We start from the raw sequence: 232,894 nt of genomic DNA on the forward strand, positions 1-232,894 counted from the left end.
TTTAAAGGTAATGTAAATTGTTGGGATAAACAGGGGAAAAAGGAAATACTCCCGTGGTCTTGGGCATCTAACTGCATGTCACGATTTGTGTCTGCAGTCTGGGAGTTAGGGATTTTATAAGTTTGAAGTGCGGTGAAAGATGGGCCGTACTGAGTTTCCTTTCTTTTCTACCTTGGCCTCCTGGCTTAATGTTGTGTTTCTACTCCACATATCCTCACCGTGTTGGTATGTCAGTTGTGGATTAAGATAATAATTTGGCTGAGGTTTAACAGTCGTGCATATACAACGTATAAAAAACAAGTGGATTTGCTTTTTAAGTGTCTCCCAGGGTCCTTATGTGATTCCATTATCAAATCCAAGGTGCTGCTAAAACTGGAAACTGTAGCGCGATGGAAAACCACCTTGGTGTTAATACTTGGGAGTGTTGGGAGCACCTTACGGTCAGTTCACATGTGATTCTTTCAGCACTTTTCTGGTGGTTTTTGAGAAGGAAATCGCCTAAGTCTGTGCAGAGAAGCTACCACGTGTCCCTCACTCCTCTTTTTACCTACCTGTTTGCAGCTGCCCTTGTCTAGTGACTTTTATAGCCAGCAATGAATTTTCCATGCTTCTCTAACGATTTGTAGAGCTTTCCACCCCCGTTAACCATCTGCTGTTTTTCACACCCGTGGCATTTTCAGCAGGGCTGTTGCAGAGCAGCCAGTGTCCACTTCATAGGCAGATTAAAGGGGATTCAGAGCATATTGCGAAAACCAAAGTCTCAGTTTCACAGTTTTTAGATGGTTTCTGTCCCTTTAGCTCACAGATGGCTCAGAGTCATAAAACCTAAACAGTTCTTCTTAGGACTCAGTCTGCACGTTTTTCAAACCCTAATCCAGTCATTTTAAGAAATGACTTGGCTCAGTGAAGCACGAATCTGCCTCCAGAGCATTTGCAAAGCAAAAAGGAGATCTTGGCACTGTGCATCTTATTGTGTATATTTTTCCCTTGAAAGACTTTGCTTTAATATTTTTTTTTTCTTAACCCAAGTCTCACAAATCTCAGTGGCAAGACAGACCTGCATTGCGCTGCAAAGGTCTTGCATTTTCCAGTGAGTCTGGAGTTGTGGCAGTTTATCAATTTGGGGTTTTTTTTCATGGAGACTTTTTTTTTTTTTTCCCCACTGGCATGTTACATTTAAAAAACACCACCAAATCATTGAAGTGCTCAGGATAGTCATTGCTATTAAAATGTTTAATTGTGTAATTCTAGTATGCAAGAAAATTGTGTTAAACCAGCTGAACTGCATTTGGTTTAGGCTGAGGTCAACGCTGGCATGCCCTAGTTGAGGGTAGATACAGTGCTTTCCTCTTGAAACTGGAGTCATAACTCTGTGCAGAGTTTAATACCTCTACCCAGTGCAGTCACTGCAGAATTTAAAGTTCTGATGGAGGCTTCATTGCCTTGCTTAAAGCTATTTCACACCATCTGCAGGCTCAAAAGGGGAATCTTTGTAGGGACGCATTAGCCTAATCCCAAGTGTTTTTATTACCACTGTAACACCCTGTGTGATGTTGACAGAAGAGTGACATAGCTGTTGTCAGTAGAACTCAGATGCGGTACTTAGGGGCTCATTAGCCACACCTCTTCTGAAAGCATCCTATATTCCCTTGCTGACACTGCGATTAGCTGTTTTAAGAGCTGGAGTCTGTCAGGCTGATGTCTGCCTATGGACAGCTGACTCAGTATCTTGGCTTACCTGTTTGTCATTTGGCCAAGCCAGAGTTTGAAGCAAACGCCAAGGCAGTAAAGTATCTGGTGGCTGCTTCTCCTGTTGTGTTTTGTGCTTGTTTCTTAACCGGATGCTTTTGGAAGTAAAGTGGCAAAAAGTTGTGGGCAGAGTCAGAACATCAGCTTTCTACAGGCTATTGACCCAGTGTGGGTTTGTCATGTACGCTTGAAGCTGAGCTGCTCTTTTCCTGTGCTGTCCTGCTTACAAGATTCTAGGATAAAAAAAAAAGAGCTGCTGAGTTTCTCTGGCATCTTCTCTTCCCCAGCAGTAGCCTAAAACCTTGTGTTTTTCTATCATGTGTGCCTCTGTTGCCACAGCTTTGTGCTGACTGAGGCCGCCTCCCTGGTCTGTCCCTGAGCACTTATGTGACTGTAGGACTGCAAAGGATTAGCATCCCACTGTGGAGACGAGACGCTCCATGTGAAATTAATTTAGATGGTTCTGCTATTTGACAAGCTGATATCAGCCCTTTGCCTTTGTCAAACAGAAAAACAAGAGCAAGAGGAATTATCCCCTTTCCTTGGCCTCTCTGGGATGAATCTCCTGTTACATCTGTGACCAAGCAACCAAATGAATAGTCCCAGTTTGAAACTTGTTTGCATCTCTAAGCGTGTTACAGAAATTCCTGAATATGTTGATTCTGGCTAAATAGGAACTGATCCCAGTGACTTCTGTTAGCAAGTGCAGTCTTGGGAGAGTAAGGGAAGTGTTTCAGCTGTGTCTGGAGAAGAGGGTAAGAAGTTTACCTGGAACAACTCAGTCTGTGGTCCTCCAGTGCCAAGGACGGCAAACACCAATACCTAGACCATCTTCCTAAGGCAACAGGCCCACTGGATTTTCTTCAGTCTCCCATGGGAAATGAATCAGTCCCAAGTTAGAAGGATAAACGACTGAGTACGTAGACCAGCAACACTCAGTCTCTGCGCTAGGCTAAGGTGAGGATATGGGTGAGCTAAAGCAGCCCTGAGCCACACTGGAGCAGTGACAGATGAGTGAACCTGCTGCGGCAAGGTGGTGTCTCCTTCCAAATCTGAGTGAGAGAAAGATGTTTTAAGCTTCGGTATTGGGATGTAGGGCCCTCTTAGCTCATATGCTTAAAACTAAAGCAAAGTGTGTGGGGAGGGTGTTCCACTTCTGGTCCCAGAGGAGATGGAGCTCTTTCCTCCAGGAGAAGAGGGAGAAAGTGATGTGTAAAGGTTAAGGACTGCAGAGATTAAAGTGCTACAGCCCTGGGCCCTCTGCGGCATGGCCTCTGCCTCCCCTGAATACCAGGTGGGTTTCTGATAAGCAGTCAACTACTTGACTCTACAGTCCCTCTAAAATATTTTAAATGGCAAAACCATTCACAACATGTATAACTGAAAAAATGCCAAGATTCCTAATGCAATGTAGACATAGCTATGGGGGAGGTGGCTTTGCTTGGAAGGACATCATGTACCAAAACGAGGGGAAGGGGATTGTATCAGATGATCCACAGCAGCCTGTCTGCCAACACAGCATCTGTTTTTAATCGGCTAATCAGATCCTGTTTGAAGCCTTTCTCAGCTGTGCTTCCCTTAAAAACCGGGTTCCTCATCCAGATGAGGCAGAGCTGCTTGTGATTACAGTGTGGTTAGCACATGAGCAGCAAAACTCAATGTGGAGCGTGCTCAACACTTTCACCAAAATGTTACAAGAAGTCCTTATTCCAAGGAAGGTGTAGACAGCAAAGGTTCTTTTCCTTCATTCCTCCCCTCTACTGGAGGGGTCTTATTCTCCCCTTTTTTGGGGATGAGGAGAAAAAGGAACACTGTTAACAGTGCTAACAGTGTTAACAGTTAATTTAAATGCACGTCCCTGTACTCTGGAAGGAGCAGTAACCTCCGGCTCCCCAGTGTGCCATTACTGACTCCCTGGCTCTAGAAGCATCAGTGCATGTTGCTTGATGCAGTTCAGTGTCCTCCTCTAATACTGACGCTTCTGTGTGGAACTGGTTTTAGGAGTGAGATCTGGCTTTGTAGCCAGGGAGTCAGTAATGGCATGAGCCAGGTTCTGGAGAGATGATCTGGAGAGACTGTATGGACTAGAGACCCAAGCCAGCATATGCACCCAGTCTGCATTGTGTCTACATTATTCAGCGTGGTCCTGATGCATCTCTGCCTGGTGCCTGCAGCTGAATTGCTACCTACATAACGTGATTTCCAGATCACCCATTAAGGACGGGAAAAGGTGATGGGCTTAATCTCAGTCTTTCGGGAAGATCTTGCAACTCCCTGAGAACTGACAGGAATAGCCAACACTCAGAAGAAAGGCTCAGCATGATTATTTTCATTTTGCTGGGTTCTTTGGCTTTGTTTTGTTTTGTTTTGTTTTCCAGAAACCAATGAAAAGCACTTTTTAAGTAGTTGATGTGGAGAAGGACTGACTTAATCATTTAATTGTTGATCTTGTAATGAAACTCAGCACCTCTGCTGGGACCAACTGTGTGGCCTGTCACAGAGTGGTAGATGTCCTGTGTTGTATGTCTTTTCCCCATTAAAAACCTGGGTGCCTGTTTGGGAAAGGTGGTTACTGGGCATGACTGGTGAGCGCTTTGGATGGGATGGTCTTCATGGTTACCATAAACCTGAGCTGCCACCCAAGCTGCAGTTCTTACTCGGCACATGGATACACCATCTCCTTGAGTAGTTAGTGCAACTGGGCTGTTATCTGGCCTTCTGCTTGAAGAAAGGGGTGAAGATGGTGTGACTGTAGTGCCAAGTAGAGCTACTTTATCAACAGGATCATTCACCATTGGCTCTTGTTTGTAGAACCACTTTGATTTCTAGCATGACACTGGAACAAACTTGCCCCTACCATAAATCAGCACTGTATGACACCAGACACATGTATCGGTACAGGAGTGTCCTGTGCTGGGGTTAGGTGTCCATCCTGCAGAACGTGCCCAGCGGTGTCCATGCAGTTTATCATGCTTATTTCCTAGAAAGTGCCGATTGCAAACTCTCTGTCTCGTTCTCACCAGAATGTTTGCCTAATAAGGAGCTCATAACTCCCATGGCTTAAAAGGTTAATAACAGCAGCTGGCCGGTGTAACAACTTGGACACACATAGACATTGCTAATAGTTTGGCAGGAAAAGTTGGATTTACACCATCTGAACAGGTTCGTTTATTTGCAAGTTGTTACCCTCTCTGTCCAGAAAGGGCAGAGTTTCAAAGGTGGCCATGTATCGAACACTAACACTAGTGAATATCATCACCAGAATAAGGAAGGTGAAATGTGGGCCCTTGATTGAATTAGTAGTGACAGTGAAGGAAATGCCTGGCTGGTGTTTGTTAACTCTGCTGGTTCTCTGGCTCACTGATCCATCAGCATCCTCTTCATTGGATCTTGCCGAGTTAGGTTTTTACTGGAGCGGTGAGCCACCATGTGCTGGCCGGATTGAAATGGCAAAAGCGTGCAAGGAAAAGGACACAGTTTGGGGCAGGTGGATCCACAGCAAATGAACTTACTCTTCTCAGTAGCAGCCCGCAGCAATAACAGATAAAGTGTAACCAAACTCTGCCCTCAGAGTCGCATACGTGCCATGTGGATTTGGGAGTTCCTAAAAGTCTTTCGGCCACCTCCTCGGGAAGCTGCAAGGACTCAGAGATAAGCCAGCAACCAGAGATCCCAAAAGAGGGTTACTGAACCAGCCTGGCAAGCGCTCACCCAAGCACAGAAGAGTGGAGAAAGAAACCTCAGACCCTGAGGTCACTTGAATCTGCAGCCATCAGCACATAAAGCCTAATCAGACCAGCCCATCGAACCCTTTGAGGCTGTAGGGGGTTGGAAAATGACAAAAAACTGCTGGGCATAGATGAAACTCTCCTTGAAAGTGCTCTGCATTGCAGACCAGGGGCAATCCCCCTTTTCTAGTCCCAGGGGACTTCAGAGGGCTCTTCCAAAGGTGGCTGGACAGTACGACGTTTTGGGAACATGAGCATTGTTATGAAAATGCATCCAGAAGCTTGTACACGCAGTCAGTATGAAATGTGAAGTTGGTGAGGAGTTACTGAGCAGGGACCAGCTGATGGTCAACAGCATGGTCAGAACAATAACATTAAACAAGAAATTTCTGTAAGTCCAAAGCCATAAGAAAGAAAGACCACTAAGCAGAAGAGCTACTCTGTTACAAGACCAGACAAGAGCATTTGAAAAACGCAAACATATTTTATGGTAACAGTAGGATAGATTCTTTTGGCAGATCCCAATTAAGTAGTTACATTAAAGGGAAATGTTCCATGTCCTGTCTCAGTAGCTTTGTTTGCCCTTGAGCATCCCTTTGAACTTAATTCTCTTACAGCAGTATACCAAAGCAATTTTGAGAGACTGATCCAAGAATTAAAAATAAATAAATAAATAGAATTGTAAACCTCAGCAACTGGTGACCCCAAAGCACAATACACAGACATGTTCTGCAGCCTGGCCGGTGCGGCAGCAGCCATCAGCAGGACTTGCTGATTTGCTTACTTGAGGCAGCAGGGCCTAGGGGTGTGGAATGGGTACTCGGTACAGCAGAGTGTACCAAGACCCAAAGAAGACGGTGAAGTTTGTACAGATGGAGTGGCTGTGAGCAAGATGCCCTTTTAGACATTTTTGGAGCCATTGATGCAATTAGGCAAATTCTCCTCTGCTGCATCACATTTAAATGTTTCACTCCATGTGCTGCGATCATCACTGTTATCATTAGCGAGCAAAACTATTTAGTCATTACAGAAGCAACGGCGCAGAAATATTTCACAATTAGCGATGAGCCTCCAGAGTGAGTTACTAAAAACAGACTCTGGGGCTGCCCCCCCTGCAAAACCCATCGCTCCCTCCTGCCCCATCCTTCAGTGGCTTCTTTCCAAGGGGCTCAAAGTGCAACAGAAGAACACCTGGGTTGGAAAGGCATGTCAGTGCTTGCTGTTGGATGCAAGTTATTTTATTGATTCAAAGAGGCAGCAAGCAGTAGAACTAGAAACAGTCCTTACACCTGTGGAAAATACATTGCAGAGTCAGCAGCAAGAGTTTCTGATGGACAACTACTTCATTAGTCTGGTCTTACCCAGGCTCCCTGCCCGAGGCAATGCTCATCAGCTGGCCTGAGGAAACACACTGCAAACCCAGAGCAACCAGCAAAGATGACAGGGGCAGCAAGCAGTCCCAGTGGCACCCAATCCCAAAGCACGGCTCGGTGCAGTTCTAAACCATCATCATCATTAAATGAAGCATGTTGACTCTATACACTTCTTGAGGTTTGGAGGTTCTGGTGGTTTGGCTTGGAGGTTTTTGAGTGGGGAGGAACAAAGCTGTTTAGGAGCCCCCTGGACATTTCAGTTGTTCTTTGATGTGACACAGGGTCCATGAACTGAGCGTGTGCCCACACCTAGGCACCGCGGGAGAGATGGGTGCCATGCCCACGGCAGCACTACACAGCTGGGAGCTCACACTGCTCCAAGGTCTGCACGTCCAGCTGCCAACATCCCATGCAGTCTAAACAGCACAGGGTTTACTGTGTCTGGCAAGTCCCTAGAGAGGAGCAGCTGTAGCAGCTCCAGGATAGCGGTAGAGGGATGTGCACATGAATCCAGAGAGCAATATTCTTTTCTCTTGGCACTATAACAAGCCCTAATGAGAAGCAGCCCACCCAAGCTTTTGAAGAATGAACTCACCAGGAGACGCCTCTGCTCTGATCAGCCTCCAACCCTCTCATCCGCTTAGGAGAAATAATAAACTGAGACATATGAGTTATTTTCATACACGCTGTTGAGTAACCTCACACAGGGAGGATTGGTGAGGAGGATGGGGACGATCAGGATGGGGACGAACCTGGGGCTGCTCCCTCCAGGACAAGGCAATGCAACAAAGAACTTGCAGGGCCCGCAGAAACTCTCCTGATCCCTTTGGGAAGATGTGGGAGGGGGACAGTGACAAGGGGACAGGGTGATCTCTTTCCCAGGGCCCAAAAGCAGGCACAGAGCTGGCAGCACTGCTACGGCACAGGCAGGGGGGTCCTGGGCAGCTTCTTGGCACTGCCCAGAAAACCAGGCAGAAAGCAGAGGGTTTTCTTCAACTGAAGAATAAACTTTGAGAATGTTATTTGATGCCCCAAACTGTGATACTGATGGGATTTCTTTCTTTTTTTTTTTAATCTTAAATTTTAAATATTTCACTTTTTTAAACATTTTTCCTTTAACTTTTGCTTTGCTGCCGGCAGGCACCTTTTTGAAAGGTCATATCCGGTCAACTTCCTCCCATCCCATTCTTTCCACTTTCCAAGCTAAGTCAGGCAGATTTGACTTTCTATTCTAAAAAAAAAAATTAAAAAGAACAGGAAAAGAAAAAAAAAAAAAAAGGAATTATCACAAAACCATTTGTTTACCCAAGGACATCAGATGCCAGGAGCGGCAGCACAGTGAATGGAGAACCATGGTCCCTCATCCCCACCCTTGGCACTAATCTGGCCAGGCGAGGGGAGCCATGGTGCCAGCTGGGGCTGGGCTTTGGCCTCTGGGCTGAGGTGGAGGGAAGCGGAGCAGCTGCTGCCGCAGGGCTGCTTTTGGGGGCAGTGCTGATAGGGGTGACCCTGAGCCCAACTGTGCTGCAGAGAGGCACTGAGCTGCGGAAGACAATGGGAATGGGCCACACGGGCCCTGTGGCAGCCAGGCTTTTTGCAGATTCCTTCTTGAGCTGTTGGGCCCATGGCATGCAAACGCAATTACCTCTTTTTTTTTTTTTTCTTTTTTCCTCCCAGACCATTTGAGCAACAATACACTAGCCCCTTTTTTTTTTTTTTAGTTCCCCCAACCCTTTAGCACCAAAAGCTTCGTTAGCATTTGCGAAAGCTCTGTCAGCCAGGCAAAGCCAGCAGCTGAACATGCAGAAGGTTTTTTGAAGCAAGTTTCAATCTTCCCCAAGATACAAACCATATCAGTTAAGCTGAGGTGTCCCCCTGGGTAGAAAAAGGGCTGGTGCTGTGGAATGAGTCAGCCCTTTGAAACGTCACTCCCAGGGGCAAAGATACAATGGTGACAGTCACTTATGGTCTCCAAAAGGTCACAGGCGATTTGTGGCTTTGTGCAAGTTTTATTTGTTTTAGGGCTTTTGCTTTCTGGACTATAAAAAACCCAAAGTAGCCAAGAAGGGGGTTTGAATTGTGTTTTTTTTCAGACAAGGATTTGTTTTTTAATCCTGAATTGGGTTCCCTTTGCATGACCGTCTTTCCCTAACATCTCCTTTCCTTTCTCCCTCGTTTCCCACAGGAAGACGGTTAGATAAGGACAATCGGTGATGGAAACCTTGTCCATTGCTAGCTGAAGCAGTGACCGCTCTTTGAATTTTCACATGAAATACTTCTTCCGACCAGTTGCCAGACATCTGGAGACAAACGGCTGCTAAAAGGAACCGGCATAAAACATGTATGATTTGAATAATTTGATTGACTGAAATATTTTTGCCTCTTGTTTTTCCCTCTTGCTTGGGTTGTGTCAAATCCATCTTCTACACCACCAGTAATGGGCAAAGTCTTCCAGGAAAAAGAGAGCAATCAAGACCTAATTTCCTAAATCAAAAAAAAAAGGCAAAAAGAAGAAAGCCAAGTCTGCCAATGTTGCAGATATTTGTGTCTGCTTCTAAAGAAACAAACAACTAAAACCATCCCCAAACAAAGCAACTGCTCTTCCTCCTCCCCCTCGCAAGACAGGCTAGAAAGCCGACTCTCCTTTCTGTTTTAAAGCTGCTTTTCAAAGAAAAAGGAAGTTTTCAAGTTGGAGACAGAATGAAATGGGATAATTTATGCCAGCAATTTGCACTGAGACTTCCAAAAAGCTTTAGCTCACCATTTTAGAGCAGTGCAGTCCCATAGGGCTTATACCCCGACCTGGCAAATCACTGGAGACAATAAATAAAGGAGAGGCAAAGACACATTTAGAAAACCCATAAACTCACAGAATGTAGCCAAGGGATGCCTTCTACAGAGTAAGTGCCATTGTCTCGTGAATGTGCAGTTTCTCTTCAACACCCGTGCTGCTGCGACTGTACCGACCCCTTCCAGCCTGGGAGCAGCACACAGCAGCTCAGTAGTCCCTTTTTTTTATTATTATTTTGGCCCACTTTAACTGGCAGTCCTAATTGCCCGGGCCAGGGGCACCTGCCCCAGCAAACCCTGTCTGGCAGGCTCTGCCACAGGAGCGGTGCTGGCAGTGACCAGTGGAGCCGACACATTTGGCAGCAGCTGGTGGCTTCCCGGGTGGTGCCACGGCCCAAGAAGTGCAGGCACAGCCTGGGATGCTGGTGCTCAGAAGAAGGGTTGGTACAGCTGCCGCCTCCCTGGGGATGCAGCTTCTGCAGCATCCCAAAACATGATGTGACTCTCGAGCTACGGCATAAGGTCAGGGCTTGTTTTGCCTCCCCTTTCTGGGATAAATGCCCAGGTCTCGCAAGCCTGGGGATGTGTGCCAGGGCAGCGAGCGCTGCCAGCGGCCGGATGCACGTGCTAAGGGTCTCTCCAAAAAGGCTGTGGCTGGAGAAAGGGTCCCATCCTGGCATGGAGCCTCTCCTCACTGCCTCCTCAAGGTCTTTTCAGGATCTTTTCCTCCAGAACAAAACATCAACAACCTTGCGCACAGCTGATGTTTAGTCTGAGCTCGCTGCTGTGTCTCCAGCCTGCTGCTGCCTCGCAGGGATCACTGGTTCTCAGGCATTTTGCATTGCAGAACCATCAACTCCCCGGAGAGCTGGAGAGTTTGAAGACATGGTAAGCCACCTCTACTTAGAGACTCTCGCCCAATTCAGCTAGCCGTCTGGGTGCAGGTCCCTTCTGCCTGCCTCCATCAAACCCTGTGGCTGCAGGCAACCACGCTAATGACAATGGATGGACATGGAGCAGAGCCCCACTGCAATGGGCTCTCTGCTGACCACAGCCCTCAACTACCCATCGATGCTCAGATCAGAGCACAAAAACAGGGGAAGGAGTGATTTTGTGGGGTGCAGGAGCGCAGGAAAGCAGTGGGACACATTTCTTATCTCGGGAGTGCAGAGACAGTTCCACTTCCCACGCTGTCTGCAGGCAAGAGGGGAGAGGAGATGGAGACCAAAGCATCTTGCAGCAAAGAAGTAGCTTCAGGGGCCCCCTCACTCACACACCCCAGGAAACACCTGGTTTGAGCCACTGTGCATGTGCAGGAGGATGCGGCTGGTTTCTCTCTCCTTTCCTCCCTCCCCTGTTCAGTACATTATCAGCACCAGCACCTGGGATGCTATGAAAGCTTTCACACAGGCTGCACCTGGCCCTCCAACTGTGTCCCATTTTAGCTGCAGTGTCCTCTCACAGACCTGCTGTTCTGAGTCAGAAAAGGGCACCGAGAAAGCAGCTATTTCCAGACACAAGCCTTGCTGTACCACCAGCCAGGTTCAAAAGCAGCCAGCCCAGCTGACGAAGCAGGTTAGGAGAGGGATGTGCTCCACAGGACACAGACAGCTCCCAAGTGTCCTGGCTTCGGTGTAATCAGGAGGCCTCTGTTTCTGAACATACTCCCTTTGGTTCCAGCTCCCCAGGAAATTTGGCCAGGGTGATGGCATGACCACAGTGGCCACAGTACCTGCTGCCCATGCTGCTGTTGTGCCAACAGGAAACACAAGTATGTGCGATGCCTCTGACAGAGAGGGTCTTCTTCTGAGGCTGTTGATGTTCTGGTGGCCCTACTTGAGCACAAGCCAAATTTTCCCTAGATCCAGCCCTAGGAAAGGTCTAAACCTGGCCCTAGGCTCAGAGGTTCCCCTTTCCATTTTCTCAGGCCATGACCAACACACAGCTACCTCATCCTAAGCTGTGTCCAAGCCTACAGAGAGCTACAGGTGTCTCTCCTCATGCAGCCTGCTTGGGATGGCTGGGAAGCACCAGCACATCTCTTACTGCAGCTCCCTGTGGGCTCAGAGGGGCAGCAATCATAAGCACAGCCCCTGTTAGCATTGGTGGGCACTCAGCAAGCCAAGCCACACCAGGGAGGGAATGCTCTGCAGCTGTGACCCTCCCCATAACATCTTCCAGGGACTGACAGAGAGACTGGAGCCTCCTTGGCCCACAGCGTGCTTCACCAAGCCAATCTTTCCACTGTCTGAAAGTTGTGGCCAGACCTGTCAGAGAGACCAAGCTGGGCTGATTGTGGCCAGTAGCTTGGGCTACTGTGTTGCAAGCAACATTACTCATCCCCTTGCTGAAGAAGCAGTGGGCTGGATGCAACTCAAATGCCAGTGTTTATAAGAACTCCAGCTGCCTAGCTTCTTGTTCCGGAGGCGAGGAGGAACCTCCAGGCTCCAGAGCTTTATTTCAATCCACCTCACCTTTCTCAGGCACTGCAGTCTCCTATGATATGGGACCTGGCTTCCTTGCTAGAACTTCATCTCTTCTGGCTCCTTCTGCAGAGTAGGAGAAGGAGTTGTGCAGAAAAGATGCACAATCACTTAACTATTGGTCCATAAGGCAGTCGTGAGGCTGCTCCGAAATGCTGGCTGGGATCACACTTGGCTGTTTCAGTAGGAGCACCAGAGCTAGCAGTGGAGATGGGGAGGAGGTGGGGGCTGGCTGCAGTGACTCTGCCAGAGGCAAGGGACTTGCATGGCACCAGGATGTGCCACCACGCAGGGCACTGTAAGACTTCTATCCTGCATAGCAACAAGGCTCTCTGTGATGGGCTGTTTTGCTACCCGTAGTCTAAATTGGGCCATGTGGCCAGCACCAGCTTCCCTGCTGAGAAGCCAAGGTAAGGGGAAGTGAAAGCCACAGGGACCGTGACACCTGCTCTGCCTTGCTGTTCCGCTTGTCTCTCTCTCTCTCTCAGGAAACCTTGAGTTGCTATATTTGAGCACAGATTAAGTCCTGGCTCTGTTCTTATCCTTGTTTGTGAAGTTTGACTGAGTTCACACACTCCTCTGTACACAACATGCCACACTCTGGCTGCCAGGGAGAGCTCACAGCTGGCCGGGACCCCCCACACCGCAGGGACACGGGCTCCCGGTGAGGATGCAAATGCTGTCGCCAGGCTTTCTGCACCACGGATGTGCCGGTGCACATGCTGGACTGGAGAGGAGCTGCTGAGAGCCCAGGCTGGGCACAGGCATGCGGTCCGATCCCCTCCCATACGTGGCGAGAGGTGCCCAGAGATGGAGGGTACTGGCCCTCGTCCTGCAGAGCAGAGCATCCCCCTAGAAAAGGCAGGGAAGCTGCAGCAGGGAATCTGCAATTAAAGTGGGAGAAGCTAGGGCTAAAGACAGCCCAGATGCAGAGCAGCCCCTGGAAATGGGTGTGAAAAGAAGGCCAACGGGGAGTTAGTGTGGGGGTGAGGTGGCATAAAGGAGCAAGCAGGGGCTGTAAGGATTGGGATCTGTGGGAGAGGAAGGACAAAAAAGGAAGGCCACTTGGCCTAGGCCATCCTGGGTGGCTGGGCTCCTGAATTCCCTGTTGTCCCCCATCAGCGGCATCCTCTTTTTCCTAAGGGTGACAACAATGACTTTTCCTCTTTAGGAGACTTGCCAGCCTGGGGAGGCCTGTTCCACAGCCTGACCCCTTCCCCTCCTCTCTTCAATCGCAGCTCACTGGCAGTTTTTCCTCTGCATCTATTTTTCTACCATTGAAGGGACCTTTAATTCTTCTAGGTTTCAAACGGCACTCAAGCCTACTTAGACTTTCAAGCCAACCCCCAAGTCCCCTCACTGTTTTTCTCCCCGGTGAGAGTGGAACACTGGAGGGAGGCAGCAGGGATGGGCAGTTGAGTCTGGTTTGACTGGGAGCACATATCCCTGACAGAGCTTTTATGGCAGCAGAAGAAAAGTCATCTGTGTATTCGATTTCTTCCTCCCATTGATATTTCCATGGTCAGGCTGATCTAGTCCTGACCTCTCTATCCTTAGTTACTTATTCTCCCTTATGATATTTTCTGTCTTTTACACACTGGTATCACACTCTTCCATACAAAGGTCTATACAAGAACGTATACACCATGGTCGTTATTTTTCTACCACAATACCCATTATTTTTCTACCACATGTCAAGGGGATTAGGAGTTACATGTTGAAGTACGGCCCAAACGAGGCTCTGAGCTAATACATGGTCTCTGGCCCCAGAGAGCAGGCAGACTGAAACAGGGCAGGGAGCGCACACCAGAAGAGAAAGGGGAATGTACTATTCAAAACCAGCAGCCAGGTAAGTGTTGCCTTCCAAAGGTTCTCAGCTGACCGGAATCAAGTCCCTAAACATTTTTGATTAGCATACACTGACCATTAGGTGGGAGCTGAGGTGGGAAAGCTTTTCTTCTCATATTTCTTCTATTATAGCTCTAGTCCTGAGTTACCTTCTCTGTGCAGCTGCCTACTAAGTAGGGTTTGTCTTGAGACTTGGCTTGTCTGTGCTTTTTGAGGAAGAAGCAAAGGAATCGTTGCATACGTATGCTGTGGGGAAGAGTGTTTCCAGTAAGTGCAGAGGTGAGCTTGAAGGGACACAAACTAGTAAGGTCCTGAAGAAAGGGACTTCACTGTGTGACTATTTCAATTTTCTTCTCTTTCCTTCTCTTTTCAGGTCTCCACTGATAAAACTGGGATTAAAATGTTTTCTTCTCTCGTGCCAGAAGGAAAATTAATTGATCCTTATGAGACTTTCACAGTGAAAGGATCCATGTGAAATGGTATTAACCACTTGTGACTGAGACTAGTATACATGTGCCATAGCTGTGAGTAGGTGAATGTGCAGTCTTTGAGTACGTAACATGTACAAGAAAAGCCCTGAGATGGGTGGAAATGAGCCTTCACCTTTCCTTCATTACAGGAGAATGTGAGGATGACCTGCAAGCTCAGGAAAACTTTCATTACAGACATGCTTTGAATGGAAAGTCTCCAACTTCAGTTGTTCCATTATCTGTAGACTGGTACTTTCTCAGCAAAGACCCAGATTCAGTCACATGCTGCCTGATCAGTGCCCTCCCTCAGCTCAAGAAGGAGGCTGTCTTCAGAAAGACTGGTGGGAAGAAGTCTTGGAAAACAAGCAATCCCTCTAGAGCCTTCCATACAGACCGTGATTGCAAGGAACACGGCAGCTCAGGTCGCTGAGCTCCCCATCTTCTTGTTCCCCAGCCAACCATCCCCACAGCGTCTCCGCCTCCTTTTTTGGAGATTCCTCCATCAAGAGAGGAAGCTTTTCAGGGAGTTAATCAAGTCGAGGATGTGTACAACACCCAGACTCCCTTCCCTACCCCTTCCCCACAGCTTCCAGACCACATCCGTCTGACCAGGCTAGCTTTCGCGGGGTCCTCCACGACCCCCGCCCGCGGCCCCGGGGGTGGCGGGCCTTTCCCCGCCGGGCGGCCCGGGCGCTGTCCGCGGTGCTGAGGGCGCCGCCGCTCCCCGGGGCTTTCAGGGGCAGCGGCTGGGGAACACCGGGGGGCACCGCTGGCAAAAGGGAAGTGTCTGCTCCTTGACTGAAGCCTGGTGACAAGGTGGAAAAAATAATTCCACACACACCCCACACCCCACCCAAAAAAAACCAACCAAACAAACAAACAAAAAAAAAACCACCAACCAAAAAAAACCTCAAACAAATAAACAAAAACAAGAAAAAAAACCTCGTCAAAACAAAAAACCCCAAAAAACCAACACAAAAATTGTAATTTAACATTGGAAAACGAGCTTGAGGCATGCCTTTCTCCACCCTGTACCATCTCAGGGGTATTGTCATCTTCCAACTCTAAAGGTAAAAAAAATTATGAGCCAGTCCTCTTGTGTACTTCACAATATACTCAATCCATATTCCAAACCAAATTCCCTAGCAACTGAAGGAGAGGAGGCCTTGTTGAACTTTGCAGCAGCCTGAAAAGCAAGAGGAAAGTGTAGAGGCTGAGGAGTTTCAGAAAACCGCTTCTGTAAGGATACATAGTTAATTGCCCTTACAGATTTCAACAAGCCGGCCTCTTTACAGACATTTCCCATTACAGTCCTTCCAGGCCTCTCTCTGGCCTGGAATGAATACAAATCATAAAATAAGACACATGGCAGGGGTGTTTTGGGCCATTTATTGCTGGCCCAAACAGGCACATGCAGCTGCTGAACAGGTGTGTGATATGTATAAAAGATGGCAGGGAGTAACAGAGAATGATTCAGGGATTCACTCAAAGAACACAGCAGGCATGCACAAGTAGAATGAGTCACTGCTCATTCATTGAGGTAATTAATCAGAGACAAAATCAGAGGGGAATGACTTATCTAAGCCTAAAAATGGGCTTTTAAATGCCTGACTCTCTTCTCTCTTACCTGCAGAGCCCATGTTTCTCCAAAATGAGAAACTAAACCCAAAATTTTTCCTTGTTAGCAATATTTATTTAGGGTGAGGTGGACTGGATTTGGAGGTAGTGGTAACTGTTTTCGAAACTTTTAGGGGTTAAAGTTTATTGGGTAAGTTGGGCAGGAGTTAAATCACAGGACATACGTTCCCTTTCAGAGACAGGATCATGGATCTGAACATCAGTGATCAGTAATTTTGTTTGTTTCCACTTTAGAAAAGCCTGCATCATCAGTGATGTTTAGTACCCATAGCACTAAACACATAGAAAGAATTCTTTTCAATACTCTTTGAAGACAGAAGTTCAAGAACAAATTATTTCATATATATTTCCTAATGGGAATACTGCCTTTACAGCCTTGAGTTACATTCTCCAAAGCACTGTGTCAGTCTAAAATACAGGTAGCATGTACTTGAAGCATTTTCAAAGATTCTTGTCTTACAAAATTTTAGAACAAGTTTTTCTGTGTTCCAAATCCATTTTATTTCTCAATGTCCTGGTTTGAGGTAAAATAGAACCAACTTTCTGTTCAGTAATTTTACTTCTTAGCTAGGCCTCTTCTAACTCTCTGAAATTAACAGCATATTGTGCAGAAAATCACTTGTTTTTAGAGTGATAAGACCAATGTTTGCACTTCATGCCAAGGAACAGTGTGCAGAGAGGCTCTTGCTTATACTTATTGCTATGACACCCAAGGTCAGCTAATTTTGTTATTTGCCCCATTGGAGGGTCAGAAACAGAAAAGCGTAGAGGGGTCCCACCTGCAGGGAAGAGTGGAAAGGACAGGTGACCCAAAACTGACCAACAGGGTATTCCATCCCATCTGCCCCATGCTCAGTATAAAAGCTGAGAGATCAAAAGGTCAGGCCTCTTTCGTCAATGGCCAATGTCCAAAGAGGACCCTGTCTGTTCATCTGCCTTTGATCCCAATCCGTGTGTTCCTGACTCCAGAGCTGGAATCCAGTTGCTGTTCATCACTGAGTCCAGTCTGGGACTTCCCCAGTGCCTGCCGGTGACATCATCCTGGGAGCTTGATATGGTTTTGTATATATTATATCTATTTCATTATTTCCTTTTAATTTTATTATTAATATTTCATTAAAGTAGTTTAGTTCCTTCTAAACTCATAAATCTCTTTATCTCTCCTCCTTTTCTCTTGAGAGCAAGAAGTGTGGGGAGAGCATCTGTCACCGTCATAGGCCAATTCAGCCTAAATCATGACACTCAAGCAGGCAGAGAATGCCAAGTGTGTAAAGCAAAGTATCTCTCTCATGTTCCAGCCTCATTGCTCAGTGCAGTGATCTGCTATGTCCCGTTCCTTCTACGTGGGGCAGGAAATGCAGGAAGTGAGAAAAGGATGAGAGATGACACCATAAGAAAAAATTCAAGCAGTCCACCACAGTTTTAAGCTTTGAGACTGAAGTGACTGAAATTCAAGGAACTACAGTAACAAACACACTCCCCCTCCCAACATACATCATGCCTCACCTTCCCCCTTTCCCAGCACCAAAACCTTGTTGTAAGAACAAGAGAAAAAAAAGACTCTCAGATACAAAGATGGCCCTTCTGCAAAGCTGTAATTATTTACAGCTGCCCACATAAAACTGTTCAAAGAAGCACTTCCCCATGTTTTTTTAATACCATGTAAAAAGTAGAAAGTATGCACACCTATTCATTGCCATAAAGGAAGACTTCTTCTTTAGCAACGTGACTTGGTAGAGTTATCCAGATTCACAGAGTCACAGAATGCTTGAGGTTGGAAGGGATCTCTGGAGATCATCTCGTCCAAGGCCCCTGCTCAAGCAGGCCCATCTAGAGCCAGTTGTCCAGGACCATGTCCAGATGACTTTTGAGTATCTCCAATTGTACAAGCCACATTCAAAACTGGAATCATTATACTGGGCAGCAAATACTTTGCCAACACCATTTGCAAGTGAAAGCCTGGCCTCTATCAAGACACTTGTGAGTGTCCTCAGATGTCACAATAGGGTCCATCTGAAAGACGTTGTAACAAGTTGGGTGTCGGTGTCTTTTCCCAAAAAGTGATAGGACAAGAGAAAATGGCCTCAAGTTGCACCAGGGGAGGTTTAATTGGATATTAGGGAGAATTTCTTCACTGAACAGGCTGCCCAGGAAAGTGGTTGAGTGACCACACCTGGAGGTATTTAAAAGACAGGTAGCCGTGGCACTTAGGGACATGGTTTAATGGTGGAGTTGCCAGAGTTAAGTTAATGGTTGGACTCGATGATCTTAAGGGTCTTTTCCAACCTAAATGATTTTATGATTCTATTACTGCTTTCCCCCCACCATATCTAATATTCTACCTATCTGCTTCTACTTGTTGCCTTCACTGTAGTTCAGTACAATGGCTTTTAGCCAAACCCAGCATCTCTCTTGAATGTGAAAATATAGCTCTTTGGCTATCTAATAATTCTTCCTAAAGAATTTTCCCCATTTGAAAACATTTTTTTCATCCATAAAGTTTTCTTCCTGTCTGTTTTACTCAGAATTTTCTCCTGCTGGGATATTAGGCTTTTAGAGACGTGCCACAACACATCAAACCACTAGCAGGAACACCCCATTTCACTTCCTGAAGACTATCACTTGGAAATCCCTTTCCAGACCAGCTTCCAGATCCCTTAACCGCTCCTGGCTGAACCAGTCTCACCAGTATGGTCACCAGCCACTTCTAAGCACTGACCGTTTTTCTCCTGCTGGCTCCTAAATGTTTTGGAGTAATTTTGGAGTAATTGTGGAGTCATTTTTACTTGGAAACAGGGGAGCCCTTGAAGTCCACAGAGCTAAAAATTACTTCACTCAACTATGGACCAAAGATAATTGGAGAAAAATTATTAAGAGCATGATTTAAACAAGCTTGAAAGATGTGAATTTTTCTCCTCAAAAAAAGCTCTGGTCTCTGAGTCAAACTTTCCCCTGGACCCTCTGCTCCTGCCATCGCAGCACGGCTTCCTGGCACATGCACAGGCATGGAAAAAACAAAAGCTGAGACAAGCAGGTCACTCAACTTTAGGGGAGGGTGGAAGACAGACGGTGCAAAGACTTTTCTTCCCTGCAGATGTCTCCACCCTGCTCCCTGCAGACCTTTGGCTGGAAGAGTTGCTAACACTCAGCTTGACATGGAGCAGAGAAGAATACTCAAGTAACCTGCAAGAACAGACACACATTGTCATCACAAAAACAGAGTCACAAGAAAAGAAGAAATGCCTTCAGTGGGCTTGGAAGAAAATTCCTGGTATTTTTGTCCAATTTCTGGCAGTTTGAGATAAGACTCTACTTGACCCTTTTCAGTTGTCTGTGGTGTAGACACCTCAGCCAGTCGCTCCAGCATTTCTTCATCGTCACTGGAGACACGTGGACAACTTTAGGGCCCAGTGATCTCACAGCTTGTCAGGAGAGAGGACAGGGTTGAACACAGGTTTCCAAAATGTATTCCCAACAAACAACATGAGCACATAAACCATCACATTCTCACAGCTTGTTCTGGTATGCCTGACATGAGAAACAACAGCTTTTCTCTTCCCTGAACCTCACGCCCCAATGCTGCATTGACCTCAGCCAATGCATGGGTGCACCAGCCCCTTGTAGAAGCAATGCCGTGAATATTAACCGGAGGCTGAGTTTGGACCCCAGTTAGTGCCAAGCTGAAGCATCAACGAGCGAAAAAGTATCAGACAGGTTTTGCAGCCAGGCACCAGCACCATGGGCTGCCTCATCTTACCCCTTGGGCTCAGGATAAAAGGCGTATGAAATATTATCAGCAACTTATTTTAAGTGGCTGTACATCAGGAGCCCTCAGCCAAAATAAACCCTTAGGTTTGCTCCAATGCATCTATTTTTAGAAAAGAATTTATAGAAATGATCTTTCATGAAAGAAAAATATTGTTGTGAGCCTGTGCAATATTTCACTGTGATTTTCTAAAGAAAAAATAGTCTTCACAGCGGAGCATAAGAAGCAAAACACCAGCATGAATAACAGTCGTATCTACATTTTGCTGGACTCGTCACCAACAACTGGAATCTCCAGGTGATATCTGGGAGCCAGGCGACAACTGGCACCTACCCAAAGAAAAATTAAAATGAATAAATGTAAGATGCTAGTTCTTTAAAAATATTTTTCATAATAAGAGTCCTTTGAGCTTTAAAAACAGTTCTTTAAATGTTTGTTTACAACATTTATATGATATTTACGCCTAATTTTCTCAGTGCTTCAGTTCTCTGCTAACTGTACTGTGAGAATGAAGATTTGGTTAAAGTTTAGGTAATGTGCCAGCACTCTGGCATGTCTGGATTCTCAAGAATCCATTGCTACGGAAATAAAAAGGAAATGAAACCACTGGAAAAATAAAAAAGGGATGTTAAGTTGCTATGGAGCCCGATTAAATTTAGAGGTAAGGTTTAACTTGCCACTTAATTCATGTTGTTTGGAGGTAAGACTTAACTTGACACTCAATTCGCATCATTATACAGTGAATATGGCAGGAGATTGAAGGGCCCCGTGCTGCTGCTGGGCGCTCAGCAGTGCCCTGGGGTCCTCTCTGAAATGGCCCATGCACAGAAATCCTCTCCTCAAGATGCAGAGCAGGCACCACCAGCTTCCAAACAACTCTGGCCACCCAAACCTTAAACATCTTTCTGCAGGTTTCTTAGTCCTCTGATGTCATTTTTAAAAGCAGTGTCACTTCAATGGGTATAAAATGTAATCGTTTACATCAGACTATTTCAAACAGTTCCATGAACCAGTGCTATTACACTGCAGCCTATTTGTGATATATTACAATGTAATATATAAAATGATGAATAGACTCCTCTGAGACAGTCCCTCTTATCAATTAAACATTGCAATCTATCAAGTATGCCTGAAACAGCCTCAAGATCAGTCATCATAAAGAAACCAGATTTAAATTGCTTTTTCTCTGTGGTTTTTCTCTTCTTCAAATACAGACCAGTATAATGCATTACAGCAGTACTACTACTAGATTTCCATGAAGTCTGTGATCTAAGTGTGCTGCCTTCCCCTCTTCAGGGCTCATTTTCTGGTCCAGGAAATGGTAGTAAATAGGAATCCTCCTTCTATCAGAGAAGTGCTGTGAGGAAGGAGGCTAATCACCAATTTGACGCAGGCGCATACTTAGCTGGAATATTACTCTACATTCAGAGTTTCCTCTGCTCCAAAACAGATGCCGTTTTTTACAAGCAGCACTTCTCTGGAATAACTCCATGAATTTGCTGCCAGAGGCTGAGCCCCATCCGCACGTGTTGCTCCCACCAATCGAACAGGGCTGTGGAAACATAATCCAGCGCAGCTGGGCAGCAGGACAGCTGTAACATAGAGCTGTAGCCACTCGGATCTGCCAGGCCGTTAGCAAATCCCTCATAGCATTTGACAAACTCCCACTGGTGTCGCAGGGAATTTGGGCAGTGGGGTTGACAGCAGGCAGGCTCTCTTCCCCAAAATAACTTTCTTTCCCCCATTCTTAAGAAAAGCTGCCTGAGAGGAGAAAGTGGAAGGGAGCTCACGAAGTCTAGAGAGCTACATCAGTCCTGGCAATTAGTCAGGGCTGCACAACAGTTGGGGAGCCCCACATGAGCAGTAAAACAGACAAGCAGAATGATTGTGATGACTAACAGATGTGATGGCAAGAGCAGAAACATGGAGCTCTTCACTTCGATCATGTTGTGAACTCGTGCTCCAGGGATACTTGTCACCACAGTGTTTTAGACATGGGGGTGCAGAGGAGAGGACTGAGGAACTGCTGTTAAGCTTTCTCTACCGTCTCTACTCAGTATTTGCAGGGGGGAAAATTATTCCCAAAATAGCCTGCATCCAGTACCTTTGTGGAGTTTGTACTAACGATGGTTTTAAAACACCTGCAGGTTTCAAAGTGCCCACAACGACCTTGTGTACTCTTCAGTATGCAAGAACAACACAAAACTGTGAGCACTTCTGTCATCTCCAGGCACTACACAACACTTAAGGTAAAAAGATAATAAATAGTGAAGAAGATGAGTTACTTTTTCCATCAACATTGTGACTATTTGCCCATAGGATTCAGGCAAAATGTTTTTCTAATACCATCAAATGCAAATTACTACATCTGGAAACCAGGAGCACAGATGTTGTCAACACCAGATGGGAGAGGCTGCCTCAAGAAGCAGCAGATGGACTTTGAAATCACCACGAATAACTGACTCTGCATGAGCACTCCGCATGCCATAATGCCATCGCAAAAACAGTGGGCGCAGTTTGTGGACACAAATATCAAGAGGCTGAGAAGAAATCTTATCACTATTTTTTTATCCATGGTATGTAGAACACTGGGCCAGCAACTGGTGCTGGGTCATGAGATGCACAGGAACCACAAAGTTCCAGAAGAAAAGGTTTCCAGCTTCTGAATCCAATATATACAACATAAAGCTTCAAGTGCTCATTTTCCGCAGTTCATTCAAGAGCCAAAGGGATTAGTGGATAGCATGAGATTGCCTGGGACTTTTCAGCCTTGTTGATAAGGATTCAGCAATCCACAGGTCGAAGATGAAGTTCAAAGACCAATGTGGAAATGCAAATTAATTTCTCAGCAATAACCACAATCAAATATTAGAACAGATTTTCCAAGTTCACAATGAATTGCCACTACTGAGCACCTTTAGGGCAAGATTGAATAACTTTCTGGGAGGCATACTGAGATACAGCTTTCAGAGTAAGTTATTCCGGTAAGTGTTAGAGAGGGAGTGGAGAAGGGAATTGTTGCAGGTGGACATTCTGCAGTGAGAAGGATGTCTACAAAGGGACCAGCCTGAGGGTGTAATTCATGTGCCACACATCTGATACATTCAGAAGACTTGCTGCATGGGGATAGTGACTGAATCAGAAGCCTCACGCTTGAACCGTTCTCTTGCAGGGGAGATAATTTTCCCTTTGCTTGAAGTGCGATCAGTATAATCCCTGGGTTTCACAGTTTTCTGGAGCAGATTTGCTACATGAACAGGTGGAATAAAGTTAACATGTTTCAGGGGTATAAGAGCCCATGAACTGCCTGATCATGTCATTCACATGCTGAAACATAGACTGCAATAAACCACATAACATCAGAAGGGGAATTTTCCAGCTTTGACAGTGAGACCACCTCTACAGCACCAAATCATCACTTGCCTGCTGGGAACACACAGGGACAGATTATTTCCCCAAAGCAGTTCGGGCCTTGTATGTTTGTTGAGGATCTCCTGAAGTACGCAGGCTAGCTACAGGAGTTTATCAGTGACAAGAGGGTTATTGCTACGGATTAGATTGGCCAGCTTCCTTGTGCTCTGTCTTGCCCAGACCTCTCCAACAGTTTGCACTTCTCCATTCTCCAAACAGTGAAGGGACCACGGATTGTCTCCTGCTCTACTTATCAGTGATGAAGACTCAGCACAGTATTTTGCGGGATCAGCCAGCCTAGGCAACTAGTTCCTGCTGGTTTACTAAACCACCCAGCCGAGAGTCGATATGACAACCCTGGAGTAGGTGTTATAGCTTTCCTTAACATACGTGTGAACTACCAGTTTAGTATCTAGCAGCTGCTTTGCACACAGTTCTTGGCAAGACTCTCTTTTTCCAGCATGATGACTCAACTCTTTCCTACTAGGAAAATTACTAAGGTTTGGCAGGTTAACTGCTCCCTTCACCAGGCAGTCTTGTCTATAGGGCACGGAGCTCGTCTTTTTCTCATTGAAATGAAGCAGAACAGATTACAGCACTGCTATTGCAGCAAAACATGGTCGCTATGTCTAACACCCACACTCAAGTGACATATTGATACTACACCCTTTGATAAATCTCCCTTTTAAGTTGCTTTTAAGCAACTATCCCTTTTAAGGATAAACACAAATCCTGTTTTACTGCTGAAAACAGCAACTTCAGGTAGTTTATTAGTGTACTAAATATGTAATAAGAAATATTCAAAATTAGCTGGCACGCAAAGAAAACCTCTGTTTCTCTCACAGGAGCATCTACTCTGTCTCTGTAAGGGCACGTTAAGTACTCTGATTTCAAAAGTATCAAATATTTCACATTCTATCACAGAAGAAAGCAGGTAAATTGGTGCATCTGCCAGAACAACGGCAACAATTTGGAGTACCATTTGTCTAATGCCTCTCACTCCCCCATCACAGGACTGAGGTCATCTTGCACAGCATGGAGAAGGCTGGGTTCCAGCAGTACACAGAACAGGGCACTTGCAATCGAAATTTCACTAACAATACAACAGCAATAGAGCAACATCATCTTTCTTTTTTAGTTCCTCTCAATTTTTACCATTATTTAAGTTCCTTATGGAACTGAAAGAGCACACAGTGCCACTTGCGTAAGCATAGCTATTTTGCTGTTTCAGTATCAAACCCTGCAAATCTAAGTTTGGTATTCTAGAAACTTAAGGATGTTACCCAAAATAACTCTGAAGCTTTTATGATGAGACCAACTGAGGAGTTAAGGTAGGGAGTTTCAGGTGACAAGCAGATGGTTTATGTTGCCCAGCTGCGTTATCAGGTCCCCATTTAAAATCAGAGGGCAGCACTTACATCTTGAAAAGGGACTATACAAGTGTCATGATTACTTCCATGGAATCACACTGCCTCCGCTAATCTCTGAAGTTTCCACTGCAGGTGCCACACTGTCCCAAAGGCTGGAATTTCTCCAGCATTACTTAACTGAGAGGCTAGAGTTTGTCTGAGCTCTGGGGGGGACTAGAAGCAAGCATGCTTTTCACAGTCCATTTATGAATGTGCAAAGTCCTTATGAACGTGCAAGGCATTTGACACTGTTCTGCACAACATCCTTGTCTCTAAATTGGAGAGAAATGGATTTGACAGATGGACCACTCAAGTGGATAAGGAATTGGCCAGATGGCCACTCTCAAAGTGTTGCGGTCATCGGCTCCACGTCCAAGTGGTGACAAGTGGTGCTTCTCAGGGGTCGGTATTGGGACCAGTGCTGTTTAACATCTTTGTTAGTGACACGGAGAGTGGCATAGAGCGCACCCTCAGCAAGTTTGCAGATGACATCAAGCTGTGTGGTATAGTTGACACAGTGGAGGGAAGGGATGCCAGCCAGAGGGACCTGGACAGGCTTGAAGTGCAAGGTCCTGCACCTGGGACATCGCAATCCCAGGCACAAATACAGGCTGGGCTGAGAATGGATTGAGAGCAGCCCTGAGGAGACAAACTTGGGGGCATTGCCTGATGAGAAGCCCAACATGACCAAATAATGTGTGCTTGGTCAGAAAACCAACTGTATACCGGGCTGCATCAAAAGCCAGCAGGTTGAGGGAGATGATTCTGCCTCTCTACTCTGCTCATGAAACTCCACCTGGAGTACTGCATGCAGCTCTAGAGCCCCAAATATAAGAAGGGCATAGATCTATTGGAATGGGTCCAGAGGAAGGCCACAAAGATGATCAGTGATGGAGCACCTCCCCTGTGAAGACAGGCTGAGAGAGCTGGGGTTGTTCAGTCTGGAGAAGAGAAGGCTCCAGAGAGACCTTATAGCACCCTTCCAGTACATAAAGGCAGCCTACAGGAGAGGTGGGGAGGGACACTTTATCAGGGAGTGTTGACACAGAATGAGGGGTAACTGTTTTAAACTGAAAAAGGGGAGATGTAGATTAGATACTAGGAAGCAATTCTTTACTGTGAGGTTGGTGAGACACTGCTTCCAGTTGCCCAGAAGAGCTGTGGATGCCCCATCCCTGGAAGTGTTCAAGGCCAGGTTGGACGGGGCTTTGAGCAACCTGGTCTAGTGGAAGGTGCCCTTGCCTATGGCATAGGGGTTGGAACTCGATGATCTTTAAGGTCCCTTCCAACCTAAACCATTCTATGTTTTTTTTATGCTAGACCAGGAGGAGCAGCAAACAGACTGCCACATGGACTTAACTTTTATTTAGCTTTGACCTGCTCCACTCCCATTGACCATTGGTACGTAGAAGCATCAGCTCTTGGGACACAGAGTAAAAGCACAAAGACTTTCAACCTGTAAATAACCTGAAGAGCAATTGCTGACTTTGTCACCTCCTTGGCTTAAAAGCTGAGGTATGCAGAGACCCCCAATTTGGAGTAGCATATGAACTGGACTGCATCACAGAAGAGATTGGCAGGCTCTAGCTCAAACCAGACACTTGTATCTAACTGTGCCTCAACAAGTTTTAAAGTCGAGACCAGGAAATGGTCAGAAAGCGTAAAGATGGTTCTCTAGAAACTGTCACTATAGCATCACCGAAAGCTGACTCATAACTCACTTAACTGACTAATCTGCATAAAGTTAAGGCAGGTGTATACATTCATGAGGAAAAAGAGAATAACATCTAAAAACCAAGCATCACTGTGTACACCATCACTGTTTCTCCCCCTCAGTGTATCTAAACACACATTGGCCAAAAAGCTTCACAAATACTTTGTCAGTACTATTTAGACACAAGAATTATTTGAGGCAAGTAATGTTTAGCATAAGTTTATTTGCACAAGAATTTCAGAATCATTAAGGTCCAAAACCCAATTTCCAAGAATGACAAGTGAACACCACAGTGCAGAACAGCAGACAAAGTTACTGTGACTAATCTCACATTTGGGCTTATCACAAATCCAAATATCTCTAGTACCTTATTTTGCCACCTTAAAAAAAAAAAAAGACTCACTTCTTCCAAAGAGACAAGGCAGATTTTCCAAGAGCTGACTTCTTTTAATAGTAAAAAATAATATAAGAGGAAAAATAGAAAAAAAGGGCCTTATAAATTTCAACAGAAAGTGCAATTTTAATCAGAAAGAGACAAGCCCAATTCAGACACTTCAATGAGTGGCCTTCTCTTCCAATACAAGTGAGAGAAACCAGAGTGCTCCAGCCATTCCCCCCAAAGCTTCTACAACTATAGCCCAGCATCCCACCTTATAACTAGTTTCATTGAAATTAAAGAACATACATGAAATACTCAACCATTTGTTAAATATGGTGAAGGTAAGACTTAGATGCAAAGGCTAGAAGTATTACCATCCATTTGGCTCTCCCAATGCCCAAATTAGATCAAGTTGCCATGGTCTATGGTCAATTTATTTCCTATTCCTGTGTCTAACGATTATGGCACCCTGATTGAATGAGTTGAATGAGGGGGATAGTAAACAAGTACCATCAGTACACTGACAACTTAATTGAAGCTATTTGTCCAAGTTCTCTTTTAAGAGGCCTTTTCCTAAGCACTCATATAGTGATAAGCAGAGATCACTACCAACATCAGTAGTTATTCTAGTGATCAGAAACCCACAAAGCCTAGGCACAAAACATACCAAATGCTTAACCTCAGAACTCAATCCCAAAATATGGGCCTTTAAGTTTCAATAAAAAGCTTCAGGTATTTGGACCAGATTTAAATACTACCTACTGCTTTGTAGACAAGATATGAATGTTAAAATAAAGTGTGAGAATCTTTTGAAAAATGGTTACTCAAGAGCAAGCAGTAGTCATCAACCTCCAGCTTACTGATTGACTGAACTAGCTGAGGACAAACACAGCAAGAATTAAATCTTGAGCTGAGGGAGCATGAAGTATGCTTTATCTTACAGCTTTTCAGAGTGACCATGGATCAGCATAGAGATTTTACCAAAGTGACTAAAATCCAGTCTACTACTAGGTCTCTTTGGTAGCATCTTTATCAAATAAAAAAAAAAAAAAAATCTTACAATGAGGAAGTTACACGAATAAACTCTAAGTCAGGGGGACTTGGCAATAAATACTGACAACAGATGCTTAGCCTGACTGCTTAGCCCAGCAGAGCTTATAAACTACAGGAAGAAAACAGCTATTTTAAACCGCATAACCTAGTTCACTACAAGCCCAGTCCTGAGGAATGATGCACTGATACAAGACTTGCAGTCTACTGTTACTGCAGCTTTGTTTTGATGCCACTACCCAGAGGGAACATGTCAGGGTAGTAGTCTGAAGTAGTCTCTCTAACTTCCACTTGACACACAAGCGAGCAAGAGGATAGAGCAGGTTTGCAGAGGCATCTTTTAGTACTGAAGGGAGACTTAATCAAGCAGGCAGCTTAGACTTGACCTAGGGTCATCAATATTAACTTTTACCTAGTTAGTGCTCATTCTCATGTTACTCCTTACTACAGGGGTCACCATAAACCTGAACTTGAACCAGCTAGCACACGCCAAACGAAGCCACTGCTATATGCAACATCAGGCTGCTAGGACAACTTGAAAGAGAAAGGGGTAGACTGCTTGCAACACAGTTATGAAAAACTACTGAGTATTCCAGCTCTACCTGTCAAGCTAGGATTATTTTGAAGGCAATGGGACAGTGTCCCAGCAATCCCTTATACAGCAGGGCCAATGCAGTAGGTAGCGTGCAGCTTCAGGATACAAGAGCAGAGCATCTAGTAGCCAGGCTACAAAGCACCAATATTTCTAATATGCCAGAGCAACTTAAGAGGCAGACAGGGAACACAGCAGTCCTGCAAAGCTTAAACCCAAGCATGGAGCAGTCATTCAACATAAAGCTTCCTCAGATGCCTCAGCAACAAATTACATTAGCAAAAGCACAATTATTTATGGCAGGAAGCTTAAATTCTCTACAGCTCTACCTCAGTAGGAATTCATTAGAGCCTTTTTTCTAGCACTCCCTTTTCCAACAGATGCACCTGGCCTGATGTTCAGTAGCCAAGGCATTCAAAGGCTAGTAAAATATAAATATTTCAAGCTTGCAAGGACTCCTCCTTGGCATCTGACCACTTCTTCCACATGAGCTGATGCACAGGAACAGTTTCTAAAGATCAGCCATGAGATTGCACAAGACAAATACATGAGTCTAAGCTATTTGATATGCAAATCAAGCATGTCCCTCTAAGCAACGGTTTACTTCTGCAATAGGTATAGCTTAGGTTGGGTTTAAAAACAGCTATTTAAGAGATAATAGCAATTAAACTCCTAAGCAAAAGACTTCCTTCTTTCTAGTAACACTCTGTAGTAAGCCAAGTATTGCCTTGCATGCAGAAGTTATTCACGGCTTCCAGCAGCAAGCTTGCACTAAGTTTAACACACATGACAACACTGGCATCATGTTAGTTTTTAAAAAGCCTTCCAAATAGGCTTGGGTGAGAGATGCCTTGTCTGTAAGCTACACCAAGTCCAAGCCACAGTTAATGAAAGAGGCTGGGTTCACTTTCAAGTTTAGCTACTTTGGCTGACTACTCAGGAAGCCTTTAATAAATTAAAAAAAAACCCAACAGAAGACAGTAGCAAATAGACAAAGAATGTAGTGAAGTTGCTTACAAGACTGTTCAAAAAATTAAGCTAAAGCATGCTTGGCTACAGTCTGCTTTCTGGATCATATCCCTCCCTGCTTTCATAAGCTAAATGAAGAATTCTGAACAAAAGAGTAGCCTTGCTGCTCTACTGAGGCCGTCTTTGTGAAGTAGTTATGAGGAGTGAGAGAACTTGTAATGTAACTAGAATGTTTTTGGTCCTATGAGGAAGAGGCACATTCTTACTGCCATTTAAGTGCTGCACTGCTACTGTTTCTACCTTGAACAGCAACCATAGCCAGTGAAACACCAGTGTTTCTCCTTTACCTTCTAAGCTTAAATCATTTGTTTGATCAGGCACTTTGGTCTCGCAAGCTTGCAAAGATGGCTAGAAGTCATAAAAAAAGGTTTAGCAAACAAGTGTTCTTAAACATTGCACCAGTACATATTAAATAGCCCCAAGATTGGCCTTTCTAGTCTACTTCTCTGGTTAAGCAAAGGAAACTCAAGATCATTTGCTATACATATTTCACTAATGCAATTCAGTGAGAATTATCCGGTTAATATAACAGTTTCTAATACCACTATATACATAACTGGGGAATTTTTAACCTTCCTTATAAAGCACACGAGTTTCAAAGCAGCAAGTTCAGCAAATATCCTTTTGGAAGGTCAGCCCCCCAACACCTCCAAGGGAGTACATACTCTTCCAGAGACTATTCTGAAAACAGCGACAGACTTTCACCACATACAGCCTCTGTGGAGAGATCCACTTAGGGTTTATATACCTCTTCAAGAGCAGGTTAAGACAGTAAAGAGGAAGAATTTGACTATAACCACTCAAAATACTATCTCATACAGTGACCGGGTGATAGTGATAAACCAGTAAGATAACCCTTAAGTGGTGACAGATAGACAAGCCTTCAGGACCTGCCTGAAGTTGTACAAGAAGAGATTCATTTTAGGAGGCACTTTAGGACTTTATACTGTGGCAAAAGTGCACATCATCCTGCAATTTACAGTGGTTCATGTTTTTAGGGATTTTTGTTTGGTGCCTTTATTTTCTTTGCTCGCTGTGGACCTGTGAGGAAGAAAGTTGGGCCAAACCTCAGTGTAAGAGTTGTGTTACTTTCCAACTGTGCCAAAAATTGTTTTGAAAGATGTAGTCAGAAAATCTTTATCTTAAGCCTGGACTCAACAGTATTTTTCCATCCTAACTATTCAAACTGTGGTTCCAATTCTATTTAAGGCTCCAATTCCTCATTTCAAGGACTTTTCACATTAGCAAGTTTTAGATTGCATTTTGGTGCATGTTTAGAGATGCAACCTTCCAAATTTTTGTATCAAGAATAACTTAGCCAGCTTATGCTTTAGAGATAGACTTACTAATCCATCTTCAACTTGCAAGAAATTAATCTTGAACTTGAGGCATACATCCCTAGAACTACAGGAAACAACATCTAGGCCCTCTACAAGATACAGTATCCATACCATTACCAGTTCTCCACAGCCAGAAAGTAAAAGCAGCCCAAGCACAACACGAGCCCACACTCACACAACTAGTTCAATAGAAAGTTGGGCAGAACTTGAACTGAGGAAGTGTAGAGTAATGAGGTTAGGCAATAGAAAGCAGAGTTTTGCTGCTATCCCAGGAGTGGTTTCTGCCCTGCTCAAGACATTTTACAGTCTTTCCTCTATTAACTAACCCAGTTTACCAAATACTCCACTTAGATCAAATGTCAATAGCCACTTCCAGAACTAGTACAGAGTTTTGTAATTACTCCTCTGAACATTTGGCTGCTGGTTCTCTTTTCCTAATGAAGAGATAATAAGGCTTCTTGGTATTTGTAGGGGTATACTGAAAGGTTCATAGCAGGTCACCTGGTTGCATATTCCTACTGTACACCAGGAAATGGACAGTCCAATGCAGTCATGTTTCCATTAGAAAACCTCCAACTGACAGTTATTTCTTGTCTATATACACTCGGCATCTTGGCCTTCAGTAGCCTCCGCGCTCAAGTGAAACAGTCAATTGCAAGGCAACCAAGTGGGGTAGGACTGGCTGTACGGCACAGGAGCGTTCGCAAGATAGTAGTTGCTGAAGTTTACATCACTAACATAAGGTGCTGGCTGGTAGTAACAAGTAACAGTAGTGGCATTAGGGATGATGTTTTGTTCTGCCAGCACTTTGAGTGCTAACAGAGAAATCAAGTTGAGAGTCTGTCTTCGCTCATGTCCCATGAGACAGACTGTGCTCTCATTCACCACCCTGCGCAGAATCATGAGGTAGTCATATTTGCTCCTTTCTTCTTTGGAGAAGTGGTTCTGGAGGTAGGTCTCTAGTTTGCGCTGCTGATCCAGGATATCTGGGAAGTCTATGAAGAATCGGGAGCACATGTAGCGCTCTAATGTTTTGATCTCATCCTTATCCATGGGCCTGAAGTCTCGTACTAAGAGGTTACTATACTTTAGAAGCCCACCACCTCGGATCTCTTCAGGATTTTTGGTAGCTATCAGCTTGTTCTGGAGGTGATCAAAAGCTGCTTCAAAGTCTCCATACATGCTCTCCCCGATCACAGTTGGATGGAAGTGCTCCGACATGGGGGTTTCTGAGTAGTCATAGTAAAAGAGCAGGGAGTCCAGTATGATTTGGAAAGAGTCCACACTAAACTCAAACTGTCGCCTTATACAGTCTACAAACTTCAGCTCCACATTCCTGCCATGTTTGTTGGAAAGTGATATCAAGCTCCAGCGGTCAGACTCCGTGTACACTTTGACTAGCTTCTGGATGTAGGCTTCCTTCAGCGTTACTGGACTGATTTTTAGCTTGCTTACTCCTTCTGGCAAGAAATTCAAGAGGGATCGCAACACCACATCTCGAACTAACTGAAACTCTGCCTCACTTGGAAGAGAAACTTGAAAAATGAGATCCAGGTCTTTGCATCCCAGCCCATTATCCTTTACCAGGACATGACCAGCTGCAGAGCCATTCAGACGGACATCATGTACCACAATGCCTGCTTCACTCAGCCTACTCCGAACAGTCTGAACAATGTCCTTCAGAGTTATCTTCAGCGTCGGGAAGTTACCTCGTCCATGGATCGGAACCACCTCTGTAAGAACCTCATGCAGACGGCTGACCTGCTCCCAGTTCAGTACACTGCATGACATGCAGTCTGTGTTACTTCCCTTGCCTGCCATCTTAAGGCTTTTCTTCTCCAAAGAAACTGCAGGGAGACGGAATTAAAAAAAAAAAAAAAAACACAAGTCAAACTTTCTGCTTATGCTTCTTAGATATCCTATGCTTTGCTTTTGTGTTTACACATACAGACAGAAATCAGGAAGAAATAATTCTGTTATAATAATATATATTATTATAATATATATTATATATAATATATTATAATAATTCTATGTACTAATGATTATCAGCAAGCCTTTCACCTGAAGTGATACTCAGCTCCTTTGTTGGTTCAGACAAAATGTTTTTTTGGTGAGGTAGAGCTAAGTTTTTCAGCAAAGCTGTTTGTGTCAAAGAGAAATTATCAATGAAGACGACACATAAGCTTTAGCTAAATTTAAGATCATTTGCAACACCAGATGAAGCCAGAAGAACCATAAGTGCAAAGCACTTCTGAAATCTAAGCTTTGAACTTGTTTCATTATACATAAAGCTCAAACTGCTCTCTCCAACTAGCACACCAGTGGAAGACTCAGGTGTTAGTTTCAGGGCTTAGAAATCCAACCCACAGAAAGTACATTAATTATGCCAGACACACAAAATTTTTCTTTTCATGTCTTTCCTTTCTTAACCATCCAGCATCTATTACTCATAGGTTAAGGGCCAAAAACACCTTGCTCCTGCAAAAAGCTACAGCACTTCAGCATCCTGGACAGAATTTCAGCTACAGTCAGATAACACACCTATTCAATTTGTGCTCCCATCTTCATAAGCAGCTCTTTACTCTTCAGACACACTGCATAGTCAAACTACCTTTTTGGAAATAGTCATGCTTTTCCCAACCTTTTGCTGATTTGTGGAGGACAAACAAGATCATAAGAGCTGGCTTACACTGAGACGAGATTAAGGCACACATCACGTTAGCATTAAGCTTTAACACTAAGGACTTAAGAACCTCACTGACCAGACTTGCTCACAGCCTCATTTGAACCTCTGCACTTTGTAAAGAATCTTGTCACAGTTGACCAGATCATTCTCTTGTGCTTAAGCGGCTTGTGTTTTGAAGTATGCAGATACTTACATATGTCCTACAGTCATGCAACTCCAAGTGGTATTAATACACTTTTCTCTTTTTAAGTGTTCCAGGTTTCTATTGTGGCCAGGTGCTTCCTGACAGCTACAGACTAATTGAGGACTCACCTTCTTCTGCCCCGAGTATTTGTGAAGACTGCAGCTGCCAAGGTCAGACTAGGCAGACTTAAGGTAATTAACTCTTGCCTACCAAGAATCATTTAAATCCAGCCATACAGTTTCCTAATATGCATCAACATAGTGCATGGAACATTTTTTAATTAAGATTCAAAAAGCAGCTGATTTCATGTCATTTCATGCCTGTCCTCTTCCAGCTTTTACTCCATTTGACTTGTCACCTCCTCTACAGAGGACAGTCAAATCCTAGATCAAATATACAGTAAGGTAAAAGTGCTCCTGGGGAAGCAACTTCTGCCCTTAAGCACAAGCTGCTGCATTACAAGCTCTGCTGCTGTGGGTCACATCAGCTCCAGCAGGCAAAAAACAAGCCTGTGATTCGCAAGATGATTAGCCCAGGACAAATCAAAGGGTTCTTCAAACTCAGTCCTTAAGGCTGCAACACCAGCATAAACCCAGAGGTATCAAGCCTGCCAGCAGCTGACCTCAGGCACTTCAAACACATTCAAGTACCTTTTCATCTTAAAGCCACTGTATTTCCATTAAATCCTTCAGATCACTAAAAGACACAAGAATGTTCCATAACTTCTAGCGTAAGGTGCAAGAGCCTTCAGCTACTACCTCTGAAAGCATTCCCTCTCCTCTTTCCCATTTGTAGCCTTCTCAGCAGCTAAGACAACATGTGCAGCCCACCCAGCCACCAGAAAGGACTGGGAGCAATGCTTCCCACCCCACACATACTTGGTTCTGCTTGGCGAGTCTCATCTGGGAGAACAACACGCATTGCTGCCCTTGTGGGGAGTTAATGAAGTATTTCATTTCCGGTGTGGCAGAGAGTTTAATGCCCAGGCTATCAACCTATGAAGCCTCCCACCCGCAAGTCACTCACGTGTTTGCCTACTCTGCAAGACTTATATTAGGGACAACAGGATCCTAGCCACTTTAATGTACTTGGGATACTAGCAGTTGGCATGCCTCTTGTATCACTGCCAACATTCTCCATCACAAGGTCTTATGCCTGAAGATGCGGACTTGCCTGGGAAGAAAAAGAGACAGGCACTACCTATTTTAAATACCAAGAGGAAAGAGTCTTGTCACTTCACTTGGCTGCGAACCTCGAGGTCAGAGGCAGAAGGAGAGAGGACAACACGCTTCCCTTCACCTTCCTCACGATGAAGCACAACACTCCGGCAGCAGGAGATTTCCCTCCCAGGCATAAAACCTGACACGACACCTGAAGAGGTTCAGGGGACCCTACCTGTAGCACCCCTGTGACCCCGCAGGGCCACGAGTCCCCTCCCAGCCCCAGTGGGGAGGCTCGCCTTCCTTCAACGAGACTTTTTCCCCTCTTGAGAGGAGAGCGGAGCGCCCTTTACCGGCGCCGTAAGGGGCAAACGCACGCGCCGCGCCGCAGGCTCGGGACCCGCGGAAATTGCCGTTAAACCGTTTTAAAGAACAACAACTACCAAAAAAAAAGCGTTACCAAGGGCTTGTCTCGAGGATATTCCTCCTGTAAGCGATCCCTCCCGGACCGGAACCGAACCCCGAGCGAGCCTGCCTGCCTTCCCCCCCCCCTACCCCGGTCCCCGCCGCTCACCTCAGCCGCGCCCGCGCAACCCCGACCAACGGCGCCAGCCTCGCGCGCGCGCCCCCCCTCAAGCCCCGCTCCCGTCCTTTATGGCCGCGCCGCTGGCCCCGCCCCCTCTCCTCCCCCCCTCCCCCCCCCCTTCACCGTTACCGTGAGGTAACCGGCGGGCGGGGCGCGAGGCGGCGGCGCTATTAGCGGCCGCCCCCGCCGGGAGCGAAGAGCGGCGACGGGGTCGAAACTGGGGATACTGGGAAGATATGGGAGACAGTGGAAGGGGACTGGGGTAACTGGGAGGGATGGGGGAAGAACTGAGAGCGAGCCTCAGCCAATGCAGGCAGCGTTCGGACTGAAACCGGGAATACTGGGAGGGATCTGGGGGCACTGGGAAGATGCCAGTACCGGCCCCTCCTACCCCCGCCCAAACTGGGGGACCCAGGCCTCCGGGGACCTCTCCTTCCCACACCACAATGGAGACCGCAGCCCCTTCCCAGGCCGTATTGGGAGCTCCCCAGTTCATACTGGGAGCCCACAGCCCCAGTGGGTCTAGGGACCTAGTCCCCATAGGGACTAGGAATTGTAAGCCCTTCCCGGTCCACACTGGGAGACACTATCCCTTTCCAGTATGGACTGGGACACCCCTTACCAGTGTCCAGTCTACGCCGGGAGACGCCGCCTCAGCCCCCCCGCCGCGGGGGAGCGGGGGCGGGTTTGGCCGCCGTTCGGGCCACCGGGCGCTCGGCCCGGGAACCCGGCGGGGATCGGGGTGGGGGAGAGACCGGGGGGGGCGGGGAGGGCAGCCCGCGCCACCGAGCCCTCACCCCTCGCCGCCTCCCGGGGCTCGCCCCGCAGCCTCCCCCTCACAGGTGGCGGCGGGGGGAGCCCAGCGATCGCTTTCCGTCCGTCCTTCCCTCCCCCCCGTACATGTAGGACTGCACACGGGAAAGCAACGGCCTAAAGATTGCGAGGGAATAACGGAAGGCAGGGAAGCAGGTATGGCTTTCCCAAAGGTGCCTTGCCTCAGCCGGACCAACTGTCAGCATAGATCCATGATTTCACAGAATCACATGAGGTTGGAAGGGACCTCTGGAGATCATCTAGTCCAACCCCCCTCCCTCCCCCGTCAAAGCAGGTCCACCCAGAGCAGGTTGCACAGGAATGTGTCCAGGCATGTTTTGAATGTCTTCAGAGAAGGAGACTCCACCACCCCCTGGGCAGCCTGTTCCAGTGCTCTGCCACCCTCAAAGTAAAGAAGTTCCTCCTCATGTTTAGATGGAACTTCCTATATTCAAGTTTTTGCCCATTTCCTCTTGTTCTATCCCTGGGCACCACTGAAAAAAGACTGGTCCCATCCTCTTGACACCCTCCCTTTAAGTATTTATAAGCATTGATCAGATCCTGCCTCAGCCTTCTCTTCTCTAGACTAAAAAGACCCAAGCCGCTCAGCCTCTCCTCGTAAGAGAGGTGTTCTAGGCCCCTAATCATCTTTGTAGCCCTCCGCTGTAACCCTCTCCAGCAGTTGCCTGTCCTTCTTGAACTGGGGAGCCCAGAACTGGACACAGTACTCCAGATGGGGCCTCACCAGTGCACAGTAGAGGGGCAGGATAACCTCCCTAGACCTGCTGGTCACACTCTTCCTGATGCACGCCAGGATGCCATTGGCCTTCTCGGCCACAAGAGCACATTGCTGGCTCATGGTCATCCTGTTGTCCACCAGGACTCCCAGGTCTTTCTCCTCAGAGCTGCTCTCCAGCAGGTCAGTCCCCATTTCCAGGATTCGCTAAAGAGTTTACTACGTCACCACGTTGGAAACAAGCCAAACTAAGGAGTTCACACCAAAACTGCACAGATGTGCTCACCAGGACTGGGCAAAAATGTTGAAACGGCCCCCTACTGAGAAGGACAGCTGATGGGCTGTGGGAGGCACTGGGGACATGGAGGAGGACAGAACTATTAAGACAGGAAGCAATGAATAACCTGGAGATACAGAGTAATAAAAATCGGCTGGTGTTTGATAGTACAGCCGGCAAAATCCTGAGCTGCAGGGATAAATGCTACAATTTCTGCTGCTTCAATGTTTCAGCAAAAGAGGAGAGAAAGGAGGTGGGGTGTTCAACTTTTGTAGGATAATCAGGACTCAGTAGAGGGGGAAAAAAGGCAGAACTTCTCCTAGGACAGGCCAGTTGACATATTTCTAGTAGAGCTAAAAAAGTATTTACAAAGCATTGGGGAAAAAAACCCACAACACATCTGTTACACTGTTTGGTCACACACAGTCAAGAAAGATGAATTAAAACCTGCACACACACGGAGAAGAGCCGACCTTGTCAGAAGAAACTGAAAAGCTCCTCTTTGCCGAGGAAATACAAACAGGCTTGCCTTGTTCCACCAACAAAGCCAAAGCTGAGCAGGAATATGGGTGGGTTGGTTTATTTGTTTATTTGTTTTTCTCCGATAGCACACCATTGGGATAAATAACAGGAAACAAAAAGAGCTGTTTAAATTAAAGGATAATATTGACACAAGAATCAGATTCAAGGGAAGTTTCCATCTTTTTGTCCAATGAGATAATCATGAATTCAGAACATCGCAGGAGGGAGGGAGGGGAATATAACTTGTTTCAAGACAGAGCTAGAAAAGAAAATGCGTAATATGACTGTCTGTCATGGTCTGGCGTTGGACATGAGGATGTAGATCTCTCTCAACCTTTTTCTCCTGTGTTTCTAAAGCAAGAAGAAAAATAGAGAACTCAAAAAGACGTAGTAGCAGAAATGATGGAGGCATAACCACACGTAAGGAAATATCTCACTCAGAGGTTAAAATAATGAATGGTCTCCCCCTTATAAATATTTCTTCAGCAATTTTTCTGCCTCAAATATTATTGTCTTTTAACAATAACATTATTTTGTACAGTATCTTTTCTGTTATTCCATGGGCAAACAGCAATTAAATTACATGTTGAAAAATATTCTTTATTTGTAATATTCATTAGGTCCTTTGCCTAATAAAGGCAAAGATAAACTGCAGCACACACAGTACAGATGTTAAAGTATTAATAAAAGGTTCACATTAATTTCACAAAAATGTTTGCCAAAACAAAGAGGTATCTCAACTATATCTTAAAGATTGGGTATACCTGAGATGTTTTCTGCTTCCTCTTATTTGCAGACCTTGAGTATTTGTCAGCAGAAGTGCAGCACTCTCTGCAGTGAATTTAGACCTCCTGACAATACAGTCTTTTTTTTTTTTTTTTTTAACCGCTTTTCATTGATCCCACAGAAGGGGTCCGTGGGACGTGATTTTGAAACGCCATTTAAAGCCTGCTGGACCAGACTCCTGGGTAAATTGCAGGAATAATGAGGAATGCATCTTTGAGGAGAACAAGCCCATTTACCCCTGATGAGAGCCAGCCTTCTGCTATCCATCCACCTGTGTCTGTGCGGTGGACTACTGTGCTGCAGGGATGGAAAACATGGAAGCACACAGCCTGCTGGCGAGACGAGATTCAAAACCATGGGTTACTGCTCAGGTGCTGTGGCTGCTGAGGTGGCTCTGACACAGGCCCAGACCCAGCTCCAGGGTACAGTCTTAACCTTTTAATGTTTATTTAGGACTGACTTTCCTCCTGTCAACTGTAACTCCAAGTCTGGGGAGGAGTAATGAATGATCCCAATCTTTGCAAGCTGTGCTTTTTCTGAGAGCGACTGGGATACAAATTCCTGTCAAGAGGCAGTGAGTGGTGGCAGCCACAGTCCCCCTCTGCTCTAGAACAACCACCATCTCGCCCTTCTCCCACAGCCACTCCATCCCTCATCTCTACCCATGTCCCCAGCGCCTCCTCCCAGCTACAGCCCCTCCTCTCCTGCCCTGCGGTGTACCCCCTTTTGGGATACACACTGCAGGACCTGTTCCAAAGGGTTTTCAAAGAGAGGATGGGGAAGGAAGAAGGACCAAATGGCTCCTGGTTCGGCAGTGTGATAGGGGGAAAAAGAGTCTGGGAGCTGCCAAAACAGAGGCAAGTATGGAGTTTTATGAACACAGTGCAACTTGTTCGTTTTAATCCAGTAAACAGGGCAGCAAATTTGGCAGAAGAAATGCACTTAGAAACTTGTAAGTCAGTTCAGTGACCTGGCACTGTCAGATTAGTTTCCTTACGTGATGCATTGCTGAACGTGTCATTATAAATCTTGGTTGCTACAGCTGTTAAAGCCATAAAGTGAAGCAGAGTTATTAATACACGGTAGTAGTAGCTGTCATGCTCCATTCTGTAATTGAGCATCAAACCTGCAGTTGGGAAACTCTTCTTTTGTCTGATGTGGAGTAACTACGTGTCTGCAGATGCCAACAGTGTGGAGACACGTAGGAACATCCCACCCACGCAACGCCATGGTGAAATCCTCCTGCACAATATCAAGAGCAAGCCCCTTTCTCTGTTGCTGGCTGCCTTTACGACTCTTTGAGGTTTCCTGCAGGGAGATGCAGCAACCCTTCCTCCCAACACATGGATAATGAAGTCCAGTTTAGACATGTGGATTGTAATAATGCAGGGAACAGCAGACTTTCAAAAATCTGAGGTTAAATTGCCTGCTACAAGCACAGTGACAGCTGGAAAGTTCCTGCTCCAAGGGATGAGATGCTACTGTGTAGGGCTTCCCAGCTCCCACCAGCTTCTGAGCTCAACAAAAGCCAAGAGACCTTCCTTCTCCAAGAGGCAAGAAATGCCACCAGGCTGCTTTACCAGCAGGACCCATGCAACGTAGGAGCTCCAAGCTCTTGAGAAGGACACAGAAAACCAGAGTAGCTGTCTGTCACGAATGCTCTTTTGAAGGTGTCCTTCCACCCCTCTGCTGCGTGCCACCTCTGGCAACTCAGGCTGTGGCCTGCAGACTCTTCTTCTCACAAACCCCCTGATGTATATGCCCAAAACTGCTTAAAAGCATGAAGGAACAGAGCCACTTGAATGCGTGACAAAGCACACAGGCCAAATTCTTCCAGTAGTGAAGAGGTGGTTACACCTCTGCTGGGGCCGCCAGCACTTTTGCTTCAGCAGCTGGAGACTCAGTTTTGCCGATCCGGTTTTGTGCTGTGAGGCTCCAGAGTAGGCAGCCCGGGAAAGCCCAGCATTTTCTTTTCCGTTACGAAGTAGCAGGGTAGACACATGCTGAGATGGAATGCACTCGCTGGACCGAGTGGGCAGCAGCTCGTCATCTGACTTGGTTTTTTCCTTGCACCTGAGCTCGCCCCAACTGCTTAATTAGTCACACGGTTTCCTGGAACCCGGGGGAGAATGAACTGTCAAAAATTTTGGTCGTTCAGAAGACAATGGCTGATGGGGAGAGGTGGAAGTCAGGGGAGAATGAGAGTTTGCAAATCAGACTGCAAAAAATATTTACTCTAATTTCAGAGTTGTGAGCAAACTCAGGACACACCGCCCCAGGCTGCAGGTGGCAAACACAGCAAAGGGGGGTACAGAGAAACAGCGAGGCTGTTTAGGGAGTGCAGCTGCAGTCATGCAAAGCTCTTAGGTGCCAAACTGCCTGTGGGCTCTGCCCCGTGGATTTTGTACTTGCCCCCACTACAGGTTTTCACTTTGAAATCACACCTTTTTCACGTTCCCTCATCATCCAAGGCTCTAGGAACCGGTGCGGAGGAGTGTAGCACTCACACCACGACTGGACAAACCCCCTGGCAGTCTGCATCTGCGAGCCCTGCCTCCAGACTCTGCCACTGGGTTTAGTTGCAGGCGGTACTGTTTGCCCCAGCAAATTCACAGATTTTAAGGCTAACAGAGATGATTAACCACCTTTTAGCACTCATATAATCCCTGGATAATATAATCCCACCCTAAAACTCATAGCCCCTTCAATAACGTGCCCTTGCCTGCAGACTTTCTTCAGATTTCTCAAAAGATGGGTAATTCAGTGTTTCCCCATGGTGGTTTGCTGCAATTGTTACCTGCTTTCATAATTAAGGGTCCATACACGGTTTGATCTGGTTTTAATTTCCACCTGTCTTCCTTTTCAGTATACTTTTTTCTCCTGCTAGATTACAGGGGCTGTTATTGAAAAGTTGTCTGCATTCTTTAGTGCTTTTTCAGTAGACATTTTATTTCCAGCTGGTAGCTAGAATGCTGGCAAGAGCAACTGGAAAAGGAGGTTTTGCCCAGATAATGTAGTTAGGTAGCTTAAAATAATCTAAATGAAAGCTGTAAGAGACTTGTAATCCTCAGATACACAGTCACATCCTTTCCCTTGGGTCAGGTTTACGCAATTTAAGATTAATCCATCCAGTGAGGGGATTTGCCTTTGGCTGGAGCAGCTTGCCAGCCGGGCCGCTGTGCAATCACACAGGCACTAGGGCAAGCACAGGAGGTGAGGCAGGATGAGAGCAAACTTTAAGCTGTGGTGGACTGTCACTCTCAGAAGCCTTGGGTCATCTCAACTGCAAAGAGACATCTGGGTCTGCTCAGTGGGCCACCAGCACCACATGGAAACTCTACAGCTCTGAAAGCCACTGTCCTGGTGCCCATCTCCCAGTGTGAGGCTGACAACTGGGGCATGCTCCCTGCTAGCACTGGTGAGGGTAGTGCCAGTAGAGCACAGGAGTAGCATCCCCAGCAGGATCTCTGCAGTGGTCCATCCCTTCTGCAGTGTGATAGCTGCTCCATCCGCCTCTCCTGCGGGAAGGGGATAACCGTCTCCCTTCCCACCAGTTTTCAGTCTCACCCTATCAAGTCCAGGGCGACTGCCAGCCTCACCTCCTCCGTGGCCAGACAGCATCCTGCAAGGATCCAAGAGGCCCTTGCAGATAGTTTTTGCAACAGTTTTACCAACAGCTGTCTGGTACAGAGCTGGGCTACAACAGTCCTCCCAGTGACAGATAATCAGGGCTTTCAGGCTCTCTTATCTCAAACAGGAGGTAGGGTAAGGTTACATGTCCCACATGAGGAGATAGCTTTACCATAGCTCTTTCTAATGAAATTTGACGTTTTACATCTGCTCAGAAACTTGCAAAGTCTGGCCTATGCAGGGGAAAACTTGCAGCTACGTGGCAGAGATCCCTTTGGACAAAAAGGCTCAAGGAGGAAGTAAAGCGTTGGGGTCTCTGGATACAAGAAGGAAAAGCTCGGTCTGGTGATGTGTTGGGTGGGGATGTTTTGCACAGGTGTGCTGCTAAGAGCTAAGGGAGAGTAGCCTTATCTATGGGAGGAAAAGTGAGTGCTCTGTCTCCTTTCGCCATAGAACAGACCTGAACCTTATAATGGGCAGAAAAAAAGTGGCTGCACCAAGATTTCTGCATTGCTCCATAGTCTTCAATGGTGTCACATGGACAACATTGGAATCAAAGAAGACTACCAGAAGATATGACGCCCCTTGTCTATGCTGCATCAGATTTCAGTACTGAATGCAAGTCATAGCTCAGTTAATGGTAAGAGATTAGAATAAAAATCTGGATTTAGTTACAATTCCCGTTTTGCAGATCAAAATCTACTTGTTGCATGAGAGCTACTATTAAACAGAGGAGTGGGGCAGTTTTCAAGCTGGGCCAGACATTTGATGAGCAAGAGTCTATTCAGATGTTTCAGACGAAGCCAGTAAGGAGTTATTTGGTCTGGCTTCCAGTTTAAATTGCAAAGGGAAGTGTAACCGGTTCATAACATGGGTAACAAAAAAAGGTTCACAAGGATGCAAAACCTATGGCATTAAAAAGGCGCTTGCAGTTTGAGTCCTCAGCGAGAAGCTTCCGTCTAGAAGGATTTAAGGCTAACTGCTGTCAGCTTGCTTTCTTCTGCATGCTGACTGCGCTCCCACTTAGGTGGATGTGGTTGTGTAACAGACCTTAGCTGATGCATTTCCCAGCAGACTTTCTGTGGGCTTGATTTCCTCAAGGCTCAGATGGAGAAATCCTGCTCGTGGTGACCGTCCTACAAAGCAGCGGTAATGTAAGGCTCCTCACGGACCTGCTGTTTGGTTTTAATGTCCTGTCTCCAATTCATAACCACGAATCTGGATACCGGTGTGGCTTCTCCAGGCTTCCCACATAACTGCTCCTCTAGGTCTCCTTTCCACACCACGCTTGCCACTGGCATGACAGGACTACTCTGAGGAGTAAGGACAGCAGACATGGGAATCAGAAGCCCAGATGCTGGGTCTTCCTCTGGTGCTCACCTCTGAACTCTCTCTATCTGTTGCACCGAAGCAAACTCCAGCCACGGGTATTGAAAGAGCAGCTCATTGACTCCACGCAGAAGAAACCAGCCTCTAGAAAACCACTCTGACAGTGTCGGAGAGTCCTTTCTACCTCATCTCCAAAGTAAAAATAAAAACAAAAAAAAATTATCAGTGCAAGCCACACAAACAGTAGCAAATGGGGACCCTGAAACCACAAGATTAATTTTAAAATAATGGGATTTTAATAACATATCAGGACATTCTTTCATGATACCTCTGTGGTTTTTGAGCGTTTGTAAGGAGGCAGGACAGGGAGACTCCTCGATTTTAAAAGGGACGAGGTGAGACAGACACGCACGTGGGGAGGAGAGAACTGCGCTGGTACTCACGGATGTGTGAAGATTATTATGAAAATTATGACTTAAATACTGGTAAGGCAAAAAAGAAAGTAGTTCCCGGGTGTCTCATGCCCGCCAGGGCCGCCGGCCTGCGACGGTTCCCAGCAGGGACTTTCACAGCCGCCATCGCTGCAGACCTGGCGGGGCCACCCAGGGGTGACACCCCCCGGTCTCCCGCTACGAGCGGCACCGGCCCTGCCGTTCTCGCCAGGCGGCTCCCGGCTGGCCCCTGCCGGCGGGGACGGGGAGGGCCAGGGAGGCCCGGGCCCGGCGTGCCACCGCCCGGCGACACCGCGGCCCCCGCCGTCCCCATGGCAACAGCCTACCCGTGGTGCGAGGCCCGGCGCCATCTTGGGAGTGGCGGCCGCCGCCTCGCCATGTTGGGGGCGGTGCTCTGCCCGCCGCCATGTCGGTAGCTCCGGCTTGCCGGGGTGGCGGCATGGTGCCGGTGCTGCCCGGGGTCTACGTGGGGGGAGCGGAGTCGTGCTCGTCCCCGGAGTCTCTTGCGGCGGCGGGGGTGGTGGCGGTGCTGACGGTGGACGCGGAGGAGCCGGCGGCCGTGCCGGGGGTGCGGGCCATGCACGTCCGGGTGCGGGACGAGCCCGGCGCAGACCTCCTGAGCCACCTGGACGAGTGCGCCGCCTTCATCGGCGCGGCGCGGGCGGGCGGCGGAGCTGCTCTAGTCCGCTGGTGAGGATCGGGGCGGCGAAGGCGGGGGTCCGGCCGGCCGTCCCCCTTCCCGGGGGGCGCTCCTGACGGCCGGCCTGTCCCGTCCTGTCCTGTCCTTGCAGCCATGCCGGGGTGAGCCGCAGCGTGGCCGTGGTGACCGCCTACCTCATGAAGACGGAGGGACTCAGCTGGGAGGAGGCCTACGCCGCCGTCAGGGCCGCCAAACCCGACGCCGAGTGGGTCCCCGGCCCCCGCCCACCCTTACCCCCGCTCCCCGCCCGCCGCCCCCTCACCCCCGCTCTCCTCTCACCCCCTCCACAGGGTGAACCCGGGTTTCCAGGTGCAGCTGAAGCTCTACGAGGCCATGGGCTGCGCCGTGGACAGCAGCAGCCCCCTCTACAAGCGGTACCGGCTGGAGATGCTGACGGAGAGGTACCCCGGTGAGTGGCGGCGGGGCCGAACTGGGCACTGGGAACATCGGCCTTGAGCCGTGGCACCGGGTGCTTGGAATGAAGCTTGGGGCAGTCTCCCAGGTGGTCCCTGAGGGGACCGATCTGTCCTGAAATGAATACAGAAGGCCATGTCAGAGGTGGTCGACTTCTCAGTGTTGCCCTCAAAGCAGCCCAAGCCTTGAGTTGGCGACACAAGCGTTCACACCGTGTTGACCCTAAAGAATTACAGCTTTTCCAGAATTCCCCCCCAGATTTTCCATCAGTGGGGAAAAAAGTGTCTTTGAGACATGCCTGAGAAATAAGATCCATTAGGACTTGTTCTCTTTAGCAAAATGCAAAAACGGTAAAAGCCAATTTGATATGTTTCCTGATTTTGATCTACCTGGCTAGGCAAACTTAACATCCTCTAAGAGGAAGTCAACGAAATTATACTAATAGCAAATGCACAGCTGAGATAAAGCTGAAATCGAGGTGCGAAGTAAACTCTGATACTTCAGTTTACAAAAGTTTGACTGTAGTAGATAGGTGGGCATACGTGTACTTTTATAATAAAATAACAATGCACTGCTTTTTTGCAAGATCTGTGTTGCATATTCAGCATGACAGTGCTTTCTCCGTTTAATTTAGTAGTCGTTCTCTTTAGCTGTTCCCATTCGTAAGCTGACTTTCTGTATTGTGTGCACTAAAAGATTGGCAGAACTGTTCTAACTCCTCCTCTGCCTTTACTTTCTGTTCAAGGAAGAACATAAGGCAGAATGCGAGTATTTTACCATTGCTAAGGCCAAAATCTAGATCCCAGTTCTTTGCATTAAGTGAATCCCAGTTGTAGGTGTGGTGGGATGAGGCTCTTTCATTTTTAGCTTATCGAATGGAATTGGTGAGTGGACAAACGAATGTGAAGAAGGTGGCTTCTGCATGCCATGACTGGGGCAGAGGCACAGCGCTGTCTTGTCCCACAGAAATGCAGCTTGGCTGCGTTGATCTGGTTCACAATTTCGTACTGATCCCACTGCAGAACTTCAAGACTTGCCCCGAGAAGTCTTTGCAGTTGATCCAACCAGTATATGTCAAAATCCAAACACAGAGGTTCTCTACAGGTGCAGGAAATGCAGGTACTGAATCTTTTATATTTCTCCATAAAATGTAATTTTGAAATTGACTCAAGAAAAATAGCCTGTGTAAATCGGTGGGCATGTCATTATTTTTAGGACAGGGGTGATGCCTAAGTTTCCATACAGCGTATGCTGCAAAAAGACAAATAAAAGTACCTTATGAAATATAAAACTTTATGTTTCTTGAAGTTGTGCAGCACTTGTGCAGCCTAAACTGCCACATTCCATAGGCAGGCATAATTCTGCTTGGCTCTGTGAAGCTGCTTGCTTTGAAACCATAACTTTCTAGTTTATTTTTGACAATCAGTTTCTCCAGAAGAAACTTCATGTAGATCTTTGGGATTTACTACATTTTAACTACCTTTTATGGATTACTTAAAGTGAAACTGAATAATCCTGCTATTTGCTAGGTGTAGGTTCCTTAAAGTGTATGAGTATAAATTTGAAGTTTTAGTAGGTAGGAACTGCTTAAAACCAGGTCTGTATACGAGACAGCATACAGCCATGGGGCAGCTATTTTCTATTGTTTGTAGATTTCCCCAGTTCAAAAACCCAACTATTTGACTTCTTTTTTCCCCCCCTCTGTCGTGGAGGGCAGGCGTGCTCTGTTCCGTGGTTCCAGCATTTTGTCCCACACGGAAGGAAGCGGACCGACAGCCTTTGCCCACAAGAGGATAACGGACACTGCGCAGCTTTGTGGTGATGGCCGTGAAAGGTGTACCTCTTACTTCACTGAGCCCGTGCAGTGGATGGAGCCGGCATTGCTCGGAGTAATGGAAGGACAGGTGAAAGGGAGCACACACTTGATTTTTTTGATGTTTTGGTGTGGGTTTTTTTTTTTTTCAAAGGCAGAACAAACTGTTTCTGTTCCCTCAGGCAAAGGACCCACACAAGGACCTAGGTCTCCCAGCCTTTCTAGTGTGAATTTTGCAGCTTATGAACAGATTCTTAAATGTTAAATATCCCTTTACAAGAAAATGAGCTGGTGATCATGTTGGAGTAAGAACACTAACCAGGCTGTCGGACAGAGTTTACCCGTGTGTGTTTTTAATACAAGAAAGAGGTTGTGGGACTTAACAAAAGCTGGTGTGGTCTCAGGCTGATGGAGAGTTTCTGAAGACTGGCAAAACTGTCCTGGAACCATACCAGGTCTGAGCAGCTGCATTTCCACCCCCTCCCTTCTGCCAGCACAACTGCCTGCTACACCCCAGGGCTAAACAGCCATGACATTTTCACTTTTTTGCCTGTTTTTCAGCCTGTTTACCTTCAGTGAAGTGTTACAAGGGAAGGAGCTGCCTCAGCACAGGTTGCTACAATTTAATGTACCACAGAAGTATATTTTAAATAGACCTACATCTGCGTGCTCCTTAGAATGGGTCATGAGGGTAGGTTTAGATTAGATATTAGGAAGAAGTTCTTTAGTGTGAGGGTGGTGAAGCACTGGAACAGGTTGCCCAGAGAAGTTGTGGATGCCCCATCCCTGGAAGTGTTCAAGGCCAGGCTGGATGGGGACTTGAGCAACCTGGTCTAGTGGGAGGTGTCCCTGCCCATGGCAGGGCGGGGGTTGGAACTAGATGTTCTTTAAGGTCCCTTCCAACTCAAACCATTCTATGTGTTTTTTCTTGCAGCTTCTGTGTCCCAAATGCACATCGAAGCTGGGCTCCTTCAGCTGGCGGGGTGAGCAGTGTTCCTGTGGCCGCTGGGTGACACCTGCCTTCCAGATCCACAAAAGTCGAGTGGATGAAGTGAGGACACTGCCAGTTGGTAACTTTCAAGCTGCCAAAACCTGAACTTGTCCCTTCCCTCCGTGGACTTCTAAACTTCTACAGAGAACTGCTGGCTAGTGTGTGGTTGCCAGGACTGAGTTTGTGATTTCCACCCCTTTGTAATGAGGTGGAAGTGCTTGAACGTCTGCTCTATTTGAGCTTTCTGTATCTCTACTATATATAAAATAGCAAACACTTCCTTCAAAGAGGTGTTATACAGTGGTCAAGTATGTCCAAAAATGCTTGAATGTGAGGTTTTTAGTATATTCTCACTTCATCTGTTGCTATTCACAGAAGGTCTCAACTCCTTATTTAAAAGCATTGCTAACATGTTACTTTGGGGCTGTGGGCAGCAGTGCTGCTTTTCTTCTGATCCACAAGTTTCAATCAGTTTGTCTGAAACACACAGCTGAGATTTTAGGAGGTGTATTCCACCATATGAGCTATGTGGCAGGGAAATATTTTAAGACTTAGCGAAGTGCCATAAAATGGTACAATTACAATTGTTGCGTTAACATGCATGGCAGCTACTAGCAGTGAAAGGCAAGTTCAGACTTATACTTGTGTTACAATAAAAGCAGTCCTAAAAATCTCTACCCCAAGAATATTTACTACACTACAACTCTTCCTTTCACATAATATCTAAGGAGATGATGCAAGCTGTACTGGAAGGAATGAGAGAACTGAGGTAAAATGTCCCCGCCCCACTGCTGCTTACAAGTTTAAAGAGATCCCTAAAATAAAATAAGATTTTAAGGAAACACAGCATGCTGCGTACACCACTGTGGCACAAGTTTGGTTTGATAGAAGAAACCAGGACAGAAAGACTTACTTTAAATCCATTTTATTCTCATTGACTTCAACATATTTTTTTTTTTAAATTTTTTAAACATTATTTCCAGCAACATACATTATGAAATATACAAGATAAAGTAGGTGGTGGGGTTCTACCCATCTTTTCATTCCTCCCACAGCTGTGGAGGGAAGACTTGCAGGACACAGTGAACATCAGAATCTCAACACTGGAAACAGACACAAAACAAAACAAAAAAAAGACAAAAAAATATATGAAACTGTTTGAACTGGTCACACTTCAGGGCCAGGTACAGCACAATAAATATTAGAACTGCATTATCTTAGACATCTTCTGTAAAGTTTATAACATTCTCTAAAGAGATAAGAACATCCGGTTTCTAGCATGAAATGCTACATAGTACAGTGGTGAAGGGTACGAACAATGGGGAATCCAGCAAGGGCTTGGATGGTGACTATTCATTCACACATGCTCATTGGTAAAATAAGCAGCATACACTGAAAGTTTAGTGAGCTGTAAACTTAACCATTCACTACCAGAATGTCAGCTGGAGGAGTAGCTCCTTTTGGGAGAACCAAAAAGTTAATCCCTTTTAGGTTTCAGCCGGGCTGTCCCTGCCAAACAGCAAGTTGATATCATAATGGAAGTGGCAGCGTTTGGTCCGTAGCACGAGATCCCTTGCATCTCTACTGTTCAAAGCTGGCAGCCAGTGGAAATACTTCGGTGCAGACTGAACACTTACATAGCCACGCCACTGCCACGGTGCCACCGACACGACCATAACAAAGCAGCAGACGTCAGGTGGAACCCAGCTGGGCACAGAGAGCAAGAGGGAGAGACTGGAGAGGGTGCCAGCGTTTTTCTCTCTCAGTCTGTAGCGCTGGTATGAGTGCGGGGCTCCCAGAGTTTGACAGAAAGGCGGCTCTATGCTCATTCCTCATCTCATACTGGTTTTGCCAAGTTGTGCCAAGCACAAGACACAGCAATTTTGGCTGCTTCACATGGTGCTTCCAGAGCACAAAGCAGAAGACCAGAGTCACCGGTTTCTCTTGTGCTGTAACCAACAAGGCAGGATTAAATAAATTTTCTACTTGTCAACCTTCCCCCTGTTCATCCCCCGCCCCCAGAAGCGTGGCATCGTACATTCCACTTACACGAGAACTGGGGACCTTCTGTGCTACCGCCAAAACGGGCCACGTGAGCACAGGTGGAGGAAGAAGGTTAAGCACACACTTTCCTTTCCTTTCCTTTCCTTAGCATGACCTGGGCATTGCACCGGGAGGCAACGGCACTGGCAGACAGAGCACCACCGAGGAAGGACCGTGTTCCTGGTCTGCACCCGTGGCATCAGTGTAACTTGCTAGGCATGTCCTGCAGTACACGGCAGCAGTCACAAGCTTCACAAACTAAAGCAGCTGAGTGTCATGGAATCTTAAGGGGTGAGCAGGAGGTAAAGAAAGTAATATTCTGCTGGAAGCTGAGCACCTATGGCTTTGATTTTAGCTGATGCTAAATCCAACAGTTCTAACTGTATTAAGCAGGAAAATAAAATTCTGTTTCTCCAGTGTACAGAAGTATACTGGCTGCTTGTACGTGCTCATCTTCTAGTTAGTCCCCTCTTGGGAAGATCCAGAACTACCACATTTCAATACCAACAGACTTGGATGAGGGTTGCAGAAGGGACAGAGTAGTGAAGAATTTTTGGTTGTATCAACATGTCAACAGAATACGGTCAACAGTTCTGTTTGAGAATAGGGAGCTCTATGTCATGATAGTCACTTAGCAAAGTGCCAGATGTAAATGCCCTTACCACTGCCAGCTCAGAATGTACCATGTAACTGCATTAAGATTTACACCTCCTCTGCCGGTACAGCTCAACTGGTTACATCCCAAGGTGAAAGACCAGTTAACCAAGAGAGCTGGGAGAGGCAAGGTGAAATTTTTCCCACCCTAGAAGTGTACAACAGCATTTCCTCACTCAGCCAGGCCCATTCACACATCACCCACCATTTCAGACACACAAAGCAATGCCAAACACAAACTAAGAGGAATGTTTTGTAAGGACACTCTCTGAGTATGAACAGGGAAAACACAGGGCTATTTTCAACTCAAGTACTGTTGCATCATTCTTGTAAGGTAGGGAAGCAGAGGAGTTGAGATGAGGAATTGAGAGGACAAACAGGAGTGGTCACAGATGTCGAGTCTAGTCTTCCAGACTGCGAAATGCATTCTGCATATCCTCAAACAGCTGAGCATAGTCCGCCTTGATTTTTGCTTCACCATCTTTGACAGGGTCCTGAAAGATAACACAGCAAATGAACAGATCTGTTGGGAAAAGCCTCAGGTACTTCAGACAATCCTGCTTTGCCAGTGCTGGATTTTTAATTTCTCCACTTCAGGACTAACACTTGCTAACTACAGAGCAGCTATTATAGCTCCATCTCTGCCTCCTGTTTGTCTCACCAACAGCCACAAGGTTTAAATCTCGTCCTCTTTGCATGTGCAGTGAGTGGGCCGAATGGACATTGGACAGAAAAACTGGTGGTTTTTTAAGCAGTGCTTATTCTATTGAAAAGCAACTGATTTGGAGAGGATTTAGTAATACCGAGGGTCTTAGTTGACGCTGTGTGATTCAAGATCTGCAGTGATTAATATCAGCTCCTATCTCTAAATCAAATGGAGTAAGGATCTTTGTGACTCAGAAATGCCCTGCTGTACTTTTCAGGGTGCATCCCCTGTAAGTGCAAGAGTTACTTTGCCATCACTTGGAGGTCACTTGGTTCCAACTGAAATCTTATTGTGAAATCACAATCAAGAACACCTTTGTAGAGCTTCATCTTCTCAGAATATTCTTCAACTCTTATACATTTTAGACTGTTACCCAGGAAATATGATTTTCCTTTCATAACCATCGCTGTATTAGAGAGCCAGCTCCACTTAACATGTATTCACCCTCTGGATCCCCTTTTCAGCTACGCTGTCCACCACTCTGCTGTATGCCAGATGTCTTCTGGTGGCCAGGGTTTGTAAAAAGTGCATTACTTCCCCTATCTCTAGATAACCAGCTTTCAAAGGAGCTCATGTCCACCCAAGTGTATCTTGTTATGTTCTTGATGCTTTGAGAATATACACCAGGGATCTGCTTACTGCAGAAACAAGCCAGTACCCTGCAGGAACACAATACATTGGCACACCCACACCAGAACCCTCATTTTAAACATAATTTTACCTTATGGTACTTGTTCTTGAAAGATTTGCAATATTGGCTTGAGTTATAACAGAGTAAGAATTACACTTCATAGAAAATATTCTTTAGCTACCTTAACATCACCCAGCATCACAGGTTACTGTCCTACCAGTAACTGCTGTGTCAGCATGCTCTGGAGGAGTTTTAGGAAAGCTGTACCCTAAAAAGATGGCTACTGAAGTTACACAGAGCAGGTGCTCCAGGCCACTTGTTTTCTCTTTAGCCCATGTTGAAGTTACTCCTCCCTTCCTCTCCCTCCTAGTTACCTGCCTTAGGTCCTGAAGCCAAACACAGGGGACATCACGTATTACTGCAGCAGACTAGCATTTCTTAACTTCTATTTAATACAGCTTGATCAACATCACAAAAAGCAGTGCAACCCAGTTCCTTACAAACATACCTTGAATTTCATGGAGGTAAGTCTGTAGAGGATTTCGCTCATGTTCTCTCGGATGATGGACCACGTGATCTTATTGTCACTCTGGGCTGTGGTTTCTACAGCACGGCGTGCCATGTCATAAAATGCAATCATATTGGAAAGCATTCCCACGGTTTTATAGAAAGGGCAGAACCTGATGGAACAGAAAAGGATCTGTCAGGCATTTTGGAACAGTTAACAGGACATACCTCTGCTCCTGCCTTCACAACAACTCTGAATTCTCACCTGAAAGAAAGAGCGCTAGCCTGCTTTACTCCAGGGGTTTTTGGTACATGCTGTCAAAGGAGAGAGAACACCTCTAATAGGTCCCACATTTTTAAATAGGTGAATCATAGGCTGAAAGAATCACCCTGAAGTAAGGTTTCTGAAACAGCACCCAAACACTGGGTAAAACAGGAGAGAACAGGAACCACCGCTGTAGAGTTCTCATATTTCAATCTGTGCCAATACTAATGAGAAAGGGAAAACACCAGAGCAGCCAATGGAATTCCTCCTTTCTGTTTTGTCCATCATGGGAGCAGGCTTCTCCAAGTAACCTGGGATGACCTGACAGCTCTGCAAGTTTCTTTGCTCACAGAAAAGGGAGTGTTTCTATGACAAGAACACTCCACACACAAAAAGCTCCATTTTTAATGGGTAGATGACTGTCATGGAAGGTACCTCATTATTATTTATACACTACATCATGCTACTTCCCGTGCTTCCCTTCTGCATACAAGCAAACCTGCCCTAGTAACCTAATCAAAGGCACACACCATTACAGAATGATGTACAACTGCATTTTTAGCAATGAAGTATTCCAAGACCTCCTGATCTACCCAGGCTGGGGAGTGAGATCAACTACAAAAAGCCCCTTTGTCAGGCTATTGAAACACAAGGATAGCATAGAAAGAAGGAAAGCAGACAGGGATAATAAGCATTATCTAGGGAAAAGATCCAGTAAGTTTTTTGATGGATCAAAATGACTCAAGAATTATGCAACAGTAGCTAAAAGCAGATTCTTGCAGCCCCCCATGCCTTGCTAGAATAAACAGTTAAGACTTTGGGTGTTGACTGTGAAAAAAAAAAAGTGGTCCTCTCCTCCTCCTGAGGAGGACAGGAGGACATGCTTTTGCAGAAATATTGGCTAACTGAATAATAGATGAGCGCCTAAAAAACTCAAAGGGTGCAACTGCATTTGGAAAAGGTCTGCATGCCTTGAGTAAGGCAACATGAATACACTGTTTGATGGCCTACTTAAGCAGAGTTCTTCCATTTGTTTACGGTGAGTAAAACTAATTTCTGCACTGGTTGGCTTCCAAGTAAAATAGGTGTCTAAATCCAGACTACACAGGACTAAGTGGGCAGAGTGGCCAGTCAGAGCTCACCTGTCATAAGGCGTATAACCATTCTGTTGCAAGAAGTCGTCCTTTATCAGCTTGGCAACCTCCAAGGTAATTTTATCTGTTTCTGCCAAGGAAGCCTAGAAAAGTAAGTTATGCTGTTAGTTTAGTACTCAAGTCCACAAGGACACGGTATGTCCTGGTCAAGAACTGTTATCTTTCAGTACCTGTTTTCTTCCCACCCTCTTAAGATAGCTTCCAGCAGAATTCTGTCTTTTGGATATTTCTCACTCCCTGCTATAGAACAGCCAATTTAATTGATAGCCAAATTAAGATGGGCCAAACAGTCAATAAGTCTACTTTAAGTCTATCTGACAATAAACAATGGAAAGGAAGTTTACTTTAAGATAATGGAAAAGCCACCAGACACAGAAAATGCATATAGCTCTGCTATAAGGTACGCTGAAATATCACCTTCCTACATAAAGGGGTAAATTCATTTTTACCTTCTTTGATCCTTATGTCCATGGAAGAAAAACTAGATCTTGGCATGGTAGATCAATAAATAATTTTAAGAATTTGATACTAGTCTCCCCAGCTACCAATGGGCTTTCCTTCTCTGGCATTCAAGAAAAGTAAAGGAGTTGATGACAACGTCTGTCACACTCTGCAGGACAGGCACAACCCTGCTGCACACTGCTGCTGTCAGCATCACAAGTCACTTTTCTCTGCCTTCATTGTCCTTTTGCTAAAGGGGACAGACTGAGTTTTAGGTACCCTAGCTTGCTTTCTAGACAGGAAGTTTGGACCTTCTTTTGTGAGGAGACTAACAGAATTCAGAACTAAAAAGAAAAAACACATCTCTGATTGGTTTTCCACTACTTCCCCTTTCTAAAGGTTTGTTGCAGTTGTTAGCCAAGCCCAGACTGAAGAAACTGTTAAAGTAACATCTTTGAGAACAAGATCACCAGTTCCAGTACTTCTATTGTGGGAATAATGCCTTGTTACAAACACTGGCTTATCAAAATCCATTCCACACCAAGGAATTGATTCTACCCTGGCTCTGTAAGCTAGTCTTTTAGAACATGTTTTTGTAAACAGAAAACTGCAGAGGACCCCAGGATCACACTTCCTTTTCTTTGAAGACACATCTAGAGAGGAAAGCTCTGCTAGGCAAGATCTAGTGAAAGGCCTCATCTCAGTTGGGCTAGAACATCAGTGAATCGGGAGAGCACCAGGACCAAACTTTCTCAAAATAACTGTAGTTAATACATGTTACCACACACTACCACCACCTTGTAAATCAGCATACTTCATATGGACATCATGGGATTAAGTTACTATAAAGTAAGTGCTAGGCACCTGTCAATTATCATCTTTACAGTGCTAAGCTGAAACACGAGTTTTTACTGGTTCCCTTTTGAGAACTCTCAAGGGAAATTTTCCTGTCCAAGTTCAGCTTTGTCTCCATAACAGTGAAGCGAATGAAGGAAATTAAAGAACGCTTGTAAAATGGAACCATATGTCACATCACGGGTTTCCACAGAGAAACCAGGTAATCACCAGTTTTTAGAAAAAGCAGACATCACTTCTGTTTCTACAGGCCAGCTTGTAAATGCCAACACCTCTGTTCTGCGGCTGGCAACATGGTTTCTAATAACTTGTAACCCTTCAGATGACTTCAACTGTAAATTTGCATCATTTCTCTTCGAAAGATACTTCCAATAGAATACTATTGTAGATTGCAACAAAGGGCATTTCATCAGGACTAGGACATGAAAGAACGTGAAGTTTCTTAACTCCAGCATTAGATGCCCTGCAATCCAATTTACATGAGAAAAGCAGTGTCAAGCCAAGGTTTACCAAATCTAAAAAAGTATTTGTCATTATAAGTCAAACACATAAGAAATTTGGAGTAAAGCACAGTTAGAAGCAGGAGAGGCTGACATCTCCCAGTGACCATTTGCCTTTTTTGCACAATGCAGTATCCATCAAGTCTGCTCTAAATACATGGCCAAAAGCCTGCACTAGCAGTAAGGAAATGGAAGATGGCTCATTGACACCACACTTCCTCACAGCTGGTTACTCACCTTCCCCACAAGCTGCACAATCTCTGCAAGGTCCTCTTCCTCCTGTAGGATCTCTTTGGCTTTTGTCCTGAGAGGGACAAACTCTGTAAAATGCTTGTCGTAGTACTCATCCAGGGCACGTGTGTATTTGCTGTAACTGATCAGCCAGTTGACAGAGGGGAAGTGCTTGCGTTGTGCCAGCTTCTTATCCAGGCCCCAGAAAACCTGTCAGAAGCCAGAAAGATCAACCAGTGTTCCAAATCAAAAATGAACCAAAATAATTGAAGGCAATTAAAAAAAAAAAGAAACCCGATACAGAATGCAAGTTTGAGCAAATGTAGTATGGCAAAGGCTATCACAAATAAAAGCTTCAAAGAGAAGAAGGAAGCCTTCCTTATGTTAATTTAACTGTAGCAGTGACTTTCAAATACACTTCTCAAAAAACGATGCATCTTTTAAGCTGAGTTTAGCCTTATTCAGCTTGAGACTCCTCATGAGGGAGACGTTAGCCACAACAAATATAATACTGAAGTCTAATTAAGCGGAGCCCTACTAGATGTAACTCCTTTTACCAAAACAGGGCTGCAATCAGTTGCAGGACATTCCTCTCCCAGTCAGCTGATCTGAAGATTTTTTCGTGGTTTCAATGTACGCATTAAGAGTGGTTCACTGAGCTGAGAACAGCCACATTTGAAGTGAAGCTCAATGGGCAGCAGGGAGGCAGTACATGGATATTCCTGAGCAATCAGCATTGGAAGGAATTGCTACCTTCACTCCTTCTTCCAAAGGGATCTCAAACACGTCAGTTCGGAGACCATCTCATAAGGTCACCTTTTACACTGTTGGAACATTTTCCAAAGGACCCTACAAAGCTGCCTGTGTCAAATCAAAGCTCTCACACACCAGCCACTGGCACAAACGCAGTGAAACACAATCATTTTGAGTTCAACAAAGTAGACAGAAGGGCTGCAACATTGTGGGACATACCTGAACAATGCCCAGAGTAGCAGATGTGACAGGATCAGAGAAGTCACCACCTGGGGGAGAGACACTGAGCAGGAAGAGATAAGGAAAAGTTATCAGAGTTACTTTCACAATTAAAACTGAGGTACCGAACATATGACTGTACAGCTCCATGATCAAGAAACAAGAAAAGTCAACACAATTTCAAGGAACTAACAGATTGAAAGCTTCCACTGCAGAAAGTGTTTGATGCATACCCATGCAGGTGTAATATCAAGCATTCCATGAAATATAGTTGTATCAGTGACTGATTGACAGTATCAAAGTATGATTTCAGTCATTTTAGCTCCAGGTAGTAACTCTGGCTTGGATTATCAAACTTATCTCAGTTGGAACAGATTCAGCAAGTGTGCTGATATTTCAGATATTCACCTATACAATAACCTCTTCAAATTCATTTGGGCTTGACACCCTCATACATGCCTTCCCAGAGATAAAAAAATAATCTTCCAACCTCAAAAACACAATGCATTTGTTTACATGTTGTGGAGAACAGAACTGAGCAGAGCAAAGACCGGACTCCAGCTGTTCCTGCAGATAATAGAGGCTCTCCTGAAAACGTATCGGTGGGAAATTCACTTTGCCCACAGTATGGCATACAAAATCAATATAGCCTAGCAGAATGTCCGAGGACCACATGCTTTTCACAGCCCATCACAGCTTTAGATATGCTGCTTCATTTAATTCTTCTCTATTTAAGCAAGAGAATCACAATTCATTATGTCCCCAAGGGCACACACTGCTGCTCTAACTGCCCCTTCTTTCCTGCTCTGAACATGGTTTGACATAGTTTTCAGTGACAGCTCTAATGACATTCTTCCCTGAGCCATTTGCTCCGATTTCTGCAAGTTACTGCGATTCCACACCTCACAGAATTACCTGTCCACATTCATTCTTTCTGCCCCCACGCACAATTTAGCAGTAGTTCTGGGTGAACAGAGACTAAATATCTACCTACTCAATCGTGTGTTTTTAGTTCTGCAGCTGCAGAGTGACAAGACTTTCTTTTTGTCTGAAAAATAGGTACTTTGACATACAAAAACACAGAGGAAGAACTGCAGCCAACGCAAAGCAAAGAAATGCAACACTCACGCTCCAACAATGCTGACGCTGCCTTCCCTTTCAGGATTTCCCAGACACTTCACTCTGCCAGCTCGCTCATAGAAAGAGGCTAGACGGGCACCAAGGTAGGCTGGATAACCACTGTCTGCAAATACCAACACACAGAAATTGAGTCAAAGGCTCAGAGTTTAAAGGATGCATTTACAAGACTAGACTGAGAAAAGACTACTCACCAGCCGGCATTTCAGCCAGTCGCCCTGAAATTTCTCTGAGGGCCTCAGCCCATCGGGAAGTAGAGTCTGCCATCATACTGACATGGTAGCCCATGTCCCGGAAATACTCAGAGAGGGTGATTCCTAGAACAAAGACAACAGCATGCTGCAGGACACAGTTCAGAAAGAAATTCTATGCTCGTATGTTGTCACTAAGATGCAAATAAGCCAAATTATTTAAGCTTACGTTTTGATGGAAATAGACACTGAAAGTTATTCTTTCTTCCCACTAGACCATGCCCTTGCTGTCTTTTTTTGTTTATTTCTTCTCACTCTCCCCATTTTTGCTTATAATCCACTCAGGCTCATCTTACATTCCCAAGTATTTCTTTGAAGAGACATAGCAACGTCACTGATGCTACTCTCTGCCTCACTGAAACCACAAACAAAGCCTCTTCTTCTGTAAAATGTCTCCTTCCCTTTCAAACTACCAGAATACAACAAGTGAGAAAAGGTCGTGTTTTATCTTAGTTATCTGACAACTTTGCATAAAAAAGAATTAAAAACCCCAACAACTCTAAGAGGCTGCAAAGGAAAAAAGACAAGCCTGCCAACTCAGGGACTACTATTCCTGCCCATTAAGTGGCTTTACTTGTCAGCAAAAAACTATTCACAAACAAAAGCTTACATAATTAACAGATAGAGAAAAACTACATGAGAGGTAGTGCAGCAAATTCACCTTCTAAGCAAAATTTATTCAATATTCGGAAATCATGATTATATACAAGCAAGCCAAATTCAATTAAGATACCAGGACTTTGTGTAGGCAAGGCCTGAAAGGGTTGACTTCTGAAACCAAGCAGGTTTCTTGGTACTGACCATCTCAGGAACGGAAAATACTAGAGCACTGTGGCTTGCTCCGCACAAACAGTCTTTTCCAGCCTCCTGTAAATCTTACCAGTATAGATAGAGGCTTCTCTGGCAGCCACAGGCATGTTGGAGGTATTTGCTACCAGAGCTGTTCTCTTCATGATGCTTTCTATCTTGCCATCAACTTCCATTGTTAACTAAAATGCAAGAAAAATAACAAAAAAGGTAACAGTAGCAAGGGGTGTTGGGTTTTTTGGTTTTGTTTTGTTTTTTTATTGTATTACTTGCCTTATATCAGAATACTCTCACAGCTACTCTACCAAGAGCAGAGACTATATTCAGGATTTCAGAATACTATGCTGGTTTGCCTTCCAGACTGCACACAGCGTAACTCTTTAATGTACATGCCTCAGCCTCATCTCAGCTTCTGCAACCGGCACATCCCTATTGATCCCATTCAAATGAGCAATGACAAATGCATCAGGAAGTACATTATCCTCTCTCAGCTTACTAGGTTGGAAAAGCCAAAAACCTTAGCCTCCTGTCATAGGTCCGCTACGAATTGGAGAGCTTTTTGTTCCCACTTACCTACACCGATCTGAGTTTGTCTTTGACAACTGGATGTAAAACCACATACATAACCCAGGTGCAGTGAAAGGTAAGGTGCTTATAACTCTGCTAAATTACACCCTGGCACTCATTTTGGCTTCATTTTAAACGAGTTAGAAGGTACACCCCAAAACTAGCCCTGATGTTCATTGAGGGGCCACTGAAATCGTTCTTGAACAAGCCACAAGGGATTTCTGCTACTACAGCCAGAACTTACAGCAGGAAGGCAAGCACATCATTTCAAGCCACTCTACCAATATGATATTTCATTCAGTTACAATACCAGTACAATAGCAAGTCCTCCCAAGAAGGTTTACTCTCCGTGAATTCTCCATACTAACCTCAGGGAAATCTCTCAGTACTTCAGACATTTCATTTCCTCGTTCTCCACAGCCTACATAAATGATGACGTCGCTGTTGGAGTATTTTGAGAGAGACTGTGAGATCACAGTCTTCCCACAACCAAATGCCCCAGGAATCGCTGTTGTACCCCCTTGTACACACCTGAGTAAAGAAAAAGGAAAGGCACTCAAAACCAGCTCTCTCCCATCAAAGAATATGTTTTCCAATAAAACTCACTAATTAAAAGCAGAGTGACAGGAGTCACATTCCTTGTTCTGGGCAAGAAGCAAAGAGGTATTTCATTAAACCAAAAGACTGAGGGAATAATCTATCCTTTTCTTCTACTGCCCTTGAAGTACATGAGTTAAGCTGGTACAACAGCTAGGCTTTCAGGCTTGAAACATAGCAGTTTTCACAGCTGGAAGCACCGATGGAATGCAAATGCTAAGAAAAGAACAACTGCACTTAGCTGTGCATTGTAAGAATAAGCAGCATGGTATTTTAGGACCAAAATTACTAAATTTAATGTCTTGAAAGTTAGCTGCTTAAATGAGTGTTACAGTTAAGTGCAATAGTTTTTATAAGTGGTGACCTCAAAGTCATTGGGAACTATGCATCCTCAAGACCATGGAAAGTGATCCTACTTATGTGTCCAAATGGAGATATCAAGCTTGAAGGTTCTAGACTTTCTGTAGATTTGGCATGATTAGGTTAAGTTTATACTTGTTCATTATTTTCTAGATTAATGCACTAGAACTATCTTGTTAGAGTTCTCTTCCTTTTTCCACTAGTAGGTCCGCCTGTCAAATATAGAACTATGAGGAATTCAGCTAAATATTTTTTGAGATTATGCTGTGATACATAGTGAAAGCTGGGGATCTGTTTGCCCTTAAAAAAAAAATAATTAATGCCTCCTCCCTCTGCTTCCTCCCCCCAGAGAGAGAGATTTCTTACATGCTAGAAAATAAAAGATAGTACTTACGGGAAGAGGGCATCCAGGACCCGTTGGCCAGTTAATAAAGGATGATTGGCTGGTAACTTCTCAGTAACAGGACGGACTTGACGTACTGGCCAGACCTGGACCATAGTGAACTTCTCCTTCACACCTTCAAACTCCAGCTCTAAAACAACGTCCTAACAGACAGCACCAGACATCTGACGTAAGCAAACAGCTGCACACTGGACCAGCATGCAAATTCTCAACTACTTTGCACAGCTAGTTGTTTGATACCACCACAGATTTCTCAGCATCTCAACACACTATCATCCCCTCTCGAGGGAAGGCTTTTTCCCATATTTACAATCCTGCTGGGGAAAAACAGTGCAAGATGAAGCTCCAACTAAAAATATGCTTTTGAAGAGTAACTGAATTTTACATATTCATAAGATACTGTAGATGCCCACAGAGGTCAGCACACATGGCATACTGAAGTGCTATTGGGAAGCCATATACGTAAAAAGTAACTGCACAAGGTAATCATGTAATCCCTGCAGACAGGGTAGCAGAAGTGATCATTAACTCAGAGATCTTGTTGCACTTTCTAGTTGTCATCATGCAGAACAGGAAAAAGTACATCGGCCTTACGAAAGAGACATGAAATACACCAGCAACTGCTGTTTGGGAAGACTTACTGAAGTGTCATAGTTTCCTGGAGGAGCAATGTATGTAACTGTACCCCTGTTCCGTGGGGGCAGCATGATTTTGTGTTTGATAAGGGAGTTTTCATTCACCACACCATAAATATCTCCACCAGTGATGTGGCTGCCAACCTAAAATCAGAACAGATCTATTAGTTATAAGTGAGAACTCCAGTTTTAAAAAGGAACCTTGACAGAGAACTGTACAAAATAACTATAGCTATTAAGTCTAGCACTGCGATTACTCCCTTTACAAATGTGTAGCCCATTTACATAACTCATTACACTAACAGCACATTGCTAGCAATACTATCTGGGTTCAGGTGCCTTTCAAGGCTCAGACAGTAGCAATTACTGACTGATGCAAGGAATTTTCCTCATTTCTTTTATACCTCTCAGCTTAATGTGTTAATTAGAGAAAGGATAGCATATGCTAACCTGTAGGGTTGGAAAAAAAGATGCCGCCAAGAGCTAAAGCCGTGACATTTTCCAGCTCTATCTTTAAGGCTATCTTTACCATTCAGGAAATGTGTGCTGCAACCATTCTTTTTGCTCAGGTAACACCTGCTCCTGCTAATGCTTATTGCAATTTCATTAGCTTCTTTACGGTTTTGCAAATACATTAAAACTTTGCAAGTTTCTCAAACTCAACAGCAGCACACAGTAAGTCACACTGAGTAAGTTTTGGTGCTACCACCTCATAGTACCCCTTTTCACAAACTTAATGCAGCATTAACCATAGCTCCTAGCAATCATTGGCACTCTGCTCCAGCTCCAAGCTCTGGGTGTAGACGAGCAAGAGGGGACAACAGGCTTGTCAGAACCTACCCGCAGATTTTTGGAAGGCGTGAAGTCCCATTTGACATCTCGGCTCAAAGCTGACACGTTGACACCTCTAGGGATATAGATACTTTTGGTCAGAGTGCTGATGTCTGACAGAGGCCTCTGGATACCATCAAAAATAGCTCCCATAATGCCAGGCCCTAGTTCCACTGACAGGGGTTTGCCAGTACGGAGTACAGGATCTCCTACAGAGACACCAGCTAAATATTTGCTGAGGAAAAGTTCATCGAGAGAAAGGGAAAGAAACGGGCCAGAAAGCATCACATTCACAACATCATGCTCTTATCTGACTTTAAGGTAACATTTTTATTACTATATCATGCATCATCATTTGAGAAGCATGTAGGCTTTACACTAAACTCAAGCTGAAACTGCTAAAGCAACAAAGTTCCTCATTCTCCAGAGAGGCAAAGTAGGGGTGAAAGTTCTGCTTTATGAGCCTTAATTCAAGTCAACTATATGGATGAGTTTACTGGAGTGCCAGGCAGCAGGATGACAAAATGTCAGGCATTTCTTAAATTTTCAAACCTAGAAAACAGGTTTGATTGTTAAAGTCAGACAGTGTTATGAAATACAGAATTTTTCACTTCAGAATTTGTTAGAGAGCATAAATGTTTTGACCTTGAACCTTGCACAGTCTTTTTGACAGCAGTCTAATTGCAAAGGGAGCTTATCTGAAACTAGAATTATTTCCCTCCTTTCTAATATCAAGTTGTCCAGTCTACGCACTAAGCTCCAAAGATGAACAATGGAGTTCTCTTCAAATGGCCAGCAGTTTGGCAAAAAGGCCCTGCTAGAATACAAAAGAAACCCCCAAAACACTATGCAGGACTCAAGAGATTAAATGCAAGTTGACTTCAGAGAGCCCTATAACAAAGCTAAGGAACCTAAGAGTGAACTATATTCAAGGTTATTCCATATACTACTGATAGAAAGCTATTAGATAATATAATGATGATGCCATCTAAAAGATGCCATCTTAAAGGACAAATTATTAGGTACAGACAGGAACTAGTCACCACTTTACCATCCAGCTCCTCAAAACAAAGCTTTGGAAACCAGCACAGGCTTTTTCCTAGCCTCTATAGATACACAGAGCCAACTCAAGTTTAAAAGAATATGAGAAGGAAAAAGGTCTGGCTTCAAGTTTTATGACTTCTTTTCTGACATTCTCTCATATATGTGTAATAAAAAATAAATTTTAAGTTAACTAGATTTTAGAATACATGCTGCGTCCTAGCTGGACCAAGATTCTGTAAGCACACTGCAGAAGCAAAAATGTACTCTATTACATCTGGCAAAATACTCAGAGGAAGGCATCCTGCCCACTTTACATTTCCTATTTAAGTGTTATACAAGCATAGTTTCCAAAAGCAAAGCAAAAATGCAACAATTACTGCTTGGTAGTTTTGCCATTTATGGTTGACATTTGTGAAACAATTTACTTAGCAAAGAACTGTAATATTTAAATTAAAATGAACTTAAATTCTAAGGTACACATTATTTGATTTTCACTTAAAATAAAAATAAATAAAAAAAGGTCTCCTCAGTACAGAGCCAAGCAAGATAAGATTTACCTCAAAACCATCAGAATTTACAAAAGATGTGCAGAACAGATGTTGCAGCCTGCTGGTATCAAGAGTACCAAACGCTGGTCCCAGTCAGCTTTGTTCATCGTCTTCACCCTAATCACCACCTCATTTCCGGGCTGCACAGTCTGGCAGGCCCCAAGGGATCAGTGAAAAGGATACATGTTTCTTCATACACCTGGACAGTTGCCAAATCCCCTTCCAGTCGGATAATCTCCCCCACCAGTTCACTGTGGCCTACTCGTACCAGCTCGTACATAGCAGCACCTGCCATGTTGCACGCTGTGACCACTGTAAAAAGACAGGCACATAGGTGAGTATTTTTCCTATATCTCAGGGAATTTACTCATACGAAGTTAGTAAGGTCTGCACAGCATAAGCCTGGTATTCACCCAAATCGGAAGCACCTTCTTGATTTCACAAAAGAGATACCTTGGCTGCCACAAATCCTGATATTCCTAGTTTAAAAGCCAAAAGAAAAAGTTTCCCTATACATTTCACGCTGTTCCTTTATGTTCAATAAGAGGACACTATCAGAACGTAGTAGTTCACAGACAATTCATGCCATAATTTCTCTTATCTGTCTCGACAGATGTTTAGGGTTTTAGAGAAGCAGTGAATTTAACAGACAAGCAACACGGGCATTTCTCCCTTTCAGTTAGCAGGGCCACGTTACCATCTGATTAAATTGAAACACACAAGAAAAATGGCACAAGCTCACCTAATACCTGGTAGTTACATAAACCTGTGGTTGGGGACCAGCATCTTCGAGTCACTGAAACTGCTGTTTACCTTGGTAGCATCTGGATGCTCACATAACAAACTATCGCCATGTATAGATCAAGCCAAGACACCTGCTAAGGGCAAGATATATCCTTGTATCTAGAGTGGCAGATGCCTACAAAGCTTTTAAGGAAACGCTATTTTGATATTTTATTTTGTAGAAAAGTGATGTATATCTTAGGGCACTTAAATTAACTTTCAACAGATGAAGACTGTTTTGCAGCAAGTTTTGGGCCTGAAGCCTCCTACTGTTCTGAGTTAGATTTCAGCAGATCATACGTGAGGCCGAGCTGCTTTAGAATAAAATTTATTATGTCTTTTATATTATAATATCAATCTTGCACACACGGTTCACATTTACACAAAAGTACATTTTCCACTTCTTAGGAAAGAACTGTACCTGTTTAAAATTGTTTTTACTGAATTTCACTGAATTTTCACTGAAATTTTTTTTAGAGTTGGAAGGGACCATAGAGATCATCTAGTCCAACTCCCCTGCTGAAGCAGGATTGCCTAGAGCATGTTAGAGCATGTTACTCAGGACTGCACCTATCACTTCTGTAGTTAAGGAATTGGTAGTTAAAGAACAGGTATTTATTTCGGTAGACTTGAGCCAAGGGAGTTTCTTATTTGATGAATTTGAATTTATCAAATAAGCTGCTTTAATAAAAATACATGCTATTCTTCTGTTCTCACATTCCCTTGCTTTTCTTCACCTATTGAAGAGAATGCAGAGGAAGCAGAAAAGCCAGTAGAGTCTGTATGCATTCAAAAGCTGTTACCATCAGAGCCCGAAGAAACTATTTAAGCTGATAAAGGAGGAGGAAGAGTCCTCTTTCTCCCAGTTGCACAACCACCACACTGCCACCTTCCCTGACCCTTGCAGCTCCTTGTGGAGCTCATCCAGCTTGTGGCAGAGTAACACAGAACAGCTTGACACTGGCAGGAGACTGGGTATTCCAGAGAGCACAGGGTCAAACTGCATTTCAGAAGCTTAATACACTGGGCCTGCAGATTTCTGACCAAGTGGCTTTATCTCATCCAGAAAGCTTGCTACAATTTGTTATTATTATTATTATTAATCAGTCTGCTTCTGCACATTACATCTTTAAATGAGATTAATTAGTAGTAACATCTTGTTAGTATATTTCTTAATATTTTATCAGACTATAAGTCAGTGACCCTTCATAAAAAGCACTCCCCCCCCCCAAAAAAAAAAAAAAAAAAGAAAGAGAAAAGGCCCCACCTAGAGCTTTACTACACTTCTCTACTTCCAAGTGAACAAGGTTAGCAAGGCACTAGATGAAACAGAACCTATGATGTCCTTTACAAAATAATACCTACCAGGTCCCGAGACTCCATGGACATAGCCAACAAAAGCCTCTCTGTCCTCATCACAGATTTTGGGTAGCTTGGAAAAGTCCATTTTGCCTGTTCAACTGTACAAAAGGAAAAAAGAAGAGAGTCAGTTCTGAAGAATACACACATATAATAAGTTCCTCCCCTTCATCCCCTCTGCTTTTTCCTTGCTTCCAGTTAGAATTCTGAACTGAGGAATTCTGAACTCATATAGCCTGAAGCATCTTAACCACACTGGTTTTAAAGCTATAAAAAGTTAAAAAGTAACTCATTTAAACAAACAAAAGAACTAACATCCCCTGTTGCAGAAACACAGGGGTGGAACATCACTCCATAATATGCTTCACAAAACACTGCAGAGTGAAACAGTTACATTCAAAAAATGCTGGACTATTTTCAAGCCCAATAGCAGGATATTTAAACAATGGGGAATCTTTTCTATCTTTCATGTCCCATTCATCCTCCTTCAAAACATGGAGTTTTCCATGATTCTGAGTGACTTCCAGGCTACTATGTGCAGACAGAGCAAGAGAATATTCTGGGGCTGCTTTACTGCCACCAGTCTCTAAAAGGCAATATTACAAATATTAATTGTAGAAATTCTATTTTTTTCTATCTCAAGCTGACGAATCGGAGTATTCAGAGAAAGAAACATACATTTTCACAGGCACCAGCACATAAGCATGCGAGTCCTCTCTATATGCATCACAACTAGGTATTATGTATTCTTGCTCTCAGTGAAACCCATGAAGCATTGTGCTAAATAATTGCCAAAAACCTGAACTTGCAACAGTTAAACACCAACATCTCTTGCCAGTAACTGTTTAGAGAATCTAAACCGCACAGGAAAAGCTGTTTTAGAAACAGACCTTTTCGATCCCCATTTGTCCTGTTATCAGCAGTTGGGCCGTCCTGTTTCTGGTGCCGATAAGAGTATTTAATGGTTTGCTTTGTCAGCCCTTACCATGCTTTGCGTTACCTTGGAAACTGATTAGAGAACTGTGAGGCAACTCTCTACCCATTTCTACCGTATTGACACATTTACAATATAGCACTGGTAAAAGGTGTGGCATGGCAGCTCTCTGTGTATCAACAGGGCTTATCCAGCGAAAGCCCATGGTTTGGTGACGTGAACTGTATGAGGCATCTGTTGACACTCACAATCTTTGCAAAAAGCCTAACAGAACCTGGCATCTTATGCAAGGCCACAAATAGAGAGGCATACTCAGGCTTGAAAACCTGCCCTGTGTACAATGAGGAAGACAACTACATTGCCACACTTTTCACTATCATTAAAGGATGCTTTTCTGCCTGTTCTTCAGGAGCAGTAGGTAGCTGACATCTGCTGTTCTTAAAATATTATGACTGTTTTCCAGCTTTTTAATACTGTATTTCTTAATACAAATCCTCTGCCCCTCAGCCTCTTTACCAATCTAAATGTTTTAAATCGGTGGCTCTGCTCTGTAAGAAAAGGATCTCCAATTATTCCAAACTCCTATTCATCCTGAAGGAATAGCTTTTTGTAGACTCTGCATCTCACTGGAGTGGATTGTGTAACATGGCTACCATTGATTCATTTCACAACAGCCACCCCAACAGTTGATCATGACTCAGTCACCACCAGCCTGGAGTAGAACTGCTCTCAAGCTCAAAGGCTAAGTCAGATATCCGTTAGATCCCTCTACTCTCCATAATGATAGTTTTATCCTTTAAGCTGCCTGCTGGTTAGGCCCAGAAGACAATTTTAATTTCACTGCTTCACTGCAAAAGTCTTCTCTGACAAATGGCAGAGCGGAGGCCCTCACAAAGCAATCTGCAGCTCCTGAGCAGCTGGTAAGAGCTGGTTCTGATCAGACTAACAAAATTACCCCATCTTTTTTGCTTTTAACAATTAAAACCATTGCAAAACTCAAGCACAATTACTCTTCATACTGAAAAAAAGCAGCTGGTCTTATAAATCCACCCAAGACATTTACTTCAACATACCATGATAAAGAACAATCTCTAGAGTCCTACTGACAAAATCTTCTGTAGAAGCACAATAAAGAAAGAGCTAAACTAAATTCTCATAACTGAACTAGTGATGCTGTTTGGCAATTAGACAGTACAGGGTCCCATATGAAACAGTCAGTTTACAAATGCAAGGAAAAAGGGGAAGAACACTGGCCAGTTTCAATTTAAATTAACTTTTCTTCATATCCAAAACCTGCAGGCCAGCTGACCACCACTTGCAGCGACTGTTTATTATTTAGGGATGAAAATAAGAACCTCAGAACAGTCATTCCACAGTTTAAGTGCCATCCTGCTGGCACCCAGCATCTCCCTCTCTTGTTTCTGTGGCTGCTCTGCTCCCTCTCTCTTCCTACAGCAATCGTCCCAAATTACTGACCAAGCCACCTAAAAGAGAATGGGATTCCTCTGCTAGACCATCTCGCAACACACCAATAAACCCTGTCTTTGTCCTATCTTCAGCATTTGCACCAACTGCTTTTAAACACATACCTATTAACTATTCCAAGTGTAAAAGATGCAGTGAATTCTTCCTCACCTTTCCTTGTGCCATCTACTATACCTCCAAAGTGCACAGTTTAAAAGCCAGTGCTCATCCAGCCAAGCCGACCTCTTTTTTAAGGGGATACATATCTTTTAATATTGAATACAAATTAAACTAAAAAAAAACACACCATGCTGTTATGCGTCTCTGCATAGCTTTCTTGTGCTTGTTTATTACCATTACAGATTTTCATTTTAGATGGAAAAGCCCTTGAGGGCAGAAATGTTGCTTTACCTACCTACACTGTTAAATGTCTTTATTGTTAGTACTCAGGTAAAATTAAATTCCCTAAAGCACATCAGAATTTGCTAAACATAACATCATGTGTGTGCAGACGGTATGTACTTACCCCAAGAAGCCACGGTAGCTAGCCATTTTACTGAGCTCCTGAAGCCTTTCATAGGCCTCTCGCCAGCACAGGTTATTAGGTACTACATACAATCCACTCCTACAAAGATTACTAGCACACCTACACAGGATATTAGGTTAATTTTAATTCCCCTTATGAGCAAAGATGCATATTGTATCCTTTACAACTTAAAAACAGGAATCTTCTTTGTCTTAAAGAGTTCAACAATTGATTTTAAACATGCTTTTAAGCTCTAACATGGTCATATCCTGCCTAACAGTGCCAGAAATCAAAACATTACTTGCTGCAGAATCATCTCTGACTGAAAGGTGATTTATTAAAGCAATTTTAATGAATTAAACAAGAAAGGGCCAATGACCTGAGTTTTCTATCTTGGTTTCTCCCCAGCACAGCAATGTGGCTATAGAGTAACCCCAAAAATGTAACTGTCCTGCTGTCAGTGCCAGAGAAACCTGTTTTCTATTGCAGTTCCTTGTTTTTGCTTCAAACATTTGATCAGTCCCGGAATTTACATGATGAACTGCCTTACCACAAAGATCTCTTCAAAATTAAGGCTCCAGTTAGATTTTTAGAAGGATCTTTCTTACATCGAGGAAGAAAATCCCTGACTATTTTATCATATAAACACAGATTCTTACCTTATTTTGCAGAAACAGGAAGGAACAAAAATCCACAGGCCCACTGAAGCAAAGCCAGAATTCAGCAGTTAAGCACCACCACTTACAAAATAATTGTCCTTCTAGTGCCCCTACACAGAGGGATGAGAAAGCCTGCTGCAGAGGGGAAAGAAATTTCTGACACACAGCAGAGGCATAACCACCTGACTTGATGAGTCATCAGTCTCTCTCTCTCTCCCACCAGCACCGAGGAATGCCGCAATAGCAAATCAAGCCACCTAGAGCCCAGCTGAACTCCCATCTGTACCCTCCTTACTGCACAGGACCGAGCAGAAGAAATTAAAAGGAGCATTCACGTTAAGGACCTTTTACAAAGCAAATACTCCCAATGTCCCAAGCGGTACGTAATAATACATAAAAATCCTTGAAAGATGCATGCTTTCTGCTGGAATCCGTTTACCTACCTACAGTCCTCCAGCGTAATATATCCATGTCAGTGCGTGCTCTGTTCTGGAAGAGCTTAATAGAACAACTGCTTAACAACACACTGCACGGGGAGGTGCTGAAGACACTGTAATACTAATTGCTTGAGTATGTAGAACAGGTATTGATTCTTGTCAAAGCAGAGAGTCTTCTGGGACTTACTTCTGCTAATTTAAGAACCCCTTCCCCTAGTCAGCAAAGGCATTGATGCAACTGTGCAACATCCAACACCTTAGCGAAGCAGACTGACGTGCCACCTTGAGTGACAGCCGCTAGAATCTGTTGTCAAAGATCGACAGGCACTGACATTGTCCTGGATGTCATACAAAAGACAAGCAGCTATGCGGGCTCTCCCCCAGGAAGCTGCATGAGTTGAGGAGTTTCCTGCAGTCTTCACAACTTCTCAAGGCTATCTTTGCAAGTTCTAGGGTTAGCAACATACCAAATCGGCACAAAAGCTTAAAATCCATTTACAAAAATTGTAGTAAATAGCACAAGACCAGCAATTCAGAAGCAGCAGAATTACATTAATAAGTCACCAGTGCTAGGATTCTTTTGCTGGAGTAACTTTAAACTAAGATCATAGATTTTAGAATATCTTAAAGAGACTAACATGCTTTGAATTTCTAGGGTAGAAAAATGCAGTCAGAATGTAAGTCCTTGCATTCAGGATCCAGGAAAACTTAATAGGAACACACAATAAAACTTAGCCAAATCAAGTTTTTCAAATAAAATCCCTCCTCTTCTTAGTAAAAATCTAGAAGTTACAAGATACTAAAGATCACAACCCACACTGGAGAATCAGCTTAGCGTCACATTGGAGTCTTGCTTTAGAATCAAGACTGCCAACGTTTCCTGTGTTCACCAGAGCAGACTATGGTACAGTGCGTAAGTCCCACTGTCCAGCTGTATGAGGATGTGTTGCAAGGGCTTCATAAATAACAGGATAATCACTCCATAGATTTCCTGTAAGTTGGACAGTTTATACTTCCCCTTCCAACATCTGATATTTTTAAGAGGAAGTATTAAAAAAAAATACAGTGCCTAAGTTACTAGACAAGCGCAGAAGTTAGGCGGCATTTCCCCATCTAGAATCTGAAATATTGTCCTGGAAGGAAAAGCACGCCCAGCACCCTTACACAGGTCACCTGGAAGGGAAGTCAAATGGTATCCTCAGGAAACCCGCTCCTTCATACTACATAGAGCTATAATTTTACTATAACACAGCAGGGAAAATTACACCCGATTTCTCAGTCATCGAACAACAGAATCACTGAAGTTGGAAGGTACCTCTGGAGATCATCTAGTTCCAACCCCTGGCTCAAAGCAAGCTAGACCAGGCTGCTCAGGGTCATGTCCAGCTCGGTTTTGATTACCTCCAAGTACGAAGACTCCACAGCTCTCTGGGCAACCTGTTCTAGTGTTCAGTCACCCTTACAGTAAAACGTGTTTTCTTATGTTTAAAGGGAATTCCCTGTATTTCAGTTTGTGCTCATTGCTTCATGTTATTTCAGCAGACACCACTGAGAACAGTCTGGCTCCATCTTCTTTCCTCCCTCCCACTAGGTATTTACATACTTTACAATAAGATTCTCTGAGCCTTCTCTTCCCAAGGCTATATAATCGCAGCTCTCTCAGCCTCTCCTCATATGAAAGATGCTCCAAACCCTTAATGGTCTTCGTGGCCCTTTTCTGGACCCACTTCATTAAGTCCATGCGTCTTCCTTCTATTAGAGAACCCAGAACCAGACACAGTATTCCAGACGTGGTTTCCTCAGAGCTTAATCAAGGGAAAAACCACCTCCCTGAACCTGCTGGTAGCATTCTTCCTAATGCAGCCCAGCACAGTGCTGGCTTTCTTTGCCACAAGGACACATTCCTAGCTCATGTTCAACTTGGTGTCCACCGGGACCTCTAGTCCTCTCCTGCAAAGTCACCTTACAGCCAGCCAGTCCCCAGCCTGTAGGGGAGCATTCCTCCCCAGGTGCAGGACTTTGCATTTCCCTTTGTTGAACTTCATGAGATTCCTGTCAGCCTATTTCTCCAGTCTGTGGAGGTCCCTCTGAATGGCAGCACAGCCCCCCACTGTGTCAAACACCTTCCAATTTTATCATCTACACTCCAAGGAAACCATACAGGAGTCACCTCCTGTGCTCAATATGATGATGTGGCTTAGTTCTCTTCACAAAGACTTTGAGAAAGTAACTGTACCAACTTTCTTGCCATAAGCCTAGAGTTAGAAGTATCATCGTTTCTTAAACTCAACAATACAGACATTCTTCCACTGAATTGTTCATACAATGCCAGTATACCACAGGGCACTTAGAGGCCACCTCTGCTCTCAACAGGTCAAGAATCTGTTTAAGTGATGCTCATGTACGTACTGTGGCTCCATCTGCAACCATACAAGACAATTCATCTTTCACACAACTTGTTCTTGAGTGCTATAAAGCCCCTTCCTCTCACATGAGAGCCCACATACAGGTAAATCCAGGTGTATTCAAGAAAAAAGACAGGAAATAATATCATGCTGCCACTCATCCTCAAGTCTGATGCCTTCAGGAATGACAATGGCTACAAAGGGAGACCATGCAACATGGTAATTCATGAAGCCCATTACAAGCTCCTACTGTTTTCCTAAAAACTGATGAGGACTTACCTGTGGGTATGGCAATATATATACGAGCCTGATACTTCAAGCAAACATCATGCCTGGCACACAAGTTAGACATATATGAAATATATTTATATTTAATACATATATACAGCATAAGAGACTCTCCCCAACCACAAGATGGAGTGTGAAGTCTGCCCATGTAAGAAGTATTACTACCACAAATTGTTGATCAAGCATCCAAGCTTTTATTCAGAAACCTGGGAGATTCCTCCAGTTAGCCCAGAATAGGACTAGTAAAAAGCTGTGTTTGAACATGACCAAGAAGTTAGCATCACTGATAAATCTAGAAAGGCCAGTAAGGCATTCATTGCATAACTGCTTTGACCCACTGAAGATTTGATCAGCTCAGTAGATAACTAGCCTTCTGACTTCAAATGCAGTTGTCACGTTGTATTTAGAATTGATAAAGATCCTAGTTTTATCAATTAAAATATTCCTGTTGCTAGAGAAAGCCACATTGTCCACTTGAAAAAAATCTTCATCAGCTGACTGACTACATGCTACAGAGTTTTCCATAATAGGGTTTTTCACACTGATTCTTTCCTCTTGGCCCGGGCAACTTCTACAGGGGAGCTCTAAGGGTGGAAACAGATGAGCCTCCCCTTATTTCTTACTTGCTACACTGCTTCACAAGTTTCCTACTGTGAAAAATTTGACGTTCCTTTCAGCCTGCTGCCCATCCTGCCCCTTCTTTGGCTTGATAGACTTTCACACAGAAGAAAAATCTAATGCAATTGAGATCCAAGCCGTAACACAGAATACTAATACAATATTCATTTCTGTGTCCCACAGTGGCCTTCTTTTCTTATCCTGATCCTGTCATCTAACTGCTGGGGGCTGGAAAGTTCTGCAGCCATCTGCTTAGTGCAATGCTCAGTCATTTCCTCTAGATGAGCAACATTTTCATTAACCTCAGTATCATTACTGCAAAACTAAAACCCACCCTTGGTTTTATTAAACAAAAGTCACTCTACTTTTAGGTGTATTTGGCACTGTCACTCAAAATATTTCTTGTTGCTCTAACCTTTAAGATGACAAACATCAAAATGAAATGAACACAAAGCTGTAAGCAATTATAGCAGCAAATGGCTACAGTTCAGTGCAGTCGCTACTGACTAGTCAAAGATTCTTAGTTTAAGGGACAAAAGGTGTGCAATCTCATAAAACAACTATTTCTAGATTTGTAAGTCAGGTTCAGTTTTACATGCGGAACCATATTAGTAATCTGGGCTCATTAAAACACACCAGCTCCTCTATGAGCCTCACCACTACCCAACCTCTTATCCCTAAATGTAATTGCTAAAATAGAGAGCACAAGTTTGAATAAGCGTTTCATCATTACACTTAACTTCCAGAGGAGTCCTTAAAGTAGAAATATTATGGAATCTTCAGTTTATTATGTGAGGTATTTGACAGCTAGTTTGAAGAGCATGTTTGCATGAATGTCTTTGAGAAAGATCTAATATGCCTACCAGATAGAAGTACTCTTTTACAGCACTTTGGTATAATGAAACACCTGGTTGGAATCACAACACACATATGGCATTGGATTCCAGTAAAAGGAAATTAAGTTGAGGTTGACTTTTCCTGTAATGGAAAACTTCTTCTTTATGTTTTAAAGCAAGTTAAGTCACATTTGGAGATTTTATATGCAATTACCTGAAGTATTTACAGCTTCTTTAGAATAGCCAGAGCCTCTCCAGCATATTAAATTCTAACATTGTTTAAACTACATATTGTGGTGGTTGTCTGAATATCTACAAGGTGATGCAAATTTATCTCAACGATAACAAAACCCTCTAGACCTCAAGGATCTAGAAGAAATTCACAAAATAGAATTGCCTTTTTAGAAATCCTTATCAATCTTACCTGCATTTAGCCAGAAATACCATTTTAGTTTTTTTCTGAAGAGCTGCTTTTTAAGGTATTACTTTCATAGTCACAAACAAAACAATTATATAGTGTAATAACGAGAATAACCAAATGTTTGTCCCACTAACTGAACTTCCTGGAAGATGCAGTTTCTTTGCTATATTAAAATACTAAAAAGTAGGCAAGTAATTCTTCAGGCTGGTAAACGAAACTTGCATACCCAAAAGGCTTACCTCCATCTATAATAAACTATTTAATAAAGGCAGTTTTCTCTCTCTAAAGCTAATACCTTTTCTTGTAACCTTTCTATCTTTCATCATACCCGACCATCCCAAGCACAACAGGACTGCTCTTCATTCTTAGGGCACAGAATGCAGATCAGTAGCAAAGACATTCAGACCACCTATCTCTTACATAGTCTTAAAAAAACAACAAACAACTCCAGCATGCGTGGGGAACGCTGCATCTTCACACTGCAGATTTTCGGCATTTTGCCATCTCACAGAAAGAGTCAGGTGGACCGACTGCTCAGTTGAAACTTACCAGTGCACCAACATTTCAACTTGGCCACAAGAATCCTTGCAATATGAGCGATCATCAAAGTGATTAAGAAGGACAATGATAAGACTTTCACATTACAGACATACCCTCAAGGAACACCACTCCTCTTAAGCGCTCGCAATGGGTCTATTTTTGGCAGACATTTTAGTTCATAACTGTTTAGCAGAACAAGTCTCAGAACACTGGGGCAGCCATGGTCTTTAAAATTTTTCTCCTCAGGATTCAACAGATGTCAGACAGCTAATGCAAAAAGCCCAGTGCTATTAAAATGTGGCCATGATGGCAGCTTCCCATACTAAGTTTAGTACTTCCTGGTCACTTCTGATTTGAACATTTTAGGACATCCACAACGGACTCCCCAAAATGCTGTAAACTATGACAAAACTGAATACCTGTCAACAGGCACCATGCACGTATTAGACCACCGTCAGACAAATTATTTCTGAAGGGAGTGAGCAGTGACAATGAAATTTATGGTTACACGAGTTCAGAGGCATATTCAAGCTGATGAACCAAGAAAATAAATTCAGCAGCTAAAACTGATCTTCATCTGCCATTTGGTTAAGTGATAGTAACAAAGTCTGACAGACTATGACTTTCAGTATTAATATACATCTTACTGGTTTTCAGAGTAAGTGCATCATTTCAGTAAAGACAGACATTTTAAGGCAATGCTTGTTATAGCTGCAACGTAAGACCTCTATAGCGGCCTTCCAGTACCTAAAGTGGGCCTACAAAGAAGCTGGGGAGGGACTGTTTGCAAGGACATGCAGTGATAAAATGAAGGGCAATGGTTTTAAACTAGAGCAAGGTAGGTTTAGATTAGACATTAGGAAGAAGTTCTTTACAATGAGGGTGGTGAGACACTGGAACAGGTTGCCCAGAGAGGTGGTGGAGGCCCCATCCCTGAAGACATTCAAGGTCAGGCTTGATGAGGCTCTGAGCAATCTGATCTAAAGATGTCCCTGCTTACTGCAGGGGGGTTGGACTATATGACCTTTAAAGGTCCCTTCCAACCCAACACATTCTATGATTCTATAATACACGGAAGTCTAAAAAGCAGCAAACGGTCGACCTTTCTGAGAAGTAGGGGTGTTTAACTTTGGGAGGATTTGACAAAAACAGGATAAATAAATGCATAGATGAAATAAAGTAACCAAACGAAAAATATTTATGAGATTGTAGAACTTATTGCCATGAGATATGACCACACCTGAGAATTTAGTATGAGCTTGGCAGTCCACTTTCAAAGAGGAGCAGGGAGTGAACACAACAAAAGGAACAAAAAAACCTTTTCAGAACATAAAAGAAGGTACAACAATGACAATCAGAAGATCCAGTCTAAGCCAGTTTTGCATGTTGGGCCTTTAGGTGATTGCTGGCTTAATCTGTACAGGAAGAAAAGGTGAAAAGTTTAGATTCATTCCGCTTCCTCTGCTGGAGTAGATCCCTATTTCTTTCTGTCCAGCTGGGAGGCTAAATAAGTCACATGCTTTAAGATGGTGAGTAAGAGTGAACTAGCATGATATTCCAGTTGACTACATCCACTGTTTTTCTTGGTATAGTTCCATTCTAAAAAAATCATGTGGATACCATTGTTCAACAATACCTCAATATTTCCAAGCCTAGCCCGCCCGCCGCCCCCCCGGGCTTTGCTTTGTAACCAATGATACAAGTATGGAGGAAAGAAAATCTATTTCAGATCCAGGCAATGTAGGTTTTTCCAAAAAAATAGAGAGAAAGAAAAAGAGTGACTATTACTTGGCTAGCAATAGCACATAACATTTTTTGGTCAATGCCAAAGTAACCAAAGATATCAACTAGGTTTATCCTGTAATCCTTTTACTCTTTTTAAAAGGCCAGATATGTCCAGTTAGGAACGCAGCATTTAAAAGCACAAGGGAAAAACATCAGTAGGAATTTTCAGGGCACAGGAATTCAAAGACACAGTATTATGTTATCAAAACACAAGGGGTGAAGCGTAGTGCCTCTAAACGTATCTCCAGGGGAATCATCCAGTAATCTGCTGGTCTATAACAGCTTTGGATGACAACGTGCAATACCACTACCCACGTGTGCCTGGAAGATAAATGCACAAAGTCATACTGGGACAAAAATCAGAAAACACAGAAGCACACTGAAGGCTGCAGACTTTGTAAGTCAGGTTTAGTGAGGTATAAAACAGTTAATATATACTCAGACCAAAATAAAAGCTAAATTTAAGCTAACGCTCTATAAAAATTAAACAAGTAGTACTAATCATTCATGGCTCAACTCTAGTATTAGCAACTGTCTGTAGAAAACAGTTCTTGATTTGGAAAATGGAAAAGCTGCTTTTACAGGAAATGGAGGTCTTGTGTTACTATTGCAACACAAGACTTCAACCCCCATTTAAACGGTCAGCTGATGCCAACAGTTATTTTCCAGCATTGTCTTAAGACCTTTTCTCCTTCCTCATCCTCTCAAGTTGATGTCCATCGTGGTTTATTATTTCTGAACACCATGCTCTGTCCCCTGATGATAAACTTAATCCTATTTTTTTCCCCCACAGGAGGGAGTAAAACTGTTTTCAAGAAGACTTGACATCATAAACTGACAAGCACAGCAAAAGTAACCTGCAATATTTTTGGTAATTCAAAGACCTGTAGACACTGATCTCACTTCACATATTCTTAAGTAGAAAATAATAAAATGCACATACTATTAAATATTTATCCTTGCTGCTCATTGAAAAGGCCTTTAAAAGTACTGTATAGAGAAGCCACTCAGCTGCTGCAGACATGCAAAGTGCCAAAGTCAGCACAAATACAGCAACTTACAATTTACTGAGGATCTGCCTCAGTTACTCAAACTTCCACTTGCAAATGCCAGCCTGCACTCGGCATGTTCTCACCTTAGTGCTATAAACGGGTGGTCTAATAAACAACCTTTAGCATGCTGTCAGCGGGTTTTCCTCTTTTTCCACCTCCCCTCTACTTCATCAAGTAGTATTAGCATTTGAAATACCACGCTAGATCAAATAGCCAGTGTACTTTGCCAAAGTATCGCATTACAATGAATAAAACTATCATCAAATTGCTTTTATTCCCAGCTGGAGTGCAAATTCTCTGATGGAAGCTAGTAAAAGCTTAGGAAGAAATCACTTTGGGCAACTGCATTGAATGGATAGATCTTGATACGCACATGTCATATACTCACAGCTATCTGTAACGTGTACAATATCATCCAGAAACCAGTCACATAAAATTTCTTTCTTGTTTTTAAGTGAATTCTAAGTGTGATGTTTGGAACACTTCATCTAAGTCAGGATTTTGTCACTGGCTACAGGAATAGGAAACACATTTGATTTGCCATCAGTGTTTTCAACTGCAAAACAACAGGTGGGCCCTTTTACTAAGGAAGAGTTGCAGTCAGAAGCCAGTAGCACCGTTCCTGTTCCATAACCTTTCTGCTCGCTGCAGCATCAAGGCCCAGAAAGATTCAGTTCCACCCACCCAAGATGGTGGAGTGACCGGGCACTGTCACCACTTCTCTTGTTAATGGATTCTGGCATATCCCTGGGATATCTCGTTGGGCGTCTCTGAGAGCACTCAGCAGGTTTCTCATTCGGTAAAACCCTACTAAGGGCGCTGCTTTGCTTTCCAGGCCTTTTCTCCCCGATAAACCGGACCAGGATGCGGCACGGCCGCCGCCGGCAGGCTTTGCCACTGGGGAACGGCTCCCTGTGGACAACTCGCTTCAGGAGCCGAACAGGCGGGCAGGCTCGGCCTCCGCTCGTAGCTCAACCTTCTACCCTCACCGCGCCCCGGGGCAGGCGGGGCGAGAGGTGAAGGTCGGCCGCCCGGGGGCCCTGCCCGCTGCCCGGGAGCCACCGAGCTCCCTCAGACGCGCTTTAGCGGGTCCTGCCGCCCCCCAGAACCACTCCCCGAGGCGGAGGGCGGCCGTTGCAGGGGGCCGCGCGCATTCCCTCAGAGGGCGGCTCGGCGAGAAGGCCGCCACCGCCGCCCCTCCCGAACAGATAACGGGGCAGAGGGGAGGGGGCAGCGGCCGGGCGCGCCTCAGGAGAGGAGGTGGCGGCAGGAGCGGGGCAAGGAAGGGTGGGGAGAGACGCCTCACCTGCGGCCAGCGCCGGCAGACCCGAAACCCCACTCCCTTCTCCTGCGGCGGCGGCGGCGGCAGCAGAGGCGGCGCTCGATCAGCTGACGCCGGGGGCCCCCGCGCGCATGCGCCGCGCCTACTTCCGGGCACGGCTTCAACTACCCCGTCCCACACCCCTGGCTCGGGCCCGCGTTCGGCCGCCCGCGCGAGCCGGCGGGGGTGCGCGATTGGCCACCCCGCACCACGTGCCGAGGTGCACCGCCTCGTGACGCCCCTCCCCCGGGTCACGCGGGGGACGACGCCGCCGCGCGGCTCTGTTCCGCCCCCCGCCAGGCGAGGGACGGGCACGGCGCGTGCGCGGTGGGGGCGGGAAGGACGCGGGGAAGGCGGGGGAAGGGTGAGGGGTCATGCCGGCGAGGCGGCAGGCGGGGGCGCGCGCGGCGTGAGGTGAAGGGTTACGGGGGCGGGGCGGCGCGGCGGAGGGACGGAGGGACGGACGGAGGCCCATGTGGAGCGGGCGCGGGAGCAGGAGGCTGAGCCGCCCGCGCTGCCCGGGCCGAGGAGGGGGAGGCCGGAGCCGCACCGCCGGGCCCTGCACGCAGCTACCGCGGACGTCGTCGCCGCCGCCGCCGGCCAGGCCGCGGCCACACCATGAAGGGGTGAGTGCGGGCCCGGCCCAGCCGTGACAGGGCGGCGGCGCCCGCCCGGGCCCGCCTGGGCTGTGCCGCCTCGCTGGCCACCGGAGGGAAGCGGGGCGGGCCCAGGCGGCGCGGTCCAGACGCGGCGGGCGGGCGGCGCCGCGCCTCGGCGGGAGGCGGAGGGGACCGAGCGGTGCCGCCGCTGCCGCCCCCGCTGCCTCCGGCAGCCGCCGTCGCCTTAGGGCTGGGCTGGGGGTCGCTGCGTCTCTCCCGTTCTCTAGGAATGGGGCCGCGGGGGGCTGGGGTCAGAGGAGCCCCTTTTGCGGGGGAAAAGCCGGCGGTCCCTGTACTGCTCGGTCGTGCCCCCTCAGCGGAACGAGAGCTCCCCGCGGCAGCCCCCCTGGCCCCATTCTGCTGCCGGAGCGAAAGCTCCGTGCTCAGCCCCGCTCTGGGACGCAGCGGTTTTTCGTGCTCCGGAGCGATTTCGGCTTGCGGGCTGTGTCCGCCTGAGACACGAAGGGAGGAGGCAGCCGGCTCGGGGGGGGGCTACCGCCTGCTCTGTCGTACTTGCACTTCGGTAGCGAAGAAGCGCTGCGGAGTCTGTGCAAAAAAGCTGCCGGCCTCGGACGAGTGGTTTTGCAGCGCTATTGTTTGTACTGTCCTCTTAGTACTTTTGTTGATTTAAGTCTTTATCTGTGGGGAGGCCGTACAACGTGGATGTATGAAAACGAGCTGTATTTTGCATCTGATTTTGTCGCACGCTGCTTTGCGCCTGGTTTCACTTCTCGATGGCTCTTGAAAACCTAGAGATTTCAGATGTGGTCGGCTCAAACACTCGGTTTCCTGCTCATTAGAGGCAGTGAGGTGCCTTGTTTGAACAGGACACCAGAGGCCTTTAGAGTCGTGGTTCTGCTCTGGTGGCAGATGACCTGCCTGACCTTGCACAGGTCACTTTGGGACAGGTTTTCCAACGTTGTTTAAATCCCCTAATGTTCGTTGATTTCAGTGTCACCTGTGCTCCACAAAACGTGATCCTTCCACTCCATGCCTCAGTTTCTTCATATGCGCAAAGGAAGTTTTCCATAGCTGTTTCTCAAAGGAGTATTAAACCAGTCCCCTTGAAACTGGTGTTATGCAATGCTGGGTATTATTATTCCAGTTTGGCAGCTTAAGGCAGGGTGAATGGAAGCTGAGGCACTTAAGCTTTTGCTAAGAAATGGTAAGAGGTTTTAGCTTATTAGTAGTTGGGGTGAGGTCACACTACAAGTCTGCTTGACAACAGATACTTAGCTATTTCTTACAGTGTGTAAGGAGCTTCAGGCATCGTGAGGGACTCACAGGTATCTGTAGAAAGAGGCTCAGTGATGATTGCAAATAAAGTGACTCTCGGCTGACATTGAATAGGTGTGTTTGGGATATCAGGCAATCCTTTATTTGCCTGCACCACCCTACATGAAGCAGGGCACCCTGCCTCTTAGTCACCTTATAATGAGGATGACAGAGTTTGCAAGAAGAGCAGCAGCACTGATCAGCCAAGATGAAGTGGCAGTTGATGTGATTGTTGTTCAACAGCACTCTTGACGAAACTGGGTTTCCTTTTATCCTCCATTGACTTTTCTGCTGTTTTCTACAGCTTAGCTCCGCTTTGGCTGTACGTTAGTCGTGAGTTGAGGCGCGGGGTTACTGGGGCTTGGATGTGTGAGGTGGAAAGCAGCCCAGGTGTGTCAGGCCAGAGCTGTGGAGGTCTCCTGGCAGGTCGCAGCCAGAGCTGTCTGCCATGCTGTGGTGTTCCCGTAGGGGCTGAGCCTTGGCTTTGCTTGCACTGCTCAGCACTTATTTTTTGTAACTTTTTTTTTTTAATAAAAAGCTATGGAGAAAATAGACGCAACCCTTTTCTGCTTCCAGAGCACCAAACTTTATTTCCGTTACTTTACTTTCACTTACAGGCAACTTTATCACAATTCAACTTAAAATGGATCTTTTGGGGTGTGTCCTCAAGTATTTTCACTTTTCTGGTACTTCCTCATCTCTTTGAAGAGCAGCATATTCCTGGCTTGTCAGAACACTGTTAGCACCACGCATCAAGTTCTTCTGCAGAATCACAAATCTTCATATTGAATCCAGGTGTTCTCCAAAAATTCAGATTGAGGCAAATAGGCCGATAGAACTTGAATTGAAAAATAACCCAATTTAAATACGATGAGAGAATCAAAGGACTAGATGAAGACTTCAAAAGGAATATATTACATTACATAGGGGTACTCTGGAACAAAACCAAATTGTTAGTCAAGCTACGAAGATCGGAGAAGATCCTTAAAAAACAAGTACTGTCAGAAGATAGGTCCAAAAATAGATCTAAAGCTTTGACTTCCAACATACAGAAACTAATGTGGTGCTTGATGGGATCTGATGTGTCTTCAGTATTGAATCCAAAATTGTGGATCAGTTCTTTTGAACAAACTGACTCCATCTGAGAACTTTTTCTGGGAGTGTATGTGTTGCATAGTAACTCACACCACAAAGTGCAGAGATAATTTTGGGAGCACTAAGACCCATAACCATAACATCAGCTGTAATTATGAACAGTCTGCTTTGGCAGAGAAAGAACTAAAAAAGAAACTGGCAAGTTCACTGACGTTTTGAAATTTCAGATCTAAAGGAGATTGTGTAGTCGATGCGTGTTGCTTGCAGCCCTCCTTCTTAGCTCTCTGAGTTCAAAATACCACGTACCAGTGTGTGAATAATGCATATGGCGTTGCAGTGTCTCTGTCATCAGGGTATTTGAGACTATGTGACTTCTTTTACAGAGGATGTCTAGTTTCAGAGACAGTGAAAGATTTTTTTGCTTTCTGAGCTGCTTAAAGTTTTGTGGGTTTTCTGTTATTAAATAAGTTAAATGCCAGCTTCTGAACTGGTAGTTGCTATTACCTCCCACCTGCTTTTGTGGTACGTGGCTGTATGTTCACTCTATCCTCATCTCCTGAATGATTTTAATATTTCAGACTTGTTATGTTCCCCCCCCTTTTTTTTTTATGCCAGTTGAAAAACTGAGGTAATTCAATGTTCTGTCAGTGAACTGCATGATTCTCTAGTTTCATTTCTTTTTTCATTTATTGTATTCCTAAATGTTGTTATTGTTAGTTCTGGAATTTGAAAATCCTTTTTAGCACTGGGTTTGCATGAGGAAAAATACCAGTGGGAGAGACTCGGGTTCTACTGTCTGTAGTAATTTGCCTGTTTTTGTAGAGCAGATGTAAATAATACTCCCTGGGCTTTACTGCTTTTGCGGTGTTGATTCATTTGTTGCTCAGTGGTTTTGTATTGTCTTTACAGTTGTTATGCTACTGGTTTTCAGGAGAGAAAAAATAAAATCATAGAATTGTCTAGGTTGGAAGGGACCCCTTGAGTCCAGCTATTAACCATTGCATTGATTCTTGAGTTTTCACTGAATTTCACTGAATTTTTTTAGAGTTGGAAGGGACCATATAGATCATCTAGTCCAACTCCCCTGCTGAAGCAGGATTGCTTAGAGAATGCTACTCAGGACTGCAACACTGCAGGAGTGTTTGCTGGTTGCTGCCTGTGGCCTTTTGATGTCTTACAATAAGGATGCTTTCCTGACTTTTTGCAGTTCAGGTGAAGCCTGTGAAAATAAGTCATCCAGCCTTTCCCTGCTGCCCTTACCTAAAAACCACACTACACACACAAGGAGTGTACTGCAGGACACATGTGCCCCATTGTACGCTTGTACCTGCTATGTGACCAGGAGTGTCAGCTGATGTATAGAGCATGTAGTGCATGTTACAAGCAGGGCCTGGTGCCTGTGCTCCTGTGCATATGTGTTATTTTGTCACGTTGACCAAAACCCTCTCTAGTTTTGATGGGAAACACCTGGGGGGGTGTCATGTGGCAGCATACGTGTAGCCACGTGATGAAAAACTGATTGAAACAGGGAGCAGAGTGCTGTGCTTTATACGTCCGTCTTAGAAAGTAACGTGCACTACTTTTCTGTAAGAAACCTGCAGGAGAATGCCTCCAAACTTGTGTTGCGGTTAAGTCTTAAGCTTTGTAGTTTCCAAGGGTCCTGACTTGCTACAGAAGAGCCCTTCAGACTAGCTGCTACACAGAAGGTAGCTGCTGCCATAGAGAACTTCATAACCTAGAGGCTTTGCAGGCTAGTGCTATTCTAGCTGCCTTTGGAGAAGAGACATCGCAGCTGGGGAATACTGAGCATAACAGAAAAATAACAATAGTGTATTTAAAGTACGGTGAGTTGTTATGGGTAAGCTCTGATATCTCTGCTTGTTTTGCCTGGGTTCACAAAGTAAACCCTTCAAGGTCCTGAAGCTGTGCGTGTTTCTCATGAGAACAGAAAAGTGGTTTTTTTTTTTTCCTCTACTTCTCTGAATTAGTATTACAGAGTTCGTGCAGAACTGTTGATTTGTTTCCATTTGCAAAGCACAGTGCTAAGCTTAACGTATATGGGAGGAGGTTCCAAGTTTATGAGAAAACTGCTGAATTGTCATATGCACTGGAGGCAGGACAAAAAAGGTAATTGAGCTTGAAAATCATTGTTTGGTTTTAGGATTTTTCTGAACCTAGAAATGTCAAAGCATGAGCTATACTTTCTGCATTTAATCTCATGAATGGTAAATTTAGGCCTTGCCTATATGCATTCTTACAAATAGCATAATATCTTCTAAATTAAGTTTATAAAAACTCAGTGCAGTTTATTATAGGTTCTTTAACCTAATTTATAACTCTTACTTTGAGTTTAATTCCATAACTAGATTAAGACGTTCCATGAAGTAGGAAGGATTGGGAGGATAGGAAGGTGGCATAGGGATTGTAGCTGGTTTATTGAAGCACTTTAGAACTCAGTCTTGGCTTTTGAATGGTGTTTGACCATTAAATTCTTTTTACATGTGTATCTGGCTTCTGAGTATATAGATTGGCTTGCTAGGTTGGGACGTTCCTTTTGTGAAAAATGTACTATCTTTAGTTAATCACCAAATGCCACAGACTCTGCTGCCACCTCCTGAGGACAAGAGAAATGATGCATCCTCCTTTGTCACATTAAATCTCTTCTAAAATGGGGAATAATGGGTGATGGTTGAGCCAGAGAAATACTTTTATCCAAGTGGAAATGATTCAGAACTTGAAGAGCCTGCCCATTTGGCAAGCATTAGAAGTGTTCAGACCAATAATCTGAGAAGGCGCTAGATATTTTTACCCGGAGGAGGAGGAAAGGACAGGAGAAGTCGGATCTTTATATTTGTTTGGGGATTGATAAGAGAGAAGCGCATCTCTTCTGCTCTAAGTGAGACAAGCAAGGTCAAGATTACTTTCTGCTCTCTGCTGAAAGAAGGGAAGAAATGACCTATGTGGTAGTTTTAGAGCAGCAAAAGTTTGTCAGGGGGGAGATTTGAGGTGAGGAAGCGGAGGGGGGCGGGCAGTCTATGCATAGAAGAATTGCTGGTTCTTTGGAGACTCTTGGACTTGAAGACCTGAGAGCAGAGAAGCGCAGCATTGAAATGGGGTAACTGTGTATTTGTGTTAAAGCATATTGAATTAATTCATTATGGGAAGGAAATGAAATGAGGCTTTATAGAAAATAGAGCCAAAACCACTTCCAGAACACTGTCACTAGGTGACTAAGATTAAGATATTTGAATTTTCCTGGGGGCAAAGTAATTTTTTTTAAAATGGATTGAAAATACCATGCTGCATGGTAAGATCTTGATGCATGAAGTGCTTCCTGAGCTTACTTGGCCTTCCTCCTCCCTCTCCTCATTCGTTTCCAGGCTCCATGTGATTTTTGGCCCTTAGCAGACTAGAATCTCTATCCCTGAAAAAATTTCCCATTTCCACCATCTGACCATTGTATTTATCTTCTCTGGAGAGTATAGGGTGAGACCCAGGGCAGCAATTTAAAACTCTGGAAGTCTTCTCTATATGGCACTGGGAATTTCTTGTGGGTGAAGATCAGAAATTATATTTAAAAATGCAATTAAAGAAGATTTGTTCATTTTTTAATAAGTAGTTATTTAGCACAGATTTTCATTTGAAAACAATTCATTATTCAAAACTGGCAAAAGGAAAGGGGGGTGGAATAGCCTTTTTGTGCTTCTAAGTTAGGTGCTTGCAATGAAGCAAGAAGTACTTGAAGGTAGGTGCATAAAACTGATAGCACATTCTGTTAATTTTTCACAGTGTATTCTTTATATAATGCATGCTTTGAACACCTTAAAAGACTACCAACCCTGGGACTGAAATCTGAAGTATAGGCAGGAGACTCATAATGACCTGCCATTTTTTCATTGCTACACAGGCATTTGTAACAAAAGGCGTTTCAGTGACTTCAGAGAAATCTTTTGTGTGAAGCATATAATGCCTTTCTCCCGATATGTCAATTCTGTAGTTTGTTACCTAACAGAAGTACAAGAAGTGCCTTTGAGCTATACAGATTTATGTAAATAAGGCACTTTGTGAACCCAGCATCACTTCTGTTTTGAATTTGAAGGTAAGCTTCTGTTCTCACCTGAGGATCATCAAGTACTTCATGAACACTAATTAGTGAAGGTTCATGATCTTCTGGGACGCAAGTAGGGGTTATAATTGTTATATCCAGGGGTGCTGAGGGTATGGAAATGGACAGTAACTTTTAAGATGTCTCAGGGTATCGGTAGCAGAGATGCAAAACTAATTTTGAGCTAAGTTGTTTCAAAATGGTGAAGGACTTCTGCTTTGCAATCATGGTTGAAAATCTGAATGTTCTTGTGAGCTTACTTGACTAATAAGGAAAAGTGGTTAGACCAGCAATGGAGAGTTAGGATTTCTGGCAGCTCTTTATCTGCCGTATGATCGCAGGTGCTTCCTCTTTCACCAGACTTTGATGCACCTGGTATAGGCAGATACAATATCTAAGCCTTTGCTTCTTGAGATGCTCTAAAGCAGCAAAGTGTTACAGGCTACTAAGTGATGTGTGTATGGCTGCTTTTCTGTTCTAGGCCAATTACATTAATTTCTGGTATTTTGGAGTTTGAAAATCCTGTCAGCTGGGCATGGTGATTCCTGCTCTTTGTATCCAGCTGTACAACAAGGTAGCTTTTAATTTTCTTGGGAAAGTTTATTTTTTATTTGACACTTGTTGAAATGACCTCACTGTCTGCCCCTTGCACTTGCATAATCAGACAGCTGAGATGCTTCATGATTTTATGGCTACTTTAGCTTTAGGGTTGTCTCTCTTTTTTTTTTTTTTTTTCTTTTTTTTTGACATCAGAGTTGAACCTAGGTTTGAGGTCTAGTACAACTCTTGAAGAGCAGGTTTCAGCTGGGAAAACTGTGAGGCTGTTATAGCATATAACTCTACTTCTTGCCTGTGAAGACAGGCCAGTCTTTTGTACAATGGTCAGGTTTTCTATGTTGAAGCAGAGTGAATTACTCGAATATGACAAAGGAACCTTGACTGTAACACACAGTGTATTTTTTCACTATAAAGGAGAGAGGCAAGGAGGGTCTGCAGAGGAGGGTCTGCAGTATGTCTTGGAGAATTATGACGCATGCCAGTGAAACCTATTCACACCGAGATCCATTTGAATCACAAGTCTTGAGTGAAGTCTTCTGTTAATTCTGATTCTAAAATTGCTTACCTTTCTTCTGTACATCACTGTACCCTTCTACAATCCAGCACACAGCTGGGAGTAACTTCCAGTAGGGTATCAGGTATCATGTAAATACATGTTTTCAGTAGCAAGTGGGGCTAAAGAAAATCAGGGGGGCTCAGAAGCAAATTGGTAAGACTTTTTGCATGCTAGGTTTGTACTTATCCTTCTGGTTTTCTGACAAGTGAAGCAGAGTAGATTTACAGTCCGCAGATCTAGATAATTGAAAACATACCTGTCTGCCCGCAAGAACTAGGCTAACTTGTGCACCTAGCAAGACAGCTCATCTGTTGTACAAAAAAAAAACCAACCAAAAAAAAAAAACCAACCCCAAAACACTAGAGAGGCTCTTTTGGCTTTGGAGTTTAATCCAAGCAAAGCCACACCCTTCAGGTCTATAGCTTTCATAGCTCTGGTTTGGTTTTATTTTATGAGTGGATTATCCTGTCTAGACTCCTGCTTTGACTTGGAAGCCAAAATAGAAGCAATAAAGCTAGTTGGCTGCTTAGCAGGTGACAAACCTTCTCTGAAGTCCTCTAATTTGTTAGGGCCCTTTTCTCCCCTGTGCTCCCTCTCCTGACTGTTTGATGATACCTCAGTAAGTTTTGTGAGTTGCAGATACAGCTCTGCTAAATTTAGCATGCCAGATGCCTTCAATAAGCCTGGGCTGAGCTATCAGTTAACACTGAGATCTGTTTCAGTCAGGCACATCCCTCTGGGGAGAGACTTGCACTATTTAAAGTTGAATGAGACTGAGATTGTTACAGCATTAAGAAATTCGGAATTCCCCCTTTTTTTTTCCCCTGATGTTGGTTCTAAACTAGTGTTCAACTTTTGCCATTCCCTGGGACTGTGTTTGTGTTGTCTCTTGAACTGTAACTCTGGAAATTGGCTTTGTCTTCAGCTATCCTTCTGTATAGCAGTTCTCCTTCTGTATACATTGAGAGGCAAAAGGCAGCCTTAGCATAAGCTAATGTCTCATTTAGCCTGTGTTACTTCCAGTCTGTATTTAAGACATTATAGAAAAAATAGTGTTCAAATCGCGGCCGTGTAGTAGGCTGCAGATAGAGGAATGCAGCTGTAGCAGGACTAATTGGATTGCATTCAGTCTTACAAAAAGTGTGAGGTTTTTTTCTAGCAAGTGCCTGAAGGATCTTGGGGCACTGGCGTGCAAGAGCAGGAGCATTGATGCTGATGTTCTGGGCATGCATTCAGTTTAGTAACTGCTACATGTCATCTCAATAAAGTCCCACTTCCACTGGGATTTCATGGATCACTCTTCACATCCGCTCTTACATCTCTGGGCAGTGTCACTGTGTGCTTTTAATGGGCAGCAGCCTTACACACCAGAAGCTGCTCCCCTTCACTGGTGAAGTCTCTGTGCTTTTTCCTCAGTAACCGAGTCATGGTATGTTGCAGTTGGGAGAAATGCAAACATAGTCCTAGGATATGTCAGGAAAATGCTTCAGGCAGAGATGGAAAAACTTTACTGCTGTTGTACAAGGCAATAGTAAGTATTTGGGGTGCTGTAAGCAGTTTTGGTTAGCCGTGTTTAAGGAAAATTAATCTCCAGGAATGGAAAGAAGAGCTAGTATGACAATAGGAGGAATTAAGAGACAATCTTAAAGGAGGAAGCCAGGAGCTTGGCTTTAGTTACAAGAAGGAAAGTATAAAGAGGTCATGGTAGCTCTCTGAAAAGGCATGTGGGATAGGGTGTGTTGGTAGCCATCAGCTAGTGAAGCTTATGAGCAATGAGAGACAGCATACAGGTAGAACTTGAGTATGTTTGGAATGGAAATCAGAAGAAAGCTTAGCTATGAGAATAATGGTAGTTTAGGAACAGCCTTGCAAGGGAAGATGTTTAAGTGGCTTCAGAGGGCTGCTAGGAATCCATTTAGGAAAGGGTATGGATTTGTAGAGCACTGTAGTGATAAGAGGTCTGACATGATCTTTAAGGTCCCTTCCAACTCTAACCATTCTGTGATTCTATGATGAGCCAAGAGTCCCTCATTCATTCATAATAAAAACAGTTGCTTGGGGTGGGGTGGCTGACTTGGTCCAGAAGCTTTGATGCCTAAGATGAATACAGTTGACTGTTGTGTGCTCTGTAGAGTGTTATTTGAGATGTAGGATGCCAGTAGTAAGTGTGTATCTTCCTAGGAATATTACTGGAATAATAGAATAAAATAATCTGTTAAGGAAGGGCATGTCCCTTCTGGGCGCTTCGAGTTCTTCACACATCTTTATGTTCTCTCATGGTAATTTGAGGTCATGATTTATTTTTTTTATTTGCAACAGCAGAAGATAAATATTTCTGGTACAGCCTATATTCAACTGGACTGCACAGGACTGGTCTAATGAGACCTTCACTGATACAGTAAACTTAAGTTACTGATTTGGTTGAGAGTTAACTTGAAGAAGCAGGTCTACTTGTAAATAGCTATTAAAAAAAACTAGCAAACGAAAGAAGAAAAAAAAAAACCACCAAAGCTATTTCCATGACTCCAATGAAAGGAAAGGAGTGACCATTTTATGTCATTTGGTACAGGTGCTTTATCTTGTTGAGGCTGGGGTAGTTTTACATCCTTAGGTTCAAAGTGACACGTTGTTCAGTAAATTATAAGGTGTAGCACAAAATCATCTATAAACTGAATGATCTTTGTGCTTGTCTTCCAGGTTAAACTGGGATAGTTAATCTTCTGCTTAAGAACCGACCAGTTCTGCCTCTGGCAGTTTTTTTTTCTCTTTATGCTGGCACAAGACACATGTGGTAAACCCAGTAAGGGGACTGATGTGGGTTAGAACAAAACTTTTCTTTTTTTGGCTAGATTAGTTTTAATTGAGGTTGGTTCACCACATTGTTGCACAAATGTTTGTGCCAGCAAGAAGATGAAAACAAGTGGCTTGGGGACAGCAAGACTGATGCTTTCGGCAGCAGTGCCAGCTTTCCTGTGTTTTTACACAAGGCCCTAGTGGCACTTTTACCACACTGTCCCCAGGCAAAGTGATGAACTCTCGTGATGTGGGTCTTCCTTTCCATGTCCTCATTTAGTTTGCTTATTAAATGTTTTTGTGTGTAATAGATGTGGTGCTGATTTAATCAGCTAGTGTTATACATCAAAGCAATTTATGGTTTCAGTACATAGTATTTAAACAGACATATTTAGCATATTGATTTATGCTTCCTGCAGTGTTTCTCCAACTTTTTTTTTTTGTTATCCTCTCTGATAAATTACTGGCCCTGGTGCAACTCTCGAGCAACAAGGAAATGGCTAGTGACAGAGCACAGGAGGCAGGCAGAAGGAAATGGCAGGAAGCAGCAGATTATACTCCGCATTGCTTGGTACAGCAAAATAGTTGTTGGTTATTTTATAATCTTTGTTTCACTGTATTATTTAAGTTAATCTGTGCTGTTGTGTCCCAGGCATCAACCTATCTGAAAAACAAGCTGCCTAGGCACAAGAGGCATTGGAGATAGAAAGTAGCTGCTGCACATTACTAGAATGAACTTTGAAGCCTGACATAAAAGAATTTTTGAAAACTCCCTTTTTTTGAAAACAGAATTTGACTTTTTTTTTTTTAAAGGCAAACAGTGTCTTTACCAATGTTTGAGCATAAAACAATCTAGTTTCCTGTATGTATTCAGTAAAACAAGGCAGAGATGAACTTGGAATTGTGTGCATTTCTAACTATGCATTGGCTTTGTACCTGCCTACATATTGTGGTGACCATTTGGGAAAATATTTTTATGATCTTGTTGGTGTTTTTTTAATTTTTCTTTCTTGTAGTCCTTGTTAAAACTGTCTACCTGCACCCAAGCATTTGGTTTGTGTAATACGAACAACTAGTCAACTAATATATATATATTTTTATTTTTTTAAATTTGCTTCTGTATATGTAGTGTTTTTGTCAGGAAGTCAGTCTTAGAAAAAGGCTTGGTCTGTTTCTTCTCAGTATAATTCAGTGCAGTACTGGTATTTTAAGGTTGTGATTCTGCTCCAAGTCAACAGGAAGAATGACTTTAGTGATGATCATAGTAGATGCATATATCACCTTGACAGTGGCACAGTTCATATTAAGAGGCTTAATAGGAGTTTGCTGCAGATGGTATTGTTGCTTTTTCGAGGCAGATGTCTAGTAACAACTTTGTCTAAGCATAAGCTTTATATTGATAGGTGGTAAAATTAAGGCTGTGTTTGAAGCATGGATAAGCATTTCGTTTTCTTGGTCTCTATTCTAGCCTTCTGTCCCTCCCACCTTTTGTTTGGTGGGTTTGGGTTCCCCCCCACCCCCCCCTCCCGTGATCTTGCCGATCAGTGAGGAAATTAATGGGATAAAATTTAAGCTAATACTCTTACAGAGATTAGTGTTCTCCTGTCTTCCACCCAATAAAATCACACATCGTTGTTAAGTGTGCCCTGAGAAACTTCTGACTGTAGAGTACTGACTGAAATTGGGTTTGGTGGCTGATGGAGTTAAAACAGCCACCAACAAAAGACTTAATTGTATGGTTTGAACATTGTGGTTCAGTTATGTATTGAACTGATTATGGTTTGAACATTGTGGTTCAGTTATGTATTGAACTGATTATCAGAAATTTTGCAGTGTGTCAGATGTTAAGCATGTTTTGATTTGTTTCAGTAGCCGGATCGAGCTGGGAGATGTGACGCCACACAACATTAAGCAGCTGAAGAGGCTAAACCAGGTCATTTTTCCTGTCAGCTACAATGACAAGTTCTACAAGGATGTACTGGAGGTTGGAGAGCTAGCCAAATTAGGTACAAATGTTCTTGCCAGTAATTGTGGGCTATGGTGGCAGAAGTGCTCATCATTGCTATCCATAATGGTTTTGAATAGCAGATCCTTCTATTTTGTTGTTTTATATAATGAAAAATAACCATTTGAGAACCTCAAAAAAGCCGCAGTCCCAACCTCAGAGGGTTTGTGTTCTAAATAGATTCCATTTTACTGGGAATGGATATGTTTTCTGTTACAGCAGAAAACTTGAGATGTGTGCTGCCAGCTTACCTCCTGATGTCATTGCTAGTTTGTTTGAACTGTAATAAGCCAATCACTGTGTCAAAGCATCATTGGTAACTTCACTTCAAGTGTTAAGCCACAATGTATGTATGATATTTTATCTGGATGGGAGAATTAGCAAGGGGGAAGGAAGGTTTGTACGATTTGAGACTTGTGACTGATAACACTTTCCCTCCCTGGCAGCCTATTTCAATGATATTGCAGTGGGAGCAGTGTGCTGTAGGGTGGATCATTCCCAGAACCAGAAGAGACTGTACATCATGACACTCGGATGCCTGGCACCTTACCGAAGGCTAGGAATAGGTAAGGAGGATCTTTTTTTTTGTATTTGGGTCATCAAAAAAATCCACATTGCTGTGCAGCCTTCTAAGTGCTCTTTCAAATTTTTAACCAAGATAGCGCACTTTCAGACCACTGATTTCTTTGGAAGGGACTTTGGGGAAAGAGTATGACTTCTGATGTATTCTTTTTTTTCCTGCCTTTCAGAAATGGACTTTTTGTAGAACTTTCTAATTCAGGATTTGAGATTATTTTAGTCTTAATCACGTTATCATACTGTGATGTAAATACTCTGCTTCTACAGATGTGAAAATTGATATACAGAGATATGAATTTGTCAGGCGTGCAGCCAGTATGCAAGTCATGTATAAGTAGAACACAACATTCCTTCATCGGTTTATTTCTTTACTCTTCTAAATGAAGGGTATTTTCTATTTATTTTTTATGACTGCTGAGTATTCCTGCTTTGGAGTAGTACCTGCTTTTTGTCTAAATGGCAATTTTCTCTATGTTGCAAATCCATAGGCCAGATTAATCAAGACCTTTTGGTAATCTGCTTTGGCAAACTGGAATGAAAAGATAGCTTTATTTTCAATTACTTCACTAGGCCTTTATTAGAAAACACTTAACTAACGCTCTCACTGCTTTATACATTGTTTTGACCATATCTTGAGGTGAGTTTGAGACCTTGAAGCCAGTATTTAAATAAGCTGCTTTATATGTATGTTTCTGGGCTGTTGGGTTATTTTTCTCCAAAGAAACAATGAATTAAATTTTGTGAGCAGTCAGAAAGATAGTGAAATACTTATACACCATGATTTATTTGCCTTTCCTAGTTCTCACAAGCTCTGTCATTTTAGCTTACCTGTAGTTAACCTGTCTATCCTTAAGGAAGCCCTTAGCTAAGTACAGACTTGATGGTGCACTTGTGGTTTTCTTAAGTATCTCTTTACCTTTTGGCAGGAACTAAAATGTTGAATCATGTCTTAAACATCTGTGAAAAAGATGGCACTTTTGACAACATCTATCTGTAAGTAAATGAGTTACACTTATGCATTTTTAGAGAGATGATAGAGACATATATGGGAGCAAAGGGAGAGAGATTGAAGAGAATTTTTAGTATGTACTTCATTGGGATCATAGAACATCTTGTAAGTACTAGCAAGAAAGCTAGGGGTCATATTCTGGCCTTGTGTGAGGCTGAGAAAACCAAAAGCTTGCTTGCTTTAGAAGGGCTTCTTCAAATTTGCTGAATTTGAAAGTAATTTAGCTACAAAATTATGTTCTGTAGCAGAATTGCACTGTACGACTTAAAAAAAAATTGTGTAAGAATTTTTTTACCATACAGGGTCGTCCTCAGAATGGAAAATACTGCAAATCTTGTATGCAGTTTTGATACATTTGCTGTCTGTCTTTTATGACAGTACTGTGTAGGTTAGAACATCAGATCACAGGTGCTTGCAAGCACTCTAGGTTTTCATTCAGTAGCAAGGCGCAACTGCTTATTCCCATTCTTGTGCTGTGCCAGGTCAGCTCTTTGTGCAGCAACACAGTAAACTAGGTCAATGACTTAACCCAGCTGGGGAAACTGGTTTTTGGTTTTGTTTCTGGGTGTTGTTTTTGGTTTTAGTGTGTGGGGTGTTGGGGTTGTGGGTTTTTTTGCGGGGGGTGGTGGAGGTGGTGTGTTTTGTGATTTTTTTATTTTTTTTTTTAATATCACATGTCTACATAAGCACTTGGCATGATGTAGGCATGAGAACAAGCTCTGAGGTAGAGGACAGGGCTGCTTAACAGAGCACCACCATCCTAATAGAGACTTGAAACCCATAGATGCCAAAGCTTTGCTGCTGGCTGCACAGTTCTGCTTCTTCTTGTGCATTGGTGTCTGTGTGAATACCAAGTGAGCTGATACAGTTTTTAGCCAGATCACTTCTCTGAGCCACCTTCTTCCTTGTCCATCACTGCTTGCTTATACCAGTACAAGCATGGTCCACTGCTGTGGAGAATCCCGCAGCAGGTACAGCTTGGATGGACTTAAGCTGCCACAGAACTGCAGCCTGATCTTGTCAGGACTGTTGAAGATGCTTAGTGAGAAGTGTCTTGGACACTGATATCACTGTAAATGCAATGACTTTCTCCTCAAGCTTAGTCCACCTCTGTCAAGGAGATGCAAAGTCTTCCAAGACCTCTACTGTTCTAGCTTTGTGCCATCTCTATAAGAATAACAAGTGTGTTAAAGAGGAGGAGGAGTTCAAGTAAAGCTGCTTTTGGCTTGTATACCTGCTCTCCTCAGACAAATGGTAATGAATTCTCTCTCACATGCCTGCTAGTTGGCACAGGTTTTCCTTTTTGCTTTTGCACTGTGTGCACAGTGAAGGAACTGCATGCTGTTTTTAATGCAAAAACCAAATCCTTCATAATCCTTCTTTCCACTTCCCAGAGTAGGTTTCTGGGATGACAATAAATAGGCCCCAGAGTTGGGCATAAGAAAGTTCTTTTAGTGGCCCACTGACTTTTGTTACTACGTCTGTTGTTTGTGCATCTTCCATCTGAACATATTATGCAGCTTAGCACCCAATTTGGTATTAGCGGCTAAATTTGTCATTATTATGAAGCTTCCTTTTAGCTATTTGGTGTTTATTGGGCTTAACACTAAGATCTTTTGTTTTGTTCTGCTGTTGCTTCCAGAGTTGCTTTGGTTCTATGGTTATGCAGCATGTTGTCATGACAGTGATTCATGAGCTTGTGCAGTGTCCCAGTGTCCACTGAATTTTGGGAGTGTTTAATGAATGCCTTTTGCTGAGCCAAAAATCTTTTTTTTTTTCTTTTCTTTTTGATAGAACTTGTGCAAATAAATGTCCTAGTTGCTTAGAATGAAGAACTGATGGCTATTTGTTTTGGAGGCCTTGAAACTCTTGAAGTATGCTAGCAAGATCTGTAAAACTCTGGGGGAGATGGGGAGATAGGTAAAGGGGAAAGGATTTTCTAAGTCCCTAGGGCTTCTTTATGCTGCCATCACTTTTTGTGAGGAGAGAGGGGTAGTTAGCAGTGAGCAAGGAGTTAAAATCCTATCAAACGCAATTGCCAGTTTTGCATTGCACTGTGTAGGGATCATCATTCAAACAACTGTTTTGGTCATGTAAGAAGGGTCACTAGAGGAAGTTAAAATTGGCTCTACAGTGAAACTTTGTTATATATTTCCACAAAATATCTGTCACTTCCAGATTAAGAAAAAATGAAATTACTGAGCTATTTGCGTTCCTTAAAAGAGCTTTACTGAGGGGAAACATTTGCCACTTCTCAGAATGATTGCCACAGGCCCTCCAGGAGGTGTATGTTAGCTCGGGACTGATTTGGGAAGACCAAAATTTCCAGTCCTGAACTTATGCCATCGTTTCTGTCCCTGTCTAGAGAGCTCCTTTTCTTATCTTGTCTTTGACTGTTCAGATTGGGGAGGCAGAATACTGCAACGCAGAAAGTTCTGATATCTGTCTCTCTATCCTCCTTTCTGTCCCAGGCATGTCCAGATCAGCAACGAGTCTGCAATTGACTTCTACAGAAAGTTTGGCTTTGAGATCATTGAGACGAAGAAAAACTACTACAAGAGGATAGAGCCCGCAGATGCTCATGTGCTGCAGAAAAACCTCAAAGCCCCTTGTCTTGGCCAGAACGCAGATGTGCAAAAGACCGACAACTGAACAAAACCCCAACGAACACTTTCTTGCACTTGCTTGTCGCCAAATAAGGAAAGAGAGGCCTCTTGATTTTTTTTTTTATATTTTTTTTTTCTCCACCCTTCATCCTCTTAATTTTTTTTTTCTTGACCTCTCTCCAACAAAATGTAATGCTTCTTCCAAGGATTTTCCAATCATGTTTGGGGTTGGTTTGTTGGGGTTTTTTTAGCTCTCCTTTCTGGTTGGTTTTTTTTCGGTTTTGGGGTGTTTTGGTTTTGTTTTGGTTTTTTGTTTTTTTTTTTTTGTTGGGGTGGGAAAAGGTGTGCAGATCTCTTAAGTTTGAGGTGTGGAGGGCTTGAGCAGGTTATCCTGATGACAAGTTTCCTTCAGAATTATCTCTTTGAGTAAGCAGAATGTAAATCCAATGGGGGGGGGAAGGAAAAGCAATATCTTGTCCTTTGACTCCTACATTATCGTGTTTTTTATAACCTACAGGGTACTTTACTCCCCCCCCCCCCCCAACCTTTGAATGTTACTTCAATACTTCACACTCTTCCTTTTAATTCCCCCCGCCTCAAGAAAGTATGTTTAGTTCTTCCCAATATTTTTGAGTATGGCTTTTTCCTCCATCTTTTGCTGAGAAGGGTGGGCTACTTTACCATACCTTTTCACTCTGCCTGGGCTGATCTTTTTGAATGCTTTTTTTAAATACTCCTCACCCAAGCTGGTGCTACATTTCTTAACTGACTGAGAGGAGGGTTTAGAGTGGTCTTTGTTTTTCCTTATTTTCATTTACTCACCTCCCAGCAGACTTCTGCCAGAGTAAGAGCTAGATCTGGTGTTGGCAAGAGTAGTCTTGTAAAAATATGAATCCTGAGGCAAGACCCTTGCTTTAAAAGGGGGTGAAATGCTGTAGGGCTCATTGAGAGTTAGTTTTATTTGTGTTGTTGGGATGGGAAAAGTGACTGTGACCACCTCACCAGCTTTTGATAGCATAAGGCAAGCCTCTGTCTCCAGATAAATTTGTTACAACTACTAAATCTGTGGTGACAAATCTGAGAAGAGGCAAGGGTTGAGGAAACCAGGCAGGAAGGCTGAGAAGGCAAACACAAAACTGACCCTAATCGCATGGCTTTGCAGGGGTCTCCTGGATTTGCTTGGGATTGGCTTGGCTTGCTGTGTTTATGCCCTCCTTTGGGACGAGGTGGTGAAGAGCTGCACAGTTTGCTCCTTTGAAGGTTCTTTTCCTCTTTCCCTGTTCAGTGGTAATAATGCAGTTCTCCTCTCATGAGAGGGTGTTCATGGAGCATCGGAGAAAGCAGTGTATATTAGAGCATTTTATGGGTTTGGAAAATAGGCTGACTGGCTTCTTCCTAGTACTGTAACCTCAAAGCTACAAAAAACTCTACTAAGCTCTGCTTTGCATCCTTTCATGCTTTGTTTGCCTGAATATCAGTGCTCCTTTCTATGCACTGTTGCCAGCGATTTTATGTATGCCAATACAAATACCAACTTGAGCTTGGACTCTTCTCCAGGCACCTGGGAAAGTGCACTGAGCTTAGACAACACCAACCTGCCCCATCCCCCAAATAGATATTGAACTGCATTCCTTTCCTGTTTGTTTTTTAAAGTTTAAATCTGGATCTTGACTTCATCTGCTTTGAAAGCCTCCAATCTATAGTGCACATTGCAGCATACATCTTGTTAGTAGGTGCTGTCCGGTCATTTGAGGTTGAGGGTGACTTGGGAACCAAGGATTTCAAGACAGGAGTTGTGGTGAGGCAAGGGATGGCACCCCTCGTTGCACATTATGTGGTCTTTGATACCCGAGGGGCGACTATACAAGCTGCTCCAGAACTACTGCTCCTTTCCCAGAGGTGTGTGGCGTTTGTTGGAGTGCATCTTGACAGACCTGTGCTGGATAACAGCTACCCTATTTGCTGGGTTTGCACTAATTGTGTCTCGGGGATGGGCAGATCTTTAACAACAAAAGCCCCTCTGCATGGCCTGAGCACCTGTGTTTGCAACACTCGGTGGCAGACTCTGGCTAGAAAGATGCAAACGGTTTCCTTGGCCAGAGGCAGCCTAGTTTTGACAAAAGCTTATTTTTAGTACTGCTAGGACCTGCTCACACTGGTTATGTTGGCAGTTCCAGCATCTTTCTAGAAGGGGATGTATTGAAGCACAATTAGCTTGTCATATGCCAACATAGTTTCCCTGGCCATCTGTAGACCAAACCAAGAGAAATATGTGGAGGGAGAGAGATAGTATTGTATTTGAGGATGTTTGTGCAGCACAGCTGTAACTCAGACCATAGCTGCCTCTGGTGCCAAGCAAAGTGCTCTTCATTCTTCTAGAACTAAATGGTAAGTGTTTGGGTTGGGTAGATGGGTGTGGGGGTATGAACTGTTAGGATTTGCTGTTGTCGTAGGCTTCCACAAATCAGTGTGTTTCACAGACAGTTTTCCTTCAGGTTTAAAAGTACGAGTCTGATGTCTGAACTTACTTGGATTAACCTTTGTTTCTGTCTCTTTTTGCTTTGGGCTGCCATCATTCTATGAATGTATCCCTGAAAACAAATTGTAAAGCTCCTATTCCACAGCAAATCTGCCTCATTGTGACTTCTCATAAAATGTTTTGTAAGAGGTGGAAGAGAGAGTAACCACAAATATAAGGCTCCTTTTCCCAGGCTATTAATCCTGGAAAACGGTTGTTGAATCTTGAACACAAGGTTTAATCTAAATCTCATACAAAGCTGTGTTCCCTGTACATGGATAAGGGCGAGTGAAGGTCAATAGTTCTGAGTGACAAACAGTTGTACTTTATTAGTATATCAGCTGTGTTGAGTGGGGAAGAGAATGCTGTATCTTAGTGCTGTTACCCAGAGACATTGTAATTTTGTGAAGTATGGGCTTACTGCAGAGAACTTCAGTTACTTTGGTTGTTGCTGCAGCAGGACCTCCTTTTAGCTTGAAAATAGCAGCTTATGAACAAATTTTTTTAAAGTTGGGAGTTTCAGTGGAAAAAAGAAACACCAGCACTTCCTTCCTTTTCTGGATGAAGATCTAGCAAGAAAAATGTATGCGACTAACAACTTTAGAGTGTAAATTGTGTATATGTGAGTTATTCCTGAATCTCTGCAACTGGTTTTGTCATACATCGGTTGAAGTATGAAGATATTATCTACAAAAAGATTCCTACTAGAGGAAACCATGGTACAGGGGAAGAAGAATCACCCAGGAGAGGTATCCCTCATTTTTTGGGAGGGGGAAGGGAGAGATTTTATTTTGTGTATACAGAAACTGGCTGAGTTTACATGATGTGGCTAATGGTTAAACCTGCCAACTAAATATGACATACTGTTACAACTGAAACAAACTTATGTGATATTTCGTTAATTCTTGATGGTGCCCTGTGTCTAGTAAAAATTTGATCCTCCAAATTGTTTTATTCTCCCCCATGTTGTAATCCAGGGTCAGCTGCTATGCACAATGTCTGTGTTTTGTAAAGTGTTTGCTGACTTGGATGTTTTCTTTTGAATCTGCAATTGCTTCCTGATTAATTTGGCTAAGACCACCCCTGGTCTCTTGAGTTAAGATTTAGTCAAAGGTATGCTGTATGCAGTTTACAGATGCATTCTCAATGTTATAAGTTAAGTTGCAGGGGGAGCAAATTCTTTACAATAAGATGGTCCATTTTTAATCTATATCATTGCCCTTGTTGTACATCAGGAGCATGTTTTTGTTTTTCTTGAACTCTTTAGAAATACCGTTCAAAATAAACGTGCACTATTTGAGTTATGTCATTTATGGCTTGTCTTGTGCATTTTTTGAGGTCTGTCTGTTTACCACTGATTTCAGATATAGAATATTCCTCAGATGTTTCATAAACTGTGTAACTTGGAAGATTTTTAACATGAACGGAGTTGGGCTGCTGTGATGAATGTCATGGGTGTCTGACAAGGGAGAAGAGTGGCGTCTGTTTGTTTGGTTTTCCCTGAAGTTATGAGCCTTTTCTCAGAAAACCTCTGCCTTGTGGAGGTAGCAGGGAGGAGAGGAAGAGGAACTGTCTTGGAATATTTTTGCATTGATAGTGAGCAGTCTTGAAATAAACAGACCAGGCATCAAGAATTCTGTGTTTTAGGCTTCATAGGTTAGATATTTTAAAGTATTCAAATTTATTTCTAGCTATTGCAAATCTTAGCAACCACCGTGGAAAAACTGGTCTGTATCTGTAAAAGTAACTGGTCTTAAGATGCAACAAGTACTCTTCCATACTGACTTTTCTCAGAAAGCTATTTAAGTAAAACTCATGTCTTTTCTTAGCTATTCCAGTCTCTTCTGTTAAAGGTATCTTTTGTCTGTAGTTTCTTTCTGCTCCTCTCCTGCTTTGAAGTGCCATTTATGAAGTGATAAAGTTGCACTGTGGTACAGTTTCTGGGGAAAAAGAAATGTTACCACAAATATTCTATAGCATATTCTGTGTTCTGCTCATACAAATATTCTATCTGCTTATTTAAGTTCCTCTGGAAACTGCTTTATCGGTAGATGGAGTTGCCGTGTTCGTTAGGATAGCATGCAGAAGTAAAGCTCAGACTCTGAAACTTGACTGTGGTCTTGAGCTGCTGCTACCAGCTGTCTTCCCTGACCTCTGCTGGTGGGCCTGGAAGGCACAGCTGGAGACGAACTGCTACCAGGAGTGCAACCTTCATCACTCCAACCTCAGCAGCAGCTGCAGGAACTGGAAAGCTATTGCTTTTAAACTGCTGCAGCTGTTCTCCAAATCACTTGGCTTATAGGGATCTCTGTCATGTTTCTTTTCTTCTCCACCCTCATCCCAGTCACCTCTCTAACAGCCTGTACAGTTAGACTATTCAGCTACTCCTTTACAGCGAAATGAGCAGATAACTCTGATTGTTCGTGTTACCCTTTCCCAAAACTTTGCTGGTTCTACAGGCAGTTCCATTCCCCTCACTGCATTCTAAACTTGGGTATTTACAGGGTCCTTGGAATAACTTGCAGTGTGCTATTATCTCTTAGTTACAACATTTTGCTTTTTTGTTGTTGTTGTTACTGTGATGATTGTTTAAAGAGCGGGTACCACGCTAGGATCTAATAAGTGAGTTGTAAGTCAAGTCATTCACTTCATGTTAAAACCTCAGATTGTTGTTTTTTCCCCAGTGTGTATATCCCTCTATTTACATGTGTTGGATATAATTTGTTGTTAAAGTGCCTTGTCACTCAACATTAGAAGGTTCACCTGTCATTCCTCATTCTTATTACCTTGACTAACCTCCAGCAAATTTTCACCTTGCTACTTCCTTTTTTAAAATACTGTTGAGGAGTATAGACAGACCCCAGCACAAATCTTTTTTGACTCTACTGCTGACCTCCCACTAGCGTGAAAACTGATCTTTTATTCTATGCCCTGTGATTTCTGTCTTTTAATCAACTTGGTCCCTGTGAGGATACTAGCCTCTGATCTTGGAGTAGCTTAGATGACTTATGAGCTTTTGGACAGGGATCTTTTATGTGAAGTCCTTTTGAATATCTACCAAATCAGTCTGTCAGCTGAGTGTTGTGATCTGTTTTTGACAATACTACTTTTCCCATAGAAGTTCTCCAAACCTATTCAACCCATCTACTCCTTCTTTCTGACTTCCCCAGTGCTTTAATACTGTAAAAGCATTCAGTTTTACTGCCATTTTGCCTGAAGCCTTTGTGGCAACACAATCTCAAGCTCTCTAGGCTACTGAGCAAGTTGCCAAGCTTTCTCTTTCACTCACTTGCACATATCTATGGCCCATAGTCCAAAAAACTCCTGCACCTGGGGAAAGATGCACTGACCTGCCTTCTGTCATATCATATCAGCTTTATCAGCTGTGTCGTATCATACAGACTTACACCATGACTGTTCACTAAATTCTTGAATCCAAACCTGCACTACAGCCAAGTACTATGCCTTCATTCCAGAAAAATGCATTCAAGTTGTTCTTGGTTAAGACTATTTAAAATAAAGCTGAAGAAACTCTTCCTTTTAACCTGTCACGCTAACAAGTCATCTTATCTAGTCAATGTAAAGCTTTTTAAGTGTTTGTGCAAAACCTGTTTGGTTTTTTGGTGATGTGTTGTTGTTTTTTGTTGTTTTTTTTTTTTTTTTAAACTCTCTTGCCATATAATTGCTAGTCTGTGATACATTACCAGAAACAGGCTACTGATGTTCAACAATTTCCTGTTTTATATGATTTCACTAGTGAAGTTTTGCCTGCTGCTGGATTTTTGCTACTGTAATCTAACATTGTACTGGTAATCTGAAGACTTATGAGCTCAAACACTCCAGGGCACAATATGGTGGCAGAAGATAAACTTGGTTTTGCGGCTTTGGGCAGGGGGTGCCTATTCAGTGAAAATCTTCACTACCCTTTAAAAGAAGAAGTAGTAACTCATTTTATATTGGAGTAATTTGACAGAGCACAGGTATTTCATATCTCATTAGTCCTCCAGTTTGGTTGTGTCACACCAGAACTAAAAAAAATATGAAAATTGCAAAAGTGCATTTACATTTATACTTGACATTGTGAAGTTGCTATTTACAGTAACTTTAGAATTTCTCTGCAAAAACAGCAAGGGCCTTACGTTTCTTCACAGCTGGCAAATGGGTCTTCCATTTAATATCAGCTGCAAGATTATTTTGCAAGCAGCAGCAATTCAAAATGAAATGTCTTGGGTTTGTTTTGGTTTTTGTTTTTTTTTTTATATTTAATTGCTACTATGACTCATTTCAGCAGCAGAAAAGCTCTTGGACACTTCAGAAACTTGTTCCTGCTCTGTGCTGTGTGATGCTTTAGGAAGCTAGATGGACACAAGATGCACTCGGGGGGTAAAAGGCATCTACATTTTCCATAAAGCTTAACCATCACAGCTCTGTCTCTCTAGGTTGTCTTGGAGAGAAGAGGCTTTGTAATTCCTGTATCACCTACAGGTAAGGAAGGGTAGAAAGTACTTATACTTCTGAAAAGAGTTCTAGAAAGTAGGTGTTTCAGAACATCTGTGGAAGGAAATGATTGAGAATGGAAATGAGAAGCTGCCTTATTATGATTGGTAATTGAATTAGATAGGTGTTAGCAGGAACTACAAGCTCAGGTAGCAGGGAATTGTTAATCGTTCAGAGTCCCTAATTTAGCAGAAGAAACGACGTTTCTCTTAAGCTCTGATTTAATTCATGAGGAAGATGGATGAAGGGTCTTACTCCTTGGAACTAAATAAGCACAGTGTGTCACAAAGCTTGTATTGAAACAACCGATTCTGTTAACGAATCAACAATAGCAAAGATATAACAGTCCCAGAAGCCGGTCGGGCTGCTAATAAACAGCCGGTTGTAGTTTGGAAAGTCTTTGGCCAGCTGTCTTTTTTTTTTTTTTTTTTTTTTTTTTTTTTTTTTTTTAAAATAATCTCAATTCCTTTTCCAGAGCTGTAGTCGCGGAGGAAGCCGGGTGCTGTTTCCGTGTATAAATACTACGGGTGAGGCAGAGACCGGCTTCCTTCGGGCGCTTCTCAGCGCCCGGGCGGCTGCAGGCAACGTGCAGCCTGTAGAGCCGCTGCAGAGAGTTTCCTTTTTTTAAATGCCCGAGATTTCTGACAGAAAAAATATTTTAAATACGGGAAAAAAAAAAACAAACAAACCCACTCTATACAGGTTTTATTTACCTGCCCCCTCCGGAGGGTCCCGTGTGCCGTTGGGTCACGGTGGTTTATCGAGCCGCCCGTCCCCTTCCAGGGTCCCCTCCCCCGGGGGGGCGAGCGGGTGGTCCCGGCAGCCGCGGTGCTTCCCCCGGCGGGGTGGGCAGCGGCCCCCGAGGCAGGAAGGAGGGCGGGGGAAGCCGTGGCGGGGGCTGAGGGATGGCTGCCGGCCGGCGGGGAGGCGGAGCGGGCGGTTTGTAACCGGCTGGTGAAGGGGCGGTTTAAACTAGCGCTGAGGTAACGGCGGTGCGACCCGGAGCATCGGCCGCGGCGCCGCTTCCCCTTTAAGAGTTTCCGCCCGCCTCTCGTCCCTTCTCGCTCCTTTCATTGGTCGACTGAGGTGCCGGTCTCCGGTAGTTCCTGTTTCGGCCACCGTAACTTGTTGACGGTTCGCACCCCAGTCTCAACCTCTTTGGCCTCCGATTGGGCCGCCACGCCAATGTTTGTGGTGTCGATTGGTCCGTGCCGACTCCGCCCCGCCCAGTCGAGTCGAGCAACGCCTTCCCCGTTGCGTCCTCGTTGATTGGCCTGGAGAGCTCAACCCTTGCACTCGGATTGGCTGCCTCGTGCCGCGCGTGCGAGCAGCAGGGTGGGCTGCGCGGGTAGGCGGGGGGGGCGGGGGGGAGTGGATCGGAGTGGAGGCAGCGGCGGCGCGCTGACACGGGGTGACCGCTCGGAGGATGGTCCCCGCGGTGGGGCTGCCGCTCCTCAGCCCCCCTGTGAGTGTCGGGCAGCTGCTGCGGGGGGTGGGACCGCTCGGAGCGGAGCCCGGTGAGCGGGAGGGTGGGAAGAGGAGAGGCGGAACGGGGAGCGGCCGCGGTACCGGGGCTGAGGGGACGCGGGCCGCCCTTCCCTTCCCCGCGGCGACCGTTGCCGTTGAAGAGGAGGTTGGCGAAGGGCGCGTGCCCCCCCCCACCCCATCCCCCCCCGCCAACCTTGCGCGCGCCGCCGTCGCCAGGGCGACAGGGCCGAAGCCCCGCGCGGAGCTGTCGGAGCCCTCGCCGGAGCGCGGGGCTTCGGCCCTGTCGCCCTGGCGACGGCGGCGCGCGCGGGGCCACCGGCCCTGTCCCGCCACCCCCGGGAGCCCCCTCAGGCCTCCTCGTCCACCGGGGAGGGCCTCGGGCCCGGCTTAGTTAGGGGCCGCGGAGGCGGAACAGGCCGGGGCGGTGCAGTATGTGTGTGTCCCCCCCCCGCCCCGCCGCGGCCCTTTGTGGTGCGGCCGCTTGCTGCCCCCCGGGTGCTCCTGCGGGCACCGCCGTGGCGGCGGCCGGGCTTTGGCTCCCGAGCGAGTTTCCTTGCTTCGGTTGCGAAGGGTTGGCCGCCTCCCGACCCCGCGTGGGTCTCCAGGCGCTGGTGCATGTAGTCGGAGAGAGCGTTAGGGATGACAGCACCTGGGGTTTGGAGAGTGGGCTGTGTTTTATCGTTTTTAAATTTTGAATGATCTGAGACAACTGACATAAATGGCTCTGCAGGAAGTTAGCTTCGGAGAGAGCGCTGTTTCTCAAGCGTAACATCTTTTCAGCGTGGTCCAGGATAGAGAACGTGCTGTGCATTGCCTCTGCGTGTCACACATTGCTCTTGTGTGACATCTTAACCTGGAAGTTACTCAGCTTCGGCGTACAGTGTAAAAGCCCAGCGTTTTTATTTAGAATTCGGTCCCTGGAAACTAACTCTTCCTGTTGGGTGTGTTTTCATCTCCTTGGAAGGCTTGGTTGCCTAAGGAAAGAAGGCTCACGGACAGGCTCTGTCTATTCCTTCTCCAGCTAGTAATTTTAACTCTCTGGCCAATTTCAAGCAAATTTGCCAGGTCTTAGAGAGATTGAAGTCTTTAGTTTCATGGAAATCAACATCTAACAAATGCAGATCATCACAGTTGTTGCGCACACTAAGGGCAGGGCACCATGAATCCAGCTTCTTGTGACAGCAGAGGTGAACTGAGTCCATCAGCATACTCCTGTCTGAATACAGCTGTAGCACACGGTGCTGTTTGTCCAGGGAAGTTTGTAGGAAAAAGGTGGAAGTAAGGTGAAGAAGAAGGGAATAGTGATAGTACTGGCTATAAGTACATAAAAAATCACAGGGCTTGATTTTTACTTTTCACATAATGACTTGGCCTTCTATTAGACTCCACCCAGGCGTATGATTATTAAATGCTTTTAGTAAAGATAAATTAATGATGGCACAGTTAAGCATTCGGAAGTCAGGTAATGTAATAGCTTGGGTTGGAAGCATGATGTTGGCTTTGCTTTGTCATATACAATGCTTTGGGACAATCATACTTATGTGATTACATTACGTAGCGCTTTAACAAACTGCAGAGTATCATTTGTCTCTCATGAATTGTGTGCAGTAATCAGACAAATAGGAAGAAAGAAGCTTCCCATGGGAAAATGGTTATTATTATAAGGATTTAGAATTTTTAATTCTGACTTTCAATTACTGCCATGATAATGATCCATAGGTACGTTTTGGAGTCAAATAGGTTTGACAACTGAAAATACAGTTGTTACTAAATGGGAAATTAGCTTAGAAAATGCTCCTGTAAGCATGATTTTAAGGTACCTGTGTTCAAAATAACGTATCAGATGTGTGAAGCAGTATGAGAACAGTTGCAAACTTTGAAGTATTTGGATATTACTTATTCCTTTAGGTTATAGATATATGGGAAGATTTTAACAGAGTAGGTGAAAAATGGTGATGGATCCTGGAGGAGTCTGACAGCTGCAAAGAGATAATTAGGATATAAGTGCTTGGTAGTTGCTTTGCTGCTTTGATTCTTGGTTTTCCAAGTAGTGTTCCCAGGAGCTGACCAGGGACACAGTGAAGTGACTGTCACTCAAGTGGTGCTGTGATGTGTGGCTGGCACACACCTGCTGTGTGCATCGTGAACTCCACGTTTGTAGCTGAAGTTTAGTCTGAATTTCAAAGACATCTTATGAACAGGAGGGCAGAAATTCAGTGTATGTATTTTGCTGACACTGTTGGCTGAGCTACTCCAGCTGTTTTTCAGCTTCTCTCCTCTTGGGTGAATGTAGAAGATGCTTCTGACTTCTTTAAGGGGAGGAATTAAAGTGCTATTTTTTGTTGGTTGGCTTTCTGTTGGCTTCTTCCCCACCACCCCATGAAAGTGTGTTGGCATAAGGTGTGTGACATTGTAACCAATCATATCCAGTTTGGATGTGAATTAATACAAATGTATGGATTGAAGTTGGATACTATATAGGGTAGAGGAAAGAAATAAATATGTAGGGAAGTCAAGAGCTGGGACATACTACATTTGACAAGAACCATTCAGTCATTTAATTTTTGTACGGTAGTGCTTGTGTTGTCGTAATAAGTTTTTTGGATCCAAGATGGTCTTGCAAATAACTTTGTAACTCCTTCTCTGGAGGTTTTCAAGACCCGCCTTGATGCAGTCCTGAGTAATGTGCTATAGGAAATCCTGCTTTAGCAGGGGGGTTGGTCTAAATGATCTCTAGAGGTCCCTTTCAACTCTGAAAATTCCATGATTCCGTAAATGACACATGACTGGGGGGAGGTATAGGTAGCATACCATTTGATATGAAGGGATTCTCAATGAATCATAGTTGTTTGCATTGTAAGAACACGGACCTGGACAGGCTTGAGAGACGGGCCTGTGCAAACGTCATTAAGTTCAACAGGGCCAAGTGCAAGGTCCTGCACCTGTGTCACAGCAATCCCAAGCATAAATACAGTTTGGGAGGAGAATGGATTGAGAGGAGCCCTGAGGAGAAGGACTTGGGGGTGTTAGTTGATAAGAAGCTCAACATGAGCCGAAAATGTGCGCTTGCAGCCCAGAAAGCCATCCACATCTTGGGCTGCATCAGAAGAAGTGTGCCCAGCAGGTTGAGGGAGGTGATTCTCCCCCTCTACTCCGCTCTCGTGAGACCCCACCTGGAGTACTGTGTCCAGCTTTGGAGTCCTCAACATAAGAAGTATATGGACCTGTTGGAATGGGTCCAGCGGAGGGCCATGGAGATGATCAGAGGGCTGAAGCACCTCTCTTAGGTGCTGAGAGAGTTGGGGTTGTTCAGTCTGGAGAGACCTTATAGTGGCCTTCCAGTACATAAAGGCAGCCTACAGGAGAGGTGGGGAGGGACACTTTATCAGGGAGTGTCGAGATAGGATGAGGGGTAACCATTTTAAACTGAAAGAGGGGAGATGTAGATTAGATACTAGGAAGCAATTCTTTATTGTGAGGGTGGTGAGACACTGCTTCCAGTTGCCCAGAGGAGCTGTGGATGCCCCATCCCTGGAAGTGTTCAAGGCCAGGCTGGATGGGGCTTTGAGCACCTGGTCTAGTGGGAGGTGTCGCTCCCTATGGTTGGAACTAGATGATCTTTAAGGTCCGTTCCAACCCAAACCATTTTATGATTCTATGAACTTTTCAAAACTGTCATGAAGTCTGTGCCACCTTGAAGGATAGCAAGTAAACATCACAGCACAGTGTTTCAGCTGAGACAGTTTTCAATTAAATAACTATTGAACGTTGTCCCTGATTATCAGAATGCCAGTGGAGATGTGTGCCTGGCTGTGTGTTTAAATGAAAATGGATATGTAAAATGTGTGTGTGCATAGCATCTAACAGCTTTAATGTTCCTAATTATTTCATAATGGGTCTAATTGTAATTGTCAGGCTTCCTAAGAAGTACTGTATTTGTCTCCAACCTGAAGAACTGCTCACCCTTAGTATTGCCGGTCACTTTATAACTTACTTCCTGTGCTAGCATTCTTCATCTCTGTCATGTTTGTGACTCCTTTATTAAGTGAAGTCCCTCAGGAACATGTTTTCCTATTCTGAAGGGTATCAATCATAACATGAGGGGGGTGTGTGTGTGATCTGGAAAGTCGAGTGAAAACATGTCAGATGGAATGGCTGAGCATTAGGGCTTCCTGTGTTTCACGTTGCAGTAAAGCATGTAAAGGTCGCGACTCCCTGATTAAGAAATCTTGTACAGTGCCCAATTTATATAATGCTAACCTAACTTGCTGGTTAAAATACAATTCCAGCTTTCACATGTGCATATCGTGTCCAAAGAGTACTTTGGTTTGACCTTCCAAGTGTAGCACTGTTGTCATGCTCTAAGTAAGCACAAAAGTGATTCTGCTGTGTGCACAGGATTGACAAATTGTGTATAAACTAAATTTGTTTCCTCTATGAAAAGCTATGGTGTTAGTCTTTTAAGGTGAATGAGTTACTTTTGCAACCAAGACATATGATAGCAATCTTTTACCTCAGCCACGCTTTGTGCCATTGTGATTCAGAAAAGAAGAAAGTAGCAGACTGCTAAAAATGTTTCATGCTTCCTGTTAGCAAGTGCCTTTCTCACACAGTTACCTGAATTTCTGTCAGGTTAATTGACCCAGATGAAGACCGTTAAATGAGAACCAACTAAAAGCACATCTTAGTCATGTCAGTACTCTGACACCAAAATGAGATCTTTGTGGTCCATCTCCAGTGAGGCTGGAATGATCGGAGTGTGGCTACATTAACTTTTAGGTATAATGCAGATTTCTTAGATCCTGTGATCTGGAAGTCATTGGTGTGGTGGGCAGTGCCATGAGAAGATTGATAAAAACATTGTTCTTTAGGCTGCTGACACTATTAAAAGAAGTGTAAAGGTATTGCGGGGAAGACGAGAACTTAACTTTAAAAAGTTTTGTTTCTGCTTCAAGTAACTGAAGTTTAAAGTGGAAAACAAGTTGTCCATTTGGGGCATCTCGCTGCATCTGTAGTCTGTAATGAGTGGGTGGTTTATGGAACACTTACTTCATGCCATTTGAAGTTGGACTCTGCTTTGTTTTCATGCGCCAGTGAAGTTGTTAGCTAGAAATTGAACACAAATCTTAGATTGGTTGGAAATTGCCTTTTGCTCCATACTACAGCTCTTTTTGCTCATTTACTACAATAATAAAATGGTGCTAGCCCAACACTGAGCAGCTCCAAATCAGCAACAAGATAAGGAGCACCATTTCATTTTTTTCACTATTGGAGGATCCATGATATTCAGAGATGCTGTTTAAATATTATGTATCTATAGTTTAAACACTTGATTCTTCTATGTAAGTCTCTCGCCTGTTGTAAATTCTGAGACTTCCTGTGTAATTGGAGAAGTTTAACTCGGTTTGACATTGTCTTGGGTCATAGTTCCACAAACATTAAGCCAGTACTGCCACCGTGAGAAGCACCCTTGTACCAATGTAAGCAGTTTCAGTGTACTTGTCTGGGAGTGGGGGGTTTCTTTGCAATCCTTTTGCAGAGTAAATTTCAAGTTGAAGTAATGTTCTTGTCTGGCTTCCTGTGTGAGTGTCAGTGAAGTGGGGGAGAGGCTGCGTCTCTCAGCGTTACTTTGGAGCAGGTAGGAGAGTAGGGGAGGGTAACCATCTTACAGATTTTCCTATTACTGCCATAAGGGCCGTTTGCTAACTAAGGAAAGTTAGGTGGCTAGCTTAGCATATGTTGCAGTGTAACTCACTGACTGACAGCATTCAGATTCTGATAAAATAATTAATACAAGCAAAAATTGTTATTTTGCAATGCATCAGGTTTCAACTGTAGGTTGCCTTTCAGAACTCTGTGTAACTTACATCTCTGCGTAAGTAGTGTTGGATTGAAAATGAGCTGAATGGCTGGACCCAGAGGGTGATGATCAGCAACGCAAAGTCTCTTTGGAGGCCAGTGACTAGTGGTGTATTCCAGAGGTCAATTCTGGGTCCAGTCCTGTTAAATCTTCATTAATGATCTGGATGATGGGGTAGAGTGTACCCTGAGCACATTTGCTGATGGGGAAGAGTGGCTGATATACCAGAGGGTCGTGCTGCCACCCAGAGGGACCTCAACAAGCTGGAGAAGTGGGCTGACAGGAACGTCATGAAGTTCAACAAGAGGAAAGGCAGAGTCCTGTACCTGGGGAGGAACAACCCCACACTGGAGGCCACCCAGCTGGAAAGCATCTTGATAGAAAAGGACCTGGGCGTCTGGGTGGACACCAAGCTGAACATGAGCCAGCAATCTATCCTTGCTGCAAAGAAGGCAAATGGTATCCTGGACTGCATTAAACAAAATATTGCCAGCAGGTCAAGGGACATGATCCTTCCCCTCTACTCAGCACTGGGGAAGCCACACCTGGAGTGCTGTATCCGGTTCTGGGCTCCCCAGTATAAGAGAAAGATGGACATACTGGAGAAGAGTCCAATGAAGGGCCACAAAGATGATGAAGGGACTGGAGCATCTCTCACCTGAGGAGAGGCTGAGAGAGCTGGGACTGTTCAGCCTGCAGCAGATAAGGCTCAGGGAGATCTCATCAAGCTATATAAATACCTGAAGGGTACGGAGACAGGTTTTGTTCAGTGATGCCCAATGACAAGAGGTAATGGACACAAACTGGAATGCAGGAGGCTCCATCTGAACATCAGGAAACACTTTTTACTGTGAGGGTGACCGAGCCCTGGAGCAGGTTATGTAGGGAGGTTGTAGAGTCTTCATCCTTGGAGATACTCAAAAGTTGTCTGGACATGGTCTTGGGCAGCTGGCTCTAGGTGGCCCTGCTTGAGCAGGGGGGTTGGACGAGATGACCTCCGGAGGTACCTTCCAACCTCAACTGTTCTGTGATTCTGTAATGCCCTAACCTGCTTCAGAATCTAAGAAACTCAGGAGATTGCATTCTGAAAGTCAATATTTAAAGTGCTATAGTCACATCTTGCCTACATGACTATTTGTCTGTCTTTGCTGTCTGTAGTTACGACTGCAGCAGTTACCATTTGTATCTAAGCTATTAAAAAAAATGGTGATAATTTTTATTTGGTATAGTATTCACCTGTATTCAGCCAGCACACGTGCTCTGTACTTCTGAGCTGCAATTTCCTTGCTCTGTGATTAGTTGGGGACTGCTCTGCCTTTGAGCTTCTAACCAATCATGCACCCTACGCTTGCACACCCTTTCTTCTGTCTTTCTGCATGGCTCAAGTTCAAAACATCTTCTGTTGGAGGCAGCTGCCCAGTACTTAGCTGGTGTCTGTGTTCATTTAAATGAAAGTGGGGGAGAGTTGAGGGCTTTTGGGGTTTGTTTCTGTTTAAGTCTGTGACCAAAAGTGATGCTTAGTCTCAACAGCTGATCATTTGGCTTATTAGGTATTGTCTTTATCTGAAGTGGTGGTGTCTGTTGAGGTCATGTTTTATACTTGCTGTGGTTGGCAAGTTATAGAGTCCCACCTGTAAATTGTCTCAAGAGGCTTTACAGTCCATCTTACTCACTTTGTCTGTGGTTTTTCTGTTTTTGTTCTGGGTGGGGATGGGAAGACCCTGTGTTTCTTAGTTTGGAAAAGCTGACTGTTTGAGCTATCCCTTGCTAAGGAACACAATGGAGATCTCCAACTTCTAGTTTCACTTAAAAATATCTTAACCTAGTCAGTCTCAGGTGGCAACAGGGGGACGATTTCAGAGAGTGGTAGAAAAAGAAGGTGGAGGTAAGGCAATTTAATTTTATAGAATGATTTTCTAATTCAGTAAAACTTGCAGGATCATGCTATCAGTCTATCCCTTCCCTTTACCCATTCCTTTCAGACCTCTGCAAAGTAGTAACTTGGAAGTCTGGTTTTAGTCTCTCCTCTGTTGTCAGTGCCAAATTTCTACAGTAGTCTTATTTGCTTTTTCTGGTGCTTTCAAAACTACTTATTTACCCCTGGATAGCTCATATACAGTAATTCTAAGCTGAATAACTAGTTCGTCAAGTGGTGAAATTAATGAATGTAGGTTTCCTATCAATTTGCACCTAGTGGTTCCATTTTCTGGTGTCTAACATATATTGGTCTTGCTTTTAAATTTCTTCTTTGAAAGTGGTTGTTAAGAAAGCGAGTCTGCTTTCCCTGGTCACCTGGGCTCAGGTATCTTTAGTTTGGACCTCTCTGTTAAATCTAATTGAAATAGTTTGCAGCTTTTTCCCTGCCAGTGTTATTTAAAACTGTCTGTCAAACACCCAGATCAGAAGATGAGTCCTTTATTGCTGGAACTGAAGCAATTGCCCAGTGGACCAAAAAAAAAAAACTTTAAGGAGTAAAGGTGTGAAATACCATTGAGGTTGTGAAGGAGAGTTAAGACTGCTTGGGTTCACTAAAGCCTTTTGTGAGGAGCCTGGCATGAAATGTACATTACAAAGTTGTGGGGGTTTTGTTTGGTTTTGTTGGGTTTGGGGGCAGAGTGTGTGTGTGTTTGGTTTTTTTTTTAAAGCTCATTAGGGCTGGTAATAACGAAAGCACCACTTCTGGAATAACGAGTTGGCCTTTTCTGAAGGAAGTGGCAGTACATTGTCTAGACAGGTGCTTTGGGAGCACTTCCATACAGTTGCCAGTTTCCACGATTCTGAAAGTTGAAGGCAAGTTTCATTAATTCTTATAAAGTCAACGTACTTAGGAATTATGTGTCTTTACAGTGGAGTTGGGGAGTAGGTTTGCTCAGATTATAAATTAAAACTGAAATACTGTTTTATGGTACCTTCTACCCTGGCCGTTTTTGCCTTTAGCCCTACTAAGATTCGTAGGGAAATCCTTTACTCTGTAAGGTCAGTGTTTGTAACCAAATCTCAGAATGGATTTCCTCTGCATGTTGTAAAGGAGCTTTATAGAGAAGACCCATACAATAGTGCTTTCTGTATCATGAACCCTTGACAAGTTCTTAGTTTGTGTCAGATTTCTCAAACCACAAGCCTGTAAAATATTCAAGAACTTGACTGTGTAATCCTATGTACTTAACAACTTATATCTGAAAAGATACATTAAAAAAAATTGACATACAAACTCTCTGGATACCCTGCACATTTCAGTTCTAGGATATTTTGTGCTGCTTGTTAGTTAGCGTCCTCAAGAGAGAGGAGCAAGTTGGTTTAGCATGTGTCTGGTGTAGCTATCAGAGAATCACTTGATACCTCCTCAACACCTTATGAAGTTTTATAGACAGACTATGTCAGGATCATTTGTAGTGGCAGAGCAAAGCGAAGCTCAGATTAAAACCAAAAAATGAATCAGAGAGTAGTATTCTGGCCATATCGATGTGGCCAAAATGAAAGTTTTTATGCTTTGATTTTAAATTGATTGTCGAGCCCTATGATAAAGGACGGTTCTTTAAATACCTTGTTTGGAGGTAAGGTCACATGAAAGCAGAATTGACTGGCTCTTGCAGAAGCTGTAGCTTCTTCGTTTGTCCAATTGGTTTTTGGTGTTTCAAATACAGCTTTCATATGTGGATGGCTTCCTTACTTATAAATAACTTGATCCCAGTATTCAGAGATCGTGATAACTTGCATGTTACAGCTCTCTTTTGGGGCAAAAGAAGTTATTTGTTCTTTAGACAATGTGCTGCCAGCAAGGTTTGGCTCACCAACTCTTGCACCAGAGTGGGAACACGCTCAGCCTCAGCAACAGTGCAGGCAATCTTTGTCATTTAATACAGGTAGCCTAAGTCACATAGAGGTGATGGCCTGCTATAGGAGGAAGTTGTCTGCAGTTCACTTTGTATCCACTTAGCCTTCACCATCAGAACAGATTTTTTTGATTCCTTTGTCAAGAGTAACGTAATTAGATATCTACCTTCTATTTGAAAATAATTTTCTATTTTGAAGTGTACTGTGGATCACCGGGCATTGAAAACCAGGGAGATGAGCACTCTTGCAACTCAGAGACATTCCTCGTACTTTCTCACTTCCTTCATGAAATTGGTATGTGGTAACTTATGAATCTTAAAAAAATGTATAAAGAACATGGGAATCATGAGGATTTCCAAGGTCATTGCTTTTTGTTTTCCTAAAGAAGAGAGTGACCTTCCCCTTATCTTGATCTAAAGTAGCTGAGGATGCTCTTTGGGGTGACATCTCTGGTTTTTGTGATTCTCAATTGTGCAATAGTTGTGTAATTACAGCTCTTTACCTCCCAAGTGCCTGCTTCCATCTAGACCACAGGAGATAGTTCTCATAGGCATCTTCCTTTACTAGCACTGTGTCTTTAGCACTGTAGCACTTTACCAGTCTGTTTGTAATACCAAAATCGTCCACACAATGTGTGAGGGTGGCAGCAGCTCACATCTGGATGCAAAAGGTCTAGAGATATCTCTCCTGAAATAGTTTTCAGAACATCATCAGCAAGTAAGAGACTTGGTTCAGTAGACATGATCTCTCTCTCTGCCCCTCCTCTAATGATTAAAAATAAATGAGACTATAACAATGTAGGCAGACTTGAGGAGCTACAACAGTAGAATAAGAAGAATAAACGAGGTGGACCTTTAGGTGATTAATAGCAAAGTTTCTTTTTTTTTTTTTTTTTCCCTGAAGTTTCTTAAGCAGATCTGGTCAGGATTTCTCAGAATGACCTGACAACTATGCTGTCCTGAAATTGCGTGTTAGTAAATGGTCACAAGCAATTATGTCCTTCATATTCCAAAAATTATAAATGAAAACAAAAAATAATGTAGATATAAGGGAATATCACTTGAGTGATAACCTTGCTTCTTCTTTCAGTGTTGGGGGAGGGGAGGAAGTTTTCTTTCTAGTTCTCTCACATGTTCTTATATAATAGCCTTACTGAAACTTTATTGCTTTAAGTCATCAGGAGGAAAAATACCAATGTATTTGAGTTTAGATAGTACAAACAAAAGAGGTAAAGAAAAACATTCTAAAAGCAGTGACTTTTTTTCCCATCTGTTGTTATTTGCAGACACCTTAAAAAAAAAAAAAGTGTATTGTGTAACAAGTTTTAGCTTATTGGCATTGGCTTTCTTCTCTTAACTTTTGCAGAAGCTCTGGGAACGGTCTGGTTGCCCTAGGAAACTGTCAGCTGGTTTGCATCTCTGTGAAAAGTTGAGGTAGCTCTCTCCTGCCCTTTAGTCCCTCGTACATCTTCCCGGGCAAAAGCTGGTACACGTTGTGGCCGGTCTGACGCTAGCTGGTCAGCCAGCACATACGTGCCACGGAGCTGGTGACAGACTCAAGCAGTATTCAGTCGCTTACCTGCAGTGCCAGCACTGACTTCACTCTCCTCCTCCTCTGCTCAGTCTGGAGTTTTTGTAAACATCTGGGGACTTAGTGTCTTTGAGAGGTTTCTTTTAGGTCAGTCAGTGAGCCCAGCGGTTGTTGTGAGTGGGTGGATGAAGAGACATGGTGCAGTACCAAGAAAACCTTGGTTTCCTCAGAAACCGAACTGAAAGATATCAAAGGGATTTTTACTCTTACAAGGAAAAACAGTTCTTTTCAATTTCCTGTACGGTAGTCTTAACAGGTTACTTTTATAGGCAAAAGTAGTTGGTATACGTAGGTAACAATTACGAAAGTAAGCTTTTGAGTTTAATTTCTTGCAGTCATTTTAAATAATGCAAAATTCGAATAGAAATGTTTCAAGGGAGAATAAAGAAAAGACAGTAAATCGTGTCTTTTTATCTCAAGGGCACCTTGCTTGTGATTAAAAGCTTGGATTAAGTCTCTGGTTGAAGCTTGTCTTATTTTAAAACATACACAGAAGATTGGAAAAGAGAATTCCAGCAGTCACTCGAATGAAGAGGACACTGTCTTGCAGGAACAAAAAAATAGCATTTGAGTAGTTATTGTCTATGTCTTGGAACTAATCTTGGCTGTAAATCATGGCTAACTACATGAGTGGTACAAAACTAGTAAGAACTGTAAGACTGTAGCAGATTTGGACTGTTGGTAGCTGCATATTAAAAAGATTCTTTCTGCCGCATACAGAAGAATGGAGCTAGCTTTACTAATTTGAGGAAGATTGGTTTGTACAGCCAAAGACAACAGATTTGAAGAATTACTTTCTTTTAAAAATTGAAGTTAGGGTTGGAGACACTTCCTAAATAAAGAATGAAAAGTTAATGTCAAATAAAATAATCTAGACCTTTTCTTAAAAAAAACTAAATCTGCTGAGTGCATGTTTTGAAGAAAAGATTTCATAAAATAAGTTGCCAAATAAGACAATTTGGTTTTGAGTTTTCTGTCCTTTTTCAGAACTGTAGAAGAGAATAAATTACATTAAATTTAAATCTCCAGAACACAAAATATCTTATAATTTCTGGGAATGACATTGCATTTAAATTAAAGTCGATATTTCAGGTTGATATTGTAAGAGCTGTAAATTACATAAAGCTTGAGGGAACTTTGGTACTAAATAAATAAAAATGTTGAATTGCTTCTCTGTCATCTGACTGAAGAATTTGGAATTTGCTACATTCTCTCTGCAGAAGGCATTTTTCTGAGTCCAGTGAGTGTATTTCATGAGCGAACTTGAAATACATTTGCCCCTGAGCTTATAAAGCAAATATATATCTTTCACTTTAGAGAATCAGTGAAGGAATCTCTCCATGAAGAAATATTACTCGAGATGGAAGAAGTAAAGAAAAACGCATTGTCACAGTTCTGGTGATACAACAGCTGCAAGGAAGAAATGGAGACAGTATAGATATGATTCATGAGCCTGCAGAAATCTCCACCTAGGTAGCTTTTTTTTAATGCTCAAAGTTCATATTTTCAGCAGCTCTGAAGAATACCATCTTCCTGCTGTTGCCAGCTCTAACAAATAAACTGCAAAGGTTTTTGTCCTTACAGAATAAGAATAGGAGAAAAACAACTTCAGTGCGCCATGATTCTTATGGTACAATCTAGCAATAAAAACCCCAGAGTTGTATACAAGCGCTGTTTAACAAACTTAACCACGTCTTTTCAGGTAAAATGTCAGAACTGGAAATAAACAAACTGGTTAATTAGATAATATGTACAGTAGTGGTGGTGGTTTTTTTTTTTATCACTTGCACAAAACTGCTTTGGAACTTTTGGGGAAAACATTGTTTGAGTGGTAAACTTTGATGAACTTGCCTATAAGTAATTCCATAGAAAAATTAAGTTAGAATAATATTCACTGCATTTCTGTGCCCTGTCAGCTGTATGACATGGGCTGTAGATCCCAGTAAACCTGAAGTATATCAAATACAAATTTAAAGTTGTTTATGTTTGATAGTTTGTGAGGCATATACACTTGGTGTATATTGAGTGGCATCTGGCTTGAACTGTGCAGGGAATGGCATCACTTGGACATAATTTTTTTTTTTAAAAGGCAAGGGAGGAATAAACAAACAGGGAGTCTTTGACACCTTATAATGAGGACTTCACGTTTTCTCAGGGTCAAAAAATGGTTACAAGCTGTATTAATAAATTTCAGCACAAACTTCTATTGAGATCTTGCCTGTCTTCTCAAATACTATATACAATGTATAGATGAATCATTCAAGTAATCTGTTAAGGAGGTAGAAATAAGGCAATCAGAAAACTCTGTAGATCATGACTTTGGGATATAGGGATGCTGTTATTAGGAATAAGAATGGAGCTGAGGGGATGTGGACCCTGGGCAGAAGAAGTATAGGAGCATGGAGAGCCCGTGTTGGGAGGGAGAAGTGGGTGCTCTGACTTGGGGCAGGGTGAAGATGGGGTTGTGGATGTGATCTAAACTGTGTGCAGGGAGAAGCAGGTGAGTGAGAACGGCTGTGTTTGTTCTGGGGAAGAGTATTTGTGGGTGGGCACTTTTTTTACACCCTTTACCTTCACACAGTGGTGTTTAATCTGTAGCCTTGCGTGGTAACTGGCCTTCTAAATTCACACTAATGCTTTCTATGTTAAATACACTTTAATACAGAAATAATCCTTTGGTTCTGAAGTTATATAAATTTGCAAGATTAAAAAAATGTGTTCCTTGGTGACTACATTAGTCTTTCAAAAACGCTAAGTTCACAGAAACCGAGACCTCTCTCATCTTTTTGCTCTGATTTCTGGCATACTTGCTGTGGTCTAGTAATACCCTGTAACAGATATATCAATTCTGTCCTTACAGACAGTGTAGAAAAGTGAAGAAACGGGGTACATGACTGCCACACGATGCAATCCAGCATCTTCCTTTTTCTAAGCATAATGTTTGAGAGCTTTGCTGTACCAGAACTATGTCCACATGCTCTGTGCTCACCTCCTTACCCCACTATGCAGAAACAGTACTGTATATGCTAAATTAAATAAAATGACCCTTTTGCCCTCACAAATAGCTATTTTACCTGATACACATGATATTGTCTTAATGCTGGATGTACAAGAGCGTAGTGTTACCGGCCAGCTACTCTGCTGCTTCTGTCTTTGCTGGTAGCCTTAGTGGATATAGATTCTGCTGGGCTGCTTTGACACAACTGAAAAAATACCCACTGAAGCAAGATGTGCTGACCCTAATCCCTCAACATACGTGTGAACATCTCTCTGGTTGCCAGCAGTGTAAAAGATGCCTGGGCTCTAGCCAGATTTCCTCTTTTTTTTTTTTTTTTTTTCAATAACCAGACTTGCACACCTGCTAAATTCTCCCAGGGAGAGTATTGCTGACCATCACCAGCTACGCACAGGAGGGATAAGTTACAGGTGCCTTGGGTGGGAAACTGGCTTCCCTGGCTTTCGGAGTTGTGAATTTTCACTAACTTGGAAGACCAGAGGTACCAACTGGACTAGTCTTACTAGATATAAACGAAAATAAAATAGTGAGTTAAGCTAGGTGGATTTAAAGGAGAAGAAATCTGTTTTGAAGATGAAATATCAAGAAATAATTTATGAGAGGGTGAATGAAAGTGCTGAAGCTGCATCACTACTTTTTCCCCCAGCAAAAGACTCTGTTAATTCTGTCAAGTTTTTTCATCATTTACACACAGCATGGTCAGTGAGAATGGAGAAAGCAAAGCCTGTTGAGAAATATAAATAGAAAGTGATGCCCTCCTATCGATGGGCTAGGGAAGTCTTTGGTGACTGTGTTTCAGGTAGGCTGTATGTAACACCCAGTGGAGCAGTGCAATGCTGTAACTCGGCTTGGAGGATTGTGTCTAATTTTGTGATGGTGTGAACACTGTTGTGTAGGTGGAGGAGTTGAATTACATTCCTGAAAACTTCAGGCACTTTGAGTTCCCCAAGCTGGATCTATTTACGGGTTATCACCTGTTTGCTTTACTTCATGGTTTGCCAACATTTCCCATGTCTTCACAGGAATAGAGAATGTACTTAAAGAAGGGATAGAGTGGTAAACGGTGTCAGCCTCAACGTTTCTCCTCAGTTAATCTTTACTGAATGAGTCCGCTACATTCAATTAACCTTTAAGAGTATAAAGACTGTAGAACAGCATCCAAGTCCTGTTTTGGCACAATACAGATAATTTCTGTTAACATTACACACACAGAGGCGCATGCACAGAGCCCTCTCCGAAGTGTACGCTTCGATGCTTTGGGAGCTCTATAGATGGCTGGCTTTCTGGTTCGTAAGAATTTCTTTTTTTTTTTTTCCTGTTTTTGATGTCAGTGTCAGTAATGGTAGGCTCAGTTTACATTAAAATCTGCTTGGTGTTGAAAGTTATATTAAAAACCACCCCCACTTCCTTACAGTACAAACAAACAAACAAAAAAATACCCTAAAGACACGAAGCCGGTTCAAAGAAGCCGATGAGCTTTCCAGGAGGAGCCAGGGAGAGGTGAAGCCACGAGGAGTCTGAGGGCCCATGGGAAGAGTTGCAATAACAGGTTGGTTGGGGAGAGAACAAGGAGAAGCATGAAACTAAATAGAGACCTCAGCCTCATCAAAAAACAGATTTTTACTTTTTCCTGCTGTCATCTACAGTATATATAATGTTACTTGCTGTCTAAAATTCATTCCTCTGGTAGAAACACCATCATTGACTTAATCTCGTCTTTTGTTTATTTTTTTCATAATGTTTTTGTTTACCTAAATACATGCTATTGATGTGTTCAAACTGAGGATAAGTTAGGTGCGATTTATTAGGCTGTTATATAAAAACTGTATTTCATAACTTTATTTTTAACTCAGTTTTATATATCTTAAAACATAGGGTGTAATTTTTGGCCACTTTAAGCTATACATTAATTCAATAGCGAGTAAGTTTGTAATTTACTACATTAATAACACTAAATTTGTATTTAATACAATGTCCTCATTGTAACTTGTATTTTGCTTAGCATTGATGCTTTATTTAGAACTGGGAATTGAATGCATATTCAGTTAGGAAGGGCTGATGAAAGAGAGTCCATCGGTACCTCCTCCTATTCAAAAAACAATCATATACTCTAATTTTCTTTCTTGCTTCCTTAAAGTAGTTGTGATTATACTTGTTTTTATATTTAAAGTAATTGAGGAAATGGAAACCAGTTCATCATAGACAGGTTCACAAAGCACCGCATTTTTAATGCTCGCACGACCAGCTGCTCTTCATCAAGGTGATGGACTTCTGCGTATGTTGTAGTATGGCCCTTTCCTTGCAGTCAAAGGCAAAACCACGTAAGAAATGTTGTGTGCTAAGAATTCAGAAGAGTGTAGGAGTTGTTAATTCCTTCCGCAATTTTCTTCAGGCTCTCTTCTCCGAAACCATGCCAGAGATGACAGAGAATGAGACACCTACTAAGAAGCAACATCGGTGAGTTTCTGCTGGAAAAACAGCTGTTTTGTAGTTCTGTAGTCTTTGGTCATGTCGCAGTTATGAGATTTCTAGCTAAAAGCTTGGCAATAAGGGTATTGACAACAAGTTCTGAGGGTTGACCAGGGTCGATCCAAAAATTTGGGAACACTGGCTGCAAAACTCCCTTTCTCTCTTCTCCTGTCTATGCCGAATTATTTGTCAAAGACATGTCTACCTGGGCCACCTAGGCAATGGAGATCCTTTCATTATTACACTGACTACTCTGATGTGTATAAAACTGTCACCACCTCTGTTTGAGTGCACCTTGTATTATTGCAGACACTCCTTGTAGATATTGGGGAGTCACTATGCTCATTTTGATAGAATAATTTAGATCTCTTCCTCAACTCCCAGTGGAATCTGGATCTTACATTGCAAATCTCTGCTGGAACTCAAAATACATCTTGAGGTTGAACAGCAAGGCTGACCAAAATTTGTTACAAAGTGACTGGGAGCTCATTACAACTTTTCCAGGTTTTAGTTCCTTTGTAGTAGCACCTTGATCTAATGCTTAATTGGTAGGGGAATCTTCAGTCCCTAGTTAAATACAGCATCCATCGTGTGCTAGCTGGCCATGTAGGATATGATTTATGATAAGAAAAGTTCAGAGAGAACATTGATTTGTCCTACAGAAATTTTTTCAGTTGTCTTGGGTCTTGTGACTCTTTCTTATCCCACTAAAGGAGTATTTTGGATTCTGTGTTGGTAATGGGAATCAAAGGGCAGCTGGGTCTCTCCAGCCCTTATATTCTTGTGCATATTTAGAATATATGGCCAATTCTGACTGGCAGATGGTTGTTTTGCATATAAGTGGGAAAACTGTAGTTTACTGTAAAAAAAAAAAAAAAAAAAACAACCCCAAAACATTTTAAATGATAGTTTACACACATTCCTGTTCTGGTGGTGCAAGTTTTCAATGAGCAGAAGATTCCTCACTTCTTGAATAGTTGTAGAACAGATATGTGAGCTTCAGTTGGCATTTATTTGACTTGAAGATGTTCATCTTTAGGCATTATTTCTCAGCAAATTACTCCAGGTCTGACTGTCTGCAGTAACATACTGTCTTGTCATCATTGTCCAGGTTATTCTAGATGCACACTACTTTTGGTGAGTTATCAGAAATAAATGTGTATCAACTCAAAGTGTAAAGGATACATGCCCCATCATAATCACACGTCATCCACGTGTATCCTGCATTCTCACTTCAGATTCCATGTAACATCTGGATTCTGTTGTAACAGTGAAAAGGGAATGCAGAAGATGCTGCTCTGCGTTTTGCATACTCTAGCCAAACATCTAGACTGAGAGCACACTGCTGGACAGAAATCTTTTGAAAGATTTTTTTTTTTTTTTCTGGAATATTTATTTTTCCAGAAAAAGTGCTCTGCTTTACTCTGCTTTCTGAAAGTGTTTGGCTTACTTCATGTATGCAGTACATCTGATTTATATATGTACACATTTGGGATTTATTGATTTCCAGCAAAGCAATTTGAGTCATTGCACAGTGATTCTGACCTGGTTGCCATCGGTCCAGAAATTCCAGGCGCCCATCTGAAAGCAAAGACAACCCTCACATGCTCAAATTATACCTAGACAGAATTTTGAGGCAGTGAAGAAGAACAACTGCAGAGGAATGGTAATTCTGGTTTCTCACACAAAGGAAGCATGTTTATACCAGAAGGTATGATGTTTGAAGGTGATATGTCTGGAAAAATCAATTTGCGTGGTATCAGTTTCTCCTGTTTCATTGATCCAATGAACATAAAAGCAACATTTCAGACAAATAATTAATGCTGTTGCTCAGAAATTAGTTCTGTTTTTTTAATATTTCACCTTACTGAACACTGGATAAGTTGCTACTAGTTCTGTTTCCTGAACAAAACCACAAAAATCCAGCTCTGCCCTATAAATACATGTAGCAATAATTAAATGGGGTATTACACTATGCCTTGTTATGCTGAAATTTACTGAAGAACGAACACAAATGAATTTTTGTTAGAAACTATTTCATACCAGTGTCTAAAACCAGTCTTTGTGAATGTGACTTCTACTACATTCTTGCTCACAGAGCAGAATATAATGTTTAATATTTTAGCTGTAATTGAAATAATAAAAGAAATGTTTGTATGCAGATTTTTTCAGTTCTGTTTCACATCACTGTTTTCCCTTTATGTTTCACAGAAAGAAAAACCGGGAGACACATAATGCAGGTAGGAGCGTTACATTTTGTTGTTTGGTTCTGGAAATAAGCGCAGATGCTTTGAACTAATAAAACATATGGGTGGAGAAGGTTCCTCCTCAGGAGTTTATTACACCAAAAAACCCCAGCCTACCAAACACTTTTCTGTGTCCTTGCATAGAATATCTATGCAGAAAGGCTTCTTGATCGGTCTCTAGTTTGCTGTTTTCCACAGTACAAGGTTAGAGTAGCATACCCAAGTATGAAAGTAGGACCATGCCCCTGGCTTTCCAATGCTAGTAAACTGAGAAGTAAACAATTTCAGTTGTGTTCAATTCTAAGGGAAAATAAATGCACAGGCATTCACATGCAAATAATACCCACCTCTCTTAAAATAAAGAGGTAAACACTTAAGCAAATTACAGATGGATATCCAACTCAAGAGCTTTAGAGGTTCTCTGGATTAGAAATATTCCTGTAGCCTGTCCCTGAGGCACCCACCTGGACGTTGGCATCCCAGAAATTCTGTGGGAGTACCGTCTATATGTTGCAGGAGTCGCAGCCAGGGAAAGGGCAGCATGCGGCCTTTTCTTCCCGTCAGTGTCTAGCTCCAGTGGCGTCTTCTGCAAGCAGCAGCAGAAAGATGGACTGGGGAGGGGTCTTACAGGTTTTGGCCTGGTTTATCCTAAGAAATTGATTCCTCCAGTTCTTCTTTTATTAAACAGCACTACTGTGTGATCTTCACTAACTCACCTGGAAAAACCACTGCATAGTTTCCATGTGAAAGCTGTGAAATATGGTGCTTGTTTGGCTGTGCCCAGGGTGTGGCCAATTTCTTAAGGATTGAGAAGTATCAGGAAGTAGTCTTATCAAGTTTACTTTTAAGATTGCCGACCTCATTCTAGTTCTCAGTTCCTGTTTTACTTGCCAATAGCTTTCCAAAGTCTTTATTTACTTGGCTGAACTCTGCAAGATGTTGGGACCAGCTCCCTTTAACCCTGTAGCTTGCCTAGTCATTAATATCTGGACAAGCTGGGTAGAGCATGGAAAATATTATCAAAACAAAGGAGTAACACTTCACAGCTACTGTAATACCTATATGTATTGGTAAGATATATAACAATTAAATCCCAAGTATCTTGTTTTTTAATGTTTACACAGCTGCCCTGATTTATATGGCAAATTTATTGCAGAAGAGACTTTGTCTTGCTGTGCTTAGGGTTTAGGCCTAAGTCTAAGTAGGCTACCTACCTAAGTAGGTAGGTCTCTGTCAACACCACCAGTCTGTCCTGAGATACAAAAAATAATAGTTTAAAAACTGCCAATTGAAGTGGCAGACTACTGAAATGAAATTTGAAATTAAGTAATTAAATTCAGCATATCCTTTGTAAAGCAGCACAATAAAATATACTCACCTGCAGATCACTCTGTTTCTGTGTGCTGCTAAAAGCAGCCCGGCTGCACAAACCACAAGGCAATACTCAGCACAAAGAACGATATGTTAATTTGAATCTTGACAAAGCCTTGACAGAACTTTTTTTCAGGCTCTTTAGTAAATAAGGCATCTAACAGTTTTAGTTTGCGTAGAACACCAAAACATCTCAGTCAAAAAAAAATAGCTACATGAGAGTGAACTATATTTGAAGGAAGATGACTATGGTGGGGGAAAACATAGAGATTGATACTGTAGGAAAAAAACCATGCCCAAAGGCATTTATGTTGCTAGACTTGTAGTGTAGACCCTTTGCACCAGTGTTTAGGCTTGTGAAGAGTCCACTAGAGGACTATAAATGAAGCATTTTTTGACTTTCTCCAAAATAGGTAATTCACTGGAAATACTATTCATTAAACACTTTCTTTACAGGGTAAATTTTCTTTACAAGGTCATAATAATATCTGAAGGGAGCCTACAGGAGAGATGGCGAGGGACTATTTGTCAGGAAGTGCAGTGACAGGACAAGGGTAATGGTTTTAAATTGGAAGAGGGGAGATTTAGATTAGATACCAGGAAGAAATTTTTCACTGTGAGGGTGGTGAGGCACTGGAACAGGTTGCCCAGGGAAGTTGTGGATGCCCCATCCCTGCAAGTGTTTAAGGCCAGGCTGGATAGGGCTTTGAGCAACCTGCTCTAGTGGAGGTGTCCCTGCCCATAGCAGGGGGGTTGGAACTCGGTGATCTTTAAGGTCCCTTCCAACTCTAACCATTCTATGATTCTATAATTAGACCTTGCAGAACAATTATACCTTTAAATGTAAACAAGAGTAACTGATAGTCCATATACCTAGAGATTCAGCCATATTCAGCATTGGCTGCTCCATCAATAAAAATTTAAAATTAAGACTGAAAAGTGGTAAAATCTAAATTATTTCTTTTTTGGTGCTAAACTTGACATTAGGATTTAAGAGACATGGATTTCCTTCCCAAATCTGAAACTGATTCTTTCCATAATCTCGGTTCATTTGCTTTCTGTATACTTAAATATAACCAATCTGCTTTGTGAAAAGAGGTTCATAAAACACAGCTAGAAAGCGTTACAAAACCTGAATTTTGAGTTGAGGTTGCAACTGCTTTCCACAAAGGGGTCCAGAACATCCTTACCTTTTAAAGGTACTGCTGCTGATGTTACAGGTCTTAATTCTGCTGAGTGTTAATTCAATAGCTGAGGTTCACTTTAGAGCCATTTTTTTTCCCCTGTCAAGTTACTAAGGGTTCCGGTCTGTCGTGAAATAATGTATTTATGAGCCCTTGCATTGGTACCAGTGTGCTGCTGTTGTGCTGACTTGCCCAACCAGATGACACAGCACGTATTATTTTTGCTTAGTGGAGAGACATCGAAAGAAGAAGATCAATGCTGGGATAAACAGAATCGGAGAACTCATTCCCTGCTCTCCAGCACTTAAGCAGGTGAGTGAGTGTCCGTTCAGAGGTGCGTAGAAGTTTCCTGTGAAATGCTTGTGTGTTTCCTTGTCTGTAGAAGTAAAAATTCTTATTTTGCTGTTTGTCTTAGGAAGAAGGCAAAATTGTCTGAATTAATATGCTCAAAAAACTTACCAGTTATTGGTATGTAAAAAATGATTTGTAATAGAATTCCTTTTGGAAGTGCAGGGTCACATGAACGCAATTATGCAGATTTTGAGCTTTTTATGTGAAGGTATTGCATATGACTGCTGAAGGAAGGAAACCATAGGAGTTGGACACATGACTGATTTTCTCCTCAGTTGATACGTGCAGTATTTTTGAGGTGTAAGCCAGACTAATTTTCCCATAGCAATTTGGTCAGCTTGGTGATGTCTGCCCGCACATTTGATTCACAGCTTCCCAAAGTGCCCATTCAGGGTGCCTGCACGTGAGTAACAACAGAAGGTGTAAAAATCCTGTATCTCGGCTGCTGCCTGCCCTGTTGCGTTGAGCGGATGGGTAGCTGTTCACCCTTTCCTCTGCAGGCGAGCAGAGAGGCTAGACAGAAGTAGGTTGGATCTGGCCAGTGGGTTGCCAGTTACGTTGTGCAACTCCTGTTTGTCAAAGTCGTTTTCTACTGATGCTGTTTAATGTAGTCTCTAAGATGCTGGAGTGGTGAAAGCTATGGGTTAAGCAAGATCATTTTTCAGGTCATTCTCTAGTCCCTTCTCTGCCCTTTGCTGGTTGATCACGAATGTCCCAAGATGTAAATAGACTTGCATGCGTGTTTATTTTTGTTGTTTTTCATAAAATGGGACGAAAGCAATTCTGAAAGTGATACTATAATAGTCAGTTAAGACAGTGTCCTTGTGAAAGATGAAGAAAGACAAATGGTTTGAGGTTGATGCACAGAAGCATCTTTTTCAAGACAGCAATTTACAGAAGAGGCTGTTCCTACAGAACAGTAGAAGAAGAAATTAAGAAATGAACAAGAGGTTTTGCAGACAGAATAAGCATAGTTTCGTAAAAGGAAGATGGTGGAGGAGTTATGGCAGATTTTCTATTTCCATATTCTCCAGTATATTAGTTTCAAAATTATGCATATGCCTCCCTGGGTAATTGTTCCACATTTGTTTCTTTCCTAATAAAATATTTACAAGGCAGTATCCTGGAAATTTCGTGTGATGTATATGTTTACTAGTGAACGAGAATATTAGGCTTCTCAGCAAGCAATGATGCTTGCTGTTCCTTTCTGTAGCCCTAGTATCTAGCTTCAGGCATTGGAAAATGTCAGCTCCAGTGCTGAAAATCTTATTCTGTAAAAACTCATGGCATTCTAAGGGTCAGTATCACTCATGAAACCTGTGGTTCATTAAAAAAACAACCAAACAACCAAACAAAAAAAAGAAACGCAAAAAAAAAACAAACCAAAACCAAATAAAATACCACCCAACAATATTCGGAGAATAATTCAGGTTAGCACATTTTTAAAGTAAAGACCTCTTGGAGCAAGTGCAATTTCATCATCAATGGATCTATCAGTGATAGACCCTTTCTCCTAATTTCATATATATATGTTTTCCTTTAAAGAGCAAGAACATGATCCTGGATCAGGCCTTTAAGTATATAACAGAAATGAAAAGACAGAATGATGAACTTCTGTTAAATGGAGGGAACAATGAACAGGGTAAGTACAGATCCTGCTGGAGGCTCTAGAATTTCTGTCACTCACTTCCACTGTGTGTCTGTTAGTATGGACTAACAACAAAGCCTGGATCATCAAATGTAGGAATCCCGGGATATTATGCACATAAAGGAGAAATACAGCTGCTTAGGATAGCTTGAAATAAGAAGCCAACAGAATGCCCAAGTGCGTGTTCTTGGCACACAGCTATGAGATAATGAAGCAATTGTGTTGCGATGTAATTACAGAGCTCATAGGTGATGTGATGTCATCTAGTACATTCCATCCTGATTTATTCTGCTGTAGCGTCCAGAACGATTTCTGACAAACTTCAGTTAGATTTTTTTCATGGAAATGATGGAGTTCCCTTCATGCATAGAGCTATTCTTTTTTTCCTTTCAAATGCTGTAGAAGTGATAACAGCGTATTTTATAAAAATATAATGGATCATATAAAATCTTCTTGAACAGATGCATTAAAGTACAGTGATGGGGGTATGACAGAAATAATCTCAGAGCTAATGTTGCAGTTTGTAATTTTTATTTCTTCCCATAGAATGGAATTCTAAATATTTTTATCTTGTCAATGCAATTGGGTTTGAAAAACCTAGGTGATTTTCCTGGTTAGGTGAGCCATCTCCCAAGTGCATTGCTGATTTTTGTGGCTCTACGTAAGTGCTTTGTATTTTAATTTTGCATGTCATTTTTAGATGTAATTGTCCTGGAAAGCCATAAGATTATCAATTAAATAAAAACAGTTTTAGTGTTTGCAAAGGAGCAGAGAAAAGAAAAAGATAAATTAATGTGCTCATCTTTCCTGCAGTAATTGAATAATTTGATTAGTGTTCAGTTTCATCTGAGTTAGTGCCGATGTTTTTTCTAACTAAATAATTTGACATATCCTGCTATTGATAACAGAATAGTCTGTGAAGTTCATTCACTTTCCTGCTCGGTAGAGAGCCTTATCAGGGTCAGAGTCTTCATTTATGTTATTTTAACCATTTGAAGAGAGCATACATTATGAACAATTTATTTCAATACTACATAGTATTTACTCTCCGAGTCATGTGGTAGCATTACCTAGTATTCGCTCTGGTGCTGATGTAACGGAGTGCTCTCACTGTTTTGTAGCTGAAGAGATAAAAAAACTCCGGAAACAGCTGGATGAACTGCAAAAGGAAAACGGGAGATACATCGAACTACTGAAAGCAAATGATATTTGCCTGTATGATGACCCTACAATCCACTGGAAGGGAAATCTCAAAAATGCAAAGGTCTCGGTTGTTATTCCCAGTGATCAGGTTCAGAAGAACATCATTGTCTACTCAAATGGGAGTCAACCCAATGGGAATAGCCAGGGAGCATCTGTCCAGGGAATAACGTTTAATGTTGGTCATAATTTACAAAAGCAAACAGCCAATGTTGTGCCAGTCCAGAGAACTTGCAAGCTAGTGACTCCTGTGACTATTTCTGGTATTTACCCCACAGAAAACAAGCCATGGTCGCAAACTACGGTTTCTCCACTGGCACCCACTCAGACAGCTCCAGCAGGGAACGTTCTTGAGCTTTCCATCCCAGAGAATGAGCGAGGTGTGCTCACCACTGCTCCTGCCAGCTCACAGAGCGCATCTCGATCCGGAACAGAGCAGGAACTGCAGTGTTCTTCAAGTAATGCACCACAAAATGATCAAAATCTTCCCAAAAGTAAAAATGAGGAGGAGGGCACTAAATTAACAAAGAAAACACTCCTGCAGGAAATCAGCCTTCCTTCCAGTGCCTCCACAGAAGCCTCCCAAGTTCAACAGGTGAATGCAACTTGCTCAAATACACACGGTTCTAGGAGTGACCTTCAGGAAAGCTCTGTCATTTCAATCACAGACACGGCTTCTGTGCCATCTGTGAGACTGTCTACTGCAGATAGTCTTTCCTCTGTAAATGTCCTCAAAAGTACAGACTCAGTAAGTAGTGCTGGAATGCCTGTGACTTCCGCAGCAGAAGGAGTTAAGGCTGTGACGGCAATAAGCACTCTGCCTGCCAGTCCCCTAGAGAACTGCTGGTCTTTTTCAGGCTCTTCGGGTGTTGGCACTTCAGACTTGAAAAACATGACTAGCCTTACACGGATGCCTTCAGCTGGAAACACACAGACCACGTGGACAACTTTGCAGCTAGCGGGAAATACTGTTCAGCCGCTAAGCCAAACGCCGTCCGGTATAATGACTGCACTGTTAAATGAGCCAGTTAATGGTGCTGGTACTGTATCTTCTGCTCACAGCAGGCCTTTGACTACAAGTATCAGTTTGAATGCTTCTCTGCCTGGGGATGGCCAGGCAGCTGAACAGATTGTAGTTACCTTGCCCTCATGCCCACCCTTGCCTATGCAGCCATTAATCAGCCAGCCACAGGTTAAAACTCAGCCTGCAGGAAATATCCTTCCATTAAATTCAGCTATGCAGGTGATTCAGATGGCTCAGCCGGTCGTGTCAGCTGTTACAGGAGCACCAGCTAACCAGAATGTCATCATTCTCCAGCCTTCAAACCCTACTCCGTGCCCTCCGATTATGAGAGCAGAAGTTCCCAGCCAAAATGTTAGCCAGCAAATTGTAATTATACAAGCTGCTAATCAGAATCCTCTTCCCCTCCTCTCCGCTCAGCCTTCTGCTTCTGTAAGAGTTCCTGTGAATGGGCCGACTGCAATCGCAAACTCTAGCAGCTCCATACAAAATGCCTCTCTTCCACAGACTTTTGGAGGGAAACACCTTGTCCATATATTACCCAGACCATCCTCTTTGGCATCTTCTAGCTCTACGCAAACATTTTCAGTTACCATGTCAAATCAACAGCATCCTCAAACTATCTCATTGAACGGGCAGCTTTTTGCATTGCAGCCTGTGATGTCTTCATCTGGAGCTTCAAATCAAGCCCCTATGCAAATTATTCAACCCACCACCAGTGAGGATCCGAATACCAATGTTGCCCTCAATACGTTTGGTGCTTTAGCTAACCTCAATCAAAGCATATCGCAAATGGCTGGACAGAGCTGCTTACACTTGTCTCTCAGCCACCCTACCAATCCCACAACTGTCAACAACCAGGTCGCCACAGTTAACTGTGTGTCATTACCAACTTCTGTGGCATCTTCAGTACCTGCAGAGGTTTCGGTATTAACTGGTGCATCTAATTCAATAAATGCTTCCCCTAAAAAAGCGGCTGCTGCCTTGCCATCCAATGCAAAATCAAAAAGGACAAATAAAAAGCCAAGTACAAAGAAACCCCAAGCAGTCAGCAGTAAAGTGTCCTGCCCAGCAGCTCCTTGCAAAGACGCAGGGAAGGTGGACTCTGCTGCCGTAGAAACGGCCGCAAAGCATTCCAACGGTGAGGGGCTGCTTGAAAACGCTCCAGCGGTATCACAAGCTTTAACGACGTCGCAGGCGAGCGGTGTGGCAGCGTCAAGTGGCGTCGGCGTTTCTGACTGTCGTTCCAAAGAGACTGCGAGCTCTGAACAGGCAGCAAAAACCTGCTCTGTCCCCGAGCCGAGCTCAGCAGAAGCGCCCACTTCCTCGCCGCTGGCGTCCGTGGTGTCAGAGCAGCTGGTGCTCATCCCGCCGACTGCTACCAAAGATGCTGCTCCTCACCAGCAGGCCCGTGGGTCTCAGAACCATCCACCAACCTTGTCAGAGTCTCCCAAACCCTGTGAACCCCCCAGCACCTTAACGTCCTCTCGTACCGAAGCACATGTGACAAATTCTCAGGGTGCTGGGACGTCAGCGGCACAGAGCAGCACGGCGGGTCATACTTCCAAGGCAGGAACGATTTCAGAGTCCTGCAACGTCACGCAGGATTCCTCAGTGATAATGCAAGATGGGGACTTGTTAGAAGGACAGGGTCTAACCAAAATGCTGTCAGATCTTACGAAAGAAAGAACAGCTGTGGAGAAAACCTCTTCTTTCAGCGTTCCGGGGGAGCATTCTCATTTTCCCATGGAAAACTCTAAATCAGCAGACTCAAATGTTGATTTGCCTGAGAAGCAGGAACTCTTGCTGATGAACACGGAAGGTGATGCTCTCTCCCAGCATCACTCCTGCATCTCTGATCAGGAAGTAGCCAGTGCTTCCCTTATTGCTAGCAGGCAGGCTGACTCCCCTATGTCAACTAGCTCTGGCAGCAGTCGAGGCTTCTCAGTTGCTTCTATGTTGCCTGATACCACCAGAGAGGACGTTACTAGCAGCACCTCAACCAGTACATGTAACAGCTGCACGTTTTCAGAACAGACTGACATTGTAGCTCTTGCAGCAAGAGCTATTTTTGACCAGGAGAACCTTGAGAAAGGTGGAGGAGGAGTACAGGTTAGCATGAGGGATGCCATCTCTAAGTCAACTGAGGTTGCACCTTTGGAGAGAGAGCAACAGCCTTTTAAGAGTCAGCCAGTGAAAGAAAACAGTGCAGGACCGTTGGAAGCAGCCCCAAACAAATTCAGTGCTCAGGATACAGTACAGACGAATGTCGATAGACAGGTTGAAAAGCCAGCCTGCCCTGTAGGAAGCGTCGAAACATCAAACACTTCTTTACAGAATTCCACTTCCCAGTCACCAAGCATAACCAGTTTAAGCGTGAATAATCTAATCCACCAGAGTCGCATTGTCCATCCCCTTGTGAGTTGTTCGAGTTTATCCCAGTCTTCAGAGCCAGCAAGCGTCCCCGCGACTGTGAGCCTCTCCCTTCCACCTAGCACATACGTCAATCAGTCTCCAGGACCTGCTATGATGAGTGAATATGCTCAGGAACAACTGAATGCTATGAGGACAAGCACCATGCAGGCTCCCCAGCTGCAGGAATCACACTTAAAGCAGCAAAATCACGAAGGTCGCAAAGACTCTGCCAAGCGGGCTGTTCAAGACGACCTTCTGCTTTCTACAGCAAAGAGGCAAAAGCAGTGCCAGACAACGCCCATCAGGCTGGAAGGGATGGCGCTGATGAACCGAACGCCGGAGAGCATTGCTGAGCAAACACAGATGCTAGTCGGTCAGATCCCTCCCAATTCATCCAATTCAGTGGTGTCAGTGAGCAATCAGGGGCACACGGACGGCCTTAATAGGTTATTCCCATCAAACAGCAACTTTGTAACACCAGCTTTGAGACAACCTGAAGTTCAGTGCGGTTCTCAGCCATCGATTTCAGAACAGCAGGGCCAGGCAGGGCAGCACCTGCAGCCAATTCAACACGTTCCTGCTCAAGGCATATCTCACCTTCACAGTAATCATCCGTACTTAAAGCAACAGCAGGCTGGTCAGTTAAGAGAAAGGCACCACTTGTATCAGCTGCAGCACCACGTCACTCACGGGGAAAACTCGGTCCATTCTCAACCACACGGCGTCCACCAACAGCGAACGATACAGCAGGAGGTGCAGATGCAAAAGAAACGAAATCTCATCCAGGGAACACAAGCCACACAACTTTCTCTGCAGCAAAAACACCATGGAAGTGATCAAACACGGCAAAAAGGTGGTCAGCCTCTTCCTCACCACCAACAAATGCAGCAGCAGATGCAGCAGCACTTTGGAGCTTCCCAGCCTGAAAAGAACTGTGAAAATCCTGCAACAAGCAGAAACCATCATAACCACCCTCAGAGCCATATAAATCAGGATATTATGCATCAACAGCAACAAGATGTTAGCAGCAGACAGCAAGGTTCAGCTTCTGAACATGTGTCAGGGCACAATCAGATGCAGAGACTTATGACCTCAAGGGGCTTAGAGCAGCAAATGGTGTCCCAGGCAAGTATCGTAACCAGGCCATCAGATATGACATGCACCCCTCACAGGCAGGAAAGAAACAGAGTTTCCAGCTACTCCGCTGAGGCGCTCATTGGGAAGACGCCCTCTAATTCGGAGCAGAGAATAGGAATATCTCTTCAAGGCCCTAGGGTTTCTGACCAGCTTGAAATGAGAAGCTATCTTGATGTTTCTAGAAATAAAGGGTTGGTCATTCATAACATGCAGGGCCGCTTATCTGTCGACCATACAGTTAGCTCAGATGTGCAGCGGCTTTCTGATTGTCAAACATTTAAGCCAGCTGGACCCAATCAACAACCGACGGGCAATTTCGATGTACAGGCTTCAAGAAACAGCGAAATTGGTAATTCTGTGTCATCCCTCAGGGGCATGCAATCGCAAGCTTTTCGAATCGGTCAAAATACTGGGCCGTCCATAGAAAGGCAGAAGAGATTGCCCTACCAGCCAGTACAGGGTATTCCAACAGGAAATACCCTGCCATCAAGAGAAAATGAAAACACGTGCCACCAAAGTTTTATGCAGAGTTTACTTGCCCCTCACCTTGGAGACCAAGTTAGTGGAAGCCAAAGATCAATCCCAGAACATCAAAGGAACACGCAGTGCGGCGCCTCCTCCACAATTGAGTACAACTGCCCCCCAGCACGGGAGAGCGTCCACATCCGACGAGATGGTGATGGCCAGAGTAGGGAGAGCTGTGACATGTCTATTGGTGCAATTAACACAAGGAACAGTTCTTTGAATATTCCTTTTTCGAGTTCTTCTTCCTCGGGAGATATTCAGGGTCGCAATACAAGCCCAAACATCTCTGTGCAGAAGTCCAATCCCATGAGGATGACGGACAGTCATGGAACTAAGAGCCACATGAATACGCCTGTTTCTAGCAACATGCATGGAGTTGTGAGGCCAACTCACCCTCACCCTGCAGTTTCTCACGGAAATGGCGAGCAAGGGCAACCTTCTGTTCGTCAGCCAAATTCTTCAGTAACTCAGCGGTCGAGGCATCCTCTGCAAGATAACGGAGGTTCTAAAATACGTCAGCCTGAAAGGAATCGATCTGGAAATCAAAGACATGGCAATGTCTTTGACCCTAGTCTTCCCCATCTTCCTCTCTCCACCAGCGGCAGCATGATCCTTGGGCGCCAGCAGTCTGCGATAGAAAAAAGAGGAAGCATTGTCCGATTTATGTCTGATGGCCCTCAAGTGTCTAACGATAACGCAGCGCCTGACCAACATACGCTCTCTCAGAATTTCGGATTCCCTTTTATTCCAGAGGGTGGCATGAATCCACCGATAAATGCCAATGCCTCTTTCATCCCACCAGTCACCCAGCCTAGTGCCACTCGAACACCAGCTCTAATCCCGGTCGATCCTCAGAATACCCTGCCATCCTTCTATCCTCCATACTCTCCTGCCCACCCTACCCTTTCCAATGACATTTCTATCCCTTACTTTCCCAATCAGATGTTTCCTAACCCAAGCACGGAGAAGCCGAGTAGTGGAAGTTTAAACAATCGCTTCGGATCCATTTTGTCACCTCCCAGGCCCGTTGGTTTTGCTCAGCCAAGTTTTCCTTTGCTTCCAGATATGCCGCCGATGCACATGACCAACACGTCGCACTTATCCAATTTTAACTTGACGTCTTTGTTTCCAGAAATAGCCACGGCTCTTCCTCCAGATGGTTCAGCAATGTCGCCTTTGCTTTCCATTGCAAACACATCTGCTTCAGATTCTTCCAAGCAGTCCTCAAACCGACCCGCCCACAATATAAGCCATATTCTCGGTCACGACTGCAGCTCAGCTGTATGAAAACTGATAGACTGACTTCTAGTCCGATGTGTTGTTTATATATTTAAGAAGAAGAAAGTGGATCTTACTGGCGTCCCTGAAGAGACCATTCATAGCATCACTGTTTATTTGCCTAAATGTATGTATAAGGGTACTTTTCATATTTATATACACACTGTATTTCCATCCACCTTACTAACTTTAAAGCACCAGTGCCTATAGCAATGCTTACTTACCGGTAAGAGTAAGGATGCAACATTGAGAGCTGTGCAAATAGTGGTTGTTGATTTTCCAACAATCAAGTTTGATGTCCGATTGTCCCAGGGTAAGGGCCACCCTCAGTTAATACGTGGATGTAAAGAAAGGAGTGAGAGCATCCGTATGGGAGAGGGGAAACAAATGCTACAGGTTTTGTTTTGTTTCTGATGCGTTTACCTGAAACTACAGATGAACTGGAAGTGGCTTGGGTTTCTCTTTTTCTTTTGTAAAATATCTTCAGGAGCCTCGACAGAAATCAAGTCTGTGTTAACCCAGCGTTAATTGATAAAGACATCTGTTGTGCAGCTTTTGTCTGTTTGAAGCTTGTCACATGCACTTGACTTAAGGCTGACTTTACCTGGCAAAAATTACTATGTCTTTCTGTGGTCAGCAATTAAAAATACTGGTTTAGAAAATTCAGATTTCTTTAACCCATGACTTTCTGTTTCTAGGCAGAATTTTGTTTGGGTGTTTGAACAATGGCTTCAGTTACTGCTGAACTTGGTCAACGTTTTAATGTAGCTTACAACTCCGTCTGGTGTAGTCAGCAGAGACAGCAGTCGTATTTGTTGCCATTTCATTGTTCGTATGCTGCAAGTTACCTCAGGGTGGGTTTTGTACCTTGTTTAGCACCTTCTTAATGTCTTTTTCTTTTTTTTTTTTTTTTTTTTTTCTCCCCCTTTCCATTTCTTTGGCCCGTGCTCAAACACCAGCTTTCTGGTTTCTGTGAGTGACAGCCCTTTGTTGTAGCAGGCAGCACGTGGGAGGAGGACTGAGCCTGTGGCATCCCGCAGAATGAGCCAGGGGTTCCCGAGGGCACAGGTTTTGCTTAATGTTGCTGACAGGATCGGGCCCCAGTTAATATCAGTGCCCTGCACTCGAATGCACCTTTTGCCTAAACCCGTGTGATTGTGGCTGAAGGAGGAACATGAACGTGTCAAGACCAAGCTGCTGAATACCAGGAAGACGTTGTGATTTGAGCACCGCGGGGAAGGGGGATGCGTTTGTGTGTGCGTGAGAGGGAGCGAGTGTGCGTGCGCTGGCTGAGTCTCCAGTACTTTCACAAATTTCGGTCCCATTTCTCTTAAAGGAAAGGGAAGAACTAGGTAAGTTTTATTTATTTAATGGCTCTGCAGTGTGATTTTTTTTATTTTTTAAACAAGGCAGAAATATTTGTCTGTTATTTTTATGTGCTTGAAAATACCATTCTGGTTTTGATTCTTCAAATAACAGAGTAACTTCAGGTTTCCTTGTATGCAATCCTCCCCCTACCAGCCAGGGAGTGACAAAAACTGCTCTGGGGCCTCTTCTCTGGGCAGGGCAAGGTTGAAACAGTTGTGTGTTGCCCACCAGCGCATCGTCTTGCTGCTCCCAGGACCTGTCACAAGTTCTTCCCCAGTGCCCCTGCCTGAGGGGGTGTGGGGAAGAGCTGACTCTGGGATTTTTTAGGATTTGGTTGTGTTTTTTTTTTTTTAATTTGAAAGGCAGAAAGGAAGATATTATCCATCTTCAAGAATGGACCCACAAAGAGGGATCTGAAAGCTTTTTCCGTAGCTTGACTAACCAGGCCACATTTTTGCTAGATCCTTTTACACTGATCCAGGAAAGTAAAGATTTTAACATAAAAAATAATTGGGCTGTGCCTGTAGTCCGTCCTGACAACGTCTCTGCTGTTAAAACCAGGGTCTGATGTTTTCCTGCAAAGCTAAGTAAAATGGTTCTGATCCAAATTGGGAATCTCTTTTTCATTCCGATGGAGCTTATCTTAGGACACTAAATCTAAGCGGTGCTTCAGTTTTCTGCGTTCATTAAAAATGATAGATTGAATATTTATTTCACTTCAAAGCAAGGCAGCTTGTCTGAGTTCAACTGTGAAATGGGCTGCCAAGTGTAGTTACCAACCAAATGGCAGCAACCGGCCTGTGCAGAACAGGAGGGTTAGGAATGACGGTCAGTCCTCAACGCCAAACTGACTAAGTGAACTGTGGGTTTTCCTGGGTGTTATCTGAGGAGACTCTCTGATCAAACTGATTTCCTTAACACAGTAAATCCCGGAGGGGTACCTCAGGTGGTGAAATGAGTTCCCTAACACTGAGTGGCTCTGTGGATTGTGGATGATAAAGACAGGGGTATGGAATCAGTGGCCACGCTGTGCGTTAGTTACATGCTCTTCTGGACCTTTAGGAGGGAAGCAAAACACCCATTCTTGTTCTCTTTAAATGGCCTTGTGTGTGCAATGGTATATTTGGCTTTGAAGACAAAGAAGTGAAAAATTAAGCCCTGGCTTCCAGGACTTTATATTATAAAGATGTTAATCTTGCTCATTGTCCCAGGCGTTCATGTAGTACCACGTTAATTTGCTGGGAAAACTACTCTACCTCATGATGTCATTGAGAAGCGAGCTTGTAAAAGTATACGGACCAGTTGCACCAGTCGATTATTCACAAGTCCATGGGGCCAGATGGGATTCACCCCAGAATACTAAAGGAGGTAACAGACGTTATGGCAGGACCCCTCTTGATCATCTACCAAAGGTCTTGGGAGTCTGGGGAGGTCCCTGCTGACTGGAAGCCAGCCAGCGTTATTCCAATTTACAAAACAGGTGTGAGGGAAGACCCGGGGAACTACAGCCCTGTTTGTTAGTCTAACCTCAGTGCCCGGAAAAATTATGGAGAAGATTATACTGGGTACCATTAAAAGGCATTTAAAGATGAATGCAATCAGCAGGCACAGTCAACATGGGCTCACAAAGGGAACGTCCTGTTTAACTAATTTGATATCCCTCTGTGATGAGGTCTCCTGCCTAGTGGAGGAAGGGAAGGTGATGGGTGTAGTTTTTCTGGATTTTAGTAAGGCTTTTGATACTGTCCCTCACAGCATCCTTCTAGACAAGTTGTCCAGCTGTGGGATGAACAGGTTCACGGTGTGCCAGGTGAAGAGCTGGCTGAAGGGCAGGGCTCAAAGGGTCACAGTGAATGGGGCTATATCTGGCTGGCGACCAGTCATGTGTGTTCCTCAGGGCTCAGTTCTAGGGCCAGTTCTGTTCGCTATATTTATCAATGATCTGGATGCGGGAGTTGAATGCACCATTAGCAAGTTTGCTGATGATACCAAGCTGGGAGGTGCTGTTGACTCTCTTGAGGGACAGGAGGCCTTGCAGAGGGATCTAGATAGATTGGAGCACTGGGCTATGATTAATGGGATGAAATTTAACAAGTCCAAATGCAGTTCTGCACCTGGGACGGAGTAACGCTGGGCACAAGTAGAAATTAGGAGAGGAGGGCTGTAGAGCAGCCCTGCAGAAAGGGACCTGGGGGTGCTGGTGGGCAGCAGGCTCAATCGGATCCAGCACTGAGCTCTGGCAGCCACGAGGGGTGCATCAAACGCAGCATCACCAGCCGGTCAAAAGAGGTGATGGTCCCGCTGTGTTCGGCTTTGGTGCGGCCTCACCCGGGGTGCTGTGTGCAGGTCTGGGTGCCACAATTTAAGAAGGGTGTGACGATCCTTGCATGCATCCAGAGGGCAACAAAGCTGGTGAAAGGCCTGGAAGCAATGTCCTATAAGGAATGGCTGAGGACTTTGTACTTGTCTAGTTTGGAGAAAAGGAGGCTGAGGGGCGACCTCATTGCTCTCTGCAGCTTCCTGAGGGAGGGAAGTGGAGAGGGAGGCGCTGGTCTCTTCTCCCGGGGATCCAGTGATAGGATGTGTGGGAAAGGTTCAAAGCTGTGCCAGGGGAAGTTCAGACTGGACATTAGGAAGCACTTCTTTACAAACCAGTGTGAGTCTATTTACGTGCCATAAGTGAATCTGAATGACCCTGTGGTGTTGGTGTGGGATCAGGGAGACTGCAATGAAAAGAAAGGTAGGCAGACCCATCTGTGAGAGCCTCATCTAAACGCATTTGTCCAAATTCTATTATTTACTCCCAAATTCTATTGTTTACATTGCTGACTGGTTTTTAGGGTAATTTAATTAAAGAAAAATTGGCCCTACTGTGCAGTCTTTTGATCTGATTGACTGTCCACGATGGTCTTTGAATGCTGAATCTGGCCAGGTCCCCTGGTTTAAGAGCAACTTGTGGATTTGCCGAATATTTCACATCAAAATCAGATGTTAAGTAATTTTTGTTACTTTTTAATTATGAAGTTGTTTCAGTTTTCCTCTTCACCGAAAGCTAATCACCCCTGCCGTTCCGCATTAACCAGGCTTCGGGCGTTTGGTTTTGTAGGTGAGTTTGTGCCACTGACAGGGCCGTGTTTCAGCTTTTGCCTCCTGCCTTTTCCCAGGGCTTTGGGCTCGGCTCTCGGGAAGAGGAGCGATTGCAACATCTTTGCCATTGAATGGAAACTATTCTTTCTTTTCTTTCTTTTATTTTTCCTTTCCCCTGCCATTGAAGCTGTTGCGTTTAGGTATCAGGTTGATAAGTCATTAAGGAAGGCTCACCTTACCTCAGCGTATGCTTTTTTTGAGGGAGGGGGTGAAGTTTTGCAGAGCAAATAATTCGGTTTTACTTGTTTTAATAACAATTGAACAAGCAAATACATTTTCCTCAGCAAACATCTCTGACACCAACAATTTATCTTTTTCTCCTAAGAATTACCTGGGCAATTAGCAGTTCCTTTGTTTTTCAAGATATATTTGGAAAAAGATTTTGTGGTTTTAACTGCAATTTATTAGCCTGAGAACGGCATTTTTCTCTTCCATAATACCTTTTTGAAGGTTACTTGGGCTAAGCGGGGGGTTGTTTTGGTTTTGAAGGAAGGAAAAGCTCACAGTACTGCCTGATTTAGCAAAATAAGCAGCAGAAGGGAAAGGTTCAGCGCTACCTCAGCTGCCAGGCGTTGTGTAGCTGTGGCTTTCAGCTTGGTCTAAATGACTTCAACAAACACTAACAAATGGCTGTAGGGCTGGATTGCATCTGTGTCAGTGCAGGCCTTGATTAATCCCTTAAGAAGCCTAGGAGAATAAGAGCAGAGTCAGGCTAAGTTGAAAGCAGGGAATAAGACAGTAATGTATTAACGTTTATGTACTTTTCATTGAGAGAAAGGACCTCACTTAAGAACAGCTAAGGAAACCCAGAACTAAAGCGATTTGAGCTGGTGGCTGAGCCTTACTGGAATGTGTTTTCTAACTCCTGCTCCCCGCTCCAGTCACTGTGCTGCTGCCCAGGTGGAGGAGCACCTCTCTGGAAAAAAAAAAAAAAAGACGCTATGCTAGTACGGAGCCTCCTGAATTTTGCACAGAATTCCTACTGCACTTTAAAGCCGTGCTGCTGCTGCTGCGGTTGGTGACTGTAGTGCTATTGCAGGAAACAAGTGACTTGGCAGGGCACCTGCAGAGGGCATTGCTGGAGAAAAGAGGGCATTTCGTTGGTTCCGATCTCCTGTTGTCTCTTCACCTTATTCAGAGGTACTTGCGCAGTCCTGGCCCAAGGGCTTGGTCACAAACTCACGCTGTCATCTCTTTTGGGAAGTGTAGTCATCTGTGCTGAGAGCTGTGATCTTTTGCTAGTCCCCAAACAAGTTTCATGCTCATCACTTAAATAATGATCTCATTTTGACTGGAAGGACAGAGTAGCTTCGCATCTATTCGTACCAAATCAGTCAAATTTGTGGTGTTTTCTGATACAGTGATATAAGGAGCTCCATTCTTTATCATCGCCTAACCTAAGTTATCTACTACTGCCGCTCCCCTCTCCTGCAGCCACATGGACAGGAGTCCCGGTGCCAACACGGATTTGCCCGTGAGGGTGTTTTCAACCTCCTGCTGCTGCTGCCATCCTTAGAGTAAATCTAAAACCTCAGAGCACCAACACTTCATTCCCACTAGTTGTACTGAGAGCAAGTTATTCCGTGAACCAGTGAAAAATATAGCAGAGGTTTTCGGTCAAAGGAGCCCTGCTGAGTTACACGAAAACCATTTATAATTTGCTGATATTTTATGAGATAAATTGGAAAAAAAAAAACAAACCACCTTTCTTTCTGCCTCACAAAAAGTATTTTTACAAGTAGGTTCCAAGTTTGCAATATGCGCTGCTGTTTTGGCAATCACAAATGTGAAACAACCGAGCTCACAGTGGGTTGTACCCCTGTTCCCGCCCCCTCACTGTGAGAAGGGAAGCAAATATGGATTTTGCCACAGGAGATTAATCAAAGATGCTGTTGCCCTCCATGATGTAAATTATTTATATTCAGTCCAGGGTTTTCTGCTGTGCTTTTGTTTTGTACAGCTGTAAATGACTTGGATACAGCCCCAGTGGAAAGTCCTTGCTATTTTGTAATGGAAAAAAAAGGAACTCTGCAGTAGAAATCTATAATGAATGAACAGGAATATCATCTTCCAATTGTAAATAAGATCTTGTTCTGTTTATTTTGACATCTTTTTACAAATGTGTTGCATTCAGGTGTAAATATCCCAAACCATGATCTTGTTCAGAGTTTTGAGATTTCTATTGTTAAATGTAATACTTTGTTTAATAGTTGTAATAATTATTTGTATAGATATGAACATGATAGTATTTTATTAAAAAAAAAAGAAAGAAAAACACTCTTTGAATACTGTATTCTTGTTGGTACATCTTCTTTTCTCATGGAAGATAGATTTTTACCATCTCTTCAAGACAGGTAAAAATAGAAGCTTTAATTATAAGTTTCCAGTCTCAAATCAGAGTTCTCCACTGATGTATATTCTCTGCATATACCAGAGTTATGCATCACTTTATTTGGATATATAAAACTGCATATTCCAGAAGAAACATACACTGATAATGAAGTATCTAAGTAATGCATGGCAGATGCACAGTGATCACTGTGTTAAGATACAACTTTGGCTTTATAAAACGCATCTCGTCACGCGCTGCTGTGTTGGTTACGAGGCGCTCTACGACAGACGTTCTGTCACAGTCTGAATGTAAAGGATGTGGTTTGGAAGAGACCGGTACAGAGACGCTGCAAGGTAAGTAATGGCTTTTTGGGAGGCTGCGTAATACAGGAGGAGCTGACAGAGTTGCCATGAAACAATCCCTTTCATGGCTTCCAGGCTGCCTTGCTTGTAAACCTCAGAATTCTTGGGGGCATGGAAGATTTCTTTATAGAAGATGATTTATTACTTTTTTTTTTTTTATTTAAATTTACTACCAAGACAGATGAGTTTCTATTTTGTTACTTCAGTGACAGCCAGTATCTATAGTTTAATGAGAAGGCTGGGATTCAGAACATCAAGGAGACGCATGCAGGACTAAGGACGGTCTCTGAGCAGTCATGGTAACCTACTCTCGGGCCAGTCTCCCGCCCTTGAGAGGGCAGCTCAGGCCTGAGAAGAGCTGGCAGGCAGGGCTAGTTACCTGCACCGAGCGCTGCCCAGGAGCAACAGCCCCAAGTTCAGTGTCAGCACATTACCAGCACACTGCATAAAGGTGGAGTTTCCTGCTGGAGTGACCTGCTCTTTCCTAGTGTAGTAGAGAGGAGGGGAAGCAGGACACAAGGCACCCAAATACCTTTAAGGAGGAGCTGATGCCCTCGGCACTGGTTAACCCTGAGAGATGCAGGTGCGGCGCTTACCTGCAGGAGATGGAGCTGGGCTGTTGGCACAGGTTCCTCCGAGGTCCCAGAAGCACTCCTAGGGCAGCGAGGTCCCACTTGTCAGCCCTCCTCCAGGCTGAGAGCTGCTGGGGGCCCTCAGGCCTGCTGGGCTCATGCAAGGGCTTTTGTGCAGCCACAGGCTCACGCACATGAGGGAAACCACGGACAAAAGCACAAGTGAAAATGGCTCAAAGTGTTTCTCCCCCTATCTTAAGCTAGAGGCAGAGCATACCCACAGACAGCGTACCTCAGTCTTAAACGCACCCTGGGAACGGACTGCATAAACTCAGGATCTCCCTGTTGCCGTCATTGCTAACTCCCCCCCCACCGCCCCTTTTTGCTCTGTGCAGATGGCACTGTTCTGATAAACACAACATTTACATTTAGCTGTGGACAAGTTAACATTTCTCCTAGAACTGCCTTCATATTTCAAAGTGCAGCAGGCAGCCTTGGCTGCTCTTCTGCCATCCCAGAGGATTTGGTGTTAGTTGTAACACTAATGTTCCTAATGTAACACTCGCGCGTTCCTAATAGCTTCCCTAAATTGTGAGGGCATTTTACTATTATTTTATACTACAGAAGTTATTCCTGTCTCCCTTGCACCATACAGGGCAGAACAACTTCTTTACCTACATTTCCTGAGAAAACGGGGACTATATGGTTGTATCCACCTCCTCTCTGTGGCTTAGGTCAATGCAGCCGTGGGAGAGGGGAGACACCTTCAGGTGCCCAGGAGCTGTGTGAAGAGAAGAGCATGGTAGAGACAGGTCGCATCGCCACGGGGGGAGGTGGAACAGAGCCTGCTCAGCAGCAGCTTTCTGACTATGCGCCACCCAAAAATCTCTCGACCCAACCACAGCACTGCACTGGCTTTTACTTGGGAAAACATGAAGAGGCCGAGGCTGGTGTAGCAACGGGGAAAGCGTTGCAGAAGGCGTGACACAAAAGTTATACAAAGCTGAGTGTTAGTAACTCTTTTGCTTACAAAACCAGCAAACATATCCCGTGGCTTGGCAAATAAGCCTGAGTATTTAATGACCACCTGCAGAGAGCTTAGGGCAGTCGTTCCTGGGCAGGTACAGCTTCCACAATACATGGAGACTTACTCCGGCAGCCCCCACTTCCAGCTAGGCCAGCTCCTGCTGCCTTCGAGCTCATCAGCCCCCACAGTGAGCCACTTAAACTCACCGAGAAGGTGATTCACCAGAAAAGTGAACCGTTTGCTTCCCTTTCAAGAGTTGGTAAGGCAGTTTGTGCTGAGCACAGGAGGGATGAGCACGTGATGCAGGAAGCAGGGACCCTGCTACCTGCCCATGGGCAGCAGAAGGGCCCCCACCTCCTGACAGTTCACACCAGCTGCTCCGCTTGTCTCCCTACACACCTCTGTCTAACACTGTTTTGATCAGTGAGCAGAGAAAGGTGAAACAGCAACAACAACGTGACATCTGCAAGTCAGGGAGCACGGCTTCCCCACCTACCCAGGGAGCTGCCGTTCTTCCCTTAGGAGCAGTCACCCAGTGCAGGGCAGCAGGACTAAAGGCACAAGCCCCATTCCAGGTGTGGGGGCTGCACAGCCCAGCTTGGCTAGGACAGCTGAGAGAGACAGAGCTGCCCAGGTGCCCAGCCACACACCCCACCAGCCAGAGCTGACAAAGGCGCCTCTGCAGCAGCCAGGTCAGGCTGGGCCCTGCAGCCGCTAGGTGGGAGACTTGAAGTACAAACAGAAGCCAGCAGGCAGGGCAAGGCTAAGAGGAAATTTTAAAAATTGGCACATTAAGCTGGAGGCACATATGCAGCAGGGAGACGATTCCAACCCTCCCCCCCGTCTCTTAGGCCTGAGGCACCTTTCCTTGTATTTAATTTAAATTCTCTCACATTTTTCTGCTTATTCTGTGCTGTTCTCCACCCTTCAACTTCTCTCTCCCTCACTGCTGCTGCCACCTTGCCATTCACATACTGTGCTCATCTCTGCATAGCTCAGTGAGCCCATATGTCACTCTTTTACCTCCTACGTCAAGCCCTCCAACTGCTGTTCAAGATTAGGTTTTTCCCCCCCTCACATTCCTGTTTAGAGAACATAACCAGCTTCCTGGTTAGAAACAAATACAAGCTTGGAACAAGATCTGAGACTACAGACTGTGGAAGACACGGGGAAAATGAATATCTGTTCTGAAATTGTGTGTCCAAAACTGGACAGACTTTGGGGCACGCAAGCCACTCTTCAGTCTAGTAAAGAAGCGACATTCCTACTACCCCAATGCTTTGGCCTATGTCCTTGACTTCTGCGCACTGCGACATACACCAAGAGCAGAACATACTTGTACAAGAGGAAAAGCTGCTCACCTTTCTCTTCACCTAACCACAGAGTAAGGGCAGTCCTGCAAGTCAAGAGCCCGTCCTGCACCCCTGCACAGGGCAGTGTGAAGGCAGCACAGTGAGCAAAGAGGATTTGAGGTTAGACTCACAAACAGCAGGATCCAACACTGGTTTCTCCAAGTCTCACTTCCCTGCAATACCTGCTTGTACACAGGTTCTGATGATCTACCAAGATCAAAAGTTTTTTGAATTAGTGTCCCTCTTCTCTCCATTTCACTGGCTCACAGGGACTGAGGGAGGCAGCATTTGCTAGTTCTAGTAAAAAACTGCGCTGAGTCTCTGCCAACTATCCCACTTCATGTAAAAAATATTCAGGGGGCTCTGGAGTGCTTTGCATGGTGGAATTGCAGCTGCATGGTGTGATCACAGCATGGACACCAGAGAAACCAGGCAGTAAAAAATTAAAGGCTGGCAAAGTTCCTACAGGAGGCAGATGCTGTAACCATTGAGCCTCAGGCAACAACAGGGCAGTATCTCCACTTCAAGCACCTTTAATGACCCCAGCATAGCCTTCCACCTGACAAGCTCCCACCGTAGATTGAGTCTACACATCTCCCAGGTCCCAGAGGAGCAAGGCAGCCCTTGCCTCAAGTAGAGGGTTCTTTTGATTTAGCACTTCATCAGCGCTGGTGCTCAAGAGGCTGGTGCTAGCAGGCAGTGTTCAAACCCCATGTGTCCCCTACACTGAGGGATTTATCCTGCCCACCGCAGCACTCCTGTCCTGCAAGTACATCCCCACACAAAGCCCTGTAAGCCATGCTGAAGGGGCTTCACCTGAACTTGTCCAGGGACTCTCTTTCCAGAGCAAGAGACTGCACGCACAAGGCCCATAGTCAGGACTCCCTCAGGAAAACTTTCTCCCCTCCTCCTGCTACCTCCCAGTTCCAGCCCCAAAGCACTTGCTCCCTAGCTCACTTCAGCACCAAATGATGCAAATGACCATCACATGAGAACATCACTTCCCAACAAATCTACCACTGCAGGTCTTCATGCAGCTTCCAGGTGGCACCACGCAGCAGGGCTCCGTGTAGCTGTGCCTCAGATCTCTGCTCCTGCTGCTTGGGCAGGGACCAGGGAGGCAGAGAGAAGGGAGGGGATGGATGGTGCTAGCAGCAGTCCTATCACGGTGTGTTACTACCTGCCCTCCAAGTAGACCTCTGGAAAGAGCACACCCTGCACACCCCAGATATTATTACAACAAATTTTGGTTTCACTGGTCAGAGAACTGGAAGTGCAGCACTTGGGCCCCTACTGCAGCCCTTGCATTTGCAGGGAGGGGGATGGGACAGCACAGAGCATGGGTTGCCCAGAAAAAAAAAAAAAAAAAAAAAGCTGTTGGGTCAAACATTCATACACCTCTGGGTACAGAACCCAAGGTGGTTCCATCTGCACAGCATGCTTATAACCACACTGGGCAAGACAGAGCACCACAGCCCCACCAGGAGTCCCTGACGGGGGCGGCTCAGTCTTTCCGCACTTGGCAGTAAGGATTTGGGGTGGGTTTTTAGCACCTCAGATTTTCTGGCAGCCTTTCCTGATGGGCAGAAAAGGAAGCTACAGACAAGCCTATGTAGATGATATTGGATTCTGCCATTTTAGGCAGACCAAGAACATATGGCAAGGCTGCAGGGTGGCTGACTGGAAAATATGGATATCTTCAGCCTGATACTCCTCTGCTGGTGCTACTCAGACAAAAGCAAGTGCCATCTCCTTCCCTGCAGCCTATGCTGACGCTGTTAAGGAAGAGAAGTTCATGCTTCCCAACAAGCCTGAGAAACCTACCCCTATTTCTAGCATCATTGAACATTCACAACTCCATCTGCATGGCAAACCTGCAAGTCAAGCCCAGAGTATTGTAATAAAATACAGCACACAGGGACCACCATCACCTTCTGCATATTCTGGAATACTCTGCCTGAAACATGGCTACGTCTCCATAGGAGTGCAGCTCTGCTCAGGAAGATAGCTGCTCTTGTGTTATTCCTCCTCCAGCCCTCCCTGCGCTCTGCTGAAGGGGCTACAAGTGACAAACGAGTGGTGTTCTTTATTCCGGTTAGCCCCAAAAAGGCAGCTTGGTTAGAAGAACGAGTTTATCATCTGTACCATTGTTCAGGAAACTGTGAGGCTCATAAGGATCTAAGGATGACAGCAGCTGCGTGACACCACTGGGAACACCTCTGCCCCGAGTGCTCTCTTTGCTGCTGCTGAGAGCTGGAGTAAGAAGAATTCAGACCAACCTGCAGAGCAGGAAGGCAAGAACATTCATTTTATTGACCATCTTGATAAACTCCAACTTAGATTTTTGTGCTAGCTGGTTGTCTTTTTTTCTTATTATTATTTCTAGGAGACACAGGCTTCTTGGAGTAGAAAATTTCCAGAGTCTTCTGCTTTGGTAAGCATAACTGGAATGAAGCCTTTGCATCACTGGGTACATCCACATAACCAAAGGAAAAATGCTCAGACAATGACAAGAATAAGGACAGCAGACCTCAAAGAATACTTTTTAATTCAAAATTAGCAAAACAGGTCACATTTTAGATGCAAGGCCTGAAATAATTCACACCTTATTCTTGTTTTTTAAATAACTGAGAATTCAGGAAGAATGCAGAAACTGTTTAAAAACTTACTTCAGATGCAGAGAAGTTGGAGAGGAAAGAAGTTGGGTCCAGATCTTTAGCTAAAGAGCTCAACCCCAACTGCCCCAAAGCCTCCTCCACACTCCCAGCCTGTAAGGGAATCTGATTTGCCAAGTTTGCCCAAAGCAAGCTTCTGGGACAAGAAAGTCTGAGGCTGCTGGACAAACCTCCCTTTTCCACCTTACCCTTTTAGCAAGGCCATGCAGCAGGAGCCAAGGAGCTGCCAAGGAGCTACCCAGCACACAAGGCTGCGGCTTCACCACACTGTCTCTCTTAAGGTCGCTTGAGGACAGCGCTTCTGGCACTGTGAAGGAGACCATCACATTGACAAGTGCTTACATAGGAGCCACCAGAGAAGTGAGGCTGGTTCAACATGCATAAATGAGAGGCCACAAGAGCAGGGCAGGAGATTCTGCCTCTGGGAGAGCACTCATGGGCAGCTCTAGTCTACTGTCTCCCTCCAACACTGCAGTCCCCACCAGCTACAGGAGGAGCCTCTCCAACAACAGGAAAAACCCCAAACAAAAAAACAAAGCCAGTCCACCACTGCCACCTCAGCTTCAAGTCCTTTGGTCGCTTGGCAGCTGCGGGACAGGAACCAAACACTCTCCCTGTGCTGCTGAAGGGACTCTCTGAGGGCAGCAGCCTGCAGGGTACAGGCTGCCAATACTGGAGGAGCTGTTGCACTTTTCAAGCCCACTCACCAAAGAGGAAGGGGGGGACATCAGCAGGGAGGAAGGGAAGCAAAGGTCTCAAACACACCTCCTTGTTTCCTCCCTCTTCACTAGCTCCAGCACCTGCTGCACCCACAAGCTGTGCACTGATCTCAGCTGCTGGGTTGTGCCTGCCCCAGAGGATGCAGTGGGAAAGGAGCAAACGTAGTCTTCCCTCCTGGTCCCACTTCAGTTACCGCAGTACCCCTTCATGCTTGCTGTGGGATCTGGCTCCCCTGCTCCCACAGGGTTGTCGGCCACAGAAGCAGGCTCATTCCCCACAGATTCCAGTGGCCTGGTGCCTTTGGCTGAGCAATTTGGGACGCCCCTGCGCCCTCTGTCCCTTGGGGACTCAGAACACTGGGATCTTGTCCCTGCGCACCACGTCCAGGTCATCATCCAGGGTCAGCAGGACCTGAGGAGGAAAGTGCGAGGCAGCTTCAGGTCTCACTAGCCAGCCTACAGCTGCAGAGAATGACCAACTCCCAATGGCATCTCATCATAGGGGGGCTCCACCTGGGCCACATCTCCAGCACATACAAGAGTCACAACAGCAACTCATGTAGACATGCCAGATTAACTTTGTTTCTGTAATGCTCCCAGCAAGTCATTTTGGCAGCACAGCTGACAGGTAGATCTGCCAACAGTGCTGCAAGGACCTGAGCAGATAATCCAGCTCCAACCATGATAGAGACACTGCTTGTAAACTGGTCCTTCAACATCAGCCTCTGAAGAGCCATCCAGGAGGCAGCAGGGTGGGAATTGCTTGACCACTGCTCAGGCATTGCAAGTGGCCAGGCAGCTCCTTCACAAATAGTTTGCACCTTGCACAGCTGGGGTTAAGGTCTCCCCCTCCATGTCCCCAAAACACTATGCTGTGACCCCATCACCAAGGATGCCTCCATCTTTGCCAACACACAGATCGTCAGGCCTGAAAAGAGGTACCAAGTGGAGGAGCACAGGAGTCAACTACGGAAATGATGGAAAGCCCAGGAGCAAGTTAAGCTCCACACCAGCACCCAACCACCCAAGTCAAAGGGAGCAGGGTCCCTTTCGGGGAAGTTCTCACAAACCCACAAGAGGGTTGGTCACCAGCAGACCCTCAGCTTCCCCCCAACAGCTGTGTGACCCACAGCCCCAGAGGGAATTTCAGGCCTGGAGGCATAGGGAGCAACCAGCCAAAGAAGAAAGCCTGATCCCACTGACAAGGAGGATCCCACTGTGAAGGATGCCTGGATGCAGAGCCAAGCAGAGGAGTTGGGGCACTTTTGTGGGGCCCCCAGGCAGCCACAGCTCCATGTGGATAGTGACAAGCAGGAAGAAGAGAGGGTGAGGCCATACAGCAGAGTGGAGGCTCAGCAGGACTCACCAGAAAGGAGAAGAACAAGGCAGCCGCAGAGAGGAAGTGCCAGACATCATGGTCGTCAAAGAAGCCCAGCAGGATGCACGGCCGGTTCTTTTCCCGGGACTCTGCTGGAGCCTCCTAAGGGAGCAGGCAGGGGATCAGGACCAGATATCCACTCACACAAGGCCCTGGCTGGCCGCATTGGACCCTCTGGAGATCACCCTGTCTTAACCCTCCATCCAGGAGCCAGGAAAAAGCACTGTGCTGGCTGGACACGTGGCGAGAGCAGGGCAGGAACGCATTGTCATACTTAGACCTTGAGATGGATCTGGGGCTGCAACCCATGGATAGGGGGACCCCGCTGGTCTTCAGATCTGAAGTCTTGCATCACACAAGCTGCACAGCCTCCACCAGACCACCCTGCAGCAAGCCCCTCACTTCCATGCAGATGGACAAGTATCTTGTTAGAAAGCATCCAGTCAGGATTTAAGAGCCTCCCAGGCCATTGAGAGCCCCTGTAACCTCAGGCAGGTTATTCCCCATTGGCCATCTGCTCCAGGGAGGAGTCTTCCATCCAGCACTAGTCAGGGTTTTCCCAGTTTTACTTTCAGATCTTCAGCTCCTCCTCTGTCACCTAGTGAGGGCCAGTCACCTCCAGATCACCTAGGTCTCCACAGCTGCACACATACAGTCATTTTTGGCTCATCACAGCTTCCCATGCTCCCTTCCCAAGTTCCTGAAGGAGTTAAACCCTTTCAGCTCTCCATAAGTAGGTCCAAGACTCTTCCCAGAGTATTTTTTGTGTAAAACCAACAACAGGGAAGAAATATGACAAGACACGGAGATGGACAGAAGGACAGAGAAAGGGGAACTTTACCTCCCAGCTGCTGAGGGTCTGGAAGAAGAAGTAGAGGGCAGCTGCCCACACCACTGCAGTGGCCACGATGCAGAACAGGGGGATGGGCAAGAGCTTCTCAGAGCTGCGGAGCTGCAGACAGGGACATAGTCTCACAATGTGCCCCAAGTTCTTCCTAGGGGCAGAGTTATGCATAGGGCTGACATGCGAGCCCAGACCATCATCATCTGCAAAGAGCTGCCCACCCCAGGGAAACACAGCCCAGCCACCACCAAGATGGCTACACAGCATCCCTCCCCAACATCAACACCTTGTCCCACCCTGAGCCCCATGAAGGCCCCTCCACATCCCTCTGCAGCACCACAGGAACCCAGACTGCAGCCAAAAATGAGGCACATCCTTTCCCCTTTGGAGACAGGCACCCCATGGACAGACACAGCTGCCACTTTTACCTTCATGATGATGTAGAAAGCCAGATACAGCAACAGGTTACAGATGAAGATCCCCAGTATATAGGAGGCGAAGTCTCTGGGCCGATACACCAGCCCAAAGATAGCACTGAGAGAGAGAGAAGGGACATTAGACAACCCCTTTCATTGGGGGACAGGGCACATCCCCAAACTGACCACCACCCGCTGCTCCTTCCAGACCATAGGACACAGCAATACTGCCACAGCTTCCCAGTTCCCTGGAGGAAATGCACCATTTACATCTGCTCCCTGCTGAGAAGCAAAGCAGAGCAAACTGGGCCATGGTCAGGTGCTGAGAGCAACCAGAGACGCCACAGAACAGGCAAGGACCCTGGGTTGCTTCCAACCCACAGCCAAAAGCATCTCGCTCAGTAGGAGTTGGCTCCAGATCTGTACGTTTAGCAGAAGACATGTCCCTGAAGAGCAGCTTTAGTGAAAAGCAAGAGTCTGTATTTTAGGTCTCACCAAGAGCTGAGCTCTCCATCCATGCAGCTACTGCTGAGTCAGGTTTGTGACTAATGAGGGTCTGTCAAGCCTCTTGCACCTTGGCTGCACCAGAAACTTCCCAGCTACATGGGAAGCATTTGTACAGCACAATGCAGCACGGTGGTACTAGGCCAGCCCTACACAAGCTGGCTCAGACACGAGCCATGAGACAGTACCAGCCAAACCGCTTAGGGATGCCTCACGGAGCTCTGTAGTGCTGCACTGCATCTCATGGATCTGCCTACCATCCAGTGCTCATCAGATCCAGCTCCTTGACAAAACATGTCAGAAAGGCCCCAGCACAGGCCTATTGCTTAGACACTGCTGCATTTCCCCATCACTTCAGACCACCTGCGTGTCAATACCAAATCCTGCTGCCCTTGTGCACAAGTATGCATGACACCCACGAGCCACTACTTACAGGGACCAGTTGACCAGGTTTCCAACAATGAGCAGCACCATCCTGTCCTGAAGAGAAGACACTGATGATCATACGAAAGCATAAGGAAATGCAAAAAGAGGCCTTTGCCTCAGAAATTCAGGGTATTGTTATGTGAGGATCTGGAGTCTGGTTCCTGCAAACACACATGCACCTGGCTCTGAAGTTTGCTCTGCAGGAGCTTTTGCCAGGTGGAAACTGCTCTGGCCCTCACAAATTTGAGGAAAGTGTTGTAAGGAGACTAACCATCCAAAAAAGGACAACTCCAGCACATAAGGATCAGCTTCAGGAGGTTCTGCAAATCTTTTGCCTGTTTTCACTGTTTTTCTGGTTAGATTCCTTCCCTCCCACCATTTTACAGAAAAATTATTGCACAGAGCAAGGATGTGCTTGAAAGATGCAGCAGGGAAAGCTTTGGATAACATCCTGCACATAGCTACAGAGCCTTTTTTCGCCCATCTCATCATCAGCTGGGGAAGCACTGTAACAACAGCAGGCAGAAAGGTTGCATCTGTGGGGCATGTGCATTTATGCTTACAGCCGCTTTCATGATGTAGCTATTTCAGGCTGGCCAGGCTTACTTTACGCCTGAGTGCACAGAGCTTGCTTGCAAAACTCAGTCTGACACTTATTCAAAGATGAAAGAATAAATAAAATAAAAATAAAAAGGATGCTCGTGGATAAAAACTTCATTTGGCTTCAAGCCCCAATTAGCACCCTGTGCCAAGAAGAAAGTAATCAGTAGGACACAAGGTAACAGCTACTGTTTCTTACTTTTTTGCTTTCTGCCCTGAGGTGCTGTAGAAACAGCAATAGCTGTTGCTTAAGCCACAGAGCCAAAACAGTCACTGCCTTCCCCGGAGAGGCTGCGCTGTACAGAGCCTCATACCAATTCCTTTGAACACATGCCCCCAGAGAGCAAAAGCAAAGGCAAATCCTATCATGCTTATATCTCCTTTGCTCTGATGTTTTATTCACCAAGCCTGAGATCAGGGGAGGCCTGAGAGTAGGGGGCAAACTGCTCCAGCAGAGATCTACACTTACCCAAAAATTCACTGGGGGGACAGGGAGGGGGGAAGTAGGGTGCATCACTTTTTCAAATAGCTACACCTCTTTCCTCTGCACATTGTCTAGAAAGTGAGCAATTGCTGAGAGAGGTGCTGAGATGAGAAGTTACCTACCATGTACATTGGTCGACTGCACTGCTGGATACAGTCCGTGTACAGCACCATCGCTGCCCGTCGAAATATCCCCAAGTCTGTCAAAGAAGAGGAGAAAAAGCCACAACAGCCAGGAGAGTGAGCGCCAAAACGCCTACAGGGGAAAGATGCAGATACCCACTGGCTGACAACAGAGAACCCAGCCTGCGGATGGTCAGGGTGCCAACAGATTAATTTCTTGCCCTTTGAGAGCAGCGTATGCTGAGCAGCAGGGCAGCCACCACAGGGTGTGGATGGCATTTGGCCAGAGTGACAGGTTTAAAAAAAAAAAAAAAAAAAAGAAATCATCCCCGTGCCACTGGTGCTGCCTAGAAGTCAAATAGGCCCTGACTGTACACATAAACAGGCTGGCTTTGCAACCGCTTCTCTGGAGGAGAGATGTGTGGGCAGGAAGGGGAAAAGCACCTTCCACAGAATAAGCTGCTAGAAGAGGGAAACAGCAGAAACTCAATCCTTAGAGGGGTCTAGAGGGACAGAGTGCACTCAAGACACCTCTGCTCTCAAAATCATTGCAGAAGCTTCAGTGGGGAGCCGTCAGTCATAGTGGGGATGGAGGGACATGCATGCACACATACACCCCTCATCAGCAACAAACATGGAGCTTGAAAAGGCTCCTGCACCAAGATCAGAGCTCTGCTGTACTATACACCCCCCTGCTGCTGGCAAACTGACTTCACTTCTCAATAGCCAACCCCAGGTGGCACACAAGCCTGCCTCCCCACACACATCCATGCATCCCTGGTTACTACGCTGCTGATCAAGCAGTTTGACAGAGAAAAATGAGAGCTGCTGACAGTTACCTGAGTCAGGGCCATCTGAGGCAGACAGAAGCAGAAGAGGAAGGAGAAATATGTTTGTAAGCAGAGCACAAGAGCCAAGATCCCCACCAGAACCTCTCCTCCCTCATCCCTTGACAGGCTTTTTACACGGCTCACTGCTCTGAGCACAGCTCTAGGGAGAGCTGTAGCTGAAGGGCAGGCTCCTTCAGAGCCCAGCTCTTCTGCCACCACAGAGCAGACAGGTCCTGCTGACTCCCATGCATCTGGGAAGCAGCAGCACAAGGGCTTCAGAGGCCAGGAAAAGCATCAGATGGATGAGAGGACCGGATAACCCAGAACACAAGCACACGCCAAGGGACTGTGCTCACAGATGCGCTGCATGGGTGACTTATGCAGGTGAGGATAGGAGGCACCTGCACGCCCTAGAGCAAGATGGTTCAGTCACAGCACTTACCCATCTTGAAGCGGCCCATGTAGTAGATCTGGGTGCTGAGAGCCAGCGAGGCCAAAACATGGATCATTGAGGAAATAACCCAAAACCACATATCATTTTTGCCAAACACCTGAAAGCAAAGACATATTAAAAGCAAACTGGGCCCTATTATCAGCAGGCTAATCCTTTCCTGTCCTATATCACCATGGGGCATTAGACAACCTTACTGAACATGGAAGAGAAATCCCTAAATTTTCCAACCTGAAAACAGATCTATAAATCCAAAATGAAGTCCAGAGAAGCAAGAGGAGCTCAGCATTCTGGAGAGGAAACCATTCTTTCTGAATGCCCCTTCAGACAAGGTTGGCAGCTTGGAAGGACAGCAGCAGAAGGGAGCAGAAATGCAGAGAATCCCAGGCCAGCAAAGCTGTCTCTGCTGAGCTGCGCAGAGCTCTCCGGCCAGGAGCTGGATTTTTATAAAGGCAGTCAGGGAACCAACCCCTACTTTAACAAGCACACTGTAGCAGACCAAAAAGGACAAAAGCGCTCTGCAGGCGATTGCTCCTATTGTACACTTTTGCTTTATTTAAGGACTGGAAGTAATCTACAAATGCAGGTCAATGCTATATTAAAACCTTAATTTTTCAGTTATACATTAAGGAGTCCAGAAACTCTGGTTTGCCATCAGGCTGTGACCACACACTCCTCTCCCCTGGGGCATAGCACTTGCCTGAACTTTTCCTTTTGTGTGGGGAAAAAAAAACCAACAGAAAGCAAGCAGAAAAGCCACGTCTACATGAACGGAACAAGGGAGACATGCAGTTTATAAGCTCCACGGAACAGCTTCAAAGCATCCCACAAGACAAGATACAGTATCCTATGATGAAACCCCAGTGTTTTGAACCTGGTGCAAATCTACCACAAATCAAAATATTATCGGAAAGTCCCAAGTTCACCAGCTGCTCCTGCATGCTTTTTCTCACAGTCACCTACCCAGAGACCTTTTCAGAGTCAATTGGTACTCTGCATTATGTGCAATAGTGAGGGGCTGACAGCCCACTGGGATTTAGCTGCTAGTTCAGAGCAAGAGTTCAATGGATTTTGCCTGGTTACTGCTGAATGGAGTCCTTCAAAAGAAGAGAAGCAGAGATCTCCAAGGTAAAGCACAGGTTGGGGATTCAGGCAATGCCAGCTCAGTACTTGCAATACAATGAGCAAACGGGCAAAGCCCTGTACCAGTCTGACCTGTCAGTGCTACCGCTGCACAAGAGAGACTCTGGTGACTCCTTCTGCTCCCAGTGCCCTTCTATAGAACTACTCCAGAAACTTGCCTGGGTGCCCCTGAGCCGTTATTCTAGCCCTGCACCTCCCCAAAGATAGTAAGGTCAACTTCAGGAGCTGTGCCCAGCAACCCAGAGTTTTCCAAAGGGAAGAAAGAGGCACAAGCAATTAGGTAGAGGACACTTGTCCTGGAAGCTCAGCCAGCCTCACACTCCTCCTCCTCCAAGGTGAGCCACCGCACAGGAGACTAGCTGCATGCTTGGACACAGACACCTGGACGCATGAATTTCTCCTCTTGAGCAGGAGGTCACGGGGTGTGCAAAGCCCAAATAGAAGCCCATCTAGAGAAAACTGCTTTGCTCTTCCCTTCACTGCAAGACCAGGGAAAAGGAGGAGGAAAACCCAAGAGTACTGGAATACAAGCACTAGCAGCTGCTTAACACACCCTTATCCTACCCTGCTGCTCTCCCCAGTCATTTGCCCACTTAAGCTATGTTCCCAGCCACCATCTCCTTCCCAGAGAAGCAAGTAGGTAAGAGGGAGCCATACCACTCCAAGGACAGCTAGAGAGATGACCACAGCAAATGAAGCATAGGCAGAGTAGGCGCTGGCATTGATGTCTGGGTGGCGGGTCTGGTAGAGCTTGAGCATGCACAGTCCTGCAATCATGTACATGAAGGAGGTGTCTGTGGAGGGAGCACAACAGAAACAGTGAAAACAGGTACTGCCAGTAGGCTGAGAAAGCTGCTCTGAGTACATATAAAGAAGTGCAGCAGCAGCAGGGCCAAACCCAAGGCTGGCAGGCACAAATCCCTAACGCTGTATTACATTGCACAGCACTTTGTGTTTTACCATCTAGCAGCACATCTACCATGCTCCAAAGCAACAAAAAACAAGGGGGCTCAGAAAATAAGTGCCCGACATGGTGCAGCACAGAAACAGGTAGGGAATCACAAAATGGTTGAGGTTAGAAGGGACCTCTGGAGGTTTTCTAGTCCAACATCCCCCTGCTCAAGCAGGGCCAGCTATCAGAAGGCTGCCCAGGACTGTTTCCAGTCAGACTTTGAATATATCCACAGAACAAGGCTTCACAACCTCTTTGGGCAACATGTTCTCTGTCTTTGACATCCCTCAAAGAAAAAAAGTAAAAAAAAAAAAATTTTTTTTTTTTCTTGTGCTCATATAGAATCCCAAGGTCAGGAAAGGAGGCTGAAATGTGTTAGTCCACAGCATCCAAAGCCTCACTGCCTCCTGACTGAGCCCTGGAACAGGCAGACTTCAGGGAGGTTTGCGAGGGTAGAGGGATGGGAAGAGCCAGCAACTCAGCAGAAGACAGAACATGGCAAATCCTACTACCTCCAACTCAAAATGAGAAAAGCAATGCAGCTTACCAAACTGGAAATTGGAGTAATTAGGGCAGACGTGGTAACAGGCACTGAGCACACCTTCCATCATCAGAGCGATACCCATAGCGTAAAAGAGACCAAAATGCTTTGGGATCCCATAGTCCTGGAAGAGAGCAGTAGTGTATAGTAAGTACCTTCACTGTCCTGATGACAAGCAAACTTCCATTTTCCATCACTTCATCCCTCCTCAGCCCTACACGTGTCCTTCAGTCACCACTGTGGATCTGGCTGAGATCTCATCTGAAAGTCCATAAGCAGCAGAACCTTAGAACTGCTAAGGCCTTTACTTGCTATCAACCCAGTGAAAACAGAGCTGTCTCCAGAAAACACCAGCACCACTGCCCATAGGGATGGAGATCTCCTCCATCCTCTCCCAGGAGACACTGAAGAAACTGCAGAGGGTCTGGCTCCAAGCAGCTCTGTTTCAGAGATAGATGCAATCAAATTCTTCTGTATTATTTATTATAGACAGCTGTATCCCCTCTTGCTAACAGAAGGAACTTTTGATTGTATAAGTCAAATCAAACTTCACTATAAACAAAAGCATCTCAAGACATTCCTACTTTTCACACACACCCCCAAAAGAGGTTTCAGCAACAAACATTCACAGAACAGGACACTAATTACCAGGCTGTGCTTTTCACACACCCCATCACAAACTTATGGTCAGATCGCTGTCCACAGGAGCCTCCTTCTACCCTTTCTAGAAAGCAGATGCTTCTCCTTACTGCCTGTTTCCCCATAGCAGGGGTAAAGGTAGGGATCCAGACATGCTCCCACCCAGCTCATCCATCCCAGTTCCTCCACGGTGAGCACTGGAGGAAAAGCCACAGCCAAAAGGTGTCATTCCTCTACTCATCCCCCTGTCTCTGCAAGACCAGGCTGGGTCACCACAGCAGTATGCACATACCACAAGCAGCAAAGTACTGGGATGTGCAAGAGCATAAGTGTCCCACCTACATCCTCTTTCAGGGGAGGAAAAAGATGAAGATTCAATCCCCTGGCAAGGAAAGCAAATGGAAATCCACTATGGTTTTCAAATCCTCCTTGTTTTTCCCTCCCTCCACTCAGCCCCATGCAACCATGTTTCCTACCAGGGTATAGATATCTTTCATTTCCATGGCCCGACGGTGAAGAATGTCTCTGCGCAAGACAATAAGGAGGAAGAGAAAGCCCAGCAGCATGTGGCCCACATTGCTGAGGATGTTGTTGAAGGCACTGCAGGGAAAAACATTTAAGACAAGGGCAGCACAACAGCAGGAGGCTGAACCATGTGCCGCAATAAGCTGAATCCATTTTACTGTCACCTTCCCCCCCCCCCCCATTCTCCACCTTGGCAGTTGCCAAACATCTGCTAGTTTTACACCCTGGATGACAATTTCAGATTAAGTAGTTCACCCGCCCCAGTGGATTTAACAATTTCTCTGCAAGATTCCCAACTCCGGGCTTTCTTTGCACTCAGAAAAATGCTGCACTGAAAGGACTAATTTGAACTACTTTGCAGAGCTGCTGCTCCTTGGATAGAAGCACAAGTGTCCAAGAGATCATGGGAGCCCTTCATTGCTGCGCGGTAGGTTTGCTGGGGGAACAGAGGTACCATAAGTTCATGGGTGCATGTGTCTCTGCAACAGAAAGCCACTGCTTAGCGAAACAGCTCAGAGTCCTAAACTCTGTGATCTTATCAAGACCATTACTCAGAGCCTGGCAAGGATAAAATCCTGACCTGGGCACAGCATGAACACTCAGGAGGCATGAGACAATAAATAACACAGTGACTGCAGGGCTCACTCACCTCAGCACCCCAAGGGGATGAGCACACAGAAAGTTGTAGTAGCAGATGTCCTGATTGCCCGTCACATTCACTACCTGGACAAAGAGGAGGTGGCAGACCTGGTATTAGCAAATCCTCTCTGTTCTGGGGGGATATTGCTTCATGCAAACACTACATGTATACAAGGCGTACCAGGACACAGCCTAGCTTTAGCACTGGCACAGGAGAGTACTGACATCTACAAGTGAGGCTTTTAGTGGGGGACAAGACATTGCCACAGGCCACAAACCTGACAAGTCTTCAGGGGAAACATACTGTGCACTCTCATCCTCAACACTAATAGATCTGCTTGCAGATATCTGACTAACAGCAGGATAGCAAGGACAGGGCAGGGAGAATGGAGGAGAAATCACTCGTATCACAGCAAACCCTACTTGCTTTCAGTTGCCTTTTAGAGATAACAGCAGATTCCTCCTGCCTCTAAAATGAAACAGGCCCCAAAAGAGACATCAGATGAGCAGGAAAACAGCTGCACTCCTGCTTCCCAAGCAAAAATAGCAGAACTGCAAGCTCAGTGAGCCAAGCCAGCAGCAGCACTCAACACACGGTACAGAGAGAGCAGGTACGGTAAACTGCCCCTCAGACAGAACAGGTTTCCTGCGTGATCCCAGTTTCACTGTGACTGTCATCCTTACACTGTGCAACCATGGAGCAAGTTTAAAGGCAAGAGGACTCAAGCACTGGGCACAGCCACACAGAGCCCAACGCACCGTCTGGTAAGTGATGACGAGCTGGATGACTGGCAGGGCATAAAACACCGCTATGGTGATGATGTTCCTGCAGAGGAGACGAAAGCAGCAATTACACATTACACACACCAAAACAATTGGTGCATGCCCAGGACAGAGCCCCAGGGTGCTTGTGGAGAAGTGTGTACACCTCCATGCCTAAGGGTACAGACACCACTCTCCCAGTTGGAGCTTTATGCCTCTGGTTATGACCTCCTGAAGCAGAAGAGCAAATGAGCTAATGCAGACAGGAGGCAAATGCTAGGGGCACAAGAAAAGCCAGGACGTGGACCACAAGCTCGTGTGTTTGAGTGCTAATTTCTCTCCTTCCTCAGTATGTTCCAGCACACTGGATGTTACCACACTTAAAAGCAATTATGCAAATCAGAATCCATGTGCCAGGAAATATCCTTATTTGTTCACAAATATCCTTATTTGAGATATGTGGGATCTGTAATTACTAGTTAGAACAGGGTCAGACTGTGTAACATTAAGGCTCAAAGAATATCCTCAGGTCTAAAGTGTGGTTCAGAAGAAGGGCATGTGGACAGACTCCACAACCAGAGACTAGGTCCAGAGCTTGGGCCTTACCAGTTTGTCTTCTTCTTACCAGAAATAGATTTTATATTTTTTGCTGACAATCCTTCGGTCCTTCCTGGACAAGTCTGACAGATAGAGGAACACCTAAAACATTAATGGGTGGGGAAAGAGGGAAGAAAACAGAAAAGAACTAGTGAATACTACAGAAGCCAATAGAAGATCTTGATGTATTTGGACAATATGCAGCTTGGTGCTATTTGGATTTATTATTTTTCCCCCCCCCACACACACAGTAAGCTCATTGTGTCCCTTGATTGTGTGGGGAATGAGTTCTGCAAAACCCTCCGAGTCCCAGGAATGGCTCTGACCACACGGAGCAGTGCAGGGTGATAAAAGGAGGCAGTTCAAATGTTGCTAGCTTAAAGCCCCTCTGTACACCCACTGCAGTTACACTACTCATACCAGATAACTACCTACTATTGCACATTATTTTCTCCCTGTGCTGTCCCACCTCCTTGGGCTTTCTGTTACACTCTGGGCTTCTTCCTCCTTTCTCAAAAGTCCCCAATAGATTCTGATTTTCCACATTAAAATCACTCATTTCAGCAGCAGACTTAGCACAGCTGGAAAACTTTCTAGAACTCTGAAAAAGCATTAGAAAGCACATTCAGCTTTATAAGATTAAATCCACCTAAAAGGGAAGCAGAAACTTAAAAACCTTGGCAAGTGATTAGTGCTGGTCCTAGCCCAGATGTGTCCATGGCCCAGCACCACGGCCACAGCTGCAACGCCAGCCGTACCTTCGTGCGGATGACATTCTTATCACTTTCGATTTCTGGCATGGTGTCAAAGTCACTCTCCTCTTCCACAGAGCTGTCTGTGTCAGAACCAGCTGGTGGCCTGCGCTCAGGGGAAGAAAACTGACGTCCACCACTGGAGCTTGACTCATCTGGAACAGAGTAGGGAGAAAGAAACAGGCAGGGTAAAGGCTAAATCCCCTCTATGCAAAGCAATAAGAAAGCTGCCCCAGATATCAGCTGCAACGTCCTAGGGCAAGTCAATATGGCCATTTCAGGGAATAGTTTTTCCGTGATCACAAACCTTCCCAAAAGTCTCAGATATCAGCTAAGAACAATTTGAAGGACCATATTACACCCTCTGCAGCATTTTGGTTTTTCCCCTGCTTTTATTCTATTATTTTAATCTCCATCATTTTCTACGCTTTACTAGCCTGGGATCTGAAATCTGGAAGCCCGAGACAAGCCAGCCAGGAAGCTCTAGTGAAAGCAGCAGGCTGTTCAGGGGTCAGAAACAGGCTGACCTAGTTAATGTCCAGATTTTATATAAGCTTTTCTAAAAATATTGTAGAACAAAAGACAAAAGAGGAAGAAAGTAGATTTTACACAGCAAGCAGAGCATCAGCTTTGCTCTCATTGCATGCACAGTTTTGGTCACCTGCAGGTCAGCAGGACCTGCCTGCACTTCCCACAGGCTGGCCAAGCTCCCAGCCAGCCCACTGCCCATACCAGCACAAGCAGAACACAAGTTTCTTTCTCATTTCCCAAATACTTTTAAAGTATTTCCTTGGGAATTGGGAAAAGGAATAGAGGGGTGTTGAAGCCCTCAACTCTATTCCAATACTTAAATTCTCCTGACTTTTTTCCCAAACCTCATGAAATATCAGTTTTGTGTTTCTTTGTCAAGCATTCAGAGATAGCACACCTTCACGGTCCAACAACTGGGTGACATCTAGAGTGTCAGGGCTGTCTTTACACTAGAGTGAGCAAATGCATCCTGAGCTGGGATCAAAAATTACCCAGAGCTGCTCTCCCCTCTCATTTGAACAGCTGCCTCATGCTGCCCTGGACCTGCACCACCTCATCCCAACACGTCAAATTCAAGTATTATGCCCAAAAGTCCACAGCACTGAGCTATTCAATACCAATTTCTCCACAGGAGGGAAAACTGTTGTAAGGAGACTAAGAAATACCCTGGCAAAGGAAGGCATTTCCCATCATCTCAGTCTAGCAGGACCTTTGGGAGTTGTTTTTTTCTCCTCTGCGGCCAGGGCATGGCTCACCTGTTGACAACATGACATCAATTCTCCCCTAATGAAACTGGACTGCAAAAAGCTCTGATTCTGTCTTGATTTGTGGCCCACAACCCTTCAGTCTTCCAGTGAAAGGCATGCTTTAGTCTAAAGGCAGGCTTGACAAACTAATAACGGACTCCTAGAAGCTTGGTTGGAAGGGACCTTTGTCAGCCCCTAGTCAACCTCATGCCTGAAGCAGCACTGTCACCAACACTTATCAGGTGACTGTGGCTTTGCCTAGCTAAGACAAATATTTTCAGTGACAGTCTCTCTGAGCACCTCTTCCAGAGATTTGCCACCTTTTTGGTGTAGATGTTTTGCCCTAAAGTGCAACCTTAACCTCCCAAACTGCAATTTCTTTTTCAAGTAGTTACAAGCTGCTCTTAGAGCAACTTGCAGCTGTATTATTTTCTGGCTTTAAAACACTTTAAAGTGCCTTCCCCTGCCCCAGACAGAACCCTCCCTGTGTCCCCAGTTCTGGAAGATAGTGTACCAATAGCACCGTAGCTGCTTCCCTCAGGGGTGCTGGCTGTGATGGGGTACGAAGACGTCATAATCCCAGATCCTGCAATGGAAACAGACCCATTAAGGGACAATTAGTTTCATGTCAGTGCTTCAAAACGTATCTGACATGAATAAAAACAGCATGAAGAGCTGGAGGGTCTTGGGAAAAGCAGCATTTTTCCAAACAGATGGCAGTCTCCCTCTAGAGCATACTGTGCAAAAGGGAAACCCTTGCTTTGCAACATGAAGCAATCCCATCCCTTCAGCCTCCCCACACAGGCTGCCAGTTCAACTTGCAAAAGCAGGAGCCTCCCTCCAGCACCCTGTAAGGATCACATCATAGGACTTGGATCACATTATGCAAGACTTGGCAAATTCTAGAGCCAGTCTCACGATACTCAGAGCACCCTTATGAATTTCTAATTCTTCTCCTTCCCCTACTCACACATTGATATATTCAAATATTGCTACCCCCAGTTATCCCTGGCAGAGCCATAGACAGCCTTTGGCATGACAGCTACTATAGAGTTTTAACCAAGCGATGAGAAAGCAAGAGTCCTCTGTGCAAAAAAGTGGTCACATCTCATGCTAATGACAAGAAGGGCAAGCCTTTGAGGGCTGGAAAAGTCCCTGCCTCCCAGCCCACACATCCGAAGCAAGGAAGGCTGCACCTCCCAGTCAGGTTGCACTGGAACTTTCTCCAGGCTCCACATTCTCTCTTTTTGCCTGGTACCTGCTTGACACCTTTGTGGTTGGGCTCAGCTGCTGAACTGGCAGCAGACAAACATGTCAGGAAACACAGCAAGCTGAACCCCCTCACAGAGGGGTCAAATGCCTATCTCCCCAAAAGGGAGGGAGCAAAAGCAGGAAGAACAGGACCACATCTTTCTGGGGTGGCAAACAATGAGACAGGTCCAGCTGCTTGTAAAGCTTCACCCTCATAACAACATTGTGTGACCAGTCAGCAGCACAAGGACAAGAGATGGGGCAGTATTTAAAGCAAGCAACTTTATTGCAAACCTAGCAATGGCTGAGCTTCCCAAGCTGCATCTCTGGCTTCCCAGTACCTGATCTGTCCCAAATTGACAGGCACAGACACTCTCCTCTTTCCAGCTAGCAATTCCAGGCACTTCTATAAACATCTTATGTAGATTTTTATATTCTTTCCATTAGTCTCATACATAAAGAGCCCCAAAACTTTCCCTGCCTGAGCCCGATTCCTAGGCAGGGGAGCACTCACAGCAATAACATTTGATATTTCAAGCCCAGATTACTGCTTTCCTTTGACACATTCACTGTGCTTGTTGGGCTGTGGGTTAAGACTTGATCTCCATTTCAGCTTCTCTACCCTACCACCCCATTCCTCTGACAGGGCAATGAACAGCTTGGAGGACTGTCTGAAGTGGACAACATGGCATGGACTGAGCACCAGAAGGCAGGCTCTGGCACACCGCAGCCCCCCATATGACACCCCTTCAGCGCTCACCTGGGATTAGCAGATTTTTGTAGGTTGCTGCAGGGTCAAGATCCACCTTCTACTCTTCACCTGCTGTGCAACCCTCCCTCTCTCGTGGCAGTTTTTTTTCTGTTGCTTTAAAGTCATTTGGAAATCCCGATCACTGGGAAGAGGGCAAGAGAAGCATTTCCCCACATTCCTGGCACCAAGGCACATGCACACTTCCTTCTCCCATCAGTCCTGTCCCACAGAGATGCTCCCTCCCTATTTTAGACCAGGCTTTATGCTCTCAAGTGACTTGTCAACCTTCTCTCCCAAGTAACCAAGGGAAGATTTAAATCTGGACAAAGCAGGGAGGCCACAGAGAAGAGGTGCTCTGCCCTGTATCTAACAGCTGCTTCAGACCCAGCTCACCCACTAATTTCAGTCCCACTTCCCAGTGTGTGAGTGAGTCAAAGTACATGTACCACACTAGGTGTGGTTCCTCCAGCTATTGCCTCTACCAGATAGTGATGATGTGGAATGGGAGGTAACCCACAGGACTGGGGGGGGAAGTTCGCCACAGAGGCTGAGCATAAGGTGGGTGACAGGAGCAAAAGGGCACATGGAGTTGTAGGATATTCAAAGACAACAGGCGGAGACAGATTGCTTAGCACGTGGGAAGGAGGAGAAAAAAAACAGAGAAAGCGGGTGTGCCCTGGGTAACCTGGAGGACAGATGGAACATCTGTCCTACAAAGAAAAGTTGAGAGAGTTGGGGTTTTTCAGCTTGGAGAAAAGGCTCTGGGGACACCTTAGTGTGATCTTTCAATACTTAAAGTGGGCTTATGAGAAAGATGGGAACAGACTTTTTAGTAGGGCCTGTAGAGATAGGACAAGGGGTAATGGGTTTAAACTAAAAAGAGGGTAGATTTAGACTAGATATAAAGACGAAATTTACAATGAGGGTGATGAAACACTGGACCAGGTTGCCTAGAGAGGTGGTAGATGCCCCACCCCTGGAAACATTCAAGACCAGGTTGGACGGGGCTCTGAGCAACCTGATCTAGTTGAAGATGTCCCTGCTCGTTGCAGGGGAGACTGGACTAGATGACCTTTAAAGGTCTCTTCCTACCCAAACTATTTTATGACAGGGAACATGCCCATTTTATAGGCATCAGACACACACCCTGAAGAGACCAATAGAGAAAGAAACAGCACGAGGGTAAGACATGGTTCCTCCCCAGAGGAAAGGGCTCTGTGAAGATGGCATAGAATACAAGGGAGAGGACAGGTCACAGAATGAGCAGGTGTCTGGGAGAAAACCTGTAAATTCTGAAGGAACTGTGCTCCTCTGTCCTCTCTCAGGGATACTGTTCAACAATCCTTCCTGCCCAGGAAACCAGTTCTCTGCCCTCCAGGTTGTGCTAAGCACAGCATCTGTGCCCTGCAGCTTCTTTGGCAACTAAGCACCAGAAATTATCTTCCACCTGTCACCAGTACAGCTTGGAAAGCAGCTTCTAAGCTGCCTTTAGCACTTGAACCCTCAGCTGCAGCGCTAGCAGCACTCTCTGGGGCTTCGGTCTCACCCAGCTGAGACTGCCTCCTTGCCTTAGACAGCCATCCCTTGTCAAAACCTTGGACCTCTTCCAGGGCTTCAGACAGGTCCCTTCAGGTTCCCCAAACTCCTGAACACACAGGCCCTTCCCATTTCTCCAGTGGCCTAAGACCTCCTGTTGTCTCACAGCAGGACCCATCCCAAATGACTTAAAACTAGAATGTTTTAAAGCACATTTTTACAGTCCCCTATTCATCTGGTTGTGAAGAAAACACCTTTCACACACATTCCACACACAGGGATGCTTATGTGGATCACAGTGCTTGAAGAAGCCACTCCTGAGAAACCAGATGCCCCCAGGTCCTTGGCAGAAATATTAACCCAAGTAATGCTTGGGTTAGTTCCACTGCTGATCCTTTAAGTATAGGTCAGTTACACTAGCATGCTTATCTGGTGGTATGTAACAGACTGGAGAGACTGAAGAAGCTGGGGGTTAAAAAGGGAACACACCAATAACGTTTCAGTGCTGCCAAAACACAACATCCTCCCTTTCCCCAGGAAAGGGGTACAAATGATGATGCCTTTATCCTCAGACCAATGCTTTGAACTACTTTGCAGGCACTAAATATTTAAACAAAATGACACAGCCAGCCTCCCACACTGCTCCAGAAAGCAGAAACTTCCAGTGCCACCCATCCACATGAAAAAAATTTCCATCTTTCACTGATAGCCTTTTAGATGCAGCTATGTTTTTATAATGCAGAAATCTGCAGTATGTTGAAATATGGGTGCAGCATTAAGTAAACTGAATCGAATACCAAAGTAAATAACACAAACCCCACAACCTAACTGTATTAGTCATTCATTCACTTGGTAGTCTGCAACTGCAAGTTAAAAACAAATTAAAATTTAAATTAAATTTAGAAATTAGAGACTCCATGCTTAAACCAGGCAGAGGAAATCTTAACATAAGAGCTGACAAACTCAATGTGCCTTGTTTAGAAGTGAACAGACTTGGCAAAAGTAACATTAGCCTGTAGCCAGGCGTAGCCAAGGCTTGCCCTTCCTCCACCCTTCTAAAAGCCAGCTCCTCAGGGCAAGGGGTCAGAACAAGGTTCTTGTGAGGGCAGAGAGGAAGCTCTAACATCTTTCATCAGCACTGGAGGCTATGTGGTACATGTACAGGGAAGAAGGCTTGAAGAGACAGAAGGTACTTGACTGACAGCCTGTCCCTTGCCTGGCCTGGGACCTGTGCTGTTCACTTAGAGCTGTCACACAACAGAAGAGAGACCTTACCATCCTCAGGACTCAATCTCCCAGCTGAAGCCTTCCTTCGAACTCTGAAAAAGAACAGGCAGCACTCATGAGATAGCCAACAAACCCCATCACCTGCTAGCCATGACAGGATGATCTAGGACACGAACAGGTAAACATGGTGCAAGCTCTAAAAACCAAGCAAACAAAACCCCATAAAAATAAAGAAACAAACAGAATACTGTTTGGACTAGGCATGGCTCAGCAATGACTGATTGCTGTCCGCCCCTCCAGTTTCCAAAGCAACAGAGGTATTTTTTTAACTCCTCAGTTATCCACCAGAGGCAGGACAATCCCATCCTGCACTGCATGTTGGGAGAGACTCTCGCACAACCTTCCTACACCAAATTCCCCTGCTCAAGAGACCAAGTTAATAAGAATCTACTGAAAGGGCAGCAGGAGCTAGTGGCATGCATCAGCACAATGCTTAAGAAGCCAACACCACCTCCTTCAATGCAGGTGCCAAGCTGGGGCAGGTAAGGAAAAAAAAAAAAAACCACACATATGCTCACAACAAAGAAAATACAACAGCAAAAAAAGAGCACAGACACTTAAGTAAATTCACTGGAATAATTAAATGAAATGTTGTTTCATTGATGTGTCTTGAAGTTAAGCCATGCTCCCATCTTGAAATTGTTTCAAAGCACCAAACCTTTAAGATCCCCCTCTTCTTAATCAACTGAAAACTGCCACGTTCAGTCTGGGGAGTTGGCTGATAAGTGTGGTTCCCACAAAACCAACCTGCTATTTGCTTAAAGCTTTATACGGCTCTTCTCATGCCAACCTTTGCCCAGTAGGGCAGGAAAGAGTGTTGAAGGGACCTCCCCACTCTCAAGCTTCCATGGTTTGGACAAAGGATTTGCTTAACCATTGTCACTGCCTACACAGGCAGCAGTGACGGATCCCAACGAACTCAACCATCCCCAGCACCTTAAGAGCACCCACCCGCTGCCCCACCAAGGCTCTCATCCTGTGCTAGCAGTAACCCACCCTACAGGAGCAAATCTTACCTCCCTTTTAGGTTGCTATCCGCTTCCTGGCACTCCAGTCCTGCTCTGACTTCAAGAGCGCCTCCAGTGAGCAACAGGGGACCCTGAGGCAACTGGGAAGAGTTTTGCTTCCCACCCCACCCCCCTCCCAAAAGCAACCTGTCGTGGTAGCTGTGCCTAAGTTCACCTCAGATGCAGATATTCCCCTCAACACAAGCCCAAGCAGCAAGATTTGGGGCAGAAGAGGCAGGTCAGGAAGGAAAATCAGCACTCTTGGGACTCCAAGAGTGACTATTTGGGTCACTGCTACTTATTGCAGTACTTGGTCCAGCAATCTAGGAAATGTATTGGTTCCCCGATACTCTGACACCCCATATCCCAGGCTGGTCCCACCATAATTCCCACCTGTCACCCAGTGTCCTCATATAAGGAAACCCAGGGGTGGGGAATTACAAAAGCTAGAGGGTAGAGCCTTGGGTTTTCATCATTGCCATGATCACCACAGCAGAGGAAGAAAAGTTTTCTGGCTGATGGTCAGTAGGAGCCCACAGACTTGTTTGGCTGCTCTGTTCAGATGCTCGCTGCCCCACTTGCCCTGAATTCACTGCAGGGTGAGGCATCTCTGAGGATGAAGAAGAAACAGAAAGGCTGTTCTTGTAAAACCCCTCGACTCACCTGATGTAGTGCACAAAAGCAACCACCACTGAGCCAAGGTAAAAGGACAGGAAACTCAGGAAGCTGAAGAACATGGCCTGGACATAAACAGACTCTGAGGAAAGAGAAGGCATTAGTCAGCTAAGAGCAGGGACAGCCCCTCTCAGAGCCATTGCTCCTGTCCTGCTCTTCTCAATACCATCTGGTGACAATGCCCAGCTCCAAACAGTCCTTCAAGACCCATTGGTTTTCTTCAAAAGAAACCACCAGAACCTGTTGCAAGGTCTCCCCCCATTTCTTCACCTCCAGTGGTAGATGGTGTGCCCATGAGACCACCCCGTGCCACACAATATCTCCTGGAAGGAACCAGGACTGCAATGGTTTTACCTCTTATGATGGTGCTTTCTGCACCATGCCATCAGAGGGCTGCCAGCCCAGTCATACCCTGCTACACAGAACTGCCAAGTCCCCCCGTAAAGCTTCATTGCTTTGCACAAACACACTAACTTTTAATAGAGGGCACAATTGTCACTTGAAGGTTCTTCGTCCGTTGCAGGTTCCAGGTACGGTTGAATTTCCCTGTGAGATGCAAAGTGTACACCAAATGTAACAACAATCAAACATGAGTGATCTCTGGCCCCTATCTCAGTTCTCTGCACTTGCAATAACACCAGGATCTGGCTTTTCACTAAAATCTGTGTGGTTTCACTCTAAACCTTTCCCAGACTTGTCAACGTACAGCCTTTTCCATATATTTCCCCCACCTCCCCTCTATCCACAACCCAATTTCAGACTAGAAATCCCCACTTGAGTCTTCCACACATTGCTTAAGTCTGGATGCCTGAATCCCACAGACATCTTGTCTCATATTTATCAGTCCCCAAAGGGCAGTTTCTGTCACTACAAATACTGGGACACCATTTTTGCCTTTGGCCAAAACTCTTCTGGCAAAACACTTCTGTGCAGGATGTCATGCCAGTAACTTGTTATGTTTCAGCAGGGCTTAGCACACCCTGCCAGTACAGCTCTGCTGACAGCTTTAGGGTAAGAGAAAGGCAGCTGGAAGGTGACAGGGTGGGAATTGGGAGAGCCCAGTGTATCTGTTGGTTGCATTCTTGCTTCTCCTACAGGGAGAAAGCCATCCAGCTTTGAGGATAGGAATGTCCCTGACCTGAAATGGGCTCCAGCTGTCACGAGGATAGTTGCATACCCACTTCAGTTTCACCCACCACATGAGCGGTGGAGGCTTTACTTTCACCACTGCCCAGGAGGTGGACACAGTGTTTTCTGGCTGGGAAAGGTACTAGAACAAGTGTCTCAAAATTATTGCCCCAGAATCACTAGTTGTTCCTGCTCCCGCCAAGTCATGAGACTGTCATAGATCCCAAGGTAACAGTTGGAGAAGGTGCTCTCTGCAGGAACTGCCATCAGGGTCCCCATGCAGGTAGGAGGATAATAGAGCAGTAGGCGGAAAAAAAAAAAACAAACCACACACCACCAAAACACCAAAAGCTGTAAGTAGTATTGTTTGGGTGTCTCCAGCATCACCCAAGACACCAGCAACTCCTCAGAAGAGCACATAACCCCAGCAAGCCAGGTACTGTATTAGTCAGCCATTTCCAGGGTTGATCAAGACTTTTAACTTGTCCAATGATAAAAAGTTTATACTTCATTCTTCCTCACAGCTACCTGCATAAGATAGAGGTATATGACCATGCTGTGTCATCCCACAGGAAGGTTCCCACGGTCTCCTGCTGCTCCATCATCTGGATGCTGCAACCAAATCTGCCTCCCAGCACAACTTACCAGGAACGGAAGAAGGCATAGAACCCCCACAGGCATAATCCTCTGGCTTGATGACAAATACAACGAAGAACTGCTCCCCTGGGAAGTCCTTTCTCTGCATGGGAGGACAGAAGATGACAGAATCCATAAGAAGCAAAGCAGCCTCTCCCTCCAGTGCAAAGCAGATGATCTCCACAGGGCCAGAGATCAGGTTTTAGTTGCTACAGAGTCACCAGCTTTACAGAGACCTGCCTGTTCTGGACAGAGTTTGGCTTCTGGGGTTGCTCCCACATCCTTGCTGACAATAAACTCAGTGAGTTCACCAGTACGCAGTACAGCAGTACCCCAGAACAAGCAAACCAATGCTAATGCATTCATTTACTTCATGCAAGCCATCTACATAAATTTTGCTTATAAGGCCCTATTACCACCACCCCAGTGATAGAAGAGCTAAGGTTCAAACAGAAGACAGATGGTTGCAGCCACTCTGATCTAGAGCCTCATCACCTAAGATAATAACACACCTGACTAAGCAAACATAAGCAAGGTTTTGTAGTAAATGGTAACACTCTTCTTGTAATTATGTCAGCTTATCTAATAAAAAGAAAGGATCACAGCCATGCACAAGCCAAGCCACGGGGCGGGGGGAAGGGCAGGGAAGAAAGATAAAACAAACCCCCACACCTCAAAACACTGAGACAACAGAAAAAAATAATCAGCATCTCACCTGTACTGTTATAGCTGCCTGCTTTGTCATAGACTGGTAAACACCATTGAACTCCACATTATGGTCCAAGTCATACACTGGGCACTAAAACAGACACAACTAAGAGTTAAACCAGGCACAAAATCTTAACTAATTTTGTAGGGAGCCAGCAGGAGAACAGACAGTGCAAGGCAGCAGAAAAAGGCCCTGCTTGGGTTCACAAAGGGAACAAAACAACCAGGACCCATTCAGAATCCAGAAAAGCTGCTCTGAAGACATCACTTGCAGCCTGCATTCACTGATCTCAGCAGTCTTCACAAGAGGCTGCAGTTTAATCCCAGAAGAGAATTCCGCCAGAGTCATCACTACACCATTCCCACAGGACAGTGCACACACTCAGCTATACGCTGGCTGTGTGACATGCTTTATGTGCTGTACTATATGCCAAGTGCTTGCCCTCATCTTACTCTTTCCCACTACTCTTAGTGCCTGACAGGTTGAAAATTCACCTGTCAGTCTCCCCTCCTGCTCTTCTACCATTCAAACACAGGGATATAGGCAGGAGTTGATGTCACCCATTTCTCTCCTCACCCCGAGTATTAAAGGTGACAGCCAGGACTTCACAGGCATCAGCCAAGGCATCTTGCACCTCTGTCACCATCTTGCTGCTCCCACACTGCAGGTCCCTGCATCACTCAGCCTGATATTTATCCTCCTTTCCCACCTCCCTATTTCCCAGCTGCAAGAAACAGCCAGCCTCCATAGAAGGGAACATGTGTTGTCCCCTTCCCAGGAAAGGGAATGAGGAACTGCATAGAGAGGAAATTGCATTGGAAAGGAGAGACCACATGTCTGGAAATCAGACGTTCCCATGCTGCCCTGAGCCAGAGAAGAGTCAAGGGAACAGCGCTGCCCCCTCTCTCTCAGGCACCAGCATTCCATCCAACACCACTCCGCAGAGACAGACCCATATCACAAAGGCATCAGAGTACTAAACCGCACGAGGGAAACACAAAAAATGCCCTATGGACAGGCTGGAGGGGAACAGCTTCTTTACCTACTTGCAAGAAAACTCAGTATCCCTGTCTTTGCCTCCTTGACAGAAGATTTGCATTCCTCTTTCAAGGGCTCCCTTCACCAGCACCACACTAGGATGAATCCCTTACTAGGGTTTTTTTCTCTGTTGGGCCAGAGAGCCCCTCACAGGAGGGCACAGATCTCCAGCACGTAACTCCTTACCTTTCTCTGCTCAGACTTACCACAATATCCTGGACGGAGACAACCGAGCATGGGTAGGCTGCATCAGACACCACCTTAATAATGACCGAATCAACATCCTGAGGAAACTTGTACAAAAAATACTGAGGAGAAAGCAGAGTACTGAGAGTTATGGTCCACAAATCATCCCTGCCAGTAGCTTTAGAATCTCCCTAAGGTATCTGCACAGCTCAAGCTGGGCTTCAGGGTTGGATGTGGAGGGCTTTCATAAAAATCCAGATTTCAAATATTAGGATCTTACACTACAGAAGAGGAGATAAAATATGTACAGACAACTCTTCTCCCTTGCATAGCACACTGTTAGACACAGACACCTTCAACATGCAAGATAGAGCATAACTTCTGTTCTCCTTGAGCTCTTTTCCACCTGATCAAGATAAAGTGACTTCATTTTATACCCTACTCCATTTTATATTGCTATGAGCAATTTCCAGATGTTTCCATACTGCTGGCTGTACTTTATATATGGAACATATCATGGAGTTTATCTCAAATAGGTTGTTGCAAAGACAGACTGTGGGAAGTATTAGGTCAAATGGTTGAAACTCTGTCAAGAGTTTCATAAATAAATGCCTGATATTAGTTCTTTGGTTTTGTTTCATTTTGAGGGCAAAGGGTAATGGGGGTTTTCACTTCTCACTTCAGCTTTGAAAATAATTCAGCTATAGCTCTGAAAAAATTTGGGAGAGACTAACATCTGCTAATGTTCCTACTTCTCCTCTGCAGGCAAGGAATGGGGTTTCTTGTGCTTCCATAATTTGAGCAGGCCCAGAGGACAGTCTGTGGGGTAGGAAATGCCCTTCCCTGTCCCAGAAAGGGCCTTTTCAGATTTGGGCAAAAGATGTCCCAGACAACACCATTATTTGCATATTTTTCCAGTAAAAGTTTGAGGTACTACATCTGCCAGTTGCTGGAGAAGTAGCATTTCTGTGCCTGCTTGTTGCAGGGCTCCTGTCATCCTACTTGGAGCTCAGACCCTGATAACTCAGGCTCACAGAGCTACCATGAGGGGCTGATGAGCACCTCACCCCACAGCCAAGGAGACACAAGGCTGAGGACTGCTGCCAGCTACCTTCCTCCCTTCCTCGTGGTCACCTGGCAGCACTGCTGCTGCCCTGGGGCAGGCATCGCCCATGGGGCAGGAAACCACTGAAGCTCCTGCTCTGAATATGTAACCTGAGACATTCCAAACTGGTGAGCTCCCTTTATGTCACATAAAGCTTAGTGCTGAGGCAAGGGCCAGCCATTTCAGATTTCCCTTCCCCTACTTCCCAAGAAGTAGGGCCCCCATTTGGAAAGGCAGGGATAAGAAATTGCCAGACTTTTTCCAAGTTTGTCCATTTTTACTAAAGCATTTATTCCCACCACCCCCTCTAAGCAGGGTCCCTTCACTGCTGAGGGAGTGCTGTCTCCAACTGCAAGTCCTTACATACTGAAAACTCACCAAGCAGGTTTCTTCAACAGAGCAAGTTTTATCTCCGCCAAGCAAGGATGCTGGCAGTCTGAGCTCCTTGGTTTCCCAGGTGTACTACCCTCGGAAAGCTTTGACCTTGAGGAAGTTGCCCATGAGGACCCTCCTATAATTTTCTTTAAGTCACACTTATACCAGAGTACCGAATTGACATAAGGGGCATCAAGACCTACAGTTCTCTCCTGCACAGACTATGAGTGGTATAAACACATCCAGGCAACACTCCTGACCTATACGAGCATATCTAATTTCTCCTGCCCTCGGCATGAGCTGGGTTCTGGAGGACAACTCCTTCAGTTGTTACGCTTGTCTTTTTCCGGCCTTCAATTTATTCCAACACAGCTAGCTTTTGAATTGCCCTGTATCTCCCACCCCCCAGACTACTTAATACTTTGATTTACAAAAACCTCAGCATTATACCCATTAAGAATCTCTCATCTTCTACTCTCTATATCTGGCCTATAATTAAAAGTCACCAATCTCATATTATTAACTGTGACAAGTAACAGACCAAAGTCACAAAACAAATTCCAGGCTAGATCCTAAACAGTCTACCTTAAAATTGTAAGATCCTAAGTAAGGAAGGTTTATAAAGAGGCACCACCATTCCCTATGCTTCTATAGTATAAAATACCACATGTGTCTGCAAACCAGCTTAACACATTTGACAGCAAAAAATATTAGCTGGGATGCCTGGTAATAGGAAACCTAAAATTAAGTGTTGTTACTAACAGTGACAGCAACAACAAAAATGGAGTACCAGACAGCCTGGGTAAATTACATCCCTTCCCAGCTCTATGAGCTTCTGTATCACTATAGTTACTGCCAACAGCATTTTCATTCAAGACAGACTTGTAGTATCTGCAGGGCTCTAAACAAGGCTGCTCAGCTGAATGTGCGGTACATATGTGCTCTCTTCTGAACTAATAACCAGACTTACCAGGCATTTCATTTATCACCTTGCAACTTGACTTGCTGCCCTGAGCAAGGAATAACAGCCTGAGTTCTGTTGTACCTTTACAGCTTATTTATTTACGTACTTATTTTTCTCCGGTAAAGACTGCATCTTGGCCAGTCACGCTAAAGCAATTGAACTAGTGCTGGCTGGAACAAGACGCTGGTGCGCACCATCTCATTTCCCATGAAGTGCAGCAGTCCAATAGCCTCTGGATTTCTGTACATTTCTGGAATTTCCTGAACTACAGATACCATTAATTTGTTCTGGCCATGGTTTTTGGTTCACTTAATTGCTTTGCAAGAGGACCCAAACGTGCCCCTAGACGGGCTGAGGGACTGTTAACTCTTCCAAATATCCACAGAAAATCCCACAGTGAGGACATTTCCTGCATCCTAAGAGGGCAACAAGCTAGACATAAGGCTTTTGCTATCTTTAACAAAGGATCACATCAATCATTTGGATGGGGCAAGACATACAAGCAATGCTACACGGGACTCCTCCTTACCTGAGGCTGGGAAGGGCTGGCAGTGAAGTTAAAGGGTTTGTTGGTCCTAGAAAAGAAATGCCAGCATGTCTAAAACTTTCAGAGTTGGAATACATGCAGAATACCTTCAGATTAAGCAAAAGAAAATGGGTAATGGTTTTAAATTAAAAGAGGGTAGATTCAGACTAGATATAAGGAAGAAATTGTTTACAGTGAGGGTGGTGAGACACTGCAACAGTTTGCCCAAAAAGGTGGCAGACGCCCCATTCCTGGAAACATTCAAAGTCAGGTTGGACAGAGCTCTGAGCAACCTGAGCTAGTTGGAAACATCCCTGCTTATTGCAGGGGAAGTTGGACTAGGTGAACTTTAGAGGTCCCTTCCAACCCAAACTATTCTATGAAAAACAATCTCTTTTTTTGTTCTTGAGGGAAAAAAAAAGAAGGGAAGGCTAGGCAGATGGACCTGTAAATCCCTGTAAAACAGATACATGAAGTTACATTTGTATTCTCACAGTCCAGCTTACTCAAGTTGGAAGTTCTTGAGCCTGGTGACTAGCAGCTCATATGCGATATTAAATGGTGCCATGGAAGCGACGTCTACAAATATAATCTGGTCAGAGCGTCCTGTCTCAGGTGTTGGCTCAGAGGGACAAAGGGTCCGACTCACTTCTTGGTAACTGTAGGTCCTCTGATAGCTACAACAGCCAGGGGAAGGACGGAAAGGAAAGTTGGATGGAGGGGGGAGAGAGAGAGAGAGATAGCAGTTAAAAAGTTGTTCAGCAGTTTGAAGAACGACATTATTTTTCCCCTGCTTGCATAACTGAAATACTAATCTGAAAGGCCAAGACCATTCAGTCTTTTATTCAGAGCTTAAACTCCACCTCTGTTGCCTTTTGTGGTCTGCACAAGGGACTGACCACCACCAGCATTTTATTTCCCTTGAGGCCACCTGCACCATCTGCAGATGTAGCACATCTGCCATTTGCTGGAGGCAGAACATGCAACGACAGCCCAGAACAGCCACTGCTGTAATCATCCCCCGGATAAGGCAAGACACAGCAGAGTATCTATTGCCTGGTGCCAGGATTTCAGTCATAGGATAAAGCTTCACATCTCAGATGGTCTAAAGTATCTGCAAAGTCTCAGTATTCACAGCCTAACTAGCTCAGAGGTTGCTGAAGCTACACAGCAACATCACTTTCACAAAAAAAAGCATCCCCAAAACAACCACCACCACCCAGAATGGACTCACTCAACTTAGGTGTGCCTGGAGTGAGAAACAGAGGAGAGCCCTTATTCCCCAAATGCACTGTAACACAGCAGTTAGGGTGCTCTTTTGAGAGCTTATTCAAAGCCTGCTCCAAACTAGAGCCAAGAACTGCTTGCACACACTGTAAGCAACTGCAGAAATGACAACAATGCCATGTGGTAGATCCACTACTGATTAGTGACACAGGCAGATCCTCAGCAGACAAGCCTCCTGGTACTCCATGTACTTATTTGAGGAACTAAGAGATAAGAGCAGGCTGCCAAGTAAGAGGTTACCTACCAAATCCTGGTCGTCTTATGTTCAGCTGACAGTGAGCAAGCATGATTTGCAACCAAGCCCTGCAGTCTACACAAGCAGTAAGATCTAGAACTTGAGGAAGGTTGATGATGGATACAGCTGGCAGACAAGTGTGTTACAGGAAGAGACTCCAGTACTTACAGGCCTCGAAAAATTAGCGGGACCTGCCACGACAGCACTCCCTTCTGCTGGCGAACTACAAACAGGACAGGATATCGGAGGTTCTCAGAGCTGCTGTTCACGTATACCCGCACTGCATCTGCCTGTGGGAAGAGAAAGGAGAGTATAGATAGGTGTTAGCTGAAGACAAAAGAACAAGACAAAAGAGACAGAACAAGAGAAGGCTTGGTCTGACGTAGATGCCGACAATATCCACAGGGAGATCAGCAGCATTTATCACTGGACTAGTTATTTAGACCTAATCCAGAATCACAGTCCTGTCCCCAGGTCAGAGGTGACTGTCAGATAAGACACAGTAGACAAATGCAGCAGACATAAGAGGAAGAAAGTTCAGTAGCTTCCACTTACCCAATTGGGAGCAACCTGAATAACTTCTATTATAAAATTAAGCAAATACACACAAAACAGACCCAAGGCTAGAACTGAGAATTTTCTTGCTTGGACTCTTACGTACCCAACCCAATTAACATTACTGGAAAAGTTGCAAAGATGACTGAAGATGACATTAATAGTTAGGGATGAAAAAGCAGGTTAGCAGCTAGCACCTGCAGTATGTACCCCACCTAACTAAACACGAATACACCCCTGACTGCCCTCAACCAGCCAAGGAAGGCTGCTTTGGTTTGTGAGCAAAGGTTTTAATGCAGCACACTACACCAGCAACCAAGGTTTCTCCTTACATTATCTGGCCACCACACAGCTGCAGAGGTAGGACAGCTGTGGAGTAGAAGGCCCTCAGTTTACTATTTGCTTTGAGAAGCAAACAAGCAGTTTGCCTTCACCAAATGGAAATGGTACCATTTCCATTTGAAAAGAACATCTCTTCAGCTCCCTCTCCAGAGCTGCATGCATTGCTCAAGAAAACAGGTTATGAGAACGCATAACTCATCAGAAGAGACAATACATCTCGATTAGAGGCCTTTAATTGAGGAAAGCATATTAAGTAGATAAGACACACATTTTAAGCCCACCACATTTTGAAAAAATTAAAATGGACTCTCACTAGATCAGTGAAAGACTTTTCACAGATATCTCAACTTTATACCCTTCAATAAGAGTAAATGTAGAAGGGGGTGCCACCTTCTGAAAAAACAGAGTTAACAAGTTAACAGAAGGGCAACTACCTGAGATGGCAACTTGTGCTTACACTGAGGACACCAGGTTCAGAAAAAGGGCTTGCATCTGCAATCACAAGTGTAAAAGAAAATTTCCTATTTATTCTTGTTTAGTGATTCTAGGCTCACATGGGAGTTTAGTTTAGTGGAACAAAACACCTTCTTGAAAGCCATAATCATTATGAACTTTCCTGCCATCATCATCATAATATAGAAGCTACAGCCACCAATTCCTAAAAAAATAGTCTTCAACACGAAACTTCATAAATAATTAAAACCGCTTTGAGACAGAAGGGCAAACACTAGAATCTTTTTCCATTGCCTTCTGGGTTCTAAGCCTTTGCAATATACTTTTGGCATGCCCTCCAGCTTTTCCTTCTGACCACAAAAAACTACATATGCAATTTTGTTCCCAAATAAATTTCACAGTAGGGTGCTAAAATCAAGTTAAGAAAAACACTATCACAAAGCAAGACTCACAGGTAACACCTCAAGGGTATTAACACAATAGGCCACCACCACCAGAATGCATTGAAAGGCTACTCTGAGGCTTCCTTGCTTGGCTGGAGGAGCTGAGCCAGCACATGTTGGTATAACTGGGAAATGCAGGGACTGGGCTGAACAAGCTGCTGCTTGTTTGTAGGTGTTTGCTGTAGTCACGGTTTCAAGGAACACAGACCCAAATGAAGTGGCATTGGAACTGAACAAGCAAACAAATCCAAGGAGCATGAAGACAGGATGTTCAAGCCAGGGTCCTGAGAGCACACGAAGCCATTCTCCATCCATGGGGAAACCAACTGTCATCACAAAAAGGACACATTCCAGCTACCTGTCCAGCAGCTTTTTGCCCATGACACAGTTAAAGCAAGCCCATTTCCATAGGTGATGTACACCGCCTCTGGCTGGACACCAGCCTGTGAACCCTCCAGAGCTGGGTGCATCAGCATAGTGTAACAGGAAGCTCACATCAGACTCGCAGAAAATGGTAATACTGGGTTATGCATCCTCAACTACTCATAAATGCAAGCTGGATATTGGGAAATTCTCTTCTGCACTGACTTCATGAATACAGAAACTACATGGGTTATGCATATGTTGCAGATCATCAGGTTTACTTTAAATGAGTACAATTCATTTGTATTCATTGGAAGACCTAGAAAGTTGCATCTCTACTTCTAAATTCTCAATTTAAGAAATGTAATGGATGTTTGAAATACACACTAATGCTAAGTGGTATTAAAAAAAAAAATACTACTTTTATAGTTTGCCTAGGCTTTGGACACATAAGTGAAAGTTAAGTTGAATACAACTGAGAACTGAATACAACTGAGGTGGTGCTTCCCACCTTGGATCTTCCCTTTCAGCAAAGTAAGTATTTTCAATATTGATTCTAAGAGGAAAAACACAAGCAGAAATTCACAGGCTGTTTAGAAAAAGTCAGCCAAAAAAACCCTGCTCTGAGGTATCCTACAAAACACAAGAGCACTGTATCTTTCTGTCACAAAATAGGTATAGCTTTTGATATTTATTAAGATACAGTAAGAATAATTCTATGATTTAACCTTAAGCCCCCTAGAAATTCCAGCTTTTCCCACTATTGCATTACAGTGAATATGCAGCAAGTCATTTATCTCCAGTGGTGCAGTGTATTTTCCAGCTTTACTATTTTCTTATGCTATTTGGCTTACACAGGTAAGAATACACACTACCTGCATTCTATAGCGTATTATTTGAGGAGCCATAGCCATGTAATCAAATACTCTTTCATAAGCAGACAAGCACAACACTAACACAAGGATGAAGAACTATTTTTAATATCAGGATTTCATAGTCTGAGACCTTCACTAGACTTTTTATGTGTTCTTAAGTGTCTGTTGGGCCAATCTGTGGAATGCCTAGACTTTCATATGAAGAGAGGGGAATACCATGGGAAGACCACATCACTAAACATTTCTACATATTATGTAAGGAAGTGTTTTCTTAATATACACCAGACAAAGCAGAGCTCTCCAACTCCTGTGCAAAAGGGAAGGATTTTCTCCCCCAATGATGTTTGCAAGATATTGAGGTTTGTCATTGCATCCTTTCCACTAAGGGAGCTTTGCAAGACCCTTGCCTGCCTTGTGGAGCCCTGCATCAGAGACGGGGAACATGCCCTGCTTCACAAATGAGCAAAGTATCACAGGGGCAGAGAATAATGACCACCACCTACTGCTTTCATACAGCTTGTATCCAAACGAAGAGATGAGAAAACAGTCCTCACCTGCTTCAGGAGTCAGGAATACATAGCAGTAGGGGCTGGAGCCTTATGGAAATGTAATCCCAAACACGCCTTTGGGTGAACGAGATCACTCAGACAGTGAGGCTGCTCATCAGGACAGCAGCTGGGAGCTTGTGGCTGGAATTAGGCTGGCTTACAGATGTACCTGTGCTACACATGCTGCAGCACTATTAAGTTGACCTCCCTCCCCACTAAACCAGACTGGGGTAGGGGAGCAGGGCAGCAGCTGAAATATTTACACCCAGACTCCACCTCACACACTATAAATCCCAGCAGAGGACAAGACTTTGTAACCGTGCTGTGCCTACATCCCAGTCTCGACTCCTACATCACATCCTGCCAACACAGCCCAGAACCTGGGAGCTGCAGGCGCCGGTGTGGCATAACTCACTGCCAGATGGGGCAGACCTGGAAATCCAAAGAGGACAGACAAGTTTCGGAGTCTCTTTTCCTTGGGAACCTCTGTTAAAAATCCAATTTGAAATGGCAATTCCTGTCCTTGCAGGAGATAGTAGCTTGCGATGCCTAACAGAACATAAGCATCCCATTCTCACCCTTTGTAACTCTACCACATCTTACACCACACTTCAGGCTGATGGCTTCCCTTCAGGCTGCTCTAACTCAACTACCACTCACTGAAATACAGCTAAAAGGGGCTTAGTCTAGGACTACGGGGAATATCCGTTCCCAGAGGTCAAGGATGCAGGCAACAACACTACGGAAAATGTTGTTTACTTAGAAGCAGAAAGTACCAAACTCAGGATCATCACACCTTTATTCCAAAACATTATTCAAACTAAAGTGTTCTCCCCTCCACCTTATGCTTTTTAAAGTAACTTCAACCAGGATAACTGACCTGCTGTACTGAAGTGGAGGGGAGAAGATATTCAACAAGTTAAAAAAAACCTAAAAGTTTTGTTCGTGGTTTTGTGTTGGTTTTTTGTTTGTTTGGTTGGTTGGTTTTTTTAAGGGTCATTTAAGCTGTGCCATCACCTTCTAAAACAGCACTAGAAGATTCTTCAGAAAACTGAAAGCTGCAGTATTAGGTGGGACTCAATAATCTGAGTCACCAGGGAGGACTCAGCACATGGTAGCCTAGAAGAACCCACGCCCCTCAAAGCTCACACATGCACATATATTCTACCTCGGCTTGCTAGAAGCAGGGATGAGCAGAGTGAAAGCAGGACCAAGACACATCTTACATGTAAGGAACTGGAATCGCTCTGGAAGGGAGGCAGCAAACGATACTTTCGATTCCAACACTGTTTGAATTCCTACCCACATGATTTGATAAACTCTCAAGGTTTTGGCAATCATCTGGCATGCCACATTTATTTCAACTAATCCAATAAATGACAGTGATGGCAAGTGAGGTCTTCAGACCTCCAAGTATTGATTCATCTCCATAAGCAGATTAAATCCTCCATCCCCAGTTTACAGGCCTGTTACATTTCCTAGGTCCACTTGACATCCCTTGTTCATTTACTTCTTGGCATCTCTGCTCCTTCCCCATGGAAGATGTTTTCTAAGGAGCACATAAAGGCTGAAATCCTTTCAAATCTTTGCTGACAAAGAAACCAGCCATTAGATAATGGAAGACTCATTTCTGTGTCCTCAGATTTGGCAGCTTCCACCATTGCCACCTTATAACCCCTCCAAGACTCTTTCTGGACAGCCTGCTTCACATTGGTGAAATTTATACCATGTTGAATCTCATTTTATGCAGCAATATGGAAGAACTCACATGGGACCAGCAGGATAGAAAAAAGCACTTGAGCAGAAAGGAGAGAAACTACAACTGTGAGGAGTCACTGCCCAACAGCCTTCTCCTCGTGCAGCATCTGAATTTGTCTGACTGCATTTCCCACAGAAAGTAGCTCTTACTTTCATTGTGCTATATATTTCTTAATCTACCATTCTGGAAAGCCCAGAACTAGGTTTGTTTTCAGAGTCACAAAACTGTTGTGGTTGGAAGCAACCTCTTGAGACCACCTAGTCCAAGGCCCCTGCTCAGTCAAGGTCAGCTAGAGCTGGTTGCTCAGACCTCAGCCAGGTTCTGGGTATTTCCACAGATGGAGACTCTAGAACCTCTCAGGTAACCTGTTCCAGTTTTTGACTGCCCTCAGAGAAAAAAAAAATAAAAAAAATAAAATATATGTATATTCTTTTCCTGTGTTCAGATTAAATTTCTTGTGTTTCAGTTTGTGCCCATTGCCTCTTATCCTGTCACTGGGCATCACTAAGAAGAACCTGGTTGCCGCCTCTTCATTCGCTCCCACCAGGTATTTATACACATTGATGAGATCCCCACTCCAGTCCCTTAATCATCTTTATGGCCCTGCACTGGACTCACTCCAGCAAGCTCATACATTTCTTGTACTGGGGAGACCAGAACTGGCCACAGTACTCCAAGTGTGAAAGCTCTGCAGCTTTGTAACTGCCCAAGGCAACTCTAGGGCATAACTCACCTCCCTTCTTTTACAAGACAAAGCCACCTCTGTAAGAACTTCCTGGACAAGCCCAACAGTTAAACTTCTCATACAGTGACTCATTAGAGGTCCATTCACACATTTTTACCCTGACACCCTCCTGCTAGTCTTAATGTTAATTGCTGAACCTAGCCAAAAGATTTAGCATTTTCATTTCCTGCTAAAGGAAAGCTAATTAAGACCATGTCTGTAGATGCAATAATGCAGCTGAAAAATTTTGCATGCTGGACCCAGTGAAAGTCCTACTCAGCACAGGCCTTCTGCTGCCACTCCACATCCCAGTTTGAGCTCCTGCTGTTCCTCACCCAGGGTGGCTGGAATGTCCCTGAGCAAGAGCTACTGCCCTTACCTGCACAGGGTTACAAATTGCCTCCTCTTTGCTGTCAGCACTGGTACTTCCATCTCTCTCCTTAGCCTATAGGTGAAAGCACTGAACGTTTTTTTTTTTGATATCTCAAGGCTCTTCCAGATTAGATGCTCTAGTAGTCTAAGAGCAGTCAAGTTTCCTTTAAGGAAAAAAAGAGGCGGGGCTGTGTGTGAGATGAGGTGAAGGAAAAAAAAACAAACACAAAACAACAATCTGCCTGTGAATTCAAGGCTATTAGATGTTTACTTGACTAACAATAAGCAATGCCAAGATTAATTCTTTTTGTTAAGGACTGATCATCTATTTTCAGAAAGACTTGCTGCTGTGGCAACTGCCACTCCAGGTGCCTGCAGAGCCAGCTCAGGTAACCAAAGGCTCTTGCCTGTTTTAGCTTCCCCCATATAGTTAATGTACAACTACTGAAAGGCCTCCTGATTTTGCAATGATATGCTATATGCCCACAGCAGCACACATCTCCATTTTACAGATGCTGAGGCTCAAGTGTACAAAAAGAGGCAGAGGGCCTCAAGCAACACATTTGGAGCACAACCAAGGATAAAAAGTGACTGAGACATTCAAAACTTGAGATCTGCTCCCTGTTTCTATCCAGTTTCTACTGGATGACCCTCAGAAACATCAGGTTAAGAGGGATAGTGTTATAAAGCCTGCAGCTCACAGCACACGGCTCTGTCACCCTCTTGCTGCAGTGGCCAAGAAGCTGCCTCATTTGCAGTACTTGGGGTGCATTCCTCTTTCCTGGCCTCCAAGTCACATCCCTCTGACTCTTTCCAGTGGTTGCCCAACAATACTTCTGCTCCCCAAATGACAGATCTGTAATCTTTTTCCTGGTCAGCACCTCTGTCTCCTCTTTGATAATCTGCTCTGCTGATAATCTCACCTGGAGACCCTAGCCTGTTTTTCAAACTCTGGCGGTCCTCAAAGCTTCAGCCTTCGCAAGCAGACCTCAAAGTAATTTTGTTCATGCGATTACATGAATTAATGATCCCAAGGTTATCATAAAATTAGTGGAACTGAGCTCCCCAAGATGACACCTCCGACTAGCCTAATCTTTGATCCTGATGACCAAAGCTTGTGCAAGATGAGTCTTGCAGGACACTAAGTGCATGGCTTACCTGTGCCTCTTGTACCCTTACGCCAGAGAAGGGCTGCAGCATTTCCCTGGTGGTATCAAGAGCTACAGCTGCTGCAGAACAAACATTCAGGACTAGGACTTCTGCTCTGCATCTAGGCCAGCATCAAGAGGCAAATCCTACAGCCCACACCCTACTACAAGAAAGGTTTAATCACTGCCCCTGTGGCACCTCTTCATACAAAGGCAGAGGTGCAGGTCACTTACATGTTTGGTGCCTACTATGGTATAAAGCTCAACCATACAGCATGTCTCAAAAGGACATTGCTATAAATCACAGAATCCCAGAATGGTTGATGTTGGAAGGGACCTCTAGAGATCATCTAGTCCAACCCCCCTGCTCAAGCAGAGTCACCTAAAGCCCATTTGCCCAGTCACAATTTAGATATCTCCATGGGTGGAGACTCCATAACCTCTCTGGACAACCTATTACGGTGTTTGACCACCCTCATAGGTGGCTCAAAACAAAAACTGTTTCCCATATGTCCCAGAGAAGGGCAAGGGAAGGGAAACATGAGCTTTGGTGATTAAGACTTTGATAGGGAAAAGCCTGAGAGGGGAGAGAAGGTCCCTTCCCTCTGCTGTGATTCAGCAGTTAGACCTCTCATTTGGTTTCCCTCTCTCCACACAACTAAATTGAGCATTCATCATCCACAACATTTAGTCAGCTTTGCTGCCATTTCCATTATCTTATAATATTGCTCATGTTATACTAGTAAGAAATAGGATTACCATGGAAGCAAGATTCTCAAGACTCAATATTGTTTAAAACCTAAGCACTTACTCTCATTTCTTACCCACATGAAAACTGGTGTATGCTATATTACCACTGTACATGACTTCTCTTCACCTTCCCTGTGTTCAGTGCTCTGCATTTGCTCCCTGTAACAGCTGGTTAGAGCTCCTTTGCCCTGTTCCCGTAAAAGCCCACATACAGATAACTTGAGCTCTCTTAGGTCTGATAGTATCTGGGGCAGCATCCAGCTGTATTGAGGCAGGACCACCTCTGACCTAAGTATGGGCTCACAGGTGTGATTCCATTGCACTTTCATTCCTCTCACCTTTCTCTCTGCACTCTCCACAGGCAAAGCTGCTTCTCAAGCCACACTCAAATAGGTGCTTCAGACAGAGAGGAACATCAGAAGCAACATTTACAGAGCAGCTCATTAAGAAGATTCCAGTGTACTTTGTATTTCACCTCAATATATTAACAATTCATGTGCAGTGAATACCTCTGATCTAGACTATGTGCAAGCATAGGAAAAGCAACCAGAAGCATGACAACACCTAACCCCATCAAAATCTTTATAATAAAATCCTAGGGAGGAGGGGGGGAAGGGAACAAAAAAAAAAAACCAAACAGAGTGATTAAGAAGTTGGACAGATGGCATTTGAGATTCTAGTCCACCTAGTTATTTATCCTGCTGCCATCACCACAGTAACACAGGGCCTCTCATGGGACTCTGCACTTCCCATGGAGGGGCCAGATCTCAGCTCCAGGATGCAGCTTCATTTTCCCCCTCACAAGCCTCAGAGATACAGCAGCAGCTTCCAGCAGCACACAGCTTTGGATGATAGGCCTCTGCCTGACATAATAGCTATTCCTCCAAAACACAGCAATAAGACAGGTGGCATTTGCCAGTGGGCTAAACCTGCACAAAAAGTTCCCAACTAATGGTCCCTCCAGATCCTCCCCACCACTTGCAAATAGGCTCAGGGATATCAGAGCAACAAAGTTCAGCAGCATCTAGATGCAACTATGAGGAAACTTGGGAAAGTGAAGAAAGGATTAACATTTAACTGCAAGCAGAGCTTCTCTCATTTGCTGTCAAACACTCTCTGATTTTGTGCTCCAGAGTGGAAGGAACCCTAATTAGTGTCTTGGAGAAAGCCGTTTTGCCGGCAGGGTGAACTGTCTAGCAGAAGCGTCATAAGGGACAGGAATAACAATTTAGCACCTATGAACTGATGTTTGTGCTTTTTTAGGCTTTGTCCCAAGTAACCTACCTTAAACTTTTAATTCATGTTTTGCTTCTCCATTCTGTTGCCTTGATGTAGACAATATACCCATTTTCATGCACCAGATTTAATGAATTCCTCACTGAGCCAGTGCTAGTATTCCCATCTTTCCCTTTGAAAGTCAGCATTTGGCGTTTGCCTCAAGGGCATCATCTCCAGCAAAATATTTTTAGAAGAGTGGAACAAAAAAAAGGGGGGGGAGGTGAAGGAAAAAAAGGTGATTTATTTGCTTCAAACATCATCCTCCCTCCACACCTTTCCAAAGATTATTTCGTTTTAAGAACAAGCAGTTCTGACACAAGAACCCCTCCCTGCTACAGAACCACTGCTCCCATCGCATACAATCCGGCCTACAAACACAGAAATAAGATGCTACCTATGTTGCATGTAGAGACAAGAGGGACTCCAACTAAAGAGCACAGTTTTTCTTTAAAATAATAATAATCACACACACAAGAGCAAAGGACTATGAGCCTACTCTTCATCCACACCCACTCACTTAGCATTGGTGAGATGAGGAGGTAGTTTTGCCTGGGCAGTAAGAGGGTCAACCAGGCTGCTGTCACTGCTGCACCACCACCACTGCTGAGGGACTTACTGGGAGCAGACTGTTTCCAGCACTGCAGAAAACTAGTTGCACTTCTCCCTTCCCCTTCCTTGTACGCACACACAAAAAGGCTGTCTATATTGGTACTATAATCTAGTGCTAGGTTTCACCTGTACCTTCCAAGCTGAAATCCTTACCTCCTGCAGATACCTGCAGTTAGGTTTGAAGTGGGACAGTCCAGGTTGGATCTTGGAAGCAACCTCATGTATCAAATACTCCCTTTGACAGCCAGGCTCTACACTAACATTTGTCGGCAATAACTATACTGATGCCTTCTGCACTGCCAATCCGAGGCAGGGTCAGAACTGCTTTAGAGACTTCTGCTCCTCGCATTCCTTCCCGTTGCAATGCCTCTGCCATGTGCATCTATTCACCAGCCAAGCTCATGACAGTTTTGTTTCTCAGATGACTGACCTTGAGCTTTTTTCTGTATTTCAAGGTGGACAGAGCAGTTAGACAGCTGAATAAAGAGAGAGCTCTCAGCACTATATAAAAACGTGTTAGACCAGGAAAGACAAATATTTGTACTTCAGTTCTATCACCACCCTGGAGATAGGGGGAGGAAAAAAAAAAAAGGAAAGAAATAAAAAAAGTGTATCTGAATTCCATTCTCTAGATGGGAACAGGCAGAAGAAGCCAGTCCCAAATTCACACAGCTGAACAGGACCAACATGGCTGCAAACATTAAGAAAAATAAACCAGACTCTTGTTGACATGAAAGAGTCCTTGGACTGATTATTAAGTCTGCATTTCCCACAGAGATTACACATCAGCTTAAGACTGCAGGGATGTGAATTTAAGGGCAGGCAGGAGGTTGCAACAACAGTTTCAGCTGCAAGCAAAGGTTTTCAAAAGCATTACCGTGGATTCCTTTCCACCATCTCATGCTAAGCAAAAACTTCAAATCACACCAGGGCTTCGCCACGTTCTCTGCCACACCCACACACAAGCTGCTCCTTGCGAGACCATTGGGGTTTATTGGTCCACATTGCAACAGCACTTGGTCGTGGGCCTGACAAGGCACTAAGCCAAGCCAGTGGGCAGGGGAACATATCCAGCAAGCAAACACACAGGCTGCTAGTTACAATGGAAGGTCTCAGCACAGGATACGTCTACAAAAGCCACTGAATTGCTGCTGTCTGCTGTTGCACAAGAAAGGTGTACTTCCTTTTTATATAAACCCTGAAATTACGTGAAGTAGGATTCCGCTAGATGGGCTGAAGCAACTGAGACAGTGAATAAAGCATGTACCTGTCAGCGTGAAACTCAGCTGCTCTTCGCATTGACAATGCAATAGGGGGAAGCTAAGATGCTAAAGGAAAATAGTTACAAGACAGTGACGGGCATTACAGAACCTCTTTCCTCCCCTCTTATAAGATATGAGTACCACTCCTGTCAGACAACAAAAAAAGCAGGCTGAAGGGGAATTCTCCTCTGAGCTCTTTCTCTGTCTGAATTTGTGCCCCAATGTCAATAATTCTTAACTGCCAAAAGCAATCTGTCAAATAACCTTGGCCCACAGTTTTCTTCCAGCATTTCTGCCAGGAGTATTAAATATCCAAAGCAGCATAACTAAGTGACAGACTCTGGGTATGTCAAGCACAGCCTCAGTCACATTACCGTAATTGTTTCAGGATTAATATTTTTCATTTAAAAGTTCCACTCTGTGCAAATATGCTGTGTGGACTTAAAAGTCTGCCGTGGTCATTCCCATGAGTTCACTTGTTTGCAACAGTATCTGTGCAGCATAAATGGAAAATGAATACAAAGCATGCTAATATTTATCTTTTTCCTTTTTTGAAATTTTGTCCTCTAACAAATGTCACTAGGGAGTTTCCAGGACAGCCAAAAAGGAAAACTAGGAGTTGCCATGCTGGATGAAACGGGTACCTGTTTCGGACCACCCTCAGACTTCAGGAAGACATTAAAAGCAAGCAAAGAAATAATTTTTTTGAACAGCCAGTTAAGGAACAAACTACTCAAATAGCATCTTCCGAGCCCACAGCAGCTGGAACTCTGGGCTAGGGCAACCCGTGAAACAAGAGTGTTTATAACCTTTCCAAATTTGCTGCCGACCCAAGCACACAGCATTAACTCCAGGGATTACTGTCACAACACAAATACCTGGATCTTTATTGGCTCTGAAGTTCTTCACCTCAGTGACACTTCAGATGTGGATTGAATTGCATGTCCCACATGTTTTCTTATTATCTTTTTTTTTTTTTTAAAAAAGCGTTGTTCATCTGTTTTAAACCACACTGAAGTAGCTATTTCTATGCCCAAAGAACAACATCAGCATAAAGAATGTAAGGAAGTCTGTTTCTGAAATCCTCTGTGTTCCTCTAAGTATACACAGCAGAAAATAACGTTTGCTTATGCAACATACTAAAATATATTCTCAAACAGAGCAGATGGCACACCCTTGCAATACAGCTTTTATAGACTGCACTTTCATTCCCTAAATATCCCCTGAAATAGTAGATGAGGCCTGTATAGGAAAAGCATACCTTCCTACCCAATAACTTTTGCACAAGTTATTTAAGGACATTAAAGCCTCTACTTACAATGTAAATATTTGTATTATAAATTGCTGTGCTGTTTTTGGAAAGATTTCAAACTGAGGAAAGACATTTTGACAAAGTTACTCTTATTCAGAACATTTCTTTCTTTTTTAACCTAAACATCTTGGGCCATGGGGAAGGGTGACAGGGGGAACAACAAAACCTGACCAGTTTTGATTTTAAACAGGACAGCCCAACGAGAAGAGAGTCATTTTAAGATTTAGAATTACATCCAAATTCAAAGGAGATGCTTTTTTTTTCTTCAATGACCAGTTATCAGGCTTGACAGCATTAGCTTACACATTAGAAATAAAAATAAAATTCGTGCCAGCACTGAAGTCACCATCTGAAGGTCTGCGGGCCACCCTGCAAGAAACCAGAGCAGACCTCTCAGGCTTTTTTTTTTCCAAAGTCTGCAAACTGATAGCCTCCTTCAAGATGTACTCTCTTTTGCCCCTCTAGAGAGGGAAATCCACAAAGAACAAAAATCACAGAAAACCAAAGATTAATTTAAGTTTGAAGGTATCTCAGGTGGACACACGATCCCACTGCCAGCTCAAAGCAACGCCACATATCAAACCATTCTTTCAGTTGAGACATCCCATTTTTGTCAGAGCCAAAGCCTTCACAACCGTATTTTCTGCTGCAGAGAAGAACAGTCAAGCTTGTGTTTTCAGCAGATCCCCGTATCATTTCTCTCAGTTTACTTTTGCTTTCTCCTGTAAGCAAGAGCTTTTGGCATGACTCTAGGCAGGGTGAGGAATGGCCAAGGGACCCCACTGAGAAGCAGCAAGAGCATACTAAGTGCTGTGTGCTCTACACTGCCTACGCTGTCATCTCCTGGGGTTATGTTTGGTTTTTTTTCTTTAAAAAAGATAAATTATATATACAAAAGTTATTTCAAAGGTATTATGTTGAACCTTGATGGGCTTTAGATATAATATACTACTACTTGCTTTGATTTTTCTTGATTTGACATTGTGCCTACATTTCTGCCGTGTAAGGAATTTAATATTAGGCTCCAAAAATAGTGTACTGAGGCCCTTCCAGTATCCTGCAATGAACAGACTACAGCCAGCAACCAAAAAGCAACAGTGTTCAGGCCCTGGAGATCCTGCAATAACAGGAGCTCTACTGACCTTAGGAGATCTTCTTGTTCAAACATTTGTAGTCTCCTCAATTTATTTGGTTTTTACTTGCATCTTTGTGGCTAATAGGGTCGGTTTCTACTCAGCATTAAGGAAAGAGAGAAACTAACCCATTCCCCTCACTATAGCTCAGGTTCGGCTGTCTCCAAACAGGAGGCTAAAGGTTTACTGCATGCATGGTGTAGCTGTGGGCTGAAACTCAGGCTGGAGCCAAGACTAACATTACGGAGAAGACTTACAGGAGAGCAAGGGAATACTTGAGTAGTTAAGTTCTAGCCTGAGGACTTCTACACATGAAGCCCCAAATTAGCCAAGAAGTAAGAGTTGCTGCTAGAGTTGTTATAATAGACATGTGTGCTGCTGGAGTGGGACCTACATGCACATGTGAGGCAGCACAGAACAGTAAACACAGATTTGATCACTGTCACTTATTAAACCAGGTTGACCTGTGTAACAGAACAAGGAGTTTCCCTCCAGCTAGACAGATGGCTTTAGTCTGAGGAAGTGACTCATCACACAATCCCAGAGGGATTGTATGGGTGAATTCCAGCTATGGCTCCTTGCCTAGAGCAATGCAAGTGCCATCAGCACCTAAGAGACCCATTCACTAGGGGACAGAGGAACCCAAATGCATCACACTCTTTGAGCTGGAAAAGGCACTTGGTCTCTCCTAGAGGGTCACAAAGTTTAAGGCATCGGAAGACAACTTCTTGCTAGTGTTGATTTTTCTCTTCCCTTAGGTCAGTCAACATTTTCCCAACTGCATTCATGAAAGCAGAAAGGGTAATGATGTTAGCAAGCCTCTATGGTGGCACACAGCCTCTCTCACTCATTCACTGAAGGTAATTTTTTTTACTCATCACCCCTCAGATAGAGTCCACATAGGAAACAGTCACTTCAGGGCTACACATCATCACATGGCACAACTGCTCAAGAGAAGCCACAGCTCAATCTACCGCCAATCACAGCTTACAGTAAGGCTGGGCCATATGGGAACTGAGATTGGGGCTCTGTTACTAGTCCTGGCAAGGGAGGAGGAGGAAAATATCACCCACTCTTTCTCCTAAAATAGAGTGCAGCCCACTGCTCAGCTTTTGAGCTCATCGTATAGGTGCGCCCACTGCTCAGCCTTTGGGCTCATCATAACCACAATGCACTGCATGAATGTCCAAGAGCTGTGTCTGGATTGCACCAGCTTTGCCTACAAATGGATAGTTGAAACCTTGTTCTTGTGAGAGAGACTTGGTTTTCTAAAGACAGTCCATGTATCTTCCAAATCAAACATTCAGCTGGCCCAAGCTCTGATGAGGAAGAAGAACTTTTGTTGTCTCCAACTATCATCTTCTTCATGAGACATTCCTGCACCACTCAGGACTTTGCACAGGAAATACCCACAAGCACAATATTTGTGGCAGTTTTGTGTTTAGCAAATTAACCATTAGCAACTGCCAGAGATTAGAGTTGTGAAAAAGAGTCATTCACTCTGAATTCCCTCAGTACTCCCCCCACACACCTCTTCTTTTTGGAAGCCCTTGTATTGTTGCAATCATTGAACTAAGCAGGTTCTCCCACTTGTCACATAAAGCCTTCTCCAGTCAGCAGTAAATCCAGCAGAAATATTTTGCAACTCTTTTTCGGTTTTCTGGGTAGGAATACACTGCACAGGCAGCTCCAGCAAACTAGTTCTCCTTCCTTTCTCCCTCCCAAGCAGGGCCATGCTGAATATGTGGAACTGGAGATGCTCATGAGTGTGCTCATTTTTTTCCCCTATCCTGTATGTCTCCAGGTTAAACAATCCTAAAATTAGATAATCCTGTTTGCTCAACTAATTGGTCACCAGACTTCTAACAGCAAAGGCAGAAGCACACTATTAGAGCATAGGTACATAAAACAGGCATAACAGCTGTTTTTAATACTGTATTTTTTACACTCACAGTTAAACATTAAACAGCTGCACAGAGAGGAAAGTTTCAAAGAGCAGCTAGGGAGAGGAAAAGGAAACTAGAAAAGCAATAAGATGACCCCATAACAAATGAAGACTTTCCACCATGAGGAAGGAGTTTGACACATCCCTCTGTTCACAGGCCAACTCTAGACTCCCCTTGCAGCAGAGGTGGCTGTGCTCCTCCTCAGCACAGTTTTACTTTTACAGCTCCACCTCAGGAATTAAGGCCTAAATCCTAGCTGATAAGTACCAAATGGGCTGACAGATCTCCTGCCTCAAGAAACAAGGTGAAGTATTTCCACACAGCACATAGAAGGTGTTTTCTCCCTCCACGAACAGGCAGAGAAGAGACCTGGCGACATACACGTGCTTAAGAGTTTCAGCTAGGTGACTTGGTCAGCATATAAGTACCCTTATTGTCATTTTACACACCCAGGAGCTGCACAGAAGTGACTTGCCTGTCTCAAAGCAGCTCTACTCCAGAGCCCTGAGTTGTACTTCCTTCATCTTGTATACACATCAGCGTATGTGCAATCTCATGGGACTTTCTTTTCCCCTTCCCTTGTGCATGCATACCTATATCCCAGGGAGTAAGAAAGATTACATGGATGAAGAACATCCTCCAAGATCAGGCAAGTGCAACACTCTCCAGGAAGTGCTAAGTCTCTAAAGCACCAAACGGGAGTAACAGGTCATGTTCCCTCCTTTCTCTCATCCATCATTCAAGCATTGCTCTATTCAGCTGCATTTTCAGATGTGCTCTGGCAGCCACAGCACATAAGCAACCACAGCATTTACAGAGGGCTGATGGGTCACAAGTCAGATCTCATGCCTTGCCCTTGGCTTCAAGTTGTCCCTTGCTTTGTAGGCTGCCCTCTTGAGGGAGGGCAGCAGAGAGGGAAAAGCAGCAGAATGTGCAGCATCGAGAAAACAAATCCCTGTTTCAGAGCCAGGCCACTTGAGACCTGACTTTGCTTCAGAGAGAAAGCAATTAAACTCACACACCACAGTCCTTCCACATAGAAAATGCTCTTTTTATTCAATTAAATTTCTTGTAACTAAGGTTAATGGTCCATGTGGTATCTGCCTCAAGGTATCAGAGGCTTCTGGCTGACCTGCCATGAGCACAGAGACAGGAGGAGACTGAAAAGACCAGGAAGACCAGAGAGCTCACAAGTGGCAGGCAACTGGCAAACACAGGCTGATGCTCCACTTGCCGAGTTCGAGGCTAAAGACTGCAGTGAAAAGCAACAATTAATACACTGAGTTTTTGCAGGACTTGCGTTCCTTCAGAAGATCTAAGACCCAGAGGACAGCATTCCCCTAAGTATCTTCACAGCTCTTGCCCAAGAAAAACCTGCCCACTCAGATTAAAGCCAAGATTTCTACTACCAAGCTTCTAAACCTTCAGCAATCCTCATCAACAGGGAGATGCAAGACCACCAGAACAGATCAACCTCTGTCTCTGACCAGGCTGGCAAGAGGAAACCCAGCTGTGTTTGGCCTTCATCAGTTCAGGACTGCAGCTGGGGAAAGGACTTCACACACCCACAGCCGATTACCCCAATTAGACACCTTCTTGCAGGCTTCTGCTGGTTCAGCTCAGGAATAGCATCTGCAGGCCTTCTCAGTGAGGAATCAAAGAATGGTTTGAGTTGGAAGGGACCTTTAATGATCATCTAGTCCAAACACTGCCACAGGCAGAGGGACATCTTCACAACACCAGGTTGCTCAAAACCCCATCCGAGCTGACTCTGAACAGTCCCAATGATGGGACATCCACAGATTTTTCTGGGCAACTTGTTCCAATGTTTCACCACCCTCATTGTAAAAAATTTCTTCCTTATGTCCAACCAAAATCTACCCTCTTTCAGTTTAAAACTGTTGCCCCTTGTCCTGTCATTACAAAGTGTTGTAAAAAGCCTCTCTTCATCTTTCTTATAAGCCCCCTTTATATATTGAAAGGCCATAGTAAGGTCTCCCTGGAGCCTTCTCTTCTCTAGGACCTTCTCTATCCTCAGAGCTTGTTCTGGGCATCCCTTGCCAGAAAGCCTCTTAGGACAGTCCATCTTTAAGCGGGTTTTCTTTTCCAAATTAGTTTTCATAGCAGAAGCTGGTTGCATGGCCCTCTAAGCACATTCATGGCAGTGCTTGGAGAGTCCTGCATTAAACAAATATTAAGCCTCAAACCTGAAGTTTCCCACCTTAGATATCATCTTGACCAGCTCAGTACCTCTGCAGAGATTTCAGACTCCAGCATACAGGAACATGGAGATTAGTCCACTAAAGTTTCCAGTTAAATGCAGCAGTAGCCTGGATCCAGTGGCTCTTCACTGCCATGGGAATGGCCTAGTGTCCAAAAGTAACCATCAAGCAGAAGATGCACTTAAATACCTGCAAAGACCACCAAGCAGTCGTGTAATCCCTCCCTGCCTCCTGCCACTCTGCTATCACCCTAGTTCTCCAGGAAAGAAAACTTCTTTGTGGAAGGTGTCTGGCAAAACACACATCTTCAAAGAGCACGTTAAATTGAAGGAACTAGATTCATTCTAACTGAAGTCAGTATGCATGCTGTCTCTGCTAACAAGCCCCAGACAACATCTGATCTGCCAACAGACCCTCATCATAATACCTATAATACCTGAAGAAGCCTAACTTCTTCACCACCAGCTTCTACAAGGAACCTCATGCCCAAAGTGTCCTTTTGGCCTCCTGGGTTCACTGGTAACACCCAACAGTTAAGTAATGCTGGGCTCAGTTGCATCATAGCCCTGACACACAACTCCTGCCCCATAAATACCAGGTGCATTTTCTTACGTAGTAACACACATAAGAGAAGAAAGACAAGTCTTTAAAGGTCTGGATCTTTTGCAATGTCAGAGTAAAGCAAAGCAAGAGATGGTTAACACCACCTCCCCCTACTTCCCCCCATCTTTTTATCATGGTCTCTACCAACTCCCTTCACATTGAAGCATTAGAAATATAGTGTGGAAAAAAAAAAAACAAACCCACAGTGTCTTCCATTTTTTCTTGTCCTGCACAACCAAGGACAGGTGGGAAGGTGCATTTGCCGGGTTCACCATCTTTTGGTACATAGAACATCTTATCCAGCAATTAACGCCCAATCCAAACAACGGGGGCAGAGTTTCCAAGGTACCACTTAGCTATTGAGATAAACACGACATTAAAATGGGAGAGGGGGAAAACCAGCAATAGCTTAGGCATACATAAATGACAGGCTTCCTTCCCCATCACAAACAGCCATGGGTTTAAGCAGTGCTGCCCCGCAGCCTCCTCATATCACACCTCACCTGTGCTGCCCTGTCTCACCTCCCGGGCTCCCAGGGGCACCCTGATCCTAGTGAAGTGCTCAAGTGTGAAAAACGGTATTTAAAAAGGCTCATTAAGTGTAACACCCCCCACCCCCTCCTTTTTTTTTTTTTAATTTTTTTATTTTTTTAGGTACTACTATTACTCTCATAATTCCCTTCTAAACTTTAAACCCATTTTGCCACTAAAAGCGCTGCATGGCAAACCCCCCGTCCGGGGCAGGAGGACACCAAACCTCCTGCCCACCCCGCACCCTCGGGGACACCACCACCCTCTCGCCTCGCAGCCCCAGGGTGCCCCGGCCGTGCCGGGGAAGCCCATGGGAGGGCGAGGGAAGCCCGCAGGTGCACCGCGGCTCCCGGCCCCTACAGCGGCAAGAGGATGCGGGCAGGACCGCGGGGGCGGAGGGAGAGCCCGGCCCGCTTCCGCACAGCGTCGGGGCCGCAGCGGTGCCGATGTCGTCCCCCCCTTCCATCCCCAGCCACATTGGCGCCGGTGTCCCCCCCGTTCCCTCCCCGGCCACACCGGCGGAGGGAAGGAGGGTGATGGGGGCACGGTGCGTTTCCCCGCTGCAGGGAAACCAGCGTTCCGGGGGACGCTCCTACCTGCCCGGGCTCGCTGCTGTAGGCGAAGGCGTAGACCCGCTCCGCGCTGATGTTCACAGCTCCCCGGTAGACGCGGCCGAAGGTGCCGGGTGCGGGGCTACCCCCGGGGCCGTCCCCCGCCACCACCCAGAGCAGGGCGCAGAGCAGAGCCCCGGGGACCGGGGCTGCCCCTCCGGCCATGAGCTCGTCCCTGCCGCTCCCGGCCCCGCGGGGCTGCCTCACGCCCGCCCGGTGCGGCACCCGGACCGTCTCTACCCGGCAGGGAGGGCGCTGAGGCGCTTTATTTGCAATTTAAATAAATAGCTCGACGACACGCACAGGCGCCGGGGGAGGCGGGGAGGCAGTCCTGGACACCCCCGCCCCTCGACTGGGGAGAGCCGACCAACTTTCCCCGGGGAAGGACCCTCCGCTGGCTCGGAGGGAAGGGGAAGGAAAGAGAGGCCGGCCCACCGGCCGGCCCCGGGGAGGAGGGTCTCCTCCCTGTGCCCAGCCCCAAATCCTGAGCTGGCCTCGGCAAACGGTTGTCTTCTCTGACAACCTCTGGCAGACGGTTGTCAGCTTTTCGCCTTGGGAAGCTGTGCTGTGAGTTTAGGGGCACGCCAGCTTCATCAGGCACATGGGGACAGCATCTGCAGGGCTTCAACACCCCCAGCTCACCGAGTCAGCAGAGTCCTCGCCCCACTCCCTGACGGCTTGCTGGAGCAGCAGCTTGCACTTGCAACATATCCTGCATCGGGCCTTCCCCAACCTTTATCTTTGGCTGCTCGTGATTTTGGGATAAAAGCCCTCGTCTTTTAGTTCAGGCCAAAGGTGTGAAAGGCTGCAGCAAAAACGTCATTTTGTTACTTCAAGAACAGCTTGGTGCATCTTACATTCTTTGAGTCCTTCATGAAACTGCTACAAACAATACTGTGATACTCTTAACCTTTTCAGCAAGATGAGAGCGATACTGTTTGGCTGGGAAAGGGCCAGGGGTCTTTCTCTCACAGCTTACCCTTTCTATGTTCTGCTGTTGAAAACACACCTGGGATATATGTCAGATCCCATGGTGAAGGGAGACACTTCTAATTCAGAGAAGATAGAGTGTTACTAGAAAGCAATCAGAAATGTTCTTCAGACTAAGGATGAACTTGTAGGAGCCACAGTTTTATAAAGCCAGCCTGTAGTTTCCAACTGCAGTGACTCTGGCCACAGAAGCTTTCCAAGTTGTGTTTTTTGTTTTCAAGACTGAGAGATTTCCTGGGGGTTGCTTGTCATCTTTGGAGGAAAAGTTGCAAAGCTCAGCAAAACATGTCAGCGTGCATTATGCCGTCATTTTGATCTTCGGGCCTTTGTGTGATCTCTGCCAAGTGAAAAAAACAAAACAATTGTTAGCGATTTCTGTGTTCGCCTTGAAGCAGGCTGCCATTCAAGTCACCCTGCCTTTTGTTGGAGTCCCAAGAAGTGGCATTAAGGGCGAAAAACCAACATTTGAGATCTGCTGGAAGATGGACATTGCAACACAAAGAGTTTGCCTTTCAGCCTGGCATATCATGCTGTGCAGACCAGACCTCTGCAATGCCACCTCTGAACTCTTGTGACTGCCTTGCCTCTTACTGGGACATGGTGTGACCTGTCCTGGGGGACTTTCAAGCAGTGGTGGCAACGGGAGACTTGTGGTTTCCCTCCCACATGCCGTAGAGCCCAGGGCTCCTGAACCCTACAGCTCCCTTCTCACCCACTGCCCAATGCAGACCCACAGGTCCCTCTGGCAGGGCTGGCAGCCTGAGGCTTGACACCAGGGATTACATCTTCTCCCAAACAAGAGGAGCTTCAGGGAACAGGAGGAGGTACGGCAAAGCAAAAGCATGTCTGGGCCATACCAGGTTGCTCAGAGCAATATGACAGATGGCACAAGGCTGGTGTTCTGCAAACCAAGGTAGCTCTGGCAGCTGCAAATAACTTTTTGTGTCATTTGGTGCCGGGCATATTTCAAATTGGAGATCATTCTGGTGTCCGGGTGTTGTGCCTCCCTAGTCATGTCTCCTCATGTCAAAGACGTGGCTTTCTATATAGTTCACACTTTCCAATGCAGAATTATGGATTTCTTAAAGCACTTGCCCTGAGTGATAGTATGTTTTGGTATCCTACCCAAGACTACACATTTTTTCCTCATTTTGAATTTGAGAAATCAATTCTTTTTTTTTCAGAGTGTAATACTTTGTACTTGTCTTCACTGAATTTCATCTCACTGTTTTGAGGTTCTTTCTGTGATTTAGCAATGCTAAACCTTTGTTCAAATTTTTGCCTACAAGGTGTGGTACTGCCCAACTCAGTATTATTTGCAGAAATTTGAAGTCAAAGGTCAATTCCACTGTTTAAGTCACTAATTAAAGTAATCAATCCTAGTAGACAGATCAGATCTCTTAATTTGATATACTTTCCTATTGATAGGAAAATATCCACTGTTACAGTTTGGGAATTGCTTTTCAATCACACCCCACTCCCATGTTAATTCCACCTGAGCCCTATTTGCCTTTATGAGGCTGGTGTCCAAGGCAATGTTAAAAGTCTTACTGAAGTCAAAATATGTTTCATCTATTCCTTTCAGCACCTACGAAGTCAGTTATCTCAGCAAAGAAATAAATTAGGTTACTTTAACATGATTTGTTCTGGACAAATGCACACTGCCTGTTTCTCATCACTTTATTGTTATTTAGTTGTTTGCACGCTGATTGCTGAACAGCTTGTTTCATTATCTTTCCAGATAACAAATGGAGGTTGGCTGATTTATAACTCCTCACTCAGCCCCTTTGATAAAGATGAGTCGCCTGTTTTCCCTTTTGACTTCCACCTGGATCTCATTCTTGAATGGCAGCGTGTATTTTGGAATAAAGAACTAGTCCCTGCAAGAGACAAGGTGCTGATCCAGACAGACCATGGGTCTGGGTCAGTGGAAGTGCTCTGGTATTCTTGTGTGTGCCACAGTACTCTTCTGTCAAGGGCCAGCGAGGGCCAGCTGCTCCCTATGGAACAGGGAGCTGAGTGCCATAATAGCACGAATGGAGCAGGAACCTCACTGGCCAGGGCCCCATCACACAGGACCTGAACAAGGCGAGCAGGGAGGTGCACCAGGAGGTGGCAGCTGGGGTTAACCTGGAGTCCAGATTGCAAGACAAATCCATGGCAATGGGACAGGTCTGAGGTCAAGCCAGGAACTTAAGTTAGCAAGTCGGATCCAGTGATGGTAACCAGGGACGGACACAGCCCTGTGATCAGCAGGTAAGTCCACAGCAATGAGGCAAGTCTGAGGTCTAGCCAGCAAGTTGCTCAACGGGTCCAGGTCGATGGGAGACAGGCATGGCTGTCACACAGCTGTAGCCACAGCTCAGGCGGGGCCAAGCACTGGAGCCTCAGCCCAACTGCAGCTCCCACGGGAAGGGGGATGTCAGCCCTCACTGAAGTGTCACCACAGCCCTGTATCCAAGGCCACCAGAGGGAAGGAGGGCAGCCCTCAGTTGTGCTATCTCTAGGTTGGCAGCGAGCCAGGGTGCCAGACCTCCAGGATGATGCCCTCAGGGCCCTTTCCTCTGGCAGTGTGGGTGGCACATATTTCCTAATATGGCCCATTTTTCCAGCATGAAGCTATGAACTAGAAGCTATGAACTATGAAGGATGAACTAGAAGCTCATAAGAGTGTGGTTTTGAGTTCAGGTTTTTTTTTTGCTATAGCACAGAAGTAGAAAATCTCATTGCTATTGGGAAAACAACACAGCAAAGAAATGATATTTCTCCTGGTAACCAGTGCTGCAAAAGCATCCAGGATAGAGGAAAGATCTTAGTTACAAAGGAATTCCCCAAATCATACTAGCTTGGAAAGGGAAAGAAAAAGAATATAAATGTATAACAAATCAAATTGATTGGAAAACTGATTTTAGAACACTGCCGTTTGAATATGTAGTCTCCATCTTATGTAAGCTCCACTGCGAGTAAATAGATGCTGTAGATACTCAGCTGGCTTCTGCAGAGATAACGCAATATTTTCAGGCTCTGCTGCAAATGCAGTGTGAAGAACAACAAGAACTGAAAGGTAGACAGGCTTTTAAGACAAATGATATAACCTGCTCCCCATTTTCTTATAGGTGCCTGAAGTGTTTGAGAGTTGGCTGGTTGAATGACAATTGTCTCTGGCTTGTATTATATTACGTTATATTGGATATTTAACATTTATATTTGATTCTAATTAATAATAGCAGAGAGGTATAAGAGGTTTCAAAGTGGGTGATACATTGATCTAATTGCACCTTTATCGCTTTTTTCTCTCTTCAGTTGTTCTTCAAGACAATTTAAAACTATGTCAGAAGGTAACTTCAGATGCACCCTTAATTTATGCTTTTGGGTTCCAAATTTTCAAGTAATCAGAAAGCAATGAATCCATGCCATGCACATGTGCCTAGGATCAAGGATTTGTTTTACCACAGACTGAACTCTGATGTTCAGTTTCAGGTTGCATGTGTTTATCTATGTTTAGTGCCTAGATGGAAACTGAAATTCAGGTGCAACCTCCGGGATAACAAAAACTCTTTTTTTGTCTTTCTAGCAAAAACAAGCCACACTTGCAGCACTTCAGCAGAGGCAATTGATGATAGTATTTCTGACACTTTTCTTTTTCCTTCATATTTTCAATCTTCTTTTTCTTTTTGTATCACATGCAACACAATTCCTTCCCTCAGCATGTTAACCGTTACCATCTGTAACTTCACATGAATCTTTTTACAGAGATGTTGGTAAAGCCAGAATTAGACTGATGAGGACCTTAAGCACCAGAAAATCTTGGTGAAAGGGAATTTTTCTCCTGAAGTGAGGAAGGAGTTTTGAATGAAGGGCTGATAAACGCTGCGTCTTCACTTTCCACTTCCAACAGACAAAATATTAAGCTCACACTGTAATACAAAATGTTAACTCTAACCCTTCAACGTAATTTACATCTTGTCTCCACATATGTGATGGGGAAGTGGAGGATCTGTGGCATATTAGTGGGGCAAGTCTGTAGGAAATACATTGCACTCGTGTGTAAGCTAAATGACTGATTCAAGAACAGCCAGTTGCTCTGTGGAAGATGGAAATTCCTTGTGGGTAGGGAGGTACACCCTTCCTTGGTGGCACACCTAATGAGATCTGTGTTAAAAACACAGTCAAGGGCCACTCTTTAATTTGATGTCACCTTAATTAAATAGCTTGTGTGGCATTCTGCTCTTAATGACCCATAATAGGATCTGAAATACATTTTCGCATGGGGAAATTTCCAAGGCTTCCCTCAGAGGGACATTGAGAAATGGCTTGGGAGGGTATTTGCAGCAAGGAGGGCTATTAATGAAATGAGTGAGTGGAAAAATTGAGAGGTGGAAGACATGGAAGAGTGACATTCCTCATATGGATTTTCCCTGTGGAGGATACAGAGCGCCTTCCCCACAAAGCCGGAGCTGCCAAGGCACTGTCCTATCTCGGGAAGGAGGGAAGGGGGGAAGGTTCTCTGCACCCTTGAGGTGTCGCCCGGGGGCGGGCAGTGACAGAGTCTGTCTCCCCACAGAAAACCCAGGAGGACGAGGGAGCCTCAAGCTCTGGCGACACCTACCCGCCTGGCGGGTCCGGCGGCGGGCACACGGCGTGAGGGGCGGCCGAAGGAAGGGTTAATAGGGCGGAGGAGACCGGGGTTCCCCCTCAGAGTCGCGGCAGCTCGGGAGGTGCCCCGAGGGGCGCGCGCGGGTCGGGGCGGGCCGTTAACCGCCGTAGGGCGGGGACAGCGTGGGGGGGGGGGGGAACCGCCTCCGTCTCCATGGCAACGCGGGCGGGCAGAGGCGCGCGCGGCCCGCTCGAGCCTCCCCGCGGTACTGTTTCCGCCGTTCCCCGCTTCCCGCGGCCGGGCCGGTCATGTCACTGCTGCGCGGGTCGCGGCCCCGCGGCGCCGGCAGGAAGGGCCCCAGGAGGTCGGCGGTGGTTAAACGGGACTGGGACGTGAGTGCTTCCACCTCCCTCTACCCTCCCTCCCTCCCGAGTGCCGAGCTAGGCCGGGCCCTGGGCCTGTCGCGGCCTCGGCGGGTCTTCCCGCACCTTGTAGGCCCAGCGGCTGGGCTGCTTCTCCTGGTGACACCGCAGGTGGCCCAGTTACCGGCCGGGGAAGGGCTGAGGAGCCTCCATGCCCGCGGGTGTGCCGGCTGGGGGGAGCCTCTCGAGGTCACCGTCCTCCGGGGGTGGGGGGAGAGGGGCTCACTTTCGGAGATACCCAATTTGTGTGTGGATTTGGGTGGGGAGGGGGTGCCGTGATGGGGAGTTGGCATGGACGTGATCCCTCTCGCTTCCTTGGTGCTGCCTGGAGCTAGTCCTCCCCGCTGGCAGCCCACTGGAGGCTGAAGAGCAGCCACAGTCTTGATAGGGGTATTTTTGCTGATTGCCTACCTGACTGAGGGTGGAATGATTTACAATGCCATAAAAACGTACCATTGTATAGTTTCATGCTAATTATGTTGTAATTTAGAGGGGATTTTTTAATGAAACTTGAAAAAAATCCAGTTCGTCCTCAATTCTGGCTTTTGATGTGTTTTCTGGTTCCTGTTTGCAGAGTACCGTCCATGATTTGACAGTCCACCGTGCAACTCCTGAGGATGTAGTAAGTTTAATATTCCTTAATGTTCCTTCTTTGTAGCAAGAAGATTTAGCTGGTTATCATTCGTGTTTTCCATACTTATGGGGATGTTTTCTGCCAATGTTTAATCTCCTTTTTGAAGCTTCTGAAAATACTAGCTCTTTAGTGTTAGGTTTTTGTTTATGATATGGTGCATCCCCAGCTCTGGCACTTGATGTTTTTCAGTTTTCTGTTTCCATTAGGAAGCAGTAGCCATAGTTTTTATTTCAGTAAAGTGTATACCATCTTAAAAGCATGAAAACATAAATACATAAAAACTCAGTGGAGTAGTTAAGTCTCATCTCTGCTGGAAGGACTGAAAGACATGCTTTATTTCAGGAATCTCTCTAATTCTGAGGATACTCAATTTTAATTTAAACAATTTAACATAATTTCTTTATAATGAATGACTTGTCCATTACAAAATATGTGAATTCCATTTCATTTTCCTTGGTAGCACTAATTACTAGGATGGAATAGGCAGTATGAGCTATTATTGCTTATAAATTTTGACAGGTTAGTCAGGACAGATGGGCCCAATAGCAGAGAGAGACTTGATTTTATAAATGGTTGGCTTGATAGCTTCCAGACACTTTAGCAAGCACCTTGCACATTTAATTTGTATTTAAACTGCATTTATATATATAAGTAATTGTTAGAAGAAGTGAGGGAATATCTCTGTTGACTGTGTTAAATGAGGAAAATGCATTGTGCCTTTTTATGCATATTATAGGTCGTAGTGTTTGGGTTTTTCCTCCCTTTACAGCTGAGAAAACTCTTACTGAGTCAGTGGTGTAGGGCAGATGAAAGCTGCAAGACTTTCCCCATTCACCTTTGGACCTGCTTTAAATTTGGCTGGTCCTGATGGCATTCTACACTTCTGGATGTTTGTGAGGATGTCGTTGGTACTACCAGGAAGTTAACATAAATAGTATTCAGCCCATGAATGATAAAATCAAGAAAAGCTTGTTAGCATTACCCTGCAAATTTTGCTTTAGATTGTTCCTTTATTTTGAAACGTTTCTTTCTTGTTTACATAGCTGCGTCGCCATGAAATACACAAGTCAAAAAACAAAGCACTGGCACATCTGGAACTGCAAGAAAAAGCGCTGAAAAGAAAATGGAAGAAGCAAAAACAACTTGCTGATGATTCCTTGGAGAAAAGAAAATTGACTCTGATGCGTGAGGTGAGAGCTAAATCTGCTCATTCAGCCTGCTGCAGATTGTTTGCAGCAGTAGTAGAAAACTGCTCTTGCACATAGGTCAACATTTGCTCCTCTTTTTGGATAATTTGACCTCATATACGTGTACACTCTCCCTCCTCTGTGTTGCGTGCATGCAATGATTGGAATAGGCTGTATAATATATAAACAGATCTATACAGTTGCACATTTGATCCCTGTTGCCTGGCTGTGCCTTCTGTAATTCTGCTGGCCTCTTTGCACCTGAACAGGAACTGTTTGCAGAATTGAACTGTGTGTTGTGAAAAAGATGTGTGTTCTTATTGCTATCTTGCCTTCTCCTCCCCCTGTCTGGTATTTTTCCTTGATGGAAACATGAACATATGTCTTTCTGGGAGGGACATCCTTATCTGCCATTGCTTATTTAAACAGAGAAAATGTGGAGTCATAGGGGCAGAAAGGGTGAGACAAGAAGTTGGTAAGGAAGAACTTGTCTGGAGGGAAAACTGACACTACAAAGGTTGAGGAGCTACAGCTGCTAGCAGAGGACCTCGTCATCTGGGGATTGAACAGCTTGTTCTCTAGGCATTCTGAAGCACTCTGACTGAAAATACATTGTTTAATTTGCTTTTGAATGTTGAACTGTAGCAGCAAACCCTAATCTTAGATCTAACACAGACAGGAGCTGTCACTGTGAAAAGGGATTTCACTGGTAGACATCCTTTTATTTCACATGGCAGGGGACTCCTTGCCGTATGTTATGAAAACTAGTCTCAAAACATAGTCATTAGCTTTCAGACCTCATCAGCACTTGCTGACAGAATTGTTCTTTTTGGTAAAGAATGATGAACAATGTACACCTAGCAGTTAAAATGAACGCGATTTAGTAATGTAAATGTGCAGTGGATTAACCATCACAGACCTCTTCTCTCTTTCATTTTTTGTGAATTTTCAGAAGTCTTTTTGTGATCTCTGAGAACATTCAAGCATAGACAAAAACTAATGAACGTACTTGGAATTGAAGATCACCTTCTAGTTTCCTATTTGATACCTGTTTCTCTGCAATCAGAGTAGAGTTTTTGTGTTAAGGATATCGTGCTAATCAAGAATGATTTTGACTATTGTTACTTTCATACTTTTCTGCCAAGTGCATTTTAGTATAGTATTCAAAAAAGCTGTAGGCTTTCACACAAATTTCCCTAATGTAATAGCAAGCTAGTGTCAATAAGACTTCCAAATTATGTTTCACAAAGGTAGATTAGACTACTCACTCTAAGATGTGGCTGGACTGCCTATTATGTGACTTTCTTATTTTGCAGATGTGAAACTCATGGTTAGGAAATGGTGTTCTGTATTTGTTGACATTTCTAATGACAATGCACAGATTTTTTCAATTCCTCCTGAGTGGCTTTCCCCTTTGTATTTAAGAGATGACTTTATTCAGCATACTCCTTGTCTACTTCTGAATCACAGAAAAGATGCTTCCAGACAGGAAGACAAAAGGAGATGATGCCAGGAGAAGATGAAACCCATCTGGCTGTTGCTGTTTGAAGCACTGGCATCTTCTTGTGCATAGAGAAAAATGAAATAGATGGAGGAGAGTCACTATTTTCACCTGTCCCTAGCTTAAATTGTGTTAATTGCTAGGTCCTATTGTTCAGAGTAACTGGGGGGACTGTTCAGCCTGTGTCTCCCAGTAGAGCACAACCACTGTGGATTGTCTCCTTGTCTGTTATCTTGGTAATCTTTTTTCCTTTACTGCTGTGAGTGTAGCTTCCTGAGCACCTTGAATCTTTATCAACTGCAAAAGACTCAGAGACAAAAACTAGGAGGATGCTGCTACTAGTGTGTTTTTTTCTTGTAGTTGTAGGTTGAAGAAAAAGAAAGCAAAGGTTATAAAATGGATAAGAAAAATGTTAATATTTTGGGGGTTTCTCTGCCTGAAAATCTGAATGAAAAAATAATGCGAGTTCATCTCTGTAACTGTGGATTGTGAATGTGTAGGTACCACACTGATTGGTCCTGTGACAACTTATTTTAAAAATGACGTCAGTGTATTGTACCAAAGGGTGGGTGATGAATGGATTATCATAGTGGGGAGATTTTAGGATTAGTCCAGTTTAATTATCTTTAATAACAATCTGAAACAGGAGGGAAGATGAATTCTAATGAAATTCATAGGTGATACTAAACTGGGACAAAGTACAGCATTCACTGAATCTGTCAAGGGCATGTAAATGGGCCTAGAGGGGTTAGAAGCTGATACCACTTTGTTTTCTGCTGATCACAAGCAAATGTGAGCTAATTTACTTTGGGAGCAATGTTCTAAAAATGTTCATAACATGTTCACCAGAAGGAACCTGCTGATGCTGAAAGAGATATAGTAGAGAGGGTGAAAACAAATTAATCAGGGTAATTTTTGTCTGATTAAACACATCACTTTAGTTTTAATTGCTGCAGGGAAAGGAATCATGCTTTGGGACAGGTAAACTTTCTTTTTTCTCCTTTTTTTTTTTTTTTTTTTTTTGTTGTGCAGATCTGACATAACTTTGTCTAAAAACCTCCTTGTTTTGATGTCAGATGGCTAAATGGAAAGACTGGATAGTATCAAGTGTGAAAGCTGAATGGTGATTTGGAAAAGTAAATATGTGAGATGATTGAAAGATGAATATTCACTGATTTGCTAAATTGGTTATATGAGGAGAAGTATAATATACTGCAGTGTAGTTCAGGCTCAAAAAACTAGAAAGACATGGAAACTAGGTATATGGAGGAACTTCTTGGCATAACAAAGCATAGGAAAATAGAGGGCGGTGGGAGAAACAGCTGAAATGCCGTTGCCTAGAATTTTTTGAATGAGGCTGAATATAAACAAGCAAACTTACCAATGGACACTGAAAGAAAATATGTGGAGATAATGGCATATAACTGAAATTGCTGCAAACCAGTTCCTCTTAATGATTCCTGGGCAAGCAAAAATTGTCACTTGCAGTCTCTCTGGTGAAAATTGATTAACCGTGATGGAGTGGAGGTCAGTTACATATCTGGTTTCTTCTCAGGTGTTTAAGAATAACTACCTTCTTCCCAAGTTATGGGATATAATTTTAGTTTGCTGTTTCTAGCTTTGTGAATGAAACCGTGAGTTTGTGAGGAGTTTTGAATTGCATTCTGCCCACGAAGCCATGCCCGCAGTCAACTCCATTCAACTCGCAGTAGCTGAATGCCTCTTGCTTTGTACTCCAAGACCTCCATCCTTAGGAGGCAGCTGTTGTGCCAGTGATGGACTTCAAATACAGAGGAAGAGAGATCTTGAATACAGAAGCTGTACCTTGTGAGAAATATGTGGAGATTCCCAAAACATCTTCCGATGCCAGATGTAGTCAGCTGTGTTTGTCTGTTGCAACCTTATGGCACTAAGTGGCTTAGTTTCTAGGCAGGATTTTCAATAGTCAAGGCTGAACAAAACAGGTCTGTCTGAATTGGTTTGGATCTAATCAAATAGTGCAGCTTTTGGGTGTCTGTCAGGTGTAGATAAGTGTTCTTTGACTCAACAGCTTTGAGATCAAATGATTTGAGGATGCATATGGATTTACTTTTTTTAATTGCCAGACGTCTTTGTTTTAATGAGTGTATCGTAAACACCCAGCTTTTTCTTTGTGTCAGGCTGGGAGGAGAAGAAGGGAGTGAGAGGATTGACTCTACAGAGAAAGAGTCAGTGCTGATGGGAGGCCCAGAAGTAATACCTGTTTAACTTTTCAGAAAAACAAGGTGAATTCTGGTCACTTAGAATGAAGTACTGTTTTCTGATCTGTCTCAATTAGGATCTAATTGCACAGTACCAACTTTGCAAACATTGTCTTGTTGGCTGTTCTCTTGCTGTTTAGAAGAATATAAAAAAAAAAAAAAGGAAAAACTGGTCTGCTAAGTATGAAATATTTCCTTATATGCTGTACTTTCAGATTCTGTCTGATCAGTACCATTTGCAAGATGTATTGGAACGATCTGGTCAGGGTATGGCAGTGGCAAAAGGCTTGTTTGGGGATGCTCCTCGCACGCGAACAGGTAGACCATCTTATTTGTATGTGGTAGTACATTTAAGGTTATCTCCTTGCTCTTCATAAATAGTTTTGCTTTCCAAAGTATTCTTCTTAACTGTTTTCATCTAATGCGGTATGATTCATCCTGTTCATGTTGGATGAAACATAGATGAGGATAACACCTCCCTTGGCGGGGAAAGTGAGCCATGGTGGTTATTCTACTGTATTGGTCCGCTGTGGAATTCCGGATCACTTACTGTGAAACACCTCATGCTCACCGTTTCCACAGCCAAGTTGCTGGCCTATACAGAGCACCAGTTCAAGCCACTTTGCTATATGGGTTGACTGCTTGCTTTTGAATATCGTTGAAGATTTATCAGCAATTTGCGAACAAGGCTTTTCCTTTTCTTATCCTGGTTTGTGGGTCTTTATGGTACTGAAAGGCAGGATTGGCTTTGCATGTGAAATCTCAAGCTTAGGTTCTTTTCTCTGTAGGCTGCTGTTCTCTTTTGCTTATAAGGACTGTTTCATCCTACATGCTGCTTCTGCACCAGTGTATTTACACAGGTGAGAAGGACAAAAGCCTGGCACGTGTCTGAATGTATTAAGATAACTCTACGCCTGTGGCAGTTGTTTAAAGGGAGATACACCCCGTGACCCTTTTTGTGCAAAGTACAGGAACTTGTTGGGTTTTGGTGCAGTGTCCTGTGACATACTACACACCAAGTCCTCTGTGTTCTTCCCTGTTTTGTCTGATTCCTCTAGGTTTCCCTAATGTAACAATGGCTCCTAACTGTGACCTAGAATCATCTCAAGGGCCCATTGTACAAAAATGTGATCCTCCTGCTCAGCTTTCCATCCTTAGTGAATCTGTCATGAATTCCCAGGTAATGTATGTTCTGTTCCATGCATGTCCTGTGGCTTATTTTGTTCGCACAAAATAAGAATATTCAAAGGTAGAGTTTCAAGCAGACCTAAACCTGTCCTTTGTGTACTGTATACCATGTTGATAACATATGTAGAAAATAGCATTAAATGGAGGTGAGTTTGTTTTGTGAGACTCTGGGAATCATGTTTGTTTGGTTTTTGTTTTGTTTTTTTTTTTTTAACTTTTGAATATGAGAAGCAAACAAGTCTCATAGAAGCTCTCATATTAGCATACTCTCCCTTTAAATTCTGGAATTTTCAGCAAGAGAATGAAGTAATTACAGACTAAAAAAACAACTCTTGTGTCACTTAACTATTTGCTAGGTTTCTAAGTACACCTCTGATTTTCTGATTGTGTCTGCATAAATGGGGATATAGCCAGTTGGGCTCCATTTTGTTTCTGGTAACACACACATAAATGCACCCTAGTTAATTCCACAGCCTTGGTTAGTCCTACAAGTTTAACTTTTACTATTTCATGTTCTTTTACAATTATTTAAATTGTTTAAAAATTGTTTAAATTTGTTTGAAATTTCATTTAGATTGCCTTTGTGTTCTGTCTTTTCGTAACCTGAGTTGTACCAGGAATGCTCACTGTGGTTTGAGAGCAGGCATACGACACTCCCAGAAAGCAGCTCAAGACCAAAAGGGCTGTGGGAGTGGAAATTAGGATGTCATATCCTCGTGGTTCTCTAATCCTGTTTCCTACTATCTTGCACAAATATCTGCAATTTAAGTTGTAGTACTGCTCTGTCATGTATTTCAATGTGGTATTTATTTTGGGGTTTTTTTTAATATGAAAAGTTAACTGTAGCACCTTTATCACTGGATGCATGCTGAAGGAGAGGCTTACATTTTTAAAAGAAATGCATACTGATAGTAGTCTGCTGAGCATCTGTGAGATTTTGTTTGCCTTATATGCCTACGAAAATCATAGATAAAGGCTATCTGGTGAAACCTACCCAGAAGCTCAGAAATCTGGTAGTTTGAGGAACCCTAATTCCAAATCTGATTGCTTAAGTTTTGCTTTGAATGTGGTACATAGGATTGTATTTTGTTCTGGTTGCATTTTACACATAGAATATAAATGTAATTTTGCAGATCTTACTACAAGGTTCTTTAGCGTATAATGTCAAATGGCTGAAATTTTAGAAGTGCTATCATTTAGGTTGCTTTTTCCATCTTATGCCTGCTATATCTCTGTATTTTTTTTTTTGGTACAGTCTTTAAAGCCTTTTTTATCCTACAGTGTGTGTGGTCTTTTTTATTTAATATAAATCATGGAAATAGGATATTGGATGTTGAATTAATTACTTCCTGTGTTATTTTCAGAGACAGTTGTCAGTATCAGTATTTCTTAGGTAATAAAGCCCCCCAAAACTCTTCCCACAGAGATGTGTGGTTTTCTTTCTTATTTTTTTAAATTTTGTTTTGGAGGTAGAGACTGAAACAAATATTTTTGGTTTTCTTCTTGAAACAATTTCAGAAAATTGATCTCTAAATTCTTCCTAAAGACAAATTGAAATTGCTCTGAAGTCCCTTTTATTTTTTTTGTTGTCTCCCAAAAAGGCTCTTAATGAAGTGGAAGAGGAAGCATTATCAATCTATCAATCAGAAGATGGACACCATGACTCTCTGAGTTTCAAAACCAACGTCAATTCTGACAGGTCAATACAAATATATCCATTCAGGTTTCCACCTTCTTAACACTGGAAATAGATGGAGTTAAAAAAGTCTTGCATGGGGATAGTTAAGTTATGAAGTGTCTGTTTCTCACCTTCCTCCTTTCCTGACCTCAGAATTCTAGGGAAACTCCGTGTTGTGACATTCGGAGTGGTAATGGATGTGAGCAGGGAACTTACCTGAGAAGTTACAGATATTTTAAAAAGCTTTTTCTAGACTGTAGAGATAATCTGGAATCATGCTATTATAGTATTACAATTCACTGTTGTGCTTGTTTTGAATGTAGACTACTTCGATTATTGAGAGAAGAAAATTCCTTGGCGAATTCTCCATTGTGGGTTGAAAAGGATATGAGAAAAACTACCTTATCACAGGAAGCAAATGTGCCTTTGACTCCAACAACTGCTTCTCCATCATTGGATCAGTCAGGTTGGATTTGCCAAATCACAGCCTCTTAAGGGTTTTTAAGCTGTTCAGAGGATCCTGTCTGGAATTCCTTTTCTGTGTAGGGGTGAGAGACAGAGACGTGCTAATTTGGCTCAGATGCATTTCCAGACTAAAAAACCAGCTCTTCTAATAAAATTGCTTTATAACATATTGCTATTAAGAACATACCCAAAATATTTCACATGTGTATTTTTTGTTTTGTTTTGTTCATCAGCCCTCAATGCTACCAATGTAGTCAAGAGAGTCCACTCAAGACTTCAGAATGAAGACAAAGAAGAGACTGTAGACTCCACTTACACTGTGAGACAAGTGCTGAACCCGAACTCAAGGAAACAAAAACAAATTGCAGCAAAAAGTTTAGTACCTTTAAAAATAACATTCCTCCCTTTCACCAGGGTCCTTAATATCATCAGAAAATGTAGGTTGAAAGGGATCTTTGGAAGTCGTTGCAGGGCTAATTCCAAAGTTTGATTAGGCAGGGACCTTGTCCACCTGTGTCTTAAGTATCTCTAAGGATGGACATTCCACAGTTCCTTGTGTAGTGTATTCTCCTGTATTTTGCATGTTCTTGGTGAAGCAAAGTCTGTAGGAGTCTGGGAACCATAAATATGGCCCTTTGATGCTACCTGTTATTTTGCTAGCCATGGAGTTCTCTCCTGGGCTTTTCTATTTCTAATGTAGTTTTCTATTCCATGCTGCAGTCACTTGATGCATTTCAGTCCCTGTATTCTACCCACGTTTGTACGTGGGGACTGACATCAGATACAAGCTGTAACATGAAAGGATTGTTGTAAAAGAGTTGCTAAGTATGAGATCTGAAAGCAGCTGATATTTTTGTCTGGCTGTTCACTGGCAAACTCTTTCCATGCTTTTTACTGAGAAGGAGAAAAGTATAAACAGGTATCTGAGATAAAAGCACCAAACAATCATACTTGAGAGGTACTAATGCGGTGGCAGAAAATGTGCTTTTTAATGATCTGAAAATAACTGGAATGGCTGAGGATGTTCTTTGATGGTCCACTTTAGCTCAGGGCGAGAGAGGGCCTCTCCTTTGATTTATTTCAATAAAGAATGTAATTTCATTGGAAGTACAAAGCTTTCTATACAAGTTGAAATTCCAATGACTTTTTTTTCCCCTCCCTCAGTGAAAAGAAAACAAACTGCACAGAACTCTGCAAGACAGAGGAGAGATGATTCTCCAGCTAATGCAATCCCCATTGACCTTCAGAGGGCCAACGCATCCAGCCTAGATGTTCTCAACCACATGATACATGAAGTGGAGCATGAATTGGAGGAATATGAGCGATGTACAGGTCGCGAGGTTCTAAAAAGCGAGAGAAGTGAAGGCCTCACTGGGTTTACCTTGTCACTGGTGAACGCTCTATGTCGTTTGATGCGCTACCTCAAAGAGGTGAGAAGACTTTGAATTGCTTCTGTAGAGTGAATGGAAAAGGGTATAAAGTTACTTTACAGATGTAAACTTTGGTCTTTCGTGGCTCCCAGTCAGTTTACTTTGAAGTCTCATTATTGTTGCTTATTATTTGGATTGCATGCAATCAGGAGTTAAAACTTTTAGTTTGCTAGAAACAGGTGTCCCTAACGAAAAGGGAGGAGTTGACTGCAATGAAAGTCTCTCAGTGACTATTAGCAGGAAATACCAATTGAAATCGTTATGATTTGTTATTTATATAAGTTCAGAGTTGTAGCAGGGTGTTAACTACAGCCTTGTTTACAAATTCATTTTTTTCCTTTTCCTCCCAAAGGCAATGCCATTGTCACTAGAACAGTGGACCCAAATCCCCAGTTCTCTTTGAGAGGTTCCTTAGCTCTCTTTTCTATCCATAGCAGCAACTTCACATTAAGCAAGAATGACCTAACGTGCTCAGTATAGCAGTGCGCAGCTGGGGATCAGTGGTATTTCATAAAGAAGATTACCTGTAAGCCATGTAGAACTCCTTTTTAAAAAAGAAAAAGAGTAGTTTTAATTTCATCTAACCCAGAGCTACTCAAGGTGCAGCAGTGGCTCATAAATTCATTGGGCCTTTGTGAAATTTTAAACCGGATTATGGCAGTTTCTGCATTCTTAATAGATGCAGCAGAATATGTTAGCTGAATCCCAGTGCTCTATTTCATAGCAAAGGCAATAGATTCCTAATGAGTGTGGAGCTGTCCTGTTTTGGTTCCTTTTCAGAGTGTATAATAATTGGGGGGAAAAAACCCAAACCACCTTATTTTAGAATTAGAATTATTTTTTTCTGTCTGGTTGTATAACAATTTATTCCTCTGTTTTTAATCTATATGGAAGAATTTACTTTGATTAAGACCTGCCTCAGAAGCAAATGTTAAATAATCAATTTAAGAGTGAAAAGCCACTACCATCAGAAAATGGACTTTGGCTGAGGAAATCTTACACTTTAAAAGAAGTTAAGAATGCTTGTTCTCTGTTAAAGTTGTAATACCAAAGCAGGGTATTAAATTTGGTTCTTTTGCAGTTATGTGGAAGGATCTCCCGGACTTCCAATAGAATGTTTTCCATTTATTAGGAAAACATCATTTAATAGTATCAAATTCATATTATAAATATAATTGCAGTTATAAACCTATTTATGTTGTCTTTAATTTGTGTTCCACAGAAATGAGTTGTTCTTGACCCTCAGGCTTCCTCCAAAACTACTCCAGATTTTCTTTGTCTTTTTTTTCTTTCTCCGTTGCTACTTTCTCTTTATGAATGTAACATTCAATGTATCCTAAGAGCTTTTATCCTTTCAAACAGAAGGCCAAGCAGTCTGAGTCTTTAAGGATACTACTTATTTTGAAAGATGTATGCTGACTCTTGCTTGTATTTCCAATTTTTACTGAGCACCTCTATGATGTTGTTTCTACTTTAGTAGAAGTGTTCCTTCCTTCTTTCCAATTGATTGTTGCTTGAAGAGCTGTCTGCAACTTTTTTTTAGATTTACTACCTAAATTAATGAGTAGAAGTCTGCAGAAGTTGTTCAAGCTGCAAAATGTGGTTAATCATATTCAGATTTGCTCGATATAGACGATGTGCATCCGTAATCTTCACTGATTTTTTTTTTTCCCCTTATGATGGAGCTTCGGTTACAATTTGAATTTGAGATTTCACTGGGAAGAAGCACAGCTTGTCTGAGTATTTCTAAAACCTGGTCCTTGTGACGCTAGGAATAAATCAAGTGCTCGTGTGTACCATCTGTCTTGCCTAGCCAGGAGAGTTAGCAAAGTTCCAATGCCTGAATTATAGCTGGCAAAGCGTTTCAAGAAAGTGACTTTGCAGCAGGTATTTAAAAAGCCTCTGATTTCAGGTAAATAACCAGTCTTCAAGAGGTTTTGAAGCTTCTAGAAAGATTTCCTTCCTCTTCTGGGAAGAAAAAAATATTTTCCAGCTTTGCTGCAGAAAAGCTGAATGCAGAAGAATTACGATCAAGGGTGTTGCTTAATTCTCAAAATTACACATAAAAAGTAGGAAGAGAAACTTAAATTACTGAATCTTTCATAAAAGTTGCATTAATAAGTGATTAAAAAACTAACTCCTACAAAACTAACTCCTACAAGAAGAAGCTAGTGAATATAAATGAGGCTAGAGAAAGGGGAAAAAGAAACTTCTGAAATGTTTGCCAGACTGTACAAAATTCTAATAGGGAAGTGGATGAACCTGATGTGATTCCTAAATGAATTTTAATGTCATCTGCCGAATGCTAGCATTTTTTATTTTTTTTTCCCCATTCTACTAAGAAGGCTATTTCTTTGCCAGACTCATAGGACAAAAAGTAAAAGTATATGCATGCTACATTAATCTGTGTTGCTATGTTCTCTGGCGCTGCTTCTGCATATTCTGATACAGTGTTAAAACAAATCTTATGAGATTAGGGGTACACCTGGCAATGGGCTGGAATGAAGGTACTTCTTTCAGGGTATACCAGGGTATACCAGACTCAAATCCTACCTGATGGTAGGAGTGGATGTATACAGCTGTTAACCCTGATGCTCTCCCCATGTGTAGTTGCTTGGAAGCTTTTCTTTCAAGACTAGGTTAACGCTATGTAGGATGAGTGGATACAATAGCTCATCCAGACGATCTAAGGGATTAATAGGCTTCATCGCTGCTACCAGGGTTAAAGTTTTTATTTTGTGCTGTCTTTAGTTTCTAAAAAAAAAATAGGACTGTCTACGTTTTTTTCCATTTTCTGGGCCAGTCTGCTTCACTTGGATCAATACGGAAAAGCTGTTTTGTCTTGGTGGAAGAGAACTAGAAAATGGATGGCCTGTCTCTGATATACTTAAAGGAGGTATATCTTCCTGTCTTTTTGTCTAGTGACAGTATCTGGTGTTTATTTTCAAAGTTATTTATTCACCTCATGTGGCTGCAGAGCAGTTGTGTCTTAGCACTTCTTCCTTGGTGGTTTTTCCCTTCTGGTCCCAATGCTAACAGAAAATAATCTACGGTACATTATGGGGAGGTCATGCTCTAATTTTGTCTGTGTAGCAGAGGAGTGTGCCAATTGCTTTTCAGGATCTCTTGTGTTTTGGAGATGGGACATAGTTCTCTTATTCAGGGATTCCTTTGAGTAAATGCAGGCAACCATCTGGGGAAGGGCTCCATCTGCTCATTCTGATGTATTTATGTGACTTTGTAGCCTCCAGTCTTTTAGCTACAGTGGTCCAAAAAGTGGCAGTTGTGTATTCCATCTACCCGTTAGAGGTGGAAGGGACGCTTTTGTGTCTTGTACAGGAAATCTGCCTGCTGCAGTGGTCTATCTTAAAATAATAGATTGATAATATCTTTTGAGAGCAACAGGTTCTACAGTGAGGTCTTTTGCCTTATGCTCAAGTAGATTACTTAACAAATAAACCATCTTGTCTTCTTTAAAAAAATAAAATAAATGAAACCCCCTAGAACTTTTTTCTCTCTCTGAGGGAAAACATTAGAAAGCAACTCCTTTGTTTAGTCAAATTTGTCTTCATTAATGATCTAAGGAAACTAAAGAATAGGCACAAGTAGCACAGGATACTGACAAGGATCAGGACACCTGATCACAGTAATCATTTGATTACTGTATAAAGATTCAGTGACTTACAAAGCGGTATCCATGCGGAGGGACAATGCTTGTGCAATTACAGCCTGTGAAGCTGTAAAGGTGGAAGAACAAGGATGTATAGGATTCCCTACAGCGTTCTAGAGTAACAAAGTGGGAACAGTAAGCTCTCTAAGAGTTCTCAAGCCTTGAAAATTGGATTTTGTCATGAAAGTAATGACGTCAATTTAGCAAAAGGGGGAAGAGCTGTTAAAGTATTATGTGCTATGGACCCATTCCTATTTCCAAATATGAATAAATCTGTATTGATTATAATAGGTTTTTAACTTCTTGTCCCTCTTTAGAGTGAAATGCAACTGCGTGAGAAAGAGGTGAAAAGACAGCAGCATGAGGAGATGTTGAATGAACACAGAGAACTGATTGATGCTCTGACTGCAGAAATACTTCTAGTGAGGGAAGAAAACACTACTATACAGGTACCGAGCCCCCATCCCTTTCAGAATGACTTGTTAGAATACTGAGTTGTGTTGCAAATGTGTGCTGGGATGCGTTGTCATATGTTCAGGAGATTTTAACAATAAACAGGAAGAAAATGATAAAACTGAATGAGGAGTCTGAGAATCATAATAGCAGGCATGGAGGGGAAGGAATGTTTGGAAAAACAACATTTTATCTTCCTGTATGATATTTAACTTTTAAGCCTGAGAAAATTCTAGTTCTATTTCTATTACACTGAGCTTTACTTTATCAATCTAAAGGTTTAAGCACTGCCTCCACTCTTCTATACTGTTAACATTACTGGATCAACAGAGCAGACTAGATATAATACTAAATTTGTCTTTTTTTCAGTTTGCAGTGGAAGTAGATTTGTTCAATGGTTACATTTGGGAATGAAGCAATAAAGCTGCATTGGAGAGGAAGTGGGGTGATGAGTTAGGAAAAGGAGAAAACAAAGAATTTCTTTGAGGCGAGAGACAAAATAAATAAAAAACATGGAGACACCAATATTTAATACCTCGCTGGAATCCAACAAATTCATGCAGTAGTATTAAGAGACCATATTTCTTCCCAGAGCTGCCTGTGGTATATAATCTAATTCCTGTTGCTAGAATACATGTTTTTATATCTCTCTCTTTTATTTTTCCTTCATCCTTTAGAATAAGCTCCAGCAATACATGACGGTAACAGACAAACAGCTGTTCTCTCTCACACAAGCATTCAAAGACCTCCCTTTGGTGGAACCTAGAAGAGAACGAAGTCCAAACCATTTTGGAATTGCAAGCGATGGTCCAGTGAATGGCCAAGGTGTGTGCATGCGTGTGTGAAGAATGAAATTGGAGTTGTGTCTAGTTTTCCCCTGTAGCGGAAAATTTCGTATTTAATAGATGTCTATTTGAATAAATACCTCTTGCATGAGCATGAATCTCACTTCTGGAAATTCAGATGTCGTGAGTTCTGCTGTAAGCACAAGCAGTTTGCTACAGATTATTTTTTGACAGTATTATAGGTTCTATTCCATCCCCACTGGCATCCTTCTGTCTGGATGAGGACTTCAAGGTTAACCTTTTAGCCAAGTCCTGGGCTTGAGCTTTAAGTGATACATAATGTATTATAAAAAAAAAAAAAAAGGGGGTGTGTGTGGAGGGAGTAGCCTTCAACCATTAAGATGACCTACAAAGTCATGTTTATTCTGAGGGTCCTAAAAAAACCCCAAACAAACAAACCAACCCAAACAAGCCTCCCTCCCGAACTGAATCAGGTTCCCACCTCTCTGTTGCTGAGGCAGCCTGACAGTATGAGATTGCTTCTTCCATAAGACGCTGGAGGTCGCTGCTGACCAGAAACAGCAGCTGCTGAGGCCTGTTAGCTAACCAGGCAGAAGTATTGCTTGATACTTGGGACTTCACATCAGAGGTGAATGAGCAGTCGAGTGATATATAACACAGAAGGAGGCTAATTTAAGCCAGTAGCACTGATGGCCAAACTAACCAAACATGATTCACTTTGTACTTTTTAATTCTTTCACCGTGGAGTTTTCTTACAACTGTCTTCCCTGATTGGTTGCTTAAATGCATTGGTTTTGCTCTCAGGGTAACTCACTCCTTTTGAATCCCTCAATTCAATTTTGAATCCTTGGAACTACTTGTATTCCCTAGTTAAATGTTGGTTTTGTGGACGTTTTTGTGGGGTTCTTGTGAAGAAGCCACGTACCAGATCCCTTTTTTTTGTGATTTACCCAGGCTTTGTCAAAGCAAACAAAAAATCCCACCCCAAAATATAAAACCTAAACAACCAGAAAAGCACTCCTCAAAAAACAAACAAACAAACAACAAAAAAACCCACCCCAACCTTCCTACAGATTTCTGCAAGACTAGAATTTCCAAGTCTTTTTTCCTTATTGGTCTCTCTTCTCAAGAAGAGGCATCTTCCTGAGACGAAAGCTTCCTAAAGTTATAAAAATATTTCTTCCTGCTCCTCATTCTGAAGGAGATCTCTTGTACCCTGAAGGCATCTGACTGGATGTCAAACATTTGGGATTGCTAGTTTTAGCACAGAAACCATGTGTAAATTAACACAGGACTTCTCTAGAGAGACAAGAGTGACTGAGAGGGCATATCACAGTGGCAAATAGCATGTGAGGAGGATACTTTGGAAACAGAGTTCTGTACAGTGACACAGGGCAGGAAGATGTTTCTCATCGCGTACCACGGTCATTGAGTAGTGGCTGGCAGGTTTTGAAGTTCAATCCGAGAACCTCAGTAGTATGAACCACAAGCGGTATCGTATATGACAGCCTCTTCTGGCTCTTTGCCTTTAAAGGGTGCTTTTTGTCTCTTGCATTTTGGGATCAGGTATGTTCTGCTTAATTTTCCCCTAACTTCTCTTTTGGGAACAAATGTCCTGAGCAAAATTGTGAAGAGACAATTCAAAGATAGTACTGATGGAGCAGTGGATGTAAGCATATTGAAATAATGTGGTCTTACAGCAGTTACAACTTTGATTTCATGGTATTCATTTTGTTCAAAATAGATGGCAGTGCAGACACAAGCTAGTTGTAGTTAAATACAGAAGAATAGCTTTTTTTTTTTGATTGAAGAGATGTCCGATTTGAATTAAGCCATAAAGATCATCAGAGAGCTCAAAAAAAGCTTTGAATTGTTTTCCGCTCCATCATTGTTGCCATCAAATTTATAATATAAATTCATTAGGACAAGTGTGTATGTCTGCTTTTCACAAGAGAATACTACCAAATGCAGCTCACTGAAATACAGACATATGACTTGTGAGGAATAGGTAAGTCTTGTGCATGTGCTACAGACAGATTTCTTACTAGTGTTCTGAAATCGTGAGGCTGTGTATAACAGCTCTTCTTGCTCTTAAGGCCAGTGAAAATTTCTGTTATGCTCCACTGAAAGAGTTCTGTACCTGGGGATCAGAAGGAAGTTAGCAGTGACTGAGGAACATATTCTAGTCTGTCTTTTCAGATACTTGAACATAAGAGTTGGTATTGAGAATTTTCTGTATTGCACAAAACTTAATTTTGTTTTCCTTTTTTTTTTCTATTTCTGCTTTGTCTCTTTCTTTAGAAAAAACTGATTTGAGCTATTTGGAGCCTCGGGCTGACGCAGGCAACAGGGAAAATATGCTGAAATTCCCACAGGAAGAACTTCGTTTCAAGTTTCTCCAGAGGTCAGGTGCTTCAGGTAGTGCTGAACCTGGCAGAAGTTTGCCAGCTCACGTCTTCCAGCCAGCTGTGCTGCTGTCACCCCCCCGGCAGAAGAGCAGTAAGGAATTGTCTCCCCTCCAGAATGGTGAGATCTCTCTGGCTGTAGTAGACAAGAGACTCTGTGTAGTGTATTACTGTTTCAGTCTCGTACTACCTTTGGAGGTACATTTTCTACTTAGACACATTGGCCCTACAGCTGGAATATCCTACTTCTGCACCCAGATTTGCATTTCTTTTCTTGCTATGCCTGCTGCTGGATTTCCTTTAGACTTTCTGTCCCCTGCAGTTCTCTATCTACTGTCTGCAGTCCTGCCAGTGGCAATCCAGACTGACATTTTTGTTTTGTTCTGGTTTTGATTGTCACTTCTGTATGATCTGCTGTAGCTCTTTGTCTAGACAATGACATACAGCACATCATCTCAGATCTTCATCTGCTGATGATGTAATCTAGCCTCCATCACCTTTAATGGTGGAACCACTGAGGACTGGAAATTCAATGCCTCTGCAGCCCATGCTGCAGACAAATCAGGGTGTTTGTAGGCTGTGTACTCTTGCTTTGAACCAATCTTTCGAGCAGAGGTTTTTGTAAGAGCCATGGGAGTGGGTTTCCACTGGGTTTAATTTAATACACAGGAAGTGGCTGGAGAAGTTTTGGGTGAAATTACGTGGTGCCACATAACCAGATCAACTCAGTCTTGTGTCAGTATCCATAGGTTTCACGAGTCGTATAGGTCAGTAGCTCAATTCTGGTTGTTGGGAGGAAGAAGGTTCATTAGGGGCGATTAGGGAAGGCATTTCTTGTTTAAACTTAATGAAGTGAGCAGAAGAGACGACCCTTTGTGACTCTCAAAATTAGTTGTTTCCTTCTCTAACTGTCATTGCAGTCACATGCATCTTCCTGAATTTGCTAGGCCTCTGTAACCCTCTGTTGTTGAGAGATAATTACATCTATGGTTAGCTTGATGGTTGCTGACAGAAAGTAGGGCACAGTAGTGGGGTTTTGTGCCTTCTCTCCTCCTTTCCCCCCCCAGCCCTTTCAGCTGTGTTGCTTTGTAAGTCTTTTCCAACTCAGAAAAGTTACCCGAGAGTCCTTTTGATTTAAGGAGTTGGCAGGACAATTGAAAGTTTATATCTAGTTCAAGCTTTTGGTCGTCACCTATGCTGCAAGGAGGCATGTAATAAATCAGGAGGAATCGAACTACAGGTAGCTTTCTGCAAAGAACATCATCTGGCTTCAGTCCCATTGAGAACTATCAGATGTGGTCTGTCATTTGAAACGAAAATATAAAACTGTATTCCTAGACGTCACTATAGTGTAGCTGTGTGAGAAATATATTGTTACTCTTTTAAGATGTTAAGGAACGTAAATGGTTCAACAAACATTAAACTTCTTGAATGTTTCTTTATGAAAAAATATTCATAAAACAGATTTATGTGTAAATTTTTAAATGTCATGCTCTGCTCAAGAGGCAAAAGCTAAAGCTTGTGAAGGAATGGGCTATTTGGTATATAAAGGATGGAAAATCTGGGTTTGATCACAAAGTCCAACTTGGACTTAACACATAGCAGTGTGTGGTGTGTTATCAGTTTGCTAATGATTACCACAAAAAATACCTAACTACTTTTGTTGGCCAGAGTGTTTCCCCTTTCTTAGGGGCTTGAGTAAATAGCTGGTTTCTTATTATGCCAGAAGTCTTCTATTATTTTGTTTTATTATCCTAAAAATTTTGTTACCAACCCAGTATAAATATCAGACCTAAACCACAAACTTGCCTTACCCAATAAACTGTATCTGGATTTTGGAAAACAGAGGACTAACTAAGAAGCAGTATTTGATCTACCGGCTAAGAAATTCAAAACTATTTATCTTCTCTCTGACCTCTCTCTCAATCTCTAATTAAAATCACATAAATATAAGAATAGGAAATATTAAACCTGGTGAGTTCTTGCAGCAGAATCTTCCATAGAGTGATTTTGATCAGTAACATAACACCATTCAGGCTAGATGTTCCAATTCAAGTTCCTGCTTGATTATTATTAGCCTCATGCAGTAAAGTCACTGTTAGCTTCCTTGATGAGGATCACAGGTCTCTTTCCTTACTGTCCTTTCTTTCTTGTTTGTAGGATTTACAGCCATTTCTCAGTCTCCTGAAAACACTGAAATAGAACCATGCAAGGAGAGGAGCTCACCTTCCTCCCTGAGAACACAAAGCTCAACTGAGGAAAACTGTCTCGTCTCTCGAAGGCAACCAAGTCCTCCTGAAGACAAAGACTTGGAAAGTTCCCACAAGAAAATCAGTCTGTCTTGCCCAGGTGACACGAGGAAAAACAGCACAGCTGAAGAGTTATTTCAAAACGGTGATCTGCTGGGACAGATAGCTGAGCTCACACGGCAGAACTCTCTCATTAAAGCTCAACTGAGCAAATTCAGAGGCTTCTCTGAAGACATAAGTGACTGCCTGCATCAGCCAGACTCAATACCAAATGCAAATTCTAGTCCAGACTCTTCACAAGGACAGGTGAGAATTTTGTAGCTTTAGTAATATTAACAGCGAAAGCACTGCACTAACCCACAGATTCTTGTCAAGCTTCTAAAATACGTATTTAAATCCATGCCTGTGACCCAAAGCCCATGAGATTAAAGTTGGTGATGCAAGTACATCTCTTGCAAATACTTGATTACAGTGTTTGTACTGGTTGGATCTGTCTTGTGCTGCTGTGTGGTGAAAATCCCAAAATCTTTAGGAAAAAGAGAACTTGAATGCTTTAGTTCACATAGAAAACCTTTTATCTGCAAGTAAGTAGCTCTTCAGTGGCACCCCAGTGAGTGGAGTTCACATCACAGAAATGCCTAATCCCTGCCCTTGCTGCTGTCTTTGGGTTTGTTCCATCACAGAGGCTGAATTTCTGTTGAATTAAGGATCCTAAAGATTTTAAATTTCCTCATGTAAAAGTAGGCTAAAAGTGGTGTTGCTTTGTATTATGTCATGTAACGTGTAGTCATTTAGTTGTACAAGATGATGTAAACTTTTTTAAGTGTTCGTTTTTGTGGAAACAATTACTGGAGGGGGAGGGGTCAAAGTGGATGAAAAGCTGGTCTATCCTGAATATGTGACTGACTCGTTAAATATTTTCCTAGTTATGGTTAATTGCTGGAAGGTTGGGGGTTTTCTTTTTTTCTTTGTTTAAATTATACAAAAAATAGCTGTTTTTTCCCGTTTGTAGGAAGATCAACTTAAAATATTGTTGTGTTTAGTCAATTGCAGGACAGTGAAGGGGACAAAATCAGATTTTTCACCGGAGGTGTTATATAATTATGTTTACTTTCAGTTTGAAAACTAAATGCGTAGAAGTACTTGAAATATATTGCATGCTATCCCTGAAGGTGCAAACTGTAAGTTTTTAATTGGAAGTAATTATCCAATTATCCGAGTAGACTCATCTTGTAGTGTCGAAGAGCTTGGAGGAAAGAATAGCAGAGCTGAATCGTCAGAGTACAGAAGCACGTGATAAACTGTTGCAGCTAATAGAGCAGCAGAAATTAGTTGCTGCCAATATGGTCCCTCCGATGATATCATCTCCTGTTCTACCCCCATCCCTAAATTATACTGGTAAGTACCCAGCTTCAGGAGAAACAAAAACTAGTAAGACAATGTTTTTCCTCTTTTGGGAGTTCTCTGTCCTTATCTGATTGGATCAGCGGTTGTGGTCAGCAGTACAGTTGTTGTTAATGACTCTGTGGTATAAACACTCCTTACTTCAGAGAGCTAAAAATGTATCAGCCAAACTTCTCCTGAAGTTAGTTTCTTAGTAATTAAGTCTACTGCAAATATCATGCTTCTTGGTAAAGCTCTTCTTTGCTTTGTCCTTGTCTGCAGAACAGTTCTGCTGCATAGTCACTGATGGGCAGAACTAGCCTCTCTGCTGGAGCATCTTTTAATAAAAGGACTGAATGTTTACATCAGGCTTCTAGAAATCACAGCAGAGTGGTTGTCCAATTCTTAACCACACTTTAGTTTTTGGTCTTTTGGGTGCTCTTGCCATCAGACTACCTCGCTGAGTTACTGCCAGTGTTAAGAGAAGGGAATAACTGAAGCTTCCAGTCATCTGAAGATAAATTAGTGAAGGGAATATCCTTGCTGATTCAAGATTCATAGATTAGCTGCCATGTGTATCTATAAACAAAAATACTCTACAGCAGGTGAGGGCTGCCTTACCTTTTCATGGAGTTACTGCAATTACAAGCAGAACTGCCTGTGAGCATGTACAAGTGCTCCATCTAGGACACCTGCCCTTTTCCCCCTTCTAAACCGCAGAGGGTGTATAAAGGGAAGGACGTGAGGGGGAGAGGAAGGACAGGGAGGAGAGACTACGTGTGTGTGCGTATGCATGCAGGTGCATATGCAATGACTCATGCACAGGGATCATAACACTTTTAACACTTTTGTGGCTGTTGTAACATAAATTCAGCATGAAAAGTAAAATCTTAAAGGAACAAGGTAGAGAAATCAGAAGTCTCAAAGTCTCTGCCAAAATCCGGAAGGTTTATCTATGGAAGAATCATTCTATATCTGTGCACGTTGTCCATAGTTGCTCCAAGTATCTGCTTTCATTATCTGTCATTTTCAGGGAGTGGGTAGGGGGTTGATGTTTAGCCTGATGTTTTATGTCTGCTCTGTATTTTCTGTGCCATTGTGAAGAGTTATGTGATGCCTCTCAAAAAACAGAAAAATGAAATGAATGTTGTGCAATGTTGCTGTGTTCTCATCAGAATCAAGTTATTATTTATTGCCTAGAACATGCAAGGAAGACAATTGAAGTGTCTATTCCTGTGGCAGTTGCTATGGACAGCTACAAAGAAGACAGTGTTTCCCCTGCCAGTATGACCAGTATAAAAAGGTAAATGTTAACCCTTTACTATTTCATTTTTCTAGTATCTTGATTACCCATGCAGCAAAACTTGAACACAGTGGAAAAATTGCCACGTTGTTCTTTGGCTTCACGGACTTTCCCTGACTTTATCACACTGAACTCTGTGGGAAATGGAACAAAGGTCCAATAGCTTTTTCACTATTTCCATTGTTTGTATTTAAAATACCTACAGTGTGACATAAGACAGATGACATGGGTTGTTGAAGACTATTGATGAGAGGTCCTAACTCAGGATCTGAGACATGATTCCATTAGTCACTTCCTCTTTTCACTTTTTCAATCTCATTTTGAATGTCTTCAGGTCTGCAGGTGACTCTAGCAAACCTTGTTCACCTCTAAGTACCACGTCAGAAAGTGTGAAATTAACTCCTGTCAGCCAAAGGCCAAAGGTAAGACTGAAAAAGTCTTCAGCCGGAAAGTCTGATAGCGATGACATTGAAGGAAAAAGCAACACAGATAAAGAAGGGGAGAGAGCTCTGTCCTGCCTTAAATTGACTGAGCCTAATAGTAATCAATTCATGGCAGTCTGGATTCTGCACAATTTGTAAGTGGAGGGCCTGAGTGCTAGTGACATTAGTTGGTTGCTGCCACAGAGCTGTTATTTACAAGTGAATCATCCTGTAGCTGCGTTTTCAGCTGTGGCATCTTCACGTGTTAGAACTGGGAACCTCTGGCCGTCTTTCACTGGTGGCTTCAGAGAATTTCAAGTAATGGTTATGATGTACTGGTAGAGCCATGTCTAAGAGGCAAGCGAGCTCTTACCTAGCCATTGCACAAGTCAGTTGCTGAAGGGTAAGTAAATCCAAATGCAAAGAAAAATCATTAACCTGGGTCTCTGATTCCTGATGCACAACAGAGGAACTACAACGAGATGCTTTCATGGGGAACTGCAGGCAGTAGTACAGTCTGGTAAACCAGTTGTAGATCGGTTTGTATGCTTGAAAGCAACCATGAGATATTAATACTGTCTTTCCTGATGTACAAAATAACCTAATTTAGGAGTGCTAGAGAAACAAAGCTAGGGTCCAAAACTCCCTATCCTGACAGCGAAATATACATGCCCAGAGGGGAAATTCAGAATACTTAAAGCAGATGTGGCTTAAACTAGGTGTCTAAAGTAGGTGGTGTGACTACCTCCATGGTGCCTGTAGCAGACAATTGCTACATATCAGCTACGTATCAATTCACTGATATGTAGCAATACTACAGAAGCCGGCGCTAATAAGCAAGTCTGTGGGAAATTTATGATGTATGAATTTCAACTGGTTTCTTCTTTTGCAGGTGGAAAAGCAAAAAGAAGAAGGCTGGTTTGCACTGTCAATGCACATTATGTAAAGGAAGCTGCACTCAAGTCCTTTTTTTTTTTTTTTTTTAATGAACCACAATTAAATCACAATTGTCACCCTCTCCAGATGTATAGTTTAACTCTGAAGTGCTTTCATGTCAGTGCCATTAGTATAAAAAGGTCCATATGCTTTGTGCCATACAAAGCACTATAGGAAGTCCAGGGAATGAGATTCTGAACTGGATATGCTGCTGTGACATCATCCCCTTTCACTGAATACATCTTTCACAAGACTGTAAACTGAGGCTGCTGTAGCAATAGAAAGGAGCATTTGATATCTGTGTTAGATATGCTGAAAACAGGAGGTTTTACAAAATGCGTGTGAAACTTTCTGGAGCGTGTATTTGCACAAGATAAGAGAATGGAAAAAAAAATCAAGAAAAACTGAGAGAGGGAAATGTACCTATGTTCAAAAGCGAACTGGAGATCAGGAAGCCAGTCTGTTCCTGCTGGATAAGAATTTGCATCAGAAATAATTTGTTCCTTCTGTGGCGTACAGTTGCTCCCAAAAGTTGTGTTTTCTGGGCAGTCAGCATATTGGGGATTGCATCTGGACTCGAGGATTGCTTTTTAAAAATTTCATTTAATATTTTTATAGTAAATATAAAATGTCTATTTGAAGTTGAAATCAGAATCTATTTGCTGTGTACGAAAGTATGCTCTCTTTGATACAATAGAGAACTGTGATATGAGTGCAGCTGTATTAAGCTGTTATGTGTGTATATAACACGCTAATGATCATGTTTTTATATTGTTTTTATTTGACTTTTTAAAGTAGCCATCATTTTATTATTAACGATTAACAGCAAAATCTAGGACTCTGAGGAAATGCTTATATATCTGTTCCTTACATTGTAGTAAACCTGGACAAAAGCCTTTATAATGGAAATAAAAAATAGAAAACAATCTACAAGTCTGGGGAAGAAAACATGCGGAAGTCTCAAAACCAGATTTTGAGTAAAGTTGTTTTAATTCTTTTCTTTTTTTAACTGTTAAATTTGCCCCTAAAGATACTGGTGGGGTGGGGCATTAAAAGGGGCCAGCCCGTATCCGTTCAATCAGTTCAGTTCTAGGAGAATGAAGAAAAGAGACTTCTCTTTTTTTCTTTTCCTTTTTTCCTTTTTTTTTTTTTTTCTTAAGGGCAGGTTTTCTTTTAAACAGATGCAGGAAATCTAAAAAATGTGGGATTTAAAAGAGGACCTGTCCAAATATTCATTGACATTTCTGCAGTTTATTTTTCTGGCATTAACTTTGGGAAGTGAAATAGTCCTGTATTTTGTGAAGTAACAGTTAAAATTGCTTGGAAGAAGGCCCCTAACTCATGCAGAGGCAGGAATGCCATGGTTAGGAGGGGCTACATAACCATACCGCCCACACATTAGTGCTGTTGCTTCTGACTTCCTTCAAGCTCATAGTTGCTACAAACGCTCCATAACCATCTAGTCTGAGATTTCTTTTTGGAATACAGGATTGGAATTAATCTTTTGAGTCATCATCTGGTTTCTTTAACTTTGAAGCCTCTCTATCAAATAACTCTTTGTTTGGAAGTTGGATCATCTAACTGTATTCCAGTCCAAAAACACTTGGTGAGGTGAGAAATACCGCTAGTTTTGCTTCGCGTCGTCAGTGAAATCTGAGTCTCCTTGAGATCACAGAACTCAGCTTCAGGAGGACTGCAGGTCCTGCTTTGGAGTCAAGACTAGTGAGGGACATGTTGCCCCATAAAACAGAGCCTGTGGTGCAGAGCACCCAGCTTGTGGTCATCTGAAGCAGTAGGACCGTGCAGAGCTTCAGCCTGGCTCCTAAAAGCCACACAGCCTCATTAACAGAGCAGTGCGTTCAAACTAGTAACTTGCCTCTCGGCACAGCTAACAAGCCCAGGTGCCACCTTGCACCGATGAGGGTAGTCTGGGGCCAGAGCTCGATTTCAGCACTAAGGGCTGAATGTTCTGTGCTCATCTTGGGAGGCAGGAACGTGTTACCCGGTGTCTCCAGTCACCCTCGCACCGGCTCCTCCACATCCTATGACGGGGAGTGGGAAGCTTTCTAAGGCTCAGGCTGGGGTCACCCAGTGCTTCATGGCTAAAACCCAGCTGCAGCTGCGATGTAGCAGAAGTGTGTTTGCTGGAGTAGGCGGTAAGTCTAAAGCTGAAGGCAGTTACTGAGAAACTGTGTTACTGTTTGGGGTTTTGGTTTATTTTTTTGCCTGTTCCAGACCAAGCAACAAGCTGCAGCTGTCACCAGCAGTAACACATCTGATTTCTCATATCCCATGAAGGAGGAAGTTTTAGGGTTTAATTTGATCTTTATTTTTCAATTATGTTAAATCGTAAAAAGGCTGCTATGGTCTAGTCCCAGTGCTGTATCAGTGCAGTCTGTTTTATTGCCAGTGACTTTCTGATTTTGCATGATGAGCATTTTACTGCCTTGCTTCCTTTGTTTCTGGGCCTTTCGTGTTCCTTTTCGTCCGAAATGTCAGCAGAAGGACGTTTGGTAAAGAGCAGGTACAGAAGAGACCTTCAGACTTTGTTTTCCTCTTGTCCTCCTTTTTTATCAGGCATACCACATAGGAATTAGTTTCCCCTTAAAGATGTTTCCCTTAGAAAGCATGGGAAAGTATATTTTGATTAAAAAAATTCTAAACTAAAACTTCATTGCAAATAGCGGTTTCATTTTCTTTTTGGAAATGGGAAAACTCCGGGGTTTTCTTTGGTTTTCAATTGTTTCCTCTTTCATAGTCATTAATTCTTCTGCAGTTACATGAGGAGGGTGTACAATGTGTTGCCTTCGGGTATTATTTTGGTTCTGGTAAAAGCTGAGGGTGAGGAGCAGAGAGATGAAGTTCAGAAACATCTTGCTTTCTGTTTCTAAGCTTACACCCACTTGTTCCAGTTTCTAGAGCAAAACTGAAAATTCTCTAGGTCTGAACTTTAATTTTTATTTTACATTAGGCTTTGGGAGAACATATGAAGTCCAAAAGGTCTTCTTAAACAGAAGAATCTCGGATGAGAGTATTTCCCTCTGAAACCTTTACCTATTTGGAATTGCCAACTCTGTTAAGAAGGCAACCTGGCACTGTTGATTCATGTTGTCTAGGCGGGTGTTGAGATGACAGCCATGTGGCCCTACAGGTCTGAGGTGACAGGGACTGGTGCTGAGATGCCTTATCCTTTTTAACTGTGGAAACAAAGAGGTCTCTTTTACAGCTTGAAGAACCTCTGTGATGACAGCACGGAGAGGGGAAAGCTACTGTGACAAAGTAAGGTCTAAGTTAAGGATGTATTTAGAGCCACACTTACACCAAAAGGGAGAGGAAGGTGAAGAGCTCTGTAGATCCAGAATACAGGAATATTTTACTACTGTGAGACGCTTAATCAGCTTCATGCGTTAAAAATTTTGCTGCTTTGTTTATGTTAGCTTTTTTCAGTACTTTTTCTAACGCTGAATTTTTTGTATAGTGCGATAAATTTAAATGCCCGGGGCTGATTAAACCCCACAGTATCTTGAGTGCCTTGTTTCTGCCAAAGTGGATTTTTTTCATCTGTGACTTCTTTCTCTAAGGAAGAAGACATAAGGAGTTTTACATAATAAGGGAAACTTTAGAGCTGCAATACAGTGTCTGGATATTCAGATCAGCTGTGACATACATATGTTGCTTTGCAGCGTCTATTCCGTTGCATAACCTGCATCTATGCATGCGATCATACTGTGGACTAAGAAGCTTCTGTTTCAGAGGTTTATCCACACGTTTCTGCGGGCACAACTTATTTTGTGCCTTTGAATGGAAACACCGTAAGTTGTCAAGGCTAGATGAGGAATTTCACCTTGTGCAACAGCACGACTCCTGGGTGTCTCTAAACCTAGTCCCTACACAACCTTTATTGAACCCAGTGTTCTACGAGCAAGATTTTCTCTTCAAGCGTTCAGGCTTGAACTTTTAGGCTGCCACTGAGATAAAGCTATGCCTCCAGGGACAGCGGCAGGGGGATAGATGAAGTTTAAAAAAACCAGTCATCTACTGGATGGAAAAATATTTGTCATAATGTATTCATGTAACAATTAACCTGAGCAAGGCCAAGCCTGTGCTGTGCTGCGCTGCACGTGCGGCATGGCCTTCAGGCTGTGTCGTGGTGCTGCACGTACCCCTCGCCCGCAGGATAAATGCAGCCACCTTGTTCTAACAGATGAGCCTGCAGGCAGCTCCCCCTCGGCGCTGGTGATTGCACCGTCTGCGTGGCCTTGCCTTTATCTAAAAGTGCAACAAGAAGTTCCTACACAAACTTCTCTTCTGTAGAAATTATTAACAGATTTTTTTTTTTTTTCTTGAAAGAAAACTATATAAACTTTCAATGACTGAAAAAGGAGCATCATGACTGAAAAGGTGTTCAAGGCCAGGCTGGATGGGGCTTTGAGCAACCTGCTCTGGTGGGAGATGTCCATGCCCATGGTAGGGGGGTTGGAACTCGATGATCTTTAAGGTCCCTTCCAATTCTAACCATTCTATGATTCTATGATCTCTCCATGGATGGGACCTGTGGAGAAATCCATCCAGGGTCCATCTGATGGTGCATGAACATGGGGTTCCCGACATCTGGAGGGATATAAGATTACTCTGTCTTATTAAAACAGTTGTTTTAT

At 44.1% G+C, this 232,894-nt stretch overlaps 7 protein-coding genes across 7 annotated transcripts; 4 read left to right on the forward strand and 3 right to left on the reverse strand.

The window, feature by feature from the left end:
- Positions 1–31,417: 31,417 nt before the first annotated feature.
- On the reverse strand, positions 31,418–32,590 carry TENT5C (terminal nucleotidyltransferase 5C). The gene has a single exon (XM_074153924.1). It carries the CDS (start codon positions 32,588–32,590, stop codon positions 31,418–31,420), a length of 1,173 nt encoding a protein of 390 aa, XP_074010025.1.
- An 11,745-nt stretch (positions 32,591–44,335) lies between these two features.
- Positions 44,336–48,699, forward strand: DUSP12 (dual specificity phosphatase 12). The gene is made up of 6 exons (XM_074156190.1): positions 44,336–44,623; positions 44,725–44,838; positions 44,924–45,042; positions 46,070–46,166; positions 46,765–46,951; positions 47,795–48,699. Exons 1-6 carry the CDS (start codon positions 44,340–44,342, stop codon positions 47,954–47,956), a joined length of 963 nt encoding a protein of 320 aa, XP_074012291.1. The 5' UTR covers positions 44,336–44,339; the 3' UTR covers positions 47,957–48,699.
- A 2,250-nt stretch (positions 48,700–50,949) lies between these two features.
- ATP6V1A (ATPase H+ transporting V1 subunit A) lies at positions 50,950–66,220 on the reverse strand. The gene is made up of 14 exons (XM_074144478.1): positions 66,139–66,220; positions 64,174–64,302; positions 62,408–62,622; positions 61,574–61,711; positions 60,924–61,075; positions 59,941–60,103; positions 59,079–59,187; positions 58,142–58,264; positions 57,939–58,053; positions 56,811–56,874; positions 55,845–56,048; positions 53,800–53,894; positions 52,394–52,565; positions 50,950–51,042 (listed from the first exon to the last, which is right to left on the reverse strand). Exons 1-14 carry the CDS (start codon positions 66,218–66,220, stop codon positions 50,950–50,952), a joined length of 1,854 nt encoding a protein of 617 aa, XP_074000579.1.
- Positions 66,221–79,867: 13,647 nt separating this feature from the next.
- Positions 79,868–100,484, forward strand: NAA50 (N-alpha-acetyltransferase 50, NatE catalytic subunit). Its single transcript, XM_074145947.1, has 5 exons — positions 79,868–80,044; positions 92,332–92,465; positions 92,911–93,030; positions 93,970–94,036; positions 96,524–100,484. The coding sequence occupies exons 1-5, from the start codon at positions 80,037–80,039 to the stop codon at positions 96,702–96,704; spliced, it is 510 nt and encodes a 169-aa protein (XP_074002048.1). The 5' UTR covers positions 79,868–80,036; the 3' UTR covers positions 96,705–100,484.
- A 4,544-nt stretch (positions 100,485–105,028) lies between these two features.
- Positions 105,029–136,315, forward strand: USF3 (upstream transcription factor family member 3). The gene is made up of 6 exons (XM_074155100.1): positions 105,029–105,138; positions 121,854–121,918; positions 124,142–124,170; positions 126,961–127,043; positions 128,628–128,724; positions 129,852–136,315. The coding sequence occupies exons 1-6, from the start codon at positions 105,100–105,102 to the stop codon at positions 136,313–136,315; spliced, it is 6,777 nt and encodes a 2,258-aa protein (XP_074011201.1). The 5' UTR covers positions 105,029–105,099.
- Positions 136,316–150,209: 13,894 nt separating this feature from the next.
- Positions 150,210–198,442, reverse strand: SIDT1 (SID1 transmembrane family member 1). The gene is made up of 26 exons (XM_074164798.1): positions 198,263–198,442; positions 178,607–178,728; positions 177,423–177,593; positions 176,920–176,965; positions 173,967–174,068; positions 172,729–172,812; positions 172,023–172,116; positions 170,724–170,795; positions 170,238–170,331; positions 168,556–168,599; positions 164,257–164,328; positions 162,472–162,620; positions 161,742–161,815; positions 161,114–161,180; positions 160,365–160,438; positions 159,667–159,790; positions 158,558–158,675; positions 157,716–157,852; positions 155,907–156,015; positions 155,474–155,488; positions 154,635–154,711; positions 153,436–153,482; positions 152,511–152,616; positions 152,080–152,190; positions 151,227–151,340; positions 150,210–150,272 (listed from the first exon to the last, which is right to left on the reverse strand). Exons 1-26 carry the CDS (start codon positions 198,440–198,442, stop codon positions 150,210–150,212), a joined length of 2,466 nt encoding a protein of 821 aa, XP_074020899.1.
- A 5,620-nt stretch (positions 198,443–204,062) lies between these two features.
- On the forward strand, positions 204,063–228,246 carry SPICE1 (spindle and centriole associated protein 1). The gene is made up of 17 exons (XM_074151998.1): positions 204,063–204,256; positions 204,861–204,908; positions 205,964–206,110; positions 210,064–210,166; positions 210,907–211,028; positions 212,638–212,735; positions 213,038–213,180; positions 213,413–213,553; positions 214,344–214,609; positions 218,597–218,728; positions 219,410–219,557; positions 221,840–222,064; positions 224,104–224,498; positions 225,416–225,590; positions 226,776–226,878; positions 227,213–227,300; positions 228,193–228,246. Exons 1-17 carry the CDS (start codon positions 204,173–204,175, stop codon positions 228,244–228,246), a joined length of 2,472 nt encoding a protein of 823 aa, XP_074008099.1. The 5' UTR covers positions 204,063–204,172.
- Positions 228,247–232,894: the final 4,648 nt, after the last annotated feature.

The sequence above is a fragment of the Numenius arquata genome, chromosome 1 (assembly GCF_964106895.1).
Source record: "Numenius arquata chromosome 1, bNumArq3.hap1.1, whole genome shotgun sequence".
Classification (NCBI taxonomy): Eukaryota; Metazoa; Chordata; class Aves; order Charadriiformes; family Scolopacidae; genus Numenius; species Numenius arquata.

Coding starts and splice junctions, on each gene's coding strand:
- ATP6V1A (XM_074144478.1), bottom strand. CDS start 66,220: ATGGACTTTTCCAAGCTACCCAAAATCTGTGATGAGGACAGAGAGGCT. Junction 58,265..59,078: donor AGAAGCCTCTATCTATACTG/GTAAGATTTACA, acceptor TCTTTGTTCTAG/GAATCACCCTCTCTGAGTAT. Junction 56,875..57,938: donor AGCGTCAGCATTGTTGGAGC/GTGAGTGTTGCA, acceptor CTTCCTGCTCAG/TGTCTCTCCCCCAGGTGGTG.
- DUSP12 (XM_074156190.1), top strand. CDS start 44,340: ATGTCGGTAGCTCCGGCTTGCCGGGGTGGCGGCATGGTGCCGGTGCTG. Junction 44,839..44,923: donor GCCGCCAAACCCGACGCCGA/GTGGGTCCCCGG, acceptor CCCCCTCCACAG/GGTGAACCCGGGTTTCCAGG. Junction 46,952..47,794: donor TCGGAGTAATGGAAGGACAG/GTGAAAGGGAGC, acceptor TTTTTCTTGCAG/CTTCTGTGTCCCAAATGCAC.
- NAA50 (XM_074145947.1), top strand. Junction 92,466..92,910: donor TGGAGAGCTAGCCAAATTAG/GTACAAATGTTC, acceptor CCTCCCTGGCAG/CCTATTTCAATGATATTGCA. Junction 93,031..93,969: donor TTACCGAAGGCTAGGAATAG/GTAAGGAGGATC, acceptor ACCTTTTGGCAG/GAACTAAAATGTTGAATCAT.
- TENT5C (XM_074153924.1), bottom strand. CDS start 32,590: ATGGCAGGCAAGGGAAGTAACACAGACTGCATGTCATGCAGTGTACTG.
- USF3 (XM_074155100.1), top strand. CDS start 105,100: ATGGTCCCCGCGGTGGGGCTGCCGCTCCTCAGCCCCCCT. Junction 105,139..121,853: donor TGCCGCTCCTCAGCCCCCCT/GTGAGTGTCGGG, acceptor AATTTTCTTCAG/GCTCTCTTCTCCGAAACCAT. Junction 124,171..126,960: donor CCGGGAGACACATAATGCAG/GTAGGAGCGTTA, acceptor ATTTTTGCTTAG/TGGAGAGACATCGAAAGAAG.
- SPICE1 (XM_074151998.1), top strand. CDS start 204,173: ATGTCACTGCTGCGCGGGTCGCGGCCCCGCGGCGCCGGCAGGAAGGGC. Junction 204,909..205,963: donor GTGCAACTCCTGAGGATGTA/GTAAGTTTAATA, acceptor TTGTTTACATAG/CTGCGTCGCCATGAAATACA. Junction 218,729..219,409: donor AAGAAAACACTACTATACAG/GTACCGAGCCCC, acceptor TTCATCCTTTAG/AATAAGCTCCAGCAATACAT.
- SIDT1 (XM_074164798.1), bottom strand. CDS start 198,442: ATGGCCGGAGGGGCAGCCCCGGTCCCCGGGGCTCTGCTCTGCGCCCTG. Junction 156,016..157,715: donor CTCTAGCTGTCCTTGGAGTG/GTATGGCTCCCT, acceptor CTTTGCTTTCAG/GTGTTTGGCAAAAATGATAT. Junction 153,483..154,634: donor GCAGTCGACCAATGTACATG/GTAGGTAACTTC, acceptor TCTTCTCTTCAG/GACAGGATGGTGCTGCTCAT.